This window comes from Balaenoptera ricei, chromosome 5 (assembly GCF_028023285.1).
Source record: "Balaenoptera ricei isolate mBalRic1 chromosome 5, mBalRic1.hap2, whole genome shotgun sequence".
Lineage (NCBI taxonomy): Eukaryota > Metazoa > Chordata > Mammalia > Artiodactyla > Balaenopteridae > Balaenoptera > Balaenoptera ricei.
The window spans coordinates 86,675,128-86,963,485 of NC_082643.1; the positions used below are offsets into that span (position 1 = coordinate 86,675,128).

Consider the following 288,358-nt stretch of genomic DNA (forward strand, 5'->3'; position numbering starts at 1 on the left):
TCCTAGTCTTGGCCCAAGAACTCGCGCCCCCAAAATTTCTTCTGTAACAGTTTAGGAAGAAACCATTAATATTTGTGTGCTCAGCATAGCAATAATAGTTCTATTATTTTCCCTCTCCATTATCTTGCCTTGCCATGGGGAAAAAAAAAAAAAAAGCCTCTACCACCCACTGGATAATCTAGGAAACTTTAGAGGAGAGGATTTAGTCTCTGTATTATGTCACTCTATTACAGGATTCACATTTACGCTGAGAGCTCAATTGCTATAAACAGCTTCAGGAAGAAGTTACTTAAAAGTGTTCCTAAATAGTATTACTTACTGTTGAGTTAGGTTGTAAGGTACAGTTCTGTGTATTTATATGGGCGCCTAACAATATGATAGCTAAAAAAATGTTTAACTACATAACTATGTCAATGTACTATATATAACCACATGTAATGACATAAATATATAACTATATATATATGTATATGAATGATTTTCTCCCCCAAATTCATATGTTGAATTTCTAAACCCCAGTAGTTGTAGTTGGAGATGGGGCCTCTAAAGAAGTAATTAAAGTAAAATGAGATAGTAAGAATGGGGGCCTAATCTGGTAAGATGAGTGTCCTTGTGAAAAGAGACATCAGAGAGCTTGCTTTCTCTCTCTTTTCCCATACGTGAGCAAAGAGGTCATGTGAGCCCACAGCAAGAAGGAGATCACTTAAAAGCCAGAAGAAGGGGCTTCAGAATGAAACCTACCTTGCTAGAGCCTTGATCTTGGACTCCTTGCCTCCAGAACTGTGAAAAATAAATTTCTGTTGTTTAAGCCTCCCAGTCTCTCCGTCTATGGTATTTTATTATGGCAGCCTGAGTGCACTAATAAAATATACTCTCTCTATATACATACATACATACAAACACACACACACACACACACACACACAGAATTTTTGAATACTCAGAATGTTATATATCAAGGAATAGCATCAAAAAGTAAATCTCTCTTCCTCACAGCCCTCACTCTGTTTCCTCACCCAGAGGCAATAACCAAACTTAGGTCTATCATATATTCTTTTAGTTATTTCTGAGGTATACTTTTGTGTGTTTTCTGTTTCCACTATAGATTTAAGCGATGTCAGTTAGTATTTTCAGAGCAATACCAAGTTCCAAGGGAAGAGATTCAATAGAATCTTAGAATGATGAAAACAGTAAATTTATTTTCACAATGAAATAAAGGTTACAAAAGTCACTGTGTTATATTCATAGAGGAACTGTAAACCCATTATACAATTAAGTTCAATATCATATATATTTTGAATCAAGTGGAGAGAAGTGCCAGTGAAGTTATTAATCAGTGCCAGAATTAGTTTGGAATGAATCCCCTGAATGCTTTTTCTCAAGTCCAAAGGAAGAAATTTTCAACACTGGACTATCTCTAGAGGGTGAGTTGAATGTATATTATACAGTAAAAAAACAGTAAAATTATCTATGTTTAGTTTTAGAATGTAATCAGAGGCCAGCCCAGAATGTTCAAGTTTTTATACAGAAAGGATTCTGTTGAGCTTTAGTCTAGATATCTATTTTTCTCAGGAAGCACCTGTTTAGACTAACATAATTAGTGGACAAATAACCTTATGTTTCTCAGAATAAATCCCCACTAGCATAGTTTAATTACATTACCCCCCACTCCAATAACGTAGAAAGTAAGCCATGCTAGTTGAGGTTGGAAAGAGGTAAAATGGAAGGAGCATAAAAGCAGAAAATGGTGATTTAAGAAAATTCTGGTCATCTTAGCTAATAAAGTTTAGTTTATTTAATAGCAAGTATTGTGTCAGTTGCAAACCTAGCTCCTGTCAGTCTGTTAGCAGAGGGTACAGATGTTAAACAAATTACACTGTATTAATTATAATTACAATGAGCTGAGATGGAGAAGGAGGAGAAACAGAGGGTAGTGGTACATTTTGAACCATAATTGACTGAGGTTCTGGGCCAGAATTAGGAAAATGCCCCTCTCCCAGTTCTGAAACACTCTATGCTCACCTGGAAGTTGGTTGGCAGGAGGAGGGAGACAGCAACTCCAAGACCGGTTATATGGTCAGAGCAATGGAATGGGAATTTATGTATAAGGGAGAAAAGCATTTTCCCTATACAACTAAATTGATAAATTGATCTGGTAGCTTAGTAATTAGTTTCCTATGAATACAAGGATGAATATAGCTAGAGTTCTTGATTTTATAGATACTTGACACTAATTTGGAACTCTACTTGTTTATATGTCAACTTGTTTATAGCACTCTACTAACAAGAAATCAAAAATATGAATCTAAAACAACCAAATAAAAGGCAGGTCAATCAAACAAACAAACCCCAGGATTATATCTCATTCACATTGGGTTCCCATCATGTCTGCACTAACTTGAACAGCTGTGGATTCCTAAACAATTTCCTTAATCCTTCTGTGTCTGAATTTCTGCATCTGTGAGAATGACATACTCACACCTGTCCGTATCTAATTTGGTAATCTTAAGTGGCTCCCACAGTCTGATGGAGTCAATTTTCTCACCATAGGATGTGGTGCATGAAGTTGTTTGGTTTGGTATTTTAAGGTTTAACAGTTTGCATATTTTAGCACTTTGATTATGATTTAAAAATACCTTATACTTGTTTTCATTTTACTATAGAGTATTAAAAATTCAGCCAATCACTAAATTTATCAGTTTGAGACCATCTCTTATTCATCTGTACTCAACATCTCACCTTTCAGGGCCAAGATCTGTAAACTCATTATAGATTTTTACAGATCAAGTGGACACTTCAAGCAGCAAAACTATTCACCAAAAGAAATAATTATGTTTTCATAGAATTTAAAAATCAATTAGAGAATGTCTACGTATATATAGTGTTTTTGATAAATGTCTACATATGTATTTATATAAATTTGTATATATATATTACTGATGAATACTTAACATGTATATATGTATGTATATATATAATTTTCAATTACATAAAATTTTATACATGAAGAACTAATACCTCCAGAGTAATTTAAAATATACCTGCATTCATATAATATCTGTTATCTAGCTTCTTACATTTAAAAAAACACCAGAAAAAAATCTTACCTCGATGTACAAGTCTAAGAAATAACCTGTCATATTTAGGAAATAAATAGCTATGTGGTGATTGCTGTCTAGAAAAAACATAGAAATGATGTTTGTGTAACAGAAGTTAATAAATCAGAATTTTCTTGTATCTTGAACATAATTACACTAAAAATTTCCACACTTATGGAAATTTGTAGTTTGCAAGAGTGACTGACCAAAGTTGTGAGATAAAAAAAAAATATATTTTTTGCTCACAATTAAGACAGAAAAATGAATTAAATCAAGATGGGTCATGGTTTACTTTTCGTGATTTTTTGGTGAAAATCTTGGAATCTAAGATATCATTACAAGGTTCAGTGTTGCAAATTTTAAGATGCTTGCACTTAGGGAAGTTTTGCTTTATTAGGTATGTATAATATATCCTCAGTAATTCTTACATGTATGTAAGTGGCAAATTACAATTGTAGACTGAAGTTTCCCTTAACATCTGAATACTTGATGAAAAGTCCTTTGGAAAGGCATGCAAATTGTTATTTGTCTTAAGAAAAACATATTTAAGAATGTAAATATCATAGAAGAGATAGCCAATCATATTTATTAGTCTACCCCCCTAAAATAGAAGAATATTGTTGTTTCTTTAGCAGCGAGAGGAACACATTGGTTTAAATCATTTTTGAGATTATGGTATATATATATTTTTCTCATAGTGAATGTTGTTAAACATCAGAATGAAATACTAGGGAAATTTTAGATAAATTCTTCAAAGTCTTTTTCATTTATTCAGTGTCTACGCTAGGACCTGGGAATAATATTTTTATCAAAAAATACAAAGTACCTACTAAAACTCCCCCTAGAATTTTAGCATTGTCTGCCAAATAAGATATGAAGACCAAATGGTAAAGATAAAAAGTGGACAAATGTATTAGACTGTCCAAAATCTAAAACACTGGCAACACTGGCAAGCAACACTAACTCTCATTGCTGCTGGGTATGCAAAATGGTACAGTCAGTTTGAAAATCAGTTGAGTTGTTTCTTACAAAACCGAAAATACTCTCACTTTATGACCCAGTAATTGCATTTGTTGGTATTTGCCGAAATGAACTGAAAATTACTGTCCACATAAAAACTTGTGCACGAATCTTTATAGGAGCTTTATTCATAATTGCCAGAGGTTGGAAGCAACCAATATGTCCTTCAATAGGTAAATGGATAACCAAAAACTGTGGTACATCCATATAATGAAATATCTTTCAGCCATAAAAAATGAATTATCAAGCCACAAATAGACATAGAGAGAGATGAATAGGTCGAGAATAAGGGATTTTTAAGGTAGTGAAACTATTCTGTTTGATACTGTAATGGTGTATACATGTCATTGTACATTTGTCAAAACCCATAGAATGTACAACACAAAGAGTAAACCCTAATGCTAACTGTGAGCACTAGTTGATAATATATCAATATTGGCTCATTAATTGTAACAAATGTACCACCATAATGCATGATATTATTAATAAGAGAAACTGGGTTCTGGGGGAAAGGTAGTATATGGGAACTCTTTATTTTCTATTCAATTTTTTTCATAAGCCTAAAACTGCTCAAAAAGAAAGTCTATTAGTTAAATACTATAGTAAATCTTATAGTATTCTCTCCACTTTCATGTGTTTAAAAATTTTCATAATAAAGTTTTAAACATGATATTAAAAATGAAACAAAACAGTGATACTACTGCACAATGTGAGATTGGTTTTTCTCCCCTCATCTGCTTGTGATAGACAATAAAATGGTACTACTTCTGTACCTGAAGAAGAGAGGACTTACTCTAATGTATTAGCTGTGTGTTTTTCATGATGTCCTTTATCAGGTTGATAAAATTATATTCTATTCCTACTTAGTTAAGTGTTTTTATCATGAAAATGTATTGGATTTTGTAAAATGTCTTTTTCGTGTGGGATTATCATCTGAATTTTTACCTTTATTTCATTCAAGTTAAACCAATCTCACTCTCTTGGGATAAATCCCATTACATCATTGTGTATAATACTGTTACTGAGTACAAGCTCGCACTCCTTGTCTTGTGACAGGCAAATATATCGAGGGTCAAGGTGTTGGGGCAAGGAATAGTGACTTTTATTCAGAAAGCCAGCTGACCAAGAAGATGGTGACTAGTGTCACAAAGAACCATCTTCTCTGAGTTTGAAGAGTTAGAATTCAGCCTTCTTCTGTACTAAAAGGAGAGGAGGGGTGGCTGGTTGTACCAAACTTCTTGGTATTTGCCAAATCCTGGAGGGGATGTGATAAACCTTTGATCTTGCAGCTGTCCACGTAGGTCTGGTCATGATGTTCCTGTAAACCTTCAACAAGACAAATGTTATTTTCTGTTATGCAACTTTTTATCGCTATATAAATAAAAAGTGTTATGGCTTTACATGTCAAGCCTGGGAGACAGAGCCTTGAGAAAGGGCTCTTATGTATATTTCAGGGTATTGGCAACATTCTTTTACTGAATGAGGGGACAAAGGTGCAGCGCCATCATGACTAAGCACAGGCAACAGAGCACAAATATTAGAGCTAAAGAAATAGGTCCAATATGGACAGTTTGTTTTCTGTGACAATACTTTTTATATGGTGCTGGATGCAGTGCTGTAGCATTTTATTCAGGATTTAAAAAACTATATTCCTAAGGGATGTTGGCCTGAATTTTTCTTCAATTATGCTATCTTTGCCTGGTTTTGTCTTCAGTGTAAAACTGACCTCATAGAACTAGACACAGTGTGTTCCTTCCTCTCCTATATTTTGGAAAAGTTTATGAAGGATTGGTATTAATTATTTTATGATTAGTAGAATTCACTGGTAGACCAGTGAAGCTGTCTGGGCCTGGGCTATTGATTTATTTATTTGGGAAGTTTTTTATTACTAATCCAATTACTTTACTTGTTATAAATCAGTTTAGATTTTCTACTTCTTCTTGAGTCAGTTTTAGTAATTTGTGTCTTATAGAAATGAGTCCATTTCATCTAAGTTATATACTTTGTTGGCATACATATATTCATGATATTCCCTTATAATCTTTTTAATTATTTGATAATTCTTGTATGGTTGTTAACAATGTTCTCTCTTTCCTTCTTTGAAATGCCTGTCTTTTTCTTAGTCAGTGTAGCTAAAAAAATTTTTTTTTAATTTGTTGATCTTTTCAAAGAACTATCTTTTATATATATTGATTTTCCCTATTGTTTTTCTATGCTTAATGTCATTAATTTCTGTTCTATTTTTTTTATTATTTCCTTCCTTCTGCTTGCTATAGATTTAGTTTGCCTTTCTTTTTATAGTGTCTTTTTTTTTGATTATAAGCAATATCACTTTTATTTTATTTTATTTTATTTTTTTAACATCTTTATTGGAGTATAATTGCTTTACAATGGTGTGTAATTTTCTGCTTTATAACAAAGTGAATCAGTTATACATATACACATGTCCCCATATCTCTTCCCTCTTGCATCTCCCTCCCTCCTACCATCCCTATCCCACCCCTCTACGTGGTCATAAAGCACCGAGCTGATCTCCCTGTGCTATGCGGCTGCTTCTCACTAGCTATCTATTTTACGTTTGGTAGTGTATATATATCCATGCCACTGTCTCACTTTGTCCCAGCTTATCCTTCCCCCTCCCCATATCCTCAAGTCCATTCTCTAGTAGGTCTGCATCTTTATTCCTGTCTTGCCCTTAGGTTCTTCTGATCATTTTTTTTCTTTCTTTTTTTTTTTTAGATTCCATATATATGTGTTAGCATGTGGTATTTGTTTTTCTCTTTCTGACTTACTTCACTCTGTATGACAGTCTCTAGGTCCATCCACCTCACTACAAATAACTCAGTTTCATTCCTTTTTATGGCTGAGTACTATTCCATAGTATATATGTGCCACATCTTCTTTATACATTCATCTGTCGATGGACAGTTAGGTTGCTTCCATGTCCTGGCTATTGTAAATAGAGCTGCAATGAACATTTTGGTACATGACCCTTTTTGAATTATGGTTTTCTCAGGGTATATGCCCAGTAGTGGGATTGCTGGGTGGTATGGTAGTTCTCTTTTTAGTTTTTTAAGGAACCTCCACACTGTTCTCCATAGTGGCTGTATCAATTTACATTCCCACCAACAGTGCAAGAGGGTTCCCTTTTCTCCACATCCTCTCCAGCATTTATTGTTTGTAGATTTTTTGATGATGGCCATTCTGACCGGTGTGAGATGATATCTCATTGTAGTTTTGATTTGCATTTCTCTAATGATTAATGATGTTGAGCATTCTTTCATGTGTTTGTTGGCAATCTGTATGTCTTCTTAGGGAGAAATGTCTATTTAGGTCTTCTGCCCATTTATGGATTGGGTTGTTTGTTTTTTTGATATTGAGCTGCATGAGTTGCTTGTATGTTTTGGAGATTAATCCTTTGTCAGTTGCTTCATTTGCAAATATTTTCTCCCATTCTGAGGGTTGTCTTTCCGTCTTGTTTATGGTTTCCTTGGCTGTGCAAAAGTCTCATAGAGTTGAGGTTGGAAAGGATACTTGATACGATTTCAATTTTCTTAAATTTACCAAGGTTTGATTTGTGACCCAAGATATGACCTATCTTTGAGAATGTTCCATGAGCACTTGAGAAGAAAGTGGATTCTGTTGTTTGGGTGGAATGTCCTATAAATATCAATTAAGTCCATCTTGTTTAATGTATCATTTAAAACCTGTGTTTCCTTATTTATTTTCATTTTGGATGATCTGTCCATTGGTGAAAGTGGGGTGTTAAAGTCCCCTACTATGATTGTGTTCCTGTTGATTTCTCCTTTTATGGCTGTTAGTATTTGCCTTACGTATTGAGGTGCTCCTATTTTGGGTGCATAAATATTTACAATTGTTATATCTTCTTCTTGGATTGATCCCTTCACCATTATGTAGTGTTCTTCTTTGTCTCTTGTAATAGTCTTTGTTTTAAAGTCTATTTTGTCTGATATGAGAATTGCTACTCCAGCTTTGTTTTGATTTCCATTTGCATGGAATATCTTTTTCCATCCCCTCACTTTCACTCTGTATGTGTCCCTAGGTCTGAAGTGGGTCTCTTGTAGACAGCATATATACGGGTCTTGTTTTTGTATCGTTTAACCCAGTCTATGCCTTTTGGTTGGAGCATTTAATCTATTTACATTTAAGGTAATTATCGATATGTACGTTCCTATTACCATTTTCTTAATTGTTTTGGGTTTCGTATTGTAGGTCTTTTCCTTCTCTTGTGTTTCTTGCCTAGAGAAGTTCCTTTAGCATTTGTTGTAAATCTTGTTTGGTGGTGCTGAATTCTCTCAGCTTTTGCTTGTCTGTAAATCTTTTAATTTCTCCATCGAATCTGAATGAGATCCTTGCTGGGTAGAGTAATCTTGGTTGTAGATTTTTCTCTTTCATCACTTTAAATATGTCCTGCCACTCCCTTCTGGCTTGCAGAGATTCTTCTGAAAGATCGGCTGTTAACCTTATGGGGATTCCCTTATGTGTTACTTATTGTTTTTCCCTTGCTGCTTTTAATATTTGTTCTTTGTATTTAATTTTTGGTAGTTTAATTAATATGTGTCTTGGCATGTTTCTCCTTGGATTTATCCTGTATGGCACTCTCTGAGCTTCCTGGACTTGACTAACTGTTTCCTTTCCCATATTAGGGAAGTTCTCAATTATAATCTCTTCAAATATTTTCTCAGTCCCTTTTTTTTCTCTTCTTCTTCTGGGACACCTATAATTTGAATGTTGCTGCATTTAATGTTGTCCCCGAGGTCTCTGAGACTGTCCTAAATTCTTTTCCTTCTTTTTTCTTTATTCTGCTCTGCAGTAGTTATTTCCACTATTTTATCTTTCAGGTCACTTATCTGTTCTTCTGCCTCAGTTATTCTGCTATTGATCCCTTCTAGAGAATTTTTTATTTCATTTATTGTGTTGTTCATCTCTGTTTGTTTGCTCTTTAGTTCTTCTAGGTCCTTGTTAAACGTTTCTTATATTTTCTCCATTCTATTTCCAAGATTTTGGATCATCTCTTTTTTTAAAAAAAAATTAATTAAATAATTTATTTTTGGCTGCGTTGGGTCTTTGTTTCTGTGCGAGGGCTTTCTCTAGTTGCGGCAAGCGGGGGCCACTCTTCATCGTGGTGTGCGGGCCTCTCACTATCGTGGCCTCTCTTGTTGCGGAGCACAGGCTCCAGATGCACAGGCTCAGTAGTTGTGGCTCACAGGCCTAGTTGCTCCATGGCATGTGGGATCTTCCCAGACCAGGGCTCGAACCTGTGTCTCCTGCATTAGCAGGGAGATTCTCAACCACTGTGCCACCAGGGAAGCCCCTGGATCATCTTTACTATCATTATTCTGATTTCTTTTTCAGGTAGACTGCCTATTTCGTCTTCATTTGTTAGGTCTGGTGGGTTTTTGCCTTGCTCCTTCATCTGCTGTGTGTTTCTCTGTCTTCTCACTTTGCTTAACTTACTGTGTTTAGGGTCTCCTTTTTGCAGGCTGAAGGTTCGTAGTTTCTGTTGTTTTTGGTGTCTGTCCCCAGTGGCTAAGGTTGGTTCAGTGGGTTGTGTAGGCTTCCTGGTGGAGGGGACTAGTGCCTATGTTCTAGTGGATGAGGCTGGATCTTGTCTTTCTGGTGGGCACATCCACGTCTGGTGATGTGTTTTGGGGTGTCTGTGGCCTTATTATGATTTTAGGCAGCCTCTCTGCTAATGGATGGGGTTGTGCTCCTGTCTTGCTAGTTGTTTGGCATAGGGTGTCCTGCACTGTAGCTTGCTGGTCATTGAGTGGAGCTGGGTCTTGACGTTGAGATGGAAATCTCTGAGAGATTTTCACCGTTTGATATTATGTTGAGCTGGGAGGTCTCTTGTGGACCAGTGTCCTGAACTTGGCTCTCCCACCTCAGAGGCACAGCCCTGATGCCTGGCTGGAGCACTAAGAACCTGTCCCCCACATGGCTCAGAATAAAAGGGAGAAAAAAAAGAAAGAAAGACTGAAGAAGATAAAATAAAATAAAGTTATTAAAATTAATTATTAAGAAAAAAAATTTTTTTTAAGTAAAAAAAAAAAAAAAAAAGGACAGACAGAACCCTAGGACAAATGGTAAAAACAAAGCTAAAGACAAAATCACACACAAAAGCATACACATACACACTCACAAAAAGTGAAAAAGGGAAAAAAATATATGTATCTTTTATCCCAAAGCCCACCTTCTCAATTTCGGATGATTCGTTGTCTATTCAGATATTCCACAGATGCAGGTGCATCAAGTTGATTGTGGAGCTTTAATCCGCTGCTTCTGAGGCTCCTGGGAGAAATTTCCCTTTCTCTTCTTTGTTCACACAGCTCCCTGGGTTCAGCTTTGGATTTGGACCTGCCTATGCGTGTAGGTCGCCTGAGGGCGTCTGTTCTTCTCTCAGACAGAACGGGGTTAAAGGAGCAGCTGCTTCGGGGACTCTGGCTCACTCAGGCCGCGGGGAGGGAGGGGTACGGAGGAGGCGGGGCGAGCCTGCGGCGGCAGAGGCCGGCGTGACGTTGCACCAGCCTGAGGCGCGCTGTGCGTTCTCCCGGGGAAGTTGTCCCTGGATCACAGGACCCTGGCAGTGGCGGGCTGCACAGGCTCCCGGGAGGGGAGGTGTGGAGAGTGACCTGTGCTCGCGCACAGGCTTCTTGGTGGCGGCAGCAGCAGCCTTAGCGTCTCATGCCCGTCTCTGGAGTCCGCTCTGATAGCCATGGCTCGCGCCCGTCTCTGGAGCTCGTTTAGGCGGCGCTCTGAATCCCCTCTCCTCGCGCACCAGGAAACAAAGAGGCAAGAAAAAGTCTCTTGCCTCTTCGGCAGCTCCAACCTTTTCCCGGACTCCCCCCCGGCTAGCTGTGATGCACTAGCGGCCTTCAGGCTGTGTTCACGCCGCCAACCCCAGTCCTCTCCCTGGGATCTGACCGAAGCCCGAGCCTCAGCTCCCAGCCCCGCCCGCCCCAGCAGGTGAGTAGACAAGCCTCTCAGTCTGGTAAGTGCTGGTCGTCAGCACAGACCCTCTGTGCGGGAATCTCTCCCCTTTGCCCTCCGCACCCCTGTGGCTGTGCTCTCCTCCGTGGCTCCGAAGCTTCCCCCCTCCGTCACCCGCAGTCTCCGCCCGTGAAGGGGCTTCCTAGTGTGTGGAAACCTTTCCTCCTTCACAGCTCCCTCCCACTGGTGCAGGTCACGTCCCTATTCTTTTGTCTCTGTTTTTTCTTTTTTCTTTTGCCCTACCCAGGTACGTGGGGAGTTTCTTGCCTTTTGGGAGGTCTGAGGTCTTCTGCCAGCGTTCAGTGGGTGTTCTGTAGGAGTTGTTCCACATGTAGATGTATTTCTGATGTATCTGTGGGGAGGAAGGTGATCCCCGCATCTCACTCTTCCGCCATCTTGAAGCTCCTCCTATCGTGTCTTAAGGTGGAAGTTTAAGTTATTGATTTGAGATCTTTCTTTCTTTCTTTCTTTTATTAATGGAGGCTTTTATAGCTATAAATTTCCCTCTAAGAACTGCTTAAAATGCGTAATATAAGTTTTGCTATGCTGTGTGTTCATTTTCATTCATGTCAATGTATTTTATAATTTCCCTTGTGATTTTTTTTTGACTTAGTTGTTATTTAGGAGTGTAATGTTTAATTTTCCCATATTTGTGAATTTTCAAAATGTTATTTTACATATTTCTAAGTAAATTCAATTATGGTTAGAGAACATACTTTATTTGATTTAAATACCTTTAAATATATTGAGGTTTGTTTTACAACCTAGCCTATGGTCTATTTTTGAATATGTTTCAGGCATGCATGAGAAAAATGTATGTTCAGCTGTTTGGGGTGGAATGTTATATAGATGTCAGAAAAATCTGGTTGGTTTATAATGTTGTTCAAGTCTCCTATATCCTTGTTGATCATCTGCCCATTTGTTCTATCTATTATTGAAATCAGGGTATTGACTATTATTTTTAAACTGTCTATATCTCCCTTTAATTCTGTCAGTTTTGTTCCATGTATTTTTGGTCCTGGTTGTTAGGTTTATATATACATTTATAGTTTTTAGTCCTGCTTGATAGTTTGAACTTTTTATCATTATCATTGTAAATGATCATTATAAATGTTTCTCTTTATCTATAATAACACATTTTACGTTAAATTCTATTTTGATATAATAGTTATTCCAACTTTATAGTTACTGTTTGCATTATACGTGGTGCACCATTCTTTTACATAAAAGTATTTGAATCTTTGATATAAAGTGTCTCCTGCTTTCAGCATAAAATTGTATCATGTTTACTCATCCAGTCGAACAATCTCTGCCTTTTGATTACATTGTTTAATTCATTCACATCTGATGTTATTAATATGGTTGGATTTTTCTCTGCCATTTGTCTTTTTTTTTCTTTTTTAACTGCTGTCTTTTGAATCAAGAAAATTTTCTTTAATGTAACATTTTAATTCCTTCAGTATTTTTTGCTACTCTTTTTGAGTGATTTTCTTATTGGTTGCTCTTGGGTTTACAGTGTTCATGTTAATATATCAGAAATTACTTCAATTATATACTAATTTAATTTCAGTGAGATTTAGAAATGGAACTCCTGTGTAACGCTATGCCCTCCTCTTGTGTTTGTGCTATTATTATTATAATACCTTTTACATGTATCTATTTTACAAACCTCCAGATGTACTTTTATATTTAATATATATATTTTATATCCTTTAAAGAAGCTGAGAGAAGCAAGTAGACCAAATACACACACACATACATATATATGTATGTAATATATATAAACATTTATATATATATATTATATACATATTGGGTTGTTTTTGGCAGTGCCACACTTTTTAAAAAATTAATTAATTAATTAATTAATTTTTGGCTGCATTGGGTCTTTGTTGCTGCACGTGGGCTTTCTCTAGTTGCATTGAGTGGGGGCTATTCTTCATTGCGGTGCACGGGCTTCTCATTGTGGTGGCTTCTCTTGTTGTGGAGCACAGGCTGTAGGGTACGCAGGCTTCAGTAGTCTTGGCTCATGGGCTCTAGAGCACAGGCTCAGTAGTTGCAGTGCATGTGCTTAGTTGCTCCGCGGCATGTGGGATCTTCCTGGACCAGGACTTGAACCCCTGTCCCCTGCATTGTCAGACAGATTCTTAACCACTATGCCAGCAGGGAAGCCTCTATATATTGTTTTATGATACTTATTTTTAAATCAATTAGGAGAAGAAGAAGAAATATACAATGGTACAGTCTTTTACCATCACTTTCATAATTGCCTTTGCTAATTATCTTTTGTGTGTGTATAAATCAAATTACTGTATGATGTATTTGCTTTCAGCCTAAAAAGCTTCCTTCAAGAAAAAAGCTATTCTTATAGAATTGGTCTGCTAGCAATGAATTCTTTCACTTATTGTTTATGTGGGGATCTTAATCTCACCTTCAGTTTTAAAAGATAAAATTACTGGATGTAATATTCTTTGTTAACAGTCGTTTTCACCATTGTGAATATATTATCTCACTACCTTTGATCTTAGCTGTTTCTGATGAAAAGTCAGCTGTTAATTTTGCTTGAGTTCCTCTGTAGCTGACAAGTTACTTTTTTCTTGCTGCCTTAAAGATTTTCTCTTTGTCTTTCAACATTTTGACTATGATGCAGCTGGGTATGGATCTCTTTGTATTTGGCCTACTTGGATTTCATTATGCTGCTTTGATGTGTAGCCCAATGCCTTCCATCAGATTTGGGAAATTTTGGCAATTATTTCTTAAAATATTTTTTTCTGCTCTTTTCCCTTTCTCTTATTTTGCCCTTCTCATTTCATATATGTTTTTCTAATTAACGGTGTCCTACATTTCTCCGAGTCTTGATTGTTTTTCTCCCTTGTTTTGTTCTTTCTGTTCTCCAGATTGCATAGTTTCTATCAATCTACTTTCAAACTTGCTGATTTTTCCATCTGCCAGCACTAATATACTGTTGAGCCCCTCTAGTGAATTTTTCTGTCTGCTTACTGTACTTTTCCTTTCCAGAATTTCTATTTGCTTTTTACAATAATTTATTTCTCTTTCTTGATAGTCTGTAGTTGATGAGTAATCATTATTGTAACTTTAATTTTTAAAGCATTGTTTCCTTTAGTTAACTGAACACATTTATAATGGCTGCTTTGAAGTCTTTGTCTGCTAAGCATATTACCTGGGCCCTCTCAAAAGCTGTTTCTTTTCAACCCTTTTTTTCTTGTGTATGTATCACACTGTCTTATTTCTTTACATGACTTGTAATTTTTGTTTAAAATTGGACGTTTGAGATAATATGTCAACTGTGGATAGCAATTCTTCCTCTGAAGCTTGAATTTGCTATCCATTTTCTTCCTTGTGTTGGCTTGTGTTGGCGTAAATTGTTCAGTGAAATTTGTTTCCTCTGCAGTGTGCAGCCTCTGATATCACTTCTCAAAGGACACTGTTTGGGGTGTGCACACAATAACCCTAATCACCTCTTCCTCCCACCCCCCACCCCAATGGAATGAGAGACTTCAGCTGGGCTGTCTTTATCTCTTTACCTATTAAGCCTCTGGCTGCCCAGTCTTTATTGATACCACACCAAGCTGTTAGCGTACACTAAGTGGTAGTTGATTGCTTTGTTTTTTCCAATAATGACCTGTAGTATAAATTGCTCAATGGTCTAATCCAATTAAAGTCTGAACTCTTTGCAGAGGTAATTTTTGTAGCCAGTCATTGAAACTTTTCAGACCACAGAAGGGTTCTTCTTGGCTATCTCTTTTCCTGCTTTTCTCTATCAAACATATTTTTGGTTGACTGTTTCACTTCTTGCTAGCATGGAGCTACCAGTCTCCTCTTAATTGTTCAGCACCAAAATCTTCATTGTTTTTGAAAGAACTATGGAGGTTGAAACTTCCTACACTCTATTCCAAATAAAATCAGTCTTCAGTGGGGAGAACTACAGACCTCTCTGTTCTTGCAACTTTCTTCTTTCCCTGGACAGAATCTCTGTGGCAGTGTTTCTGAGTTATAGGCCTAGACCAAGCCCTGCTTTTCTTGGAGTGACAGCTCTCCTCCAAACACAGGGCAGTGAGTGGAGATGCTAGCCTCAGCTCTTCTTTGCTTGTATCTCCCAGTTTGGAATATCTATGCTATGAACAATTGGGGAAAGGCAGATTAGGGCTCAGGGTGCTTGTCCTGACATGGCTGGACAGGAGCTTCCACTCTAAAAGTGGGTACTGAGTAGCAGAAAGGAGCCTCAGATTTCTCGACTGTTCTTGCCTAGAATAGAGCTTCTACAACATAAAGCTGGACACAATGGAAATGCTGCTGCTTGCCCTTTCTAGGGAGAAACTATCACCCTAAGATGGCAGTGGGAGAGAAAAATCCCCATCTTCTTGGTCTCGCTACCCACAGTAAAACTTTCATCACGCTGATTTGAAGGGCCTGGTAAAGGGAGTGGGTCATGGCTTAAATGCCACCAAGTCCCTGTTCTTATAGAGATTTAGTAGATTTCTTGCATAAACATTTCTCTGCTGTATGTCCTTAGGGCAGTTACCAGAGATTTTTATGGTTGATTTTTATAATTTTCACAAGTTATGGTTGATCTGCTGGGGAGCAAATTCACAGAGCTCCTCACACCACCATTCCTGAAGTACTTCACTTATTTAGGTACATATTATAAGCTTCATTAAAGAGAATATCATATGGATGTTATAATGTCTATAATTTACTTTGAATGACTTCACCGTATGGAGTAAAACATTATGTGTGTTACTTAGGCTAAGTTATAACTAGGTCCTAATCAAGAAGGAATAGTGAAGAGGTTGCCAGTAGATGTCATATCATGAAGGGTCCCGTCATGAATCCATCTGTTATATAGATCTCCAACAACCACTTTACTATTTTGCATACTAACTGTCAAAAAATGAAGTTTTAAAAACTAATGACTTATTAAGTAAAAAAAAAAAAAAAAGTTAAACATAGGTTGTTATTGCCTAAATTTAATTCAGCAATCCTCCTTCATCTTTCAACAGGAGGATGAAAAAAGGCTAGAAGCCTTCAGTCTTAGGGTTGTCTTCCAGAGTTTATTACCTAACACTATCCATGTCCAGCTATTGATTTAGAAGAATTTAAATTTCCTGATACAGACTAGAAGATATAGAATCCTTCTTCTGGAACATTATACTGTTTGCTTTGTGTGAACTTTTCTGTCAAGGTGTGGTTGGACCTTAAAAGTTCAGAGAACTAAAACTTTATAGAACAAATTGTATGTTCTTTTCTGTGCCTAATTTGCTAATGGTTTGTTTAAAAAATATTGATTGTGTTTTCATTGTATTATGGTATTGAAAATATGAAGAGTAGGTAACTCTTACCATCTAAATCTTTGATGATTGGTTATCTACGAAAACTAATCTAAGAGCTGTCGTGTCTAAATAGAACTAGATCAGTTTGCAACAAAAGAAAAATGAGAACAATAATGAATTAATTCATATAGTCAATAAATATGCCTTCTGGCCTCTCAGATTTATCATGGTATGAGACAATCTCCTTTGATTACAAGATAAAATGAATAAATTTCCAAATGGATAATGACTTCTTTGTATTATGTCTTATGTAGGTGAAAAAGAAAAACACTTCAGCACAATCAATTCATCCATTCTGATCAGGCTGCCCTGTAGTGTAAAGAGTTTTATAGTCCCATGTATAACTATATCTATTGTATTCAGTTTACATGAAGTGCTTAATTATCTTTGAATGGCCCAACTTTCTATTCTTTGATGCTATGAGAGATTGCTGATAAAAAGATCACCTGTACGAGAATAGAATCTCATTCAATAATCAGTTAACCAGTAAGTATATTAGATGCCAAACACAGTGACGACAAAAAGCTTATAATCTAGTTTGAAATATAAAACTGATATATGTCATCTCTATAATCATCAAATAGTTATTGAATGTATGCAGCATCCTGTACAAGGAGCCTTGTATTCAAGGGGCTTCATTTTTTGTAGAGATGAGTTTTATAAACTGTTAGTAACAATTCAAAATAGGAAAAATATAGTACATGTGGTAAATTCTATATGACTATATGTTTCTATTTTTTATAATATAAACCTCCACTGAACATATGCCAAAAATATTATTGGGTTTAATTGCCATAGCTCCAGTTTCTGGAACAGCACCATGGTGCATTGTGTGTGTTCAATTAATAATTCTTCAGTAAATAAATGAGTGAAAATTAATTACATGTATGTTGGTGCTCTATTATGTGCCCCTTCTTTGGCCTGGTGCAGTTGTATTCAGAAACTGTCTTTGCAGTAGCGAGCACTCACAGCAAACCTAGGGGAGTGTTCACGTGCGCTTGATCAGAAAGTGCTACTGATCCCTATTGATTTTTCAGGGTCACAAACAGACATGGATTGTGACCACATTTTTATAATTGTAATCGGTATTCTTTGGGAAATTTTGACATTAAGTGCCCCACTATGTACTATTTTAGTATTTGGGGAAATTTATTTTTACTCTCTTTAAAAGATAACATAGAGGCACTATATCTCATTGTGGGAGGATGAACTTATCATGGAGCAATATTACCTTATAGTAGGATTTCCAACCTTTGCTGAAATCCATCCCCCATTCATATTAATATCAGTAGACTTTTAAAGGCACAGTGGTAGCTTAATTTGGTCTTTTTTTAAAATGAAGAACTGTTTTATATCTTTAAAGTCCTGTTGGTATGATGAGCTAAGAGATGAAGCTTCTGAAGCCTAAAGTGAAATATTCTTCAATTTCACACCCCTTGCAAGATCCTAGAAGGAGGTCTTGCAATATGTTCACAGGGTCATATGTTTATGTGCAATTTGGAAGAGTAAGCTATTTTGACTACAACTTGTTAAACACTATGATGTATTTTCATACCAGCTTTTCTTCTTCAACCCCATCATTTTTGAGACCATGTGAATGAAAAGTTAGGTATACATTTAGTTTGGGCTTAACGGGTTATATATTTATGTGGTTCCACAGTCACATCATGTATGTTGTTAAATTATTGTTACCCATTTGAGTGAAAGGATTGCACCCAGGAATATCCTGCAGCTCATTATGTCAGCTCAGTTGGTATCTAGACATAGAGATGCATTATCTGAATTCATAGTGCCATTTGAACTGGAAGTATATGGGTGAGAGAAGAGAAACAAGTTTAGCAATGCATAGAGCCAAAAGCTCATCTTTGGAAAACTCTTTCAAATGTTATAGCCCATATATGAAAGTTGAAAGACTTTCCTCTCAAATTTCTCACGTTAATAATCAGTTGTAAAGACAAAACTTTCTAAACTAACATTGACAATAACAGAAATATTTCCATCAACCATGTGGAAGGGAAATGGAATTATCTTTCAATTATCTCTATAGAAAGTGAAATACAAAAGCTTTCTCATGTAAAGAGTTGACAATATGAAGCCAGGATGGTATGACAAAAAAAAGTTGTGCCAGATAATTAATAAAAGTAGTATGTTCTCTGTTTGGATTTCTGTGTTGTTTGTGATAATTTTCAGCTTTAAATATTTATAATGTGTTATTATTAATTTTTTTCATCTTACATTAATATTTTCTTAGGTAATGGTAGTTTTATATATTTTTTCTTAAAGAGGCAATCAAACTTGAGAAAACTTCAGAGCCCACAAAATAAGGAGCTGTCCCTGGTAATTATAATTTTGAAATAGTTTGGAAATCTTTTTAAACAAGAAAAAAAATTATAACAGATTAAAATACATTGTTTCTGGACACATGTATTCCAGAAAAATTGTTCATCACATCATAGAAGCCCATTTTGTTTTAGAGGATGAGGATTAGCCTGACCTCTGTGTAAGACCAAAGCTTGCTTGATTTTAGTATCATTATGGACATTATAAAAATAATGCTAATTATACATTTATTTTTGTTGATATATCATCAGAGGATAAAATAATCTTAAAGCTCTTGGAAAAATATAATAGTGAATTGGCATCTCAATTTTAGTGATTAGGCATCTCATGCATATTTTACTATGCAGTCGAATTTATTCTATACTTAAAAATATACAATTTATTATGTGTATGATATTGTGGCCATTTTGAAATTTAAAATAATACCTTCTTTAAAAGAGAAGTTTGAGCAAATTAGAAAGAAACCAGTGGCTCATTTTACATTTTTTTATTAGAAATTCCAACTTTTTTGTTAGAAACTCTGTTAGTATATTTTGTTTATTTTTTTAACATAGATTAGGCATTTTTGTTAATTCTAAGGTTGCCTTACCAATGGCTTTATTATTAGGTAAAAGGGAAAACCATTATTTATTATGGTTAAATTTTACTTCTTGAAACTCTAAGGAAAGGTATAGCACTTGACATGTTAAAAGTTCATGAGATTCAACCAGTTCAATATGGATGAATTCGTTTTTCATGTAAGATCTCAAAATTTATGGCTATTTAAATAAGTACTAGGTAAATTTCCATATGCTTTGTATATATTAATTAATTTACTTGCCACAATAATCTTATGAGGTACATACTATTATGACCCCCATGATACTGATAAAAAGAATACAGAGGTAGTTTACTTATGTAAGGTTTTGCAGTCTGTGCATGGCAAAGTCAGAATTTGAACACAGACAGATTGGCTTGTGGGACCAGAACTCAACAATTATACTCTGCATGTTAGGTATTCTGACTCATGCTTCTAAACATCTCTGTAATCCAATTTCTTCTTGCCATTGCTATTGCTCTGGTTCAAGTTTACCACATATTCTGCCTGAAACACAGTCTTTCTGAAACCCCCTTTCTTAGTCTGTTGCGGCTGCTATAACAAAATACCATAGACAAGGTGGCTTAACGATAGACATTCATTTCTCACAGTTCTGGACTGGGAAGTCCAAGGTGTTAGCAGATTCAATTTCTGGTGGCAGCGTTCTTCCTGGCTTGCAGACAGCTACCTTCTTGCTGTGTCCTCATGTGGCACAGAGAGAGAGAGAGAGAGACAGGGCCCAAACAAGTTCTGGTCTCTCTTTCTTTACTTCTAAGGACATTAACTCAGTCATGGGGTGCCACTCTCATGGCCTCATCCAAACTGAATTACCTCCCAAAGGCTCCACCTCCAAATACCATATCATTGAAGGTTAGGGCTTCAACCTAGGAATTTGGTGGGGTGGGGAGGGGCGCACAAGCATTCAGCACATAACACCTCATAACTAGGTTTTCTTCATCCATTATTTCTTCCCTTCAATCCATCCACTACACAGTGGACAAGTAATATTTAAAACAGATAGAGCTATCATATCACTCCTTTGCTTAAAATTTAGGATAAAGATAAAAGTTCTTAACATGTTTGAAATATGCTGCATGACCTGGCCTTTGAGAGACTCCAGCCTTATCTCCCGCTTTCTCCCCACCTCTCTCTTCACCACTCACACTGGGTATATCACAGTTAAAGTAGACGACCCGTTCACTACTTGTCAGGTGCTGCTCTCAATGCTTTACCTGTGTAAATGTCAACCATACAGCCACAAAGGAGTTATGTAATTACTTAGAGATGAAGAACTAAAAATCAAGGAATTAAGTAATTTGACTAAATTTTCACAGACTTCATTTCGTTCCTTGAAACAGATTATTCGTTCTCCCTAGAAAGCTTTTCCCCATGAACCGTCCACAATTACTGAATTATTTCTCCTGAATCAGTCTCAGGGAGAAACTAAATTAGCTCTTTTTACTATATCCCATAATATTTTGCACTTACCTAGTGCAACCCATATTATTTATTGATATTTCTTTCTCCCTCTAGCCAGACTTCTCCTAGGAAGAGCCTGAATCTGTATTGCTCATCACAGTTTCTCTGATATTTGGCATAATATAGGATAGATGCTCAACAAGTATTGGTCAAATGATGAACTGACTGGGATAATAAGAATTGCATTGTACCCCATGATGAACATACATAATTCTCATTCACTCTTTGGAAAAAAACACCAATTTTCATTTTAGTGGCAAGGAAAGTGGAGCATGGAGAAAAAACTGTTGAGGTTAATGGTCAGACCTATACATCACCTGAAGTAATATATTGTACCATGGTTAATAAGAAGTTACATGGCTGTGTTTTATTCAACTAATAAGAAAAATAATTAAAAATGCATAAAACTATGTATCCAATTAAGACATGTATGCGAGCTCACTCTTCAATAGAGAAGGCAGAGAAATAAAGAGATAAGATTCATATAAGATGATAAATAATAGTATAAAAAGCAAATTCAAAGATGTAAGTATCACAGAATAAAGGGAGTATATCATTATTTAGTTTGGGTAGAAATTATCTAATTCAACAAACTTGACTACATTAGTTTTAGAAGAGAAACACAGGACAATAGTGGTGAGTTGAATATTGTAACTCATGAATTTCATTCATATGGTGAAAACCTGATTTAGGTTTATTATTCTTATAAAAATATGCTATCTTATGAGGTATAAACAATCCTTGGTGATTCTGAGAAGAAAAAATGTCAAGGACTCAAACAACGACTTACTGGTAGTAATTAAATGTTTCACTCTTAATTTATTCTTGTCTCCATTATGTCTGTCACTTTTTATTACTCTCTTAAGAGGCATTGAATGGTATAATGTTATTTTGTGGAAAGAATCCTGAAATACCAAATGAGTTGTCTCTTGAAAGGTAAAGTGAGGAGTTTATTTATTATTATGAAGTTATTCATAATAATGACTGTTCATTTTGGCAAAGAGGAACAAATTTGGCACAAAAATTAGAGCAAAGTATTTAAAATAGAATATTAAAAGTTACAGTTTATAATATTGTATTTGTGCACTGAAAATACCATCTTGCATCACATCCTTTTTCACAAATGTGATATCATGGTTCTCACTGAAACATGTGCAGATTCTTCTCCTCCACACTAGTAGATGAGGCAAGTTTACGTACATTAGAAATACTTCTTAAGTTGAAAAAATTTATACCGTAAAAGTGGCAAAAGCTACTCTAAGTCACAGTGCTTTTGAGAGTTGTGTCTTCAAAATGTTTGAAGCAAGATCTTTAATGGTGCTTGTAGACCCTTTCTTACTTACAAAAGCTTATTTCATATCCTGTTTATGGTGGAGTGTTTTGCCAGAAATTTATGTTCTGTTCATTATTGATTGCATTTTATTTTTAAAATATTACTTGCACTTACATTTTTTTTTCAGCGATGATTTTTGTTCTAAATAACTTGATTGGGAAGCTTCAGTATGCATAGATTATTTTATGATTTTTATTTTGTATCCTGGATGGGAGGGCCTTTTGTTGTTCTAAGTAGTTCAGTGATATTTAGCTTAAATAAAAGTTTTCCCTGGCTTCATAATATATAATTTGTAGCATTATAATTAAAAAAAATATCCCAAGTGACAATATGTGAAGTACTTCTAAGTTACTTGATACTATTTTCTTGAAGATTTACATGTGGGTTTTTTTTTTTTTTTTATTTACTTCAAATAAACAACAAGATTCAGCATTGGCATACATGCAAGTTTTTGATTTCTAATCATCTACAGGTCATAATTTCTTTTGCCACAGCTCCCACAACTTTGCTTTGGTGAGCAGGTTCCAAAAATGAGGAGATTAACATATCAACGACATTGGATTTACAGAGCTCGCCTACCTGCCTCTGACCTCTGATGGACAATCACATGGGCCCTCGACTGTGTCCTTTGGTTCAGGTCAATGCAGGCCAAGTGCTGCTGACTTATACGAGACATGAACACATTAACCTGGCATCTGTGTTTTGAAATATGACACTCCACTCATTTCTGGCATGAACAGTACATTTAATCCACAATTGGTAACTGATCGAAGTTCCGGTGCAGCATATTTGGGACATCAGGGCTACAGATGTGTACGCATACCCTGTTAGAGTGTGTCAATCAGGAAGACCATCAGGATAAGCTCTGTCCTGGGGCATATGACACTAAACTGTTGATTGTTTCTTTAATACTTACCTTGTGAAACAATGCATCCTCCTGAAGTTAGAAAAACCTGAGCTTTGGTGACTGTAGAGCGTGAAATGATTGTGGTATTATTTACCACAATCAGAGAGAGAGGAAGAGAGGAAGGAAAAGTATGAGGGCCTCGGAGCCATTTGGCTTGGATTTGAATCCTGGCTCCATTACTTCTTCACTGAGTGATTTTACCTAACCTCTCCAGACCTGTTTCTGAATTTCTCAAATAGGTATAAAATCATTCTAACTGAAAAATTTGTCATAAGTATAGATTCACATCTCTAGAATATGAAAAGCTCTCAAAATTAAAAAAAAATACTTCAATTTATTTTGTGATAAAACTGAATTTATTCTAAGTAGGGTGACTACTAATATATTCTTTTCTCCATAAGCATCAAAGTACTCCCTACCTCTACATGAAGCGGGTGTTATGATTTATAATATAAATGTATATACGTACACACACACACATACACAAATAGGTTTCTGAAATCCAAAATGCCTAAAATCCAACCCCCTAGATGTTTGAAATAAATAAGTATATGTATAGCCCCTAGGAATTTGGAATAAATTATTATGCACTTGTAATAATGAAATTAATGATCCTAAATTAATTTTATATAAAGTCTGAAAGATATTAATTCTAACATTCACTGAACATTTACTCTAGGACAGGGTTTTCTCATGGCAATCCAGCTCATGGGATCACGGTTTCCGTACAAATTCTGAATAGATATGAGGGTAAAGACTGGAATACACTCACTTTAGATGACATAGGAAGGGAAGAACACAACATTTCTTTATTTGCACCTAAATTCTAAAGCGTTTGAAACCAGATATGGTTAAGGGAACACAAACTTTTACACGTCTAGAAATCAAAATGTGTAAAGCTTTGTGCTGGTGAAATGGAAATGCTCAGGTTAATGTGATTTATTTTATTGTATTTTATTTTTTACTTGAAACTGTATGTGTACCGATTTACCCTCTTTTTTTCCCCACTGAATATATGATCATCTTGGCTCGATTATAGTGGTGAAAATTGTGTTAAAAAATCTCTTCCCCTCAAAACAATTCTATTAATCATAGTCAGAATCTAGAAACGTTAAAAAGGGGAATGAATTAGAAATTTGGAGTATTTATTAACTTTTTTGGGACGCTCAAGTTTATCACTGTCTCTATTAGCTTTATTTGGCTGTAGCTGTAGGTGTAAATATGAATATACATTTTGGCAACTTCTTGCTATAATAAGCAGACACACAATTACCTCAGTGGTTTCATGATTGTCTTAAACCATCACTGCCTTCAGTACACTTATTATTTCACATTATTGTATTTTAAGACTACATCTTGATATTCAAAATTTTTTTAAATAAAAGGAGTAGAAGTACACTATCATGTTTAGGATCAAATTTGGAGGAATATAGAGGACACAAAGTTATTTATAACCAAGATATGGTATTTGTTAAATATTTCAAACTGGATGCCAGCAGAACTAGTTACAACTAATAGCATATCCCTCTGGTGTAGCACCACTCTTTCCTTCTGAAAAAAAAGTCACCTTTCTGGAATGTGCTAAAGGATTGTTTGTTACATCTAATTGAAAGATACAGATTTCAAGCTGTTTGTAGGTGATACATGAATTTTTCACTCCTGCTGGTGAGCACATTGACTGCTGTGTAATTCTTTAAATTGATTCAATCAAACCCATGCTGTTTATGCTTTTAATTGATTGAATTAAAACAGCATTTTTAAAACTTTTAATCATTCCATTAGACAGGAGTCCTTTGCTTGTTCATGCTCAAGCCAGTCCAGATGTTCTGTGGCTTTTCAACTTGTAAAGTCTCACCATAGAGCCAGGTGGCACTTCAACTTATTTGGCAGCAAGGATAGACTGTAACATCATCACAGATGAAAGGACACTCCTACTGTGGGGTCATAGTACAACTTTCCAGATGGAGGTGAGTGGAGGTGTCCACTTTCCATGCCTCTTCACTACAGTACAGACCATCTGATACAACAGGTCGTTGATGCAGGGAAAGTCATCCTACTGGAGTCACAGATAGAAATTATTGCTGATCAAAAACTTCTACAATCAACATGTAATTAAACTTGGGGACCATAAAAACATACATAGGATGATGCTTTGGCCTGGAACTGGAGCCTCAGATTCTAATCTTAAAGTGCTGCCCTTCCAGAGGCATGGCAGGGGGTATGATCCACAAGTACTCCCAACACGTAGGTGCATTGTCTGTAAGAATTCAAACACTATAATCTAACTCTCTAAATGTTGTCCTGCTTTATTGCATTACCATGCACCAGTGACCCTCAATAGTATCAGTGACAAAGTATGTCTCCTAAAAATATTTTCCTGGGCTGAGTTGTAAACAATTGCTGTGGTTATTGTGAATTTTAATATTCATGTAAACATCAAATTAGTCTATGTTTTATTACTCACTCTTTAATTAACATTGGATGATTCATGGAAGTTAACACAAAGAACCTCCAGTTATACAGTTGGCTCATGACACCCTTGGACTCAGTTACATACATTTATTTAAAGACTCAGTAACAGTTTGGAATCATTCACACTTGCTTTGGATATCATTCTTGTCTCTATTCTCTGTGCTATTTCACATCTCCATGTTTAAACAGCAACTTCAAGATAAATACTGATAGCACAGACAAATACTGATAGTAATGATAAAGAAACAGAACTTCACTTACTTCAGTTCTGTCTTTCTGTGTGACCACCTGAAGGTTTTATTTGTGGTTAAAGTTTAACTAAGGAAACAGAATATAAAATGTGTGGTGTGGTATTTTTGTTTAAGTTAAATTGTAGTTTATGCAAGCAATATTTCACCAAATTTGAATAATATTTTTAAAACAGATTTATTCTTTTAAAATTGTGTATTAAATGAATCAAGGAAATTCTTATTGTTTTTGTTTAGTATATTAATTAATGAAAATAATAAATCAAACTGAAGAAGTGGACTTTTAAAATTTCTCCTCCGGGTGTCAAGTACTCCATGTACACTGTCTCAAGGCTGTAAATGAATTGAAAAAGGTGCTTAGAAAATATCACTTTCTAATGGAAGCTCAGTGACAGGAAAATGAAAAGAATTACATTTTAATCATTATGTAATATCTCACACAAATAGAGAACCTAGAATGAATTAAACACAAAATTGTGAAAAATAAAATGCATAGTTAGTAGAAGAAATGTTCCAGAATATCTCTGTGACCTAGGGGTGGAAAGTATTTAAAAAATTTCCATACAAAAACCACAAAGAAAAAATGGTTAAATTCTATCTCATATGATTAATCATTTTTGCTAAATGAAGAACACTGTAGACAAAGATAATAGGTAGATTACAGTATGGGAGAAGATATTTGCAATATTTGAAACCAAGGAAGAATTAATATCTGGAATCAACAATTTATTTCTGCAAGTAAAAGTTAAGAAGACATCAGTCTCAATGGACAAATAGAAAAAGTTATGAACAGACAATTTTCAAAAAAGAAAATATAAAAACTAACATGTATGTTGAGATGATCCAAATAGTAATCAGAGCAATGGAATTAAAGAAAACAATAATATTTTTAATTCCTATTATGTATTAGCAAAATTAGAAAGGTTCAAAAAGGATAAAGTGATATAACAACCCTCTTCATATGGGAGAACAATTCAGCATTTCTTAATTAATTTTTTATACATACTATTTTAATAAATTAGGATTATTATATAGACATACTTATAATATGTATACCTTAATTATTATATACACATACCTATTTTACAAGAATGGTTAAAAATGAAAAGTATTTACATATTAAACACAGTAAAATCATTGCCTTAAGGGGGTGGAGAATGAGAGTAAAATATTTCGTGGAGTTTATTTAGTTTGTGATTTTTGTATAAGACCTTAGAGATTTTGATTTAGTTTATCAAGATAGAAACTAAATTCATACATCTTTTTATATAATTTTTATGTTAATATTTTTCAGATTATAATACTAAAATTAATGTTGCAATTTAATGTCTATTTAAGTTTTTATTTCCACATAAGCATTAAGTAAAGTATGGCAGGGTACACAGGATAATTAAAAGAGGGTGAGGATTCCATGTTCCTGTACCTTTAACCAAGAGATCTTGAATACAAATTACTGAGGAAGACATGCAGAGGAAAATGTTCTGGAAACTGTCCAGTGTGTATCAGTTTACAGCAACGTCTCAACGTCACAACTGCTATTTTATATCTATTTAATATCTTAATCTTTCTTCCACATAAGTAAGCATAATGTAAGTGGTGATTGAGGTGGAGGCATGAACCCTGAACATAGCGTTCTTTGGGAAAATCCTTTTGGGAAACCTTATTGATTAAATCCATAATATAAATGGAAATTTACATCGCATGTAAGTGTATTAGAATCTTAATTGCCCTTAGGTACTGGAACCTATTAAACCTTGTTTAACGTTGCATTCCTCAAATGTTAGTTCACAGAACAACACCCTCCCTTTTTATTTGATTTTATTTTACTTGAAAATAACATCAATGTCCTAAGAAACAAGTGTTTAAGAAAATATTAGTCGAAGTCTTTGATCTTAGTGGTTTCCTATCTCAATGAATTGAGCTAGATTAACTCAGCTGTAAGGATTTCATTTACCCCTGTAGACAAAAGTCTTCTTGATTCCTCTCACCTCAGGAACTATATGCAGATAATATTTTAAATGATTACCTTTATTCTTTTCTCTTTGCTCATTTCTCTGTCAGTGACCGTTCCCCCAGTCAGATGGAGAACAAGGATATAATACCACCAACACCATCCTCATGATGGTGATATTTCTCTACTGCCAGAAAAACTACTGGAGACAACTTGGCACATCTAAAATTTATATTTTTATGATATAAAAATAAAACTTGTGGAAAGAGGGCAACAATATTTTACAAATCTTAAAATCTTAAGTCAGGAGGAAGAAAGGAAACATTGGGCACTAACACTTGGTTTTAAAATAGTAGTTGCTATGACTACTTAAATCATCTCTTAAGGTGATGTCCTTTTCTTTTATGAATTTTTTAGAAGTTTAGTTGCCCTAACAACGGTACTCACTTACACTGAAGCAGTTTAATAATTTGTTTTTGTTTACAAGGGCCTTCTCTCTCTTACTCTGTACATGTTATTGCAGCCATGAATAGATAACAGGAAGTATATGGATTAAGAGGGATTTGAAACAGAGTCTATATTTTAGAATAAACAGAAGCAAATGTATGATGGATACATTAATCTCCATTTCCCTAGTAGGAAAACAAATGGATTTTTTAAATTGGAGCTGCTGAAAGACATATAGAGTTATTGAATGTTATTTGATAGAAAAAGAAAAATAAAATGATTCTTGGATTAGATTTCATTTGCTTATTTATTTTCAAATTTCAGGTTGATAGTGTAGTACGGGTTTCTGAAAGAAACGCACAATTTTGTTCTTATAACTTCACGTACCTGATACATTTGATTCTATTGTCTAATGTAGCCTTTTTACTACTAGTCAAGAAAGAAAACAATCTTATTAACTATTGTGCTGGAGGGTTTAACAATTCACAAACATGCGTAAGTCGTCAGTGAATACGGGTATGTATGTATGTATATACTTACTAATCAAACACAAGAACAATAAAAAACCTGCAGCTGGAATTATAAATTGGTACAACAGTTTAAGAGAACAATTTAGCAATATGCATAATAATGATTTCAACGCAATTCTAATGCTAGTAATTGCCCCATAGGAAAGTGTTCATCACAGTATTATTTATGCATAGGAAAACTCTGAAAACAAAGTAATTGCCTCTCAATTAAGGATTGGTTAAATAAATTACATACATCCATATAATGGAATACTATAAAACAAAACCTTTATTTATTTACATTATAACTCACATTTCATTATTAATGAAAATATATCAATTATATACTGTTTTTATGAGTTTTATGTGGCTAAATTTATAATTAGGTCTCTGTATTGCTTTTAATGAGAAAATCTTATAATCAAACTAAAAAGTGTAATTATTTATTTTTAGCACATACCCAAGTATTTTAATTTCTAAAATTTTATTTGGCAAATTTATATAAATCAAAATGCTTTTCTCACCAAGTTCATTATTCAAAAACAAAACAATTATACTTTTCATATATTATCAGTTTATCAAAGTTTATGTCATGAACCCATTTATCATAAGTATTAGGGCATATAATGGAAAATAAGTATTTCATTTGGTTAACTAGAATCTATTAAACGGGTAAAATGTTAAAAAATAGACATCAAATTCAATTTAGCAGGATAACAGACATTCTACGAACACAATAGTTATAGTACTACAAAATACCCAATGAGAGAGGGTCAGAAAGAACATTTATGGATTCTATCTGAACTCCTTTGGTAATATTATTTTCTTTTTTTGTTGTTGATGGTGTTTGTTTATCCCCCACTTTATCATTTTATTTAGCATTGAGCGTTTGCAGTTAAAGAACAGATAACATTAACTCCCTTGAGAGATTAGAGATGGGGAGCATGGAGGTTTATATGTTATGAAAGAAACATAGTCTCTTACCCATCTTTTACACTGTATTCTAAGTTCCTCAGCGTCAAGAACGACTTTAGTTACTTTTTTTTTGACTCAGATCCAAGACAGTGCTAGATATATTGTAAATATTCTCTATCTGCTCTGAATAATGTGTAAGTGAGTGAATAAATATATGAGCAAAGATTCTTTGAATATCAAAACTGTGGAGCAAGAAACACTATGGAGGAGATGGGAGATGGAGATGAGGATATTTGTAGTTTAGAAAAGCCTTTACATTTTAATAATTCAGTCAAATTTGCTTCTTGAAATCATCCCCTGATTCTATATCAAGAGCATTCTTTTTCATTGTTCAGTGTCCAGTCTGGGATACAACTAATAATGATAGCTGGAAAAGACTTGGAAAGAAAGGGATGACATGAAATTAATTAAATTCATTTATAATGGGAATTGGAGAAAAAGCAAAAAGAGGAATTATAGAACTTGAAGTAGAGAATGTTGTATGGTAGTTAATTAATGATTTCTATGGGTTTAAACACTCGAATTAGGAAATCAGTTCTTTGTGTTGAATAGAAAATAATGTGAGAAATGTTAATTAAAATGGCATTTTGAAAGATTTGAATATGTTAGTGTTCCATCAATAAAAGATTGTGGTAAACTTGAAGGACTTATAAAACAAAGGTATTCAAAGATGTTATTAATATCTACCTTTTTTTCATTCCTCCCATCTTGTGTTGCACAGATTTCACAAAAAACTGCCAAGTTTTGGTTTCTGTTTTAGGAAAAAAAAAAAAAAAATCAGTCCTTATTTGGCAACGATATATACCCAGATTTGTGCCATCTGATGAAAGAAATCAGAAATGGCTCTTTAATATTATAACTCTGTGATTAATTTATAAGAAGATATTCTTTTAGCTTAATAAAGACAATGATCAGTCGTTGCTGATCATTGAATTCCTAAAGAAAGAGGCAATTTAGTATTCCTGGCTCTATAATGTCAGATCTGGTTCTCCCATTTCTTAGCTGTGTAACTATGGTCTAATTATTTAACCTCTCTGTTCTTGAGTTTCCTCATCTGTAAAATGAGAATCATAATTATACCTACTCCAGAGGTAATACATATAGAGTCCTTAGAACATTTCCTGGGACAAGTCAGTAGTCTATACTTGTTAGTGATTTTTTTTCTATATTTTAGGCTTCCCACTAAATACATTATATATTTAATCTCATGTACTTTAGTCTTCATTTCAGATAAGGGAATTGACACTGGTTAAATGGTATGCCTAAAGTCACAAACCATTAGAGTCTGAATTCAAATTATAGTCTTATTTCAAATGTGAGCATTTTATATTGTGTAAATATGTTTTTTATCATAAATCTTCACTCTTTTCTTTTAAAGTAGGCATTTTTCTAATCAGTAAAATATAGGATTTTTATGTTACATTAACATTAAATAGTGTCTTGTCTGCTATACAGCGCTCTGAATCGCTCATTGCAAATAATGTGACAACAGTGTCCTGGTACATATATCATTTTCAAGGAATAATAGCATTTTTACTGAGGCCCATTTAGACCATGTTTTGATCAGATTTCTACTCCCTTAGCAATTTGAAATCCAAATGAGTTGATTTGTGGCTAACTCCCTTCCCTCCACCAGAGTCTCTGAAGGAGAACTCTGTAGTAGGAGCATGGACAAAATAAATAGGACTACAGGCACATAAAGAAAGTTACACATTGCTAAAGGGTTATTAAGAAGGAAGAAGACTACTTTACATACTTAGAGCTCTTTAATGTTATTACATTCATTCTGTGACAGCAGAATGAGGTGTACATAGAAATGCTCAAATAATATATTTTTGAAGAATATTGCCATAAAATGCATAAAACGTGAACTACAGGAGCTATAGAAATCCCATTAATATCCTGAGAAACAGTCCTAGCCCTTAAGTGGTTCTAGCATGACAATAAAATCCACATAGAATGTGTACTCTAAATCAAACCTTAAAATTCTCTGGGTTTCTGTTTTCATATGAAAATAAAATGAGGTAATAATGCTGGTGCCAGGGACTGTATCTGGCATAGATTGAGCACTCAAAAATATTTGTTTATTAGTGAATATCTAGAGTGCTATCAGATAATATGTTAAAAGAGTCAAGAATCCTAAAACCAGATACTTATAAACTACTGGCTCTTACTATAATAGTATATTTATCAAGAATTAGCTATTTTTAGTAACAGTAGTAGTAGTAATTAGTACCCATCTACTACTTATCTACAATAACAATATGTTTGTGATTCAGAATTCACAGTGTTCATCTTACTGATTAATGGAAATGCAGAATTTAAAAAAAGAATCTTCTAAATTCTTGACACTATACCCAAACAATTCATGTACAAAGTAAAACATATGGTCTTTACCTAAAACTTTTAATCTTGCTTCTCTATTTCTACTGTCCTTCCATCTCTACAATTCTTTGACTTCATGAGAACACTGTAGCTCACTTTCTTTTACTCTCCCAACACTTGCTTTCATTTGCTTCCTTTTGCAGCTTGGATCTCATGGTTCATTATTATTATTCATTTCTGTCCCCAAATCATCCCCTCACTATTTTCTTTCTTCCTGTATCATAAACACTTGGCAAAATTCAACCCTTGTTTAAACTAAGAAATGGCTTCTCCATTCCTGAAGAGAAGCAGCAGAAAACTGATGCAGGAAATCAAATGGATGAGGCTGATTGTCTGTACTGAATATTAGTGAATATTTATTCTAAATGGAACCTAACTTTGTGTAGAAAATATACTGTGTCCCCCACTCACCTCAATCTTAAATCTATCCTCCCTACTAGCCTCATATGTATTGACAAATCAGGAGATAGAGATTGGAATATCTCCATCTTCCCATCCCCAAATCTATGGTCCAGATCTCACCTGTACCCATCCTTTTCCTCTTCATCTCACAATATTCCTTTTCCTGTGAAACATCAAGGCTGTCCTTTAAACTTGAAAATCTTGTTAGTTCTTAAAGTGTGGTCCAAGAACCAACAGCAATGACATTACATGAGTTATAATTCCATTTGGATTGGAAAGCTGGTTCATATCAGTCTTATATCAACATAATTAGTTTATTTTAAGCTGCCAAAAACTGTCATGGGGATTCTGCAGAATAAAAATATAAGACCGCTGTCTTTGAAGGCTTGCAGAATAAGTAACAATTAAAAACAAATTGAAGAAAAGAAAACACACAACTAACGGTTTATGGCCTGATTTCTTTGCATTGTAAATTACAAGATTGTATTAGATCATTTCTAATAGCATGGCCTTTAAACTTTCCTGATCTGAAGCCCTGGAATTCTGAAAGACTAAAAAAGTGGCACATAAAATTATTGATTTAAGATGTAAGCTCCAGGAAGACAGGTACTTTTCTGTTTCATCTGCTGCTGTATTTAAACCACCTAGAACAGTGCCTTATGCATAATTAGCATTATGCAGTTTCAAATGAAACTCTATGAGAGATAGTTTCAATAAAAACAAATTAAAAAACCCAAACCAATTTTATGTTATACCTTTAGGTTAAGAATAAAGAGTGTTGTTGAGAGTGACACGTTCTATTTCTCCACTGATATCTCTCCCTTAGTGAAGAGAGAATGAAAATTTTTCCAACATTTTGACCCATCTATATATTGTGAGGACACCAAGGGAGAAGTAATGACTTTTTCTAATTATTGGAAAACTGACATGTTCTTGGTCTTCTTTCTCTACTCAGTTGGGTTTATGAGTGGAAGGTCAATACTCGTGCACTGACAAGATGTATTGACTTCAGCTCTCTACTAATTCAGCTCTTGTTTTCCACTGGACCTGCATGAGCCCAAGGACTGTGAATTCATACAGTTCCTGTTTTCCTGTAAAAGGCATACTAGATAGGATTTCTTTTTGCAGGCTAACCTTTTTCTGCTTCACATGGGTGGGTAAAATAAGATTGACCCTCAGATTCCTGGACATATTCAGTGTAGTGAAAGGAGGCCTAGCAGTATTACTCCATCCAGAATTTTTCAGGGAGCTCTGCATATTGATTGTTTACCTGATGGCATTAATTGTACTGATAGTTTGATTATTATTTGGCTCTGTATTTGAATCTCCAAACAGTTAGAATCCAGAGGGGAGGAAGAGTGAGTGATGGATTACCTTCCAACAAGTTTTATTATGTCTGAGCCATAGCCATGAGACAAATTCACTATAGTTTTACATATGAGTACATTGAGAATATTCAAGTTGCTATATGGATTTTCTTTCTAACTTAGAAGTGTAGAGATTTCTTCTCTTTTGATTAGAGAAGAGGGCTATCACAAGTACATTGCTCTTAAGGATGTTTTTCCCTCACAAAGATTCCTGTATTATCCCCTTCTCTGAAAACATACAGCAAGCAAATCTCTATGATCATTTATGGCATCAACTTGGAGAGATGAGATTATGTAACCAACTTCTATTCTCAGCTACATCTCAGCACTCATTTCATTGGCTTCACTGATAGTGGTCATTGTTTGTTTTAACATTTAATAGGATTTCAAAATAGAGCAGAGAGAAATTAAGTGCTAGAAATAAAAATGTATGAAAGATATTTTCTCCCATTCTGAGGGTTTTCTTTTCGTCTTGTTTATGGTTTCCTTTGCTGTACAAAAGCTTTTAAGTTTCATTAGGTCCCATTTGTTTATTTTTGTTTTTATTTCCATTTCTCTAGGAGGTGGATCAAAAAGGGTCTTGCTGTGATTTATGTCAAAGAGTGTTCTTCTTATTTTTTCCTCTAAGAGTTTCATAGTGTTCAGTCTTACATTTAGGTCTTTAATCCATTTGGAGTTTATTTTTGTGTATGGTGTTAGGTAGTGTTCTAATTTCATTCTTTTACATGTAGCTGTCCAGTTTTCCCAGTACCACTTATTGAAGAGGCTGTGTTTTCTCCATTGTCTGTTCTTGCCTCCTTTGTCATAAATTAGGTGACCATATGTGCTTGGGTTTATCTCTGGGCTTTCTATCCTTTTCAATTGATCTATATTTCTGTTTTTGTGCCAGTACCATACTGTCTTGATTATTTGCAAGTGAAACAACCGACAAAGGATTAATCTTCAAAATATATGAACAGCTCATGGAGCTCAATATCAGAAAAACAAACAACCCAATTAAAAAATGGGTGGAAGACCTAAGTAGACATTTCTCCAAAGAAGACATACAGATGGCCAAGAGGCACATGAAAAGATGCTCAACATCACTAATTATTAGAGAAATGCAAATCAAAACTACAATGAGGTATCACCTCACACCTGTCAGAATGGCCATCATTGAAAAATCTACAAACAATAAATGCTGGAGAGGGTGTGGTGAAAAGGGACCCCTGCTTCACTGTTGGTGGGAATGTAAATTGATACAGCCACTATGGAGAACAGTATGGAGGGCCCTTAAAAAACTAAAAATAGAACTACCATATGACCCAGCAATCCCACTACTGGGCATACACCCTGAGAAAACCATAATTCAAAAAGAGACATGTACCACAATTTCCACTGCAGCAGTATTTAAAATAGCCAGGACATGGAAGGAACCTAAATGTCCATTGACAGATGAATGATTAAAGAAGATGTGGCACATATATACAATGGAATGGAATATTACTCAGCCATAAAAAGAAATGAAATTATTTGTAGTGAGGTGGATGGACCTAGAGTCTGTCATACAGAGTAAAATAAGTCAGAGAAAAACAAATACCATATGCTAACACGTATATATGGAATCTAAAAGAAATGGTACTGATGAATCTGGTGGCAGGTCGGAATAAAGATGCAGACATAGAGAATGACTTGAGGACATGGGGTGGGAGGTGGAAGCCGGGGCGAAGTGAGAGTAGCATCGACATATATACACTACCAAATGTAAAATAGCTAGTTGGAAACAGCAGCATAGCACAGGGAGATCAGCTCGGTGCTTTGTGATGACGTAGAAGGGTGGGATAAGGAGGGTGGGAGGGAGGCTCAGGGATATACAGGGATATATGTATACACATGGCTGATTCACTTTGTTGTACAACAGAAACTAACACAGCATTGTGAAGAAATTATACTCCAATAAATATGAATAAAAAATGCAAAAAAAATGTATGAAAGAAACAAGATAAAATCCAAGGCTAGGGTCTTTGTATTCTACAGGATGAGTTCTAATGAGCAAGAAATAATATTTAAATGAGTAATATCAAGGAAATATCTATATTTCTATAGGCAGATACATAATAGCTAGTTTTAGGTGGAATTAACAAAAAGATACCATCCTTTTTATGTTACTATTACAACAAAGAAATCCTTCTTTAATGAAAGAATAAGAATCGCCATTATCCTTTGTAATGGGTACATAAGAAAAAACTAATACCTTGAGTTTGTCTGTAATTTTGAAGTGACAGAGTTATAGGCACTGATCCAAGTCTGAATGACAACAAGCAGCCCAGTATTTCCACATACAGTTGTGTCATCAAGTAAGGATGACTTATTAGCCACGCATTTCACACAGCAGAGAGAAAAAAACGTGTAAATCAGAAACTGAAGGTCAATGAAGTAAATCAAAGTAATGTTTTCTTTATATTATCAGTGTGCTTAGGACAATCCCAGAAACTTGCACTTAAAAGCATGTATATATGAAGAGATCCAACAGAATGAATAATGCAAATAGCCAGAAACAGGCTCAATGATTAACAACTCAGTGACTTTAATAAACAAACCATGTAATTTCAAGTTTGTGACAATTGGTGAAGGTCTTGTGGTCCAACAAGCATACGAGCTGTGCAGGATGACAGGATTTAAGGCAGGCAAGGGAATTGCTATAATAAAGCTTTATCATTTGGCATACAGTAAAAGTAAACATGAAGCTACTTCATTAAAAATTCTACACTCCCAATCTGTACACAGCAGAGACCAAAAGCCTGATCTAGAAATAGACAGCTTGTTCCTATTGTGGATCAAAATGGGAAACTTAAACAAGCGATAATGAAAGCAACAGCAATGGCCACGGCAGAGAAAAACATGTGATGAGTGGCATAAAAATAAATGTTAATAAAAAATCCACACATGTTTAGTAAGTTAGCAGTAGAAGAGAAAACTTCTGTGGATGTCAGCAAAATCACATGCTTTGTATTAATGCTGCATATATAGTTGTAAATAAAAATAGATCCCAGATATGCATACAATCTTGTATGTATGTTTGTAATAGTTTTATTTGAGATATTGAAGAGTTTGACAAGAAATAGAGGCTGAAGCAAATAGAAACTGAAATTTTTAAGGAAAAATCACCAAGAAAGATAGACTAAAGCTGACAAACACCGAAACAATCACCCACAAATTTGTGCTCCCAGCTTTCAGGCATTATTTCTTGACTTGACTGTGTAGCATGACAGTGAGACAAGCTTTGTTACATTGGACAGTCTAGATATTATGGTCTAGTTTTTCTCAACGGTAGTAGTAATAAGTACGGGCTTTGAGTTTTGAAAGGGTAGCTGCCATCAAGTGAGGAAAATGGAATTTCAGGGAGAATAAATCACTTCACCAAAGCATTACTCAGCTGACGAAACTCACTCTCCAAGTAGAAGAAGCATGAGTTATTTTGTGCACAACATCCATTCTTGCATCCTCCGATTTTTTTTTTTTTTTTTAACCTTGGCTACAATTCCCAACTTTATAGGGGAAACTATCTATCTTGTGAGATATATCACTGATGTCTATATTCCAAATTTGAGGTGTAGGGGTTAAAACACATAAATGTGTGTCTTATTCTCCCTTCTATGGTATAAATTCTACAAAGAGGGTCAGTATCTTACCAGACTCCCATATTAGGCAATTAAAAATATTGGAAAAGTGAAGCTATAAATAGCTGAATAAAAAAGCTTTAGGAAGTGAGTTCTGAGTTTGCTTTTTATCATTATCATTTAGATCTTGCCAATCTCATAAAAAGTTCATAAGCTATCAGCCTTTAAACTGATCCTAGTTGGTCATCTTCCTCACTAAAATGAGAATTTAGGAGGAAGTACTTAGTAAATAAAAGTTATCTAGTATTTAAAGTAAAATAAATAATTTAAAAAACTGTAGCAGTTTTGCTCCTCTCCCTGTTGATTTATAAAATTTTGCATAAGCCACATCCTCATGATGGGAAAGAAGAATCACTCAGGAATTCTTTCGCTCACATGCAAACTTTGGTCTCTCTTTTATTTGTCATCTTCTCTTTTCCTCATTCTTTACTATATGAGGTAGAATTATTGTAGTTGCATCTCTCTTAGTGAGCCTAGAAGGGAAGTGATAAACACTTTGTAATCAGATTGTCTGCTGATTACACGTCTCCCTTGGCTAAGAAGTCCAGTACAATGTGTATTTTTGTCTTCTGAGTTTTAGCTCTGAAATGAAATACCTACTTATACTACAAAATAGAAACTATTTCAGGTAAAATTTTCTCCTATTGTATATCTTTAAATTAACCTAGGCCACAGAAAACATTTTGAATATGCTATGTGCACTCTGGTTTCTTTTCAATGACTTTTAGCTTCCTTGAGAAAGTCCTGGTTCTCAGGTATGATTTTCCTCACCTTCACATTTACTTTTATCTACACCCATCTGACTTTCTTTCTCCCATTTTCAAAGGAGAGAAAAATGTCCATTTCCTTTTTAAGGATAATGACTTCATCTCTGCATAGACCCTATCTTCTTTAGCATCCTCAGCAATTATGCTCCAAGATTGATCACCATTCTTTCCAATATTCATAACTGCTCTCTTTTTGGAAATTTCTCCTCAGCAAATAGCATATTTAATCACTTATCCCTTAAAAATAAAGGTAAAAATGATATTTTAATTCCACTCACCTCTCTAGATATTGCCTATGCTAGACAATATGGCAGATTTCTTACATTAAGATTATTCTCCTTCCAGGCAGGTGGTAAGATTGTGAATGAACTTTGATTTACCTTACTTTTGAGCAAAAGCCTTATGAGCTAGCTCAAGATTCTCCATTTTTCCATACCCCTTTTATGCAACAGGTGATCATCCAGGAGGCAGATGTTTGTTGTCTAGGTCCCTGAGTGATCACAGTGTTGAGTGGACAGCCTTGCTGACTTGAGATAAAAATAATGTGGTGTGAGTAGGAAATACCTCTTTACTTTTAAGCTCTGAGATTTTGGGTTTGCTCTTTACCAAAGCATAACCTCTCTTATCCTGCTTAATACAGAAATCGATTCCTAGAATTTGGGTGCTAACATAACAAAAACCTAAAATATAAGATAATGTCTCACTACCCATGTGGTAAACGAAGAGAAACCAGTTATTTATGGCTTAAAAAAAATAGTGCCACACATTAGACAGTCGCAAAACTTTTGGTAAAAATAGTTTTGGTTATAATTTAGAAAGCAGACCATGCAGGTAGTGGATCTGAAGGGTTAATGGAAAAGGCTGAAAAACAGAAGGCAATGGCATGTATTCAATATATTTAGGAAGGCATTACAAGAAAAGTAAGATCTCAAAATAAATCAGCCAGTTTTCAGTAATGAATAAAAAGGAATAAAGCATTTCCAGAAATTTGAAGCCTTGTACTATTAAAATGACAACTATTTTTAGACCCAAAAGAGTAGGGGAAAAAGTGAGAAAACTTTCGAGGAATAGATAAAATGTTGATTTAAACTGAGTCTTGCAAGTAAAAATAAATGTGAACAATTTTCAACCAATTAAATTGCCTCAGAGCAAATATCAAATTAAGGAAATGACCATGACAGTCATATTTAAAACCATCTGGTTTAAAAAAAAAAAAAAAAAAAACCACCTGGTTTAAGGTACACCAGAAAAGAATCCAAATTAAGATGATGACATCCAATAAATATTTTTAAATGGGCAACATGCCTCAAGAAACAGAGACTAAGAATGTGTGCTTGCCAAACTTACCCACTTGATAACTTCCAGGTATATGTTAAGTCAAGGTATTGAGAGAGAGAGTAAGAAATGGAGAGAGAGAGAGAAATACAGTTCGTATGAGATGTATGTCTTGAAAGGAAATGTGCTTGTGAATGCTGACATATAAAGATAAAGCTGACTGGAATCAAATTGATAAGAACCAACCAGGCTTTTAAAAAGAATGTACTGTACAAAAAAACACACAAAAAAACAAAAAACAAAAACAAAAGCAAAACGAGCTTGGACCAGAGGAGACCGTTGCCATTTGAGACTTGAAACGACTCTAGGTCCCAATTATCTCTGGACAGAAAGTAATCTGAGAACTATTTGCAGTAGCATCCAAGCAGAGCATATTCCCTGATGTCCATTTCAACTGTGGCAAAGGAAGATAGTGGAAAAAATAGTTGGTTTCTGATTTGTGTTGCGTTTTTCTGTTTTCCAAAAAGGAGCATTCATCGTGATTATCCAGACCTTGTTCTTCCAATATTTATTGAGGTGTGTTTGTGGAGGCAAATAACATGTCTTTCTAAATTCAGAGGTCTCCAAAACAAGAATAACCATAGCCATAGTTTATCTAAAATCTCTTATCCATTGTTCTAGGAAAAAGACATTTTCACAGAGAAAACTGGCACTTTTAGTTTGGTGCCATGATTGGATGGGATTTATGGCTGAGGTGAGTAAACCCTGGATTCAGGAGGTAGAGTGAACAGAATATTTGGTGAAGAGAATAGATTGCAATGGTATTTACAGTTTTCATAAATATTCCTCTCTTTCTCATTCTGGGAAGAGAGTAAATTGCACTTCCACCCCTTGGACGCAGGCATGAACACGTGACTTGCTTTGGTTAAGATATATGGGCAGAAGTCTTCAAGATTCAGTGCACAATTTTCTGTTTCTTTTCCCTCCCTGCCACAATAACTCCAAATTTTAAAGGTTAGCTTGGATTCTGAGTGAGGATAATGTGGATCAGAATCTTCTGCTGACATGAGATGGGCATGAAGCCTAAGCAAGAAATAAACTTCTGGTGTTCTAAGCAGTGAGATATTAAGGTTGTTTATTGCAGCATAACCAAGAAATTCTGACTGTTACATTACTTAACTTGTGTCTTTTTTTCCCCTGTCAGGTTTTGAAATATGTAATTTGTATGTGTTACTTCCAAATTTTTTCACAATGTTTTTGTCCCACAGGAATCTGGCTTCTATTACTTCCACAGCTGTAAAATTGGCCCATTAAGTTCACCAAAAACTGATTATAGCTAATTCATTAGAGACATTTTAGTCCGTATCTTATTAACAAAACTGCTGCATGATTTTATTGAATTTTTTGACCAGAAACCCTTTCCTTCCCTGGATTTTGTGATACTATTATGTTTTCAGTTCATGCTTTCTGTTAGAGCCTTTATAATTTTCTCTTCCATTTCACATTCCTTAAACTTCAGTGTTCACCAAGGTTCTAAAGCTCTTTCATAGTTCTGCTTCCTCTGGGAAAACCACCTAACTTCAATGAGGTCAGCAATGGGAAATGTTCGGGGAACTCCTAAATTAGTATCTCTTGTCCAGATCATTTTGTTGAGTTCTGAAAACTATGTCTGCTGTTACCTGAACATGATTACCACCTGTATGTGAATCTCACTTGTCCAAAGTAAACTTATACTTTCCTTCAAACATGTTTTTCAGTGTAACTTTCCTTTTTGGTGAACATTACCAGTAAATCTCCTCCACCTAGTTGTCAAACCTCTCAACTAGTATATATTCATGACTTTTGTCTGTCTCCACCACACTCATCCGAATGATTACTAAGTGCTGCTTATTCTAACTCTTAAACAACCATCCTATTTCTATTTCAAGTGCTACTATTTTAGCCCAGGGTCTAATTATTTCTCACTTGATTTTCCAAAAGCTGGCTTACCATTTTGTTCCTATTGTCATCCAGTTCATGCCTGGCATTGTGGCCCAAGTGATCTTCCTAATGTAAAAGTTGGCACAAATCACTCTTCTTGAATCTCTTCAAAGGCTCTCTCTCTTTTGCAAATAGGATTAAATCCATCTCCTTTACTGTACTTACAAAGATATCTTATGTCTTCTTTAATTCTTTCTCAAAATTCATCTCTTCACATTTTCCCCTTGTAACATATGCTCAATCCATACTGAACTGTGTATAATTCCCTAAAGCCATGTCTTCTCATCTTGCCACTCTTGTATGTGCTTTTTGTTCTAGTTAGCATTATTTTTTTCTTCACCTGAAAATAAACTCTATTTGATTCAAATAACAAGACAGTTTTTCCTCATTGGTATTCCCCATTATACTCTTTGCACACCCTTATTATTTCACTTATCCTACTGTGTATCATTCGGAATTTTTTGTCACTTTCTGCCAACCTACTGTACAGGGTCTGACTGCAGAGACTGTTATTTATATTTCTTTGTATCCCTAGTGTCTAGGATACCAAATGTTTAATAGTAAGTACTCAACATTCATTTATTAATAAATAAATATGGATGCCTTGATGTGGAGGCTTTCACTGTATTCAAATTCACTCATATATAAATAAAACTATATATTCTTTGAATTGGTTTTAATAACATCATAGTTATTTATCTATTGATGAATTCCTTTTATCAGAAAGACCTGAACTATTCAGTCTTGAAATAATTGGGCTGGTGGAAGTCTGCTAAAAAATAAAACATTTCTTTACATATATTCATTTCTAGTTTTATTTCTTTAATGGATGAGCCATTGAAATTAGCCTCAGGAACATATCCTCTGGCATGTCATTTCTTCTCAGCTTTCTCTAGCACAATCTCAAAGAAAGACTTCTCACTATTCTCTGTAATCCTATTTAGCTTGTTAAAATTATCTCTGTTCAGTCAAAAAACATGACATTCTAGGCCCATAAAAGTGATGAAGCAGCTCTATTTAACAGACCAGAAAAAGTTTCTTAATAATTTTCTCTTCATGATTTTGAAAAGCTTTTTGAGGAGAAATGATGTTGATCTCACTTAATTCTGCCTTCCTTCTTACTTACCTCCCAGAAAGCAAAACAAGGTTTACCTGATAATATTTAAGATCATGAATAAATTTCTTTTAGTACGTTTGGTAGAGGAGTTATTAACAGCTGTAAATAACTTGAGTAATATTGAATTTATTATCTTGTAACCATAGTAAATATAGTTCTTGGTAAACAGAAATGGCCATTCAAATTTCATATGTCTAGTTGTTATATTATTCATGAAAAATGCTTATACAGATTATGCTATTATGGATTGATTAATTACACTAAGGTATAATGTTTATACTTTCCATAGAGTACAATGAAATGAAAGTGATTCATTAATAAAATTCTATGATAAAAAATATCTCTAATTATAAAATACTATCCTCAAATCCCAACACATAATTAAAATATGAGTGGCATCAAATGGACTTTGGAAGTGATAATCAGTTCTTAAGAATGCTTTAAAATTAAAAAAGAGTAAAAACATATATGTATTAAAAATTCTCAGAAAATGCCATCGAGTAAACACAATAAAACACTAAAATACAATTTATTAAGCATGCAGACATATGGATCTTAACACTTCACCTGATTTAAGACTCTACACAGCTTCCTGACTGGCAGGAGGCTGACTTTAGTTAAAAAAATATACGTGATAAGTAATCCCAAATAAACCAATATAAATTTTTGAAGGTCATTTGTCATAAAAAACAAAAGTACACTATGAAAAAGCAGGGTTAATACTTTCTTCTTTTTGGCATAGCTGGAAAAAAATAATTAGAACAGATTCGAAGTACAAGCATTGATAATACAGAACTTGTATAGTACATGGAACAAGTTCTTTCAGAAGCATGTTTTATTATTTTTTTCCTAAGCCACAGATGTTAGCTGTTTTCACATCAAAATAATGATGTTAGTCATGAGTCTCTTGGAGAAGCATTTTTAAAAGCTTTGATCGATGAAATGGGAGATGTGTTCTTCAGAGTAAATGAAAAGAGTCATGTTTTCAGTAGAATATCATGAGCAGAAATTCTTTGGCAGTAGCCTTTAAATAGATATTTTAAGTGTCTGATGAAAAGTTGTCAGAGAGAGGCTCAAAACTATAAACTAACCTATGAGAAGTGGGGTATCAAAAGGCCAAAAAAAAACCCCTGAAAAATGACAAACATTTTAGGAAGCAAGAATCCAAAGAAGAACATTCAAGAGAATAACACGAGCTTGTATTCACATATTTTACACTTTTCTCTGAAAATGTACCCACATATAAAACAAGAATACATTTAAAAATGTAAAGCTCTGTAATTTCACTCAGTGTGATCACAACTGTGCAACCACTATTCACATCAAAAATTAGAAAAATGCCAGCTCCCAGGAGCCCCTCTGATACTCCTCCCTCAAAGTAATTACTATCCTGAATTCTGTTCAGGGGTTGTGCCTGTTTTACAACTCAAACATACACACACACACACACACACACACACACATATCAACGACGGGACTATACTATTTGCATTTGAGTGTGTGTGTGTGCTGGTGTTTTTTCTCTCAACATGTAGCATAATTTAAATATGTTTTTGTGGTTGCAATAGAATCTTTTCTTTGATGTGTAGCATTCTATTTTATGACTATATTAAGATCAATCCATTCCGCCGTTTCTGGACATTTTGGTTGTTCTTCATTTGTAGCTAATGTCGTCCTTTAAAATAAAACAGCCAGTTATTTTACCGGCAAAATGGGTTTATTCGGGAATAGCAAAGGAATTGCAATTCTGGACTTGAAAGCTATGGCAAAACCATAGGCAATTCCGGCAAAGCGGAGGATTGTTGCTTTATGGAGAAAAAGTAGAAAGTTGAGCGTGCTGCTTTGAAGGAAAGTCCATCCAGGAGCAGAGCAAGAGTTCAGGGTGGGGACAGTTTCTCACTGGCTGAGTGGTGGTAGTATCTCAGTGGCTGGGCTGTTGCTGGGCAAGGAGAGAATCTTCTTTCCTCTTTGCTGGAGTGGGAAAGTAGTAACATTCTTGTTGGAGATGCAGGGCACGTCTCTTGTTTAGTGTGTGCAGACAGCAAAGAGTGTAAGAGATCCCCTTCAGGGCTCCTTGACTCCATTTTAAATAAGGTGTCTCTGTATTAATTTTCACACTAATAGAAATCATACTGCTATAAAACTATTGTATGTGTCCTGTGATGCAAATATGAGAATTACTGATTAACAGGGAATGTATGCCTTCGGTTTTAGTAAATACTGCTAAGGATTTTTCCAAAATGGTTAAAACAACTGACACTCCGCAGGAGTGTATGCTTGCATCCACACCATTTGTAGGTGATGCCAGTCATTTTAATTTTAGCCATTTTGGTGACTGTATTTGTATCACATTGGTTTTAATAGCTTTTTTTTTTAAATAGTAATCTTTTATTTATTTATTTATTTATTTATTTATTTATTTATTTATTTATATATTTTATTTTTGGCTGTGTTGGGTCTTCGTTTCTGTGCGAGGGCTTTCTCTAGTTGCGGCGAGCGGGGGCCGCTCTTCATCGCGGTGCGCGGGCCTCTTCACTATCGCGGCCTCTCTTGTTGCGGAGCACAGGCTCCAGACGCGCAGGCTCAGTAATTGTGGCTCACAGGCCTAGTTGCTCCGCGGCATGTGGGATCTTCCCAGACCAGGGCTCGAACCCGTGTCCCCTGCATTAGCAGGCAGATTCTCAAGCACTGCGCCACCAGGGAAGCCCCGACATTGGTTTTAATTTGTGTTTCCCTTATCACAAATAAGGTTGTATACAATTTCACATGCCCGTTGACTGAACAGTCTCTTTTACCTGTTGCGAGAGGTTCCTCCACTTTTTTCCTGAGTTGTCTGTCTTTTCCTAAGGGAATATGGAATTCTTTTTACGTTTGGGCTTCAAGTCTGTCATTGGTAATTGGTGTTAAATATGACTGCTTTTTTACTCTTTTAAGTGTTGTCTTTTAACATACAGAAATCTTGCTTAAGACATTTGCTCATACCAGAGTCAGAAAGATACTCTCCTGTTTCATTGTTTTATCTTCTATTTTATGTCTACAAGCGATAAGGAATTTGTTTTTCTGTATATCATGAGGATGGTTCAAGTATTACTATTATTTTCATTTATATGTCTCTCAATTTTCTTCTTATATTTTTTCACAGATTTGTTATTAAATTTATGCTGCTCTCATAAAATGAATTGTGGATTTCCCCCATTCTTTCTAATAATTGGAAATGTTTAAGATTGTTGCAGATTATTATGTAATGTTTAAAGTAATTCACATGAAAATTTATTTGGACCAGAAACTTTCTGTTTTATTTTTAGTTATAGATTTAATTTATTTAATATACATGGAAGAATTCAGGTTTCCTATTTATTCTTATATAAGTTTCATGTAGTTGTGCTTTTCAAAATTTGTCTACATCATCTAAAATTTCAAATAAATTTTTAAATCTTGGAAAATATTACTTTAATATCTTTATGATATCTATAGTATCTAGAGTTATGTTTTTCATTCATATTAATAATTTGTCATTTTTTTCTTAATCACTCATGTTAGTTTTCTAATTCATCTTTTCATATAACCAACTTTTGGCTTTATTGATTTTTCTATTGTTTTCTGTTTCCTATGTCATTGACTTCTGTTTTTACCTTATCAATCCCTTCTTTCCTTTTCTAGCTCATTAAGATGGTTACTTAAATGCCTGGTTTTCTGTCTTCCAGTGTATTTTTTATGATAATAAATTTCCTTTAAAACACAGCTTTAGCTTCATAGCACATTTTGATATATTTTCATTATCATTTAGTATTGAAAATTTCCTCTTTGTTATTTTGGCTATGACTTGTGGACTATTTAGTAGTGTATTGCTTTATTTTCAAGCATCTGGGATTTTATAACTATCTTCTTTTATTGGTTTCTAGCTTAATTCTTCTGTAGGCAGAAAACAAACAGAATAATTTCAGTTATTTGAAATTTGTTGGTAGTTGTTTTATGGCAATTTAGAAAATGATCCATGTCCACTTATAAAGAATGTGGATAAAGTATTCTATGGATCTCAGTTTGACAAACTTGTTAATCATACTGTTTGAAGTTTATAGTTCTTGATGGTTTTCTCTGTTTGTTCCATCCTTTACTGAGGAAATTTTGCTAAAATGTCCATTTTGACTGTAGCTTGCCTACTTATCCTTTACAGTATGTCAGTATTTAAATATTTTGAATCTATGTTTTTATGTATATACAAATTAAAGATACATGTGGCTCCTATTGAATGAATTCTTGTATCATTATGCAATATTTATTTACAATGATAAAAATAAATCTTGCCTTTAACTCTAGTTTTCTGATATAAATATAACTATGCCTGGTTTCTTTGATTACCATTTGCATGTTATATATATTTGCATACCTTTAAAATTTTCTATGTCCTCATATTTAAGGTGTGTCTATTGAAAGGAGTATATGCTAGACTTTTGCTTTTGTATACAGTCTGACAATTTTTGCTTTTTACTCCATCTATTGTGTTTATTTACATTCAATGTTTAATTATTGTTCCAGTTGACTGTAAATGTCTTCTCTAACTAGTTGCTTTATATCTATTTCTTCTGTTTTTTAATTCCTTTTGTCTTTACTTCCCTATTAGTTTTCTAGTTATGTATTCTTTTATTATTCTTTTAGTGATTACTATAAATATTACAAAATGCTTCCTTGAATAATTACTTCTCTCCTGACACACAGTTTATACAATGCTAATAATCCCTATAATTACTCTTTCACCATTTATATTATTATTGCAATGTATCTAAATTTTAAATATTTTTAAGTCACACAAAACATTGTATTGTTGTTATTATTATAAATTTAAGCATCCAATATTCATTTACATTTTCTCAAATAATTGAGTATTCCATTGCACTTCATTGATTAGTATATCACCTTCATTTTTCTGGAATCACCTTTCTTCTCCCTGAAGAATACTGATCCCTACTTTTGTTTGTTTAGCAATAGATGCTGTATTAGTTTTTGCTTGTCTAGAAATTTATTAATTTAACCTTATTTTTGAAGAGTATTTCTTTTGGATGTTGACTTCTAGATTGACAGTTATTTTTCTTAAGCATTAAAAATGTCACCCCAGTGTCAATTGCCTTCCATGATCTCTGTTGAGAAATCAGTTGCCAGTCTCCTTGTTATTCATGTGAAGGTAATGTGTTTTTAGAAAGTTTATTTTGTACATGGTTTTTGTTGTGATTTTCCCAGTTGTGATTTACTTCGTATTCATTCAGTTGAGGAGAATTTCTGGAGGGTGTAAAGAATACTTTCCACCTACCTATTTATGCTCTCTTCCACAATTCATAAAACTAGTCAACAAAGATAAAAACTTTACCATGTGCCAGATTCTGGGTTAAATGTGTCACTTCAGTTTTCTCATATGATACTCAAACCTATAAAGTTGCTACTATTAAAAAATCCTTTTTATAGAGGAGAAAAATGGAAACACAAAAATTAGGCCAAGGTCAAATATCTAGGTTATAGATTATGGACTGAAATTATTTTGTCTTATACCAAAGCCCATTTTAATAGTAAGAATGCCCAAAATGCATTTGGAAAAAGTTTATAATAGGGTACTTTTAATTCAGTAAAATAACATTAACTAGAGATACTTAAAGCATGTGGCAAATTGGCGAAAACATCTATTATCATGAATGTGGGTTTTAATGTTGGTTCTGACACTAACAGGCTCCAGGGACTTGTTTGTGATGACAACTTTGGGCCCAAATCCTCATTTTTAAATAAGGGTGTTGGATAAGGTGATCCTTATTGATTCTTTCTGGTTAGAAAATTCTATGAAACTAATCTTGTTTTAGGCAACTTCTTTATTTTTTCTTTATCAAAATACTGTGTGCTTACACAGAATCCATGATGAGATACATCTAATCTCGTTCTAGAGATGTAAGGAAAAGATTGCTATGACCATTATCTTATTAAAAATACCCTCTCCAGATTTCTGAACATTATTGTTTGTTTTTTCAGAAATCTATCTGGCTTTTTATATTTTGTTAGAAATGAGGTGCCTAAAATTGAATGCAGTTTTCACAGGGCAATACGACTAAATTGGATAACAAGGGTTTATTGTCTTGCAGCTTCATGATACAATGCCTCTGGATATATAACACAAAATCACAAAAGTCCTTTATAGTGCCTTAGAAAATATGTGTATTATTCTATATTCTACTTTGATTTTAAACATTATTTAAGACTTCACTTTACAGAAAGCACTTCTATTTATCACCCAATGAATTATTCAGCAGCATCTAATTTTCAATAAATTTTTGGGTCTTGGAGATACCTATCTTGTGATTCAAGCTTCTTATGAAAATGTTTGTTTTTTTTTTTAGCATTTTCAACAATTATATTAGTATTATTCATGTTTTTATAACTTTTCATTTTTAAAATAAAAAAATCAAGTTGTCTTGACATGATGCCAAGCAATTCTTATTTCAGCTAACATTGCTTTTAGACTAGAAATACAATAATGTTTCTATTCTAAAATGCAATAGTAGTAAAAATCAACTTAGCCTAGCAGTGCAGTCCTAAGAGCAAATGGCTGATTGTGTTAAATGCTTCTTGGAGTTCAGTAATGTCTTTAATTTTCTTGTGCAAAATGCTAAGTGAAAACAATAAGCAGATTGAAATTATTTATGCATGGTTGTAAATGAAAGGAAAATAATTCATCTTTACTAGGAAAAAATTGCAGAAATAGTAAGTTTCAATTTGATACTGTAGATGGTGAAGTTTAAGAGCTCAAAGACTCTTTTGATTACTTTCCAGCTTTCTATGCAAACCATCCATATTTTGGAAATGAATATATTAAAGTTGGATTTGGAATTTATACCACTAAAACGCCTTGAATATTTTAGTTTATCTCATAATGAATAATTTGAATAATTAGTATTTTATTACATAGGGTTTTTAAAAACTTTGTTTCAGAGAGTATTTTAAATGAGGGAACTAATTGAAAATTCATTATTCTATTATTTTCAAATGGGAATAATAAAAATGTTATATGTCTACTATAAAATGTTAGATGCATAGAAATGTATTATTTGGCAATATTAAAACATGTTCCTAAATTTACTAAAACTGTGAGTTTCCAAGAGGATATAACCATATGACTATTGAGACATCAGTTTATTGCTTGAGCAAATGGGAATCCATCCTATTATTCTTATTATTCTGCAAATGATATGTGCTATCTAGAGCCTCATTTGGTCCTAAACTTTAAGTGCTGTGTGTCACAGAGCCTACGTGCATAATCACAGAGCTTGGGGGATCTGACCATTAAAATCCAATGCCAGAAAAAAATAAGAGTAACTTTAAAAACTGTGGCAGGTCTGGCTCTGGAATGTCACAGTTTCTAATTAGGATCCTGAGTGGAAGAATCTTTTTATAAAACTGTTAACTAAACAACAGTTTGTAAAATGAACACTAAAGCAATGGAGATGTAATTTTTCTATTTCAAATGCATAGCACTGTTTTTCCCCCATAGATTTACAGCGGTAGTAAATTTTAACTATGATCAGCTAGAATTCCTAGTCTGAGTATTCTGTCAGCCAGTTAGATTCTGTCTTATGAGGAAATGATTCTGAATAAAGTTGCATTGCCTAACAACACTGGCTTTGAATATAAACTGCACTCTTTGAGTAATAATTATTTATGAGACAAAAAAGTTAGAAAAATAAGCAGAAAGTTTTTTTTTATGTTTAGTTGAAATAATATGATGATAATATAAAGATGTATGATTTTAATACCATCTGTGCAAGGCTAATATTAATATAATAATAACAAATTGAACAGTATTTTATAAAATATTTTCATATTTTCTTCATTTAATCTTCTCAATGCTGGTGTGACCAAGTCATTATCCAGATTTGAAAAAATAAAGAAAATATTTCATAAAGAATGTGTCAAAAAAAGTTTCCAATCTTTTAAAATGATCCTGACTTATACGGAAAATTAAACTAATTAAAATACATGCCAAAATATGCAAATAAATTTTCCACTACCATATTTTTAGTGCAAGCACACAGAGTTGAAAAGTTGTTTTAACTTCAAGAAGTTAACATCCATTTGCTTAAGAAGTTAAGCTTGAGATAATTATGTGTACAAAATATATACAAGTAAAAAACTTACTCTACTTCCCTATATTGAACAGCTGAGACAAAGCAAAAAAAGTGGGTCAAGGATGAGGAATTGATAAAGAATAGAAAAAAGACAAAAATCAAAAAACAATTACCCTGTTTTATTTCCCAGTACCATTGCCCTCCCACAAATAAAAATCTATGCTGTAATGTAGAGTCCTATGTTGTCCAAGGCATATGAATTAGTCATTAATAGTTATTGAATGTATTAGTTACTAGGAACATAGAGCTGCATAGAACATACATGATTTGTTGTCTCAGGGAATTTAAAGACCATCTATACAGATGCACATTAAATAAATATTTGCAAATAATTTATTAAGTCATAATAAATAAAGAACTATGAAAGGAAGAAGTATTGTGAGCCATTTGAAAATTTATCCTGGTCTAGTATGACAAAGTTTTCTTTTAGGAAGTGATACATTAGCTGATACCTCAGAAATAATAAAGGTCAAATTGTAAATTAAAAAGAAAAAAAGAAACATATTCAAGTTTAACGTTATTTCTTGAGGCAGTGACCTTTGAGGATCTTAAGAGAGACTTTCATGGCTGCATGAGAGAGAGCAAAGGGAAATGTGAAGCAAAGTGAGATAGAATGAGGAAGTGTCACATTAAGCATGGCTATGTTAGCCATGTTCAGACTTTGTTTACATTTTTAAAGTGAAATTAACAGTTATTACAAAGGTTTAAATAGGGAGGGATGGCTTGATTTGTTTGGTGATTTTAAAAAGATACATTGATAGCAGCAATGTTTCATGAGGGACTGAAGAGAGGCCAAGTAAGAGGCTAGTGGAATAATTCAAGTGAGAAATACTGGTGTCACTGGGATAGTGTTGGTGAAAGATAGCAAAGTTGATAAAACCAAATAATCCACTAACAGAGTGGTAAGAGTAGTCAAGGAGGACCCCTAAGGTTTTATTAGCTGAATCTCAGTATGCGATTATGCATTCTCAGAGATAAGCCCCAAAAAGGAAAATTATGGGGACAAAGTTTGTGAGTTCAATTTGAGAAACCATGAACACATCCAAATGTCTGGAGTGGAAGAGGGGTTTGAACTGGAAATATAGCGCTGAGGTTAAATAGCATTTCTATTTAGAGCACAAATTAGATTTAAATGAAGGAGATTATTTAAGAACCAAATACAGACTATCATGAAAAAAAATGGCTCAGAAAAGAGCCATGATGAAGATAAAATGTTCAAAATTTGGAAGAGAAAGAAGGAACTTAAAAGGAAACAAAAGAGAAGACCAACAGTTTTGGCCTCATAGATGTTGAAGGAAGTAAAGATTCAAAAAGAGACCATAATCAACCATGGAGAATGCTGCTTACATATCAATTGAATAGTGGACTCAAGTGTACCCATTGGATTTATGGACATGGAGATTATTGGCCAATTGGCGAGAGAAGATTCCATAGAGTGGTGAGGATGAAAACCCCAGTGGAGAGGTTTGATAAGTGAATGTGAATAGAGAAAATATTAAAGGTAATTAACAACAGCAACAAAAAAAGCAACAAAATGATTTCAAGAACTTTGATTTTGAGAAAAGTAGATTAATAGGGTCATACAAAAGGGTGAGATGAATGATATAAAAGAGTTATATGGATGTGAGAGACTGTGAAGAGGAAAATCACAATCTGTACATAGCTTCTTTCCCCCGATTTAAAAAATAATATTGATTTATCTGTGCCTTCTGAATAGGTGTTAGAGTGTAAATGTCTTAAGGACATACAAAGCCTTGGGTTCTGTGGGAGTCCCCTGGAGTAAGCCAGTTGGGACTTTCACCTTTTTGTGTAAACCCTAATGAAGCCTAATGTTCTAGCTATAAATGGGAATTGTTAATCAATACTGGAAGTGTTTGGCCCTTAGAAATCTCTTTATTTCTTATTGAATTTTAACACTGGCCATTATGGAATGTATTTAATCTCTTAGATTCTTGAGAAGAAGGAAAAAAATAAAGTTGATTGAGTGATCTGATTGAGGTTGGCTCAAGGCTTCCTAAGTTTTATCTTAGGTGTGTAGTGGGGGATCACTGTACCAGCAGACTCTCTCCAGGTGCCACATCAGAGACTGCCTTGCATCTTTCTTGCTTCTACAACACTACACCAAAGAGAAGAGATAATTTCATTTTCTGACATTTCTGGGACTAAAATCAATAATATTCCATAACTAAGACATAAACACAAATGAGATGACAAAGAAAAATAGCATACTATTTAAAAGGGTTCAAGAACTAGAGTTTAGAAATTAGCTAGAACAAAGAGGAAACATGCTTAGTAAAAGAGACTTGGTAGAAAATTTTTTTCTGGTGATTAAGAAACATGATTTCCCTTCTTGAAAAAAACATAGTGGATGAAATAAATTATGATTTTTACTGTTGAGAAAATGTAGGGATCTAAAATATTAAATACAAAATATTTTGGAGTACACAGTAAAAATATAGAGTGAATCTGTTAGTTTTGCTGATATTTATTATTGCCCTTACATCCATCAGTTATCTGGGAGTCATTGACTGCTGTGGGCAGGGCTTATCTGAACTTGAGTCCAAATTACAGATTGCTCCAGGTTTGATCCTGATGTGGTTCATTCTCCTTTGACCTGTGTGCTAGTTGGGACATATTCTTCCCGTGATGATTGAAGAGGAACAAGACGCAAGTCCCATTACACAAGTACAATTAATATTTTGCTTTAATCACATCTGCTGACATCCCATTGGACAAAAGAAGTATATAGCTGAGCCCAAAGTCAAGAGATGGGAAGTTTACTCCACCTTTGGTGGGATAACTGCAGCCTCATGGAAAATGGTGTAGATACATTTTGGAGGCAACAGTTTATTTGACTACATGTGAATATTATGAGGGAAAAGGTAAGGTTTTTAGAGAATAGTTTCAGGAGTTCAGTATGCAAATAGTAAGATTTATACGTAGGCTGACCATATTATTTATTATCAAAGTTGGACAATTTTCAGAGTAAAAGAGGATGGATATTAATAAATTTGCTGAAACCACAGGTATGAACAAGAGCTGTGTGTGGCAAATGGGGATACATAGTTATGCTAGTCATGAGGAGAAAAAAGATACAGATGGAAAACGAGCAACATCTGATCAAAGATACGAGAAAAAGTTCTTCTGATATAAAGAAAGATTTAAGCCTGCAGATTAAATGGTTCATTGAATTTCAGGAATGATTGTTGAGAAAAGAAATACCACAAAGCATATCCTGATAAAATCTTTCCATTCTAAAGATACAGAATATTTCTTACAAGCCTCTGGAACTAAATGCATTACCTATAAATGAAAAAGAATCACACTAGAATTAGTGCAGCACATAAAACCAAAAATGAATGGACTAATATCTATAGACAAGTAAGAAAAAGTAATTAGAATCCTTTCATGATACCATTTCTACAATAGAGCAAAAGAAAGTGTCTCAAAAATTTTATTGTAGTTTTATCTTATGAGTGTGAGTTGAAGGAAGGGTGATGGTAAGAAGAGAGACATAATTTTCTTGTTAGAAAATAATAGTAAAAAGATATGTATAATTAAATGTGGATGGAAAGAGAGATAGCCACTGAAGGAAAGGTAAAGGAGGACTTCAAAATTAATGAGGTGAGGACATAAAACACAGTACTGTCCTTGAGTATGAAGTCCTTCTATTCCTTATAAGAGGATTAGATATCACCTCCTATTGCCATGTGACTTGCAACTCCTTCTGTGGGTACATTTTTACATCCTTGCCCCACTGATGGTTTACTTCACCATTTGACTAACTTTGACCAATGGAATCAGAATATATCCAACATACCCTCTTAGAACAAAAGCTTTAAGTACAGGGTGTGGTTCAGCTCTCTCTTTTGCTTTTTTCCTTATGCCACTAGCATAACATATTCCAAATAAGAGCTATTTCTTCAGCCTGGGTAATGATATAAGCAGACTCATATAGTAGGGCTGCTGAAACTGATCTGTAGCTGCCCACGTAAGTTGTGTGTGAGAAATAAATGTTTTTTCTTTGAGGACACTGATTATCTGTGATTGTGCTGCAGCAAAGCTGAGTAAAATGGAATTGCTCCTAAAAAAAGAAAAACAGGTCTAAAATATGAGACATATGTGGTGGCAGTTGATCTATTGTAAGAGACTGGAAGACAGTCACTCATCTTATACAGTCCTAAATATTTGGTAGACTCTTGCTTATGTAAACATGATAAGAAAATAAAAATGGCCTAGATTGGCAAGGCCATCACCCCTCAGGCACACCCTCTAAATGGATTAACATTGCCTTCGTTAAATGTTTTTCTTTGAACAAAATTGTTTACCGAACAGAAACTAAGAACATGACGTATAGTGAGATTATAGACTATGGTTATTTTTTGGGTGTTGCTAAAAACATGGGAATATTAGGTTGTTTATTACTACTGCCCTCCCCTCAAAATATAGTTGAGTAAAACACAAGGGTTTTCCCTTGGAAAAAAAAGTGTTATCCAACCAGCAAAAATATGGAAAAACTAAATGAGCAACTAACGAAGTAAAAAAAAAAAAAAAAAAGGTTATGTGAGATGTACAAAGTATAATTGTCTATAGATCATCTTTGAATGTGAATACATTGAATTTAAAACAAAGAGATGGTAGGTCAAAACAATGCTGTTGAGTCTTATGCTCTTAAGAAAAGCAACAAGAAGAGAAAAAATTAATATGAAAAAATAAAAGGAGATTGAAATGAAATAAAATGAGTGAGGAGCTATGGGCCAAAGGCACACAGTAATAATGAGTAGGAAATATATATAGACAAGCTAAAATTTAAGCCTAGCTAAAGCATTAAGAAGAACAGACAGGATTATTTTTTGATGATTTGAAAACATGTAGGTGATAAAAGAGTTAAAAATCCTTGTAGAGCAAACAGCAGATAAATATATAAAAGAAAAACTTGGAAATACCCAAAAATATTTTTTTAATAAAATAAGAATTGTAGATTTCAATAATCTCTTTAAAGTCTGAGTGATCCAAAAGACAATAAATATTAACAGAACAAAAATGTAATTAATAAAATCAATTTAATAGGAATACCTAGAATCATGGCTATTTCATACAGGATGCAAATACTTTTTTAAGTCTGTGGAAAATTTACAAAACAGCTCACATACTAGAACTCACAAATAAATTCATAAAATGAATCTTTACAAATTATAAAGCTGAACATTTATAGGCCTTGTTTTTTGGTCATCCCAAAAAATAGAACTAAATAATATGATGACTGAAAAATCCTAACTACTTTTGAATTCAGAAATGTAGTTCTAGAATACTTTTGAATAATCCAATGGGAAATTTAAAAATATATAGAAAGCAGTAAATATGAGAACACTTCATATCAAATGAGGAATGAGGCTTATGTACCAAGAATAAATTTATAGTTTTAAATACCATCATTATAAGAAAGAGGAATGCCCGAATTTAATTGGTTTACTTCTTTTAAACAATTAGTCAATGAACTCCATAATTTAACAAGGTAAACCAAATAAAATAGGTAGATGAATTTAATAAAGATAGAATAAAATTTAAGAAAAAGAAAAAAAAAATAGTCGTCAGCATACATAAATGCAGAAGCTCATATTTTTAAGTCAAGTGAAATTTATTAAAAGGGGGAGAAAGTAAACATACATGAATGGGAGTGAAAATGGAGAAATAAAAAAGATATAGGAGAAATCAAATCATTAAACATCATCCTGCATTAAACCTTATAGAACACATTTAAAAAATTTTGAGGAAATGGATGATTTCTAACAAAAACAAATTATTAAAATTGATTCATGAAGCAGAAAAATTGAAAGGATGCATTTCAATATAAGGAACAGAATATGTGTTTAAAAGCTACACTATAAGGGACCTGGATCAACTAAGTTATAGCCAACCATTAGATAACCTCATTCTCAGTTTATTTAAATTATTTCAAGATATAAAAAGAGGCAAAGAATTCTCCAGTTTATTTTATGAGACCAGCTTGATTTAAATTTCCAATCTTAAAAAAAGGAAAAGAGAGAGAAAAAGTGAGAGAAAAGACAGAAAGAAAGAGAAATTGTTTATGAATATGAAAATACATATCCTAAATAAAATATGAACAAATAGAAGCAAGCAATGTGTGAAAATATAATGTAAAATTACTAAACAGGGTTTATTCCATTAATCAAAGTGTGACTCAATATCAAAAAAATTATATATATTTTTACCTTCACACATTCAAGGAGGAAAAAGTGAAACATTCTATTCATAGGTTCCAATAAGGCATTTGGTAATATCAAAATTCATTCCTAATGAAAAGTATGGGTATAACAGAAATAGAAGGAAAAAAATTATTAAACCATTTACCAGAGTCCTAGAGCAAACATTATCCTATAGGACAAAATTCTAAAATTATTTAAAACAAATAAGTTAATAAGAACCCAACTCTCATCATATTATGTAACATTTTCTTGAGTTTTTAGCAATATAGGAATGCAGAAATCAATCAATACAAACTTTGTAAAAGAGAGAAAATTATGTTTCCTTGTGATAATATGATTTATACCTACAACCCTCATCTTTGTTCTCAAACTACTGAAATGAGTTAGGTTATTTGATAAAGTGACTTGATACAAAATTAATGATTACAAAAATCAGTAGGTTGTCTTGAATTTAGCAGTAAACACTGATGAAAAGAAATGGGAAAATTAATCTATTCAGAACAAACAACAACAACAACTAATCCAACAAAACAAAATCAGGAAACTTTATGAAATGCTTACCCATAAATTTAATAAGAAAGACAGAGAACGTATATGAACAAAGTGAGAGTACATTTATTGAAAGACAAAATGAGATTTGCACAAAAGAAAAGTCATCCCATGTTCTCGGATGGGAAGAAATTATGTTAAAATATATAATTATATCCAAATAAATATATACATTTAGTACAATTAACCTAATCTCTAATGCTTTCTAAATCTACTTATAAAAACTTTAGATGTACTTCACAAGGTACGAAGGTAATTCGAAAGTGTCAGGACAACAACCTAAAATAGAAAGTTTTATTTATATTCTAGCTATTATTGAGTTACTTACAAAGTTACCTGGACATTCTCATATCTTGAACTTCTGCTCATTTCTTGAACTTTTTGGTGACTGTGGTGAGAATTTTACAGCAATACATCATATGTTATTTGGTTCACCATATATTGTTTTGTATTCTTCTTTGGAAAAGTAGTAAAATAAGGAAGAAAAATGACTTGAGTTTCCACATTGCAGAAAATATTCTTGCTTGCCACATAAACTCTTTTATAAATTGATGAAACATAGATGTGATTTTCTAAGCTATTTTATAAAAAAAATATAAAATTTTAATCTAATATTTTAATTCTTATATTCAAAGCAATAATAAAAAAATGAAGCCAAAATAATAAATGTGGTAAAAGCACCTGCAGTAGATTTCTAAGAGCCATATGTTTGTATTTAGAAAAGAGCATTTGTATAATTCGTAAATCATGTGTATGGTTCAATTAATGCCATAGTGATTTTTTTTTCTAATATACATATTAAGGGTCTTTATATTTTTATTTTTTATATTTTTAACCTCTTTATTTCAGTATAATTGCTTTACAATGTTGTGTTAGTTTCTGCTGTACAACAAAGTGAATCTGCTATAATTATACATATATCCCCATATCCCCTCCCTCTTGCATCTCCCTCGCACCCTCCCTATCCCACCCGTCTAGGTGGTCACAGAGCACCAAGCTGATCTCCCTGTGCTATGCAACTGCTTCACACTAGCTATGTATTTTACATTTGGTAGTGTATGTATGTCAATGCTACTCTCCCACTTCGTCCCAGCTTACCCTTCCAGTGTCCTCAAGTCCATTCTCTACGTCTGCGTTTTTATTCCTGTCCTGCCGCTGGTTCATCAGAATCATTTTTTTAAAAATTCCGTATATATGCGTGAGCATACAGTATTTGTTTTTCTCTTTCTGACTTACATCACTCTGTATGACAGACACTAGGTCCATCCACCTCACTACAAATAACTAAATTTCATTTCTTTTTATGGCTGAGTAATATTCCATTGTATATATGTGCCACATCTTTATCCATTCATCTGTTGATGGACACTTAGGTTGCTTCCATGTCCTGGCTATTTTAAATAGAGCTGCAATGAACATTGTGGTACATGACTCTTTTTGAATTGTGGTTTTCTCAGGGTATATGCCCAGCAGTAGGATTGCTGGGTCATATGATAGTTCTATTTTTAGTTTTTTAAGGAAGCTCCATACTGTTCTCCATAGTAGCTGTATCAACTTACGTTCCCACCAACAATGCAAGAGGGTTCCCTTTTCTCCACACCCTTTCCAGTATTTACTGTTTGTAGATTTTTCAATGATGGCCATTTTGACAGGTGTGAGGTGATACCTCATTGTAGTTTTGATTTGCATTTCTCTTAATGATTAGTGATGTTGAGCATCGTTTCATGTGCCTCTTGACCATCTGTATGTCTTCTTTGGAGAAATGTCTATTTAGGTCTTCCACCTATTTTTTAATTGGGTTGTTTGTTTTTCTGATATTGAACTGCATGAGCTGCTTTTATATTTTGGAGATTAATCCTTTGTCAGTTGCTTTGTTTGCAAATATTTCCTCCCATTCTGAGGGTTGTCTTTTAGTCTCATTTATGGTTTCCTTTGCTGTGCAAAAGCTTTTACATTTCAATAGATCCCATTTGTATATTTTTGTTTTTATTTCCATTATTCTAGGAGTTGGGTCAAAAAGGATCTTGCTGTGATTTATGTCAAAGCGTCTTCTTTTTAAGCTTTCCTCTAAGAGTTTTATGGTGTCTGGCCTTAACATTTAGGTCTTTAATGCATTTTGAGTTTATTTTTCTGTATGGTGTTAGGAAGTGTTCTAATTTCATTGTTTTACATGTAGCTGTCCAGTTTTCACAGCACCACTTACTGAAGAGGCTGTCTTTTCTCCCTTGTATATTCTTCCCTCCTTTAGCAAAATAAGGTGACCATATGTGCATGGGTTTACGTTGGGGCTTTCAATCCTGTTCCATTGATCTATATTTCTGTTTTTGTGCCAGTACAATACTGTTGCTTGCTGTAGCTTAGTAGTATAGTCTGAAGTCAGGGAGCCTGATTCCTCCAGCTCCGTTTTTCTTTCTCAAGATTGCTTGGGCTATTCGGGGTCTTCTGTGTTTCCATACAAATTGTGAAATTTGTTGTTCTAGTTCTGTGAAAAATGCCATTAGTAGTGTGATAGGGATTACACTGAATCTGTAGATTGCTTTGGGTTGTATAATCATTTTCACAATGTCAATTCTTCCAATCCAGGAACATGGTATATCTCTCCATCTGTTTGTATCATCTTTAATTTCTTTCATCAGTGTCTTATAGTTTTGTGCACACAGGTCTTTTGTCTCCTTAGGTAGGTTTATTCCTAGGTATTATATTCTTTTTGTTGCAATGATAAATGGGAGTGTTTCCTTAATTTCTCTTTCAGGTTTTTCATCATTAATCTATAGGAATGCAAGAGATTTCTGTACATTAATTTTGTATCCTGTTACTTTACCAAATTCATTGATTAGCTGTAGTAGTTTTCTGGGAGCATCTTTAGGGTTCTCTATGTATAGTATCATTTCATCTGCCAACAGTGACAGTTCTACTTCTTTTCCAATTTGGATTCCCTTTATTTCTTTCTCTTCTCTGAGAAAGTTTTGCTATGGCTAAAACTTCCAAAACTATGTTGAATAATAGTGGTGAGAGTGGGCAACCTTGTCTTGTACCTGATCTTAGAGGAAATTGATTCAGTTTTTTACCATTGAGAATCATGTTGGCTGTGGGTTTGTCATATATGGCCTTTATTATGTTGAGGTAGCTTCCCTCTATGCCTACTTTCTGGAGAGTTTTTATCATAAATGTTGAATTTTGTGAAAAGCGTTTTCTGCATCTATTGAGATTTTCATATTGTTTTTATCCTTCAATTTGTTAATATGGTGTAGCACATTGATTGATTTGCGTATATTAAATAATCTTTGCATTCCTGGGATAAACCCCACTTGATCATGGTATATGATCCTTTTAATGTGCTGTTGGATCCTGTTTGCTAGTATTTTGTTGAGGACTTTTGCATCTATATTCATCAGTGATATTGGCCTGTAGTTTTCTGTTTTTGTGACATCTTTGTTGTGTTTTGGTATCAGGGTGATGTTGGCCTCATAGAATGAGTTTGGCAGTGTTTCTCTCTGTGCTATAATTTGGAAGATTTTGAGAAGGAAAGGTGTTAGCTCGTCTTTAAATGTTTGATAGAATTCACCTGTGAAGCCATCTGGTCCTGGGCTTTTGTTTGTTGGAAGATTTTTAATCACAGTTTCAATTTCAGTGCTTGTGATTTGTCTGTTTATATTTTCTATTTCTTCCTGGTCAGTCTCAGAAGGTTGTGCTTTTCTAAGAATTAGTCCATTTCTTCCAGGTTGTCCATTTTATTGGCATATCGTTGTTTTTAGTAATCTCTCATGATCCTTTGTATTTCTGCAGTGTCAGTTGTTACTTCTTCTTTTTCATTTCTAATTCTATTGAGTTGAGTCTTCTCTCTTTTTTTCTTCATGAGTCTGGCTATTGGTTTATCAATTTTGTTTATCTTCTCAAAGAACCAGCTTTTAGTTTTATTGATCTTTGCTATTGTTTTCTTCATTTCTTTTTCATTTATTTCTGATCTGATCTTTATGATTTCTTTCCTTCTGCTAACTTTGGGGTTTTTTTGTTTTTCTTTCTCTAATTGCTTTAAGTGTATGGTTAGGTTGTTTTTTAGAGATTTTTCTTGTTTCTTGAGGTAGGTTTGTATTGCTATAAACTTCCCTCTTAGAACTGCTTTTGCTGCATCCCATAGGTTTTGGGCCATCGTGTTTTCACTGTCATTTGTTTCTAGGTATTTTTTGATTTCCTCTTTGATTTCTTCAGTGATCTCTTGGTTATTTAGTAGTGTATTATTTAGTCTCTATGTGTTTGTAATTTTTACAGTTTTTTTCCTATAATTGATATCTAGTCTCATAGCATTGTTGTTGGGAAAGTTACTTGCTATGATTTCAATTTTCTTAAATTTACCAAGGCTTGATTTGTGACCCAAGGTATGATCTATCCTGGAGAATGTTCCATGAGCCCTTGAGAGGAACGTGTATTCTGTTTCTTTTGGATGGAATGTTCTGTCAATATCAATATCAATTAAGTTCTTATTTTTTAGTGTGTCATTTAAAGCTTGTGTTTCCTTATTTATTTTCATTTTGGTTGATCTGTCCATTGGTGAAAGTGGGGTGTTAAAGTCCACTACTATGATTGTCTTACTGTCCATTTTGCCTTTTATGGATGTTAGCATTTGCCTTATGTATTGAGTTGTTCCTATGTTGCGTGCGTAAATATTTACAATTGTTATATCTTCTTCTTGGATTGAGCCCTTGATCATTATGTAGTGTCCTTCTTTTTCTCTTTTAATAACCTTTATTTTAAAGTCTATTTTGTCTAATATAAGAATTGTTACTCCAGCTTTCTTTTGATTTCCTTTTGCATGGAATATATTTTTCCATCCTCTCACTTTCAGTGTGTATGTGTCCCTAGGTCTGAAGTGGGTCTGTTGTAGACCGCATATGTATGGGTCGTATTTTTATAACCATTCAGCCAGTCTATGTCTTTTGGTTGGAACATTTAATCCATTTACATTTAAGGTAATTATCGATATGTATGTTCCTATTACCATTTTCTTAATTGTTTTGGGTTTGTTATTGTAGGTCTTTTCCTTCTCTTGTGTTTCATGCCTAGAGAAGTTCCTTTAGTATTTGTTGTAAAGCTGGTTTGTTGGTGCTGAATTCTCTTAACTTTTGCTTGTCTGTAAAGGTTTTAAATTATCTGTCGAATCTGAATGAGATCCTTTCTGGGTAGAGTATTCTTGGTTGTAGGTTTTTCCCTTTCATCATTTTAAATATGTCCTGCCACGCCCTTCTCGCTTGCAGAGTTTCTGCTGAAAGATCAGCTGGTAACCTTATGGGGATTGCCTTGTATGTTATATTTGTTTTTCCCTTGCTGCTTTTAATATTTTTTCTTTGTATTTAATTTTTGATAGTTTGATTAATATGTGTCTTGACGTGCTTCTCCTTGGATTTATCCTGTATGGGACTCTCTGTGCTTCCTGGACTTGATTGACTATTTCCTTTCTCATGTTAAGGAAGTTTTCCAGTATAATCTCTTCAAGTATTTTCTCAGACCCTTTCTTTTTCTCTTCTTCTTCTAGGACAACTATAATTCGAATGTTGGTGAATTTAATATTGCCCCAGAGGTCTCTGAGACTGTCGTCAATTCTTTTTATTCTTTTTTTTTAAATTATTATTCTCTGCAGTAGTTATTTCTAATATTTTATCTTCCAGGTCACTTATCTGTTCTTCTGCCTCAGTTATTCTGATGTTGATTCCTTCTAGAGAATTTTTAATTTCATTTATTGTGTTGTTCATCATTGTTTGTTTGCTCTTTAGTTCTTTTAGGTCCTTGTTAAACATTTCTTATATTTTCTCCATTCTATTTCTAAGATTTTCGATCATCTTTACTATCATTATTCTGAATTCTTTTTCAGGTAGACTGCCTATTTCCTCTTCATTTGTTTGGTCTGGTGGGTTTTTACCTTCCTCCTTCATCTGCTGCATATTTCTCTGTCTTCTCATTTTGTTTAATTTACTGTATTTGTGCTCTCCTTTTTGCAGGTTGCAGGTTCATAATTCCCATTGTTTTTGGTGTCTGCCCCCAGTGGGTGAAGTTGGTCCAGTGGCTTGTGTAGGCTTCCTGGTGGAGGGGACTGGTTCCTCTGTCCTGGTGGGTAGGGCTAGATCTTGTAATTCTGGTGGGCAGGGCCACGTCTGGTGGTGTGTTTTGGGGTGTCTGTGAACCTAGTATGATTTTAGGTAGCCTCTGCTAATGGGTGGGGTTGTGTTCCTGTTTTGCTAATTTTTTGGCATGGGGCTTCCAGCACCAGAGCTTACTGACCATTGTGTGGAGCTGGGTCTTAACTTTGAGATGGTCATCTCTGGGAGAGCTCTCGCCAACTGATATTACTTGGGGCCAGGAAGTCTCTGGTTGTCCAATGTCCTGAACTCAGCTCTCCCACCTCAGAGTCTGTGGCCTGATACCAGGCCAGAGCACCAAGGCCCTGTCAGCCACATGGCTCAGAAGAAAAGGGAGAGAAAAAGAAAGAAAAAACTAATAATAAATTTAAAATAATTAAAAAACATTATTACTATAAAAATGTTTTAAATTATTAAAATAAATATATCATAATAAAGAAGAGAGCTACCAAACCAATAAACAATTCCACCAATGATAACAAGCACTAAAAAGTATACTATGATAAACATAAAAATCAGTAACAAGTCAGTCACAGACAGCAAACCCCAAGTCTACAGTTGTTCCCAGAATCCACCACCTCAATTTTGGGATCATTCTTTGTCTCTTCAGGTATTCCACAGATGCTGGGTACATCATGTTGATTGTTGGGATTTAATCCACTGCCCCTGAGGCTGCATGGAGAAATTTCCCTTTCTCTTCTTTGTTCGCACAGCTCCTGGGGTTCATCTTTGGTTTTGGCCCCAACTCTGCGTGTAGGTTGCCCTCAGGCCTCTGTTCCCACTCAGACAGGATGGGTTAAACAGCAGCTGATTAGGGAGCTCTGGCTCATTCATGCTGGGGGGAGGGAGGGGTACTGTAGTTATAATTGGAATGTGGGGTAGCCTGCGGCGTGCCATGTGTTCTCCCAGGGAAGTTGTCCCTGGATTATGGGACCCTGGCAGTGGCGAGCTGCACAGGATCCTGGGGCGTGGTGTGGATAGTGATCTGTGCCTGCACACAAGATTCTTGGTGGCTGCAACAGCAGTGCTAGACTTTCACGCCCATCTCTAGTGTCCGAGCTGATAGCCTCAGCTTGTGCTTGTCTCTGGAGCTTGTTTAGGTGGTGCTCTGCCTTCTCTGGGCAGACGGGGAAGGAATCCCCTTTCCTCGCACACCCCGAAACAATGGTCTCTTGCCTCTTAGGCAGGTCCAGACTTTTTCCCAGACTCCCTCCCAGCTAGCTGTGGAACACTAGCCCCTTTCAGGCTGTGTTCACGCAGCCAACCCCAGTCCTCACCCTGGGATCTGACCTCTGAAGCACAAGCCTCAGCTGTCAGCCCCCACCTGCCCCGGTGGGTGTGCAGACAAGTGTCTCAGGCTGGTGAATGTTGGTCAGCACTGATCCTCTGTGAGGGAATCTCTCTGCTTTGCCCTCTGCACCCCTGTTGCTGCGCTCTCCTCTGTGGCTCCAAAGCTTCCCCCCTGCCCAACCCCTGTCTCTGCCAGTGTAGGGGCTTCCTAGTGTGTGGAAACTTTTCCTGCTTCACAGCTCCCTCCCAGAGATGCAGGTCCCATCCCTATTCTTTTGTCTCTGTTTTTTCTTTTTTCTTTTGCCCTACCCAGGTACGTGGGGATTTTCTTGCCTTTTGGGAAGGCTGAGGTCTTTTGCCAGCATTCAGTAGGTGTTCTGTAGGATTTGTTCCACATGTAGCTGTATTTTTGATGTATTTGTGGGGAGAAAGGTGATCTCCACGTCTTACCCCTGCCATCTTGAAGGTCCCTAAGGGTCTTTTTTCCATAGTGATTTTTGACAGGAGTAGGGACAGCTTATTTAATGAGTCAATGTTTTAAATTAGATATATTTACTTTTTGACCACCCTCCACCCCAAATATCCCAAAATACTGAAATGACAAGATAATTTGCATATATAGGATATTTAATAACTATACATTTTCCCACAACTTGAATTAAAAATTTGTGAAGCAGGTAACACACCTTACACATTTTAGGTATATAATGTATTCCTAAACAGATGACATAGTATTTGTCAGAATATATTTGTTAGTTGATGCACACACACCTCACACACACCTCACACACATACACCATAAAAAATGCATTTAATTGGCTTTTATTGCTCTTCATCCATAGAAAAAATAAATAGTTATCCAAATAGCTATATCCCTCCCCCCCCCCCCCCATATTTTATAGCCCCTGTGCATTCAGGAGAGGTGATGTGGCTACTTTTGGTCAATGGGTTCTAAGCAGAAGGTCCTCCTCTCTGAAATCGGAATAAAGTATAAGATAGCAAGTGTGCTACTGCCACTTTTCACCTATTATAATGACAAAGAAGGTCACATGGTCCAAATGTAATTAACAGATGGCAGAGGCTCAATCAGCTTGGGTCTGTGAATGAATGTGTGGAGAGACTGTATCCTACCTTGACCCACCTTAGCTATCTGCCGAGAGATAGAAATAAAAATTGTTGTTTGTGTGTTAAATGACTAAAATACTGTGATTGATTTGTGATTGTGGTTTAACATAGGCTTCTTGACTAATACTCCTCAAGTCTCTATATTCAGACAAAATAGAACACATGATCTTGCCATAAAAATAGAATTTGTATAAATACATTTGTTCTTTTCCTTTTGGCTATATTTTATGGTACGTTCTTTTATCTTTTAATTATTTATCAAATAATTACAGCTTGGATTATACTTCCCTTTTGTTAGAACTATGTTGTACTTTTTAAAACAATTTCATATATTCATTAAGGTTTTATTGAGTAATTAGGATGAAGGTTTTACAGGAATGACACAAGCTGAATTATAACAATATTTGCCATGAAGGTGTTATCCATATAGTAGCAAAAAATAATAAAGAATACAAATAGCTATGACACAAGTTGGAATTTTATTAATAGCATAACAGACTCCCTAGATAAAGAGTTCAATCACCAGGGTAGTTTTTAAAAGTAGCATGTAGCTAGAGTTAATAAGGATCCCCATTATGTATAAATTTCAAACACTTTCCATCAAAGTCCCTAGGAATGTCCAGATATTACCTGCCCTGCTTCTGCCCTCCCTCTGACAATTCGATTATTCACCTGTTTAAAAGGCAGTGAGCATGAGAGCTTCAATGATGGAGGAAGATGGCAGAGGTATTTCCTATCACGTAGAGCCAATCCTCACCAAGCGTATGCAGGGGAACACGCAGAGAATAGATGCTCTGACTTGAATTGCTTTCCTAGGGACACAAGCTATGGACCCTGTGTGATATTCAAACATAAGTGCTTAGCTTGTTGAAGACAATGAGGGGCTGCTTTTCTTGCCAAGCCCTCATCAAATTTTAATAGAGCCATCAGAAGTCAATAAATAAATTCTCAACCAAGAGGGACTTTTAATAGGGGATTTACAGCTTGTATGATCTTTTTTCTTTTTGTAGATATGCAGTCTATATTTCAGAGATCGGATACATAACGTTCACTAAAACATTGTAGACAATTGTCATTACTTTATTTACATGGTAAAGTCAAGTCTCACCCAAAATTTAAGACCATTATTTCTGGGGGTCTCCTATAGCATATTACTCTTCAAAAACTAAACAAAACTTTAATTTCCCCCCAACTTAAATACCATAGTTCTGAAAGGGATATGGAATTGACCAGTGGTGAGAGTGATAAACTCTAGGACCACGTCCTGGGAATGACTTCTTTAGGCTCTGCAGGATGGCCTGGAAGACTCAAATAAAAATCCATATTGACAAATACTACAATCCAACCTCAAATAAAAATCCATATTGAAAAATAAAATAAAAATAAAAATCAATATTGACTCAAATAAAATAAAAAAATAAAATAAAACTCCATATTGACAAATAAAAATAAAAATCCATACTGACAAATACTACAATCCACCCTCTACTGAGGGAGATGAACAGATTTAAGGCAGGAAGATGGAGGAAAAGAGGCTGAGAAAACTATCAACACAGAGAGCCTGAGATGTAAAGAACTAACCTGTGATTCACAGATTTTAAACAACAAAAATTCAGAAATGTTTTTTCTTTAACTTTTTATTTTATATTGGAGTATAGTTGATTAACAATGTTGTGTTAGCTTCAGGTGTACAACAAAGTGATTGTTATACATATAAATGTATCTATTCTTTTTCAAATTCTTTTAGAAATGCTTTTTCTTTAAACAAAATAATTATGTTGGTATGACATACCCTAATTGAATTGAGAGCTGCCCCATCTTACTCCACTTTATAATTTCCATAATCTTTGCCAACAAATAGCTGGCTCCACTAAAAGATGAGTGATAAACAGGAAAGACACAAGACATGACCCTACAGTGCAAAAGAGAAAACACAGAAAGCAAAAGCATATGAAGACACTGCATTCCAAGAGCACTTATCTAAAAAATTAAATAACATTTGTAATAAACATAGCTTCAAAAGATCTTAATAATAAAAGAAGCTCAAAGATTAGGTGAATATGATTGAAGAATAGATTATAGAAATGTGAAAAAGATGAAGGAATCTAGAAGAAAATAATAGACCAGAAAAGGATAACAGAAATAAACACCGTATTAGAAGCAAGGGACATAAAAACAAATGCAACTCAAAATCGCAGAGTGACTATGAGTGATTATCTCATAATAGATAATAAAAAATTGAAATGTAAAATGATTAATGGCTCATTTTTGAGAAGATAAGTGATTTGGAATATGCAATACTATAAAGAAGAATAACATAAGCAAAATTGTGGTTTCTGACAAAGAACTAAATAGGGAGTGAGGATTTAGGCATAATGAAAAAAATTTACCTGAAATAAATATTTTTTAAAAGTTACAATTCGGTAATATCTACATAGTTCTCAAAAAACATAAAGCACTAAGTAATTGTACACAAGGCTAAATTATCTTCAAGTACAAAGGCAACATACAAAAATTTTTATATATGCCAGAACCTCAGGAATAAAACATATTTGAGGTCCTTCGCAAAGTACAGCCAAATATTCAGCCAAATTATTGCCGAAACCTGGAATGGAGAAGCAAGGTGTGAGCATTACATCTCTTTAAAAAAAATGAACAAAGAAACCTACTAAACTATTTCACAGTGTTTGTAAAACATGCATATTATAACCTTATCACTGTAAAAATAATAACTCAATTAACAAAACAGTGGGACTTGGCAGGAACTCCCAGTATGGTAGCTTCCTCATTTTTCACAAAGGAGAGTCAGTAGAGTATTAAGGAGCTTAAATTATTAAAATGATATCTCTAAAATTAAAATTATTCTTAACATTTCTTAAGTTCAGCATCATGTTTTATAAACTTAGTTTGTAAAAATATGATCTGATTTTCAGTTATTTCTTCCCTATCACTTCTATTTAATTGTTTTATTAACTCTTTAAAGAAATTAAATTTAATATGTAATAGATTCAAATGACATTGATAGTATAAATCCAGTTTTATCTGACTATCTTTTAATGTCAGTTAAACAAGATTTCATCTGAAAATAACAGAAAACCTGACTTCTGTTATAAACATATAAATAATGTTTATTTCTCTCATATAATAAAAAATTGGGAGATAGGCAGCTACTGGACCAATGACTCAATAATGTCTTTGCCAAAGTTTGTGCAATTATTTTCTCCTCATCCTCATGGTAACAACATGTCTGTGTATTCCAAGAAAGAAGATGGAAGCAGACGACGGGTAGAGAACGTCATCAGACTTGTACTCACATTTCACTGACCACTCCTGGCTTCAGGGGAGCCTGGGCAAGTGACTCATATAGACTTTCTAATGTCATTTAGAGTAGGTAAGGATAAAAGAGGCTGAGTGATCGAAGCTATGTGTCTACCACATGTTCCCTCTTATGTAACCATAGAAGAGTTTCAGAAATAAAGTGTAACAATTTTTTACCACACGAAATATGTAGATTTTTTTTAAATCTGAAATTTTATATTTTAAAAGCAAAAAGAGATATTATCAAATGTATATCTATCTCTATCTACCCACATAGTTGAAACCAATGAAAACATTCATTAAATACGTAATATCATTTTGCATAGATTCAGATCACATGGGTTAACCCGAGTAATGAAAAAAAACATATAACATAAAAATAACAAGACTGATATGCCAAACATATTAAATCATGTGATAATTTTTTAAATGTTTATTTAACAGAATTATTTCCTAAGTTGCAGTACCATGCTCAAAAACATTTTCCTGAAGAATTTGTAGTCATTGAAGTAATAGCATTCTCTGCATCTAACAGGAAATGACACAACATCTCTTGTGAAGTTCCAGCAATGTTATCTGTTATACCTTTGTTTTACAAACTTCTTTCAGCATGTCCATCTACACCTCTTGCTAGTCGTAAATTGTCTTGGTTCAATGACATTTATAGTATTTTTACAACAAGAAATAGTTTTTTTTTTAAAATAAATTTATTTATTTATTTTTGGCTGCGTTGGGTCTTTGTTGCTGCGTGCAGGCTTTCTCTAGTTGCGGTGAGCTGGGACTACTCTTCGTTGCAGTGTATGGGCTTCTCATTGCAGTGGCTTCTCTTGTTGTGGAGCACAGGCTCTAGGTGTGTGGGCTTCAGTAGTTGTGTCGTGCAGGCTCAGTAGTTGTGGCACATGGGCTTAGTTGCTCCACGGTATGTGGGATCTTCCCGGAGCAGGGCTCGAACCCATGTCCCCTGCATTGGCAGGCGGATTCTTAACCACTGTGCCACCAGGGAAGTCCTAAGAAATAGTTTTTGATAGAGTCATTTTTCAATCATTCTCTTACAATCAACACTGCTGTCCATGTTGTGTGGCTCAAACCAACAATGACTGGTCATTTGCAGCCTGGCAAGTAACACACAGTCACAGTCTACACAATAAAGCAAATCCTCCTTCAGTTAGTATACTGACACTGCTTTAGAAATGGTGGATGAAAAGGTTTTTTTCTTAAAGTATTTCTACATTCTGCTTCCTTTCATTGGAGTTTTGGATAAATTATTTTTACTATGATTAAGAGCTTACATAGATTTAATTGAATTTTGCAACTATATATTTTAAACAAGATAAAATGAAATAGACACAATCATAGTCCTTAAATATTAAAAATATGTTTGGTTAAATTATTAAACATAATTTTAATAGTTGAGATGATTGGAGTGTAGACACAGTAATGATCAAGTGAGTGAGCAGAAGACTGAGACAAAGAACTCAGTGCAAGTGGTCAAAGCAAGTGAAAATATGAGAGAATTTAATAAGTCCAGGTGCCCTAAAATAAATTGTTGATTGAATCGACAAAGGGAAAATAGAGAGGAAAATGAAAAATAGAAGAAAATTTCTGAAAGTTACAGAAAGACAAGTATTTCCAGATAGAAAGCCTGGAGGGGGTGAGGGTGGTAGGTATATTAAGAAAGAAAGATAGATATAGATATAGATATATAGATAGATATAGGTATAGATATATATAGTAAGGGTGTATCAGAACTTACAGGATAAAGAGGAATTCATAAGAATTTTACAATGAGAGAATCAAATTATCCTCAGTATGAAGAGATTTACATAGTGCTCAGACGTTTTCTGATCAAAAGACTAGAATGGTGTTTGTAAAGGTCAGAGGAAATTATATACAGTCATCCCTCAGTATCCATGGGGGTTGGGTTTCTGGAGTCCCCGCGAATACGGAAATCTGAGGCTGCTCAAGTCTCTTACATAAAATAGCTTATACAACGAATACAGTCGTCTCTTCCTATCTGCGGGTTTCATCGTGGGTTTCACATCCTCAGATTCAACCTATGGTTTTGACAGAGAATCTGGTGGTTCTCTACCTTCTTAGTCCCAGAGGCATGTGTGAAATTCAGTTCTTCCCTTGAGATGTTTTTAAGTCTGTGTCTTCCCTGCATCCCATATTTTTCAAACCCTGGCAAATGTTTTGAGGGGAAACCGGCCACGTTTTTGAAACAGGCTTCTACACTCCATCAGAACTTCGTCTCACAAGTTATTAGGAGACTGTGTTTTATTTTAATTTTCCATTTAGAAGCTTTTAACTCAGAGCCCTGGCGTCCATCGCAGCTCCAGAATTCTGAATATTACATAAGCAAACGGTCTTTTGGGGCTTCTCTAGTTTTCATCCTGTCACTCAAGAGTTTACCACTTCTCAACTACCAAGACTTGGCTGGTTTCTATTCCCTCTTAGAGTCTTGCTGGGTCAGGCCAGATACCCAGTCTTCCTATAAGCATCTGGATATAAGAAAGTAGTGGCTGACTATTTTTACTCATAATAGGTGGATTTTCTCTTATTTCAAACTATTTAAAGACAGTTTACCATATTCTTGTTGTTTCCATTAGTATTCTATGCCTTTAAAGATATACTTTTCCTAGATGTTGCAGAGGGACAATTAGCCTACTGTACTACATTTTACCAGAAGCAGAAGTCCTCTCTTCAGTATGTGTTAATAAATACTTTTATAGTCCAATTTATTTAATGAAAAACATTTTTATTTTTATCTCTGAGCTTTATATTTACAATATTGTCTTGTCCTTTTGTATTTTTATGATCAAAATATTTACTCTGTAAATGAGGGGATGATGCTTTATCATTTCATAGTTATGGGTAAAATTGACACAATTTACCCTTTTAAATGAAGATACATCATTTTTTTCAAAAACATTTGAATCCAAATATTTTTACTCTCAAATTTAAAAGTCAACAAGCTTGCACCAGTTATAAAAATTCTCTCAAAGTTATAGGAAAACTCTTTGCCTTTGTGCATGCCTATATAAATGTAAAACAAATGCTGTGATACTTTGATAAGAAGATATGTAAAATTAACTAAAATTCAATAGTTCATAGAATATAAATATTTGTTAAACTTTGTGTGACTAACGAGATATAATGACTAGTTGAACTCTATTAAACCGTGTCAACAGGTTCCCATCTTTCAAGATTCCTTATTATCAGTTGACACATCTATAATTCTAAGACTGCTCAAAAGAATATAGGGCTTAACATTTTATGTCTTCCACAGTATCAGGAGGGTGATCAAGTGTTCTGATTTTCCCAGGACTGAGGTTACTTGGACTTGGGAATTTTAGTTTTAAAAGCAGAAAAGTCCTTGGCAAACCTGGACAAGTTGTTTACTCTACCAAGGACTGAGCAATTTAGACCTTCAATAATGAGCAATGCATAGAAAATAAGTTATGTTCAAGATGTTTAGGATTTATATAACATTGTAAAAATAATTATAACTCAATAATTCATCATTAATAAATATATGAATACAAAACACTCAGGAGAACAAAAGTACATAATTTTTATATAATCATATTCACAAGTCAGAATTATGTAGTTAACTAAACATTGAATTTAGAATCAAAAGATCTGCATTTAATTTTTAATTTTACCACTCACGATTTGACCTTTGGCACATCTGTAAACCTCTCTGAACCATAAACATACCTGTTCTGTAAAAGAGGGATAATGATATATATCATATCTACCTTATGAGAGTGTTTTAAAAATCAAGTAAAATAGGGTCTGAAAACAAATTGAAAACACTGAAGTGCTATACTAATGTTATTTATAGACTGATATATTCAAAATTATGACAATTATCCAACATTACTTGGTAGGTAATTTATGTCATCATAGCATATGACAACATGTAGATTACTTATTCACATGTCCACTATTATCTCATCTACAGTGGCTGAAATTTAATAATTTATCCAAGCAAAACATTTTCTTTTCATTACGAATAAACTTCCAACACAGAAATATATGTATGTCCATACATATATGTATATGTATGTCCTTGTGGCCACAAGGATAGAATTGACAAAACTTGCTTTCAAATGTTTAATGATATATGTTGCATTATTACTTAAAATTTGAAAACAAATTTTGTCAATTCTTTCCTGTGGCCACAGATTGAATAATTTCTAAATTCTCAGCTCTATTAATCACTTGTTGGTAAGCATATACAAATGGTCACAGTATGATGTGACACAGAGGAATAGTATTTTAATGGACATTTAAGGGAATATGAGAATACTCGATACAGTAAAAGATACTTGAATTAACATCTAGGTAAAGTAGAAACTTAGCAGGTATGTCAAGAAGACAGAACTTTGCAAGCCAAAGTTAAAGCAACTGCAAATGTAAAACAACAGAAAAAGTGCACAGACAATTCAGGGAATTCGTTGTTCAGCTAAAATGGAGTACAGAGTAAACAAAGAGAAATGTCAGGACAAGAGATAGGACCATTGAAATTGGTTAGATTATATAAAGTACCCTAAGCAGGAGCAATTATAATAATTTCTAACCCCAATGACCAACAATTTTTTCCACATATTAGTCAGGTACTGCTAGAAGCCAACCCAATGTCTGTTTGCTCTTCTCCCTTAAAGTTAAAACTTTAATTATTTGGGGGTTCCCAGTGTGTCTAGCTAAAAGTCTATTTTTCAGCCCTCGCCAAAACTAGATAGAGGTGATTCGTGAAACAGTCCTATTCTGGTATGTAGTCTGCCTGTTTTGTTTCCCTTGTATGAGCATAGCTTTTTCCTCTTCCCCACCCACCCACCCTGGTTACACTGTTATGAAGGCACAAGCCTGGAGAAAAGCAGTCATCTTGTGACCATGAAATGATAAGGGTGGGGACAGAGGACTAAACACTATGAACAGCAGAGCTGAAAGAGGAAAAGAACCTGGAATCATGTCTGACGATGTCATTGAACCATTGCACCAGCCCCACAACAGCCTCATTCTGGATTTCCTTGTCTGTGAAATCAATAAATAATTGGTCCTTAAACCATAACAATTAATACACTACATATCAGTAGATGTCTGTTGACTAATAGGAGGCCATATATTCAATGATAAAAGTCTTGGATTACATTTTGTAACTAATAGGAAGGTGTTGAAGTATTTTAAATTGAGGATTAGTATAACCATATTTAGGTTTTAGAAAGCTCACTCCCACTTCACCAAGTATCCAGAGCACCAATTTATCCTGTAGAAATTACACAAATAATATAGCATTCTATGTTTAAGAAAACACACAGTTTTCAAAGTAAATGTAAGCAAGATTGGAACATTGTCATATATACTAGCTATTGCCCAAATTCTCAGAATTTCAACAGATTCAGTAAATGTATATTCAAGATTTATGTTACTCCTGAGTGGGTTATGCTTGACTGGAATAATAATATTTGTCATTCCAGACCTATGGCAACTTGTTTATATTTCCATCTTCTCCTCTCATATAAGAATATGGGGGAAGGAGTTATACATGGATATAGACATAGGAAATATCTTCCAATTGGTACCTTCCTGAGATGCTAAAATAAAATGATATGTAATCTTTACAAATGTCATCTCATTGAGATAGTTGGAAAAATACTTTAAAACCTCTAGTCCTTACTTGCTAGAGATGCATCACTACTGCTTTGGTATCATACGAAGAAACAAGCAAATGGTACGAAAAAACACCAAACAAGCTATAGAATAAATTTGGATTTTATCACCACTTTTTATTGTACAGTCTGTGAAAGTATGGGTTCTGGACTCACAGAGGCCTGGGTATGAATCCTACCTCTGCCATACACTAAATATATTACCCAGGAAAACTATCTTAATATCCTTAAGGATGGACTTTTCTCCTCTTAAATGGGGGTTTTAATACATACATGTAGGAATATTATGAGAATTAAATGAGATACTATTTGTAAAGTTGGTAACTCAGTACCTGGCACATGGTAATCATTTAATTCAGTGGTTGCCATTAATAGTATGATTATTAATAGTATGATTATTAATAGTTATGATTATTACCCTTCTCATTACTGTCATCATCATTATTATTACCTCCCATTAGGAGAGAAACAACTAATTTAAATGGAAATGACTTCCTATATAGATTTTCTTTACTGTGTGTTTTATTTCCTGTTCATTCTTAATTATCCATGTGAGGATTTTGCTGCAATGATCTATTTTAGTCTGTTTTTAATTCTGGGAAAATTTCTTCTACAAATTTCTGGGCCCTCTGCCTGCCTGCACCAATTATTCTGTATTTAGGAAATGCAAACTGATTTTAATAGTAAATTGAGGTAAAAACAAAGTATCGAGGCATCTACAGTGCAGAAACTTAGATGATGCATTTTAAAGTCATCATCACTTGCACTTTGAGTGACTCACATTTTTAAAAATATTTTCTTAGTATTTTTGATCAAGATAAGGCCATATTGAAAGGATATATATTTTATAGGTTTGCACTGAACACTGATAAATTAAAAGTGACTTGAAGTTTAATTATAGAGCCATTTAATTGACCAGACCACTGCTTCCAAAATATGGTTCAGACATCTACTTTTATGCAATACCTAAAATTCATGAACAAACATTATCTCTGGAATATATATTTCCATTTTAGCATATGACAGAATCAAGTTGAGCAATATATTCTTGTGAAAATACAAAATATATCTGATAATTTCTCTAAATCTTTGTTGAAAATACTTGCAATATTGAACTGAATATGCTGTTTTTGCAAGATATTCACATTTAGGTTTTTACCTGAAACCGAAAACTCTGAACAAAATACACATTAACAAGTGAGGGAAGGTTGAGAGGGTCAATTCCATAAGTGTGTTTGTACCAGTGAAAGTTTCTGGGCAATGGAGATCACGTGCTAATCATCTTTCAGAAAAGTCTGAACATTACTGAACTAAACCTTCACAGATTTTTTGTTGTTGTTGCTTTGTGTTGTTGAGATTTAAAAAACGTTTTTATTTTAAGTGAGAGCAAGAGTTTTCTCCTTTCGAAATATGACAATATAGTTAGGTGTTTTATGTTATGACAGGATAAGCTTTTTTCTTCCTCTCTAGTTGTAGAGAGGACAACTAGAAAGGAGCATACAGCAGCACCAGGAATTCCAAGTTAGAATTCATAGGAAAGTGTACCAGGATAACTTGGAGATGGGAATAGTGACGTCACATGGTTACCAGATTGGCCACCCTGTCTTTTTTTTTTTTCTGGTTACCCTTACTTTTTTTTTTTTTTTTAATAGATCTTTATTGGAGTATAATTGCTTCACAATACTGTGTTAGATTCTGTTGCACAACAAAGCGAATCAGCCATATGCATACATATATCCCCATGTCCCCTCCCTCTTGAGCCTCTCTCCCACCCTCCCTATCCCACCTCTCTAGGTCATCGCAAAGCACCGAGCTGAGTTGATCTCCCTGTGCTATGCTGCTGCTTCCCACTAGCTAACTATTTTACATTCGGTAGTGTATATATGGTGATGCTACTCTCACTTTGCCCAGCTTCCCCCTCCCCGCCCCACATGTCCTAAAGTCCATTCTCTGTGTCTATGTCTTTATTCCTGCCCTGCCACTAGGTTCATCAGTACCAATTTTTTTTTTTTTTTTTTTTTTTTTTTTTAGATTCCATATATATGTTCTAGCGTACGGTATTTGTTTTTCTCTTTCTGACTAACTTCACTCTGTATGATAGACTCTAGGTCCATCCACCTCACTACAAATAACTCAATTTCGTTAGTTTTTATGGCTAATATTCCATTGTATATATGTGCCACATCTTCTTTATCTATTAATCTGTCGATGGACATTTAGGTTGCTTCCATGTCCTGGCTATTGTAAATAGAGCTGCAATGAACATTTTGGTACATGACTCTTTTTGAATTATGGTTTTCTCAGGGTATATGCCCAGTAGTGAGATTGCTGGGTCATATGGTAGTTCTATTTTTAGTTTTTAAAGGAAACTCCATTCTGTTCTCCATAGTGGTTGTATCAACTTACATTCCCACCAACAGTGCAGGAGGGTTCCTTTTTCACCACATCCTTTCCAGCATTTATTGTTTCTAGATTTTTTGATAATGGCCATTCTGACTGGTGTGAGATGATACTTCATTGTAGTTTTGATTTGCATTTCTTTAATAGTTAGTGATGTTGAGCATCTTTTCATGTGCCTCTTGGCCATCTGTATGTCTTCTTTGGTGACCCACCTCCTAGACTAATGGAAATAAAACAAAAATAAACAAATGGGACCTAATTAAACTTAAAAGCTTTTGCACATCAAAGGAAATGGTAAATAAGATGGAAAGACAACCCTCAGAATGGGAGAAAATATTTGCAAATGAAACAACAGACAAAGGATTAATCTCTAAAATGTGCAAACAGCTCATGGAGCTCAATATCAAAAAACCAAACAATTCAATTAACAAATGAGTGGAAGACCTAAATAGGGCACCCTGTCTTGAAACCATGCTTGCTGTGGAACAGTTAAGAGGCTAAATTCAGTTACAAAGTTGAATCAGTATTTGTAGAGATGGTGATGAACATCCATTGATAGCAATCATGAATTGTGTCCATATTTTAAAATTTAGATTTGTTTTATAAGATGATTATGTGTCCATGGAAAGTTGAAACATGTTGATATGCCCACCCATGATAGGAGTATTTTCATGCTTTCAACAACTAACTTGGACTGAAATGCAAAGTGTTCACTGGAATGTATATTGCTATTCCCAAATGCACTACAGAGAAGTGGTTAACAATTTTGATACTTCAATTATTCTATTAATCCTTGATCTATATATTTCACGTGTTTAAAACTCTACAAAGAGAAAGTGTTGAGTCTGAGAAGTTTCAGTATTCTGATTCATTAAAACATAATAAATGAATGAATGAATAAATAAATGTACTTAACTGAGTCAGAGAAGAAAGAGTTAAAAAAAATCAAAAAAGAAAGCAAGTAGCCAAGCACAAAAACATCTTAGATTAGTGTCCAAATTACTTGGGGTGGGGGAGCTTCCATAATTTGAAAAGAAAACATTATTTCCCAACATTTATATTAATCACATCTTTACTGTGTCTAAACAGGGTACTTAAAGGCCTACTTTCCTTAAAAAACTGCTTTTATTATTACTGATTCAACTTACCATGTCGGCAATTCTGTGAGTAAAGGTCAATTAGCATGGCTGAAAAGCACTTTATGAGCAAAATAAAATAGAATAATATTCAGTTTCTATGATTTTCTCAAGATATTGTTCTTCATTTAGCTTTACTGTGATATAATTAACATATAACATGATGTAAGTTTAAGGTGTACAACATAATGATTTGATATGTATATGTATATATTGCAAAATGGTTACCAAAGTAAGGTTAGTTAACACATTCATCAACTCACATAGTTACAATTTTTGTGTGTGTGGTGAGAACTTTTAAAATCTACTTTCTTAGCAACTTCCAAATAACAATATAATATTGTTAACTATAGCCACCATGCTATACATTACATACCAGAACTTACTCATTTTATAACTGTAGTTATAGTAGTCTGTACCCTTTGACCACCTTCACTCATTTCCATACCCCCAATCCCTCACCCCTGACCACCACCAAGCTCTTCTCTGTTCCTCTTTGTTTAGTTTATTTAGAGTCCACATATAAGTGAGATTATACAGTGTTTGTCTGTATCTGTCTGACTTATTTCGCTTAGCATAATCTCCTCATGCTTTACCCATGTTGTTAAAATAGCAGGATTTCCTTCTTTAAACCAAGAGATTTTTCTGAACATTTGTGTGTATGTGTGTGCTACCACAATTAAAATAGAAACAACAATAAAAATTGAAATGTAGTATAAAATAAAATATGGTGAACTACATAAAATAATGAATGAAAATAAGCCAGAAATATTGAGAAAAGGAAGCCAAGTATAAAATAGTGCATACAGTGAAATTACACGTATATACAACGCTTAAACATGTGCAAAAGCACTCTCTAGTATTAGAAGTAAGGATAGTGCTACCCTCTGGGGAGAAGAGGGGAGGCTGAGATGTGGCATGTGCAGACTTCTGGAATGATTAAGTGTCAATTTCATTTTTTTTCTCTTTTTAATCTGAGTGGGGCTCCACATGTCTTCCTTTTATAGCTCATTACACCTTCACACATGCTCTACACACTTTTCTGTCTGTATGCTACACTTCAGTTAACAATTTATATTAAAAGCTAGTTACCATGCTTAAGGATCTCCAATGGATTTGCGTCAGTTTTTATTCCTTCTATAAATCTTTCTCTCCTTCAATCCCAAAGAAGTCCAACCCATACAGATCTTTTTTTTTTTAACCCTCAACAAATGTAGATTGTTCCTACATCAGAATAGTTCCTGTAATTTTCCTTCCCAGATGTTTACAAGTGTGAAATTTTATCATTCTGGCCTCCAATTTTACTATCTGGTAGAGGCCATCCCTGACTAAGCTGTAAAGGTTTTACATGATTTCCAGAAAACAAACGAACAAACATACAAACTAACCCTGTTTCCTCTTTTGTGATCTATAAAGGTCAATGTAATATATCTCTCTTTACTTCTTTATCTTAGCTTAAGCACATGCTATTTAGATCCTATGCTCCTGCTGCCTTCACTGGCCTTCTTGCTGGGGCTTTACCATGACAAGCTTGACCTGGCCTAAAGTCCTTTGCTCTTAGGATTCTTTCTGCATCAAACATTCTTGACCATTTTTTTTCCACATTCCAGGGGTAGCTCCTTTTTTTTGAAGTATTCTTTTCTACCCATTTGTTTCCTTCATATCAATTTTCACTATAAGGAGATATTTTTGTTTGGTTTTGTTTTAATGTGCTTCTGGTCTCACTTCTATTCTTAGAATGTAAATTTCACATGATGGCTGAGCCCTCTACTAGGTTTACATAAATATGCACTAGGACAGAGCCCAGCATAGAATAAATATCTAATATATATTTATGGAAAGCAACATTAAACATGTTAATGGTTATGTGGTTCCATGGACATGATCTAAACTCATAGGAGTGTCAGGACCAAAGAAACTCTGTCCACAATCAAATTTAAATATACTCCAAGTTTATTGCATGCATTTCTCAAAGACTGTGAAGTATACATGTTGACCTAAGCAATACTCTTCTAAAAATGTTTTATTCTCTTCCATGTTCCTTTTGACACAGGTGCTTTCAACTTTTTCCAACTCAAATCCCAGCTTGACCCATCCCATTCCTTTCTCTCTTCATTCCTATTTGTCCAGATTTTACATTCCCTAAAGCAAAACACAAATAAAAACAACAAATGCAAACAAACAATGTCACTAATAAAACTCAAAAACAATTAGTTTGTGCAGGCAGTGTTTCCCTTGTAAATTGGAAAAATGAGAAGAAACTGAGCAGGGCAAACAGTTTTCTCTTTCATGAGAGGGAAGAAGAAGTGCCTGGGATTACTAATATATTAAGTGGTGGTCACACATGATACTATATAGACAAAGAATTTCAACACTAATATTAAAGGAATCCCCAAATGAATTTCAACACTTTGAGACAGTATTAGGGAGAATGAGAAATGGCTTGACAAACCATGTGTTCAGTTATTTCTAAGAATGTCTGAGTTTCAAGATAAAGTTATGTGCATCTTTTGCTTTTGTATACATTATGAATATTTTAATGTTTTTAAAATAAGATGTGAATTTAATCTTCGAAGGCCAGGAATCGTATCTTACACATCTTTGTATGACCCACTGTGCTGAGCAAAATATCCAGTGCTCATTGTTAAGACCATGAAGGATGATGAATTACAAGAGGTCAGGGTTATTTATGAAATAGAAAAAAACCTCATGTGCTGAGAGGATGGTCAGGGATATCACCTTTTTTAGATATTGATTTGTTTAGCTTTAGGTGAGTGAGCTGTAGCTATTCTATTATTATTGATTATGCATATCCAACTACCAAATACATGGGGTTTTCCAAAGAAAGGGGTCTGGGGATAATGATTCCAGGTGCAATATACTAAGATAGTATTGCATAATGCAGATACAAGGCTAAGGAAATGTTATTGAACAAACTGCATGAAAAAAAATTTTGTTATTGAAATTTTGGCACATTTTACTATTTATTGCTCTGGGGCTTTTCCACAAAGAAGTCTAAATATCCATTGATTTTAAAAAAGATATCTTATTTTAATCTGAATAAAAATGTGAAAATACTCTTTATTTATGGCCAAAGAGATACAGTTGGAAACTGAGGTTGTCCACATAAGGAAGGAATTTACTCCAAAACATATGATTCTTTCATTTACCGATTAATTGTTCTATTCAAGAATATTTAAGAAATATTTAATGATTATCTACTAGTTGTTGTAGCAGTTGAAAATTGAGTTTAAAAAAAGCCCCTTTTTCCACAAAACTTAGATTTTGGAGAAAGAGATAGCAGTTGTTTCAATAAACATATAAAATTTATAATGTCAAAGACGTTATATACATTGAGTCCTAGGAAGAAAAATAAAACAGAATGGGTCAAATGTGAAAGAGGAGTATGAATTTTAGTTACTAGGAATCAAGGAACATCTCTCTTAACATATAAAAGTTGACTGTGTGTGTACTTGGATATTTATATCTCAAAAGTGCCCTTTTCACACCAAAGGGAGCTGTTTCAGAATTGGAAAATAGAAAGGAATGTTGCTACAAGAAGTAAAGTATTATAATTTTGTGCACTTTCAGTTTTACCAATTCATCTGACCTAACATCACCGATGAAGACTCCTGATGAGCTGAAGTATATTCAAAGGCATTCCAAATATGAGCTGTGCACATTGGGAATCAGGAGGTGGCACATTCAAGAGTAGAGGAGAGGAGGGCTTCTCCTGATCCTCACAAGAGAGGCCTGTGTAGCTGTTTGACTAGCAGAGAGTTCTGCTGACACAGGGGACCTACAAGTATCACATCTAAACGAGCAAAGTGGTGGGCAGATAGCTGGGCGGGGGTATTCTACTCAATGCTAAGGAGAGTTGTAAATACAAGGGAAATGGATCTGACTCTGTTGCTCTATATTTCTGACAGTAACTTAGATTCTTTCTTTAAATATGCATCTAACAACAAGAATGTTTATTTTTTAAAAAAATTGCAATAGTTTATGCCATAGTCCAAAGCATAGGCATGATGGTGTTCACCAGATCTCTTCCTGACCAACCTTCTAAGAGGCCTAAATAACACTTAAAATAGTGATACAGTCAACACTTGAATTCATCAGGGTTCTCCAGCCAGTAGGATGTATACATACAGGGAAAGAGATTAATTATAAGAAATTCAATTACATAATTATGGAGGCTGGTAAGTCCCAAATTTTCAATGTGAACTGGCAGGATGGAAACCCTGGAGAGCTAATCGTGAAGATGAAGAAGTGTGAGTCAGTCTACTGAAGAACTCTTATCTGCTCTGGAAGGCAGACCTTTTTGTTCCACTCAGGCCTTCAGTTTATTGGATGAGGCCCATCCACACTATGGAGGGCAATCTGCTTTACACAAAATGTACTAATTTAAGTGTTAATCTCATCCCAAAACACCCTCCAAGTTGACTCATAAAATTAATCATCACAATGCTCAAGATATATTCCTGGATTGATGTACTGTAAATATAAAAATGCTGCATATTTGATATGATCATGCTGTAATGCATGGAAATATTGAAAAGTACACACTATTTTATTCTACTGCTTTTAAATTATTTCTACTAGTCACTTTTAAATTCACACATGTGAATTTATTTGCAGTTGAAAATGATATTTAAAAATTGAATAAATAATAATTTAGGAATACAATATTTATTGTTATAAAAACAGATTTTTTTCTTTCATAGGTAACATCAGTGGCACAGCTTTCCAATACTGATTGTTTAAATATAAAACTCAGAAGACTTTATGATTCCTTCATAAAGAAAGATATAATTAGTTTATTTTAGAAACTCTTTAAATGATTATTTTTAAACCAAAATACTTTTTCATTTAAAAACAACTGTTAAGCAAAATATTTAAAAATCATATAAATTCAAAAGATTAGGAGACATTAGTCATCTTTAATAGTTTTCAAACCAGGATTTTTATAACATTACCTATAAAACATTTCCAAATAAATATGTCTTTTTTTTAAAACCTCACAGATTTAATATTTGATTATGTTAAAATTTCAGTTAGGAGAAGCTATTCATGGAAACACTAACATTATTGCAGTATAATAAACATGAAGGGCATTTTGAGAATTTTCCTCTGTTTATATATTCACAGGTAATCTGAAGTAAGGTTTTCATTTTCTCAAAACAGGCATACCAATTTGTTTGAGCTAGAATAAATGTTATACTTATCCACATAATACTGAGTGTGTCCTGTAACATTATATAATCTTCATTTTAAAGTATTATTTTGAATTAATGTTAAAATACACAAGCCATTTGATTTGATTATGTAAATATTTCGCACCATAAAATGTATAGGAATTGTGATGTAATACATTTGATAACACACACACACACACACACACACACACACACACAAACACACTGTAGAATTTGAAATTGAAATTGTAGTATACAGTACAGCACAGAAGAGAGAAAATTTAGATCAGAACCCCAAGGAAACTAAATTGGTGGTGCTCATAAAAGTTTACAAGAATCTAAAGAAAGTGGCTGCTCATGAAGTAAAAAAAGTCACAGCATGAGCTATAAACTTGGAAAGATAGGTTTCTGAGGAAAGTAACAGATGCTGTTTCTTTCAAATCATTTTAAAATGGGATACACAGTTTTTAAAAGAAAAAAGTGTGTTAAAACTTGTAGCACTACTAAAACAAAGAATATAATAAACTTCAAATGTCTGCCACTGCTGTCAATCTATTTCCCAAAGGCACAGAACTTTCTTTCAATTTTTCTTACAATATTTTCTTATGATTTGACCAATTGTTAAGATTTCCAGAAAAGGATACTCCAGTATTTCATATGAGAAATTGATAGCTCTTGCTGTCAAGTATCTAGTAGAGCTGAGGAAAATTATGCCTCACACATCATCTTTTCTCAGATGAGATCAAAGTCCGTTAAAGACATCACAAGCTCTGTTCAAGGTAGAGAAAGCCAAGGGCAGAGTAAACAGCAAAGCCAGAAATAAAATCTGTATATTTTCACTACCAGTACCATATTCTAACCACAAGCATACACAAGTATACCTTTCTATTCCAAACTGAAGTTGGTGCTTCATGTTCTTCCCTCCCTCCCTCCCTCCCTTCCTCCCTCTTTCTATTTTCCTCTTTCAAAATCTCATTTTAGCTTTTTGTCAGTTTAACAATCAAGGCCACCTTCAGCTTCCTTCCCACCATTATCACATTAATTAAAAAATTCCTTTAACTTGAGTTTTTCTTCTTAATCATTATATTCTTTATGAATTAATAATAATAAAACCTCACAAATGTACTTTTATGTGTACTCTCCAAACATAGATTTGTGATTCATGTTATAAATACCATAGCATATTGAGAAGGCATATTCAAATACTGTATAATATGGGTTCTGTCATATGTAAAGTCAGGAATGCTTCATTGTTGACAACCTGATCTCTAACTTAATTGTAACAGTCTTAAATGCCACATTCTATCATCTTGCCATCTTTCAGTCTTTCCCTCTACTTTCTTCACAATCTAGAGTAATGTTGAAATGATTTTTATGGCTGAATTATATTCCATTATATGTATATGCCACACTTTGTCTATCCATTTGCTCATAGTGGATGTTTGGGTTGTTTCTACCTTTTAGATACTATGGATAATGCTGTTATAGAAATCCACAAACAAGTTTCTGTGTAGACATACATTTTCATTTCTTTTAGGTGTATACCTAGGAGTATAATTGCTGAGTATTCTGTTTAACTTTTTATGGGACTACCAAACTTTTTCCACTATTTTACATTCTTACCTGCAATGTATAGGAGTTCCTATTTCTCCAAATCACCAGGAACACTTGTTAATTTTTACTTTCTGGATTAAAGTTATACTAGTTGTGTGAAGAGGTATCTCATTGTGATTTTGATTTCTACTTCCTTAATGACCAAGGATTGTGAACATATTTTCATGTGCTTGTTGCATTTGTATATCTTTGGAGAAATGTCTGTTCAATTCATTTATCCACTTTTAATTGGGTTGTTTGTCTTTTTGTTAAGAAAGAAGAGATCTTAACAGATTCTGGATAATAAACTCTTATAAGATATATGATTTGGAAATAGTTTCTCCATTTTTGAAGGTTTTCTTTCCACATTCTTGATAATGCCCTTTGATGCATGAAAGTCTTTAGATTTTTGAAGTCCAATCTCTTTTTTCTTATGCACTTTTGCTTGTGGTGTTAAGTCTAAGAATCCATTGCCAAATCTAAGATCATGAAAATGTACCCCTATGTTTTGTTCTAATAGTTTTAGTTTTTATATCCAGGTTGTTGACCCATTTTTGTATACGGAGTGAAGTATGGGTCCAAAATCATTCTTTTTGCTTGTGAAAAAACCGATTTTTCAGCACCATTTTTGGAGAAGACTATTTTTCCCCATGCATAATCTAGGCACTCTTGTTGAGAATCAATTGACTAAAGATGTTTGGGTTGATTTCTCGGCTCTCAAATTTATTTCATAGCTCTATATGTCTGTTCATATGCCAATACCACACTGTTCTGATTTCTGCAGTTTTGTAGTAAATTTTGAAATAAAGAAGTGTGAGTCCTCCTACTTTGACTTTTTGTTTCAAGATTGTTTTGGATATTTGGGGCCCTTTACATTTCTATCTGAATCTACTTTTCCGTTTCTCCAAAAAAAAAAAAAAAAAAAAAGGGAATTTTGATAGGGATTGCATTGAAGCTCTAGATTGCTTTGGGGAATATTGACATCTTAATAGCATTACATCTTCCATTCCACGAATGTGGATTATCTTTCAACTTATTTAAGTTTTCTTTAATTTCTTTCAGCAATGTTTGTAGCTTTCAATGTACAAGTCTTTCCCTTCCTTGCTTAAATTCTCTCATAGGTATTTTATTCTTTTGAATGTTATTGTAAACGACATTGCTTTCCTTTTGGATTGTTTATTGCTGTTGTATAGAAGCACAACTGACTTTTTTTATGCATTTATTTTGAACCCAGCAACTTTGCTGAATTTGTTTATTAGCTCTAGTAGCTTTTGTGTATCCTATGGGTTTTCTGTATATAGAATCATGTCATCTACATTCTGCTTAATTAGAAAAAGTTTTTTCTTCTTCATTTCCAATTTAGATGACTTTTACTTACTTTTCTTGCCTAATTGCTCTGGATAGCGTTTTTATTGCAATGTTGAATAACAGTGGGTAAAATGAGTATTATTGCTTTGTTCCTAAGCTTAGGGGGAAAAGTTTCAAATTTTCACTATTGAGTATAAAAAACTGGGTTTCCATAAATGTTCTTTATTACACTACAGAAGTTCCCATCTATTCCTAGTTTGCTGAGTGTTTTATTCAGGAAAGTGTGCTGAATTTTGTCAAATGCTTTTTCTGTAACAACTGGGGTAATCATGTGTTTTATTTTTCCCTTAGTTACAGTAATATATAGTATCTCATTAATTGAATTTCTATTTTGAACCACTATTTTATTCTTTTGATAAATCCCACTTTTGGGCATGGGTGTAATCCTTTAAATGTGCTGTTTAATTCAGTTTGCTCTTATGTTTGCTGACAAAATTCATAAGGGATATTGACATGTTGTTTTCTTTTCAAGTGATGTTTATGTCTGGCTTTGGTATCAGGGTAATTCTGCCTCATAGGATGTGTTAGGACATGTTTCCTCCTCTTAAGTTTTTTTTGTAAGAGTTTGACTAGAATTGGTGTTAACTCTTCTTTAAATGTTTGGGAGAATTCACTATTGAAGCCATTTAGTCCTGGACTTTTCTTTTTTGAGAAGTTTAATTACTTACCCAATATCTTTACTTGTTACAAGTATGTTGAGAAGTTCTATTTCCTCCTGAGTCAGGGTGGGTAACTTGGTAACTTGTATGTTTCTAGGAATGTGTCCATTTCATTTCAGTTATCTAAATATGTTGGCACACAACCTGTTCACAGTAGTCTCTCATAATTCTTCTAGTGTCTGTAAAGTCAGTAATAATGCCTTTGCTTTCTTTTCTGATTTGAGTTCTTTGTATATTTTTCTTGCTTTCTCTTTCTGATAGTTTATTATTAGTGTAGATAAATGCAATAAAATTCTGCATATAAATTTTATATCCTGCAAATTTACTGAATTAATTTATTGTTCTACTAGGTTTTTGGTGGAGTCTTTAAGGTTTTCTATAAATAGTACCAGATCATCTTCAAATAGTGATAGTTTTACTTCTTCCTTTTCAATTTGGATACCTTTTATTTCTTTCTCTTATCTTATTGCTGTAACTAGGACTTCCAATACTGTGTTAAATAGAAGTGTCAAGAGTGGGGGGTCTTTGTCTTCTTCCTGATCTTAGAGGAAAAGGTTTCAGCTCTTCACTAAGTATGATGTTAGCTGTGAATTTGTCATAAATGGGTTTTATTATATTGAGATATGTTCCCTCTATGCTAACTTTATTGAGAGTTTTTCAAGAATAAATGTTGAATTCTGTCAAATGTTTTTCCTTCATGTATTGAGATGATCATGTGATTTTATCCTTCCTTTTGTTAATGATATGTATCACATTGATTGATTTATGGATATTAAACTATCCTTGCATCCCTGGAATAAATCCCATTTGATCATGGTGTATGATCTTTTGTATATATTGTTGAATTCACTTTGCTAATATTTTGTTGAGGTCTTTCATCTATATTCATCAGAGATATTGATCTGTAATTTTCTTTTTTTGTATTATCTTTGTCTGATTTTGGTATGAGGATGATGGTGCCTTCATAGAATGAATCTGGGGGTGTTCCCTCCTCTTCAGTTTTTTGGAATAGTTTGAGAAGGATAGGTATCAACTCTTTCTATGTTTGGTAGAATTCCCCTGTAAAGCCATCTGGTCATGAACTTTTGTTTGTTGGGAGTTTTTTGATTACTGATTCAATTTCATTACCAGTAATTAATCTGTTCAGATTTTCTTTTTCTTCCTAATTCTGTCTTGGAAGATTGTATGTTCCTAGGAATTCATCCATTTCTTCTAGGTTGTCCAATTTGTTAGCAAGTGATTGTTTGTAATATTCCCTTATGACTCTTTATATGGTATTTCTGTGATATTGGTTGTAATTCCTATTTTATTTCTAATTTTATTTATTTGGACACTTTCTTTCTTGAGGAGTCTGACAAGGGTTTATCAAGTTTGTTTATCTTTTAAAACTGGCTCTTAGTTTTATTAATATTTTCTATTTTTTTGGAGGGGGGTCTCTATTTTATATATTTCTGCTCTGATGTTTATTATTTCCTTCCTTCTACTAATTCTGGGCTTTGTTTATTTTTCTTTTTCTATTGTCTTTATATGTAAAGTTAGGTTGTTTATTTAAGATTTTTCTTTTTCCTTTTTTTTTTTTGAAGTAAGCCTGTATTGCTATAAACTTTCCTATTAGAACTTCTTTTGCTGAATCCCATAGAATTTTGAAAGTTTTATTTATATTTGTATTTGTATCATGGTGTTTTTTAAAATTTCCTCTGATATCTTTGTTGATCCACTGGGGTTTTTTTGTTCTTTTTAAAAAAATTTTTAGTAACATGTTGTTTAATCTCCATGTGTTTGTGGTTTTTCCAGTTTTCTTCCTGTAATTGATTTCTACTTTCATATTTTTGTGGTTGGAAAATATGTTTCATATTACTTTAATTTTCCTAAATTTATTGAGACCTGTTTTGTGGCCTAGCATATACTCTATTTTGGATAAATGTTCATGTGCACTTAAGAAGAATCTGTATTCTGATGTTTTAAATACAGTGTTCTATAGATATGTATTAAGCCTGTCTGGTCTAGTATGTCATTTAAGGCCCCTGTTTCTTATAATGTTTTTTTTTTTAAATTAATTAATTTATTTTTTATTTTTGGCTGTGTTGGGTCTTCGTTTCTGTGTGAGGGCTTTCTCTAGTTGCGGCAAGCGGGGGCCACTCTTCATCGCAGTGCACAAGCCTCTCACTATTGCGGCCTCTCTTGTTGCGGAGCACAGGCTCCAGACACGCAGGCTCAGTAGTTGTGGCTCATGGGCCTAGTTGCTCCGCGGCATGTGGGATCTTCCCAGACCAGGGCTCGAACCCGTGTCCCCTGCATTTGCAGGCAGATTCTCAACCACTGCACCACCGGGGAAGCCCAAGGCCCCTGTTTCTTTACTGACTCTCTGTCAGGATGACCTACTCATTAATGCAGTGGGGTATTAAAGTCCCTTACTGCCATTGTGTTATTGTCAATTTCTTCCTTTATGTCTGTTCATATTTGCTTTATATATTTATGTGCTTCTATGTTAGGTACATTTTTTTTTTTTTTGTTAGGTACATTTTTGTTTACAAATGATATCATCTTTTTCAACTGACCCTTTTATCATTACGTAATGTCCTTATTTGTCATGTGTTATAGACTATTTTAAGTCTATTTTATCTAAAATGAGTATTGATATCCCAGCTTTTTTTCTTTCCATTTGCATGCAATATCTTTTTTCATTCTTCACTTTTATTCTCTGTGTGTCTTTATTTCTAAAGTGAATCTCTTGTGGCTACATATAGATGGGTCTTGTTTTTTTCTTCTTTCAGCTACCATATATTTTTTGATTGAAGCATTTAGTCCATTTATATTTAAAGTGATTATTGACAGGTATGTACTTATTTCTTCTTTGTTTTCTGGTTGTTTTTTATAGTTCTTTTCTGTAGTTTTCTCCTCTGTTAGTCTAATCTCTTGCAGTTTGATGATTTTTTCTAGTGTTATGTTTGAGCTCCTTCCTTTTTCTTTTGTTTTGGGTATCTGTTGTAAGTTTTTGGTTTGTGGTCACCATGAGGTAGGTGTGTGTATGTGTGTGTATTTGTATCACTTTACTAGTGATATTTTTCCTTTCATATATTTTTTATATCTTTTAGTTATCTTTTCTTTCTCACTTTAACATTTCTTTTAAGGCTGGTTTTTAACTATTATAGTATTTCCTTGTCTGGGAAAGTCTTCTTCAGTTCTGAATGATAACCTTGCCAGGTAGAGAATGTTTCGCTGTAGGTTTTTTGCCTTTTAGCACTTTATCATGCCACTCTCTTCTGGACTGCAAAGTTTCAGCTGAAAAATCAGCTGATAGCCTTATGGGGGCTTCCTTACATGTGACTCTTTGTTTTGTTTTGTTATTGCTGCCTTTAAAACTTTTGCTTTATCTTGAACTTTTGCCATTTTAATTATGAGGTATGGTTCTCTTTGAGTTCATCTTGTTTAGGTCTCTGTGCTTCCTGGACTTGGGTATCTCTTTCCTTCCACAGGTTAGGGATATTTTCAGCCATTATTTTATCAAATACATTTGCTGCCCTTTTCTCTTTCTCTCTTCTCCTTCTCAGACCCCTATAATGCAAATGTTAGTATGCTTGACATTGTTCCAGAGGTCCCTTAAACTATTCTTATTTATTTATTTTTTCCTTTTTGCTGTTCTGATTGGGTGATTCCCACTATTCTTTCTTCCAGGTCTTCTGTGAATTTTTTGTTTATAACACTTAATCTGCTGTTGATTTACTCTAGTGTATTTTTTTTTCATATCAGTTATTTTATTCTTCAGCTCTGATTGGTTCCTTTTTATATTTTCTAATTCTTACTTGAAATTCTCATTGTGTTACTCTATTCTTTTCATGCATTTGATGAGCATTTTTATGACAGTTGTTTTGAACTGTTTATCAGGTAAATTACTTATCCTGTTTCATTAGATTTTATTTTCTTGTGTGTTTTTTTTTAACATCTTTATTGGAGTATAATTGCTTTACAATGGTATGTTAGTTTCTGTTTTATAACAAAGTGAATCAGTTATACATAAACATATGTCCCCATACCTCTTCCCTCTTGCATCTCCCTCCCTCCCACCCTCCCTATCCCACCCCTCTAGGTGGTCACAAAGCACCGAGCTGATCTCCCAGTGCTATGCAGCTGCTTCCCACTAGCTATCTATTTTACATTTGGTAGTGTATATATGAACATGCCACTCTCTCACTTTGTCCCAGCTTACCCTTCCCCCTCCCAGGATCCTCAAGTCCATTCTCTAGTAGGTCTGTGTCTCTATTCTCGTCTTGCCCCTAGGTTCTTCATGACCATTTTTTTTTTTTTTTTTTGGATTCCATATATATTTGTTAGCATACGGTATTTGTTTTTCTCTTTCTGACTTATTTCACTCTGTATGACAGACTCTAGGTCCATCCACCTCACTACAAATAACTCAATTTCATTTCCTTTTATGGCTGAGTAATATTCCATTGCATATATGTGCCACATCTTCTTTATCCATTCATCTGTTGATGGACACTTAGGTGGCTTCCATGTCCTGGCTATTGTAAATAGAGCTGCAGTGAACATTTCGGTACATGTCTCTTTTTGAACTATGGTTTTCTCAGGGTATATGACCAGTAGTGGGATTGCTGGGTCGTATGGTAGCCCTATTTTGAGTTTTTTAAGGAACCTCCATACTGTTCTCCATAGTGGCTGTATCAATTTACATTCCCAGTAAAAGCGCAGGGGGGTTCTCTTTCTCCACACCCTCTCTAGCATTTATTGTTTGTAGATTTTTTGATGATGGCCATAATGACCGGTGGGAGATGATATCTAATTGGAGTTTTGATTTGCATTTCTCTAATTATCAATGATGCTGAGCATTCTTTCATGTGTTTGTTGTCAATCTGTATCTTCTTTGGAGAAATGTCTATTTAGGTCTTCTGCCCATTTTTGGATTGGGTTGTTTGTTTTTTTGATATTGAGCTGCATGAGCTTCTTATAAATTTTGGAGATTGATCCTTTGTCAGTTGCTTCATTTGCAAATATTTTCTCCCATTCTGAGGGTTGTCTTTTGGTCTTGTTTATGGTTTCCTTTGCTGTGCAAAAGCTTTTACATTTCATTAGGTCCCATTTGTTTATTTGTGTTTTTATTTCCATTTCTCTAAGAGGTGGGTAAAAAAGGATCTTGCTGTGATTTATGTCATAGAGTGTTCTCCCTATGTTTTCCTCCAAGAGTTTGATAGTGTCTGGCCTTACATTTAGGTCTTTAATCCATTTTGTGTTTATTTTTGTGTATGGTGTTACGGAGTGTCCTAATTTCACTCTTTTACATGTAGCTGTCCAGTTTTCCCAGCACCACTTATTGAAGAGGCTGCCTTTTCTCCACTGTATATTCTTGTCTCCTTTATTAAAGATAAGGTGACAATATGTGCCTGAGTTTATCTCTGGGCTTTCTATACTGTTCCATTGATCTGTATTTCTGTTTCTTTGCTAGTACCATACTGTCTTGATTACTGTAGTTTTGTAGTATAGTCTGAAGTCAGGGAGCCTGATTCCTCCAGCTCCCTTTTTCTTTCGCAAGATTGCTTTGGCTATTCGGGGTCTTTTGTGTTTCCATACAAATTGTGCAATTTTTTGTTCTGATTCTGTGAAAAATGCCAATGGTAGTTTGATAGGGATTGCACTGAATCTGTAGATTGCTTTGGGGAATAGAGTCATTTTCATGATGTTGATTCTTCCAATCCAAGAACATGGTATATCTCTCCATCTATTTGTATCATCCTCAGTTTCTTTCCTCCGTGTCTTATAATTTTCTGCATACAGGACTTTTATCTCCTTAGGTAAGTTTATTCCTAGATATTTTATTCTTTTTGTTGCAATGGTAAATGGAAGTGTTTTCTTAATTTCACTTTCAGATTTTTCATCATTAGTGTATAGGAATGCAAGAGATTTCTGTGCATTAATTTTGTATCCTGCTACTTTACCAAATTCATTGACTAGCTCTAGTAGTTTTCTGGTAGCCTCTTTAGGATTCTCTATGTATAGCATCATGTCATCTGCAAACAGTGACAGCTTTACTTCTTCTTTTCCAATTTGGATTCCTTTTATTTCTTTTCCTTCTCTGATTGCTGTGGCTAAAACTTCCAAAACTATGTTGAATAATAGTGATGAGAGTGGAGAACCTTGTCTTGTTCCTGATCTTAGTGGAAATGATTTCGGTTTTTCACCATTGAGAATGATGTTGGCTGTGGGTTTGTCATATATGGCCTTTATTATGTTGAGGTAACTTCCCTCTATGCCTACTTTCTGGACGGTTTTTATCATAAATGGGCGTTGAATCTTGTCAAAAGCTTTTTCTGCATCTATTGTGATTATCATATGGTTTTTCTCCTTCAGTTTGTTAATATGGTGTATCACATTGATTGATTTGCGTATATTGAAGAATCCTTGCATTCCTGGGATAAACCCCACTTGATCATGGTGTATGATACTTTTAATGTGCTGTTGGATTCTGTGCTGTTGCTAGTATTTGTTTGAGGATTTTGGCATCTGTGTTCATCAGTGATATTGGCCTGTAGTATTCTTGCTTTGTGACATCTTTGTCTGGTTTTGGCATCAGAGTGGTGGTGGCCTCGTAGAATGAGTTTGGGAGTGTTCCTCCCTCTTCTATATTTTGGAAGAGTTTGAGAAGGATAGGTGTTAGCTCTTCTGTAAATGTTTGATAGAATTCGCCTGTGAAGCCATCTGGTCCTGGGCTTTTGTTTGTTGGAAGACTTTTAATCACAGTTTCAATTTCAGAGCTTGTGATTGGTCTGTTCATATTTTCTATTTCTTCCTGGTTCAGTCTTGGAAGGTTGTGCATTTCTAAGAATTTGTCTGTTTATTCCAGGTTGTCCATTTTATTGGCATATAGTTGCTTGCAGTAATCTCTCATGATCCTTTGTATATCTGCAGTGTCAGTTGTTACTTCTCCTTTTTCATTTCTAATTCAGTTGATTTGATTCTTGCCCCTTTTTATCTTGATGAGTCTGGCTAATGGTTTATCAATTTTGTTTATCTTCTCAAAGAACCAGCTTTTAGTTTTATTGATCTTTGCTATCGTTTCCTTCATTTCTTTTTCATTTTCTTCTCATCTGATCTTTATGATTTCTTTCCTTCTGCTGGCTTTGGGGTTTTTTTGTTCTTCTTTCTCTAACTGCTTTAGGTGTAAGGTTAGGTTGTTTATTTGAGATGTTTCTTGTTTCTTAAGGTAGGATTGTATTGCTATAAACTTCCCACTTAGAACTGCTTTTGCTGCATCCAATAGGTTTTGGTTCGTCATGTTTTCATTGTCATTTGTTTCTAGGTATTTTTTGATTTCCTCTTTGATTTCTTCAGTGATCTCTTGGTTATTAAGTAGTGTGTTGTTTAGCCTCCATGTGTTTGTATTTTTACAGATTTTTTCCTGAAATTGATATGAAATCTCATAGTGTTGTGGTTGGAAATGATACTTGATATGATTTCAATTTTCTTAAACTTACGAAGGCTTGATTTGTGACCCAAGATATGATCTATCCTGGAGAATGTTATGTGAGCAGTTGAGAAGAATGTGTATTCTGTTGTTTTTGGATGGAATGTCCTATAAATATCAATTAAGTGCATCTTGTTTAATGTATCATTTAAAGCTTGTGTTTCCTTATTTATTTCATTTTGGATGATCTGTCCATTGGTGACAGTGGGGTGTTAAATTCCCCTACTATGATTTTTTTCCTGTTGATTTTCCCTTTTATGGCTGTTAGTATTGGCCTTATGTATTGAGCCACTTGTATGTTGGGTGCATAAATATTTAAAATTGTTATATCTTCTTGGTTTGATCCCTTGATCATTATGTAGTGTCCTTCTTTGTGTCTTTGTCTTAAAGTCTTTGTCTGATATGAGAATTGCTACTCCAGCTTTCTTTTGATTTCCATTTGCATGGAATATCTTTTTCCATCCCCTCGCTTTCAGTCTGTATGTGTCCCTAGGTCCAAAGTGGGTCTCTTGTAGACAGCTTATATACAGGTCTTGTTTTTGTATCCATTCAGCCAATCTATGTCTTTTGGTTGGAGCATTTAATCCATTTACGTATAAGGTAATTATCAATATGTATGTTCTATTTCCATTCTCTTAATTGTTTTGGGTTTGTTATTGTAGGTCTTTTCCTTCTCTTGTGTTTCCTGCCTAGAGAAGTTCCTTTAGCACTTGTTGTAATGCTGGTTTGGTGGTGCTGAACTCTCTTAGTTTTGCTTGTCTGTAAAGGTTTTTATTTCTCCGTCAAATCTGAATGAGATCCTTACTGGGTAGAGTAATCTTGGTTGTAGGTTCTTCTCCTTCATCACTTTAAATATGCCCTGCCACTCCCTTCTGGCTTGCAGAGTTTCTGCAGAAATATCAGCTGTTAACCTTATGGGGATTCATTTGTGTGTTATTTGTTGTTTTTCCCTTGCTGCTTTTAATATTTTTTCTTTGTATTTCATTTTTGATACTTTGTTTAATATGTGTCTTGGTGTGTTTCTCCTTGCTTTATCCTGTATGGGACTGCATGTGCTTCCTGGACTTGATTAATTGTTTCATTTCCCATATTAGGGAAATTTTCAAGTATAATGTCTTCAAATATTTTCTCAGTCCCTTTCTTTTTCTCTTCTTCTTCTGGGACCCCTATAATTCAAATGTTGGTGCATTTAGTATTGTCCCAGAGGTCTCTGAGACTGTCCTCAATTATTTTCATTCTTTTTTTTTTTTTCTGCTCTGCAGTAGTTATTTCCACTATTTTATCTTCCAGGTAACTTATCCGTTCTTCTGCCTCAGTTATTCTGCTATTGATACCTTCCAGAGAATTTTTAATTTCATTTATTGTGTTGCTCATCACTGTTTGTTTGCTCTTTAGTTCTTCTAGGTCCTTGTTAAATGTTTTTTGTATTATCTCCATTCTATTTCCAAGATTTTGGATCATCTTTACTATCATTATTCTGAATTCTTTTTCAGGTAGACTGCCTATTCCCTCTTCATTCGTTTGGTCTGGTGTGTTTTTGCCTTGCTCCTTCATCTGCTGTGTGTTTCTCTGTCTTCTCATTTTGCTTAATTTACTTTGCTGGGGTCTCCTTTTCACAGGCTGCAGGTTCATAATTCCCATTGTTTTTGGTGTCTGCCCCCAGTGGGTGAGGTTGGTTCAGTGGGTTGTGTAGGCTTCCTCGTGGAGGGGACTTGTGCCTGTGTTCTGGTGGATGAGGCTGGATCTTGTCTTTCTGGTGGGCAGATCCACGTCTGGTGGGGATGGGGCTTAAGCCAGAGGGGCCAGAGCCAGAGTCCACTGTGAGCTGGGGCTTCTCCCAGGGCATGCTGGAAGCCACCATGTCTTGCTCTTTTTATCTTTCTTTCTGAGATTTCTGTAATTCACATGATGGTACACTTGGTAGTGTTCCATGGGTACCTTAGAGCCTGTTGATTCGTTTTTCTTTCTGCTACTCAGACTATTAATTTCAATTGTCCTTTATTTAAGTTCTCTGCTTCTGTTTTCTGCCTGCTTAAGTCGGTTTTTTAATTCTATCAGTGAAATTTTTATTTAAACTGTTTTTTCAGCTCTAGAATTTCTATTTGGTTTCTTTCTATAGTGTCTATTTTATACATTCCATAGCTTCCCATTCATTGGTCTCCTGATTTTCTTGACTTCTTTGTCCATGGTTTCCTTCAGATCTTTGAACACATTTAAACTGTTAGTTTAAAGTCTTTGTCTACTAAGTCCAATGTCTGGGCTTCTTCATGGAGAGTTACTACCAATTTCTTTTTGTTTTATGACTTGGCCTTATTTTCATATTTCTTTGTATACTTTGTAATCTCTTTGTTGAGAACTGGACATTTTGAATATTGTACTGAGGCATCCCCTCCTCTCACCTGGGATCACTGCTCTTACCTGATGTAGGCTGCAGTCATCAGTATGTTCAGTGACTTTTCTAAACTGTAATTTCCTTAAATGCCTCATTCTAATAAAAAGGGGGAAAAAATCTATATCTTTAAATTTCATCTCACCAATGGCCCATGTGCCTAAAATCAAGGGCCTACCTCTGTGTTAGCCCCTTAGCAGTCAATAACATCAATCACAAAGGAAAAACACAGTTTTGGAGAAGAAGATTCCTGTTTCCCTCCCTAGACCCAGGAAATCACACCAGGATTGTGGCCTGATGTAACCACAGGGATTGAGATGGGGGATGAGGAATAATAGTTACAAAAGGAAACTCAAAATTCACTTAAACATATGAGTTTTTCTTCATCAAGCACTTCCCTTAATGCTGCAAGTATCTAGCATTCTAAAATAGTTGTGTCAGACAGTTTTTGCTAGCTCAGTAGTTGTCAAGCAACACTTGGAGCTTGCTAATTTGCCGTCTTCTGTGATGTCTAGATGTCATGTAATGTTCATATTGAACTACTCCCTTTTAGAGATAATTTGGGAAATATATATATATATATATTTTTAATGTCACTTTGGTTTTAATTCATTTCTAAATTGAAACTAGGGGTCTTGAATATTGGATTTGAAACTCAGAGTAAATGCTATTCCAGCTATATGAGATAAGATTGACAACAGGATCAGAAGAAAATGGTTTCTTCTCATCTCTCTAGTTATTTCTAGGCAAACAATCTAGTAGAGTACATATGACTTTATTTAAGACAAGATTGTTTCATTGTGAATAGGGAAGCTGGGGCATCAGGCAGCAGAATGAGTCAGTATCGACTTCTTAATTTACTGCACCAGAGAAAGATATTAATCATAAGACACTTGAGATTTCAAAATATCTGGTGGTATTTAAAGTGAGATTTAGCAATTCAGGCAGTCAGGAATTTGTATTCTTTTTCTATTTAATAATATAAAACTTAATAGGAAATCCCTGCTTGATAGGATGAATGTGGTTAATGCAGAACCCCTTTTATATCATGGTTAGACATGCATTCATCTCTCCTGACAAGAAATCTATATTAATGTCTTCACTTCTATAATAGAATTTACATATGTTTCTGTCAACTAAGCTACAAAAGCCTCATACATTTTCTTTTACAATCATTGTTTGATTTGAGATACTATGATTTTTTTATTGCTATTGTGGGAAGAATTAACTCAAATATTTTGTGAATATTTGATATCTGACATATTCTCTAAGAGGAAGTAGATTATTAGGAGGAAAACTTTATTTTGGTTTATGTTGATATTATTTCTCTTCAGTATTACATGTATATTGTGTATGTTTACACACACACACACACACACACACACTCCTATGTATAGTCTGAATTACCTTTTGACTAATATCAACATTTACTATCTCGATTGCAGACAAAAATGGAGACTAAGCAGGGCTGGGTTACCGTGAGGTGAGTAAGGTGGGTAGGAACTTACCTCGGGGGCAATATTTAAGGATGCATCCCCAAAATTCAGTAATCAAGATAAATATTATTTAATGCATATTTTAAAATGAAAGTTAATGCAAATAAGTAATGATGAACAAAATATCAAAATTTTAGATTCAGGCAGGATCAGCAACTATAACTAGATAAACCCTATTTGAGCCTGAGGCAAATAGAACATTCAGTGATATTGCATTAAAATATTTACCTCAATTACTGAATATTTTTGTTTCTTCTTTAAATTTTATGCCCAAGGCAAGTGCCTCACTCTCCTTATATTAGTATTTCTGAATCTAAATTCTTATTCTCCAGGCAAACTTTGGATATCTAAGCCATAAAGTAGCAAAATAAATCTTTTGTTTACTCAGTCAGATTTTATACTTTTGACTTTATCTTTTCTAGCAATTGATGTTGTTGAATGCTATAATTTAGTTTCTGAAGTATATTTTATTAATGTTAGTAGGAATTTTAATATGGACAACAGAACCAGGAACCTAGAAACACAATCAATGCTCTCAGGGTGTGACTCTATATGAAAGGACAAATAAAATGGTATACCATCTGAGAAAACTTTAAATGCTCTTGAGAAGCAGGCAGTAAAGAGAATCTGGAGTCACTAAGCCAGAGGATGCAATAAATGAGAAAAACACCAGAATCTGAATTGTTTCTTCTCCCATAATTTCTTGTGAACTTTTGATCTATGTCATAGTCTCTGACTTTGTCTTTGTCTCTGTTTATCATTCATTCTTTCTCTCTCTCCCTCTCTCCAACACACACACACACTCACAAATACACAGAGAATACTGAGCAGTTACCTGTCCAAAGATGTTCAAAAATATGACAAACCACATCTATTAATCACCAAAATAGGTAAATGATCTGAGAGACCAGACAGAGAAACTTTCCTGGAAAATATTATATATTAATCCATCTATACATCCATCCTTCCATCTATTTCTTCTACAAACAAACATAATTTGGCATTTGTACAAGCCATACTCTGTAGGTATGAAAAATCAAGCAACATGCGACAGGAAGTTAAAACGTAATATCTGAGGCCACCTGAACAAAATATGAATGATATACCATATTGAAAGATGTAGAGAAATACAGAATAACCAACATTACTTCGGAAAATAGTGTTCTGCCTGGATACCAAAAGGTTAAAGACAAAAATAACTATGCACAAATATTGTACTCTAGTTAATAGGTTTGTTTCTCAGATGGCATCAATTCTGAAATTGTGTATACTAGCATAGTGCAAATAAGTAAATACATTGTAAATCATTAGAGCCAGGCTTTTCACTTTCTTAGAATGAACTCTGTGGTATTTGATTAGAATTAAACATAGGCTATAAACTCAGCGTATGTATAGATATAGATATAAATCTATCTATCCATTTATCCAGATACAGAAATAAGTATTTATATTTTACAAGCTCTATCCATTCAGAAGGCCTAAGAGCAAGGACACTTTGTTAGGTATGTTTCTAAATACAAGATATGGATTTATAAATATCGTTGTCCAATAAAAGGAACAAGGCCTTGCTGAAGAAATTATTGATTCCAGAACTGCAGCATAGGAAATACAAATGAGTCTGGAGAAGAATTGTGTGGAGCCAGAGAGTAAGAAAGTGCTCACAAAAGGAGGGGAACATGTCAAAAGGTTGTAGGAAGCAGTCTGAAATAGTTCTTAATGTTCAAAGCTAGAACATTTAGAAGAATATGGTAAGTAATGATAATTTAGAATTAGAAACCATGGAATAAGATAAATATCCATGTGCACCTAATAATATAAACTTATAATTGAATACATAAATAAGTGAAAGAGAAGGGATAGCTCTTCTTTACAGAAAAGCTACAATTCATAAATGTAGGAAAAATGGAGAAAAAAGTCACCACTAGAACAATACAGGAAAAACTGTTGTAGACAGGATCCATAAATAGATATTAAAAGAGGTGGACCAAATTTTGAAGAGGAGCAGGATATTTGCATAGTCTCCAAGTAATGTATCCTAAGATATTTATTAATTAAGAGAAAAAATGAGTAACTTTATAATGGAGAAACCCAGCAGATACCATCTTTACCAAATAATTAAGGTTAATGCCATCAGTAGTAACACATGCTGACATCATGTTTCCCCTCTTACGATACACTGAGAAAAACACAGCATTACTTCTGTGATATCCTTGCCACAAAATATACAACATCAACCTAGTAATGAGAAAATGTCAGACAATCTAAAATTAGATTTGCTTTGGACCATCTTTCCTGAAATTAGTTACAATTTTTGCTCTTCTCATTTCAATCCGGTTTCTATTTATATGTCAGCTTTTCTGAAGGATCTTCCCAATGTTTCTGACCTATAATAGCACCCCCAATGCTCTTTCCCTCTAGCTTCCTTTACTTTTTACTATAACACCCATTACCACTCCACTGTATAGTACCTATTAGTTTATTTAATTCTACTCTCCCTTATTATAATGTAAGTTCCTCAAGGGCAAGGACTTGGTTTTATTTATTTATTTATTTATTTATTTAAAAAACTTATTTACTTATTTATTTATTTATTTATTTATTTATTTATTTATTTATTTATGGCTGCGTTCTGTCTTTGTTGCTGTGCATGGGCTTTCTCTAGTTGTGGTGAGTGGGATCTACCCTTTGTTGCAGTGTGCGGGCTTCTCACTGCGGTGGCGTCTCTTGTTGTGGAACATGGGCTCTAGTAGTGCGGGCTTCAGTAGCTGTGGCATGCAGGCTTAGTTGCTCCGCAGCATGTGGGATCTTCCCTGACCAGAGCTCGAAGCGGCAGGCGGATTCTTAACCACTGCACCACCAGGGAAGTCCAAGGACTTGGTTTTATACATGAGTGTTTGTTCAGAGCAAAGTAGGTGCCTATAGGCTCAATTATTTTTTGGAATGAGTGATTAAACAAAAGTTGTGTTTTCACATTCAAAAAGTGGCTAGGAATAAAACCTTTGAGCTAGCTCACTTTTTCCAGGCTTTTTCCATTGTTTTCTGGTATTAATTTTGCAGAGGCCATTCTGACCTTTACTCATGTGACTACTATCCATCAGCCACTTTGTGCCAGTCACTCTGGCTACTGTCCTAGCCAATATATTGTACGTGTTGACCACTGGACTGGAATATTCTTCCTCTTGTCTTTGCCTAAATAAATCCTACTTTTCCTTCAGGTACCAGTTTAAACATCACTTCCTTAGGAAAGTCAAGTCATCTGTGATCCTGTGTTTAGACCCTATGACACAGGCTATTTTACTGTTCTTTATTGTTATAGTCACCTTTTTCCTTGCTATGTTCCCTGAGATGAGGAACCCCATCTTTTCGGTTGATACTTTATCTTAATCATCTAACTAAATGCTCAGTATGTAGGCAGCAATTAATTAATATTTATCAATTGTTCAATATTTGAAGGTAACATTTTTCTACATACGTGGTGTAAGGTTTTTAAGGTTTATATGTGTGTGTGTATATATATATATATATATATATATATATTTATATATATTGCTGTTACTTATCAATCAGTCAATCAATCAGTCTTCTGGGTTAGAGGATGTGCTTTAAAAACCCAAATGAAACAATAGACTTTTCAATGCAAGAACAGACTTTATGGCTGCTGTGAGGCTGGTATCAGGGGTGGTGGGCAGCATGGTGCTACAGAAAAAATTATTCTCACACTTGTTTAAATGGTAACTTTAGACTTTAGACTATTGCAGTAGGGGAGAGAGATGAGGCCCAATTCTAAATACAGCAAACACAAGTGTTGATTTATAGCCAAGGAGCAGAGTGAGGGGTCACCTGATGGAAAAATTCTAAGAGGAGACATCGAGGGTAGGGAGATTCTTGCTCAACTGACCTAACAGGATCCTTGCTAAAGACAGACAAAGACCTTAGACAGCCTCACATTGGACAGAATCACCAAATCTCCTCATGTGATTTCCAATAGACTGTTGGTTAAATGATCTTTAACTGGGCAATTAAATATGACTCAAGTCTGGAAAACAAAAGTGCCTTAGAGCCCTGGAAGCAATGATGAATCTGCAGGTTGACCTGTGATCCAAGTCAGGAATCAGAGACAATGACAAAAAAGGAGGAGAAAGAAGAGAAGGAGGAGGAAGTGGAGGATGAAGTCGAGGAGGAGAATCACAAACCTGGAAAGAATAAAATATCAATTTGAAATTATTAACATTGTTTGCAGATAAAGAGACCTTGTCTGAAGTAAGAAAGAATGAGGCCAACTTATGGACAGAAGCAGCAAGGGAGAAAGAAGGAGGAGCAGGTAAATATGGTGACAGAGGGTGAGGGACAGAGTGATATTGCATAACCAAGCAGATTATTGTTTTGAATTTCTGGACCGGCAATGCCTGAAATCACCTCCACCTCTGGACTTCCTGATTGTGTAAAACCAATAAATCTTCCATTTACCTACACTTGGGGCATGGAACTTTTTTTTTTAACATCTTTATTGGAGTATAATTGCTTTACAATGGTGTGTTAATTTCTGCTTTACAACAAAGTGAATCAGTTATACATATACATATGTCCCCATAACTCTACCCTCTTGCATCTCCCTCCCTCCCACCCTCCCCATCCCACCCCTCTACGTGGTCACAAAGCACCGAACTGATCTCCCTGTGCTATGCGGCTGCTTCCCACTAGCTATCTATTTTACTTTTGGTAGCGTATATATATCCATGCCACTCTCTTACTTTGTCCCAGCTTACCCTTCCCCCTCCCTGTATCCTCAAGTCCATTCTATAGTAGGTTTGCGTCTTTATTCTCGTCTTGCCCCTAGGTTCTTCATGACCATTTTTTTTTTTTTTTTAGATTCCATATATATGTGTTAGCATACGGTATTTGTTTTTCTCTTTGTGACTTATTTCACTCTATATGACAGACTCTAGGTCCATCCACCTCACTTCAAATAACTCAATTTTGTTTCTTTTTATGGCTGAGTAATATTCCATTGTATATATGTGCCACATCTTTTTTATCCATTCATCTGTCAATGGACAATTAGGTGGCTTCCGTGTCCTGGCTATTGTAAATAGAGCTGCAATGAACATTTTGGTACATGTCTCTTTTTGAATTATGGTTTCTCAGGGTATATGCCCAGTAGTGGGATTGCTGGGTCATATGGTAGTTCTATTTTGAGTTTTTTAAGAAACTTCAATACTGTTCTCCATAGTGGCTGTATCAATTTACATTCCCACCAACAGTGTAAGAGGATTCTCTTTTGTCCACACCCTCTCCAACATTTATTGTTTATAGATTTTTAGATGATGGCCATTCTGACTGGTGTGAGATGATATCTCATTGTAGTTTTGATTTGCATTTCTCTAATGATTAATGATGTTGAGCATCCTTTCATGTGTTTGTTGGCAATCTGTATATCTTCTTTGGAGAAATGTCTATTTAGGTCTTCTGCCTATTTTTGGATTGGGTTGTTGGTTTTTTTTTGATATTGAGCTGCATGAGCTGCTTGTAAATTTTGGAGATTAATCCTTTGTCAGTTGCTTCATTTGCAACTATTTTCTCCCATTTTTAGGGTTGTCTTTTCGTCTTGTTTATGGTTTCCTTTGTTGTGCAAAAGCTTTTAAGTTTCATTAGGTCCCATTTGTTTATTTGTGTTTTTATTTCCATTTCTCTAGGAGGTGGGTCAAAAAGGATCTTGCTGTGATTTATGTCATAGAGTGTTCTGCCTATGTTTTCCTCTAAGAGTTTGATAGTGTCTGGCCTTACATTTAGGTCTTTAATCCATTTTGAGTTTATTTTTGTGTATGGTGTTAGGGACTGTTCTAATTTCATTCTTTTACATGTAGCTGTCCAGTTTTCCCAGCACTACTTATTGAAGAGGCTGTCTTTTCTCCACTGTATATTCTTGTCTCCTTTATCAAAGATAAGGTGACCATATGTGCCTGAGTTTATCTCTGGGCTTTCTATCCTGTTTCATTGATCTATATTTCTGTTTCTTTGCCAGTACCATACTGTCTTGATTACTGTAGTTTTGTAGTATAGTCTGAAGTCAGGGAGCCTGATTCCTCCAGCTCCCTTTTTCTTTGTAAAGTTTGCTTTGGCTATCTGGGGTCTTTTGTGTTTCCATACAAATTGTAATTGTGTTTCCATACAAATTGTAAAAATTTTTTCTACATGTGAAAAATGCCATTGGTAGTTTGATAGGGGTTGCACTGAATCTGTAGATTGCTTTGGGTAGTATAGTCGTTTTCACAATGTTGATTCTTCCAATCCAAGAACATGGTATATCTCTCCATCTATTTGTATCATCTTTAATTTCTTTCATCAGTGTCTTATAATTTTCTGCATACAGGTCTTTTGTCTCCTTCGGTAGGTTTATTCCTAGATATTTTATTATTTTTGTCGCAATGGTAAATGGGAGTGTTTTCTTAATTTCACTTTCAGATTTTTCATCATTAGTGTATAGGAATGCAAGAGATTTCTGTGCATTAATTTTGTATCCTGCTACTTTACCAAATTCATTGATTAGCTCTAGGAGTTTTCTGGTAGCATCTTTAGGATTCTCTATGTATAGTATCATGTCATGTGCAAACAGTGACAGATTTAATTCTTCTTTTACGATTTGGATTCCTTTTATTGCTTTTTCTTCTCTGATTTCTGTGGCTAAAACTTCCAAAACTATGTTGAATAATAGTGGTTAGGGTGAGCAACCTTGTCTTGTTCCTGACCTTAGTGGAAATGATTTCAGTTTTTCACCATTGAGAATGATGTTGGCTGTGGGTTTCTCATATATGGCCTTTATTATGTTGAAGAAAGTTCCCTCTATGCCTACTTTCTGGAGGGTTTTTGTCATACATGGGTGTTGAATTTTGTCAAAAGCTTTCTCTGCATCTGTTGAGATGATTATATGATTTTATCCTTCAGTGTGTTAATATGGTGTATCACATTGATTGATTTGCGTATATTGAAGAATCCTTGCATTCCTGGGATAAACCCCACTTGACCATGGTGTATGATCCTTTTAATGTGCTATTGGATTCTGCTTGCTACTATTTGGTTGAGGATTTTTACATCTATGTTCATCAGTGATATTGGCCTGTAGTTTTCTTTCTTTGTGACATCTTTGTCTGGTTTTGGTGTCAGGATGATGGTGGCCTCGTAGAATGAGTTTGGGGGTATTCCTCCCTCTTCTATATTTTGGAAGAGTTTGAGAAGGATAGGTGTTAGCTCTTCTGTAAATGTTTGATAGAATTCGCCTGTGAAGCCATCTGGTCCTGGGCTTTTGTTTGTTGGAAGAGTTTTAATCACAGTTTCAATTTCAGTGCTTGTGATTGGTCTGTTCATATTTTCTATTTCTTCCTGGTTCAGTCTTGGAATGTTGTGCATTTCTAAGAATTTGTCCATTTCTTTCAGGTTGCCCAGTTTATTGGCATATAGTTGCTTGTAGTAATCTCTCATGATCCTTTGTATATCTGCAGTGTCAGTTTTTACTTTTACTTTTTCATTTCTAATTCTGTTGATTTGAGTCTTGTCCCTTTTTTTCTTGATAAGTCTGGCTAATGGTTTATCAATTTTGTTTATCTTCTCAAAGAACCAGCTTTTAGTTTTATTGATCTTTGCTATCATTTCCTTCATTTCTTTTTCATTTTCTTCTCATCTCATCTTTATGATTTCTTTCCTTCTGCTAACTTTGTGTTTTTTTTGTTCTTCTTTCTCTAATTGCTTTAGGTGTAAGCTTAGGTTGTTTATTTGAGATGTTTCTTGTTTCTAAAGGTAAGATTGTATTGCTATAAACTTCCCTTTTAGAACTGCTTTTGCTGTGTCCCATAGATTTTGGGTCATTGTGTTTTCATTGTCACATGTTTCTAGATGTTTTAAAATTTCCTCTTGATTTCTTCAGTGATCTCTTGGTTATTAAGTAGTGTGTTGTTTAACCTCCATGTGTTTGTATTTTTTTCACATTTTTTCCTGAAATTGATATCTAGTCTCATAGTGTTAGGTCAGAAAAGATACTTGATATGATTTCAATTTTCTTAAATTTACCAAAGCTTGATTTGTGACCCAAGATATGATCTATCCTGGAGAATGTTCCATGAGCACTTGAGATGAGACTGTAAACTGCTGTTTTTAGATGGAATGTCCTATAAATATCAATTAAATCCATCTTGTTTAATGTATCATTTAAAGCTTGTGTTTCCTTATTTATTTTCATTTTGGATGATCTGTCCATTGGTGAGAGTGGGGTGTTAAAGTCCTCTACTATGTTTGTGTTCTTGTTGATTTTCCCTTTTATGGCTGTTAGTGTTGGCCTTATGTATTGCGGCGCTCCTATATTGGGCACATAAATATTTAAAATTGTTATATCTTCTTCTTGGATTGATCCCTCCACCATTATGTAGTGTCCTTCTTTGTGTCCTGTATTAGTCTTTGTCTTAAAGTCTATTTTGTCTGATATGAGAATTGCTACTCCAGCTTTCTTTTTATTTCCGTTTTCATGGAATATCTTTTTCCATCCCCTCACTTTCCATCTGTATGTGTCTCTAGGTCTGAAGTGGGTCTCTTATAGACAGCTTATATATGGGTCTTGTTTTTGTATCCATTCAGGCAATCTGTGTCTTTTGGTTGGAGCATTTAATCCATTTATATTTAAGGTAATTATCGATATGTATGTTCCTATTACCATTTTTTTAAATTGTTTTGGGTTTCTTATTGTAGGTCTTTTCCTTCTCTTGTGTCTCCTGCCTAGAGAAGTTCCTTTAGCACTTGTTGTTAAGCTGTTTTGGTGGTGGTGAATTCTCTTAGCTTTTGCTTGTCTGTAAAGGTTTTAATTTCTCCGTCAAATCTGAATGAGATCTTTGCTAGGTAGAGTAATCTTGGTTGTAGATTTTTCTCCCTCATTACTGTAAATATGTCCTGCCACTCCCTTCTGGCTAGCAGAGTTTCTGCAGAAAGATCCGCTGTTAACCTTATGGGGAATCCCTTGTGTGTTATTTGTTGTTTTTCCCTTGTTGCTTTTAATATTTTTTCTTTGTATTTAATTTTTGATACTTTGATTAATATGTGTCTTGGTGTGTTTCTCCTTGGATTTATCCTGTATGGGACTCTCTGTGCATCCTGGACTTGATTAAGTATTTCCTATCCCATATTAGGGAAGTTTTCAACTATAATCTCTTCAAATATTTTCTCAGTCCCTTTTTTTTTCTCTTCTTTTTCTTGGACCCCTATAATTCGAATGTTGGTGTGTTTAATATTGTCCCAGAGGTCCGTGAGACTGTCCTCAATTCTTTTCATTCCTTTTTCTTTATTCTGCTCTGCAGTAGTTATTTGCACTATTTTATGTTCCAGGTCACTTATCCATTCTTCTGCTATTGGTCCCTTCTAGAGGATTTTTAATTTCTTTTATTGTGTTTTTCATCACCACTGTTTGTTTGCTCTTTTGTTCTTCTAGGTCCTTGTTAAACGTTTTTTGTATTATCTCCATTCTATTTCCAAGATTTTGGATCATCTTTACTATCATTATTCTGAATTCTTTTTCAGGTAGACTGCCTATTTCCTCTTCATTTATTAGGTCTGGCGGGTTTTTGCCTTGCTCTTTCATCTGCTGTTTGTTTCTCTGTCTTCTCACTTTGCTTAACTTACTGTGTTTGGGGTCTCCTTTTTGCAGGCTGCAGGTTCATAGTTCCGGTTGTTTTTGGTTTCTCTCCCCAGTGGCTAAGGTTGGTTCAGTGGGTTGTGTAGGCTTCCTGGTGGAGGGGACTAGTGCCTGTGTTCTGGTGGATGAGGCTGGATCTTGTCTTTCTGGTGGGCAGGTCCCTGTCTGGTGTTTTGTTTAGGGATGTCTATGGCCTTATTATGATTTTTGGCAGCCTCTCTGCTGCTGGATGGGGTTTTGTTCCTGTCTTGCTAGTTGTTTGGCATAGGGTGTCCAGCACTGTAGCTTGCTGGTTGTTGAGTGAAGCTGGGTCTTGGCGTTGAGATGGAGATCTCTGGGAGATTTTTGCCATTTGATATTACATGGAGCTGGGAGGTCTCTTGTGGACCAGTGTCCTGAACTTGGCCCTCCCACCTCAGAGGCACAGTCCTGATGCCTGGCTGGATCACCAAGAGCCTGTCATCCACATGGCTCGGAATAAAAGGGAGAAAAAAAAGAAAGAAAGAAAGAAGAAGATAAAATAAAGTAAAATAAATAAAAAGAAGTTATTAAAATAAAAAGTAATTATTAAGAAACAATTTTTAAAAAGGAAAAAAGGAAAAAAAAATGGACAGACAGAACCGTAGGACAAATGCTAAAAGCAAAGCTATAGAGACAAAATCACACACAGAAGCATACACATACACACTCACAAAGAGAGAAAAAGGGGAAAAAATATATATATATATCGTTGCTCCCAAAGTCCACCTCCTCAATTTGGGATGATTTGTTGTGTATTCAGGTATTCCACAGATGCAGGGTACATCAAGTTGATTGTGGAGATTTAATCTGCTGCTCCTGAGGCTGCTGGGAGAATTTTCCCTTTCTCTTCTTTATTCGCACATCTCCTGCGGTTCAGCTTTGGATTTGGACTTGCCTCTGTATGTAGGTCGCGTGAGGGCGTCTGTTCTTCGCTCAGACAGGACGGGGTTAACGGAGCATCTTCTTCGGGTGCTGTGGCTCACTCAGGCCGGGGGGAGGGAAGGGTACAGATGCGGGGTGAGCCTGCGGCGGCAGAGGCCGGCCTGACGTTTCAACACCCTGAGGCGCACCGTGTGTTCTCCCGTGGAAGTTGTCCCTGGATCACGGAACCCTGGCAGTGGCGGGCTGCACAGGCTCCCGGGAGGGGAGGTGTGGATAGTGACCTGTGCTTGCACACAGGCTTCTTGGTGTCTGCATCAGCAGCCTTAGCGTCCCATGCCCGTCTCTGGGGTTCGTGCTGAAAGCTGTGGTTCACGCCCGTCTCTGGAGCTCCTTTAAGCGGCTTTCCTAATCCCCTCTCCTTGCACACCAGGAAGCAAAGAGTCAAGAAAAAGCCTCTTGTCTCTTCAGCAGCTCCAGACTTTTTCCCGGACTCCCTCCTGGCTAGTTGTGGTGCACTAACCCCCTTCGGGCTGTGTTCACACAGCCAACCCCAGTCCTCTCCATGGGATCTGACTGAAGCTCGAGCCTCAGCTCCCAACCCCAACCCATCCCATTGGGTGAGCAGACAAGCCTCTCGGGCTGGTGAGTGCTGGTCAGCACTGATCCTCTGTGCGGGAATCTCTCTGCTTTGCCCTACGCACCCCTTTTGCTGCGCTCTCTTCTGTGTCTCTGAAGCTTTCCCCCTCCGCCACCTGCAGTCTCTGCCCACGAAGGGGCTTCCTACTGTGTGGAATCCTTTCCTCCTTCACAGCTCCCTCCCACTGGTGCAGGTCCCATCCCTATTCTTTTGTCTCTGTTTTTTCTTTTTTCTTTTGCCCTACCCAGGTATGTGGGAATTTCTTGCCTTTTGGGAGGTCTGAGGTCTTCTGCCAGCTTTCAGTAGGTGTTCTGTAGGAGTTGTTCCTGTAAATACAGTTGTTACTGTATTTCTGATGTAGTTGTGGGGAGGAAGGTGATCTCCACGCCTTACTCTTCTGCCATCTTTAAGCTCCTCCTCATTTTTTTTGTTAATGTTTAAATCTTTGATTCATCTCTCTTGCTTGGTGACATTTTTGTTTGAGGCATATGTCAGCTTCTTGAGGAGGATCCAGAAGGCCTGTCTGGTGATATGATTCTATACATATAAAATTCAGGATACTGCTAGTGTTAGAGGATCTTCTGCAGAAGCTGGGGTGGCCTTGGCTCACCGTGAGGATAGGGACACTGGCAGCAGATGTTCTGGGAAGTCCTCCTTGACGTGAGCCCTCCCAGAGTCCAGCATTAACCCCACCAAAGAGCCCCATGGGACGTAAGTTGACACTTTGGTCATTTGCAACTGAAACATGCAAGATTTAATAATTTGTAATAGAAAAAACAGCAGTGAATTCAGAATTAAAACATCTGGGTATACCTGGCTCTAATATTTATTACTTTTGTGATCATTGGCAAGTCACTTATTTATTCTGAATGTGAGTTTCCTTATCTCATGTGAGAAAGACACCCTACCTTTATAACACACAGGATTTGTTTTGGAGTCAAATGCAATAAAATTGGTTGAAATGTGATGATGAGCTTTGTTAGACCCAAAGCCTGTGTCCTTTCCACTGGGCTGCAGGGTGTATGTGGGTATTTACCTATGTACAAGGCTAATACTAATGAGGCTATCTAGTAGTACATCCACACTCCTTGTGTTACTGAACCAAACTTGTGTTGGCTTGCCCACGTGCAGCAAAGCCAGTCTACTGACCCTGGATGTGGTGAAGGAAAGTGCAGCATTTATTGCAGGGCACCAAAGAAGGAGTCCAGGTGGCTAGTGCTCAAAAGGCCCAAACTCCCTAATGGCTTCCAGGGAAAGATTTTTAAAGACAGGGTGAGGGAGAGGGGTTACTGGGTGCATGATCAGCTGTGGACATGCTTCTGATTGGTTGGTGGTGAGGTAATCAAGAGTCAACATCATCAACCTTCTGGTTCTAACTAATATGGCTACATGCTTGTGGGCAGCTATAGTTAACTTCTTCCACCTGGTGGGGGTTTCAGTATCTGTAAAACAGCACAAAGATATGTTTCAGAATATTATCTATAGCCCTTGAGGAGGGATTAAAGGTCCTTGACTTTGTTTAATGGCTAAACTATTATTATTTTGTCTTGCTTGACTGTTTTCCTTTCTTTCTGCATTTTGTCACTACTCTGATTATATTTACTCTTTGGAACCTGAGGACAGCCTAGGAGGCTAAAGTTTTTCTATAGACAAGAGCCAGGTGGAGAACATGGAAGGGGGAGGGTCTGTTCTGGGAAGGCCCCATAAGGTCCTGCTTATTGACACTTGTATTTAAAACTTTCTTTGCTTGGAAACTCTGTCTTTCTGCTCTCTAGTATTCAAAAGTACCATACTAGGTAGACAGTCTTTGTGCAAAGAAAATTATTAACACAGAATCTTTAACCCACAACCTGTTTTCCTGTTTCTTTCAAGGTTCCCCTAGTTTTCAGTATAGAAATTTGCAGGAAGCTAGATTCATCAATTCTAATTCTCTGTTAGTATTTGTTTGTGTTTATGTATTTGAGTTTCCCAGCAATATGATGCATGTAGCCTATTTAGTTGTTGAAGGTGCTATCTTGCAGAACAGAGGAGGTCAGGGATTTCTCAGAGCATGAACAAAATAGTGGAACTAATGAATTACACAACAGTTAGACTGCACATATTTCACATTAAGTGAATTATATTATTTGGTTAGCTCAGTCATACAGTTAGTCAATTCATTGCATTAATCATTATACTCAATGTCCTAATTGACTAGGGTGCTTAGGCAAAGGTCAAACTGGTTGTGCAGTCTAAACAATGTTTAAAGAACTATTTTTTCTCAAATTCCAGATATTTACAAATATAGCTGAAATTATACTGCTTTTTTAAAAATATGGAATGCTTCACAGATTTGCATGTCATCCTTGTGCAGGGGCCATGCTAATAATCTTCTCTGTATTGTTCCAGTTTTAGTATATGTGCTGCCAAAGTGAGCACTAAAGCTTTTTCTTTTCATGAAGAATTTGCGTCTAACCTAGCCCATGGAAAATGCCCTAATATCCTATTGATAAGGCACCTTTCCATGCACTGTTCCATGCATTTGAGAGAACAAATTGATAGTATTGGATGGATTTTGGTAATTAAATAAATTAATTTGTAACTTTTATAATGAAATATGAACTCTAAGGCTTCTCTCATAGACCTTTGTTTTTCTTTTTCATATATGCAGTAAACTCAAGGAAAATAAAGGCATTTTAGATAGAATGATGATAAATTCCAAAATATTTTTGTCATTGCTGTCTTCTCCTAATATCTCAGCAATCTTAGCCCTAAAGATATTAAGAAAGTGAAGCCACAGGTTTTAATAAAAGTAAATATCCTAGGGATAATCGACTATCACAAACATCATATCTTTTAACAGACAAAATTTCTTCATCTTTGTGCTTCCCTAAAAAATCACCTTGAAAATTATGACTTTCAGATATTTTCCTTTTTTCTCTTTTAAGAGAGAAAAACAACAAACACACAACTTTGTAGATAAGTACATTTTTAAGGTTTAGGAAAATATGTGCCAGCATTTCTCCCAGGGGACAGTAGCAAGACATATGGGAGTGTAGTAAGCATGGTGGAAAGAGAAGCACCTTTCATAATATTTATTGATAGTTTGTGGTATTATATTAATTAAAATCTGCATTAAATTATGGATTCTCCTTTAGGAAATGTCTTATTTCTTCCCATGTTTCTCTGCATATTTAATTAATAAGTTCTAATTTAGCATTTTCCTTCCATAATCTAAGAGGCCATTTTAAACACTCTTTTTATATATTCCTTCCTGGAATAGCATAGCCAGAAGAGAAACCTGGTATCTTAGACCTATAGGAAGTTTTAGAGATCATTTAGGTCACCTTTAATTTTTAATTGAAGTGTAAGCTAAGCCCCAGAGAGGTCTAATGAAGTGATCTTCACTAGTTAATAGCTGCAGCCATAAACACTCAAGCTTTTCCTTCTTCCCTGTCAAGTACCCTTTCCATTAAGTAATTTTAAGAAAAGCTGTTTAAAAGATTTCTTCAGGTATAGCTCAGGTAAATGTTAGGGCAAAGTTTTGTAACTCAATACAGTTTTAGACTCTGAGTAAGGAAGGGAAGCAATCAAATTGAATAAAATACTGAAAGAATAGTATAACTTTTTTCTTTCATAAACTTTTCCTTTTGTTAATAGGTCTGGGAAGATAAGGTTTAATACCTCTGTGTATGTTTGTGGTTATGTATTGACTCAATTTTTGGCTAACTGATAATGAAACCAAGGATGTTCCCTTGTTGACAAAATAGTATATTTTTTTTCTATTTAACTATTAGTCATGATAATTATTTCAGTAAATGTATACCACATTGCGGGGAGGGCAGGGAGTAAGAATGCATCTGTGAATTAAGGAAAAAAGAACTCAAAGTGTGGAATTAGAGACATTTTCCTGTTCGAGGGATAGTTATATTAACCTACTCATGTATACATTTGGAGATATCTATGGGTTACAATTGTATACATTTTCTATTACACCAAATTTTGAGTATGGATAACACACTACTTTCTCAAACAACAGTAGAATTAATTCCATACAGAAAACTGACTATTTCTTCTTGGTTTCTCTAACAGAATGCACTATTATGTACAGGATGGGATTTAATCCAGAGAACTATTGGAAGAGTAGGTTCTGAGGTATTCCTTAGAACATTACATACTGAATTGATCAACCAAGGGTTGACCTCTGATACAATCAGAAAAGTGGAAAATCAAGAGGTCACCTCTGAACCACTGAATTTGACATACTGTCTGGATGAATCAGGAAGTAGTTGTCCCCCCCGAACTTACTTAAACACCAGTGAAGCTGGAAACTGGATTCTAAAACAAAGCCACAAAACAAAGTCACATCCTCACACTTGCTTGCAATAACAACAAACCAACAAAAATCAGCAGAAAGATGGCTTCCTTTCATTTTTTCACTTAAAAACACTTATATGAATGCATCTAATTGAAAGAACCTAATTGCATTCCATATGAGTAAGGAAATCTAGAAAAAAATTATTTAGCTTTCTGCTCTTGCTATACAAAAAAGCACCCTTGAAGGTGGTAGGGATGGAGCAACCATATCCAGCACAGCTTATTGTAAAGTACTCCAGTGCTCTTGTAGCCCTGAAGTCCATTTCTGATCAGTTTGTCTAAATTACTGATATCCTGTTTAGCTGCTTATATTTTCAAAGACCAGATCTACTCCTTATATACAACCAGTCACTGTCCTAATAGGAGTGGACACATGTCAGATCTACACATGATTTTAAGTTTTCCTAAATTCTACTTTTAAACCCTGACAATACATATAGAACTCTATATTTTCCCAACATTTCCCATACCTCAGCCTGCTGCATTTTTAGAGAATGAACTGAAACATCTGGCTTTCCCATCTCAGCCATTTGTTTTGAATTAAAACTTAATACTTTAAGGTTTCATGTAAATATATATTTTGAATGTTTAAGGAAAAGTGCTAAATTATAGATTTCTATATGTAATAGTTTCCTTGTCCCCAAACTTATTTATGAAAGTTACACAACTTGGTCTTAAAACTTTGTGTTACTTTGCTAGTATTTCCATTAACAAAATACCACAGGCTGGGTGGCTTAAATGATGGAAATTTATTTTGTCACAGTTCTGGGGGTTGAAAGTCCAAGATAAGGGTGCCAGCAGGGTCGGTTTCTCCTGAGATCTCTCTCCATGACTTGCAGATGGCCACCTTCTCATTATGTCCTCACATGGTCTTTCCTCTGTCACACACATTCCTGGTACCTCTTCCTCTTCTTGGAAGGACAGCATTCATATTGGATTAAGGCTCCATTCTTATGAACTCATTTAACCTTAATAACCTCTAGATAGGCCTTATCTCCAAATACCATCACATTGAGGTTAGGGCTTCAATATGTAAATTCGGAAAGGGAGACACAACTCAGTTTATAAGAAATTTACATGGGATATTTGTGAATAAAGTAAAAATACAAATAATTATGAATACTGCATTTCTATTTAAAAGACTTTAATGCTGCAATAAAACTTATTAAATGCATGATTTACTAGGATACAAGATTGCCTTGGATAGATGTTGCAGTATAAGCTGCAATTCTAATATTATTTAAACTTCCACAAAACTGTCTGATTATTTCTACTATCACAATCTTTCAAAAAAGTCTTCACCCACTTGAAAAATTTTGATTTGTATTTAAGTAATAGAGCATTTTTAATAACTCAGATAAAAATAAGTGGACATCCCATATTTTTATCTTTATCATTACAGTTTCCAGTCCCATCAGAACGTAATTAAAAATGATTACTGGTCTGTTTAGAAGACACTTAGATGCAATCTACCTTTTGTAATTACTGATATAAATCAAAAATTTCTTATTAAATTACTGATGACATTCTGAATCAAATATTTAATTGGATTCATTTACCCACAATAATTTTTTCATTGCTTTATTCAGATGCTATTTTTTCTCTATTTTATATATATATATATATATATATATATATATATATATATACATATATATGTGTATGTATATATATATAAAAAAATTTTTTTTGGAGCCAAGGATTAAGAATTAATCATGTAGGAAATATGGATATCTTTGTCCACATTTCCTCAGATGAAAATTAGTTATAGAAATATCCATAAAAGAGTTGATTTAAGATGTTTTGCTCTGATATTGTAACTTCATGCTAACAGTCTTGATTACAAAGTGTTCTATTCAAACATAAGTTGCAGAGGCCTTTTTACTGTCTTTGTTTAGGCATTGTGGTTAAGCAAGGAACATACAGTTGGTAATTTAGACTGGTAAAAGAATGTGAAAAAATATCCAGGTTATCTCTTGTTCATAGTAGTAAAAAGTTGAGTTGTCATATGACAACTAAGGATGTATCACTCCTTGTGATTGAATCTATCTGGGTTCTGACCTTGCTTCTCTCATCCCTTCACCAGGCCCACAATGCACCCTTTTAACGTACTCACTTGCCAAACTTTTTTAGCAGTGTTTTGTAAATGTAAACTTCAATTTCTGTTCATGTGTTTCGACATAATCCTCAAAAAGTATTCCTCTGCATTTACATTCAGTAAACTAGACACTTGATAAGGACATTCCAAGGTCATAATTCCACCCAAAACATATATTTAAAAATATTGGGGCTTCCTTGGTGGTGCAGTGGTTGAGAATCTGCCTGCTAATGCAGGGGACACGGGTTCGAGCCCTGGTCTGGGAAGATCCCACATGCCGCGGAGCAACTAGGCCCGTGAGCCACAATTACTGAGCCTGCGCGTCTGGAGCCTGTGCTCCGCAACAAGAGAGGCCGCGATAGTGAGAGGCCCGCGCACCGCGATGAAGAGTGGCCCCCGCTTGCCACAACTGGAGAAAGCCCTAGCACAGAAACGAAGACCCAACATAGCAATCAATCAACTAATCAATAAATAAATCTTTAAAAAAAAAAAAAAAATATTAGCAGTACCATTTTTTAGAGAGAAGCACAATTGCAGACAATTTACATGTTCAATGATTACATTATGAAAAAAGAAGAGCAGTAACCTCTTGAACTATTCATTCTGGAACTCAGTTAATGAATTTGCTAGTGAAGTTATTTGTTCTTGATGTTAGAGTTCATGTGATTCTGTGGACTTCAAAAATTAAATGTAATTAAAAAATGAAATGATAAAAAATAAGAGTAGGTCAAATACCTTCAGATATTGTCATAAATAGTTCAAGACAACAATTGAACAAAGGTAAGATAGGACAATGGAAAAAGTAATTTTGATAGATTAATTTGGAGAATTTGATAATAAATATGTTTGTATACTGAAGAGTTTTGTATGATTCTGTTGTCAGAGGATAAGTTAGAAGAGTTTTAAATGAGGCTTTTCCTATAACAGTTGATATTTGTGCACAACTTTGATGTTTATGCATAATCAAGTCAAATTATGTTTTAAAATGGTCATTCTGGGATGTTTAATAATGTGACTACATTAATCTAGCCTGACATGGTCTGGGGTCCTTTGGTCCTAAGTGAAATGAAGACATTTTCAACTGAAGTCTACTCCTACGTAAGTTTTAAAACATTGTTTCAAGAGCAATAAACCAAGACTGATGAGAATGAACACCTACAATAAAAAGACAGTGAGGATTTCCTGGCAGACAGTTTCACTGAAGAGTCCAGTGGAGGGATGTTTTCTGACACATTTGCTAGTGAATAACTGATCCAGAAGTAAAACTCAGCTTTCCAAGCTTTGGTTCTTGATAATCTTTGTAGCTCTGAATCCTATTCATTGCCGTCTTGAGAGTATTGCTACATGATCATTTGCTTGAAAGTTGGTCAAGGAAAAGTTGGTATAAGAGGCAATCAGCTTCTCAGTAAAAGTAGTATTCAAGCAGAGACCTAAATTAGTAGGGTGTTTTAACTAAAGGTCATGGAGACTTCTAATCTGAGATTCATATATATATATATATATATATATATATATATATATATATATAATTTTCTTTTTTTTCTGGTGAAACATTAAACCTGCTACTTACTTCCATACATGACATCAACTTCTTCCGTATAATCTCTGCACATAATAATTTCAAACCCTCTACACATAATGCATGCTCAAATTGTTATCATTTTATATTAATATATATTGGTAATTATTTTTGAATATTTTTGAAATTCCAACATTATCAGTATTAATATTTCAAAGAATATCAATGGTTCTTAATATCAAATTGAAATAGAAGTTGAAACTTATATTGTGGGTTAACTTAGTGAAAAAACTACATGATTGTAAAATTACAAGGGGAAAAAAAATCAACAAAATTTTATGGCAGAACCTTAAACTCATTTTTACACCACTTTTTCTTTTCCTTTAAAAACTAACCACTTTAAATGCATACACGCATACCCATTAGAAATGCCAGAAGGTTGATGACAAATTGGGTAAAGTAATAGACAGCATAAATGATTATAAATCTAGAAAGACAGATTAACGAGGAAAGACTAAAATTAAATGCGTATATAAAATAGATATGTAAAAAAAAAGGTGGAAATCATAGAAGATTGATTTTTAATAAATAAATATAATTAATTTTGAATAAAAGTAAAATAAAAGCTTTGAGTATTATAAGCTCAGAAAAAGCACCAAGAATTTATAATTGTAAGTATTTCATAAATTTGATAAAATGAAGTAAGGAGTATTTATCTTGAATACTGAAACAGGAGGGAAGGAGGCAGGGCACAACCTTTAAAAGAATGACATAGCCCGAGGACACAACATTAACTGATTAGAACCAAATAGGTCCAAGATGGCGGACAAATCGACTTCTACTAGGCCTTGAGACTCAGTATATGCTCATTGTAATACATCAGTAAGCTAAATGATACACCCACAGGTGCCATGAGTTCCAAGGCCAACCATAAATGTCAAAAAGTGGGTGGTGGCCCAATTCCTAGAAATTCCTGCCCCATCCCCCAAATAGCTGGAATATGCCTCCCGCTCATTAGCCTATAAAATTACCTACCCCTATAAAAACAGACAACCCCATACCCTGGTGCTCCTCTTGCCTTCTGAGATGGCCCACACTCTGCCTGTGGAGTGTGTTTCTCTCTAAATAAATCCATTTCTTACTTATCACTTTGTCTCTCACTGTATTCTTTCTGTGACAAGACATCAAGAACCTGAGCTTCATTAAGTCTTGAGACCAGGTGTGTGATCTCAGTTAAAAGACCGTGGGTTCAAGTCTCAATCTGGGTTTTGGCTGGGTTTGAGTCCTGGCCCATGGGTGCAAGTCCCAATCTGGGTGTTGGCTGGGTTTGAGTCCTGGCCCGTGGGTTCAAGTCCCAATCTGAGTTGCACTCTCCTTAAACACTCCCCTCAGTTTAACTCTGTTTATATAAGAATAAGAATGAATGATTCTTAATCATATAAAAAGAGAATCCAAATTTATAAACACTATTACATAGAACAGCATGCATTAACTTTCCAAAATATAAATAAGATTTTGAAATATGTCTTTGACTAAGTTGGAATGTACTTCAATATTTGTTTTATTAAATTTTAATTGCCCAGACATGAGACTTGTGAGATTTAAATTCTTGAAATACTTTACTTCCCTGTTAATAAATAAGATATATGATAGCTGGTAGGGGAAATAAATATTAAAATCCCATTTTAAAAGTCTAACCTTGCCAGAAAACAATGAATACACAAACAAGGTATAGAGAGAGAAAAGTAAATATGTAAAATAAACATCTAAAGAGAAAGTGATATATATAGAAAATAGACAAAGTAAATAGCAAGTACAAATATTTGTAATCCTCAGAGAAGAAAAAAACATAATAGAAGAGAACATATATTTAGAGATATAATTCAATGTATTTTTTTTTTTTAAAGAAATCAAAGGAGGTTTGAACTTATCTTTGGAAAGAAACCACAGAATGTCTTTGAAACTGTCCTTGAATGGTCAACACACACACATAACTAATCCAGAAAAAGTTTTGAGAGCATTGCTCATCCAGTTTGTAATTTATCTTCCTCTTCCATATGAGAGCACTGTCAGGGTGTGTCTGTTTACCTAAAGATTGCTTTGAAAGATTGATTGACAATTTATACCCGTGTTGTGTAGTAGTTGAAGGGATTTAATTTAAAACTAGATTGCCTGGATTCAAATGCTAACTCTACCATCTACTACTTGTGTGACCTTGGGCAAGCATATCACCTTTCATGCCTTAGTTTCCTCATATTGAAATTGTGGAAAATAATAAAGTCTATGTCATCAGTTGGCATATCTAGTATGTGTTTGTTAAATAAATAAAAAATACAAGGAAAATATGTACTTGTGAATGTCAAAAATGGGATGATATATCTGGGACAGCTTTGAATAGTAGGCTAGGCTAGGCAAAGTTAAACTGGAAATACTCTTCCTATTAAGAATAATAAGTGAAATTATTTGCTTAAAAATAAAAAGAGTCCATCTTTTTTAACTAAATGCTTTTCTGGAAAGAAATGGAAGAGAGAATACTAGTTTTGATTTAGAATGTCAAATTTCTTCACCTCGTGAACGGGATCTTAAAAATGGCAGCTTGGACGTTCTGAGTCTGTATTCTTATCTGTAAAATGTCAAAAATAAAACTGAATTACAACCTTCACTTTAGCATATATTTTAAGAATAGGCAAACATATATCACCTAATTTTAGCACATTATACAGAATTTAAAATTTTGTATTAATTTTCAATATATGTGCTTCAAGGTATCTTAATCACAATCATAGCAGTCTTTCAAGGAAGCTAACCATTACTTTAAATGATTCAGAATTATAGGACTTCCAGAAGTAGAAGAGAGAGAGAGAAAGGGGCAGAAATCTTTTGTGAAAAAATGACTGAAAAACTTCCTTAACTTGGGAAAGAAAACAAACATCTAGACCAGGGAAGCCCAGAGAATTAAAAAAAAAAAAGTGAGCCCAAAGAGACCCACACCAAGACATATTATAATTAAAATAGCAAAAGTTAAAGACAAGCATTTAATATTAGAAGCAGCAAGACTAAAACAAATTGTTATATGGAAGAGAACCCCTATAAGACTCTCAGCAGATTATTCACACAAGCTTTGTAAGCCAGAAGGGAGTGGCATGATATATTCAAAGTGATGAAAGAAATAAACAAAACAAAACAAAACAAAAAACTTCCAACTAAGAATATTCTACCAACAAATTTATTTAGAATTGAAAGAAAGATAATTTTCCAGACAAGAAAAACTAAAGGAGTTCATTACCACTAAACTGGCCTTACAAGAAATGTTAAAGGCACTTATTTAAGTTGAAAAGAAAGGGCACTATTTTGTAAAAGAACACATATGAAAGAATAAATCTCACTGGAAAAGTAAATATATAGTAAACATAGTGGATTAATTACTTATAAATCTAGTATGAAGGTTAAAAGATAAAAGTAGTAAAAATAACTATGCTTACAATAATTATTTAAGGGATACACAGGATAAAAAGATGTAAAATGTGACATCAAAAACATCAAACGTGGGAGGAAATTGAAAATATTGGCTTTAGAATGGAATCAAACTGAAGTTGTTATCAACTTAAAATAGATGGCTATATATATAATATATAAGTATATATATGTATATTATATGTATAGCATCAATGTAACCACTAAATAAAAACCTATATTAAATACATAAAAGATAAAGAGAAAGGAATATAAGCATAACACTAAAGAAAGTCATCAAGCCACAAAGGAAGAGTGCAAGAGAAATAGAAAGGAAAACAGAGAAATTGCAAAAACAGCTAGAAAACAATGAACAAAATGTCAATAAGTACACACTTATCAATAATTACTTTAAATGTAAATTCACTAAATTCTCCAAACAAAAAGGTATAGAGTGTATGAATGGATAAAAAACAACACCCATCTATATGCTACCTGCAAGAGACACACTTTAGGTGTAAGAATACTCAAAGACTGAAAGTGAAGGGATGGTAAGAGTTATTCCATGCAAATGGAAACCAAAAGAAACCTGGAGTATATATACTCATATCAGACAAAATAGATTTTAAAATAAAGACTGTAATAAGGGACAAAGAAGGGTGTTACACAATGATAAGGGGGTCAATCCAATAAGAGAATGTAATATTTGTAACTGTTTATATACCCAACATAGGAATACCTAAGTATGCAAAGCAAATATTAACAGACATACAGGGAGAAATATTCAGCAATGCAATAATAGTAGGGGACTTTAATATCCTACTTACATCAATAGAGAGATTATTCAGACAGTAAATCAATAAGAAGACATTGGCCTTAAATGACATTACACCAGATGGACTTGACATATTTACAGAACATTTTATCCAAAAGCAACAGAATACATACTCTTCTCAAGTTTATAGAGAACATTTTCCAAGTTAGATAAAGTGTTAGGCAACAAAACAAGACAATAAATTTAAGAGGACTGAAATCATATCAAGCATCTATCTGGCCACAATGGTATGAAACTAGAAATTATTTACATGGAAAAAACTGGAAAATTCACAAATATGTGGAGATTAAACAATTTGAACAGCCAATGGGTCAGAGAAGAAATAAAAAGAGAAATCAAAAAAAGCCTTGAGACAAACAGAAATGGAAATGTAACCTACCAAGATTTATGGGATGCAGCAAAAGCAGTTCTACAAGGGAAATTCACAGCGATAAATAAGAAACAAGAAAAGTTTTATATAAGTAACCAAAATTTACACCTCAAAGAACAATAAAAAAGAAGCAACAAAGCCTAAAGTTAGTAGAAGAAAAACATAACAATGATTAGAGCAAAATAAGTGAAAATAATGAAATTGAGACTAAAAAGACAATAGAAAAGATCAATGAAATTATAACTGTTTTTTTGAAAAGATAGAAAGAGTTGATAAACCTTTAGCTAGACTCACCAAGAAGAAAAAGACAAAGGACAAATCAGCATTTATTTATTCTGAATAAATAAATTCAGAAATGAAAAAGAAATATTAAAACTGATATGATCACAGAAATACAAAGGATCGTAAGAGACAGCTATGAACAATTATATGCCAACAAATTGGGCAACCTAGAAAAAATGGAAGAATTTCCAGAAATATACAACCTACCAAGACTGAATGATGATGAAATAGAAAATCTGAACAGACTGATTATTAGCAAGGAGATTGAATCACTAATCAAAAATCTCCCAACATACAGACATCCAGAACCAGATGGCTTTACCAGTGAATTCTATCAAATATTTAAAGATGAATTAATACCAGTCCTTCTCAAACTCTTCCAAAAAATAGAAGAGGAGGCAACTCTTCCTAACACATTGTACCAGGCTAGCATTACCCTGATACCAAAACTGGACAGCAATGCCACAAAAAAACTACAGGCCAATATCTCTGATGAACATGGAAGTGAAAAACCTGAGCAAAATATTAGCAAACCAAATTCAACAATACACTAAAGAATCATGAATCATGATCAAGTGGGATTTATTCCATGGATTCAAAGATGGTTCAATATTTGGATCAATGAAATTGGACCACTACCTTACACCATCCACAAAAATTAACTCAAAATAGATTAAAGTCTGAAACCATGACTCCTAGAATAAAACATAGGCATTAAGCTCTTAACACAGGTCTTGCCACTGAGTTTTTAATTTGATATCAAAAGCAAAAGGAGCAAAAGCAAAAATAGACAAGTGGGACTACATCACACTAAAAAGCTCTGCACAGCAAAGAAAACCATCAACAAAATGAAAAGGAAACCTACTGAATGGGAGAAAATAATTGCAAATCATATATCTGATAAGGGGCTAATATCCCAAATATATAAAGAAGTCATACAGTTTATTAGCAAAAAAAAACCCCCAAATAATTCATTTAAAAAATGGGCAGAAGATCTAATTAGACATTTTTCCAAAGATGAGATACAGATGGCCAACAGATTCATGGAAAGATGCTCAATTAATGGTGATACCATTAATCACCAGAGAAATACAGATCAAAACAACACTGAGATGTTACCTCATTGTTAGAATGACTGCTATCATAAAGACAACAAATAACAGGAGGGAGAGAAAAGGAAACCCTTGTGTACTGTTGGTGTGATGGAGATTGGTGCAACCACTATGAAAAGCAGTTTGGGCTTCTTCAAAAAATTAAAAATAGAACTATCATTTGACCCAGCAATTACACTCTCGGGTATTTTATTCAAAGAAAACAAAGCACTAATTTAAATAGATATGTGCACCCCCATGTTCATTGGAGCATTATTTACAATAGTAAATATATGGAAACAACCTAAGTGTCCATAAATGGATGAATGGATAGAGAATTTGTGGTATATCCAGTGAGCTTTGAACAACATAAGGCTTAGGGATGCCAACCCCTTGTGAAGTAGAAAATCTGCTCTTAATTTTACAGTCAGCCCTCCTTATCTGAGGTTCTATATCTGCGGATTCAATCCATCATGTATCATGTAAAACAGTAGTATGTGTTTATTGAAAAAAAAAAAACACATATAAGTGGACTCTTGCAGTTCTAACCTGTGTTGCTCAAGGGTCAACTGTGTATACAATGAAATATTATTAAGTCATAAAAAAGGAGGAAATCTTTCCCTTGCAACAACATGGATGGACCTTGAGGACATTATGCTAAGTAAAATAAGCCACACAGATAAAGACAAGAAACGTATGATCTCTCTTATGTGTGGAATGTAGAAAACAAAACAAAACAAAGCAAAAAACTCCAAGCTCATAGATATAGGGAACAGATTGGTAGTTGCAAGAGGCAGGGGGTGGAGCCTAGGAGAAATGGGTGAACTGTATTTTTTTTTTTAGTTTAAATTAAAAAAAATAAAATAAAATGATGCAGAAATAAATATAACAAAAAATTAAGAATAATTCCTATTTTATTCTCTATATTAAGTTGGGTTAAGATAATTTGAGGGTATTATTTTGAATATGTGCATTAAGAAAATGATCAATTAAATCCATTAGCATCTTTTAAAAAACCAGGAAGTAGAAAATCACCATAAACATTTTAGAAATTTTTGAATAGATAATTCAGCTAATTTCCACTGTAACTCACTTTCGTCTTAACCTTGTCTATCACACACTAACCTATAAACCTTAAACTGAGCTGCATATATTAAGTTCACTAAACCTATCTTAAAGCATAAGAAATGTGCAATAAATCTTGGATTTGAATTTTGTAAGCCATCACAGTTCATTTGTCAAAAATTAGTTAATGAACAACTACTTTCTATTTTTATCTATTTTTTCAACGAAAATAGATTATTTCTGTAGTCTATATGTTCAATAAAATAATTAAAACCCTATCTTTATGGATCTATGCATTTTCAAAGATTATAAAAAATACATCAAGTCCTAATACATAATACATAATCATTCAATACCTCCATGTGAAAAATCCTCTTAACTGGCACTATAGAAGCTACATATACATAGATCATATAAAGACTTTGGCCTTACAAATTTACCATTATTACCATCATTTGGATGACATGGTTCTGTTGATAATACTATTATTCTTTTTTTTTGTTCTTGTTGCTCTTGTTATTCAGTAGAACTTGGACATATCCTTTTCCACCAATTTCTTCACCATTTTTTACAAACATAGCTGTCTCATTTATCCTTTCATGCAACTGTACTTCCTGGTTTGTGTGAATACTTTGCTAGCTTGATGACATTTGAAGGTTTAGTTATGTTAACATCCTTTGTATTAACAAATTGCTAATAATAACATAATATATGGGGGCTCACATTATCATTCTTGTTATTATCATTCAAGATAATAACAAAAATTTCCCTCCAAGTTGTTCAGCCAATGCAGTTGTATAAGGCTTTATATTTGTACAACGGATTTGATTTAATGCTACTCATAAAACTAAATTTCTGCTTCTGGAAATGACTAAATAACTGGTACCAGCTAGTCTTTCAATTGTAAATACCTAGTAAACTGGAAAAAATATGGAACAACTATTTCCATAATTTGGACAATTGGCTGCAAAAAATATATTCTTCCTGAAAGATGGGAAACAAATTACATGATTGCTCAAATTGTCCCAGCTTTTACCTAAATTAATTTACCAGAGCCTAGCACAGGGAGGGGAATTAATATATAACATGACCTTCTTGATTTATTGAGATTTATTTACATAAATCTCAGTTTTGGGTTTATGTAAAGATAAGTCCAAGATTGAGAGGTTCCAGTGGCTGGAATTTGTGGAGATAAGTGCTCTATTCAGAAAAATAAAAAGTTTTATAAATCTGTGTAAGTGTCCTTTTGTATTCTTGGGTAAATATGAAGATGTGAATGTGTAGGGTGAGAATTCACAAACCTTGGCAAAAGACAGCTACTGGGAAAAAACTACTGGGGAGCTTATACAAGTTTAAGAGACATTTCATTTCTGATCAGCGAGAGTGGAAAGTCTTAAGGATTCAGCTAATGCATACAGTAGCTACATCAATTAAACCACACCTTAAAAGAAAGTTTTAAGTAGTCTGAGTGCCTAGATTAAAATCTACTTTAGATCCACAAAAACATAATTTTAAAAGATTAGTCTGATCAGTTAGGAAATTTGGTTTAAAAACAAAACCCAACACTCTTCAAACAAAAATCTAGACATTTGAAGAAAAATATTTACAATGTATAGCATCCAATCAAATATCATTAAACATGACAAGCAAAAGGTATGGCCTATAACCAAGAGAAAAATCAGTTAATTTAAAATTCTAGAACTGAGAAAGATGAAGTAATAATCAGACAAGGTTTTAAAGAAAAATCAACTAAAGTTTTTTAGGTCATTAAGTAAATATGAACACAATGAAGAGAGAAATGGGAGCTGCATAAAAACAAACATAGCTTCTAAAGAGAAAAATAAAATATCTGCAATAAAAAAAATTTACCTAGTTGGACTGAAGAAGAGATTAGACACTTTACAGAAAAGTTCAGTGAATTTGAAAACATAGCAATAGAAACTGTCCAAACTCAAGAATAGAGGAAAAATGGCTGAAAAAAAATGAACAAAGATTTAAAGACATATGGGAAAATGTCAAGTTGTTTGATATGTGAATAATATGAGTTTCAGAATTACAAGGGAATTGGGAAGAAAAATTTTTGAAGAAATAATGATCAAAAATGTTTTCAAATTTCATGAAAACTACACAAAGCACATAATAATCAAATCACTAAAAAACAAGGAAAGGAATCACAGCCAAGGGGGAGAATGATACATTATATACAAGGAAACAAACAAACAAAAAACATTGTGGATTCCTTGCCTCCAAAAAATGCATTCCAGAAGACAATGGAATGACATATTTAAAGTGCTGAGGAAAAAGAAATGTCAATGATAATTCTGTATATGCTCAAAATATCCTTAAAAAATAATAGAAAATAGAATACAACCAAAGTGATATTTTTTTTCAATACTATACTACAAAGACTATTTAAAAATATTTTTCAGGCTGAGGGCAAATTATTTCAGATGGAAATTTTAATCTGTGAAAATGAATGAAGGACACTAGAACTGGTATATATGTGGATTCATTTAAATTTTTCCTTATTCAAAATTTTTGTTTAAACTACATTTCAAGCACTTTGTTTTACCCTTGAAATGGCATAAAATTCATCACTCATTCAATATTTACTACATTCTCTTTCTTGGAAGATTTTCCTTCCTGAGAAAACTTTCACAAAATTTATGTTTCCAAAATGCTTTTCACAGACATCCCTGGTGACGCAGTGGTTAAGAATCTGCCTGCCAATGCAGGGGACACGGGTTCGAGCCCTGGTCTGGGAAGATCCCACATGCCACGGAGCAACTAAGCCCGTGAGCCACAACTACTGAAGCCTGCGCGCCTAGAGCCTGGGCTCGGCAACAAGAGAAGCTACCTCAGTGAGAAGCCAGCACACCGCAACGAAGAGTAGCGCCCCCTCACTGCAACTAGAGAAAGCCCGTGGGCAGCAACGAAAACCCAAAGCAGCCAAAAATAAATAAACTAATTAATTAATTTTAAGAAATGCTTTTCACTCAATTGTGAGGTCAATGGGAAACCAATAGAGAATTTTTTGCCTGGATAAGGGCATATTTAAATAGCTATGCTTTGTCAAGATTTATTTTGTTGTATTTCATATAATGAGTGTGAACAGTGATCTCCATCAATTTCCATATTGTCCCTGCTCTCACCAAAAGAAAATTAAAAACACAAAAGAAAACAAAAGTCCACTTCTTCGATCCACCAGAGGCCCTTATGACCTTATATTTTATCTACCTGGATTGTAGATATTTGTGTTTTTTCTTCTCATCATTCAGTAATATTTAAGTTCCTTGGGGATTAGACATTCAGACATTCAATTGTACCCTCTTTGGGAAACTAGTAAAGCTGGTCAAAATACATGGAAGCAACCTAGGTGTCCATTGATGGATGAATGGATAAAGGATATGTATATTTTATATATATATATATATATACACACACATAAATATATATGCATATATATGCAATGGAATATTATTCATTCATAAGATAGAAGGAAATCTTGCCATTTGTGGATAGGTGGATAGACCTTGAGGGCGTAATTCAGACATAGAAAGACCAATGACATATGATCTCACTTATATATAAAATCTAAAAACCAAACCAACCAACAAGCAAAGTGAACACATAGATAAAGAAAACAGATTGGTGGTTGCCAGAGGTAGGGGTATAGGGGTGGGCAAAATGGGTGAAGGTGGTCAAAAGATAAAAACCTCCAGTTATATAATAAATGTTATGAGGCTGTAATGTACACCATGGTGGCTATAATTAATGATACTGTATTGTATATTTCAGAGTTGTTAAGAGGCTAAATCTTGAAAGTTCTCATTACAAGAAAACAAAATTGTAACTATATGTGGCGATGGATGTTGACTAGACTTATTTTGGTGATCATTTCACAGTATTTACACGTATTGACTCATTACATTGTACAACTGAAACTAATATAATATTATATGTCGATTATATCTCTAAAAATAGGTCAAAATAGGATTAAGAGATAGTTATGAGTCTTATTTTTGCTTCCCTTTGCAATACATACAAGGTAAAATAATGATGCTTCCATTCTTATTAAAGCAGTCTTGGTAGATCAAGTGAACCAAATAGCATTTGAACAGGAAAGTATTTAGTTCAGAATTGCCTTAATTGGACATTTATATTGATCAAGTTGAATGTCTAATGGCTCTATTTCATAGTTTGAGAAGATAAATTTAATGACTTAATCCCAAGAGAGGATTTTGTTTAATATAGTTAACAAGAAAGAAAACCATGTTCATTTTATTAGAAAGAGCTTTCATCATTCAATTTAATCTGCTTAATGATATCCAAGCATAGTTAGTGTGCTGATATCTTATGTATATTCACAACACAAAGGAATATCAACACAGATTTTTAAAAGCAAGGAATAGAAAGGGAAAGCCTTCACATAATTACTCAAGTATCTGCAGTAAGCATGAATGATTTGTATATTCATGGGATGAGTAGGAGTCTTTCCTTCCTCTTGTAAAATTTTCTAAGTACTTATTTCCTTTGACTAATGACTGCTATTTCCTGTTTACACATCTATGCTTTATAAAGTGCTCTATATTATTAGAAATGTTTATTGGATCCTTTATGTGTACAGGAAATCTACTTTATTTTTTGCATTTTTCTCTCCTAGTGAATTTGTTGACTAAATCACGGTCTTTTCAGGAAATTCAAGACTTATGAAATTGAAAAACACACATGTTAAAAAGGAAAAAGTGGATACAATAAACAAAGCCTCTTGTACAAGCCATTTTGGATCAAGTATTACCCATATCCAGTTATTAATTCATCATATTTACTCTTATTCACATCTTTAAAGAGTGTATATACGCCTTATATGACTGACTTTTTGATCTTTCAGTAGTCATATCCTCTTCTGAAGCCTCCTTATAACTATAGTATTTTCATAGTAATTTATTCTGATATTTGTTATAGAATCTATCACATTACATTATAGTTAATAGTGTAAAAGTGTATTTATTCTTAATTATTACTTTTATTTATTCTTCCACTATATAGGCGTTTACTGTATGAACTATACATTAAGTAGTCTGCTGGAAAGGTCTTGAATAAAGGAAAAAAGCAAACAAGTTTACCTCCCTAATACTCGTAAAGTTGTAATAATGTTTTTGAAAAAAATGCATGCAGACATGGATGAATAAATTAACAAATTTCTACTACCTGGTATCTTTCTGCATGGATACGGAGTTTTTTAAATAGTCACTAAAGAGAAGAAAAGTGTATTTTTGTTTAACAACATACTGTATGCCTAATAATGAAAGATTAATGACAGGAAAAAATCAAACTTAAAACATGAAATCATTAACCCATAACTAATTCTTTATTTCCCACAAAATTTAGTGGTAGAGTTTTGGGAATTTTCTTGCAGTCACGGAATTCAGAATTTTATTCATAATTTTGTTATTTGATTTGTAACAAATAAGCAGTTCATTTGTCTTTATCCTCATTTTCCCCCTAATTCTACACACTTTATAGGCAGTTTATTTCAGTGACAGTAAAACTATCTGATTGCATAATGTCTTTATCACATTTTGCAACTGAGACATCAAACAAAGGGTGCTGGAATCAGAAACCAAAAGCAAGCAAAGTATGAGGTACAATGAAAAGATCATTTACATTAAGAAATGTAATTGGCAAAATTGTTTACATGTAAATATTTTTTTCCAAAATATATTTCTGGCATTCATTAAGGATAAAACATTTCTCAAAATATCAGTTGTATACACTTGTCAAGAGATGAATAAAACAAAAAGATTAAACACAGTTAAAAATACCAAAATAGTTCCTGAAATATTACTTTGAATTAAATATATATATATTTATAGTCATCAAATAAAGTCTGTAGTCTTCATTAACTATGCCCATGGCTCTATGTTGGTGTTAGACCTCTGTGTTCAATCTCTCTAGAATAATACTTCATCCCTGCCCAGTAGCTTCAAATATTATATATTTTTGTAAATGACAAATATTTTCTTTACTAACATATCTGTGCTGGGCAATATTGGCATCTGCCAATCAATATTCCACTGAATCATTTGTACAGGTTCTTCATATCCACTAGTTCTTCACATATTCAGTTATCTCCTGAAATTTACTCTTCCATGATATTTTCTATCTTACTGAATAGTTTCACTCTTCATACAAACACTCAAATCAGAAAGCTGTGATGTACTGAATTCCCTTTCCTCAAGACCTTAATTAATACACAAGGAAACTGACCAAATATCACTGCACCAAAAGAGATGCAATGATATTGCAGACAGGCATCAGATACAGAGTCAGAAACAAAATCCATTACTTTTATATGTAGCCCAAATCTCCTTCCACTAAGCAACTATGCAAATATAAATTCTATTTCTCCTCTTCTCACTCTCAAAAGTTTTGATAAAGCGTTTGGGAACATGCTAGTGGCACATAGCCTGTGGTTCTTAGAAACACAATACATTACCTCAATTCTAAATCTCCTCACCTTCTTCCTTGGTAGAGCACCGTACTTGCTTTTAGGTACTAAGCAGTCTTGTGCTTTACTGGAAGCTGTGTCCCTCCTTAGCCTAATGCAATGAATCAAGGTGAGTAAAGCCAATGAGATTATTCCATTCTCTATCTCAGTAGTTTTGAAATGGGAATGTACTACAATTTTGACCATGTGTTGAATTCTGATAAAAGATTTTGGGGAAAAGATTTTTGCACTTATAAAGAAGAGAATGGTTTGCATTATTGTAGAATACTGTAAGGAAAAAGTAGAAATTATATTTGAACTTGAGGTAAAAATTTTATATATGTATATAATTTATTTATGTAAATAAATATTCATATAAATATATAAATAATTTATTTATGTAAATAAATACAGTATATATACTTAATTAGGTAACTAGAGGAAAGATTTATGGGGAAGGAGCTCCCATAAATAAGTGAAAGCTTACTAACTTATTATAAGTTAACCTGCCTCTTAGATCAAAACACACAATGATGGAATAGTGGGGAAAAAGTAGCTGAGGCAATAATAAATATCATGAATCCAGTCTAGATATTTAAAAAAGATCAACTTCAAAAATGTTTATGGTAAGAGAGAAGATAGTGATATCTTAGTAATATCTCCTCCTTTTCAAGTTGATGACATTAAAACAATGTTTTTAAGTGACATTAACAAGGCCAAAACAAAAATAGTAAGTGGTAGAGTTGAAACTTGGAACTGAATATTACCATGCCATTTTTCTTTAGATTTAGCAAAGAGCACAGTGATGCAGACTGAGCAAATGAGAGATGAAGGAAAGAAAGCAAAGTGGACAGCTCTCTCAGCCACTTGACATAGTTATGCCTGATTTAAGGCCTTGATTATATTAGTGGGAATAGGGATAGAATGTGAAGGATGACTTTTTGAGACAAGCAAGCTAATGATGAAAAGGCAAGAATTAAGAGCATAAATACATGGAGATAGTTTGGTTGGATGAGTCCATGATGTGAAAGAAGGTGATATTTCTAAGAAAAATGGATTAATGAGGGCAAGAATGATGGTATTGAATTCAGTTTTAACACATTTTGTCATAAATGCAATAGAAACTTATTATATAAAAAATAAGAGATGTGTATGAAGATGAAAAAAATTTAAACTTCCATTTTAGTTTCACTTACCCACTGACAATCAGATGTGCCAAGAATATTGCCTGACAAATACTATATCTTCATAATATTAGTTGCATAAAGGAATTTCTTTATTGATAGTATTATAACAGTGATTAAGTGCAGAGCTGGGATTTAAGTTTCTGTATTCCCAGAGGACACTTTCTTAGTAAATATGATCTATGTCAGTGAATCAGAAATCCATAGAATAAAGACTTGTGCTTTTCTAGGGCCTCGTGTATTTTGTGTATAAGGAATTTTTCATGTAGGCAGCTTATATATCACATTTCTAAATTGCCTTGTAAAAATGATTTGTAAAAATGTAAAAAATGGTTTGGTCATTCCAAAAGAATGTGTAACTTTAATTATAATCAAATTTATAAGAAAGATTTGTTGAACAATTTTGATTCCTTAATCAGTTATGGATTACTCCTATGGTTAACTATTAATTATCATATAGGGTGACCTGAGAGTCTCTGGAGTCTGAGAATGAAAAAGTGAGGAGGTGGATGACTAGTGAGAGAAACAGTGGAAAGCTGTCTACTTCTCCTAGAAACTCTTCTTTTCATCATGGGAATCTGGCCTTTCTTATACTGAGATGGTCTGACCCTGCCACTTGCTCTTCTCAGGTGCCTCTTTTTCATTAAATGCTTTCAGAAACTACTTTTATTAGAGTTCAGTATAAAGTAGCTTCAGAAAATGTGAACAGAAATTCACAAGAGAAAGAATGCAAATGCTCTGAACTGAGATGCAATAAGACTTTGAATTCAACATTTCTTAAAGCTCTTTATAAACATTAACATCTGTAATTAATCCTCCCAATTTCCCCATAAGTCATATTTCATTATCCTTGATTTACAAGCATTAAACTAAAATATCAAGGAAATGCAGAGCCTGCATTGTCAGACAAATCTTTTTTTAACACTAATATCAGCATGTATCCCCTTCTCAGGAGCCTTCATATTTTCTCCCACACTATTTCTAAATCCTTCTATTTCTGCCTTCACAATTTAGCTTCTAACTACTTAATCTATAGATCCTAATAGTACCCAACACATGGCTTTCAGTCTAAGAAGTAAGGTCTCTTATTGTTCCCTGGACATATTATTATATATATTTTATTCTGGTATCAACTTCCTCCAGCTTATCTTTTACGCTATCTTTCATGCTATCTTATACAGTGAATTTCCTGTATAAGAAAATCTGTTCCTAACGACATCTGTCCCCTCTATATCTTTCATTTATTAGTTAAATAGTCTTGGTAAGTAGGAAGGTATCGTATTCAAATCAACTCAGTATAATACTGATTATTGATTATATGGTCAGTTGTCTTCTAGGTGTTTCCACAAATACCTTGTTTCATTCTTACAATAATTTCATGAAGTAGGTGTCATTGTTATTGGTTAACAAAAGAGAATACATTTATTTTGTGTCAGATACTGGAATCAGACAGTTTTTTGACATGATTGTTAAGTATTGCATTTTTAATTCATGGAATAGATAGTCTTGTAGCTTTCAAATGAGTAACTAGTCTTTTTTTTACCCTGAGAGAGTCCTTAACCTGTCTATACAACTAACTAAACAATGGTATACTGATGGCCTAATTACTGAAACTTCATAGTTTAGAAGTACACACAGATAATTAGACCAACTGCATTGAAAAGAGCTACCAGTAAGGCTCAAAATAGCAAACTTACTTTATCATAGATGTACTAGTTTCCTAAGGGGCCGTAACAAAGTACCTCAGACTGGGTGGTTTACATAACAGAAATATATTTTCTCACAATTCTGGAGGATAGAAGTCTGAGATCAAAGTGTCTTTCAAGTTGACCTTCTCTGAGGCCTCACTTCTTGGCTTGGAGATTGCCTTCTCCTCTCTATGTCTTCACATGGTCTTCCCTCTATACATGTCTGTGTCCCGATCTCTTCCAATAAGGACACCATTCAGTTTGGATTAGGGCTTTCTCTAATGATCTCATTTTCACTTAATTACATCTTTAAAGACTATCTCTCCAAATATAGGTGCATTCTGATATACTAGGGGTTAGGACTTCAACATATGAGCCTTGGGGGTCCCAATTCAGCCCATACCAACAAACAATGTAGTATTTAAATATAGATTTAACTTTATACCAAGGAATAATGTATACACTGAATTTGGTTAAATGTTCACACTGAGCAAGTTTTTAATATAACCATTCTGTGAAATGGAGATATGCCAGAGGAGATAAATTCAGAGAGAAAATTGACATAGGAAGAGTTAAATTTATGCCAGGATATATTTTTTCAGTTTTGTACAGAAAAACAGTTCCATTTGGCAGAAGACCAAATAAAAAGGAGAAAACTTAGGATGTTAGTTTGCTTTTGTTCATTTATCCATCTGTCTACACGAACCTTATGACATTGTTTTCCAAATGGAGGCCTACTAATGCTAGAAACATGGTACTTGGACTGAAATTATCAATGCTTAGCCAGTTTCAGTTTAAGAGAAGATAATAGTACTGGAAAATTCCATTTCTTAAATATGCTGAAAACTAAAATTTTTAGTAATATTGCTCTGTATATACATTTTAACCTTTGAATCCATATTCTATTGTGCTTCATATAAGCACAGACACAGGCTATTATTTTTGGGAGGGGTGGTTCATCCACATATTCCCAGTGTTAGTGAAGCTATTACATAGCATTATGAAACATTACTTTTCATACCAGTTCAATACAGAAAAAAAATTAACCGTTTGTTAGCTGTCTTATTTTTTCTTATATTTTTTTAAAAAATGAATTCATTTGAAAGGAAGTAACAAATATATCTTTCTTAACAAAAATTAAGCATTTTGCTTGAGATTCTGAGTAATATATCAATTCAAAATGTCATTATTATTGTATTATTATATGGACAGTTGACAATTTTATTTGATTTTCTTTATATCTTTTTCAGTATCTCAAAGCATAATGTTTACCAGGAGTATGGTTGGATGAATTGTTGAAGCAACAGTGCCTGCTAGTAAATTATATCTACTTATCTATTCATATATACACATATTTTTTCTAAAAATAAATATATTATGTCTATTTATCCATATATACACATTTTTTCTAAAAATAAATATATGTATTTCTCATTTTTATTCTTTAAGTATTAAAGAGAATATATATGTACTCATAAAAGCATATATATCATAATGTTATATATATATATATGTTTTATATAGTAGATATAAACTATACATATATCATATATTTTTAAAGTATTTAAATAACCCTATTTTTCTTCCTCATCTACATCAACATAGGTTTTTTTTTTTAAATCTACAATATTTAACAACTTTATAAAGTACAAATTATGCCGCTACCCACATGGTAGACAAAAAATTGTTACTTATTTCTATTTGTATGCATATAATTTTATATAATTGAAGTCTTTCTTTATCAATCCCTTTTCTTTCCTCACTATTATTGTTCCCATGTCCTAATAAATGATTGCATTTATGACTACTAGTATAATGAATGGAACCTAGCTGAGCATCATTTTCCTATCTTTTGACCTCATGTTTATAACATGATATATATGTATATAGATACAGGTAGCAATATCTATATCTATCTATCATCTATCCATCTATCCCTAGAAAACCAATTGAAAAAAATGCTTAGATATAATGAGATTTGTTGTATTAATGAGAAGGCTTTAGTTTTAGTTTTAGGTAACATGAAAACTCAACTCAAACTCTAAAACAGTAGCATCTGAAAGTTAAGAAAAAAGTATGTTTAAAGATTGATTTTAATTCAGAAACACTAGAATGTCATTACAGACCCAGTTTGTTCCCCTTGCTAAACTTTATCATTCTTATCAGCTTCATCTAGAGTCTGGATCTCTTTATGGTGACAAAATGGCTACAGTATACACACACACATATATATAGCATATATGTGTATATATTACATATATGTATATATTAGTACATATATATGCCAATAATATTATTTCCCCTATTTCAAATAGTTTTGTCTCAAATACTTTGAATAAACAATTGTATCCTAAAATAGTTTTTGTAGAGATTAGCTCCTCTCAGTGATTTTCCTAACTTTTTAGGACAAATCTTCAGAGATTTTTCATAAAGTTTATAATTGTTATTAGTCTAGAGCAAATGTTTGCTTCATGATAGTATAGGTTCTTTGCAGTAGTTTTTAAGGGTATATCATTTTATTTTTTTTTTTAAGTAAGACATGGGATTTTGTTGACTTCATTGGGGAATGGTTTTATATGTATGCAATATAAATCGGTTCCAATACACTCATCCATCCTCACAATAATGTAATAAAAACAAAACCAAATATGATTACGGTGGAGAACTTTCTAAAAACTAACTTGCTATTGTTTTACTTAAGGATTTTACATTTGTATTTATAAGTGGGATTGGACAGTAGTTTATATTTCTAGCAATCAATGTCATGTTTAAGTTTGTCATTTTAGTTTGTGTTTAAAATGCATTTATCTGTAATATATTACATAAACCAAAGATTATAAGTAATATATACATATGTTATGAGTACAGTAATAGATGCAGATAAAATAATAGTCCAGTTAAAACCCGCAAGTCTCATTGTGAAAAAATTTCCATGATTAATTTGGTGTAACTTGAATTTAAGAGGAGGTACTATCCCTAACCATCAACTGAAAGATAAAATAGAAAGCAGCAATGAGTCAGAAACATTCTCATATCTTAGACACTGTTTAGATGAATAAGATAGACTATGAGGATTGTATGTTTTTGTTACTCTGCCCAAATACTTTGCAAAAGTTAAAGAATATATCACTTTCTTCAATACCATTTGAAGTTTTACTACTTTCTTATCTTCTGTTGGATTTTGATGGGAGGGCCAGAGATGCCATATCATGCTCTTTTGGATGTTTCCATATTATTGGTCTCCATACTTTTCATAATTCAATCCTAAGGGAAAATAATGATATGTTTAAGGGTTTGGTTATCTTCACTTTACAAATTAGGCTCATATTGTTTAATGAACTGCTTGCTCCAAAAGCACACACACAGTATGAGGCTTAGCTGGAATTAGAATCATGGTAATTGACTCCTGATCATGGGCTGTGTCACAATATTAAATAACTTAAGCACGTATAAAGAGTATAAAGAAGATCTTTTGACAGTGCAAATCAGATGCCCAGGAGTGGAAGGAAACAATAGGTCAGCCTCCACCCAACCCCTTTTGCATACTGAATTGCCTTCCTTGTCCAACCATGCTGTTTGTATAATATGGCTATAAATATATGATGTTGCCATACAAAAACAGGTTGAGTGCTTGGAAGTGATAGATCGATATATTTCTCTGTTTTTGTGTCTATTTCAAATTTTAGTATACCACTAATATTATAAAATGACAAGCTGAATTTGTGGCTTGATTTAGCATTTTTGTTTTTTTTTCTTTTTACGTAAATATATAAAATATTTCCAGCAGTCAAAGGAACAAGCTGCCCTTCATTCAAATTCTTTCTATTCCAGGTTAAGAGTGATCCTTCTTTCAGGGCACTGAAACTGAAATATTTCTTTTAGCATAACAACTATTTCCTTGGGAGGAAAAGTTTCTGGATAATTCTATTTGAAGGTAATAAAATGGAACTTTCCTGTCAGGAAAATATTCCAGAGATATTGCTGTCAGGATAACAATATGAAATGAGGCTTTAAGCTTATTACTATTTTCTTGTCATAATATTTTATTGCTGACTTGCATTTTCCTTTGAGGATAATGCAATCAAGATTTGCTTGACAAATTGATTTTTATTTTATTACAACTATCATATTTCTAAAAGAATAAATGAATAATATATTGATCTAAATTTCTAAAAGATTTAAAAACAAAGCTTACTTGAGTTTAGATCATATCAGAGAAGTCAATAGAAGTGGGCCAATGGAACCACCCTCCCTCCTTCCATCACTTTACCAATACTATGCTCCCATAGTCTAGAAGACATTTTGTGAGGTTTATTGATGTTCATATTCTGGACCTTGATATCCTCGGCATTTATATTTGCATATAAAGTAAATGAACAAAAACTTAAAAGCTAACCTTGAAAGTAAAAAATTTCATTTGGCTTGCGTAAATTTCTGCCTTAGTCTGTTTGAGCTGCTATAACAAAGTACCACAGACTAGGTAGCTTACCACAGAACTGTCCTAAAGCATTTTTCTGTCTTAAAATTTCTATGATCTATGTATTTTTGCTGTTTGTTCATGAAAGAACCAAAATTTAAGAAGAAACATTTTTCATTGGCCTCTGTGTTAGCATCATATTGACAGTTCCAGTGTTTTGCTGATTATCTAGAACACTTCAATTCATTCTGGAAATGAGTTCCAAGTAGGATTTTAAGGTGTTAGTTATTTTAAAATCTTGAGCATTCTTCAGAATTCTGTTAACATTGTAAATTGATTTAAAATATATTCAGATTAATAACATCTTGTCAAGGACTTTATCTCATTCAAACTATTTTATACGTAAAGCTATGTTAAAACAGTGACTTTTATTAAAAGGAGAAAATATCAAGGATAAGTCAGAAGAAGAAAATAAGGAATTTTAAAGCTATCATTTCTGCTAATATTCTTTACACAAATCTCTGGCTGTTGAAGATTCTACTTTATGACTTCTATATCATCTAAATTCTCCCTCTTTTTCTTTCTTCTGTATCTCTTTCTGTATCTTTCTCTATCTGTATTTCTTTTTCTATTTATCTGTTTGTCTCTCTGTCTCATTCACTCTTTCTAGTCTCTGTTTCATGGCACTAGACACACTTCTGCCTAACCTTTTAAACAATTGAGTAGTTCTCATTAAAAATTGAAGCTATGCAAGGTATGTCCTGGTCCTTAAAAGATTTTTGGCATTTGCAGTTGCTTTTTCATTATCTCAGTTATCTGATGTCATCTATATTTCTCATCCCACCTCTCCCATGGGCATGTAGTTAACATCATTCTGTGCTAATAAGGAAGTTAACTTTAAAAAAAAATCGTTATATTACCTGGACAACTACATTATAAAGGTTCTTTACTTCTTTTTTTTTTAACTATGACTTGATTTCTTTAACAAAAATTGTGCGCCCCAGACTTGTCTAAGTACTCCCAATTTATTTCTTTTTAAAATTTAAAATTTTTATTATATAAGTTACAGGCGTGCAATTTAGTGATTCACAATTTTTACAGGTTATATTCCATTTATAGTTATTATAAATATATTGGCTATATTCCCCATGTACAATATGTCCTTGTAGCTTATTTTATACCTAATAGCTTGTACTTTTTCCTCCCCCTACCCCACATTGCCCCTCCCCCTTACCTCTCCCCACTGGTAACTACTAGTTTGTTCTCTATGATTTGTCACTTCTCACTTAATAAATTGTAGTCCTTATATTTGATTCATTTATCACTCCCTCACATACTGGTTCTTTTATTTATATAAGCAAAGGGAAAGTGGTGTAATGGTAAGAGGATTGGTATCTGAGTTAGATATACTTGGCTTAAAATATGAGACAATTTATTCTAGTTATCTCCTCAAATAAATTATTTAAATTCCCTGGCATCAATTTTCTTAACTGTAAAACAGTGGTAATATGTTGTGGCACAGGGTAATTGAAAAGATAATATAAGATGATGTGCTCAAATAGCAGTTTTGTCACTTACTAGTTGACTGAACATCAAAAAGTTAATAAGCCTCTCTGGCATCAGGTTCTCTGTAAAATGGGGCGTACATAGTTCCTTCCTCAAGTAACTGTTATAAGGATTAATTGAGTTAATTTTTGCAATGCACACAGAACAGTGTCTGGCATATATAAGTGTTATATACTATATAAGTAGGGCTATTCGATACCTATGTATAATTTTATATAAGTACTGAGCATGTAGGTTTCATATATTAAGCATTTAATAACTGTGTCCTTTGTTTTGTGCCTCTTGTTACTTGCCTCGTTTCTAACTTGCTCTCTTTCCTTATCTTTCGATACTTTTGCTTGGCCAACTGTTGACAACAATTCTGGTTCAGCCTAGAGGATGAGGTCCTGAATAGCCATTTCTGTGCCTGAATACTACATGGTAGATTTTTCCTTGTCATTGTTTTCTCACCTCATCTTTCCTTCCTTCTTTGCCTCCATAATTAATTACTGTCAGGATACTGCTGTTGTAACATGTCACTTGACAGTTTTTACATATCTGATGATTTCCCTTTGAAATGGTTTTTAATGTCTGAGTGGAAACTCTGTTGCCCATAGATAAATGTAGTCATTGGTACATATCAACTTTGATATTCCACTGGGCAGTTTTTTTTTTTGCCAATTCCACTCACTCTTTGGGTATGGGATGCTCCTTGAATAGGTTCTGGTTCTGCTCCCTAGGAGCGTTTCCCAGTTCATTGTTTGCTCAGATGTGAGTTCCACACTCTAGTACCATTTTTTTTAATTGAAGTATGGTTAATGTTTAATATTATATAAATTATAGGTGTACAATGTAGTGATTCACAATTTTTAAAGGTTATACTCAATTTATAGTTATTATAAAATATTGGCTATAATCCCCATATTATCTAAGTAGACATTTCTCCAAAGAAGACATACAGATGGCCAAAAAGCACATGAAAAGATGCTCAACATCACTAATTATTAGAGAAATGCAAATCAAAAATACAATGAGGTATCAGCTCACACCAGTTAGAATGACCATCATCAAAAAGTCTACAAACAATGAATGCTGGAGAGGGTGTCGAGAAAAGGGAACCCTCTTACACTTTTGGTGGAAATGTAAATTGGTAGAGCCACTGTGGAGAACAGTATGGAAGTTCCTTAAAAAACTAAAAATAGAGCTCATATCATCCAGCAATCCCACTTCTGGGCATATATCCAGAGAAAACCATAATTCGAAAACATACATGCACCCCAAAGTTCATTGTAGCACTATTTACAATAGCCAAGACATGGAAGCAACCAAAATGTCCATCAAGAGAATGGATAAAGAAGATGTGGTACATATATACAATGGAATATTACTCAGCCATAAAGAAGAATGAAATAATGCCACTTGCAGCAACATGGATGGACCTAGAGATTATCAGACTAAGTGAAGTAGGTCAGACAGAGAAAGACAAACATCATATGATAGCACTTATATGTTAAATCTAAAAAAAAACGATAAAAATGAACTTATTTACAAAACAGAAATTGACTCACAGATTTAGGAAACAAACATTTTTACAAAGGGGGAAGGTGGGGAGTCGTAAATTAGGGGTGTGGGGTTAGCATATACACACTACTGTATATAAAATAGATAATCAACAAAGATCTACTGTATAGCACAGGGAAGTCTACTCAACATTCTGTAATAACCTAAATGGGAAAAGAATCTGAAAAAGAATGCATATATATATATGTATAACTGAGTTACTTTGCTATACACCTGAAACTAACACAACATTGTTAATCAACTATACTCCAATATAAAATATATTTTTAAAAAATCCCCATGTTGTACAGTATATCCCTGTCTCTTATTTTATACATAATAGTTTGTACCTCTTACTCCTCTACCCCTATATTTCCCCTTCCCCCTTTCCCTCTCCCCACTGGTAACCACTAGTCTGTTCTCTATATCTGTGAGTCTGCTTCTTTTTTGTTATATTCACTAGTTTGTTGTATTTTTTAGATTCCGCATATAAGTGATATCAAACAGTATTTGTCTTTCTTTTCCTATCATTTACCCTGGCCAGTTCAGAAAAGGGAATAGAGATATATGCTCTTTTGGCAGCTGATCAGATCTCATGGACTATTTTCTGCCTTTGGAAAGGTAGTGACTTAGAAGTCTTTTTATAAAATCTGAATTTCCTACAGTGCAGACTGACAGAACTCTTGCTAATAAAGCTCTCTCAAACATACTGTGGGTTTTCTATGTATTTGATTCCAATTTGTAACTGCTCTCTCTGCAATAAAGCTATACCCACATTTTTAAAAAGATGTCTCTCATGATTTAATTACTGATTCTTTGAACATAACAAGTTACTGATATATTTTCCCCTTATGCTTTCTAGAACCCATTTTCTAGCTTAAATGTTTTACTAGACCACACAAACATATTTTTTTTCCAGAGGTCATAACAAGAGGTGTTAGAGCCATATCACAGATTTGATCTTTAATCTAAATCTGTGTCGTATCTGGATTTTGTCTTTGGACTTAAGCTGTGCCCTAACTTGAGAATCTTTTTCTTGCTAGCAAAGTTAGAGGTGAGAAATAGATTTGTTTCCTAAGGTAGAAAGAAATCCTCTAAATTCTGAATACATATTCCCCAGTTTTTTTTTTAAGATCATCTCTTTTTTGTAGTAATTAAATATATGCAAGTAAGAGAAAACAGCTCACATTTTCAGTATTCTGCATGGAGATATCCTTGTCCAAATCTAAAGGTTTTAGTTGCCATTCTTGAGTTCTGTTTTATTATCTCTCTATCTGAGGAAAAAGACAGAAATTCTGCAGCCAGAGATGTTGTGTAACCAAATATAAATATGAAGAAACAACCTGCTGAGAATTTCCTTATGTTACCAAAAATCTTAACCATTTTCTTTTTCAAATAGTTTCTTAATGAAAAAAAGTGAAATAACAACAATTAAGCATTCATAAATGAGAAAACACATAAATTATTGAAAATAAACCGTGGTATATCTTTTCAATATTTAAAATCCAGTTTTATTTAACTACACAATACTGAAGAGTTTACAAAGTTTCTCAGGTGTATCTTGTAGTAATAGTGCAATTGAATTTATATGAATGGGTAAAACATGAAATATTTGAATTTAGTTTTGAGTTTACAGTAAGGGAAGAAGTTAATATAATTAATATTATATGATCTAAAGATATAGTAGGACCTAACACATTCTGTGATTATTTACAAGTGTGAATTTGCATGAGATAGTGAATTCTCTATGAGGGACTTTATTGCTACTTATTTTTAAGTAGCCTCAGAATTTTAAGTGTCTGTCACAAAATGGACATTATTTTACATGTTTTAAAATGAGATAAATGTAAAAGTCCTCAGGTATACAATCAACAAATGATGGTTCTATTTAGCCCAGGCCACAGGGGTTTCCAGTATTCTCTCCTTTAGTCAAGTTTCTAAAAGAAGGTAGAAATAGGTGATGGAGTTTTTTTTTCTAATTTTCTATAAACAGATACTGATAAAATGACTCTTATCAAAAAGTTACAAATAATACTGAAAGCAGCAAGGCTCTCTGAAAGTAGATCATTCTTAATGACAAAGTTTCCTAGTTCTTTTTTTATTTTCTTTTTAAAGTGAATTTTGAGCAACTGCTTTTTAACACTTCTGAACAAAATTCAGCTTAGATATAATTTTTATGTACTGCCTTTGAATTCTGACCAAAAAACATAATTTGCATCAAGGCTTAGTATGGGTCATATTAGGATATTAGTGTGCTTCATTTCATCAGCTTCTGTGTTAGTCAGTGATCAGCTAGTTTGACTTGATTTACATGTAAAACTGTGCAGAGTTCTTTTTATTCTTTTCATTGTGCACACTAGAAATTGTAAAGGCATCAAAGCTATTCTCAAGTGATTTCAGATTAAAACAAAGTAGTTTGGGCACTCAAGCTTTAATCAAAGGTTCAGTCTTCACATACTTATGTGCAAAATTTTAAAGAGAGATTTATCAAATAAAGAAATCAATGTCCTTACTAACACCTATATAACCTACCATTTTGTATGTTACACATAGCATTTAATTCTTTTTGAGCTGAGAGCTGCATTACAAGCAGAAATCTATTAATATAAACAGAGCCTTCTCAAAAGACTCTAGAAGCATTGGTCCACTCAGCATGCCTATACACACCAAAGCACTGGTGTCCCACCACCGAGAGGAGAGTAATGGGTGGGATACATAGACATATAAGAAAAAAAGTGGTCATGATCCTTGCCATGAAGAAGATTAAAAGCTGCTTGAATTGGGGTGCAGTACTTTTTACCAATAGGATAATTAAGGATGTGGAAATATTTGGTTTATAATGAGCAATAATTTCTATCAGTATATCAATGGAAATTAAGAAATTTTCTAATAGAAATACAAAATGGAAATTTTCTACCAAGTGACTTACGCCAATTTTTTTCAACTGAGATTAAAGGTGATAGAGAGAGATATTTCAAGCAGAAAAGCAGAAACTTTGTGGCAGAAAGCTTTAAAAGCACAATCATCTAACTATCTCAGTTGTCAATACTGGGCTGTGGGGACAGTGTCACCTAGGTGACATGTGAATAAAACCTAAGGGGTCTGACCCTATGGAGGAAATGTATTCCAGGCAAAAATAAAAACAAGTATCGAGACTTTAAGGTGCAGCGTGTCTGGCCTGTTCCAGGAAAAACAAGAGGCCAGCATGGCCCTCGCAGAGGGAAAATGAGATAAGGTTGGAGAGAAGACGATAAGGGGAAGGAATCCTGCAAGGCCTGGTAGGATTTGTAAGATTGATTGTGAAACCTAATCCCTAATCCAATCCTTTGGTCAATTTTTATTTAATATTTAAAATATTTGAATAGAAAAAATTAAGTGAAGCTTGTACTAAAACTACCACTCCAGGCTTAGTTTATTAATGAGATAAATCTTTAGCCACTGGTTAATGTCTTGGAAGAGATTCCAGAGGAGGTAACTCCCACTGCTTAAGAGAGTGCATTAGGGGAGTGGGCAATGTGGTAAGAAACATGTCCCTAAAAGAAGATTCAGAAAATGGACATAACCAGCTGGAGGAGGGGAAAGCCATCAAGAATCTAGCATTGCTTGATGACAGTTTTTTCCCTCAAAATTAATCCTTGCATTTAGCCATAGATTTTCCCACAGTGTCTTTACTAAAATTGATCTCAACAGCTGTATTTGCTGAGCTAGCCATATGCTACCAGCTGATGATCTAGACTCTAGGAATTTTTTGTGTGTATATGACTATTTTCAATGTTGAAAATGCTTTTTCACACATTTACCATGAAGTGAGATTCATAATGTTCAAAATACCTTCTAGGCAGTAAGTCTGCACCTGCTAACATGTCCCAGTATTTCCTTTACTTATCAAAACTCTGTTAACTTTCTTAACAGAATGATATGAAAATGAAAATGGTTCTCTTGTAAACATCCTTCAACTTATAAACTATAAACTTATGACTTAAAATTAAAATGATTTAGAGTAAATAATTATCTAATTATATAGAAGTGCCCAGTTAGTACCCGGCACATTATAGATCATTTTTTAAAAAGCAGATATGATTATTATTGTTAATGTTAAAATTATCTATATGGGCGGAACTTACCCATAGTGAGTTTAGTCTTAAAATTGGAGCTAAGATATGTGCATAAAAAGCTCAAGAACTCTGTATTTGGATTATTTACACTGACCCACACAGTCTTTTTATCTACTTGTCCATCTGTTTTCTATCTGATATCTCTTCGTCATAAGTAGGTTTATGTTGCAAATTGCCTATAACATTGTAAATTATTTTTTCCTCTAATATTCAAGTTGTTGGTTCCTTTTGGGCTTTTTAATTTATTTTGGGGATAGCCGTAAACTATCAACCAGCCAAACGTTAATTTTTTGACCCTGCAGATAGTTATATTTCTATTCATGTTGTAAAATGCTTAATCCCCATGCACTATTTCCATATTTATGATAGTTATATTTCAAAATGGGTACCAGATTTTTTGGTGCCCCAGCCTCTTTGCATTATGTATTATGAGATTTTTTTTTCCTCCTCGAAATTATTAAATGTATATCATTTGGCCAGGAGAAGTGACAGGGTTGGAACAGTGCTTTTGTTCTGCATTGACTTTCTGTATATTACATCAGTTATATTTTGCTGTGAAAAGGGATAGCATTTATGTACTTTTTGTTTATTATATAAAATTTGGTAGCATTTTACTTTGACCTTTTTTTAAAAAAAGTATAAAACCTAAATGTATATTAAAGTGCTTTTGAAAACTAAAAGTGCCAAATATTTTGGCATCATGAGGAATAAAAAGACTCTTAAAAGTTTCAATTATTCATATATGTGTATATAACACGTTTCTAAATAGATTTAGTTTATAAAAATATTATAAATTAACTAAATTTTGTTTACATGTGAAACTCAATTACTCTAGCTTTTAGAAATGAAAAGTTAAATATAAATTAAAGAATTAGAAAATGCATTATGCTGTATTTCAATGAATGTTGTATACCACAGCACGCATTTCTGAGCTCTCAGGGCTGTGGGTTTTTAATGGTTCAGGGCACTGCCAATCATGAGTCTACAGGGAGCTTTGTTATAAATGTCCCAATTCTTTCATTTGCTCTCTTCCTGGTGCATGATGGGATGCCTAACTGTGTGAAATCAAGCCATGGATTATCGATTTACTGCCACTTTATTCCAGGGAAAATGAACTTGAAAATAAATAGGCTGTGCTCTTGTAATAAATTCATAGCAAAATGTGTTTGTATTCTAGTGAAAAAATGACAAGTCAAATTTATTTAGAATTTGAAAATTTTACTTTTTGCTAAAACATTGTAACTCTTTAATTACTGGGATTGTGGAAATACTAAAAATACACATAGTTTTTTTTTTTTTTTTTTTTTTTTACTGCAGTGTGTTCTATAATAGAGAATTTGTATTTATATTTTTCTTTGTGTATACTCATCTTTATAAATAAGGCTCAGTCTTCTTGGAAATCCTTTATATTAAACAGTAATTGTGATATACAGTGAGTTGATTCAATTATAAGAAAGCCTAACTCCACACAAGCTTATCAACATAGGTAATACTGGGAAACTTCCTCCTGTGCAATTTTTAAATCTGACTACATTGTCACTGCTTTGGAAGTTTAATGCAATGTCTCTTTTCTCATGGTGAATATTGTTGCTATAGTTTGTATATAACTGAACATGACTATATCAGTATGCAGTCTTTTAATTGAATTAGTAAACAGAATATTCAGAAATACTAGTCAATTTATTTTTAAGTACAATATTAAAATGTTACACATGCTGTATTTTTTATAGTTTAGTTATATAGAGCTTGGGAGACTAACTTTGTTTAGAAAGAACAAACTGAAACAGAATAATCAGTCTTCAGAGATTTTTATTAAAAACATAATGTATACCTGATGCTAAATTTACATTTCCTCATTCAAGAAGTGACCATGTCACCCAATATTATGGATTTAAGCAAGAGTATATGATTCAGCTCTCCAAATAAAATCCTCTACAAATGTGACTTGACTTACTGAAAAACTAATTCTAAAGCAAATTTCCATGGTATTTTCTTAGGAAAATATATCTCAAAGTGCTTGGATACAAATGAAATTTTATTACAAGAAGCACAGTCTTTAGATTGCAGAGTAAACTGAAGTGTGAAAGTTCTGTGTCAATTCTTTAAAAAATCTCACAGATCCTGGGAGCCTGCAAAAACCCTTTGTGTCACAAAATCTTTAATTATTTAAAAATTATACTGTGATATCTACCTCTCATAGATAAAACTTTAAGAACGTGAGGAAATAAGTACCTACTTTTTAAGTTTTAAAAAGTTAGTTGAAACAATGCATTAACCCTATCTAAGTTTCCCCATATTAGAGTATTAGAAATATTAATACACTGTGAGATGATAAGGGGTACTTATTTCATCGCAGGTTAATTATTAGTCATTAGTTTCTGTGTGCTGGGGAACGTGGCAGGTGTTGCCTTGCAATTGAGGCCAATGCTCCAAAGCAAAACAACATAGCTTATTAGTACCTGCTGTGTCCTAAAACGAATTGCCATAGGCCTTACAAAGAGAGGGCAGAACAGGTCTACGTTACCATCTTTCCCTGTGCCCCACCTTCATTTCCTCCCTGCCTATTTAAGCGGAGTATAGAAACTCAAGGAGAAACCTCAGAGAATAGAGTTAGATTGGGGTATGCATTTTTTTTTTTTTTTTTTTTTTTGGTACTCCTTACCCATGCTAAGGAATGGTTTACAATAATCCCTTGAAGAAAGTAGTAATGCCTAAACTAAGGAAAACCAGTGTCACCTGACCTGGTAGGACATTTGCTTAGGAAAATACTTGTTGATCAGCCCTTGAACTTCATTTGCGCCAAACATGGAAAGAGAACTTGAGTGAGTTGGCAGGCTGGAGAGAGGGTGAGAAGATCAGCAGAATTTTATATCACACATTCTAATTGTTAAATAATTCAAATCACAATAAAACCCTAATGTTTCATTCCCTTAACTATCATCTTGACATCTTTAAAGATCCTCAATGATTTTCTCCCCTTCTTCTTCTGAGCAATTACTAAACTTCCTTCTTTTCAAAAACACATTTTCAGGTATTTTTATTTTCCTTTTGAAACATTTTTTTGACTTGAAACTGCAAGGCCCTCTCTGCCATATGCATATCGAATCTATTGTTTTAGAAAGAGAAATGAAGTTAGGTGTGGAGTGGTTGTTTACAAGTTAGCCTGCAAAGTCAACATGTAAAAAACTTAGTTTTGACGGATTTTTGGTTCTAGTTAGTGGTCAGTCTCCTCAGTCTGCATGAAGATCTTTATTAAAAGATTGAGCCTTTTTCAAAACGTTGAATCTGTGTTAATGTGTAGGACTAAGTGTTAGATATTAGTACTCAGAGTCTGCAATTTAATTTTAAGGCTAATTTAACAGACACCTAAATCTCATACTCAAAACCTAAAATCAATCTATGGTCTTCCAATTGATCTGAGGCCAAGTAGTACATAACAGAATCCAAAACTTATCACACGTTCTGTATATTGAATGACTGACCAATAACTCTGAAATCTCCCTCAGGTAAAGTTTAAATTAATAAAATCAATGAAGACTCTTACATGTAATCTTTCTCAGATAAAATTTTAAAAACAGTATTCTTAACATATACTTTTACATATATACCAGTAAACTAATTATCACCTTTTTATACAGTTGTATACAAGTGCAAACTTCTGGAAAGTAGTTCAGTGAATGCTGATAACAAAAACTATATTCAATATTTTGTCTTCTTATACTACCAGATATTAGTCTAATCTCAATCAGTACTAATGGTGTCTTGAAAGCAGAATAATTTTTAGACCCTTTTGTGTTTAGAGGTAGAGTTTGTGTGATAAGTTACTTGTATAGGCCATGAAAAGAATGAAGTTTCGTGGTTATAGAGTTTGTTGATCAGAAACATTGACCATATATGATGACTGAATAGTAGCAGATATTGTGCCAAGAATTTTTCTATTACTATCAGCCATACTAATCTCCCAATTCTAAGCAAGATTTGAGGTAATATTATATATTTATATAACACACTGAGCATTTCATCACCAAACACATACTAGATATCTTTTCATTTTTTTCTCCTTTTTATAACAAGAAAGCAAAATGTTTACAAAAGAAATTGCAATATAAATTTTTCTAAAAACGTTTTTTTGAATGAACTCATCCTAACTTCCTCAGATATTGTATTCACATATTCTACAAAAAGAATTAGAAATAAAACCCTTTAGGATCATTTGGAATGTATCACTTATTTTTATGAAAAAGCTTCCCAAGGTGTAGTCTGTATTCCGTAGTACTATAGCTATCAGGGAACACACACACACACACACACACACACCCCTGTTTTTGTGGATAAATAAATTAGTGAAAAGATAAATATACTATTTTTGGAGCTTTATAACCAATTTTATTAAGCTAAAACTCTAACAAATGCCTCACTAAAGAAATCAGTTTAACTTTGATTAACTTGAAATTAAATAAAAAATTGGGAGCCGTTTACTTTTGCATTAGCCATATTTAAAAGAGTAGAATTGTGGAACATCTTTGCTTAGATTTTTGGTACCACTGAATGATCCACAATAACAGGTTTGCTCATGGGTATTGCTTCTGGAAATATTCATTCTTGTAAGGTTTTTGAAGAGATATAAAATTCAGCTGTATGTCTTTTAGTTGGATTATTTGAGAATATTATTTTATTTACTGAAAGTTTTACATTTTAAATGCTTAAATTTTATTTACTGAAAATAACATGCATTTGTAATTTAGTTTTATGGTACTTTCTGAAGTGCCTGCTATAGTATGACAACACCACCTGGGCTACACTTATGAAGTCTGTCATATTTCAGGATTTTTAATTTTTGTATAGGTTTGTAACTAAAAAGCAAAAATGTCATGATGGCAAAACCTTGACTTACAATGATCCTGCCTGGGGACAAATCATTTTCATACATTTTTGTGTGAAAGAGATTTATACTTTGAAATTTTAAAAAAGAGTTACCACTTTAAAGCAAGTATAGGTCATTCTTTCCCCTGTTCATCCCTACAAGACTTCATATGAGAAACAGAACCCAAATAAATATGTTGAAGAAAATAGTTAATATGAGTTTGAGTAAGAAAAAATGCATTGAATTCCTTAAAATAATATTGGAGATTATTTTCTTATTGCTTTTAAGCTACGTTTTGTTTCTTTCTAAAAAAGAGTTACAAATGAACAGGCTTTTTTCATATAAATGAGCATGAAATACCTCTGAAAATACTTTAAATATTTTCCACTTATTTTAAAAACATTCATTTCAATTCAAAGAACTAATATTGGAAAAAACTGGTAATAAAACTGTAGTTAGATGGAGACTATCTGTTTTCAAATGTGCATACATTTATTATTTTTCTGAATGAAATTTAGCATGGCACTGTAGGCCATGGAAAAAAAAGTACAAGGTGCATATTCTCATAGAGTTTAAAATGTTTGCTCTCATGAATTGAAACAAGCATGCATTTTTATCCAAGCAAGTTAATTTTAAGAAATGGTCTATTACTTTTTAGTGTATATTACTTCATACTCCTTTTCTATTATTTTTATAGCTATTCAATTTATCATTTTTGTACCATATTCCTCTTTGAATTCCTAATAGAATTGTGAAATAATCTATTAAATCTTCTCGTCTATCAACTATGAATACTGTTACAGATAAATATATTTTCTCTAAGTTAAAAGCACACAAGTGGAATTTTCTAAGATGAAATCTATTTCTACAAGTCCTATTTATGAACACTGAGTAAAACTTCATTTGATTTCATATCTTGCATTTTTCTATTACATGACTTCAGATTCTCTCATATTTGATTATCAATTATATAGAGGAGTGGTAGGGAAGAAGCTATAAAGAAACTAAAATTTTCTATCCATAAAAAAGAACTTGCCCACATTTTATATACAGTTGTTCCTCCTTTTTCAAGGTAGTTATGTTTTATAAAGTTGCAGTGAATACTGACTTGGTGAATCCAGAGCCATTGTTCCTAGGGGAAATACAGAGTTAGGTTTCTGAGAGCCATTCATTGAAACATTTTCATCAGTCAAACATAAGCTTGTTTTTTATGTGCTTTGGTTAATGACACATAACGTAATATATATTTGTAAGAAATAATTATATGCAGTATTTCTTTATAAGGAAACGTTAGCTGAAAAGAGTTTAATCGTTTCCTGACCCTGGATAACATGGCCACAGATATCTTTGGCTTTGAAACTCACACTGTGCTGTCTGCAATGCTTATTTTATCAGTTATCATCTCATAAATCCACAAATTTAGCCACTTATCCATCTTTTCCGTAGCTTCATCATAAACTATACATGTTATTTTAATACTTTTTGAAGCATTCTCCTATAAAGATCAGTAAATTTCCTCTTCCTCTCTCTGAAAATACCGTATTGTTGATTCATTAATATTGAACTCAAATAGCACAATTCATGTCTGAATACATCTTATCACTTGTATCTTCTCCAGAAGGCACATCACAGCCTTCTTGGGCTTAGAAACAATAGACAGCACTTTAGTGTTATTCTTGGGGGCCATTTTAAACAGCAAATTCACTGAAAAAGAGCACTAAACTGCAAAAAATGTGGCATTAGATAGATGGTGAAAAAACACTCATTTACAGGATGAGACCTGAAACAAGAAAGCAGAGCATAGCCTTGTTTGACCTTAGCTCTGGACGTGCTCCTTAGGTGACTCTAATTTTTCATTCCTTTGTGTCTATCTGCAAAAGTCCATGAGCACTGATTTTGTGGTTACAAATAAATTTTAGAAAGAAGGAAAATCCACAATTATGTAATCTGCAGATAATGAGAATCAACTATCTTTCAGTATTTTTTGAAATAGATAGAACCAACAGAAATCAGGGACCAACATTAATTCATAGAAAACATTGAAGGTACCTCTGGTTAACAGATTCTGCGAGTCAGCTTTCCTTAGAATGGCCTGGAGTTTGCCTACATAATAGAGGAAGGAAACATAAAAGCACAAATGTTCAAGGATCACATGAAATACTACTTATTTTTGGTGTATGTAAAGAGTAGGAAATCAAGACAAATACAAGAGTAGGAAATCAAGACAAATACAAAAAAGAGAGCAAGACAGCTGTTATTTTTAAGTCTAGATGTTCTTAACAGAGATGAATGCATATAAAAATAAGAACAAAAGATGATTTCAGCTCACACTGTTAAGCAGTAAGCAGACTTATGTGGTTAAGGACTTATTGTGCATTGTGGACACCACAGGCTAAGATTCTTATTTTATCATGTCTGTGTCTAACTCTAAAGCCTTCAGTTTATAGCAGCAAGCGTTTTAATAGCTGGGAATGGATGTGGGGCAGGCTAAGTGTCATAAAGTCCAACCTCTAATGAGACTATTGTTTTTGTTGTAAATTTAAAAGGAGAGTGTGCCAGTACTTAAAAAAGATGAATTGTCACAATGTGTCTTTAGTAGTTATAAAGCCATTGAGTGTAAATTATCTTTAAAAATCCTAATCCCCTCTTTTGTTTTAGTTACAACCAGAAGATAATTGGTCACTTTATATATAGAGATTTAAACATTATCATAAAGAGGGTTTTAAAGACTGAAACTTTAAAATGATTTTTAAAAACCAAGAAAAAAATGTCTTATAAAAGCAACCTATTTTACAGGGAATGAATGTGTTTCACTTTTTTCCCTACAATGATAATTTAATTCAATAATTAGGAAGATTATTATGAATTTTATATCACATAAACTCCATGGGAAAATTATTCCTAAAAATAATGGAGAAGAATCCTTTAGTGTACACATGAAAAATTGTTAGTATGAAGCTTATACTCCCATCATTTCTGGCAACTTCAGCTGTTTCCTCTATTCGGAATGCTGTAACTCCGACTTGTTACCCGGCTAATTCTTTAGGTGCATTCAGGTGTAATTTTAGAGATAATATCCTGGAATTTTAATCTAACAACAAAAACTAAACTGAAATCCATGTTGCCATCTATAGTTTTTCCTTAAAATAATGAGTTATTTTTCTAATCACTACCTCTGAAAGTTTACATGCTGTGGATTCTATGAATCTCTGAACACATTCTACTCATTAAGTTTTATTTCACTTTTACTGTGAAGACAGCCTAACACCATAGCCATATTTACTTGACCTCTATTGGGTAATTCCCATGCCAGAACTTACCTTTGATTCTGGAATATGCCATTTTTTTTCTTGTTTTTTTTTTTTTTTTTTTTTACTATGCTTCACTTTATTGTACTTTCCAGATATTTCACTTTTTACAAATTGAAGGTTTGTGGCAATCCTGTGTCAAGCAGTTATATTGGTGCAATTTCTCCAAGAGCATTTGCTCACTTTTTGTCTTTGTGTCATGTTTTGGTAGTCTTGCAATACTTCAAACTTTTTCATTATTATTATATTTGTTTTGTTTTTTTTTAACATCTTTATTGGAGCATAATTGCTTTACAATAGTGTGTTAGTTTTTGCTTTAGCCATTTTGTTTTGAATGTATTTGATTACATGTTTTCTTTCCTCTCTGAAACATGTGCTGTGGAGCATGAATTTTATCTTATTCTCTTTTTTCTTTTCCTATTTGAAATGTCTAGAATGATACTCAATAAATAGTATTAAAAATTATGATGATAGGAAATCCATAAAACTTGAGATTTTGCCTTTAATTTTTAATAAAGTCTAAATTAAGGTCTAGGGGATGATAAGATGATTTTTAAATAGAGTATTCTTTTCTTTGCTGCTTTTTCTCTTCATTTTTCTAGTAACAATGTTTATTTTGTCCTTTGCTTCCTGGTTCTTCTACCTCTAAATACAGGCCATAATGCAAATAGCTGGGTTGTTTCTACTTGATTGTTCAATAACTATAAGGACTCAGTCAAGTGGAGAGTAGGATAATTATGCAATCAATCTGGGTAAGAAAAGGGAGTGTAGAGAGTCACCACACAATGGTTCTTTCTTTAAGTCATGCAAAATAGCTTAGAAACAAATCTGGAATTTGCTAATTATAGTTAAATCTTGTTTTTAATTTGAGCTGTATGACTTAGCAGCCAGAGTTCATTTTCAACCCTAGAGCTAAAAAAGTTTCACTGTTATATATTTTAAAGAGAATTTTACAGGCTTAAAGTTAAAATTATGATTGATGCAGTGTTGGCAAGTTTTCATGTCTAGTTCTTGCAGGAGTTAACTCCATTATAATAATTCTCATTAGAATAGTTATGAAAACTGAAATATATTCTTCACAGTTCACAAGGTGGTGCATTTGTAATCCCTGTCAAAATATTATTTTTAAATATTGTTGTGGATAATTAATTTAACTTTAACAAGTAGGGTTCATAAAATATGCATTTATAAATAGCAGACCTGTTTCTATTACTTCCAATACAGCAATTCATAATGTAATTGAGTGCAGGTAAAATGATAATACGTAATCTCATTTTCTTGCCAATATCCCAAATCCCTTTGTCTATTCTGTTTTACACTCAGAACATGACGTAAAATAAGAAGAAAGAGAAAAGGCAACAGAGGAAGAGAAGTAGTTTTAAAGAATTATGTTCACAGAACTGAGTGTTTACACAATGAGGAACATTTCAGTACAGTAGTTCACACAACCCTTCAAGTGAGTATTCTTCAGGCATATAGGAGATTGACTATAACTAGACCTTTAAATACTACTCATCCTCCATAGCACCTCAATTATTCTGTTTCCTGATAGATGTTTTCCCACACTTCTCATTTGTGGTAGACACACGTCTTTCCAGGACCCAGTGCCCCTTCTGAAACCTAATCTACACAAGTGAGCTGCTGTGTAAGTCCTATGTTCTGTTTGCTACTGCACCTTGCCTATTGAACTGGATTAGGCCTGCTCTTCAAATTGCCTACAGCTAATCTGGGGAACTCGCAAATAAATAAATTCTTTATTTAAAAACTAGTGAGTAATATACAAGAAAGAAGAAAAATCTCAAATAAATATCTAAACTTACACCTAAAGGAACTAGAAAAAGAATAATAAGCAAAACCTAAAGTTAGTAGAAGGAAAGAAATCATAAAGTTCAGAGCAGAAATAAATGAAATACAAATGAAGGAAACAATAACAAAGATCAAAAAAACTAAAAGCTGGTTCTTTGAGAAGATAAACAAAATTGAAAAACCATTAGACTCATAAAGAAAAAGAGGGAGAAGACTCATCAATAAAATTAGAAATGAAAAAGGAGAAGTTACAACAGACACCACAGAAATACAAAACACCCTAAGAGACTACTACAAGCAACTCTATGCCAATAAAATGGACAACCTGGAAGAAATGGACAAATTCTTAGAAACGTATAACTTTCCAAGACTGAACCAGGAAGAAATAGAAAATATGAACAGACAAATCACGGGTAATGAAATTGAAACTATGATTAAAAATCTTCCAACAAACAAAGGTCCAGGAACAGATGGCTTCACAGGTGAATTCTATCAAACACTTAGAGAAGAGCTAACATCCATCCCTCTCAAACTCTTCCAAAAAAATTGCAGAGGAAGGAACACTCCCAAACTCATTCTATCAGGCCACCATCACTCCGATACCAAAACCAGACAAAGATACTGCAAAAAAAGAAAATTACAGACCAATATCACTGATGAATATAGATGCAAAAATCGTCAACAAAATACTAGCAAACAGAATCCAACAACACATTAAAAGGATCATACACCATGATCAAGTGGGATTTATCACAGGGATGCAAGGATTCTTCAATATATGCAAATCAGTCAATGTGATACACCATATTAACAAATTGAAGAAGGAAAACCATAGGATCATCTCAATAGATGTAGAAAAAGCTTTTGACAAAATTCAGCACCCATTTATGTTAAAAACTCTCCAGAAAGTGGGAATAGAGGGAACCTACCTCAACATAATAAACGCCATATACAACAAACCCACAACAAACATCATTTTCAATGGTGAAAAACTGAAACCATTTCCTCTAAGATCAGGAACAAGACAAGGATGTCCACCCTCACCACTATTATTCAACATAGTTTTGGAAGTCCTAGCCATGACAATCAGAGAATAAAAAGAATACAAATTGGAAAAGAAGAAGTAAAACTGTCACTGTTTGCAGATGACATGATACTATACATAGAGAATCCTAAAGATGCCACCAGGAAACTACTAGAGCCAATCAATGAATTTGGTAAAGTTGCAGGATACAAAATTAATACACAGAAATCTCTTGCATTCCTATACACTAATGATGAAAAATCAGAGAGAGAAATTAAGGAAACACTCCCATTTACCATTACAACAAAAAGAATAAAATACCTAGGAATAAACCTACCTAGGGAGACAAAAGACCTGTATGCAGAAAACTATAAGACATTGATGAAAGGAATTAAAGCTGATACAAACAGATGGAGAGATATACTATGTTCTTAGATTGGAAGAATCAGTATTGTGAAAATGACTATATTACCCAAAGCAATCTACAGATTCAATGCAATCCTTATCAAATTACCAATGGCATTTTTTACAGAACTAGAATAAAAAATTTTAAAATTTGTATGGAGGCACAAAAGACTGCGAATAGCCAAAGCGGTCTTGAGGGAAAAAAAAATGGAGGTGGAGGAATCAGACTCCCTGACTTCAGACTATACTACAGAGATACAGTAATCAAGACAATATGGCACGGCACAAAAACAGAAATATAAATCAATGGAACAGGAAAGGAAGCCCAGAGATAAACTCACGCACATGTGGTCACCTTATCTTTGATAAAGGAGACAAGAATATACAGTGGAGAAAAGACAGCCTCTTCAATAAGTGGTACTGGGAAAACTGGACAGCTACATGTAAAAGAATGAAATTAGAATACTTCCTAACACCATACACAAAAATAAACTCAAAATGGATTAGAGACCTAAATGTAAGACCAGACACTATAAAAGTCTTAGAGGAAAACATAGGAAGAACATTCTTTGACATAAATCACAGCAAGATCTTTTTTGATCCACCTCCTAGAATAAAGGAAATAAAACCAAAAATAAACAAATGGGACCTAATGAAACTTAAAAGCTTTTGCAAAGCAAAGGAAACTACAAACAAGATGGAAAGACAGCCCTCAGAATGGGAGAAAATATTTGCAAATGAATCAACTGACAAAGGATTTTAATCCCCAAAATACATAAACAGCTCATGCAGCTCAATATTACAATAAACAACCCAGTCAAAAAATGAGCAGAAGACCTAAATAGATATTTCTCCAAAGAATACATACAGGTGGTCAAGAAGCACATGAAAAGCTGCTCAACATCACTAATTATTAGACAAATGCAAATCAAAACTCTAATGAGGTATCCCCTGACACCAGTTAGAATGGGCATCATCAGAAAATCTACAAACAACAAATGCTGGAGAGGGTGTGGAGAAAAGGGAACCCTCTTGCACTGTTGGTGGGAATGTTATTTAATACAGCCACTATGGAGAACAGTATGGAGGTTCCTTAAAAAACTAAAAATAGAATTACCATATGACCCAGCAATCCCACTACTGAGCATATACCCAGAGAAAACCATAATTCAAAAAGACACATGCACCCCAATATTCACTGCAGCTCTATTTACAATAGCCAGGTCATGGAAGCAACCTAAATGCCTATCGACAAATGAATGGATAAAGAAGATGTGGTACATATATATAATGGAATATTACTCAGTCATAAAAAGGAACAAAATTGGGTCATTTGTAGAGATGTGAATGGATATAGAGGCTGTCATACAGAGTGAAGTAAGTCAGAAAGAGAAAAACAAATATCATATATTAACGCATGTATGTGGAACCTAGAAAAATGGTACAGATGAACCGGTTTGCAGGGCAGAAATAGAGACACAGATGTAGAGAACAAATGTATGGACAACAAGGGGGGAAAGTGACAGGGGTGTGTGGTGTGATGAATTGGGATATTGGGATTGACATATATACACTAATATGTATAAAATGGATAACTAATAAGAACCTGCTGTATAAAAAAATAAATAAAATAAAATTCAAAAATAACAACTAGTGAGTAATATAAAAAAATAGTACAAAAGAACAGTGAAGGGGTATATTACAACTGGCTGCCTCATTAATGTTGGCAAAGAATTATTCAAGAAAAGATACTTGAAAAATGAATATGAATTTGCCAAAGAATGAGGGCAGAATGATGACCACTTTTTTAAAAGAGTGAAGTGAAAGGTACCAACACTATCAAGAGACTATGTAGCCAGTTATTGATTTGGGACCTGTACTCTTCCACGTCTCCATAGTTATTGATCTGAGAAAGAGCATTTGACTAAAACTAAGTATAGTAAGGGTAATCCTCACACTGTCTGCTAGAAAGACTGGGTCAGAATAGATATTATATTATTTTAAGTTAGATATATAGATATATATAGGTATATATAGATAGTATATTATATATTACATCAATATACATACTTAAGTATATATCCATATAATGAGCTTACATAAGGCAAATTTAAAAATATACTGTAGCACTAAGAAAAAGCAAAGCAATTCTAAGCACCTAGAGAAGTTTATAACAAAAAATATGTATTACAGAAAATAAGAAAAAAGCATAGAACTTAGTGTCTTAAATACACGTGAAGGGAAATGGTGTCTGTAAAGCAGGAGGAGACCGTTAAAGTAGACCACAAAAAAAGAAAAGGATGAGAAGAAAAAATAGAGAGGGTAATATTAAAATGGATTAGGTTGATTTACACATAGATTTAAAAATAACTAAAAGGAAATAGAAATAATCCTGCAGAAATTTAGTCAGGATTTGGCATATAAACATAAAAAGATTATCCAGCATTAAGAAAAGGGCAAGCAAATAGAAATAATGGAGAAGCATGCTAGATTATTCACAAAAATAATTAAGATGAAATAATTTACCATGCAAAATGCATGGTTAACTAAATTTGAAATAAAAATTAAAAGGAACAACATAAAAATACTAATCTATGGAATATTAATAAAATAGTGTTATTGAAATAAAAATTAAACATTAAACAGTCTTAATTGTTAAGAAGTTAAAATAGGCAAACTTCAGACAAATCTTACCACTGAAATAAGTAAGTAAATAAATAAACTAATAAATAAATAACTGAAATGGGAAAAAAACTGAAAAAACAAATCAATAAAATTATATAAAAGGAATGCAGTGTCAAAAGAGATTTTTAAAAAGAGAATGTAATGATTAATAAGAAACCATTCTGAACACCTCGTTTTTTCTGAGAAAATATAAATGATTGAATATAATTAAACAATAACCATAGAAAATGCAACTGTATCAGCATTTCCTCTATAAGTCCTTAGGGTTAGATAATTTTAATAATCATTTTGTCTAAATCTTTAAAGAAAAAATATTTCCTAAACTATATACTATTCCACATTAATGAAAAAAGAGGTAATACTATGGAATTTATTTTATAAAGCAAGTAAAACTTTGATACTGAGACTAGATACTGGAAGAAGATGCCATCTAGGACTTTTATAACTAGAGAGGAGAAGTCAATGCCTAGCTTCAAAGCTTCAAAGGATAGCCTAACTCTCGTACTAAGGGATAATGCAGCTGGTGACTTTAAGTTGAAGCCAATGTTCATTTACCATTCTGCAAATCTTAGGGCCCTTCAGAATTATGCTAAATATGCTGCCTGGGCTCTATAAATGGAACAACAAAGCCCTGATGACAGCACATCAGTTTACAACATGGTTTACTAAATATTTTAGTCCAACTGTTGAGAGCTACTGCTCAGAAAAAAGGATTTCTGTCAAATATTACTTCTGATTGACAGTGCACCTGGTCACCCAAGAGCTCTGATAGAGATGTACTGTGATATTAATCCTGTTTTCATGCCTGCTAACACAACATCCATTTCTCAGCCCATGGATCAAGGAGTCATTTCACATTTCAAGTCATATTATTTAAGAAATACATTTTGTAAGGCTATAACTGCCTTAGATAGTGATTCCTCTGATGGATCTGGGCAAAGTCAATTGAAACCTTCTGGAAAGGATTCACTATTCTATATGCCATTAAGAACATTTTTGGCTTACAGGAAGAGGTCAAAATATCAGCATTAATGGGAGTTTAGAAGAAGCTGATTCCAACCCTCATAAATGACTTTGAGTGATTCAAGACATCAGTGGAGGAACTAACTGCAGATGTGCTGGAAATAGCAAGAGAACTAGAATTAGAAGTGGAAGCTGAAGATATGACTGATTTCTGTAATCTCATTATAGAACTTGAATGAAGAGTTGCTTCTTATAGATGAGTTAACAAAGTAGTTTCTTGAGATGAAAACTACTCCTGGTGAAGATGCTCTGAAGATTGTCGAAATGACAACAAGGGATGTAGAATGTTATACAAAGTTAGTTGATAAAGCAGTGGCAGGGTTTGAGAGGATTGACTCCAGTTTTGAAAAAAACGTTCTACCCTGTGGAGTCAATCAATGCAGCACACTTCACTGTTGTCTTATTTTAAGAAACTGCCACAGGCACTTCAGCCTTCAGCAGCCACCACCCTGATCAGTGAGTAGCCATTAACATCTAGGCAAGACCTTCCACCAGCAAAAAGGTTACAACTCGCTGAGGGCTCAGACGACGGTGTTAGGTAGTTAGACATTAGCAGCAAGAAGGTGACAGCAGTGAAAAGACAAGAGGGAGTAGTTGAGTCATACACCGACCATCTGGGGACCCTCCCCTAATTTTAGCAGCAAGAAGGCAACTGTGGCGAAAGACAAGAGGGGAGCAGCTACGTTACACGCCAACCGTCTGGGTACCCTCCCCTTACCCCACCCAGAACGGGTGAAACTATGGCCATATGGTGGGCAAACTTATCCTGATAAAGAGGAGGCACAGCAACACAAGGGAACGTCCCTGGGCTGTGCATGCCCAGACCAGACAGGCGTATAACCTATAGTAAACCCAAACTCATTATACCATCATTATAATAAAATCTACATGTGATCCCCCACCCCCACCCCATGGGCATTTCTTAGTGAGTCAAGGGTGAGAGCATGTGCAGTAGTGAATTTGTCACATAGCTCGGGACTGTCAATCAAATAATGACCCCTGTCATTCCCTCCACCTCCCCGCAAAATGCTCCTTAAAAATGCCCTTAAGCCTGTACAAGAATGCTGGTTTCACTTCGCAGAAACAGCCTGTTCTCCCTCTCTGAGTGTACCTATGCTTAAATAAACTTTGCTTTGTATTTACGCCTGAAGTGGTAGTCTGCAATTCTTTGCTTGCTACTGTGAGGACCAAGACCAGGATTTGGTCCAGGTCCAGATACTCTGTTGACCTCCTCGGTTGGAGCTATTGTGACACAATGCATGCCACCCGGTAACATTGGTTAGCATTTTTTAGCAATAACGTATTTTTTAATTAAGGTACGTGCTTGTTTTAGACATAATGCTACTGCAAACTTAATAGACTACAGAACAGTGTATATGCACTAGGAAACCAAAATGTTTGTGTGACTCGCTTTATTGAGATGTTCACTTTATCGGGGTGGTCTGGAACTGAGCTTGCAATATGTCCAAGATATGCCTGTAGGACTGTACCTTCATTATATTCCATATCACAAATTGTCTGCGGTGTTTGAAGAATAATGCTCGCATTCCAAGATAGATGCTTTTTTTAAACCAATGCATGAGTCAAGAGGATTAAATTAGATAACACAAAATCACATTATACATTATAGAAAATGTTACATTATTAGTAATAGTTTATTATCTCATGTTGATGAGATCAGACAAATGCAGATATATTTTGAATAGATCCGTGTTTGAAAATTTTTACTGAGTTTTATTTTTTGGAAAATAATTGAGTTGAGCAAATTCATAGCTAACTAGATAATATACTTAATGTTTTGTTTAAGTATATTGTTGTCAATTGGAAAGAAATTTCTATTGCTTTTTCTAAATTCTTGAGGTAATTTAATACAGTGGTGAAGAACTTAGGGTGTGTGACATTGAGCAAGTTAATTTCCAAAACTCATTATTGTTATTAATAAAATAAGGGTAAAAATAGCACCTACTTCATACAATTGTGGGGATTAAAAAGATAACAAGATGACTAAATAAGAAAAATCTAATAAATGTTTATTTTCTGCTATGATTAGTGTGGTTGTTGTTCATAATGTTGCCAGTATCAATGACGATTTTAACATGCTTATCAATCAGCCAAGATAAAGTCATGCATGTATGTGGTCAAATGATTTTCAACAAAGGAGCCAAAGCAATCCAAAGGAGCCAAAGCAATCCAAAAAAGTCTCTTTAACAAATGGTGCTGGAAAAACTGCATATTCATTTTGAAAGGAATTGAACCTCAATTCATAGTTCACATCAGACACAAAAATAAAACAGACTGACAACACCAAATGTTAGTAAGGATGTGGAGCAACTGATCCCTCAAATTGTTTTTGAGAAAGTAAAATGTTGCAACCACTTTAGAATGTTCTAGCAGTTTCTAAAAAAAAACTAAACATACACTTATCTTTGACTTAAGAATTCTAGATGTATTCTCAGGAGAAATGAAAACATGTTCATGCAAAAGCTAGTACATGGAAATCTTAGTAACATTACTCATAATAGCCAATAACTGGAAATACTGGGTTTCCATCAGTAGAAAAATCACTAAAAATTTATTTTATTCATATAACAAAATATTATCCATAAAAAGGAACAAACCACTGACAAACACAATATAGAGGAATCCTGAAATGAAAATGAATAAAGCCAGTCACAAAATAGTTACACAACTGTAAGGTTCCATTTGTATGAATTTCTAGAACTAGATAAACTAATTGAACTGGGAAAAATACGTAAGAGTGGTTACATTAGCTAGGATGCCAAAGGAGTTTGATTGAAAATAAGCATGAGAATATTTTCTGGAGCATTATTAACGTGGCAAGTGTTCAGAATACATAGATAGAGGTACATGTCAAAACTCAAAAAATGTACACACACGTTTAATTTTAAGTAAATTTTATATCAAAAGAAAAACTGTAAATGAAGAGTTAACTCTGTTTAGTGATGTGTGTGCTGAAGTTTTGAAGGAGAACTGAATTTATGTCTGCAATTTACTTTGAAATGTATTAACAATTTAAATGGACAGATGCATGGATAGAAACATACCTAAATGGATAGATATGTGATAAAACAAGTGTTATAAAATATTAATGTTAGAATCTAGGTGGTGGATATTGATGTTCACTGCACACTTTTTTCAAATTTGCTCTATACTTGAATATTTTCATAATATTACACTGGAAAATTAAATGTACATTTACACTGACACAGTGATTCTATTCCTAGTTATTTACCTAAGAGAAATGAAACCATATGTTCACAAAGCATGCTGCACAAGAATATTTATAGCAGCTTTTTTTATAATAGCCAAGAACTAAAAAAAGCCCAGGTATCCATCAACAGGTGAATGCATAAACAAATTGTGTCATATTTATACAATGAAACATCACTGAGCAATGGAAATGACCAAACTACTCATATATACAGCAACATCGATGAATATCAAGAACATTATGTTGGGTAAAAAAAATTAGCACAAATTAGTATATACTGAATGATTTTATTTATATGAAGTTTATAACAGTCAAATCTAGCTTTTAGTGACAAATAAGTTCAATGGTCACCTGAGAAGTGGGGGATCTTTACCTGGTGATGGAATCATTCTATATATTGAATATGGAAGCTTGAGTTTCATGGGTGTATGGATTTATCAAAATTGATTTTACTGTATACTTAAGATCTGTGCTTTTAACCATACAAAAATTACACCTAAACAAAATTTTTTTAAAAAAGGAATGTGTGTGTGTGTGTGTGTGTGTGTGTGTGTGTGTTCATAACTGGAATTTAGAAAGTTCACAAGACTATGACATACATATGAAGATTAATTTAGGACCATGGTTCTCAAGCAATAATGTGCATATAAACCACCTAGAGATCTTGATAAGTGGGTTCTAATTAGTATTACTGAGACCAAATTTTTTGCATTTTTGTCAGGCTCCCTAGTCATGCTAATAATATGTCTGATTCACAGAGTATACTTTGAAGATGGGAGTATTTAACCCAAGTAAAAGACCTAATAAAACAAAACTGTTGTCTTAAAATATTTCAAGGTATCTCATGTGTTAGAGGGGTCTATTTCTTCTCCCTTACATATATAGAATAGGATCAACAGTAAACTATTTACAGGGAGGCAAATATTTAAACAATGTAAATATATAATTTCAAACAATTAGATATTCTTAACAATGCATCTCATTGTCTAAAAGTAGGAGGCTATTCATGACTAGAATTGATCAAGCAGTTCTTGTGTATATACGTTTAAATTTGTGTTGAGATTGTATTAAATTGTCTCTGAATCCCTCTCATATCTTTGATTCTGCAATGGTGGTAAAAAAGATGTAACTATTACAAAACAAGTGCTATATAGCAAACCTATAATTTTCATAAGTTTTGAATCTTAGATAAGAGTATGAAGAAGATGAGTTTGGCTCTTTTAGTCAAGTAGAAGAGCCTTTGAAAGTTCCATGTTATATTTAAATTTAACGTTTAGTTTAACCAAAAAATGCTTAACTGAAACATGTTTCCTCTGTTCATTAAATAGAATTAAATAAAATTATCTTTAATAAAAAACTAATCTTGTCATTAGGATTTTGACTCTAATTGGCCATTATTTCTATTCTTTGAATGTATAGAGAATGTTAAATTGTACTAATATCATGAAACCTTCACATACTGTGCTTATGATGCTAGCAGGAGAATTTACTCTGCCCTTTTTTGGCAAAAGACAGATTGTGCTAAAACCAAAATAGCCTCATTTTGTTTCCCTTGTCATGCTGAAACTAGGAAGACATCATTCAAAATAGTTAAATATTCAGAAGATGTGCAAAATCACAAAATTGGACCATTAGGATACATCGTTAAACTACCCAAGCTACTTGCCTGCAATTAATTGGTTTTATCCACAGATTTCCAAAATTTAACATTATTCAAGTGCCCACATTAACTACACATTTTCAAACCTTACCAAACACAAAAGAAACAATATTATATTTTGCAGAGATTACTTTTTAAATTTTCAAATATATGATCACAAAATACTTTCAAGTATATAATCCTCAGCTGTCATGATTTTGGGTGTAAAGAAATCTGTGATATCTGTTAAAAACATTTAACTTAAATATATACCTTCCTATAATAAATATGATAGAATACAAGATTACATGAAAAAGCTAAAGAATGTTCAAATTAATAGCTAAGCTTAAAAGTAAATTATTCTTTTCAATTTAGTTCCTTAATATTGACAAAACACTATAATAATTAGTATTGATTACAATTTCAATGTAAGAGAAAAGGATGATTCTTTTTCTGTTCACAAAATCTTTGAGATTTTTTTCTTATGTTTCAATAATATTTTGTCATCATTTATCTATGGTTTTACAATTTACACTTTTTATCTGTTTGCCTGCTTTCCTGAGGACATTTAGGAATGTCCTACTCTATACCACAGACAATACGTCACTTGGTTTTAGATATTTGGGGCAAAACAGAAGCTAGACTCTGGGTGTAACACTAAATAATACTTTTGATTTAACTTGATTCTAATCCTGACTGTTTCTGTCTTAACAAAGAAACTTATAAAGTTACATCTCAACATCAGTTTATAAAACAAATAAAATCAATGTGAGCAATAGACATAAAGCAATAGTAATTTTATGCCATAACAAAATAAAAAAATTGTTACAATCCCTTTGAATTTCTTCATAGTAAAATTTTGTAAAATTATATTCAAAATTATTAAATGTCTTATCATGCTTCCTTCTATATCAATTATAGAAACCAAACCAAACAACAAAATCAGTACTACAGAATCATTAGCCATTGTGGTTTATATTTTATATCATGTTTCAGAAAGATGTTATTGGAGAAAATCAGAGTAATATTATCAGTATTTTCTTATGTTAAAAAAAATGTTCAAAATGTACTACATTCAGTTTTGTTCACTTAGAACATTTTGGAATCACTATGGTATTGATTCAAATATATTGCTAGACAAAAAGGAAGATGCAATAAAATTTGTCCATTATGTAAAAATAATAGTTCATACGTATGTATTGACATTCTATGAAACCTTGAAAAAGTCAAAAGTGAAAAGAAAAATTATCTTAATTTGATGATGAACTTGGTTATTTGGTAATGCTAATGTTGAAAACCTTTCCATTTAAGAGGAAAATGAGTATAACTAAAAATAATTTGATATGACTTTTCCGGTCTAAGATTTTTTAATAGATTAATAGTGGATAAAATATATTTTAATTTATTTTTATTTATTTATTTATTTATGGCTGTGTTGGGTCTTCGTTTCTGTGCGAGGGCTTTCTCTAGTTGCGGCAAGTGGGGGCCACTCTTGATAAAATATATTTTAAATTACCTAGGGGAAAACCACTGTAGTTAAGAGGGTATTACAATTAATTTCTTTATTAAAATTATGTATAACATCAAGTAAAATTCCTAAATGTGTCAAAACACTTTTCTTTGACAATAGCTTTTAACTTACTCTTGTATTTGTGCACCAATAATTTTCAAGTGTTTTTTTATTGGCATTTGAAGAATGTATATTCTTTCATAAGACATTATTTATCATGAATGGAAGAGTAAAAAGGTGAAGAAAATTCATTAGCTGTCATGCAATATATGTTTTGAATTAGGCATCATCATTACTGACCAAATTTGGCAAAAAAAAAAAAAAAAAAAAAAGACAAAAATCTAATTCAAGCTAGTTAAGGAAATATAAAAGAAGTTAGTTGAAAAGGTTCTGGGACAATTCAAAGAGTTGAAGGGCAAATCAAACAACTAAATAGGTAAAATTCTGAAACCAAGATAGTCCTCAGAATTTCAGGGACTAGAATTGAATAGTCATCATTAGCCTCTCTTTCTACTTGTTATGATTCCTTCTTCAGTGTTGTTTGTTCCCCCCAAATGCCTCTCTCATAACACTAAAATCATGGTGGCCATTTGTCTATGTTTAGCAAATTTAGTTTAAAAATATTAAAAGCCTTGCTTGGCATGGATGGAGCTACATGCTGAAAACTTGTCAATAAAGTGAAATGAAAGATTGAGACAAATGTCCACTTTCAATATCCTGATGACCAGAGAAGAAGGGCATGCAAGTTAGGTATAGCTCCCATTTGGACTACATATAATCATAGGTTACAGGTAAGCAGGAAAATGGGCAAGAAGAAATAAGGATGGTATTCTCAGAAAACAAGAGTAGATTCTGGAAGTCAAAATAGTAATGTTAACAATCAATATTGAGGAAAATGAAATGAGTCCTAAAACTGATTTCTGTACTCAGGAAGACAACTGCAAACACAGTTGAAGCTATAGCTAACGAATAGCAAGAGAAAAAATAAGAAACTGCAGATAAGTAGCACATTTTGATAGAAATTATAAATACCTCAAGAATTAAAGGGTAGTGAATATAGCTTGTCCACAAGTAACGGATCACACAGCACTGAGAGGGTAGTATTGAAATGAATCTTAAAAATGAATAAAACAGTTTATGTTCGAAAGTGAGCTCTGCTGAATGGAATTCATATCAAACCTGCATCTTGAGCATAATAGTTATGTATTGGGCTATTTAATTCTAATCTCTTCACCTCCTAATCTCCACAATCACCACCACCCTGAGAAATTATGTGACATCTGCTTCATTTTTTTTTTTTTTAATCAAGGGATTTTGTGCTTGTATGTGTGAAACCTAGGTAATAAGAGGTAAAAATAAATGGGAAAAGCAAATGGACATGAGGACAACAATATAGTGAATTTTTAACAAAAAATAGTTAACTATCATATATAAAGAAAGCAAAACAGAATGCATGCATTGATTCCATCTTAATTGATGCTGGTACCTTTTAATTGTATACATTTTAGTCAAATTTTAATTGATATTCATTAATCATATTTTTAAAGTTTTTCATCTTTCAACCAGATTTTAAGAAAGAAGTTTTACACACATAGTAAAAAAAATAAATTAATACATCTTAAAAAAGTCAAAGCTAATATTTAAATCTCAGGAATATATGGGTACTCTTTGTACTTTCTGCTCCATTTTGCTGTGAACCTACAACTGCTAACAAAATTTAAATCTCACTTCCTCTGTCCCCAAAACTCTTCCTAATTCAGAGATAATTATAAGGATAATCTCATTGCCAACATTATGAAAGTCTTTATGTAGATAGATATATATAGCTTCTACATACATTACACAACATACATACACATTATAATTTTAAATAAAATTATAATACATGTTTTACACTTTGCATTTTTTCACTTAAATCCAGTCTTCTGCAATTGGCACCTAGATCAGCTTCTTTGTTTTTAATAATTGTATAGTATTCTATTTATCAAATGTACCATGTTATTTTATAATTTATTTTATTTATATTTTATAAATATACCATTTTATTTATAAATATATTTTATTTATATTTTATAAATCTCATATATGTAAACTACTTCAAATTTTCTATTACATACTTTTCCAGGCCTGATAAACATCTAGCATTAGAAGTACTGATTATGTTTATTTTAAATTTAGTTAGATTATCATGCTGTACATCAAAGTAGTTGCAATAATTCATATTTTCACCATGGGTGAATATTCCCCTATCTAAGTTGGAAAGACTCTTTAGTATAGCAAAAAAAAAAAAAAAAAAAAAAAAAAAAAACCTGCAAAAACTTAGATAACTTTGGAGGAAGTTTGATTGATTGAAATTACTGAAAAACCAAAAGGACATTTTGAAAACTGTACTAGATGTTCTTCACAGCTTATCCTGAATTACAGTTCTATGATTCATCTTTATGTAAATTTAGTACATATTTCAATTGAAAAAGGAATAACCAAGGCCATAAACCAAGAATTTTCCAAAGGTAACCAAATGGAAAAGTATTGAAAGAACTATAAAAAGGAAATGTTTGGGCCTGGATTCCAGTCACAGCTTTATTACTGGTTGACTTTGTGACTTTAAATGAATCTCTTAAAATCTCTGAACCTCAATTTCCCAATATGTACAATAAAGATCAGACTATATATTGTTGAATGTCCCTTCCACATCTGATTTGATATTGAAATTTTATGGAGCTAGTAACCCAGCTACTTTGTTCATAAAAATTACTTCATTAGATGGGGAAAAATCGTTAGTCTTGTCATCACACAATGATACACTAAAATTCTCTCACTGAGATTTCTGATTCTCCCAATATAGAAATAAAGTAGAGACGGTAAAGAGATTTGATTAGCTGAAGTACATTTTCGCTAGCATAGCAAACATTCTGCAAGAAAAAAGCTTTGGGTAAGAGCAATTGATTGTGAGATGACACAAAGTTCTATGAATATTTGGATTAAAAGTCAGGAGAGCCATTCAATATACAAAGTTTATGAATAAAAAAAAAGTATTTTAAAGTCAGTAATACTGACTTTTACTAATGGTGTTTGGTAATGTTCTTTAGCACCTGGGCTTAGAAGACATTATTTATTATTTAAATATCTATTACTTATATTTCTAAAAATGATTATGTATTAATCTCTAAATCAGGTAAACAATGTCTGAGGCATCAACCCAGTGTTCCAGCCACAATGTAGTCAATCCTACTGAATTTTTAAAACCTCTTGAAATTTAAATTAACAAACTTGGATCTAGTTTTAATACGACAGTAGCAGAAGAGTTCCCTTAGAGGGTAAGAAAAAAATATTGTAATTAATATTAGAATATTTAGAAATACTGTGGTTATTTGGATAACACGTTCTTTCTTTGTAGTTATACTCAACATCAACTTCTTTAAAAAACACAACAGGAAAAGGATTTGTAAAATATTGTCTATGTGGAAAGCACAATGAAAATCTTTCTTTATCCCAGTAGAAAATATGTCACAGTTTCTATATTATTGCAATTATAATCTTTGAGGTTTTACTTAATTTACTTGACCCCAGGATTCACATTTGGAAATGTAATTTCTGCGTATGTATTTTCTTCCCTTCTGTGTAACAATTATAGGATATAAAATATATCTTAAAACTTTATCCAGATAGAAAATCCTACTATATAAACTTTTGTTTGTTTGATACTAATTGGATACAAATAGTACATTTTATGCCAGGTAATCTCTAACCTCATTGTCACTCTTTTTTTCTATTGCCACAGTTATATTACTGAAACAACACACTGCATTTTCTCAAATTTAAAATTTCTTTTCAGGAAATGATACAAATAAGATGGGCAAATTTGACCTTAGTAATATAAAAGTGAGCATAATAGAAATTTTTCATAAGTTTAAAATGTCTGATATGCTATCAAATTAAACAGTGAGCTTCATTGTGTTAATAGCATTGACTAGCTAATAATTATTTGAGTTTTACTATTCTGAATAGATTAATAGCTGTGCATCTTAAGTTAACTAAAGTTATGCGCTTTATTTAACTTTTACTGCCTGAAACTATATTAAGCACTAGAAATTATACTAAAACACTAGATTAACTTGGTTTTGTAACTAAACTACTCCTGAATTCCTGACCCAAAGACCCTGTGAGATAACAAATGTTATTTTAAGGGGCTATGCTTTAGGAAAATTTGTTACACAGCAATTGTAACTCATGTATAACCCAAATGTCTACCAATGGGAGAATGGATATATAAAATTTGTTCTAGTTATACAATGAAATATTACCCAGCAATAAAAAAGAATGAAGCACTGTTACAGAAAATACTATGGGTGCATCTCACAGGTCCAATAATGAAGAAAAGAAGCCAGACCCAAAAGAACATATATCATAGGCTTCTTTTTATATCATGTTTAAAAATATCAGGCAAAACCAGTATATGTGGACGGAAGTCAAAGTAATGGTTACCTTGAGGAGTACTGACTGGGAAATGCAGGGAGGATCCTTTAGGATATTTTAGGAGTTAGGATCCTAAATCCACAATCAGGCATCTGGAAATGTGTTATATATTAATCTTTGAGGCGTTTATAGCAGGTACATAGCAAAAATTAAGCAAGCTTTATACATAAGATTTGTATACTTTATTGTAGGTATATTCTATCTCAATAAAAATAAATTTTTATTAGGTAACTTATGTTTTGAAAATATATTCTCAAGTTGTGCCTATGTTGCCTATGTTGATCTGAAGTACAACCAGTGTCATCTGTAGTGGAATACATGGATGTAAAAATTTGAAGGCTTTGAAATGATAACTGAGATAGTATTAGGCTTTGTGATAGTTAATTTTATGTGTCAACTTGACAGGGCTAAGGAATAACAGCTGATAAGACATATTTCTGGGTCTGTGTGTATTTGAGGGTGTTTCTGGGAAAGATTAGCATTTGAATTGGTAGACTGAGTAAAGAGCTCCCTTACCAATGTGAGGAATCATCCAATCCATTGAAGGCTTGACTGGAACAAAATGGTGGTGGAAGGGCTACTTTGTTTATGCTCTTGATCTGGGTCATCCACCTTGTCTTGCCTCGGTACATCAGCACTCCTTGCTCTCAGGCCTTCAGACTTGAACTAGGACTTAAATCACTGGCTCCCCTGGTTCTCAAGTTTTCTGGTTTAGACTAGAACTGCACTGCAGGCTTTCCTTGTCTCCAGCTTACAGAAGGCAGATTTTGGGATTTCTCTGCTTTCATATTTGTGTGAGCCAATCCCTCGTAATATATACCTTTCTACGTATCTATACAACTTCTATTAGTCTGTTTCTCTGTAGGATCCTGATTGACACAAGCTTTTTGAGTCATAAATATATAGATGTACTTAGAACCATCACAATAAATTTGATTGCTCATGCAGAGCACATAAAGTGATGATGGAACAGAGCACGGGTCACAGACTCCTGAGGGAAACCTACATAAAAAGGCCAGGAAAAGGAAAACAAGTTTCAATGGAAACCAAAAGTGCCAAATGAGAATCAGGGAGTGCCAGTTCATAGAAAGCAAAGTCTCATGGTTGTTTTTCAGTTAGAAGGGAAAGGTCAACAGCATCATATACTGCAGGATGGTCAGGTAAATAAGGACTGAATATAATTCATTTAAGTCATTGGAAAAAAGATCATTTCTGATCATGAAGAAAGTAGTCTCCTGAAGAGAGGATGAACAATGGTTATCTCTATAAGATCTTGTGCAGCAGTGATTTTCAATTCATGATATAAAATAGAATTAAATATAAGTAAGTTTCTGGTGGCCACAAAATTTTTTCTCTAATTATACATTGCAGTCCATCCCAACACACAAAAACCTGTCATACTTAGATCAGTAAAATAAGGTTGAATTCAGGCAAACAACCTATTATTGTCAAAATGATGCCAAATACCTCTTTAGATTGAATGTAGTACTTTTCAACTAGTTACATTCATGTAATATGGTTATAGTTACAAAGTTTCTATCTCAGCAGTTTAGGGGCTTCACAAACTAAATAATCCTGCAGATGTGTATTGTCAACTCCTCCTCACCCATAAGAACTAATCTTCCATATTTCCAGGTGGAGTATGGAAAATCCATTTAAATTGTATTTGTTATTACTCATGCATTTCCCATCTCTATTACAAAATGATATGCTGCTCTCATTCAAAAGAAAGGGGAGAGACTATTTTGGGAAAACATTTCTTATTTCATCACTTTAGATTATTGCTTCTATAGGTATGAAGTTAGGTTTATCATTTCTTAAGAAACCTTCATCCTTTTACAGGTTCAAATAACTCAGGAAGCTATTTCCACCCCAAATACCGCTCAGACAATCTTAGCCACCTACACAACAAATAGGAGACAAATAGGAAATGAAGTAACAGAGGAAATATGCATTTTGTGTCACAGCCAGGTGGAGAAGGATCTCTAATAAAAAGTGGTTTATCTCAGAGAAGCTCTAGCTTAGCATCCAATGACAAAACTGGGTGTATAAACTTGAGAGTCACCTGCATATAAGTAGAAACTGAGGACTTTAATGTAGAAGAGGTAAACCATGGAAGGAATACAGAGTGTGATGAAAAAGGATATAAACCTGTGTTTGGGAAACTGAAAATATTTAGTAGCTGAGTAGAGGAGGACAAGCATGCAAATAAGCAACCAGAGAGGAAGGTTGTCCTTCAGAAAAGGGTGGTGTCAATGAAGTCAAAGAGAGAGTGTTTCAAGGAACTGACTGACTTGAGTAGCATCAACTATTCAATTCATGGCTGAATGGTAAAGTAAGAGAAGGACCGAAAAATAACCACTGGGTATAACAACATGGAGGTTCTAGGTGACCTCCTCGAACATTGCTTTTGTGGAATGATTGGGACAGACTGAAGTTAGAGTAATGTGGAGGCCATGAAAATGCATTTCACAGATCTGTTTTGGAGGAGCATATTTGACTGGCAGCTCCAGGTGCTGTGGGACTTCTCCACCAGGCACTTTTCGTCCAAGGACTGCTCATTGGACTTGTCTCGCTTTTCTTGGAACTATGCTGCCGTCTAACACTCTTCTTATCTAATTCTCCTTCCTTACTTCTCTCTTTCCACAGGTGAGAGACCTGAATCACAGTCTGAAGTCTCATGCAGTTGGCACTGGGAATGGTCTGAGAACACAGGTGGTTAGGTGGAACTGGCTCATTACCCCCAGCAGTTGAATTGGGCACAATCCTGCATGGTAAGTGGGACACAGATAGACCCTGGCAGAAGATGGTACTCAGTCGGTAAAGATTTCATGGGGGGTGATGTAGGAAAACATCGCTGTGGAAGGCAAAGCCCTTGCTGGTGTGATGATTCATGCATTGAAAGATAAGTGGGGGAGAATATCTGCAAAGACAGCAGAGTTGTCTTTTTACTGCTGAGTTATATTCCTTACCTGCTGGTCTTGAGAAAATATCTTGGTACTATTTAAGTGCGTTTTTTGTGCATGTGGGGAATAAGGAGAGTTATAATGAAATGCCCTCTGAGAGGCTGAGTATTCAGAATAACTGAAAGGTGGGCTGTACTAACGCTTCCTCCTCGCTCTTCTCTATACCACTGAAAAAGTGTATGTTTTTCTTCTAGAGCTAGAAATTTGTCTTCAGAAGAAAATAGGACCCAAGAGCATGGTTAAAAGCATCATTAGGCCACTAGTTGATTATCAAATTATTGATCTAATTTTAGAATGTTGTATTTGGTAGAAAATATTCTGCCATATCATAGATAATAGCATTTATTTTTTATTGGGTTGTGTCTGAAAAGATCTCTATCATGAGGAGGATGGCATGAAGTGACTAGAGGTAGTGTTTTGTGTCTACTAGGCTTGAAATTTAAAAATAAGTCAAAAGTATCTTTAACCAAGGTGGTACTACCTTATCAGAAATGAATAAAATCAACACTGTTTCCAAGGCAGAGGAAATACAGATCTGGGATAAATATTATCTAGAAGATGCGATTTAATTTTAAAACAGTAACTCTGAATTCAGATGGAATTATATGTGTTTAGCTTTTACAAAAACCAAATTAAATCAATCAGAACAGAACATTCAGAGAACTTAGGAACATTTGTATGGCTCAGAGAATTAGAGTTAGCAAAATATTTTTTTAAAGCTAATAGTACAAATATAGTATAGGATATGTCCAAATTTACAAGAATACATTTACATTTATATGAAAATACAAACTTTGCTTATGGTTTATTTGAATATACAAATATGTATTGACAATGTCTCTTATACATTCTTAACCTTTGATACTCTCCCTATGAAGTGGTAAATATACAATTGCAAAAGACAGATATATTATTCTAATAAGGATGGTTCAAGAAATTGAATAAAAATGGGCAAGTTTACATACAGTCATGAAAGAAAATTGTCATGAGAAAAACTCAATTAAGACATTGTTGACTAAAAAATATGTAATATATATTAATATGTGTAAAGTATTCAAACTGTGCAAAATTTTAATCATAACACATAATAAATGTGAGTAGGTTCTAATAATACAATCAATAAGCTATCTCAGTTCACTATATGACCAACATAGGCAAAGTGCTTAAATAATGATTATTACACTATCCAAATTTTTCATTTGTGTGCACTCTACAGATACAACATAAAACTATAATGAAAGATTGAGGCTGGGTCATATTCATAAAACAAATGCACATTCAATGAGATTTAGTCTTTCCATATTTTTCTGAAAAGGTAGAACATAGCAATTTATTTTCTTCCAAATATTGGTCACATTATGTCTCCAGTTTAACAAGTACAAGAAACTTGTGCTTTACTATTTTAGAGAAGTGTTATATTCCAAACCAGAGTGTAACCACAATTACAATTTGTGTTCTCTGTTCTTGTGTTCTCTGTTCAAATAAATTGATTTTTTTCCATATATGAAGCTCAGTCTAAGATTTATGATTTCCCTAAATTTATCTCTTATATACATATATTTTCACTCATATTTTTTACTGAACATCCTTATGGATTCTGTCCCATAGACCTGACACTGTCTAACATGTTAGCAACTATCCACATGTAATTATTTAAAATTAAATTTAAATTAATTCAAATTAAATTAAAAATTCAGTTTTTTAGTCACACTAGCCACATGTTAAGTGTTCAGTAGCCATGTGTGTCTTTCATATTGGATAATTCAGACATACAGCATTTCCGAAATCACAAAAAGGTATATTGGACAGGACTGAGAATAGACAGTAACATTCAATCATTGTTTATCCATTTATTCAGCCATTGACTACTATCTTAATGAATATCTGTAATGTATCAGGAACTGTCTTTAGTTCCAAGGATATGGAAATGAATACAATGAATATAGTGCCTGCTTTCATCAGACTTACATTCTTGAAATTAAGAGAGAAATAAAATATTAACCAACAAAAACTATATGATGTTAAAATCAAAAACAAATGAAAACTAGCCTTGAAAATTCCCTGAGCAGACAAAATCAGTTTAGTCATAAAAGCAAAGCTTAATTTAGCTTATTATGCAAGGCTAATTTTACCTGAGTCATATCTTACTTATGCCTCTGGATCTTGTAAACAAAACTTAAACCCTTTCCCAAGGATGGTATGAGGTATCCACTGACCAGTTCCCTACCATTAAAGAAAAATCTAATATTATAACCAATCACTGAGAAGAATAAACAGTCATTGCTTTCTCACTATAGTTGTTTTATAAAAAAAATACACCCCTGAACCTCATCCCATGTTTTGGTTTGAGCGCTCCCAGTTCACAAACTGTCTTTTTGGTGTCTGCACAGTAAACTTTTACTAATTGCTACTTCTGTGATTCACTGGTTTTACTTCTGTTATTTCTGAGCTTTTGACAGTGATACCCATGATATGATCATCTATGAAGTGGTAGAGTGTAAACTAGAGGAATTAATTTAGTCTAGTGGGAGAGTAGTGATAAGGAAATGCTTCCCTGAAGACATAATGTTTCCTGAAAAATAAGTGTGAGTTATCCAGGTAGAAAAAGTTAGGGATTACCACTGTGGAAGGTATTAGGATGGAAGAGGAGTTGACTTTGGGCATAGAATATTGCATGTGTAAAAGCTATAATTCAGGAAAACTTTTATATTCTTGAAGAATAGTCATAAAACTTTATTGCTAGACTATTTAAGGGGGGACGGCAACAGGTCAGAAGGAAAAAATGGACCATACCACACAGGCTGAGGTGGGTCATGGCCAGGTCTGACACATGGATATTTTGAGAGAGACCCATTAAAGCTACAAGAAATTGAACCTGATTATTTAACTGTGCAGAGTAAGAAATTTATTATATTGTAATAACGTAGACCTTTGTGTGCTCCGTGTACCACCCCCCAAACTCCCACCCCAGTGCGTTAGATACATGGTAAAGAATGAGCCTGTCTTTATTCTCTTCTGCTCCATGGAATCCATATGCCAACTACACTGCTAGGGCCCCTGCACTTGGGGTGTGCCTCTGTGAGAAGTAAGAGGGGCCAGGAGGAGACAGACACATGTATTCTATCATGTGTCCCTCATCGTGTGTGTATCTTTATCCTCTCTCAGAGCTGATTGGTTCAGTTAGACTCAGGCAGGAAAACAGAAATCACACGAGTTATTTTAACAGAAAGAATGTAGTATAGAGAATTGATTGAACAAATGTTGCACAGAGGTGTCCAGCATAGCTGCTGCTAAAATCAAATATGATATCTGAGGTGGGACCACAAAGGTATCTGGTACATGCAGCTTGTGAGGCCAGGACTTTTGTGGGTGGTACTGCTTTATTTTGTCTCCACGAGCACAGGTAATACTTATTTAAAACAAACTGGGTGATCATGTTTAAAGGAAGTCTCATCTGTTTGACCATCATCATTGCTAAGTGGTGCCAGACTAGAAGATTTAGAACTTATTTTCTTGGCATAGAAGCTTTATAAATTGGAGCTTGTGAGTTTAGCAAATTTGGTATATTTCTACTTTGATTGCTTTTCAGTCAAAAAGCAATTTTGGACCTTACTGACACCAACAGGAACAAGTACAACTGAGGAGTTTATGATGGGTAGAGGAGGGGGAGGTTAAAAGTGCCATTGTCTGAGATGCAGAAAATAGATATATATTTTCTAGGAGTATAATAAGCTTAGAGTGCAACAAGTTGAGTTAAAAACTAACAAGTATTCTATATAATGTATATGTGGAGATACCTAGAAGGTAATTTAGGTTTACTGATAAGAATAGAGCTCAAGGGAAAAGGCTGTCTTGAATATATAAATACAGCTGTTAAAGTGACTGAGATACCATAAGAAAAAAATGAAGAGTTTTCCCCCATATAGGCCACTGATTCTGTGGAACAGAAAATTTAGAAGCTGTGATCAGGAAATAGCTCACATAAGAATAAAGGAGCAACTAGAAAGATAAGAAAATACCTGGAGAGAGTTGTGTCATGGAAATCAAAAAAGAAGTTTCAAGAATGCAAAATAGGAAGAAAATTGCCCTCAATATCAAATGCTGCAGTGGTAAGAAGTGTTCTGAGAAGAATCCACTAGATTTAATGAACAGACTATTGATATATTGAGCAGTAGAGGGTGAAACAACATTTCACTGGTTTGAGTGTGAATGTCAAACGAAGAAGTAAAGCCAATGAGATGAGATCACTCTTTCTTACAACAGCTATTCAAATGTTGCAATAGTTTGAATGTTAATAGAAGAGAGAAAGAGCTTGGCAATGGGAGGACAAGGTATAGAGGGAGAGCATTAGCAATTTGTACAACTTCATAGGCTAGGAATATTAATCCTTAACCTACAGTATTTTTTGAAAAGTGTACTCGTTCTACCAGAAACTATCCTGGGAATAATAGTAAATTTGGCCATTAACTTAGGGGAATTCTTGATGAAATTTTGGAGAATTGTTTTCTCTCACCATACTCTATATTAATTAATTGGTTTGTTTTAGAAGCTGAAGAATTAGAACTCCAAAATATAAACATTTTTAAAAGATTTCTCAAAAATGTCCCTTTCATGTTCTAGTCAAAACATTATTAAGTCAAATTTAGGTATGATATACACTTGTGCTGTGAAGTTTCTTTTACACTTGCTTCCAAGGTCTGAAGAGTGAAGAGCCCTGCCTGCCTTACTGCCCCACTTCCCCCAAACACACTCACACACACACACAATCTATCCTAGGGCAGATCATAAGAGATTATTCATGGTTAGTTTCTGTGGACACAATCTGATCCTTATATGCTCTGAGGTATTTCTCCCTCTTTTACTAAAACAATTTAGAGTAATGACCTTGACTTCCTATTTCAGGTTCCACATGTAAGGAACTTGGAAGTTTTGACTCAGTTCAAACAGCAAGTAAAAAGCAGAACAGGGAATTCCTTTGCGGACCAGAGGTTAGGACTCCACACTCTCACTGCCAGGGCCCCAGGGTTCAGTCCCTGCTCAGGGAACTAAAATCCCACAAGCAGCACAGTGTCACCAAAAAAATAAATAGAAAAATAACAATAATTTAAAAATCTTTAAAAAAAAAACCCAGAAAAAATGCAGAACATACTGAAAAAGTAACTCTAGTAGGATCTGCAAGAGAGGGGAGGACACAGGCCAAATTCCTTCCCTCAAATTGGAGAGACCAACAGATGAATACAGGTCATCAGCTTACTAAAGCAGGGACTCACAAGCAGAAACCTCCTAGGGAACAGGGCGTGGGGTAGGAAAACCAGAACTGTAATTGGCCCATTTCCCTAATAAGAGAGGGAACGAGATACCAGACACAGATGTAGTGAATGGACTCTGAAAAGTATACACTGAAATGTGATGGACAAAGAAAAGATCTTTGCCTGCAAGAAATCCTGAAAAAGTTATATAAGGATGTAGGAATTAATGGGGTGACAAATGTGACAACCTCTGTGGTAAGTAACAAGATATATTACATTAAAATACCCAAATTATGGAAATTGCTTTGACTTTATATCTTTCAGAAACCATAGATCAAAGCTTAACTGAATATAAATGAAAACATTAAATGATATCATATTGCCAAAATAATATTTTCAAAGTGTAAGACTCTAACAGTTGCTTTTGTTTTCCAATTTCAGAAAATTTAAAAAAGAGTCAATGTAATATATATGCTTCATTCAATCTAAATCAGAATTCTTCAAGTCTGTGTGATAAATGTGTTGCTCCACATGAAAGCATGATGATAAAAATAAATTAAGCTATTATACATAAGAATTCTAGGTAATTTTTTTTAATTGCTGTGAAACATCAATTATATCTGGGGGCACAGAAGGCTTTTAACCTAATTCTAAAATCTCTCTATGGCCTATATTTTTTTGATCTATGGACTCTAAGAAAATAAAATTATAAAAATGATTTTTCTCCTGATTACTTACAGTCTTTCCCATGAACTTTCACTTGTGGTAGAGCAAAATTGATTTTATATAGTATACATTTTTTTAAACTAAAATATAATTTTAAAAAGATCTTGTATTTGCATGTTTTGTGAAATAACATTTATTACACTATTTCAATTTGCTTCAAAAAATGTTTTAACATTCGAATTATCTTCAATAATTTTCAATAAAAAACTTATTTTCTAGTAAATGTATAATTATTTTAAATAAGAACACAGGGAAATACTCATGTTACTTACCTCATTGTTGTTACCTGAATTCAAAAACCGTTTTTTCCCCCTTCTAAAAGCCACACGCTGTGTTTATCGTTGCATTCAGTGGCTTGCTATACACCATATGAAGATCATTCTGCTGGCTCTTTTAAAGAAAGGCAAGCAGATATAAGATATGGTCCCACCATGACATCCTCACTTTTTATAAATTGACTAATTGCTAAACAAAACAAGAATTATTGTATTCATAAAAAGTAACCAAAATATCAGCCAATTTGGTGATGTCAATTCCTTTATATGCCAAATTTACCCTGTCCTTTAATATTTAAATATTAAATATCAAATCTCCATATTACATATGATGGAAACCCAGTATCTCCTAATAACTTCACAGATGACCAAGAGGCTTAAATTTCTCTTTATTTCCAATGTCTTGAGTCCATTGAATCTTTATATTCCCACCCAAGAGGTATACACAATATGTCACTGCCTCCTTCACCCTCCAAAATAACACAGTTTACAGAAACTTTGAGATGATGAAAGCAGAGTTTTCTCACAGCATACAGTTTACCATGGGAACCACCTTAATAATAGATTATGCTAATTGTGAGTGTGGATTATTCTACACAGGAAGTCAGGTTGTATGGAATTCTAGCTTCACTAGATCCAACATCTGTGAACATGGGTGATTTTCTTAATCTATCTGTGCTTCAGTTGACTTACATGGGGATTGTATGGATTCCATGAGTTAATATTTGCAAGTTTTCTTGTTGGCTTATTTTCAGTTTTGTTTGCTGGCATATTGCTCCAGCCCCCCACACCTGCTGCTTTATGGTTGTTTCAGAATCTTAAAAGCTCAAGTCACTTTATCACATGAAAAAATTTTCTTCTATGTTTTTCTCTGTAGCTCATTTTGGCCATGACTTCTGAGCTGTTCTTACCAATTAGTGTGGGTATTAAGACATTGCACTGAATTAGGGGTTTGTAAAAGTTTGGGGAAAGAGCCAAATAGTAAATATTTTAGGCTTTGTGAAGTGTCTGTTGCAACTACTTAATTCTGCTCTTGTAGCTCAAAAGCAGCCATAGAAAATACATAAAATGGGAAGGCTATGCACTAATAAAATTCTGTAAAAACAGGTGGATTTTATGAGCCATAGTATGACTCTTCCTGCTCTAAATGAAACATGAGTGTGGCTATACCCATGGACCATAGTTAACTGACCCCAGCAATAAACAAGGGCAGATTGGTCTTTTAAAACCATTTTATTATTATGAAATATCTCATAAATATAATTTTATATGTTACATAAATGTCATATGCCATAAATAGTAAAACAATAATAAAATGAGCAATTGAGGCCCCAACAACTGAATTATCCAGCAGAGCATTACCAGTACGGCTAAAAGCCCCTCTGTGACCCTTTCAGTTGTATGACTTTTCTTTCCCAGGCTCCCATATCACCTCTCAGTCCTCTCTGGAAAGAATTACTATTCATATATATTATTTCCTTGTTTTTCCTTATCGGTTGATTCTCCTTATTCATGGTGTATATGCTGCATAAAGTTGAGGTGAACACTGAATTAGCAAATACTGAACCATTGCTCCTAGGGGAAATACGGACACACACACACACACGTGCACTCACACATCTCACATAGATTACAATCTTAAATTGTAAAAACAGCGCATCCTGGTAGATTGGATTTTTCCTACTTTATAAAAGAGGAAACAAGGTTCAGAATGGTTAAGTGACTTTCTTGAAGCCTCCCCACTAGCAGGTGCCAGCGGTGGGATTCCCTCCCTGTCCAGCTGCCCCCAGGGCCGGAGCTGCTTGCTCCACAGTGCACTGCCCTCTCCATCCTGTGGGTGTCTCTCTGAGAGCTGAAACAACAGGGCAGAGCACCTTACCCTGTTAGCCATCAACTGGGAATAGAGGCCTCAGACTCAAATTTTCACTGTTCTGAGCATGTCTGATTATAGATTTGGGGATTACAAATACATTTTAGCAAGTAAGCAAATCACACATACAGAATTTTAAACAATGATGGTTGACAGTAGTTTTGTTACATACATATGCATATATCCTTAGTTTTGTATAACTGTGTTTTTATGTAATTGATGCCATAACAGATGTGGTTTTTTTCAATGCTATCGCTAAGCCACATATATTTCTGAGATTGATATATTTTGATACGATTGACCGTGGCTCATTTGTTAAAACTGTAATTAACTCTAATGTATTAATATCAACATATAATTGCTTTGCCCATTCTTTTATTTTGGGGACTTTTTGGCTATTATGAGTTTCTTGCTACTACAAACAATCCTGGTATAAATATTTTTGTTCATTACTATTGGTAAAAAAAAAATTCCATGGGATATATTACCTTGTCTATTTTTATTCACTTGATCATATTTTCATTCTCTTTAATCACTTTATAGAAGAAAAATATTAATAGCTTTAGTAATGTTAATCCAAACTTGTAAATAGGAGATAAAACTAATTTAGCTTAGATTTTAAAATATAACCTGATTACATTTTCCAATGCATTGTTTAAATTCTTTGTATCCATAATCATGAGTGTAGGTTAGCATATAATTTTTTATTAAGTATATTTTTTTGGTCTGGTGTTAGTAAAATGCCTTTTAAAATTAGGTAGTGTTTTCAATTTTTCTGTGCTTCGTAAAATTTGTGAATCTGTTACCTGAAAATTTGGTTAAATATTTCTTTAAAATTATATTCTGATATTTTATTTCTTCCTTCTTCTATTGTTATTTTAAATGATAAATTTATTCCCTAAATATTTTCCTACAAAATTTGAAATATATACTCTCTATTTCTAAGTTTTTGGTGTTTCTTTTTGAAATTTTACCATAATTTATTTAGTTTTGGCAACTATATTATATCTATATACATACATATGTATATACACACATATATATAATTCTTATTAGGAGCATCTGTTGATGGTGAATTTTCTCAGTATTTATTTATCTTGTTCTTGAAAAAGAGTTTGCTAGTTACATAATTGAAAATTGTTGATTCAGTTCTCTCAGCATTTTAAATATATTCTTCGATTGATTTTGCCTCTCGTTGCTGCTGGAAAGTTTACTACAAGTTGAATTATTTGGTTTTTGTTTTGTTTGTAGATGAGTTTTTTAATAACCATTGTGTATGTGTAAGCATGCATTTCTTTTTATTAATCCTGTCTGGAATATATATATATTATATATATATATAATATATATATTATATATATAATACATATATATACATATAGTTTTTTTCTGGGTATGATAACTACAATTTTTGTTTTAAATTTTTTTTGGTGATCCAATTTACTATACAGTTCAGCTACTCAAGTTACCTCTATCATTCATCATCACCATTCTCATCATCATCATGTTTATTTGACGATCCAATTTAGCAATTTATTTTGCTATGATGATGATGTTGAAAATGCAGCTATTTATTTACTTTTTAAATTTTATTTATTTATTTTTTAAACATCTTTATTGGAGTATTATTGCTTTACAATAGTGTGTTAGTTTCTGCTTTATTACAAAGTGAATCAGTTACACATATACATATATCCTCATATCTCCTCCATCTTGCATCTCCCTCCCACCCTCCCTATCCCACCCCTCTAGGTGGTCACAAAGCACCGAGCTGATCGCCCTGTGCTATGCGGCTGCTTCCCACTAGCTAGCTATTTTATATTTGGTAGTATATATTAGTCCATTCCACTCTCTCACTTCGTCGCAGCTTACCCTTCCTCCCACCTGGTGTCCTCAAGTCCATTCTCTACATCAGTGTCTTTATTCCTGTCCTGCCCCTAAGTTCTTCATAACCATTTTTTCTTTCTTCTTTTTTCTTTTTTTAGATTCCATATATATGTGTTAGCATATGGTATTCATTTTTCTCTTTCTAAGTTACTTCACTCCGTATGAGACAGCCTAGGTCCATCCACCTCACTACAAATAACTCAATTTTGTTTCTTTATGGCTGAGTAATATTCCATTGTATATATGTGCCACATCTTCTTTATCCATTCGTCTGTCGATGGACACTTACGTTGCTTCTATGTCTTGACTATTCTAAATAGAGTTGCAATGAACATTGTGGTACATGTATCTTTTTGAATTACGGTTTTTTCAGGGTATATGCCCAGCAGTGGAATTGCTGGGTTGTATGGTAGTTCTATTTTTAGTTTTTTAAGGAACCTCCGTACTGATCTCCATAGTGGCTGTATCAATTTACATTGCCACCAGCAGTACAAGAGGGTTCCCTTTTATCCACACCCTCTCCAGTATTTATTGTTTGTCGATTTTTTGATGATGGCCATTCTGACCAGTGTGAAGTGATATCTCATTGTAGTTTTGATTTGCATTTCTCTAATGATTAGTAATGTTGAGCATTCTTTCATGTGTTTGTTGGCTATCTGTGTATCTTCTTTGGGAAATGTCTATTAAGGTCTTCTGCCCATTTTTGGATTGGGTTGTTTTTTTGATATTGAGCTGCATGAGCTGCTTGTAAATTTTGGAGATTAATCCTTTGTCAGTTGCTTCATTTGCAAATATTTTCTCCCATTCTGAGAGTTGTCTTTTTGTCTTGTTTATAGTTTCCTTTGCTGTGCAAAAGCTTTTAAGTTTCAATAGGTCCAATTTGTTTATTTTTTGTTTTTATTTCCTTTTCTCTAGGAGGTGGGTCAAAAAGGATCTTGCTGTGATTCATGTCAGAGTGTTCTGCCTAGGTTTTCCTCTAAGAGTTTTATAGTGTCTGGACTTATTTTAGGTCTTTAATCCATTTTGAGTTTATTTTTGTGTATGGTGTTAGGGAGTGTTCTAATTTCAGTCTTTTACATGTAGCTGTCTAGTTTTCCCAGCACCACTTATTGAAGAGGCTGTCATTTCTCCATTGAATATTCTTTCCTCCTTTATCAAAAATAAGGTGACCATATGTGCATGGGTTTATCTCTGGCATTTCTATCCTGTGCCATTGATCTATATTTCTGTTTTTGTGTCAGTACAATACTGTCTTGATTACTGTAGCTTTGTACTATAGTCTGAAGTCAGGGAGCCTGATTCCTCCAGCTCTGGTTTTCTTTCTCAACATTGCTTTGGCTATTCGCAGTCTTTTGTGAAAATTTTTGTTCTAGTCCTGTGAAGAATGCCATTGGTAGTTTGATAGGGATTGCATTGAATGTGTAGACTGCTTTGGGTAGTATAGTCATTTTCACAATGTTGATTCTTCCAATCTAAGAACATGGTATATCTCTCCTTCTGTATGCACGGTCTTTGATTTCTTTCATCAGTGTCTCATAGTTTTCTGCATACAGGTTTTTGGTCTCCTTAGGTAGATTTATTTCTAGGTATTTCATTCTTTTTGTTGCAGTGGTAAACGGGAGTGTTACCTTAGCTTTTCTTTCAGATTTTTCATCATTACTCTATAGGAATGCAAGAGATTTCTGTGCATTAATTTTGTATCCTGCTACTTTAGCAAATTCATTGATTAGCTCTAGTAGATTTCTGGTAGCATCTTTAGGATTCTCTATGCATAGTATCATGTCATCTGCAAAAAGTGGCAGCTTTACTTCTTCTTTTCGGATTTGGATTCCTATTATTTCTTTTTCTTCTCTGATTGCTGTGGCTAAAACTTCCAAAACTATGTTGAATAATAATGGTGAGAGTGGGCAACCTTGTTTTGTTCCTGATCTTAGTGGAAATGGTTTCAGTTTTTCACCATTGAGAACAATGTTGCCTGTGGCTTTGGCCTTTATTATGTTGAGATAAGTTCCCTCTTTGCCTACTTTCTGGAGGGTTTTTATCATAAATGGGTGTTGAATTTCGTCAAAAGCTTTTTTTGCATCTATTGAGATGATCATATGGTTTTTATCCTTCAATTTGTTAATATGGTGTATCACATTGATTGATTTGTGTATATTGAAGAATCCTTGCATCCCTGGGATAAATCCCACTTGATCATGGTGTATGATGCTTTTAATGTGCTGTTGGATTCTGTTTGCTAGTATTTTGTTGAGGATTTTTGCATCTATATTCATCAGTGATATTGGTCTATAATTTTCTTTTTTTGCAGTATCTTTGTCTGGTTTTGGTATCAGGGTGATGGTGGTCTGATAGAATGAGTTTGGGAGTGTTCCTTCCTCTGCAATTTTTTGGGAGAGTTTGAGAAGGATGGGTGTTAGCTCTTCTCTAAATGTTTGATAGAATTCACCTGTGAAGCCATCTGGTCCTGGACTTTTGTTTGTTGGAAGATTTTTTATCACAGTTTTATTTCTGTTACTTGTGATTGGTCTGTTCATATTTTCTATTTCTTTCTGGTTCAGTCTTGGAAGGTTATGCGTTTCTAAGGTTTTGTCCATTTCTTCCAGGTTGTCCATTTTATTGGCATAGAGTTGCTTGTAGTAGTCTCTCAGGATGTTTTGTATTTCTGCAATGTCTGTTGCAACTTCTCCTTTTTCATTCCTAATTCTATTGAGTTGAGTCTTCTCCCCTTTTTACTTGATGAGTCTGTCTAATTGTTTATCAATTTTGTTTATCTTCTCAAAGAACCAGCTTTTAGTTTTATTGATCTTTGCTCTTGTTTCCTTCATTTCTGTTTCATTTATTTCTGATCTGATCTTTATGATTTCTTTCCTTCTGCTAACTTTGGGGTTTTTTTGTTCTTCTTTCTCTAATTGCTTTAGGTGTAAGGTTAGCTTGTTCATTTGAGATGTTCCTTGTTTCTTAAGGTAGGCTTGTATTGCTATAAACTTCCCTCTTAAAACAGCTTTTGTTGCATCCCAAGGTTTTGGGTCATCATGTTTTCATTGTTATTTGTTTCTAGGTATTTTTTTATTTCCTCACTTATTTCTTCAGTGATCTCTTGGTTATTAAGTAGTGTGTTGTTTAGCCTCCATGTGTTTGTATTCTTTACAGATTTTTTTCCTGTAAGTGATATCTAGTCTCACAGCATTGTGGTTGGAAAGGATACTTGATATGATTTCAATTTTCTTAAATTTACCAAGGCTTGATTTAGGCCCAAGATATGATCTATCTTGGAGAATGTTCCATGAGCACTTGAGAAGAAAGTGTACTCTGTTGTTTTTGGAAGGAATGTCCTATAATTATCAACTAAGTCCATCTTGTTTAATGTATCATTTAAAGCTTGTGTTTCCTTATTTATTTTCATTTTGGATGATCTGTCCGTTGTTGAAAGTGGGGTGTTAAAGTCCCCTACTATTATTGTGTTACATTTGATTTCCCCTTTTATGGCTGTTAGCATTTGCCTTATGTATTGAGGTGCTCCTATGTTGGGTGCATAAATATTTAGAATTGTCATACCTTCTTCTTGGATTGATCACTTGATCACTATGTAGTGTTGGTCTCTGCTACTGTTAAGGTGATCAATCCACTCAGCAGTAGCCACTGCCAGGTTGTTCTTGGTGAGTAGAAGTCCATGTTGCTGAGTCCATGCATTATCTCTATTCTTGCCACCATGGCCAGTGTGTTAATAAAGACATTGGGCAATTACAGTGGTGGCTGGGGAAAGAGGCTAACTTGTATGTACAAAACAGATCATCCTATCTACTTGATTATTAAATTTTTCCTCTTCTTGGGTTACCCTTTGGTAAACATTCACATGGGACATGAATATCTTCATGCTTTTGGCCCATTCAGAAAGGTCTATCCACATACTTTTCCCCTAAACTTTGTGTCACAGATTTTGCAATCATGTTTCATCCAAGTCCATGACCATCCAAACTTTTGTCCACGACACAAGAATATGTACATAGTCACGCGTGTGGCCATTTCTCTTTCCAAGCAAAGTGAACAACCAGGTGCATTGCTTGAATTTCTGACCACTAATAAGATTTCCCTTCACTGCTGTTCTTTATGGATGTCCCAGAAAAGGGCCATAGCACTGCAGGTGTCTACTTTCTGGTGGTACTTATATATTGTGCAAAATCATCTGTAAACCAAGCCTGTCTTTTCTTCCTCTATCAGCTGATCCTAGGTAACTCCCCATGATGCTGTACATGCCAACTGAGTGGAGAAGGCAGTGTAACAGGAGTGGGGACCATGGGCATTTGTGTCACTTCCTCACATAACTTACTTATGCTTTTAGGTCCTATTAGGGCTTAATCAAGTACATACCATTCACCTTTGATGATAGAGTATTGCTGTGCAATCCAACTTTATGGCTTAACAAGTCAGATAACACCCAGTTCATGGTGGGAAGCTCAGGTCACATGGTAACTCAGTGGCCCATGGCTAGGTGTTCAGTCTTTACTAAGGCCCAGTATGTCAAGAGCTGATTCTCAAAAGAAGAGTATTTATTTGTGGAGGATAGCAGGGCTTTGCTTCAAGTCCCTAAGTGCCTGCATAGTGATTAACATATAGGAGCCTGCCACAGGCTCCAAACAGCTTCCTTATCTGCTACTAAAATTTCAAGCACCATTGGATCAGTTGGAGTACATGCCCCAAGTGGCAGATCAGCTTGTAGAGCAGCCTGGACCTGTTCCAAAGCCTTCTTTTCTTCTGGGTTCCACTCAAAACTAGAAGCTTTCCAAACCCCTCAATAAATAGGCCAGAGTAATAGACCCAAGTGAGGAACATTCTCTCTAAAGTCCAGAGAGGCCCACTATGCATTGAGCTTGTTTTTTAGTTGTAAGAGGAGCCAGATTCAACAATTTATCCTTTATATTAGAAGGGATATCTCAATATGCCCCAGGTTACTAGACCCCTAAAAATTTTGCCAAGATAGAAGACCCCTGAAACTTGTCAGATTTATTTTCCATCCTCTGGCATGAACATTCTTACCAACTAGTCTAGCATAGTTTCTACTTCTTGGTCACTAGGTCCAATCAGCATAATATCATCAGTGTAGCAGAACTTTGTGTTATCTTGTGGAAGTGAAAGTTGATCAACTTCCCTTCAAACTACATTATGACATAGGGCTGGATTGTTGATATACTCTTGAAGTAAGACAGTGAACTTCTGTCCTTGTCAACTGAAAGTATCATATAAAAGATCATCTAGCTTCTTGCTTCTTATAAATTGTTGGTGTATCCAGTGGTGACATTTTATGTCTCTCCATTGCTAGATCAAGCCATAGGCTATCAGTGCTTTCTCTACTACTGGAAATAGAGTCATTAACACTTTTAAATCTAATCAGATTAGAGAGCCAATTCCAGAAATCCCAGAACCAATTCAGAATACTCACTCTTAAAATTCTGTTCCTTTAGAACCATTCTCAGTGCCAAAATATGTATTAGTCAAAGAAATAGAAACCAGAATATATACAGGAATTGGTTCATGTGATTATGGAGGTGGAGAAGTCCCAAGACCTGCAGTTGGCAAGCTGAAAACCCAGGAGATCAAATGGGATGAGTCCAAAGTCCTTTGAAGCAGGAGAACAAATGGTGTAAATTATGAAATCTTGTAGGCTGGAGAACATAGGAGAGCTGATTTTTCAGTTTTAGTCCCAAAGCTTGAAAAATACCAATATCTCCACTCAAACAGTCAGGCAGGAGGATTTCCTCTTGAGTCCCATTTAGGTCTTCAATTGATTGGATGGACCATGCTCTCCCACATTACAGAGGGCATTCTGCTTTACTTAGTCTACCAATTTAAATGTTAATCTCCCCTAGAAGCATCCTCACAGACACACTTAGAATAGTGTTTGACCAAAAGTCTGAGGACCTCATGGTCTAGGCAAGGTGATATAGACAATTAACAATCAGAGACCTTTTTCAGGATTTTGAGCCAAGGTGTATCTTGTTTTACCTGTGTTAAAAAAAATGCTCTAGTGATGTGTTGAGAATGACTGAAATGAATGGGTAGAAGAAGGAAGGTCTTTTAGGAAGGTGGTAAAAAATCCGGGGAAAAATCCAGGGATGGCAGCTGTAGAGCTGGTAAGAAGTAATAAGATACTTAAGAGATTTTGAATGCAGAGCCAACAGAATTTAGATATGAGTTGAAAATGTACTAAAGAAGTCAAGGACAGTGCCAAGGTTTTTATTTTAAAAATGGAAGAATGAAGTTGACATGATCTGCTTTGCTGTAGTAACTAGGTAAGCAGATTTGGGACAGAAGAGAACTGGATTTGCATTTAACACCTTAATATGAGATGTCTATTAGACATTCAAGCTATTATTCATTTATTGAGGCATTTGTTAATAATGATTAAATTTTGGCTCTTCCAAGAAGTTTGACAATTTTCATAGACACTCAAAAAAGATGCAAAAGTGAAAAACTATAACTACACTTCTGTAGTTGAAACTTATGATATATATTCAGTGGGGCTTTACCTGGGCAGTTACAAATCATGCTACATATATGAGAACCCAGTTTGACTTTACATAGCTTGGACTTACAGGCATTCTTTCCTGAGCACATAGCTATGTGCAGTGAAGCAAGAAGAAGAGAACACAGAAGAGATAGCTTTCAGTGATATGTCAATCTCCCTATGACTTTGTCCCAAACTGCTTTTCCAGCCTCATTATTCATTGCCCTGGAGCATTTTCTTCAATATTTCAGTTATTTCTGCTTGCTAAAGTCTTTTTTCTACTGCATATCTTTGCCCATGCTTATCTTTAAGTCTGAGAAGATCTGCTTTCCTGTTTTCCCGTTCTTAAAAATCATTCACCTGAAAAACTTAAAACAATTACTGTCTCCTCCAGGAAATTTTCCTAATGTCAAAATAAGTTATTTTTCCCTTATGCTTCCATCACAGATTTTCCAAATCAATAAATATTTTAAAATTCTGTTATGTATTATAGTTTGCTATTATCTGCCTGCTTTTCTTCCATAAGACTTCAGTGTTGCTATGAACATATGAACGTTACTATAAACGTTACTTATTGTTTTATCCTCCAACACCTTGCACATGATAGGTGCTCAACATCATATGATTATTTCATTCAATCGAACAAATAGAGTATTTGAGTGGCAGCAAATGAAACAATGAACAATGCAGGTTTTAAAAAAAATCATTCTATTATTTTAGGCAACTCTGTATTATACTTTAAAAATCAAACTTACTTGTCCCCAATCCATTCTTGGTACCGTGGAAGAAATCGTGAAATCCGTATCTGCAATCATCCTTATACTCATTTTTAACATAATGCATTTATTTTTATTTCTTGCTTTCAGAGATTGACACATTATGATTATATAGTAAGAAAAGAAATCACAGATATAACACCAACCAAACATTTAAGGAGTGCAGTAATTAAAACATGCATTTATTGGTGTGTGTAAACATTATTTAAAACTGATAAATAAGTTTATATTATGAAAGAGGAGCAATTCATATGATCAGGCTGTGAGGGGACAGGGAATTTGTTTTTAATAATTTCTAATTTGCTCCATCTTTTCTATGTAAATGACCATATTTAGAATTGCTTATGCCTTCCACAAACTTATTGTCCACAAAACAATGCAGAGAATAATTGGATGCTTGCTTCATTCTTTCTAATTGCGTGGTTACTATTTATACAACTATAGGAAGTCATCATTAAGGACTAAATGAATTATTCAAAGAACCATTATAATTAAGTGTGTGTAAACATAAGAAAAACTTTAATAATTGAATTATTTTCAAAATGTTGAAATAGCATCATTTTTATGATTTCTTAGAGATAACAAAGAAAATACAATATTACATCACATAAATGAGATCATTAATTTGACAATCTAAATTATGCAATCTTCAGCCAAGTAAAAGAAAGGTGAAAAAAATTGAGTCTAATTAGACCAAAGTAATGTCATAAAGTTCATTGTAGTAAAGCTGATACACATTAAACACATTATTTTTAAAACTCTTTTGTCCTCAGATGGAACCAACCTACTGTTATTTAAATCTTTTTCTGTCATGGTTAAATTATAGATCCATTACAGAATTGGAAGAATAAGTTGAAAGTGGAGGGAGGCTATGAAATTCTGACAATCACAAGCGGAGAGTCAAAACCATAACAGAACACAGAGCCTTCTAACAAACTTTCAGTGTCTTTTCTTTAAAAATAGACTCTAAAGATGTGTCTTGATTGAGCATGTGTGTACTGTATCCTCTTTTATATTGACAATAATTACATTGTATGTGAGAAGACTGAAGTTTACAAAAGCTAAAATAATAGTATACATTGCTTTGGATTATTTACTGTGTGAAAAAGCTGGACTAAGGATATTCTCTGTAAAGCACAGTATCGTCACCTTGAAAACCCCGAGAATAAGTTTGAAATCCCGAAATGTTGGGAAGGATTCCCAATGATTTCAGTCTGGACAACCATACTTCTAGATAGAGAAGAGACTCTGAAACAGGCTTCCTAATTCCATTATGAAAAAAGATAACAACAATGCCTGGTTTGTAATAATACAGATTTTCAGTGCTCTAAACAGACACTATAATTATGAAGGAAATGGGATTGGATTTCCAGTGAATAAGCTGAGAAGGTAGGAATATGTTCTCCCACAAGTAAACAAAGTATATACATAATTAATTGGAAGGAAACTACATAGATTACAAATTGGATCTTTAAGTGAAAGTGAGTCAAATAGCCACTGCTGTTACTGTTTGTTTTTAAAGAAATTGCAAGTTGTGAAAAGGAAGACATTAGAAAACATGAAAGAATAGCTATAATTCTAAAGTCATCCCAAAGTGGGGTAAAAAATGCTGTAGTGTTATGCCACTTAATATTCTTTATTAAAGTTTTAATAAAGAAAGAAACGATAACAAACACAAATGTCATGAAATGAACAGATATTTATCATTTATAAATCAACATAACAGTTACTGTCACCAAACATGCACCAAAGCTAATAAAGTCCTCCTTGAAACTTATATTTATAGTTGCTGATTATCACCCAAGATAGTTTTGGGTTTGCTTGCTTCCCTCTACTCTCTCTCTCTCTCCCTCCTCTCTAATCTATCCATCCATTCATCCATCCTTCCATCTGAGTCTTTGGTATGATATAATGTAATTGTTGTTGTTGTTTTTTGCATCTTTATTAGAGTATAATTGATTTACACTGTTGTGTTAGTTTCTGCTGTATAACAAAGTGAATCACTTATAGGTATACATATATCCTCATATACCCTCCCTCTTGCATCTCCCTCTCACCCTGCCTATCCCACCCCTCTAGGTGGTCACAAAGCACTGAGCTGATCTCCCTGTGCTGTGTGGCTTCTTCCCATTAGCTATCTATTTTACATTTGGTAGTGTACATATGTCAATGCTACTCTCTCACTTCGTCTCAGCTTACACTTCCTCCTCTCCATGTCCTCAAGTCCATTTGCTACGTCTGCCTCGTTATTCCTGTCCTGCTCCTAGGTTCATCAGAACCATTTTTTTTTTCCATATATGTGTGTTAGCATACAGTATTTGCTTTTCTCTTTCTGACTTACTTCACTCTGTATGACATATCCTAGGTCCATCCACCTCACTACAAATAACTCAATTTCATTTCTTTTTATGGCTGAGTAATATTCCATTGTATATATGTGCCACATCTTCTTTATCCATTCATCTGTCGATGGACACTTAGGTTGCTTCCATGTCCTGGCTATTGTAAATAATGCTACAATGAACATTTGGTACATGTCTCTTTTTGAGTTATGGTTTTCTCAGGGTATATGCTCAGCAGTGGGATTGCTGGGTCATAAGGTAGTTCTATTTTTAGTTTTGTAAGGAACCTCCACACTGGTCTCCATAGTGGCTGTATCAGTTTACATTCCCACCAACAGTGCAAGAGGGTTCTCTTTTCTTCACACCCTATCCAGCATTTACTGTTTGTAGATTTTTTAATGATGGCCATTCTGACCCATCTGAGGTGATACTTCATAGTGGTTTTGATTTACATTTCTCTAATGATTAGTACGTTGAGCATCCTTTCATATATTTATTGGCAATCTGTATATCTTCTCTCGAGAACTGTCTATTTAGATCTTCTGCCCATTTTTGGATTGGGTTGTTTGTGTTTTTGAAATTGAGCTGCATGAGCTGCTTGTATATTTTGGAGATTAATCCTCTGTCAGTTGCTTGGTTTGAAATATTTTTTTCCCATTCTGAGAGTTCTCTTTTCATCTTGTTTATGGTTTCCTTTGCTGTGCAAAAGCTTTTAAGTTTTATTAGGTCCATTTGTTTATTTTTGTTTTTATTTCCATTTCTCTAGGAGGTGGGTCCAAAAGGATTTTGCTGTGATTTATGTCATAGAGTGTTCTGCCTATGTTTTCCTCTAAGAGTTTTATAGTGTCTGGCCTTACATTTAGGTCTTTAATCCATTTTGAGTTTATTTTTGTGTGTGGTGTTAGGAAGTGTTCTAATTTCATTCTTTTACATGTAGCTGTCCAGTTTTCCCAGCACCACTTATTGAAGAGGCTGTCTTTTCTCCATTGTATATTCTTGCCTCCTTTGTCAAAGATAAAGTGACCATATGTGCATGGGTTTATCTCTGGGCTTTCTATCCTGTTCCATTGCTCTATATTTCTGATTTTGTGCCAGTACCATACTATCTTGATTACTGTAGCTTTGTAGTATAGTCTGAAGTCAGGGAGTCTGATTCCTCTAGTTCCCTTTCTCTTTTTAAAGATTGCTTTGGCTATTCAGGGTCTTTTGTGTTTCCACACAAATTGTAAACTTTTTTGTTCTAGTCCTGTGAAAAATGCCATTGGTAGTTTGATAGGGATTGCACTGAATCTGTAGATTGCTTTGGGTAGTATAGGCATTTTCACAATGCTGATTCTTCCATTTCAAGGACATGGTATATCTCTCCATCTGTGTGCATGGTCTTTGATTTCTTTCATCAGTGTCTTATAGTTTTCTGCATACAGGTCTTTTGTCTCCTTAGGTAGGTTTATTCCTAGGTATTTTATTCTTTTTGTTGCAATGGTAAATGGGAATGTTTCCTTAATTTCTCTTCAGATTTTTCATCCTTAGTGTATAGGAATGCAAGAGATTTCTGTGCATTAATTTTGTATCCTGCTACTCTACCAAATTCATTGATTAGCTCAAATAGTTCTCTGGTAGCATCTTTACGATTATCTACGTATAGTATCATGTCATCTGCAAACAGTGACACTTTTACTTCTTTTCCAATCTGGATTCCTTTTATTTCTTTTTCTTCTCTGATTGCCGTGACTAAAACTTCCAAAACTAGGTTGAATAACAGTGATGAGAGCAACTTTGTCTTGTTCGTGATCTTAGAGGAAATGGTTTCAGGTGTTCACCACTGAGAATGATGTTGTCTGTGGGTTTGTCATATATGGCCTTTATTGTAATGAGGTAGGTTCCCTCTATGCTGACTTTCTGGAGAGTTTTTATCATAAATGGGTGTTGAATTTTGTTGAAAGCTTTTTCTGCATCCATTGAGATGATCATATGGTTTTTCTCCCTCAGTTTGTTAAAATGGTGTATCACATTGATTTTTTTTGTGTGTATATTGAAGAGTACTTGCATTCCTGGCATACACCCCACTTGATCATGGTGTATGATCCTAATGTTCTGTTGGATTCTGTTTGCTAGTATTTTGTTGAGGATATTTACATCTATATTCATTAGTGATATTGGCCTGTAGTTTTCTTTTTTTGTGATATCTTTGTCTGGTTTTGCTATCAGGGTTATGGTGCCCTCGTTGAATGAGTTTGGGAGTATTCCTCCCATTGCTACATTTTGGAAGAGTTTGAGAAGGACGGGTGTTAGCTCTTCTCTAAATGTTTGATAGAATTCACCTGTGAAGCCATCTGCTCCTGGGCTTTTGTTTGTTGGAAGATTTTAATCACAGTTTCAATATCAGAGCTTGTGATTGGTCTGCTCATATTTTCTATTTCTTTCTCATTCAGTCTTGGAAGATTGTACTTTTCTAAGAATTTGTCAATTTCTTCCAGGTTGTACATTTTATTGGCATTTAGTTGTTTGTAGCAATCTCTCACGATGCTTTGTATTTCTTTGGTGTCATTTGTTGCTTCTTTTTCATTTCTAATTCTGTTGATTTGAGTATTCTTTTTTTTTCTTTTTGATGAGTCTGGCTAATGGTTTATCAATTTTGTTTATCTTCTCAAAGAACCATCTTTTAGTTTTATTGATTTTTAATACTGTTTCCTTCATTTCTTTTTCATTTATCTCTGATCTGATCTTTATGATTTCTTACCTTCTGCTAACTTTGGGTTTGTTTTTTGTTTTTGTTTTTTTTTCTGTTCTTCTTTCTCTAATTGCTTTAGGTGTAAGGTTAGGTTGTTTATTTGAGATATTTCTTGTTTCTTGAGGTAGGATTGTATTGCTGTAAACTTCCCTCTTAGAACTGCTTTTGCTGCATCCCGTAGGTTTTGGGTTGTTGTGTTTTCATTGTCATTTGTTTCTAGGTATATTTTGATTTCCTCTTTGTTTTCCTCAGTGATCTCTTGGTTATTTAGTAATGTATTGTTTACCCTCCATGTGTTTGTATTTTACAGTTTTTTTTTTCCTGTATTTGATTTCTAGTCTCATAGCATTGTGGTCGGAATAGTTAGTTGATACAATTTCAATTTTCTTAAATTTACGAAGGCTTGATTTGTGACCCAAGATATGATCTATCCTGGAGAATGTCTCATGAGTACTTGAGAAGAAAGTGTATTCTTTTGTTTTTAGATGGAATGCCCTATAAATATCAGTTAAGTCCATCTTGTTTAATATATCATTTAAAGCTTGTGTTTCCTTATTAATTTTCATTCTGGATGATCTGTCCATTGGTGAAAATGGGGTGTTAAAATCCCCTACTATTATTGTGTTACATTTGTCTCTGTAGCTTGCTTAGGCAGTGTTCTGCCGTCTGTGGGCACACAGAGCAGGAAGCCCCTCTCCTTGCACACCCTGAAACAATGGTCTCTTGCCTCTCCAGCAAGTCCAGACTTTTCCCCAGACTCCCTCCTAGCCAGCTGTGGTGCACTAGCCCCCTTCAGGCTGTGTTCACGCAGCCAACCCCAGTCCTCTCCCTGGGGTCTGACATCCAAAGCCTGAGGCTCAGCATCTCAGGCTAGTGAGTGCTGGTCAACATCAATCCTCTGTGTGGGAATCTCTCTGCTTTGCCCTCTGCACCCCTGTTGATGTGCTCTCCTCTGTGGCTCCAAAGCTTCCCCCGCTCCATGCCTGCCAGTGAAGGGGCTTTCCAGTGTCTGGAAACTTTTCCACCTTCACGGCTCCTTCCCAGAGGTGCAGGTCCCATCTCTATTCTTTTGTCTCTATTTTTCCTTTTTTCTTTTGTCCTACCCAGGTACGTGGGGATTTTCTTGCCTTTTGGGAAGTCTGAGGTCTTCTGCCAGCATTCAGTAGGTGTTCTGTAGGAGGTGTTCCACATGTAGATGTATTTTTATTGTATTTGTGGGGAGGAAGCTGATCTCCACATCTTACTCCTCTGCAGTCTTGAAGGTCTCTCTGTAATTGTTGTTTTCATCTATCCCCATGAACAGTCTCCCTAACATTTACTGTGCTTTTCCAGCATTTGATTGCGCATGAATCCCTGCATCTACCCTTGCTCTTTTCTTTGCTATGTATTATGGGGTGGCTGGTGCTGTATTTACTAAGAATTCTAGTCAGCTGTCTTCCAGCTAGGTATGGCCTTGGAAGGTATTTTTGGGAGATTGTTAGTCAAGTGTAGGGAAGGAATATATGGACTCTATCTTCCTGTCTCTCTATCTTGGATTACATGGGAGTGGTTCTGTCCCCTCTGTGGATGCAGTTTCTTCCAGATAAACCCACTGTGTATTCTTCCTCCTCCAGTCTATCCTGGGTCTAGGTCCCACCCCTCCTCTCCCCAAAAATCTTCTCCCCTTAGTCCTCAGTCTAGAGGGTATAGTAGCTACATATTGCTGAGTTCTGGACATTCCACTCTCCTAATTTTGGATTTTTATCTTTTCTCTCACTTGAATACCAGTTCTCTACATTACTATATTTACATATTCTGGTGGTTTCTATCATATGATTAGACCCTGATTAACAAGGCAACCTAAACATTTACCTCTTCACTCTAAAATGTTGGGGTTTTTTTTTTTGGATGCAGTGTGAATAAAATGAGTATTGTTTGAGTCTACTTTCTGTTTTCTGTGTGGAATAAAGGGGCTTCTGGCTCAGCCAGTTGGGTTTCCTCCACTCTCCAGCCCTCTAGGGGATTTATTTATTGCCAGATAATTTCCTATCATGATAAAAATAGGACTAGAGTTATTCAACTCAATGAGTAAGGATGTTCTGAAATCGTTTTTGAAGAAAGAAGTGTGTGTGTAGCTGTTGCATGTGTGGAAAATAGGTGATAGAGAAAAAAAGATGAGTTTTAAGCAATATTACTATGTGCTACATTTATGGGGTAAAATAAGTGGACAAGAGTTATTTTTAAAATATTTTTTGGTGGTGCTTTGTCTATTGGAATATATGTATCACATGCGGATATTCTAGAGGAAACAAGAGCTGTTGCTCATAATGGAAGTAATGATGGTTCATTGCAAAACCTTTTTCATTCTCTTCCATCTATTTTGCCTTCCTTCTGTTGGTCTCATTTATTTTCTCTTCCTCAATTTTGTTTTTCCCAAACAGATATTCTAAAACTGAAATAATCATTGATTCTTAAAATGTTTTTAACGATAATATTAATATGTGACGTATTTTCTGCTGATTATATGATAAGCATTTGTACACATGCCTCATAAATATTACCTCATTGAATCCTGAAAAGGATCCTGTGAGTTCAGTAACATTATTATCCTCATTTCATAGCAGAAAAAAGCAGGGTCTGAAGTTACATTGAAACTGTGCATTTTCACTTCAGATATAAGTTTTTACCCCTTATGCTAAACAGAAAATACAGGACTTACTGAATCTTAAGAAAATATAGTGCAATTTAGGAATGATGATTTTGCAAGTGCATGGTTAATAACAAGGAGAAGTAAGTAACTCCTTAGCTCCCATGTTAAATTGTGAAAGTAAATTTCATAGGTGAAAATATTTAAAGTTTTCAGAGGCAAACATTTAAAGAAAAAAAGAGGTATGGGTAGAATTCACAAAATTAAAATGAGCTCAACAATTATAGTTGATTGTTTTCTGAGAGGTTTCTCTTCAGAAAAAAAAAAATACACTGACTTGTTTGTTTAAGGAGTACAAATAAAATCACAAAAAGTTCTATTGTATATCACTTCCTTTGTATTCGAAACATTGATCAAGGTTTACACATAAAATCTTAAGTAGTCACTTATTTCTCTTTTTCTGAGTTTGTTTACTCCTATGATTTTTCCACATACCTTTTATTGATAAAAATAAAACTCATTAGAAAATCATTATTGACTTGAAGAAGATGACAAATATACCTAAATCCTTTATATCTTTCTGGGATTATATTTCATGCTGAGCTAATGGCCTAAGAATTCAGAGTGATATTTTCATAATGGTGCAATTAGATACCTGACTATCTAAGATACAATTTGTGCTCTGTGAAAAACCTGTGAATTCATTGTTGAAGTTAAAAAGTAGGATTTTCTGCAGAGTTTTTCTCTAAGCTTCCCTTTTCATGTCTGCCCTTGGTCCTTTTATTCTGCTTAGAGTTCATTTTTCTTGCTTAATATACATACTGCTTTCCTGTTTTCCACCTGTGTCCATTATCTTTTTCTGCCTAATTACAGCCTCAGCCCTTATGAAAAATCTGAAGCTCTTTATTAAAACTGAGTTTAATGTGTAATCATCCTTCTCTCTGACTGTCATAGTCATAGTCACATGTCATTCCCACTTATCTATTAAACCAACAATCAAAAACTAGAACAGCATCAAAACACAAAATAAAAATGAGCTACCAAATTCTTCATTCAGACATTTACCACATCAGGAATCTAGGAGCCATGAGGAGTACCATGCTATCCAAACACCATCCAAAGGTTTATTTTGGAATTCCTCTTCCAAAACCCTTGTCCAAGAATTGGTCATTTAGAATCTAGTCCACCTGAAGAATATTTCTTCTCAGTTTTCCCTGGAACTTGTCCATAACTCTTTTTATGGGTTGAATTGTGTCCTCCAATAAGATATGTTGAAATCCTAACATCCATATTTGTGCATGTGACCTTATTTGAAACTAAGCTCTTTGAAGATGTAATCAAGTTAAGATGTGGCCATTAAGGTGGGTCCTAACCCAATACAGCAAGTGTCCTTATTAGAAGAGGCATATTGGGCACAAATATATACAGAGAGGAGAATGCCATGTGAAAACACACACAGAGGGAAGATGGTCGTGTGAAGATGGAGGCGGAGATTGGAGTTATACTGGCACAAGATATGGAACAACTTGGGCTACCAGAAGTTGGAATAGGCAAGGAAGGATTCTCCCCTATATGTTTCAGAGGAAACATGGCACCTTGATACTGGACTTCTGCAGAACTGTGATACAATAAATTTCTGTCGTTTTAAGTTATCCAGTTTATGGTACTTTGTTATGGCAACCCTAAGAAACTAAACAACCCTTGACTTCAATCATGCAATGTGCACAATTTTATTAATATACCCTCTGTCTTGAGTTTGACAACTATCTTAGTCAGTTTGGGCAGCTGTAACAAAATTACCAGAGGCTGGGTGGCTTAAACAACAAACACTTATTTCTCATAGTTCTGGGGGCTGGGAAGTCCAAGATAAAGGAGCTGGCCATCTTATATCTCATGAGGGCACTCTTCCTGATTTTCAGATGACTATTTTCTTGTTGTGTCGTCACATGGCAGAGAGCAGAGAGAAAGAGGGCAAGATTTTATGTTCCTTCTTATGAGGGCACTAATCCCATTCATGAGGGCTCCATTCTCATGATCTAAATACATCCCAAAGGCTCCACCTCCTAATACCATCACACTGAAAGTTAGGATTTCAACATATGCATTTCATCGGACATAAACATGCAGTCAATAACATGATATCTTTAGCTTATTCAATAGGTTTGTCTCTGCCATTACAGGCACACTAATAATAGAGCAAGAGTGCATATAAGTCTAAAAACTGGCATAGTCTTCATATCATGAATATGGATATAAAAAGTTCATTCACTGAAGCTCATGAATTTCATTCTTAGATTGACCTTCATGTCCTCATTATCACTTTACTCTATTTTCATATCCAACTCTAAGAAAATTAGTTCTTCTGACTCCCCTGTTCCATAGACGATTAGAAGCAGCAAATTGAGTAGGAAGGAAGGGATTCAAGAAATACAGTCAGAATGGGAATTATTACAGAGCCATGAAGTGGTAAGTTTAAAACCTGTCTTAGAATGTAAATTCCTTCATTAATAACCTTCTGGAGACTGGGAATTTGCCTTAATGTTTCAAGACTTACTTTCCACATTCGTTTAATGGAAAACTATAACACCATTATTACAATTAATGATGTAGCATTTAACAAGTACTCAGTTCAGACATATAGTAGGAACTACTGTCAAAGTTTTTCCTTTTTTTTATTTCATAGGGTATCTAGCCTCACCAACTGTAAGGGAAAAAAACTAGTTCTTACGTTTTTATTTAGTGCTATAATTACTAAGCATATATTTGACTTTGATCGTCAATAAAATGATTAAATAATGATCAATAATTAGCAAGAATTTACACAGCCTATTTTGGAACTTGTATTGGATTTCTATGGTGACTGTAATAAAGTACCACAAACTTAGTAGCTTAGAAGAACACAAATGTATTACTTTACCATTTGGTAGATCAGAGATCTGACACAGATCTTTCCAGGCTTAGATCAAAATGTCAGCCATTCTGTGTTCCTTTCTGGAGGCTCTAGGGGACAATTTGTTTTCTTGTCTTTTCCAGCTTCTAGTGGCAGCCTGAATTCTTTGGCTCATGGCACCCATCTTACATCTGCAAAACCTGCAACATTGTAAGCCCCTGACCTTTGTTCTATAGTCACATCTTTTTCTTTGACTATATCCAGAAATGAGTCCTCTCTTAAGGACTCGTGATTAGATTGGTTCCTCCTGGATAATCCAAGATAATCTCCTTGTCTCACTGTCCTTAACTTTAATAACATCTTGAAAGTTCCTTCTGCCATGTAAGGTAACAGATTCACAGGATCATGGATTAGGATGCCGACTTTGGTGGAACATTATTCTGCCTACCACAAAACTATTTCCTTTATCCCTTAAATGAGTTTCTTCATTTATCTTGAATATTCATTATATGGAATGACTAATTTTCAGAAATTCTGAATAAGATTGAATACTATTTATGGAATTTATTCTATTCACAATAATTAGTGGAATCTCTGATATTCATTTATATTAATGGGAGTACACTGAACCCATCATATACCTAACTATTCCTGTTAGTGAAGTTTTCTTAAATACTATACTTATGAAGTAAATGTTAATTGCCTCTATTATTTGAACTATTTTCTGTTTGGGGTATCTATTCCCTATAATGTTTTCCAGAGTTGGTAACTTTATTTGATCCTTGCACTAATTCTAAATCCCTATTCACTAAATGGAAATTTGTGAAATGTTTTACTACAGTGTCAAAGCTTCAAAATGGAAAATAAAAATAAGAAAATCTTTCTGAATCAACATAATTTTTTCAATTTTACTGTATCTAATTTAAAAAATGGGAAGAGCATTATCTATTCTCCTATATCCTAGAGTTCTGAATAGATTAACCAAAAAGTAAATCCACTGTGAATTTACTACAGTGCCTATAAATGTCATGTATTTGAACTATAAGTGACTTACAAACATATACAGGAGCACTAGTATCTAGATACAGCTATAAAATCTTTGTGAATCAAAGATTATGACTCAAGTGTTAGACATAAAGAAAGTGAGTTCTAGAATTATTAGATTACTTCAAAGTAGTCATAAAGCTAGATGCTAAACTAAATTTAATTCCACTTTGGACTCACTAAAAAATTAGGAGAAGAAATCATATATTGCGACTGGCCTGATTGCAAAGTGTAGGTGTGAATTCATTTATAATTTACACAACAACTATTTATTTGGTGACAGACATTGTACTAATTGCTACAAATAGAGTAGGGAATAAGAAAGATCGTCTGATGTCCTTTAGAGTCTGCAATTGAGCTAAAGCCAATTTGTCATAGAAATGTACTTTCTTTCCCCCTTGAAACACTCTACCATTCTGAGTTTCACTGATGTCTGCACAAGTCCTTTTCCCTTGTCAACTTTGCTGTTCTTAAATGACAGTGATTCACCTATTTGAGAGTTATATCTAGCTTTTATTATCACATACATTCTTGGTATAATTCTACTGAAATAGGAAAATCTAGAAAAATAAACTTGAAGGATTCAAAAATGTATGATTTCCAGCAAGTTGGGAAATAGTTGGGGTAAAATGGCCTTAAGTATATCAAAAAGACCCATTCTAATTATATTCAATACTAATTAAATTTAGAACTTAGCACTGTGTTTATTAAAGTATGCAATAAATTTACTGTTATAAAATGAGAATTATGAGTAAAGAAAATAAATCTGTAATATTTAACCTAATCTAAATTTTCTAAATCTTCTGAGTTTCTTTGAGAAACAATGTCTCATTAAAATGAAGGAAGAGAAGGCCATGTGTTCTTTTATGAGTGTTGACGTTGCCAAATTGAGACAACCCTCTCACTGTCACCACCACTACCACCAAAGAAATAACTATGAATAACTCATTGTGTAAAAGTAAAGAGGGTTGAGAGTCAGATATTTTATTTCTATTGACAACTATTCCCTACTGACTCATTTTGTGAATTAAAAACAAATCACTCACTGATAATTTGTATTTACATGCCACATTTCTTCTGTAAGCTAAAAGATTAAATTTCTTTCTACTGCAGTTTTTTTTTCCCCAAAGGTTAAAGAATAAAGAATTGTAATTCTAACTGTTGCCCTACAGTGTTCTAAATAAAAGCCTTTAAACCACTTTGATCATTTATGATAAATATTGCCAAGTATAAAATGCTATTATTAAGTATAGATTGATTGCAAGATGTCCATCATTAAAGAATAACTTTAAAACTTTGAAACTGTCACTGCTATTTTGAATAGAAACAATATTTGATAAGAAAGAAGGCATGCATTTTGAAAGTTCAAAACTGAAATGTCAGAAAGTCACAGTGCACTTAGAAGGACATAAATGAAAGAGAAAATGTACATGCCACTTAACACTACTCAATACTTCCTCCTCACTGCCTATTCTATTTTTTAATGCATTAAAATTTCTCTTTGGGTAAAGTGCCCATTTAAATGATTGCTATCTTTTAAACAATTTTAAAAATGTGATGGGATGGCCATTCCTCATGCTGACCAGGTATTCTAGGCTAATGCTGATGGCTTAAGTGACCTCAATGGCAGGGAAAAAGACCACTACTAATCATAGGAGACCACAAAGCCTAGAATCAATGCTTATTTTGTTTTTCCTTTTCTTCAATTAAAGCAGTTTTTGCTATATTCAGAATGCAAAGATATGGAGAACTTTCTTTCATTCAAAAAAATATACTGAGACACCCCCATGAAATTGTCTTTTTTTTTTTTTTTTAATTTTTTTAAAATTTATTTGTTTATTTATTTATGGCTTGTGTTGGGTCTTCGTTTCTGTGCGAGGGCTTTCTCTAGTTGCGGCGAGCGGGGGCCACTCTTCATCGCGGTGCGCGGACCTCTCACTGTCGCGGCCTCTCTTGTTGCGGAGCACAGGCTCCAGACGCGCAGGCTCAGTAATTGTGGCTCACGGGCCCAGCCGCTCCGCGGCACGTGGGATCCTCCCAGACCAGGGCTCGAACCCGTGTCCCCTGCATTGGCAGGCAGACTCTCAACCACTGCGCCACCAGGGAAGCCCTGAAATTGTCTTTTTACGTCTACATACAAATCATCAATTGGTTATAACACGTCTTAAAATGCAACGTGGCTCATAGAAGAATCAACTTGCCTTTGGCATTTGAATTTTTTCTTTGACTTTTTTTGAATTTGTTAGATCCTCTGAGGCATACTAACGAAGAAATAACTCCTTTTATCCATCAACATTAAAATGGCTACTCTATTTTTAAGGAGATAATTTAGGCTAAAGCTCTAACCAATGTTTCAGACTATGATTTAGATCTCATTTTGAAAGACAAAAAATCAAAATATCTGCCGAAGATGCAAGTAGCTGTTTTGTTACTGAGGGAGATGGTATATAAACAATATGTTGATCTCATCGTAGCTGTAATATTGAACTCATTAATTTATAAATATTTAGAGTCTATTTCTTCTTATAGCCATCATTATTACAACTATACTTGGTAGAATAACACTTGTTGACTTGATAATGACATCTGAATTAAACTCATAGATTTTGAGTCACACAAATCTCAGTATGATAATTAAGACCCACTCCCCTTCTTTTAGTTTTTTTTTTTGTTAGTTAATTTCAATCTCAATCTCTAAAGCTTTATTTCCTTGTGTCCTCTAACTAAAGAGTAAAGTGGAGGTCCTGGCTGTTTGGAATGGAGGAAAGAAGGGATCCTTGGGCTATAAAACAAACTTTAGTCCCTCTTCTAATAACTAGCTATTCCATTTATTGTTACAGGGAGAAGGAAGGGTAGAAAAGGCAAACATTTCTTTGCTAAACAAGTTCAAGCGGCAGACTTGTCTCCTGGTTGATCATCCTGTTTCTCTTGCTAACACTGCCTGATATACAGTTTCTTCTCTGACAGAACTGTCCAAATGCCAGCTCTTTGGTCGTATTTGCATGGGTGGTTCAGAGAAATTCAATAGGCACCTTCCCATTTTAAGTTTCCTTGATTTTTGAAATTCAGGATCGCTAAACTAAATTCCTACCCTTGCTCACAATTTCCCAGCCAGTGTTGGTGGCCAATCGTCTTCCCCATGGTCTTTTACTTCTAAGTCTCCTTCCTGAGAAGATGTTCTTTTATGTGAGATATGGGCCAAATGGCTCAAGCTCAAAGAGTACACTCATTCAGTGTACACTCATTCAGCCTACTCATGTCAATAACAGGAGCAAAGGCAGCTCCACTCTGCCACTCTATCAGCCCCAGGTTGTCTCCCCACTTACCTCAGGTTCTGCAGATTGTACAGAGACTTATTGGTAGGACAGTTGACTAAACAGGTAAACAACATAGGAGCCAAATATCAGTCTTCAATTCTTGGAGGTACAACTAATCTTTTTTTAAATTAATTTTTATTGGAGTATAGTTGCTTTACAATGTTGTGTTAGTTTCTACTGTACAGCAAAATGAATCAGTTATACATACACATATATCCCCTTTTTTTGGATTACCTTCCCATTTAGGTCACCACAGTGCATTAAGTAGAGTTCCTGTGCTATACAGTATGTTCTCATTAGTTATCTATGACCCAGCAATCCCACTACTGGGCATATACCCAGAGAAAACCATAATTCAAAAAGATACATGCACCCCAATGTTCACAGCAGCACTATTTACAATAGCCAGGACATGGAAACAACTTAAATGTCCATCAACAGAGGAATGGATAAAGAAGATGTGGTACATATGTGGTACATAATGGAATATTACTCAGCCAGAAAAAGGAATGAAATTGGGTCATTTGTAGAGAGGTAGATAGACCTAGAGAGTGTCATACGACTAATCTTTACAAATAATTCTCTGAAAGATTCTATTCTGTTGGCTTTAAGAGAATAAAGGAATCCCTAGATTACCTCTTTCTTTCCAGGGATACTGCACCCTCTAAGCAGCTTCCACATGACTCTTCCCACTCTCTTTTTGAATAAAAGGAAGCTTCTGTGATTCGTGGTGTTTATTCTATTGAATGGTTAATATGAGTATGCTGTCCTGTGATAGCAAACCTCAAGAACACACTATTCTTAGAACTCAAAATTGATTCTGCAAATACTTATTAAGCACCAATAATGTGGAAGGAATTGTTCGAGGTGCTAGTAAAATAACATAAAAGATTTTTCTCTATGGAGTAAACATTCCTCTGGAAAAAAAAAAACTAAAGCAGACAGAGATAAATGTTTTAGGAATGTTGGGTTTGGAAAACGGTGGTGGTGCTATTTAAAATAATTAGTGAAAGCAATGCTAGAAAGGGATTTTTTCAATAGAGGCACATGAAGCAAGTGAAAGATCAAGCCTTGGAATATTGGGGTGGAGAAGTGAGGAGGGAGGGTTCCAGACAGATGAAAAAATAAGTACAAAGGCCCTGAGGCATGAACATGGCAACTTGTTCAAGAAACAGCATAATATGGAGGTATTTCCTGCATTTGTTTTCAGCTATTTCCCCTAGTCAAAATGCAGGTGCGTGGTACTTTACTCTGTTTCACTATTTTAAGGCCATGACAGTCAAACTGTTGTGACCATGACGAAACTACCTGAGCAGAACCCTACTGTCATTAACATGAAACCACATTCTCTAACACATCGTGAATTCCTTTTATACAGAAACTTACACTTAATGCTTACCATGCAATAGATATCAATACATGCCTGCTAAGTGAGTGAAACAAAACTCTTTATCAGAGCTAGAGAATGTGTTTTATGAAGATGATCAATGTGACCATTTTTTAAATTAAGCCTTCCCTACTGAATTTACTCTGAGTTTCCCAGTCATTGTTACCTATCTATGAGCCTCTTAAAGGATGGGACCATGCTGTATGCCCAGTAATTTGTCCCAGCAAATACTCGGTAATTGATGCCTTTTGTAAAGAGCTTACTAATCTCCAGGCACTATGAAAAACACTGTACAGATAATTTTATCCTAATTTTAGTTTGGTTTTAATATCTTCTAAAGACAGGAAAATGAGGTTTTGAGAAATTATCTTGCCGTAGGTCATAATAATATTGGGAAGGAGCAGAGTATTTAAGAAGAGTATTGCATTATATTGTAGACAAACTAATCACTTGCTCAAAGAGTTCAAAAAGAGAGTAAAGGAAAATAATTTGATGTTCCAAAGAATGGGAGCTTGAATCATAATATTTTTTTGTTCTTTGTTCTTCCAGTTGTTTTGATCTTTCCTTGGTTAAGTCTTAGGAAAGGGAAATTAACAGAGCTCATCTTTAACCTGGATTTTCCATTAACTACTTCTGTGACATTAGGCAACCTTTCTGAGGCTCCTTCAGATTCATCATCTTTAAAACAGCAATAAAAACACCTATAGTATAGGTGAGTGTATGGGTAAATCAGAAAATGCAAAGACCTTAGTAAGAACACATTAAGAACTGGGCAAAAAAAACCCCAGAAAACAAAAAACCAAAACCAGATAACACTATTCTTGGTTAGCAGAAAGAAATCTAGAATTCAAGATCAGATGTTTCTAATTCTAAAGCCTAGACTTTAAACCACTGCACACAATGCCACCTACATTATTTTCCAGGAAGTTAACAGTGATTTCCTGGTGTCATACATATATGTCTATTTTTGTACTGCTCCTACCCTTTATTTTCCTGTGTCTTTTATAGAAAAGCAAGGGATAACAGCTGCAAATAAGTGTTCCATTAGGAGATCAAGACTGTTTGCTGCAGTGTCTTGAAAGCACTCCCTCTTTTTGTTTTTAATATCTTGTGAAGAAAACATTCAATAATCCATCCCCTCGGGCAGTTTCAAGTTATTCAATTCTTAAGGGACTTTTTAAGATGAAACTTCGGTAGGGTATATTTCCCTTGAAAGAAAGTGGCAAGGAGCAAAGCGTCCAGATTTCACCATCCGTACTTGCTAAGACACCTGTGGAAAAATAATTTTCACCATCCTTGGCTATAGGCTATAGTTTTTATGACTATAACAACTAACAATGGTTTATTTTGGCATCTATTTACAATTGAGAGTTAAGTTCTGAAGACACAGTCAGTATTTACAGGTTGTAGCAAATGAGGGTTGAAATGGGGCAAATGACAACCTAAGTCACTTACCTATCTTGTATATATAGGACTTGTCATACCCCAAAACCCACGACAATGGATTGGATAAAAATGAGATATCTGTATTCCTTAACATGTTTTTTAACAATGGTGCAAAATTTCAGAAAAATGGCCTGATAATTATTTTAATAAGATAGATATATGAGAGCCAATATCTTAGAAAAAAACTTTTCTCCCTTCAAATGCCTTTCACAGTTTATAAACTATGGCACAGAAATAACAGAAACTTAGAACAGTTGCAGTCTAAAGATGTGAATTTCAAATATTTTTAAAAGTAGAACTATTTTTCATATTAAATTTAAATAGTCCTTTAATATTAAAAAGTAGGTTAAATGAGTGCTTTATCAGCATAAGTTTATTTTATAAGTACAGATTTAAACCATATGAATATGAAAAGTCAGTCCATGAAAATAACGAGCCCATTTTGGTAAATACATGTTAACATTGGTTGTTATAGGAGACAATTGTAGTTTTATATTAGTTTCAGTATCCAATTTATTTCTTTTTTTTTCCCCAATTACATAATATTGAAAAATAGGAATCCACACAGACAGATCAAAGCACATGGAAATAGTTATCATAGGACTTTTGGCATCCTCAAGACACTGTAGATTTAAAAAATGGAGATGTTTGAAATGGAAATGAGAGATTTTTTTATTCAATTTCAAGATTCAGTAACTCTTCTCACTCCTGGTCAATAACAACAGAGACTACTCAAGCTAACAAATAAGCACGACGATTATATTCTGATATTATCAATAGAAAAAGAGTGAAGAAAATTCTTGTTAATTTCAACTAACAATTAGGTGGCAAAGAGCACAGATCGTTGAGAACTGACTGGCCTACAATTTAGCAGGCTCTCCTGTGCTTCACACGGAGCTTATCAGTGCAAGTTTAGACGACTGGGCTTGCACACACCTGTCTTCATAAAGAAACTCAAATATAGAATGTCACCCTTTCTTCTCCATTACATATTTATAAGAAATTGTATCATATGCACAGAGATATCAGGAGAAGAAGCCTAATTTCTGAAGTCAGCATAAAAATAGTGGCATACATGAGAGTTTACTAAATACTAATATTTGGTATATATCCGAGTTGACTAGAGGTTTTTCTAAACTTTTCACTTTTACACTTATAATATTACTTAAAGAGTATTAAATTTTAAAAATCTATTTATTTATTTATTTATTTAATACAATTTTAAAGGTTACACTCTATTTGCAGTAATTACAAAATACTGGCTATATTCTCCGTGTTGTATAATATATCCTTGTAGCCTATCTTACACCCAGTAGTTTGTACCTCCCACTTTCCCCACCCCCTCTTATATTCCTCCCCCCCAACTGGTAACCACTAGTTTGTTCTCTATATCTTTGAGTCTGCTTGTTTTTTGTTATATTCACTAGTTTTTTGTATGTTTTAGATTCCACATTTAAGTGATATCATACAGTGTTTGTCCTTTTCTGCCTGACTTATTTCACTTAGCATAATGTCCTCTAAGTCCAACCATGCTGCTGCAAATGGCAAAATTTCGTTCTTCTTTGTGGCTGAGTAGTATTCCAGTGTGTGTGTGTGTGTGTGTGTGTGTGTGTGTGTATCTCACATCTTCTTTATCTATCCGTTGATGGACACATAGGTTTCGTCCATATCTTGGCAATTGTAAATAATGCTGTTATGAACATTGAGGTGCATGTATCTTTTTGAATTAGTGCTTTTTCCTTTGCTCTAGTCCAGTGTTATGATCTTCCAGGTGAAACAACAAAGAGAGAGAGAGGTCATATTCAAAGATATTTTAACAAGAATTGAGTTTCCCTTACATTTATTTCAGCTTAAAAATATTATCCCATTTTACTTTAGTCCAGTGGTTCTCATCTGACATTTTTGACCCCCATAGGACATTTGACAATATCTGGGGACAATTTTTATTGTCATAACTATAAGGGGACTGTACTACTGGTCCTAGTAAATAAATTCCTGGGTACCACTAAATAGTGCAATGCACAGGACAGCCCGCACAAGAAAGAATTATGCAGCACAAAATGTCAACAGCCCCAAGGTTAACAAACACAGCATTAGGCCACTAATATTAATTAAAAACATATATATCATTATGGTTCTCTACTGGGAACTCTATGGAAATACCTTATTTCCATGCATTCTCACATTGTGTAAATAGGAGTTCCAAATAATCCTAAACACTACCTAATATTTGATACTTAAATATCTTAAAAATGACAGAAATTACACATAACCCAGATGGTTCAGTTTCTAGGAGTTCTTGAAATAATTTCCACCTAACATCTAATGATAATGCTGTGGCTCGACAGACGGAACAGTAACACATAATCACCCTCTTTACACAATATTTGCCATTTTGCATGACTACTGTCACACAGTTTCCAGCCACTCTACCCTAAAGCAAGGTTGTGAACCTCCATACATTCTGGTATCTTGTTTATACAAAGGTTTTGACATAAATGTATTGTATCAGTAACATAATTTACTCTGATTGTTCCCAACCTCAAAAATTATCTAGATTATTTGAAAATGGCCTTCTTTGACATGAGATCATTTCTTGCAGGATGCATTTCTGTCCTGAATTATATTTCTAAAAATAACATCCATTTAATTGTTAACAGGGCTTCTGATTTTTTTTAAAGGAAAAAACACCACCACAACCTACTCCATAAGTATAGTTTTATATGATGAAGGTTTGTATTATCCATAATTGCAAAGCTTCATAAATGCATATGCCATGTTACCCTTAATAGTAATTCAGACTAGAGGCTTTTCAAGCATCATTGATCTATGGAACACGGGAAGTGGAAATTCGAAACTTAATGGTTTGCCCTTTTCTGACAGTACACCAGATTTTCACACTATAACTAACACTTTGCCTTTTTCAACAACTAGACTGTTGACAAGGTCACCTAAGCTAGTCAGAACAGTAAAAAATAACAAGTACATCAAAAGCAGGTGAATACAAAAGGGAAAATAATTAAATTAAAGGAAACAGTGAAGTAAAGAACTCTGGGGTTTCCATAATGCTGCGTCAAATATCACAGTTGCATTTTCCTATATCCTTTATATTCTATACTAAATACAATGTAAGTTTTCTTATTAAAGTGTATACTTTGCTAGTTAAGTGGAAAAGTTGATACTTCAGACCAAATGCTATTTTAAAGGAAAGTTCTAAAATGTTATACTCATTATTTTAGTATCTTTGTATTTACTGATTGATGTCATTAGAAATATTATCAATGAAGATATTGATTTTTATGACGACAAGGAAATATTCTTCATAAACATTAAGGACACTTCCACCAATTTTTCCAGAGCCATTCTCAGAAATAGGGCAGAATTCTAGGTGGATTACTAAGTGTGCATTGGCTAATAAGTTCTATTTTAAAACCTAGCAGTCATTTCACTCATCTCAATTCAGAATCTATGTTCCAAGCCAAAGCCCATTTGCAATCTGGATTCACTTGCCCTCAACCTGTCTAGCACATTAAAAAATAAATCCATGTCACATGGATATATGCTTTGGTTTATGAGTTTGGGTCTTCTGTCTTAGCTATGCATAATCACCATACCAAAATCATCATTGTTAAGAATCTTAGATATAGAAGGAGATTTGAAAAGTCAAATGTTTTAGCACGGATATCAATAGAATATTTTAAAGTAGTGCTATGATTCAAGAAGAATAAAGGATCTTTGAAATTCATTATACAAAAAAGCTAGGGAATATCCATATGTGGTCATAATTTATAAAGAACTTAATATATTTAATTCTCTTTTTGTAAATCATTCTGTAAAAAAAAAGTTGGAAAATGTAAACCAAATATATGGCTTTGAATGCTTCAAAGTCCTGTGAATTATACTTTATTTGTAATTATAGAAATGTACTTAAAAACCACCGTAAGGTTGACCATATATATGGAACAGGAAGATTTTATGAGCATAAATTCCTTTTGATGCATATCTAGAGCTTCTTGTCATTGAGGCCCTCTTATTCTACCTACATGGCCCTGATTTTTCTCGTCCAGAGCACGTGTTCTGTATACCTTAGAAATGACTACATTTGTAATTGAATTTTATTTTACACAATTAACATTTTTCATTAATTTTTCTTTAATTTTGAGACAACATAGTACAATGACTAAAAGGATGAGCATATCTGGATTTTAGTCTTGTTTCCACTACATCACTGCACTGAGAGTTTCCTCATCAGTAATATAACACTATTACTAGGATCTGACACATGAATTTGTTTGCAAACAAGATAATGCTGAAAGCAGTTAGCACTTTGCTTCCACATAAAAGGTTAAACAAGCCATAGTTATTACTGTATTGGTTTGAAATTGTTAGTAAATGTTTAATTAGTAAATTAATGGTATTAAATAAGAATTAGTAAATTAAATACATTAGAAATTAAATGAATAATTAGTAAGCTAGTGATAATAAATAAGAATGATAATGAATCTGAAAAAATGGCAAATCCATTATTTTATGGGTCTCTCAGTATGAAGAAGTCTTCCCCCCTATATACACATACCAAATAATCCAGAATAATACCACCAAAAACAAATTAAACTTTAGAGCAGCACCCAGAGAAGGAAACTGATTTTCCCCTGAAAGAATACAAATACATTGTACACTATTTAGAAAGAACTGAAGTATTATACAACCATTCTAAGGGCTCAGTGGAAAGATATAGAATTATGTATAATTGTTAACAAGGGCTACAAATTAAGAAGAAATGTTTCCCTATTATACCAATCAATATACCATGAGTAAAATAGAAATGTTAGAAGCTCTGGAGCCAATAATTATGAGGACTAAGCCCTTAACTACACTTATTAAGCATTATTACTATTTTTTTTTTTTAATGAGAAGGAACCAGAGACTGATACCAGATGGTGGCATAGTCCTTATTTTTCATCATAGAAAATATACATTCTATGCTGTACATCACTCTCTATATTTTGGATATAGTTGGTCTCAAGGATTCTTTCAGTTATCTTTCAATCAATACATAATCATTGATGTTTTACTCTCTACCATCTACTATACTAGAAGACACTCAATATATTGATAAACAAGATAGATAAGCACTGCAATATAAATGAGAAAACAAGTGATGTCCTAGTGATTATAATACTTCTTTAGTATTAAGAAGTTAACAAATAAAGGTTCTTGAGAGCAAAAAGATAGGGGGAGCAAGGAGACTGAAGAGCTTGCTATGCATAAAACATTGCATGTGGGAAATCCTGTAGTCAAGAGTGAATGTGACCCCATGAAAGACCTGAAATAATTGAGGTATGCATGGATATAGAAGTTGTAGTGAGGTAAGAAAAGTCCAGTACCAGACCATGGAAACAGGTTAATTGTGAACCAAAAACCATGTTAAAATTGTCTTAATTTGTTTGGGATGCTATAACAAAATATTACAGAGAGTGCCTTATAAACAGTAGAAATGTGTTTCTCACAGTTGTGGAAGCTGGAAACCCAAGGTCAGGGTCTGGTGGGGGCCCTCTTCCAAGTTGGAAATTTCTCCTTGTATCCTCACATGCAGAAGTTGCTAGGGAGCTCTGTAGGGTCTCATTTATAATGACACTAATCCCATTCATAAGGGCTTCACCCTCATGCCCTATGCACCTATCAAAGACCCAACCTCCCAAAACCATCACCTTGGGCATTATAATTTCAACATATGGATTTTGGGGGGACATAGACTTTCAGATTGCAAGGATTTTTAAATTTTAAGACATTCAGTCAAAGAAACCAAAACATTTTGCGTGAAACCAGCTTACCTGTTTTCAGTCACTTATTAAACAAATAGTCATTGAACACAATATTTCCTGATTACTGAGTTATGTGCTGTGGGTACAAAAAGTTAACAAAAGACATGGGCTAAACATAGGTCTGAGTATCTGGCCTAACACAATTTACCACCAGTGATCAGAAGAACAATTAAACTAGTAATTGAAATAACATTTAATATAAATGGGAACACATATTGCAATGTATCAAGTATTACAGTCTTCTAAGAGGATGTGATATTTAACCTGAGACATGAACAATGTATAAAAGCCCAGGGATAGCAGAAGATCTTTAATGATAGTGAATAGTATGACTGTTCAAGAGAATGAGCTTGACATCATTCAAATACTGAAAATAGTTGAGTATCTCACTTAAAGGGGGATTTGAAGAGAAATGAGACTGGAGTGGTAGTTAAGACTCTAAAGGATTTGTGTTCCAATTTATGTAGTTGAAATCAAATCCTAAAGGGGGATGTTTGCAATGACCACACTTGGGAAATTCTAGAGAGAGAGTCTGAAATCAGTTCTGCCATTAGCGATGAACAATAGTGTGATCTTGGGCAAATGACTCGATTTCTCCAGGTCTCGGTTTTCTCCATGTAGAAAATGTGAGTGCTGGATTAGGTTCAAATCCAACCCCCACTCCCTTGGCTAATGATGTGGAACAGGAATGCAGGTGTCCTAGAACTCATCTTGATTATAAAAATGGATTTCAATAGAAATGGTATTGATTATAAGTGAAGAGTGACTGATAAGATCTCTATCTGATGGAGTCATGAAGAGAGTAACACTTTATTCTCAGTGATCAATAATTATGAGCAACATATTTTGAAAAATTAGGTATTTCTAATTTCACAGGTCATAGAACTAGGATTAATCTAACCTTTGCTTCCTGCTTCAAAGACCCTATCTTCCCCCAACCTCCCCAAAGAAAATCTGAAAATGGAATTCAGTAGGTATCTAAAATCTCCAAAAATAGTGACATTTACTGGAGACAAACATTATACACCTTTTGTAAAAAAAAGCTACATAAGAAGTTTGAAATATAATAAAAATTCTATGAGTTACCAAAATAATTCTTTTTTTAAAAAGTGTGTGAGAAAGAATACAGTGTGTAATAAAGCTGCCTTCAATAAACTCTTCATCCTCTAACTTTTGGAAACCAACAGCAAATTAGCCAGTCTCTTTATACTCTGTGATATCTGTGTGTGAGGATATTTTTCATTTTCTGTATGATGCAGTGGTTAAAAGTGGAGGTGTACTGATAGGACTGTGTCTGTTCATATTCTGCCCACCCACCCAAAACCTTCTCTACTTAAAGGATAACTGAATCTGAGGAAGTAATGAATCATGCTGTTCCTGGATTTATGTCGACAAAATCAGAGCAAGAATACTATTCTTCTCAAAAGTTTGTTGTAGGAATAAAGGACAACACGTGTTCCTAGAATACAGTGCTAAATAATAGATTTTCTTAAATATTTTACTTTTTAAATAATATGACATTTTTTGTTTTAGCTAATTGGGCTAGGCACATTTTATTGATATTTTTAAACAACAAATTTAATATTCTGGTACAGTACAAATTTTGAGATGGTATCAAGTCACTCTGCTGCCTGTTTTTTTTCCCGCTTTTCTTTTCTTTATTTGAAACATGCAGGTAATAAAATATTCAGATGGTGCCCTAACTGTTTCACTCCTTTAATTCTGAGATTTCTTCATTTTTACTAATGGCCCAGCACATCTGAATCACCCCACACCTCTTTGGAAGATATAAAAAAAACAAAGGATTAAACTGCACTTGAATCAAAGGGTAACTTCAAATGGGGTAGTGGTTTGTTACTTTTAACTACCCTTTCTGGGGAAGATCATGCTTCCTTTCTTTATTTGAGGTTGGTTCAGAGGGCTGGTTGCCTCTGTTACTTGTAGTTATGTTAAACAGCAAGGTCTTTTGAACAAATATTTCTCATAAGAACTTTAGAAATATTATATATCCTTTTTGTTAGCAAGAGTATGAAATTTATCTTTCTGAGAAATTATTACTCATTGACCTTGAGTTGTACTCAAAACTGCAATGCAATAACTAACCATCACAATTAATTTTTCCATATTTTCCTCGAGTAACTGAAAAAATTATAATTTTTTTACAGCAAGTTAGGTCAGAAAAACGGATTTGAGACCAAGTAGTTTTCTGTACAACATGTTTGTTATTTACCTTACTTGGATAAATTAATACATTGATTGTTTTTTTTAAACATAGTAAAGGGACATTTGTAATTTTATTAATTTACTAAATTGACACTGAGAGTAAGTTAAATTAAATTATATCTTCTTAAATAAAAGTAGCAAATGATTTTTAATAACGTTCTGTGGACTTCTAATACTAATTAATTTTTTCCTATTTCTATTTTTTATCTCTGAACTTAGTTAAATTTTCTTCTAAGTAAAAACTGAATAGTAAATGTAATCAGCTACAAATATAAAACCAATGTGAAGAGTGTGGAATTTAAAAAAGGTGGAATTTTCAATGATTATGTTAATATTTTTCTATTCTGACCATTTTATATTTGCTTCCTGCTAAGCAAGTTGATATTTTTACATTATAGATATTCTTGAAATGAATAGCTGCTTGGTTTGGCAAGAACAAATAATGAATCAATATGCTCTCCTTACATTTATAATTCATTATATAAAAGGTCCATATTTGTTAGATTTATTGAGTTATAAACTACTGATAAAGTTATACAACAGAATTTCTTAAATATCATAAAATAGAAAAAATTAAACCTCTTTTCCATATAAGGTTTGGCCAATTGCCAAACTCAAAAATCACACATACATTTGTAGAAGTTTACTTAAAGGATTTAGGATTTATTCTGGCTATGATAAAATAGCCCTAAATTGATTTCTAGTGAAAAACGTGTTTCACACAGTTGCTATGTCTCCTTTGCACACATACACACACAGCAGTTATCAGTTCCAGATATATATGTATATATAAAATAACTAATATAACCTATTGTGCTCTTAGATGTATCCCTTTGTGAAGTTTATGATTAAATGTCCTTTTCACATGAACGTTCACTATGCCAATTCTAGAGTATTAAAGTAAACTGTAAGTACACATATCTGAAAGCAGATAAGCTTACAGCATAGCATAGTAGCTAAAAGCACATATACTAGAGACAGACTGTTTGGATTCAAATCCTAGTTGAACCATTTTACTATAGCATAACCTTAGCAAGTAATTTAATTTCTCTATTCCCTAATTTTTTCATATGTAAAATGGTGAAAACCATAGTATGTAATCATCTTAATTGCTGTGAGGATTTAATTCTTTAACCAGATACTAAATAATGTCTTTGTTATCACTCAATAAATGTTAGTTATCATCAACATCAGGTTCAACAGCAAAATAAAAAAAAATAAAAGTAAGCATTTAAAACAAGACCACTACCTTAAATTTTTTGCTTAAGTAAAAGTAATAAATTATGATGTCATTTTGTATTTTTAACAATGACTTCAGTATTATTAAAATACATATCTACATATTTGTTTTAACTTAGAAAGAAAGAAATCCATGGGCTCCTTTATGTCAAGGAGAGTATAAACCACAAATTAATATCTCAAACCTAAGATAGCTTGTGGTCATTTAGTTTAAGGGATTTAGTCCAAGTGCAGCATGAAATGGTGAGAATGGATGATTTGAGCAGTGAGTGGCCAAACCTTCAAGCATCTTTCTGAATTAGCTTTGTTATTTAGTTAACATTGCAGACACAGGGCTTTCAAATCACATTGATCAAAATAACGTCAAAGTTTAAATATGGAAGTGATTTTTTGATGATGTCTGAAAAGTGACCCCTAAACAGATATGTCCACATCTTAATCTGTGGAACCTGTGAATATTACCCTATCTGTTAAAGAGTGAACTTTACACATCAGTTTTGGCAAAAGACGTGATTTAAGTTTAGGATCTTGAGAAGAGCAGTTTATTCTGAATTATCTAGTTGAGATCTAAATATAATCACGTGTCTTTATAGTAAAGAGGCAGAGTGAATTTTGAAGACGGGGAGGCAATGTGGCCATGGAAGCAGAGATTTGAATGATGAGGCCACAAGATAAGAAATGTCTGCAGCCACCAGAAGCTGGAAGATTCAAGGGTTACCTCTTAGAGCCTATGGAGGGAGCATGGCCCTGAAGTCACGTTGATTCCAGACTTCTGGCCTCCAGAACTATAGAAGAATTCACTTATGTTGATTTAAGGTACCCAGTTTGTAGATATTTGTTACAGCAGCCTCAGGAAACTGATACACTTCTCTTCATCAATAGTGATTGCTGATAACTCTATAGCTGTTAAATTAGTGTGATTCCAATCGGAATCCAAGTTTACATATCCATAGATTTATCCTTTGATAGAAAATATGCATGCAACCATTGCTACTATTGCTGCATTATTTATATGTAAAATCTACCTTTGCAATAAAATATCATATTCTAAACTGATAGATAGCATTTAATAATACACTTGCTATGATGTGCATTCTTCTGTTGGACTGTTTTGATTGCAAGAAACATAGAGTACTAAAATAACCAAAATGAACAGGGCATTAGTAGAAAAACACACATGTGTATAATGAAAAGCGGAATCTCTGACATGAGATCAGGCATCAAGAGAAAAACTGAACCACCAAATCCTTCTGGAGATTACAGCACTGCTTCCAATAGTGCAACTGGAAGAGTGTTCACCAGCAAGGCCAGTTCTAATGACCTACTCTGGTGCTAGATTATTGATTTGCATTGGATTCTTTGTCTCTTCCTAGTTTGTTCTGTTTCAAGCTCACATTCAAATTCTCTTAAAAACGTAATTTTGCTTATAGTCAAATTGTACATGATAGTCAAATAATAATTATTTTTTTACATATATAAACACCCTCAATTGACCAGCCATTACAAATTTTGATTAGCAGTTAATCATTCAGAAAAACATTAATAATATTTTTGTCTTATCAGCAAATTAATATATTGTGAAATTATTGAGACTAACTTATCATTATATTTCTAAAATGAACTGTTGAAAAATATAACAATTGTATTCTAAGTATCCCCTAAACAAAATTTTGGTGGTAAATCAAAAGCAATGTATAGGGTGTCACTTTCTACAATCCATTATAATCATTTGAATAAAAAGGGAAAAACTTAAGAGAAAGTATGAGTTTTTGTTTTTTTTTTTTTTTTTTTAGTATGAGATATTTTATAGTAAGGGTATAATTTTTAAAATCTTGAATTCCTCATTAGTTAATATAGTGCTTGGCAGTTTCCAGAAGGCTGAAATCTATTTGTTGTGTGGTTGAGCTAAAAGACAAAAGCTGAAAGTGGATAATGATCAAGGTATATGAAGTGAAAAATAAAAAGAGTGTGTACACATCTTTTATAAATGGCTCTATATTGAAACCAAAGAGTGAAAAGTTTAGAAAAGAGGGGAATATTAATCCATACAAAATTTAGCAACACAATAAAACTTATTATCTATTTATTTTTCAGTCATAGAATAGCTATATTTTTTATCTGAGTGGAGATCAAGGAAAGAATGATTATTTAACAGCCTCTACTTTGGTGGCCAAATCAGATAGAAGTCTGTCTAGACCAGACTGTAGACCTGATTTAGCATGAATAAATCTAAATGAGTATGACCAAATATATTCATTCAGTTATTCAAATGCAGTTTATTCATAGAGCACAATATGTATTACGTGTGATGTTACTAACTGCCCTATGGAACTTACTATTTAGTGAGAGTGATTGACAGGTATATAAATAGTTGACTCTAAATCAAAATGAGAATATGTGAAAGTGAGGAAAGACTTTAAATTAGCCTGGAGGGCAATGGAGCAGAAATATTATTCACTGTTCCTAAAGTACTAAGGTTATCAATTTGTGTTGTTCCATCTGAGTCTGGAGGAAGTACAGTGCCTAGTGTAGTACATGGGCTTCGAGGTCAGATTTCTAGTTTTGAACGCTGGCTTCACTAGCTTTATAGCTTGTCCTAGGACAAGCTGTTTAAACAGCTGGGGATTATTTTACCCGTAAAATAACAGTAATCATACTACCTGTCTCACCTATCACACCACCTATCTATGACTGAATAGATTAAATGAGACAATGGCTATGAAGCACAACACTGTATCTGCACATGGGAGGTGCTTGTTGCAAGGTGGACACACAAGAAAGCCAGCTCTGAGATAGGAATTAACATGCAGGACATGTATTAGGAAGTACTACTAGGATGAACACCTGGGGGGAAGTGAAAGAAGGGTTTTTAGTCAGAAGAGGGTCTCAGCCTACCACACTAGTAGGGGTTGGTATTTTATACCCCAACATCAGCCAGTCGTCGGGGACTAGCTGCTCTTAGGACATGGATCCAACATTGGGCAAGATGTGTCTTCAGCACCAGCAATTTTCAGAACAGGTTGATAGCCTTGAGGTGTTACTGGCAACATTTCCAGCAGCTGGAGAATAAGTCCTGAAATCCTAGAGGGAAGATCTTGGAGGCTTCACACACAACCAACTACAGAATTCAATGAATGTTAATTGTTTAGTCCTAGGTATTGCTATTTTACTCCTAGTTTAAGGGGATTTCAAGTAGATAAGAGTGAGTTAAAACGCTGATCAAACTTTACCAACAATACCAGCAATTACAAATGTTAAAAAGAAGCCCCGAAAACACTGATCCATTTTGACTTAACAATTACATACCTAGAAGGTTAGCCTAAGGAAATAGTAGGGAAGCACAAAAATCTTTAAACTTGATTGCTTCTCAAAGCATTAGAGTAGAAATAAAAATTGAAACAAGTTAAATGTCCAGAAGAATTAATAAATGGTGCATTCATTATTGATTATATGATGGTAAATTCATAAAGTAGAATATTTTTCCATCATTAAGATAAGGCTGTTAACAAATGTTTATTGACATAAGAACAGGTTCATGGAATGCAAAGTGAAAAAAAAATAAAAGTAGATTAGAAAGTCTACATACTGCATATTTTTTGATACATACACACAAAGATATATTCCAAAGTGTCAATGATGGTTATCCCTGCAACTGGGGTTATGGGAAATTATATATTCTTTGTTTTACTTGTTTGTATTTTTTCTTCTCTTTTATTATTAAACATAATATTCATATTAAAAAGGATTTATAATGTGTACTTATGGTCTACAGAACAATCATAAGAGGAAAACATAGGTACTCACCTCCAAGTCAAAATAATAATAATAATACAAAGTCACATATTCTTTATATTATATTATGCTAGCATAATAAAGATTATAATATAAAATAAAATTAATATAATCTTAATATGCTTAAACTGCCAATATTTTCTCATCAGAATAAGAAATATTAGTATGGTAGAATACAAACAGAAATTTTAAGGAAAGCCCCTAGATTGGTCCAGAGGAAATTTGGTAAAGGTTATATCCACAAAGTTTACAGATTTCGGTTGTTCACACTGAGAAGGCCATATGGTCTGGTAAGTTAAAAGTGCAGGCTCTGGAGTGACCTTTCTAGTTTCCGATCTGATTCCTTCCAAACTGCGTGGGATATTCCATGTGCCCTGACTAGGGCAGGGTATATGAGCAGAGGAGCATTCTTTAATATGGTTGCTATAATGCTATTATGCGGTGTAAGTTTGTAGCCCAGAAATTCAGTATCCTATAGTTTTACAGGAGATTGTTTTGTTTTGTTGTGTGTTTGGCCATTAAGCTATCTTATTTTTGTAATTTATTTTTTCAATCTAAGTATTCCATTTTGCATTCACATTTATTGTTAGGTTACTAGTTTCAGCAGCTAACTATTAAGATAATTGCTTTTTTGTAATATTATCCAGTATGCCCTGGATTAATTAATTAATTAATTCTTTGAGTTCTGCCCTATCAGAATGTTTTACAAATTAGATATTGGAAAAAGGCCAGGACAGAATCTTGGAGGCCAAATGGAGGGTGTGGAAAGATTATATCTCCTATCAGCTCCTCAGGACCTGGGCACTCACAACCCCTACCCTCTCAGCTTCCAGGAGTTTCACCTTCAGACTAAATCCCTCTCTAGGACTTGCCTTTTCCCAAAAGAGCTGCCTGTCCTAAGGTTACAACCTTTCCTCCCGAGCAGCCCACGTCCATGACTGGTTGACGTAGAATTATAAAGGTCTGGCCCCGTTATCTCAATTCCGTTCAATCCCGAATGGCCATCCTAGCTTGAGAGCCCCCTGTGGAAACAGGATGTGGCCTCGACTGCAACTGTACCGCAGTTCTACTAACCCCAGCTGGCCTCACTCCTTAGAGCTGCTGTTCTGCCTAAACATTCCCTATGAAATCACCTGCACTGAAACCTCTGTCTCAGGGTGCTTCCCAGATAACCCAGCCTAAAATAACTCTATATCTATCAGTCTACTCATAGGCTGACATTGTTCATTCATAGAGATAATATTATAAGAGATTTGTTAACACTTCAATAAAATTAAGTTATGCAATTCTTACGGCATCTCAGAACTTTTTCTTTAGTAACTCCATTACGTGGTTCATTTAGATGGTTTCTTCTTGCTCAATCCTTGCTATTGCCTAGGAATCACAGCCTTCTTTTTCAAAAGCCCACAACCCCTCTGTGTCATCAACACACTTTTCTGTGTGTAGTTAATGGGATTCACAGTTTTTTTTTTGTTTTTTTGGTTTTTTTCTGAATATTAAGAGAATATTTACATAAATGACTTACATCTTTACTATTTTTATGACTCTCAAAACCACTCATTCTGGGCTTCCCTGGTGGTGCAGTGGTTGAGAGTCTGCCTGCCAGTGCAGGGGACACGGGTTCGGGCCCTGGTCTGGGAAGATCCCACATGCCGCGGAGCAACTGGGCCCATGAGCCACAATTACTGAGTCTGCGCATCTGGAGCCTGTGCTCTGCAACAAGAGAGGCCGCGATAGTGAGGGGCCCGCGCACCTTGATGAAGAGTGGCCCCCACTTGCCGCAACTGGAGAAAGCCCTCGCACAGAAGCGAAGACCTAACACAGCAATAAATAGATAAATAAAGTTAAAAAAAATAAAAAATAAAAATGAATACCATTTAAAAAAAACAAAAACAAAAACCACTCATTCTAATTCTGTAAACGTATGCTACTAGAACTACTACTCTATTACTGATACTTTAAAATTCTAAAATAATACTAAACCTCAAGTATTTTTAGAACATGTCTTTGCCAAACACAGTGTTGAGAGCACGTATGCATATTTCACTTAATGCTCCAACCACCTGTAAGGCACAGCCATCACCGCCATTTGGGGACTGAGAAAACTAAAGCACCAAAAGGTTAAATCATATACTCAAGGTCATACGTATACCAGTTGGCATAGGTGGAATTTCAAAGTCTGCAGTCTTGGTCACCACTACAAATCTGCCACTTGAAATGTTTTCATGTACGTTGGTATTCATCTGGACCTAAAACTTGGCACCTTGCAAAACAAATAGGTGTTCTCTTTTTTAGAGAATTAAGTATATTAAATGGCCCATTCTTTCAAAATCCCAAAATCAGTAGCTGGTGCTGAGTATAATCATTAACCAGCTGTCATCTTCTATTTCCCCTTCTTCATGTTAGTTCAGCGACATGATTGTTCTGGTTAATCCCTGAACACACCAGGCATGCTTCCGCCTGAGAGTTTGACATTTTTCTGTCTCTCTTTGCTTAGAATACCCTTTGCTAAGATATTACTATGGATTGGCCTGTTTTATTTAGGTATTTATTCAGTGTTCAACCTCTTCATGAAACTTTGTTTTGCCTTTCAAAAATCCTTCCATGGAATCTCTTGTCCCCAGAACTCCCTTTCTCCGATGAATGTTCCTTCCTAGATGTATTATCATAAATTTTTGTTTTGTTTTTGTCTAAACTCTTTCAATAGATTTTAAACTCTATGAGATGTTTCTCAATTTAACTATGTGTTGTACCTCCAGGCATCATAATAGTGCATTTCATGGAGTAAATATTCAATAAATTTTCTTAAAACCGCAAGAATGGGAGGTGGGGAAGAGCCTAAAATGGTTAAGCAATGGGATCACTTTTTTTTTTTTAACATCTTTATTGGAGTATAATTGCTTTACAATGTTGTGTTAGTATCTGCTGTACAACAAAGTGAATCAGCTATACATATACATATATCCCCATTTCTCCTCCCTATTGCATCTCCCTCCCATCTTCCCTATCCCACCCCTCTAGGTGGACACAAAACACCTAGCTGATGTCCCTGAGCTATTAAGCTGCTTTCCACTAGCTATCTATTTTACAGTTGGTAGTGTATATATGTCCATGCCACTCTCTCACTTCATTCCAGCTTACCCTTCCCCTCCACTGTGTCCTCAAGTCCATTCTGTATGTCTGCATCTTTATTCCTGTCCTGCCCCAAGGTTCTTCAGAACTATATATATATATATATATATATATATATATATATATATATATATATATATATATATATTTTTTTTTTTTTTTAGATTCCATATATATGTGTTAGCATACAGTATTTGTTTTTCTCTTTCTGACTTACTTCACTCTGTATGACAGTGTCTAGGTCCATCCACTTCACTACAAATAACTCAAATTCTTTTCTTTTTATGGCTGAGTAATATTCCATTGTATATATGTGTCACATCTTCTATATCCATTCATCTGTCAATGGACCCTTAGGTTGCTTTCATGTCCTGGCTATTGTAAATAGTGCTGCAATGAACATTGTGGTACATGACCCTTTTTGAATTATGGTTTTCTCAGGGTATATGCCCAGTAGTGAGATAGCTGGTTCGTATGGTAGTTCTATTTTTAGTTTTTTAAAGAACCTCCATATTATTCTCCATAGTGGCTGTGTCAATTTACGTTCCCACCAACAGTGCAAGAGGTTTCCCTTTTCTCCACACCCTCTCCAGCATTTATTGTTTGTCGATTTTTTGATGATTGCCATTCTGACCAGTGTGAGGTGATACCTCATTTTAGTTTTGATTTGCATTTCTCTAATGATTAGTGATGTGGAGCATCCTTTCATTTATTTGTTGGCTATCTGTGTATCTTCTTTGGAGAAATGTCTGTTTAGGTCTTCTGCCCATTTTTGGATTGGGTTGTTTGGTTTTTTGATATTGAGCTGCATGAGCTGCTTGTATATTTTGGAGATTAATCCTTTGTCAGTTGCTTCATTTGCAAATGTTTTCTCCCATTCTGAGGGTTGTCTTTTCATCTTGTTTATGGTTTACTTTGCTGTGCAAAGCTTTTAAGTTTCAATAGGTCCCATTTGTTTAGTTTTATTTCCATTTCTCTAGGAGATCTCAAGATCTCAAAAAAGATCTTGCTGTGATTTATGTCATGGAGTGTTCTGCCTATGTTTTCCTCTAAGAGTTTTAGAGTGTCTGGCCTTACATTTAGGTCTTTAATCCATTTTGAGTTTATTTTTGTGTATGGTGTTAGGAAATATTCTAATTTCATTCTTTTACATGTAGCAGTCCTGTTGTCCCAGCACCACTTTTTTTTTTTTAACATCTTTATTGGAGTATAATTGCTTTATGTTGCTGTGTTAGTTTCTGCTTTATAACAAAGTGAATCAGTTATACATATACATATGTCCCCACATCTCTTCACTCTTGCGTCTCCCTCCCTCCACCCTCTCTATCCCACCCCTCCAGGTGGTCACAAAGCACCAAGCTGATCTCCCTGTGCTATGCGGCTGCTTCCCACTAGCTATCTATTTCACATTTGGTAGTGTATATATGTCCATGCCACTCTCTCACTTTGTCCCAGCTTACCCTTCCCCCTCCCCTTATCCTCAAGTCCATTCTCTAGTAGGTCTGCGGCTTTATTCCCGCCTTGCCCCTAGGTTCTTCATGACCATCTTTTTGGTTTGTTTTTTAGATTCCAAAAATAACTGTCAGCAGAGTGAAGTAAGTCAGAAAGAGGAAAACAAATACCAGCACCCCTTATTGAAGAGGCTGTCTTTTCTCCATTGTATATTCTTGACTCCGTTATCAAAAATAAAGTGACCATATGTTCATGGGTTTATCTCTGGGCTTTCTATCCTGTTCCATTGATCTATATTTCTTTTTTTGTGCCAGTACCATACTGTCTTGATTACTGTATCTTAGTAGTATAGTCTGAAGTCAGGGAGCTTGATTCCTCCAGATCCATTTTTCTTTCTCAAGATTGCTTTGGCTATTCGGGGTCTTTTGTATTTCCATACAGATTGTGAAAATTTTTGTTCTAGTTCTGTGAAAAATGCCATTGGTAGTTTGATAGGGATTGCATTGAATCTGTAGATTGCTTTGGGTAGTATAGTCATTTTCACAATGTTGATTCTTCCAATCCAAGAAGATGATATATCTCTCCATCTGTTTGTATCGTCTTTAATTTCTTTCATCAGTGTCTTAGAGTTTTCTGCATACAGACTTTTTGTCTCCTTAGGTAAGTTTATTCCTAGGTATTTTATTCTTTTTTTTGCAATGGTAAATGGGAGTGTTTCCTCAATTCTCTTTCAGATTTGTCATCATTAGCGTATAGGAATGCAAGAGATTTCTGGGCATTAATTTTGTATCCTGCTACTTTACCAAATTCATTGATTAGCTCTAGTAGATTTCTGGTAGTATCCTTAGGATTCCCTATGTATAGTATCATGTCATCTGCAAACAGTGACACTTTTACTTCTTCTTTTCTGATTTGGATTCCTTTTATTTCTTTTTCTTCTCTGATTGTTGTGGCTAAAACTTCCAAAACTATGTTGAATAATAGTAGTGAGAGTGGGAAACCTTGTCTTGTTCCTGATTTGTGGAAATGGTTTCAGATTTTCACCATTGACAACAATGTTGTCTGTGGGTTTGTCATATATGGCTTCTATTATGTTGAGGTAAGTTCCCTCTGTGCCTACTTTCTGGAGGGTTTTTATCATAAATGGGTGTTGAATTTTGTTGAAAGCTTTTTCTGCATCTGTTGAGATGATCTCATGGCTTGTCTCCTTCAATTTGTTAATATGGTGTATCTCATTGATCGATTTGCATATATTGAAGAATCCTTGCGTTCCTGGGATAAACCCCACTTGATCATGGTGTATGATCCTTTTAATGTGTTCTTGGATTCTGTTTGCTAGTATTGTGTTGAGGATTTTTGCATCTATGTTCATCAGTGATATTGGCCTGTAGTTTTCTTTCTTCGTGACATCTTTGGTTTTGGTATCAGGGTGATGGTGGCCTTGTAGAATGAGTTTGGGAGTGTGCCTCCTTTTGCTATATTTTAGAAGAGCTTGAGAAGGATAGGTGTTAACTCTTCTCTAAATGTTTGATACAATTCACCTGTGAAGCCATCTGGTCCTGGGCTTTGTTTGTTAGAAGATTTTTAATCACAGTTTCAATTTCAGTGCTTGTGATTGGTCTGTTCATATTTTCTATTTCTTCCTGGTTCAGTCTTGGAAGGTTGTGCTTTTTTAAGAATTTTTCCATTTCTTCTGTTTTGTCCATTTTATTGGCATATAGTTGCTTGCAGTAATCTCTCATGATCCTTTGTATCTCTGCAGTGTCAGTTGTTACTTCTCCTTTTTCATTTCTAATTCTATTGAGATGAGTCTTCTCCCTTTTTTTCTTGATGAGTCTGGCTAATGGTTTATCAATTTTGTTAACCTTCTCAAAGGACCAGCTTTTTGTTTTATTGATGTTTGCTATCATGTCCTTCATTTCTTTTTCATTTATTTCTGATCTGATTTCTATGATTTCTTTCCTTCTGCTAACTTTGGGGTTTTTTTGTTCTTCTTTCTCTAATTGCTTTAGGTGTAAGGTTAGGTTGTTTATTTGAGATGTTTCTTGTTTCTTGAGGTAAGATTGTATTGCTATAAACTTCCCTCTTAGAACTACTTTTGCTGCATCCCATGAGTTTGGGGTCATTGTGTTTTCATTGTCATTTGTTTCTAGGTAGTTTTTGATTTCCTCTTTGATTTCTTCAGTGATCTTTTGCTTATTTAGTATTGCATTGTTTAGCCTCCATGTGTTTGTATTTTTTACAGATTTTTCCTTTAATTGATATCTAGTCTCATAATATTGTGGTAGGAAAAGATACTTGATATGATTTCAATTTTCTTAAATTTACTGAGGCTTGATTTGTGACCCAAGATATGACCTATCTTGGAGAATGTTCTATGTGCACTTGAGAAGAAAGTATTCTCTTGTTTTTGGATGGAATGTCCTATAAATATCAGTTCAGTCCATCTCATTTAATGTATCATTTAAATGTTGTGTTTCCTTATTTATTTTCATTTTAGATGATCTGTCCATTGGTGAAAGTGGGGTGTTAAAGTCCCCTACTATTATTGTGTTACTGTCAATTTCCCTTTTTATGGCTGTTAGCATTTGTCTTATGTAACGAGGTGTTCCTATATTGGGTGCATAAATATTTACAATTTGTATATCTTCTTCTTGGTTTGATCCCGTGATCATTATGTAGTGACCTTCTTTGTCTCTTGTAATAGTCTTTATTTTAAAGTCTGTTTTGTCTGATATGAGAATTGCTACTACAGCTTTCTTTTGATTTCCATTTGCCTGGAATATCTTTTTCCATACCCCCACTTTCAGTCTGTACGTGTTGCTAGGTCTGAAGTGGGTCTCTTGAAGACAGCATATATGTTGGTCTTGTTTTTGTATCCAGTTAGCCAGTCTATGCCTTTTGCTTGGGAAATTTAATCCATTTACATTTAAGGTGATTATTGATATGTATGTTCCTATTACCATTTGCTTAATTGTTTTAGCTTTGTTATTGTAAGTCTTTTCCTTCTCTTGTGTTTCCTGCCTAGAGAAATTCCTTTAGCATTTGTTGTAAAGCTGGTTTGGTGGTGCGGAATTCTCTTAGCTTTTGCATATCTGTAAAATTTTAATTTCTCTGTTGAATCTGAATGAGATCCTTGCTGGGTAGAGTAATCTTGGTTGTAGGTTTTTCCCTTTCATCACTTTAAATATGTCCTGCCACTCCCTTCTGGCTTGCAGAGTTTCTGCTGATAGATCAGCTGTTAAACTTATGGGGATTCCTTTGTATATTAATTGTTGCTTTCCCCTTCCTGCTTTAAATTTTTTTTTTTGTATTTAATTTTTGATACTTTGATTAATATGTGTCTTAGTGTGTTTCTCCTTGGATTTATCCTGTATGGGACTCTCTGCACTTCCTGGACTTGATTGACTATTTCCTTACCCGTATTAGGGAAGTTTTCAACTTTAGTCTCCTCGAATATTTTCTTATACCTTTTTTTTTTCTTTTCTTCTTCTGGGACCCCTATAATTCAAATGTTGGTGCTTTTAATATTGTCCCAGAGGTCTCTGAGTTTGTCCTCAATCCTTTTATTCTTTTTTTTCTTTATTCTGCTCTGTGGTAGATATTTCCACTATTTTATCTTTCGGGTCACTTATCCGTTCTTCTGCCTCAGTTATTCTGCTATTGATTCCTTCTAGAGAATTTTTAATTTCATTTATTGTGTTGTTCATCATTGTTTGTTTGCTCTTTAGTTCTTCTAGGTCCTTGTCTAACGTTTCTTTTATGTTCTCCATTCTATTTCCAAGATTTTGGATCATCTTTGCTATCATTATTCTGAATTATTTTTCAGGGAGATGGCTTATTTCCTCTTCATTTGTTTGGTCTGGTGGGTTTTAACCTTGTTCCTTCATCTGCTGTCTGTTTCCCTGTCTTCTCATTTTGCTTAACTTACTGTGTTTGGCTTCTCCTTTTTGCAGGCTGCACATGTTTGTAGCTCCCGTTGCTTTTGGTGTCTGCCTCCAGTGGGTAAGCTTGGTTCAGAGGATTGTGTAGGCTTCCTGGTGGAGGGGACTGGTGCCTGTGTTCTAGTGGATGAGGCTGGATCTTGTCTTTCTGGTGGGCAGGACCACATCTGGTGGTGTGTTTTGGGATGTCTGTGACCTTATTATGATTTTACGCAGACTCTCTGCTAATGTGTGGCATTGTGTTTCTGTCTTGCTAGTTGTTTGGCATAGTTTGTCCAGCACTGTAGCTTGCTGGTCGTTGAGTGGAGCTGGGTCTTAGTGTTGAGATGAAGATCTCTGGGAGAGCTTTCACCATTTGATATTACATAGGGCCCGGAGCTCTCTGGTGGACCAATGTCGTGAATTCGGCTGTCCCACTTCAGAGGCTAAGATCTGACACCCAGCCAGAGCAACAAGACACTGTCAGCCACATGGGTCAGAAGAAAAGGGAGAAAAAAAGAGAAAGAAAAAAATAAAGAAAATAAAATAAAGTTTTTAAAATAAAAAGTTATTAAAAATTAAAAAATAGAAAAATAATTTAAAAAAAGAAAGAGAGAAATAAAGAATAGAGCAACCAACCAAAAAACAAATCCACCAATGATAACAAGCACTAAAAACTATAGTAAAATAAAAAAAACAAAAACGGACCATCAGAACCCTAGGACAAGGGGCAGAAATCAAGCTGTACCAACAAAATCATGCAAAGAAGCATATACCATACACACTCACCCAAAGAGAAAAAGGAAAAAAAGAAAAAATATATATATATAAAAGGAAGAGGGAAACTAAATCAATAAACAAATCTACCAATGATAATAAAAACTCTAAATACTAAAGTAAGATAAACCTAAAACCAGAAACAAATTAGATGCAGAAAGCAAACCCCAAGTCTACAGTTGCTCCCAAAGTCCACCGCTTCTGTTTTGGAATGATTCATTTTCTATTCAGGTGTCACACAGATTCAGGGTACATCCAATTGATTGTGGAGATTTAATCCACTGTTCCTGAGGCTGCTGGGAGAAATTCCCCTTTCTCTTCTTTGTTTGCACAGCTCCAGGTGTTCAGCTTTGGATTTGGCTCCGCCTCTGCATGTAGGTTGCCTGTGGACATCTCTTCCCTGCCCAAACAGGACGGGGTTAAAGGAGCAGTTGATTAGCTGCAGAGGCCAGCATGACGTTGCAGCAGCCTGAGGTGCACCATGTGTTCTCCCAGGGAAGTTGTCCCTGGATCACGGGACCCTGGCAGTGGTGGCCTGCACAGGTTCCCGAGAGTAAAGGTGTGGATAGTGATCTGTGCTTGCACACAAGCTTCTTGGTGGCTGCAGCAGCAGCCTTAGTGTTTTATGCCCGTCTCTGGTGTCTATGCTGATAGCCGCGGCTCACGCCCATCTCTGGAACTCGTTTAGGCAGTGCTCTGAATCCCCTCTCCTTCCGTACCCCGAAACAATGGTCTCTTGCCTCTTAGGCAGTTCCAGACTTTTCCCTGGACTCCTTCCCAGCTAACTGTGGTACACTAGCCCCCTTCAGGCTGTGTTCACTCAGCAACCCCAGTCCTCTCCCTGGGATATGACCTCCCAAACCCCGAAGCCTCAGCTCCCAGCTCCCACCTGACCCGGCGGGTGAGCAGACAAGCCTCTCGGGCTAGTGAGTGCTGGTGAGATTCCACACACCAATCCTCTGTGTAGGACTCTCTCTGCTTTGCCCTCTGCACCCCTGTTGCTGTGCTCTCCTCCTTGGCTCCGAAACTCCACCCCCCGCCACCCCCTGTGTCCACCAGTGAAGAGACTTCCTATTGTGTGGAAACTTTTCCTCCTTCACAGCTCCCTCCCAGAGGTGCAGGTCCTATCCCTATTCTTTTGTCTCTGTTTTTCCTTTTTTCTTTTGCTCTACCCAGGTACATGAGGAGTTTCTTGCCTTTTGGGAAGTCTGAGGTCTTCTGCCAGCTTTCAGTAGGTGTCCTGTAGAAGTTGTTCCACATATAGATGTAGTTTTGATGTATTCATGAGGAGGAAGATGATCTCCACATCTTATTCCTCCACCATCTTGAAGGTGCCTCCAACTTGGGGAGTCCTGAGGTGGAGCAGATCTCAAAACGGGTAATTCTGTTAATTTGCAGTTCAAGTCTGGATGCAGGCACTTTCCATCCCTCTGCTCTGTGGTCCTCAAGGTTTTCTCCCAGATCACTTTTAAAAGAAGGTGCATCCAGTAGTATTAATCAAATATACATTTGAATGCAGCTTTTCAAATAAATTAGAATTCACTAACATTTATTCGGCACTTAGTGTATTTCAAGCAGTATTTTAGATGTTAGGGATGCAACAGTGAACAAACTAGGTAAAATCTCTGCCCTGATAGTGATAACATTTTAGCTTTCTTGGCAGCACTATGGTTATATCATTGTGCTGTCTGAACAGGTTTCACAACTAATTTTCTTTGAAAATATTTATTCTTGAAAATAGATTTAGACCAGGGAATCATGCTATTAATTATTTTCAGGATTTAAATCACGTTGTTTACTGACCATGCAAACTGCACAAATACAAAAGAAAATTTTATTATGGACATTTTATTTTTACTTGAAAATGCCTCCAAATCTGAGAGCCTTTCCCTTATGTCTCATATACTAAAGTGCAACATTAAACATTTACTACATGTATATCACTACATTATCTCTAAATAACAATGTTAAATGCAGGATTTTTAGAGGACTAGGTATGCTAATGAAATGAACATTTCAAAGACAACATTTTAAAAATTATTATTTTAGCTAGCAATATTCATTTTTGCATAAATTTAGCATAATAGCTTAATTTTAAAATGTCTTGCATTTTTCACCCCATTTAACAATTTCTCATATTTTAAAGGACAGTGTGGTGAATTAATGTGGGAATATTTGCATTATCTTATAAATAACATAAGCATTGTTAAACAGAGGAAGGAAGCCAAGTTCTTTAAAAATTTTGTACATATCTATTAATCATTCGATTGTGTATTTTCTGCTCTTGCTGCATTGCTTCTTTATACTTGTAGAAAATGACTAATACAGAGATACATAGTGAATTATTGCTGCCAAAAATAAAATATGAATTTCCTTAACATAGGATGTTTTTATTGGTATATTTTAGTAACACTTTTAAATTTTTTTAAATATGCATTTTTAAGGATGCACTCTAATTTAATTTTAATATATTTAATAAAATAGTTGCACAACATTATATATATGCATATATATTTATATGCACATACACTTTAGGGTCACTGAGTTGAAAACTGCTATTAAAAATATGTAACCCAATATATATGAAATTGAAAAAAAATTGTAGTAGACATAGTAGTGAATATTAGAAAAATTTGTATTAAAATAGCACATGAAAAAGGTTTATATGCATATTTTCAGAAACATACAAAAGATGAAATTAATTAACATTGTAGAACAATATTATAGAAAAATTATGTTAAATTGTTGTATATTATAAATAATATGGAGAAAATTGTCACTGTCCTAAGGAAGCTTGCAAAAGATGTAGACAAAGATAAGACTGATGAAATAATTCCAGAAATTGAGGGGACAGTAAGTCATCTGCTGGATCACATGCATAGACATTGAATGTTTCAAGAAATAATAAAACCTGTGATTCCATTGAAGATCTGAAGCTCATTACCAAAAATAATGTACAGTGAACAGTGGTGAAATGCTTCCATTACAGTGACACACAGCTCTGAGTTTAAAGTTTGAATGTAAGCCTTAACTTTGAACAAGTCCCCTAACACCTGCAAACATTGTGAAAGGAGGGTAGAAATAATATTACCAACCTCACAGGCTTTCTGTGATATTAAATTAAGTAATGCATGTGAATGTACCTAGCCCAGAGCCTAACAAAAACGTTAAATACTTACTAAATTTATCATTACTTTTATTACATCCTTTGAATGGATAAGGATCTCATCTCCTGCCCCTTATATGGAAACACATAGAGGGAAATAGCCTACACTAATACCCAAAGACCTCCATATGGATTAATAAACTCCAGTTGCACCCAGTAGTAATTAGCTTGATCATGTACACTGTATTGGCTGCCTTTTGTTTGGTTTCATCTCAGTCTCTACTCTTGTTCAATTGATCACTTCCTAAATATTGCATTTGGATCTTTGTTTCAAGGTCCCCTGCTGGGAATACTAAATAAGAGAGGTTGGGAATATAGCTTTAATCAATGTCATATAACTGAGAATTTGGACTTTATTCAATGTAGTATAAAAATGTTTGGAACATGATATAATATGAGTGGCTTTGGGAGAGGGTGAATTTAGAGGGAGACTGTGAGATGGAGTGAAAATTTGAAATATTAGAGAAAAGAACTCCTAGGAATTTATTACAGTTGGATAAACTATGATAATAAGGATTTGAATCAGACATAAAGAAACAAGACTAAAAACAAGAAAATATTTAAAAAAGAAAAACAGCTGAAAGGAAATAATCAGCAAGACAGCGGTAAGTTGATAAGGATAAGGGTCAGGCAATAGTGACCATTAACACAGTGAATAAATTAATATATATATATATTTTTTTAATGACATGAAAGAGCACAGGAGTCATCTTTTGAGATGACTTACATGTATAAACTATTTCTAAGAAAACAGTAAAGGAGTTTTCTACTGAAGTAAAAAAGCATACAATTTTTCAAAATTACAGAAAAGAGCAGGAAATTAATGGGTGTGACGTTTGCCAGTCACATGTAGTCACTTACAAGGAATTATTTTGCCTTTATTCTGAGACATCATTTGCGTTTATAAAGTCTTCCTTTACTCGTTAACTCTTCTGTTCAAACATTTTGTTGCTATTGTTGTTTCTAACTTAGTATGTTATGTATGAGGTGTGCTAAAAGGCACAGATAAATTGGTAGATATATCAAGATGAATAAGAGAAAAAAAACGCTGTTACAGATAAAAACTGGCCCACATATCTGATTTGGGCAGAAACAATACTCATATTTAGGAAACAAAGAGGCACACATTTACTACCCAGCATGATTTCAGGGATACAATGTATGCTCTCAAAATATCTCCCAAAATTAGAGATAATGATTAAAAATTTAAAAGTCAACTATTAACAGTGAATTTCTTTGAGTTATTGTTTTTCACCTTATTGTTTCAAAACTGAATAGCTATTATAAATGCACATGTCATCAATTGCTTGACCTTGAAGGGGGCAGGGGAAATAGGTGCAGAAATGTGCTATAAATTCCATTCTAGATAAAGTAGCAAGATAATCTGAATCCCAGCTGCAGGGTTCTGTAAAGTTAAACAGCTTTGTAGAAATAATGAGTCAAATACAGCAAAAAGTGCCAGGGGAAGAGCCCACATTCATGACAAAGACCTAAAATTTGCCAGAGCTTTTTGGGACAGAAAATAGACAGCAGATGAAAAGAAAGTAATACAGGTTTCCCCCACTGTCTGAAAGTAGAGTGTTTCTATGAAACCTTTCTAAGCTGAAATCATGTAAGGTGAACAGAAAGTAACCTTAGGACACATCTTGCTAATGGATGCACAAAATAAATCCAGATAAAGCAGAGATGCTCATAGACACAGTTTAGAGCTATGTCGACTTGATGCTGAGATGCTGTGTGTAGTTCCCAGCGAAGAAGCTTGGCAGTGCCACCCTCTGCTGGGGTGCACACTGCCTCTCTGACAGCTCTCTGCAAAGCAAATGCTGAACTATTTTCCATTTTTGCCTCTTTTTTTTGTGAAAGCAAAAATCCTCTTCAGGTTTCTTTAGGTTAATGAAACAGGTACTAATGTAGAGAGTGGCATCTGGTCACCCCAAGTATAATGGAATCAGTGCTAAATAATAAATTGAAATGTATATACATCCTAATCTTAAACTTATCACTACTCATCTGGGAAACTTTTGGAAAATTAGCTAAATGATTTGGGTCTCAGTTTTATCTTGTCAAAATTGGTCTAGATATATTGAAGAATGGGAGTGACAAGGACTAAAAAGCAAACATCTAGCTATTTTTCTAAGATTGTATGAAAACAAAGAGGATAAAAGCTCTCATTTCCTCTCCTTCCTTTCCCCACCCATCCCCCAACTCCTGCCACACAAATAAACAAACCAAACCTCATCCAAATAAGCCAGGTGCCCTCCATGATTCCATTGCCAAGCCACGTGAAGATGTTAACTCCTTGCTAACCTAATGGGCTCTTTAATTGGCTGATTCAGTTCCAAAACTTCCATACCTTACTTAAGTGGGATGCTTTCAAAATTTACATCTCCAATCTCAACCTCTCTAATGAACTCAACACAATATATTTCATGATCTACTCAACTCAAGTCTTTGAAATCCAGAGTGCACTTAAAAGACATCTCAATTCAGATGCTAAAATTTTGTCCATTACTTGATCTGTATTTGGATTTCATAAAATTTACAATTCAAAAAGTAGAGCCACAAACAAAATTGATCCAAACACAAGGAAAGTTTTTCAATAACTGAATTGAATAGCACTTTTAACTTTAAATTTAAATTCAGTAAATTAAATAAAATGTAAACTTTGGTTTCTACTAGTCACATTTCAAGTCCTAGAGGCCAACACATTAGACAATTTAGGCATAACAGATGTCTCAAAATTACAGATTCACAAACTGAATGTTTACCCTACCTTCTAATCTTCTTCTCTCCTAGGCTTCCTGATTGCAGTACCTGGCACTGTTACTTACCTGTGGGCTAAGGTCAAAAAACTTGAAGTCAGCCTTGACGCCATGTTATCTCCACTCCTCACATCCAGGGTCCAGGAAACTGTGATACATATATTAAAAAAAAAAAAAAAATCTGACCACCATTCATCACCTCTGCTGTTAAAGGCCTAGGCATACTCTCCCAAATCTTTATTGATTCTTCTTTCACTTTTAGCACCTTTATGCTATTTTCCAGACTATCAGTCCAACTAATCCTTTTACTCTGAATGTGCCACCTCTTTGCTCAAAGTTCCTCAATTTTTTTTTTTTTTTTTTTTTGTCATCCATAAAAAATATACTGCAATCCAAAGTCTGATGTGATCTGGTCACTGCACGATCTGTGAACTCATTCACCATCTGCCTCTCACTGAAGATCATCCAAGGTGTTTTCTTGGTTGTTCCCTGAACACTGGAAGCACATCCTGATGCAAGGCTTTATCTTTGCAGTCCCCTCAAAGTTCTTTCTCATCTAGTTGCCTAACACCCTCATCTTCTCATTGAGGCTTTTCTTGACTCCCTTAAATAAAAAAACCCTCCCCTCTCACACATTCATTCTATTGTCTCTTAACCAGCCCTACTCTCATTTTTTTTCAGAACTCCTATCACATGGAGAACTATCATAGCATAGTGGTTAAGAGCACAGATTTTGGAGCCATATTTCCTGGGTTTCACTTTTTACTAGCTGTGTGACCTTGAGCAATTTCACCTTGCCACTCTGTGTCTTGGTTTCCACAACCCTAAAAATGAGGATAATAATAGTATCTTGATAGTAATGATGTTACTTTATCTAAAGGGCTTAGAACAGTGCCTGGCACATAGGAAATGCCTAATGTTAGGTTATATAGTTATTTGTTATTATTTATTTCTCCCATTAGGGTGAAAGATACATGAGAAAGGGACAATCTGTCAGTTTATTTACTGCAATCTTCCTGGATCCTAGAAAAAGGCCTGGCCTATATTCTTGCTAAATGAATATATGAATAGAAAGACCAAGGTTAAAAAGCATACACACAGACACAAGAAGAAATCGACAAATAATTATAATTAAATAAGATAACACTAGGAGGAAATATGTAAACAGGAGAATTGGGAGAAGAGAGGATTAAAAAAGAATCTATTTGTACTGTTTTGAATTAAATTAAATTGATATTTAGTTCCACTCTTTTTTTTTTTTACCATATTTTTGCATCCATTTCTTCATTTAATATTTTACATGGTTAAGGCTAATTTGCCTTGACTTATCAATGAGGCAAATCAAGTAACATCCAAGATGCTCTGTTTGAGAGCATGCCATATAATGCAATTTAGAGAAGACCATGTCAGTAATTAGGAAACTATTCATTTCTTGACTCTACTACTGCCAGGTATTGACACTGCTTTACCTCTCTCATCTTTAGTTTTCTCATGAATGGAGTGAAGGAATTGGATTAAGTAGCTACTGTAACCTTCTAGCTTTCTAATTTGTTGCATTTTTTTTTTTTTTTAATATGCTCTTGCTTTCCTCTGAATGTTTTCCATCTACCTCTACCTCCTCTCTGTCCTCAACTGGCACAGGTAGAAGGAACCTAAGTAATGTTAATATTATGGTAAATATAGCATAATTGCAAAGATAAACATAAAGTACAAAATTATATGCTATACATGTGTACTCAGTGATAGTTAAATTTTATGTTATTTCGGTTAGCATTGGTAATAATTTCTTATCTTGAACAGCCAAATATGGTAAAATGAATTGCTGTTAATTGATAGAAAAAATGAAGGATATGAAAATGAGGCAGTAAAAGTAAATGAAATAGAGGAAAGAAGGGTACCAAATAATATTACAAATGGACAAAACAGGGGCAAACAAAGACTCAATAGTCATGATTTGTATATTTCCTGTGGCTTCAAACTCTTTCTGATTTTACAAATTAATCAAAACTACTTCTGGGTGGAATAAGGGAATAGAGAGAAGCAACAAACATTTACAGTCCTGAATCTGATTTCCAAACTGGGCATCTCATTCAGTGAGGATATGTTACCTTCAAGTTGTAGAATATCTGAATAATTTTGACTTCAAGTGCAGGCACTTGTATATTTTCCTTTAACGGAAATTCTAGAAGCAAGGAATATCACAAAGCGTGTTTCAGTGATAGAATGAGGCTGTTTCTAGCATTGTGCTGAGTATGCTGGCTATTCCCCCTGTTCATCAGATGGCATCGGAGTTTCAACATCACGTCCTCAGTCAATGACATCTGAAAGCAGCAAGGGAGAAGTGTGTGGAGGAGATCATTTTTTTTTTTTTTTTGCTCTCTGTTTCCATCAGGAAGGAATGTTGTTCCCTGAAGCACCCAGTATTTTCTCCTTATGGTCTGTTCTAAGCCAATCACTGGCGAACCAAGCAAATTGGACTGAATATAGTTCATTCTCTGAGTTTAGGATGTCATCTAAACACATTGACACACCATATTACAATTTATCTGGAGTTTTTTTTAGCAGAGTAATAGGGGTAAACGACAGGCGGTTGGAGGATAATCAGAAGGTTTTTGTTTATTTGTTATTGTTCTTGCTTTCCATACATGCTTTAAGAAATAGTTCTAAATCAGGCCTATGTTTCCTGTGGCCTTGTTCAAGACTATGCTCTATTTCTTTACCTTTTATTTTAATCTGACTTTCTCCTTGCCCACAGGGGCAGGGAGTGAAAAGATGGAACCTTTCTTTAGAATGGTTTTGCTGCAGGTTTTTGTATGAATAAAGCTGATAAGCACACATGGAAACTCATTTCTGGACCTACTATGTGGTGGTGTACTTAATGCTTTTTATGGTTTTTAATTACCTTAACTGCTGACATTTGTTGATCTGCACAAAGTGTAAAATAGGAACAAGTGTGTAAAAATAACTTAAAAAGCATTTTAGAAAAATAAGTCCTGCTCATTAGCCACAGTTTTGTATCAATCATTTTCCTTGTGAAAGTGTTTTGTGAAAACGGGGTTACCAATAGAGCAAAGTCCCTATTGGGAGTCTTTCAGCCACCAAAACAACGTAACAAGTATTGCTTTTATATTAAATAGTGGTTAAGGCTTTGGAGTCAAACTGGTTTAATATATAAACTTGATTGCATCATACTAATTGTGTGACCTTGGGATAAAATACCCAAATTTCCAGGGCCTAAATTTTGTTATTTGCCCAAAAGCAATACTTGCCTCTCTCTCCAAAAAATATTAGCATCTAATGAGATGATATATATAAAGCAACAAATATAGCTCTGAATTGGTCTGTAGTGAGTTCTACAATATTGTATATGATATATTATTATTGTGATGTTTTATCCACATAAGCTAAACTTGTTCACATCTTAACATCTCTGAAATTGGGATGCCTCTTTTACTTGATGATCTCTTACAATAGTTCTTGCTAATTAGTTGTTGTTGATGTCATTGTCATGGTCTGTGCATGGGTAAATCAAGATATTATTTCTAGTGTTAGAAGTCTGGACATCTACAACTGCTCGAAGTTTCAGTCAACAAACCACTCAAAGACCATCTGAGAAAGAAATACAGGTCTTAGTTGTTATTAGCTGAAAATTCTATGTTGGTGCTTCCTGGTAAAATATAGAAAATATCATCATCAACGCTAGCAGAATAAATGTCATGACAGTGCAAGAAAACATGGAGACAATAGAGGAGCACCTTCTTGGTGGAACCGAGGACCATACTGTGAGAAGAAAACAATAATAATTCTGAGTCACAAAAAGTGATTTAGCATAGTAATCATAACTCTGATGGCAAAGAAAATTTATGAATACCTTAACTAATCTACTTTTCTTCTATTTTCCTTTGTAAGTACACATGAATAATATAGGGCACTACTAAATACATGTAAAGAATCCTTTCAGTAAAAATTTAATATGTGATGAAAGTTCTAAGTTACTATCTTTTAAAATGATTTTTCTTTATTTAAAACAATATATAGAAAATAACTATTGAAATATTGAATACCAGCAATGGTCAGAAGCCCAGGAGATACCATGCAGAACAAGGTAAAGAATAGAAAGAGTCATGCCCTCATGGAGCTTGCATTCTACTAGGGCACACAGACAACAGACAAATAAATATGTGATATTGTAATTGGAAATTATAAATGTAATGAAGACAACTAAGCAGAGCATGTAGATAGAGACTGATGAAAATAAATCTTCAAAAAGCTTGTCTGGGAAGGCCTTTTTGAGGAGGTGACATTTATACCAAGAACTTATATAAAGTTGCACACAGAGATGAGTGTCAAAATTCAGATTTAGCAGACTTTCAAAGGCCAAGAATCCCTTCTCAATTTTTTCGTATTTAAATATTAAGTTCATTAATTTAGTCTCATTTACACTATGTTTCTTTAAAATGAACTCATCTTTTATAAATCTTTAATTTTCAGACTTAAAAATCAAGTGAAAATCTTCCTGAGGTTCTTCTCTTATACTAATATCAAACTTTTGAAAGACTAAAACAGTTGAAATTAAAGTAGCACTAGTTAATTTGATGATATAATGCTGATCTGTTTCTTTAATATTTTACATTAATTGGAGTGTGTGCTAAAGTCATCCATAATATAATGTATAGATAATGATGTATTTCGAGATATGACACTTTCTAAGGATCACTTAATGTTGCTAAGTATATGTTTTTGTTTATTTGTTAGTGTGTGAGTGTGTGTGTGTGTGTGTGTGTGTGGACTAAATTATTAAATATCAGGGGCTATTGTCAACTATTAGAATTATTTGTAATGTTAGAAATAAAGAAGTATTCTACAAGAGTAAAACATTTACCATAAAGCTTTCATCTGTGTCTTTTATTATAACATTTTAATAATTCATTAGATAACTGTATACATATATATTTTACTAGCTATATAATTTAGTATAACAACATAAACAATAACTACATAATTTATTATAATAATAATTTATTTGTAATAGTTTGTTATTACATTTATTTAAGGTGCTCAAAAGTTTTATTATTTTGACATATAACAGATAAATATAGAAAAATTATTTAATATATTATAAAAGCAAATAAGCATAAAAATAAATTCTTAAATACTAGGTAGTATACAAATTTCATGTTGTCATGGTAACCCAAAATATCAGAGCTATTGGGGTATCTTACAGAATGGCAGACTGCTTTAACACATTTGCTTTAAAATTTTTGCCTCATGTAGTAATATTTTATGCATTTAACTACAATTTAATTTGTCTTATCATCTAATGAGCAATACAAATCACTGTCAATGAACCAAATATGTTATAGAACAAAAATTTTTAAAAGATATTAAATCAAAGTGAATATTGTAAGAGTACCATGAATGCAGACTTCCTTCTCATCATGCATTAATTAAATAATTATTTTAAAAATTCCGGCAAAGATTTTCAAACAGAACAATTTATGTTCAGCTCTTAAAAACATCTTTATATGGGTATGCTATGTTATTGTGGAAATTCCTGTTAGTGACCATTTCATCCTCTTCTTGCAGTTGTGAATCAGGTGTATATTTAAAATGTACAGGTTAAACAGTCATTGCAAGACCTTGTCAAATAAATAGCCTACTTGAACTAAAATAAACAAAGAAAAGTAATTATCGTGGAATCCTGTTTTTTAAAAAACAATACAAAATATGTGAATTTAATGTTAAAAATATCCAAGTATAATTATGGGGCTTCAAAGTTAAATAATGGTTCAATCTGGAATTGTTCATCTGCCCCTTAAAGCTACTTAATCTATGTGCATCTTAATTAAAACAGTAGTTTTAATGGGTAACAAACATTCCTTTTTCTCATGATCATGAGTTTGTGCTTCCACTATTTGAAAAGCAGAATCCAAATAGTCAAAATGTATGCCAAGTAAATGCAAGGTATTCTTTTTATTACTATCTTTTTCTGTCTCATTAGTGCTATGTTTCCTCTGATAACAAAATTCTTTTTAAAACTACTACATAATTTCAGTATTACTGAAAATTCTCCAATTCATTCTAGATACATGAGATTTTAAACCAACCTATCCAAGACAGGCCTTTGGAGGCAGGAAAATGGGTGTATCTCCCTCTCAAGGTCTTGAGGGTTATAATTGCCAAGACGACAAAAACCCAAGCTCATTGTCCTAGATGAACAGATCAGTGATTTGCTGTATGACAATCTGTTTTCAATGACTTGTTTTGGCTATTGAGATTGAATGGTATTGCATTTCTACATGACTGGAATTGTATTAACTTTTATTTTCCATCCCCCACATTCACAATCAAATAACAGAGGAAAATGTTGAATCAGTGGTTATAGACTATCTCATTATATTTCATTAATGGATTTCATAAAAACACATGATCGTGATACTCATCACAGTTAAGTCTTAATAAATGCTCTATCCTTGGCCACATTTTGGAAAAAAAATTACCAAATTATTGCGAGGGAAGTCCTTGGTGTTTACCAATACCAGATTTACAATTTGTAGCCTACACACCAGTGTTTGCGTTTTAATGTTAGTATATTAACTATACTTCTTAGGTAATGTCCTAGGATTTAAATTTTCTAATGTCCAAAATGACTAATTTTTTAGATTCAACCACCAAAGATGTGCTAATGGATATCTCATCTTTATCTCCAGATTAGAGAATCTTTTCTTCATCTTAATTTAATATCAACAAAATAAATAGCAAAGTGAGTTTTTAGGTTTACCAAAGTCTCTATAACTCACAGGTTATTATTGTGGTGGGTTATTTTGGGGGAAGGGGGAAGGGAGTTTGTTTCATCTGTGTTATGTCTATTCTAGAGAAGGTGTTGTTAACCCTTTAAAATAATAGCAAAATTTTAGTTTTTACTCTTGAGAGCCTGAACTGAATATAGACATAAGAAATAAAGAAATGTGGTAATAATAGAAGTTGTATGTACAAAAGTGAATAAAATTATCACTTTTAATCCTAATTTTAATAATGATTTTGAGGATGATAACATATATAAAAGTATATATTAAAAAGTGTAGTATAAATATCTAGATGCTATTCTAATAATTTTATATATTTTATCTTATTAAGCCTTCCTGATAATTCCACAAGGTAGGCATCATTATTAATTCAATTTTACAATCAAGGAAACAGACATTAAGAATTTAGGTTACTTGCTCAAGGTCATGCTAATTATAAATGTCAAACACAGTATCAGAACCAAGGGAGCCCTGGCTTTTTACACTATGTAGTTACCTCCTTCTTGTAAATTTCAGTCTTCTTTGGCAACCAAACATCAGAATTCTCTCCCTGCTCCTTCTTAGTCTATTTATTGCTTTTACCCTCCTACCATTTGTATATTTCTGTACCAGAGTTTAGTTCTAAGATTTTATTATATTCTCACCTTGCACCTAGTTAACTTGTTAATGCTTAAATAGAGTAATACACTTCAAAGGGGAACAGTCTTTTGTAGATTAAGATATTTCTACTACATATTATTCTATGGCTTCTGGAGACAACTTCTTGCTAATGGGATCAAATCTTAAATGAGGTTGAGTTCTGCAGTCATCACATAAGGAAATGCAGGCCGACTCCAAAGTTTTCATGTTGTTGAGTTGTAAGCCTATTTGGAACCATACAGTAGCTCTGCCCAGTTTGCTATTAAGGAGAATCTGATACAAATCAAGCCCTTCTCCAGCTTCATCCCAGAGAGTTTACAAAGACCTGGTATACAAAATTCTTCCCTTTAATGCATCATGCTTGTAAATATCCTGGGAACATGCTTGATGGCAAGCTGTTTTCCAAGGCAGGGCAAACTTCTTCCATGAGGAAAATTCATTTTCCAAAAAAGCATAAAACAATAAAAATGTCACTTTATAACATATCACCTTTAACAAACAAAATTATAGAGGACTTAAAATTCTTCCTAAATGTTTTTCTTTGATGAATGTGGTTAAGTTGTGTATCACATCTCTCAGAACCAAAAAGATGAGTTTTCATTCTTTGATTTACTAGTACTTGTCATCTACCTCTCCTCTCCAACACACACACTCCACTTTCCCCTTCAGAGGACAGTAGGGAAGAAAGGTCTGGATCTAGATATAGTAGATCATGGAGTAATAGTCCTATTTCAAAAAAAGATCAATAACCTCTTAGGCTCCCACATATGGATATATGTAATATAGTCTTTCTTAGATGCATAATGTATTTTAAGAAGAGAGTACTACTAGGATAGTTTCCACATGAAAAAAGGAAGCTTTGTATATAAATTTATAAATACATATAATGGTCGTTTTGTGTGTTTGCTTGTGGATGTGCAGATGTGAAAGAAAGTAAATGTATTCATATATACACATAGATATGTACTTAGTGATGTTCCAGGAGGTGGATTATTACCTACATTTTTGAGACATATTGTAGGTACAAATACACTAATAAACATTTTTCAAAGACATTAATCCATGCATAAGGTCTCTAAATATTAAACGAAAAGTTTAATTATTTCCTTACATTCACCTTTTATATTATAGAGGGCTGCTGCATAGTATTAGATATGAATGCAATACGGTCCATTACGTCAGGCCATAGACACATGGGTCTTATTTCCATTACTAAATATCCCCAGCAAGCTGGTCACCTTTTCAGAAAATTACATTATCATCATAATTGTCAACCTCTGCTTGGGATGAGATTTTACCAAACTTCTGCTTGGTTTGCTCCTTCCTGTAATCCTGTAAAGGTCACATTGTTAATGCTGACTCTACCAAGAGGACTTATCTGACCACTCATGTCACTCTCTGTCACATGTCCTTGTTCAGTTTCTTTATAACTCTTTTCAATAACAGTATTTTTTGTTTTTTCCTGTCATGTTCATGAATGTATCCAGGTGCCCTTAACAATTCCTGATGCATAATACAAGATCAATAAATACTTGCTGGATAATGAATTAAGGTATCAGATGCTAATTAGACATTCTAATCATTGGATGAGAAATGGATTTATCTCTCTTACTAAAAAAAAACCAAACATATCCATTAAAGGAATCCTACACTCACATAAATGAAAAAACAAAATGGGGACAGGATATCTTCACCAGCAAATTTATCACCATCCCCAAGACTTTTTTGAATCCTTTCAATTTTAACTTTTATAACTAAATATCATACATAATTATATGATTTGTTTTGCACATTTGCCATTTTGCAGATTCAGTAACTCACCCATAGCCTTTAGAGTTTTCAGTGTGCTCTGACCAACTTCTAACCACCATGTTTGCATCTATGTGCCTGAGATGGAATAGGGATGACATTTGTCTTATCTGGCTGTCTCCAACTCCAACTGTAGGCGGTATCAAAAAAGACTTTTTGACTTGAGTTTTGACCAAAAAGAATCTCGGCTGACCTGGCTCTGATCTGGGAATATGGTTTAATTGTTAGTTTGGTTGAAGTTACATTAGGAAAGGAGGGGGAAGAACACTAAGACTTGAAAGTATCCTTTGACTCAAGCCAGTTGGATTAAGGTATGAAAAGACAAGTAAAATAGAGATTATTTGCACATCAATTCTCCTAATCCATTGATTTCAATAAATACAAGCCTTGCCTCTCCCACAGCACACTACCAGCAATCTTCTTTGTTCTAAACCATGACAAGGAGCTATGGCATCACCATCAATTGATCAATTGGTTGATTGGACTTGTCTAGAAATCTTGTTTTGTTTTGTGTTTGTTTGTTAATTTAACATCTGGCATCCAAAGAGCTTTATATTCCACTCATTTGGGAACATTTTTCCCTATTAAATACCCAAAGCCAAGTTTTTTAATGTGCAATTTTAGATAGGTTGGAATAAAGGGTTATCACCTTGACAGCTTTGGGTGCTGTGTTGGTGGCATACCTGAACAGAACGGCTCTACCTAGCTTTTCGTTTGGCTTCTTCTTAGCCCTATTTGTATTTCTTGTTTGGATAGGTAATAAAGGGAATGGGATAAGTAAATCAGCCATAACTAAAGAAGTAATTTTACAAATATTTAGGTGTTACATTTTACAAAAGGTTTTCACTCTTACATTCGAACCTCAAAACTGTCTTGTTAGTTAGGGAGGATATGGTCTATTTTTTCAATTTTGCAGATGAGAAAAATGAGCCTGGCATCTTGAATCAGACATATTTGATTTCAAATTCTGGCTTCATAAATTACCAGCAATATGAATTTCCATGAGTTCCTCAGATTTTTATTTATAAAATGTTTTGAACAGTTAAATTAAATATGGGAGTTAAAGCTGTTAGCCCAGTCTAGCAATTAAGAAATGGTAGCTATTTTATTTTAAATTTAAAGCCAACACTTCCTCACTCTATCAATTTGAACACTAAATCTCAATCATTCAAATATTTTAGAAATTTTGTATTTTGGACAGTGTATTCATAAATATTCATGCAATTTAACTTTTAAGCCCTGAGCCATATGTTTTGGCACAGACCCTATTCCCTATGTAATGACAAGGATATGTCAGCTCCATTCATCAAATGTAGTTAGGTAAGGCAGAAAGGGGCAATGGCACTGATAAATAATTCCATGTAATTTCTGTGAATCACAGATGTTTAAGTTGAGCTGCATTAATAATTTCATAATTCATAGCAGATTAATTTATTGTGGGTTACCACCTCTAGCTGTCTTATAAATCAGTGTTAAAAATGTATTTAATAATTCATTTTCATTCTGAGAATATGTAAAAAAAAATAGCTATCTTATTAACCTATAATGCAAATCCACAAAGGAAGCTTTTATGAAATCTAACTCCCTAAATATAGTAAGAAATTTCATATATTGAAATACGGACAGCCTTTCAAATCTTTTGTACAGCATAATTAGAAAATGTACTTAAGATAAATGTCATCTTTTTCACTTTATCAATCTGATCAGGTTTGTCCAGATATTGGTCAAAAGAAGAATCTGGGTCCATATTATTCCAACCTCCTGCTCCTACCAAAGTTTTTATTTTCTTTAGAGACCTCTGTTGGAGGTACATATTTCTTGTTAACCACCTTCTTTCTTTTTTCTCTATATTCTCTTCTCTCACATTTTATGATTACAGTTTTCATATTACCTTTAAAAAATATGAGCAGATTATTCAGAATGAATTTGTAATCAAGTAAGGTAATTATTCATATTTGACCCTGATATAAGCAAATCTAAAAACTAGAAATGATGTTAAATAATTGATATCCTGTCTTATTTTAAGTGCCTTTTTCAAAATGTGATTGTTAATTTTTATGAACCTTTTAACAATCTCCTCTAAGATAGTATGCAGTTATTTTAGTAGTTTCTTGTCTCTCCCTCATAAATTTTTTAAATTATTTTTTAAACATATGGTTCACTAACTTTATCTGTCTATCTTATCCCTCATCTCTTCCCTTCTCCTCATCTGTTATGAACTGAATTCTTTCTAAAATTCATGATATCGTATGATATCATAACCCCCAATGTAATTGTATTCCTAGACAGGACCTTTATGAGGTAATCAGTTAAATTAAGTCATTAGGGTAGGACCATAATCCCACAGGACTTGTGTCCTTACAAAAAGAAGAAAAGACACCTGGTCTTTCTTTCCATGCATGCACAAAAGGAGGCCATGTGATGACACAGAGAGTAGGTGGCCATCTCCAAGGAAAGTGAGGTCTACCAGAAACCAACCTGTTGGCACCTTGATATTGGAATTCCAATCCAGAACTGTAAGAAAATAAGTGTCTGTTGTTTAAGTCACACAGTGTGTGGTATCTTGTTATAGCAGCCTGAGCAGGCTAATAAACCATTCTAAACAATTTCTACCACTCTTCCAGATTTCTGTGTAAATGTCACCTTGTTCAGAAGCCCTTTCTGTCCCATCCATTTTCATCAACACTACATTTCTAAACTAGGTGCATTTTTATGTGTTCTCGTATCTCATACTGTTTTGGATTTCTGTTGCTTCTGACTGGATTAGGTGCTTCTTGCATTTAGAGACTGTTTTCCATCAATTCAACATCCTTAAAACCTATTACAGAGAGTGGTGAATGGTAGGATACAAGAAATATTTGTTGAAGTATGTTTTTGGAGACAGATCGTAGTATATGGAAAGCTAGCTACCATAAAGTTGTCAAAGAATTTTATGTTTAATTTAATTTGAATTGAAATTGCAAAGTGCTTCTTTATATGATAAAATCGTGTTTTTATTTTCTTCAATGAAGAAATATCTGTCAATGAGTAAATTATATAATGATATATCGACTCAATGGACATTTAAGCAGCTTAAAAATAATGATTATGAACTCTATGTAGCATTATAGAAAAATTATAATGAAACGTATTTGAATTGTATATAACATAATGGAAAAATTATAATAAAATGGAAAATGGAAAAGGTAGGAGATCGATTTGCTCATGTACTATAATTACAAGTGTTTATAGATTGAAACATGAGAATATTTAGAGATTAATAGTTATAAGATGGTGTTAATGAGTATTTTCTCCATTTTCCAAATTCCCTGTGTTATTTATTATTTTAACAATTAAAATATAAAACTTATTTAAAAACACAAGGAACCATATGAATGGCATAGATATATGTATTGGAGGAGTACACGCTAAAAGGGCAAAATAGCATGGCAGCTAGACACATGGGCTTGTGCAAACTGTACGGGTTTATTTCTCATTTTTAACACAACTAGCTTGGTGATCTTGAAAAAGTGCTTTACATGCTCTGAGGCTTAGTATCTTTGTCTTTCAAATTAGAAATAATATTAACATAGTGTCCACCGAAGCACTAAGAAGAATGCTGGAATATCATGACTGCTCTTAAAAGCTAGCTAATGATTTCCAATAGAAAGTAAGCTCTGTGAGGCTAGGGACCTCTTTAATTCAGCGATATAGATTAGTGCCTGGCATTTGGTAATTTCATAATAAACGTTTATTTATGGATAAATGAATAAAAGGGAGAATATAATGAAGTCCATAGAAAAAACTTCATAAAAAACCTACGTACGAAGTTTGAAGAAAAGAAAAGCAGGACTATATATACATATATATTGTATATATACATACATATATATATACATATATATAAAATTTCATTATTTGGATCCTGTCTGAAAGGTAGCTAAAATGCCACTTTCTATTGCCGGAAGAAAATTAATCCAATTCTCCTACTGTATAAGTTGTTTCCTGAATAAAATAGATACATTTTTCAGAAACTACTTTGACCCATACCTTGTAGTAATTTACTGTGTCTGTGTTCAAAATGATTTCCTTGTAGTGGGTTAGCTCAAGCTCTAGTAGAATCAGCCATGGGAAAATAGTAAAATAAAATTACTGTAAGAAAGACAAATAACATTTGATAAGATCCTTTAAAATTTTTGGAAGAGAGAAAAGCAGAAACCGGCTAAAGATTAGAATGCCCTTACTGAAAAAAGCTGCATTCCCCGCTTTCAGAATTCCTCTTCTTACTTCTCAGTGATGTTACTGAAATTCACTGACACCTCCCCACACACGTTTTTTTCAGCCTCCGATCATATTACACTTGCAGTTTGCTGTCTTAAAAACACACCTGGAATGCATCCCAGTGTATTGATTATCTCTCAGATTTAAATTGAAAAATATAACTGACTTGGAAGGCAATAAACCAAGTGGTGAACAGTTTCCTCTATCACTCTTTCTTTGAGTAGCATAGCAGCTACCTAACATTTTCAGGATAAAAGGATATTTGAGTGAGCAATTCAGTGAAGTGATAATAAATTCCCTTCCCATGCACACAGGGGAATTTAACACTGATTTAGGTGCGTTTCAGGAGATAAACCACTCACCCATTCTTTGTTTAAGAAATAAATGTGAAAGAAGTGAGTCAGAGAGTCTCCCTATGCCCCACCCCATATGAATATATTTGCCATCTATTGATTCAAAAGGTTAGTCATTCAATGTATATATTATGTATTCATCAAGCATTTTCTCTATTCCAAAGGGCTGTGGAATTTGCCTTCTAAGAACTTATATACATTCTAAATGGCAGAGAGACACTCTAAAAAAAAAGAAAATAGGTAAGGTAATTTCAGAACACACAAAAAAGTAAAGAAGAAATAATTGAACAGTGGCATAGAGTTAGAAAGTTTTCATGGCTACCTTAGAATAAGTGTTCCAAATGGCTTCTCTTAGGGTGTTACATTTTAAGCTGTGGTGTGACTGATGAACAGTTAGCCATGACAGGATACAGGAAGAAGAGTGCTTCAAGCTTAATTTCAAAGAGGATGGTGTCTTGAGGTTTTCAAAGGATTGAAGGTAAAGAGAAGGAAGGAAGGAAGGAAGGGGGAGAGGAAGAGAAAGGGAGGAAGAAAGAGAGAAATAGAAGAGAAAAAATGTTTGTGTGATTGAAGAAAACCATGAAGGGCTTTACGGGGCAGGGGAGAAGTGATAATATGGGTTCAAGTTGGCCATGAAAAAATGTTTTAGGTTTTCTTCTAATCGCAATTGATGGCCAGTAGAGCATTTCTAAAACATTTTACACACACACACTCACACACACACAAACACACACACACACTACTACAATATCTGTGTTTTATGAAAAAGTTTAACCTGTCTGAACAGAGATGGAACACCAAGTACTTAATGGGTTCAGAGAAGGACATCCAGAGGAATCAATGTGAGAACTGAATTGTGAAAGCTTTGAGAGAAAGGAGTGGAAAGGAAGTAGTTCCAATCCAAATGAGAAAGAAGGAAAAAGCACCAAAGCATGGGATTCTTGTCACAGCAGCATAGATTGCAATGATTTGTAATCATCTGACAGTTATCTGATTACTGTAGTAGAGTAGGTATTTTCTAAAGTCAGTGACCTACCTTTTATATCTTTACTACAATACTTGGCTTACCTTAATTATTGTCTCTATATTTGAGAGGGTACAGAACCATTTGTTACTTACTTTCTAGGAGTATTTAACATGTTTGGTAGAATAGAATGTAGACTGAGCTGGAAAATTAATGTAGATTGAGCTGAAAAATTAAAGTGAGTTGTTTCTTCTTAAAACATTTTAATAAAAATGTACCAAATTGATAATATAATTCATTGTTTGCTGAATTAGATGCTATTAAAATTAGAGATGTATGTCAACCCATGTGAAGTATTCTTAATAGTTCTATACATTACAATTCTTGGCTTCATGTCCTTCACCATGTTGTAAGAGAAATTATTTAAAAAATACTATTTTAGTCATAAAATTAAAGTTTGCATTGCTATCAGTAATAATGTCGAGACTTTTAATTAAATTCTTTGATGAATCAACTTTACACTAACATTTTTAAACTCTGGATATTGTCAAAAAATTAAAGTTTGCATTGCTATCAGTAATAATGTCGAGACTTTTAATTAATTTCTTTGATGAATCAACTTTACACTAACATTTTTAAACTCTGGATTTTGTCAAAAAACATAAATATCAGCAAAATACAACCGAAATTTATTGGTATCCCTGAAATGTTAAGCAATCTAGCCACACTTTGCTCAAAGAAAACACCTGAGAATTTGACTTTTCAAGTATCTACATATATTTTATTTACCACAAATATAAAAATTCCATGTATACCAGAGACAGAATAGAAGGTGGTTCTTCAATTTACAGAAATATACTAGTGTATATTTGTAAAATATCTACCATTTATTGGACTATTTTACTGTTCAGTACATATTTTACTGAACAATAAATGTACACATTTTTACATCAACACTAATAGGAAACTATTATCACGTTTAATTTCCTGTTGAGGAAAATGAGCATTAGGAAGGCTCATCCAACTCATCTCAGATGGTAAACGTGGGGTACGACCAGATCTGAGCTCAAGGCAACCGAATTATGTTGTTGTCCTCCCCAGTTTAAACCATGGCTACTTTCAACACGTTCTTGAGGATTCAGGAATTGGGTAGGAATTTCTTTTATTCTGCAGCTTACTCTGGAAAGAGTAAAAGCAAATTAAATTATGAAAAAAAAGAAAGAAAATATATACATTGCTTTTTTGTTCTTTTTTTTTACTACCCTATATCATTTCCTTCCTTACCCTCTTTTCTACTGTTCTTTTTTATTTCATGGCTTAAGTCTTTCATTTTTAAAAAATTTTTATTGAAGTATAGTTGATTTACAACGTTGTGTTAGTTTCAGGTGTACAGCGAAGTGAATCAGTTATACATATACATATATCCACTCTTTTTTAGATTCTTTTCCTATATATGCCATTACAAAGTATTGAGTTCCCTGTACTATACAGTAGGTCCTTATTAGTTATCTATTTTATATATAGTAGTGTGTATATGCCCATCCAAATCTCCCAGTTTATCCCTCCCCCCCTTACCCCTTGGTAACCATAGTTTGTTTTCTAAATCTGTAACTCTATTTCTGTTTCGTAGATAAATTCGTTTGTACCCTTTTATTAGATTCCACACATGCGATATCATATGATATTTGGCTTTCTCTGTCTGACATACTTCACTCAGTATGACGTCTCTAGGTCTATCCATGTTGCCACAAATGGCAATATTTCATTCTTTTTTATGGCTGAGTAATATTCCATTGTATATATGTACTACATTTTCTTTATCCATTCATCTGTTGATGGACACTTAGGTTGTTTCCATGTCCTGGCTATTATAAACAGTGCTGCAATGAACACTGGGATGCATGTATCCTTTTGAATTATGGTTTTTTCTGGATATATGCCCAGGAGTGGGAATGCTGGATCATACGGTAGCTCTATTTTTAGTTTTTTTACAGAACCTCCATACTGTTTTCCACAGTGGCTGTATCAGTTTACATTCCCACCAAAAGTGTAGGAGGGTTCCCTTTCTCCACACCCTCTCCAGCATTTACTGTTTGTAGATTTTTTGAAGATGACCGTTCTGACCGGTGTGAAGTGATACCTCATTGTAATTTTGATTTTCATTTCTCTAATAATTAGTGATGTTGAGCATCTTTTCATGTGCTTTTTAATCATCTGTATGTCTTCTTTGGAGAAATGTCTATTTAGATCTTCCACCCAGTTTTTGACTGGGTTGTTTGTTTTTTTGATATTGAGCTGCATGAGCTGTTTGTATATTTTGGAGATTAATCCCTTGTCAGTTGCTTCATTTGCAAATATTTTCTCCCATTCCGAGGGTTGTCTTTTCATTTTGTTTATGGTTTCCTTTGCTGTGCAAAAGCTTTTGAGTTTAATTAGGTCCCATTTGTGTATTTTTGTTTTTATTTTTATTACTCTAGGAGGTGGATCAAAAAAGATCTTACTGCAATTTATGTCAGAGAGTGTTCTGCCTGTATTTTCCTCTGAGAGTTTTATAATATTTGGCCTTACATTTAGGTCTTTAATCCACTTAGAGCTTATTTTTGTGTATGGTGTTAGGGAGTGTTCTAATTTCATTCTTTTACATGTAGCTGTCCAGTTTTTCCAGCACCACTTATTGAAGAGGCTGTCTTTTCTCCATTGTATATTCTTGCCTCCTTTATCAAAACTAAGATGACCATATGTACGTGGGTTTATCTCTGGGCTTTCTGTCCTGTTCCATTGATCTATATTTCTGTTTTTGTGCCAGTACCATATTGTCTTGATTACTGTAGCTTTGTAGTATAATCTGAAGCCAGGGAGCCTGATTCCTCCAGCTACGTTTTTTTCCCTCAAGACTGCTTTGGCTATTCAGGGCCTTTTGTGTCTCTGTACAAATTTTAAGATTTTTTGGTCTAGTTCTGTAAAAAATGCCATTGGTAATTTGATAGGGATTGCATTGAATCTGTGGATTGCTTTGGGTAATATAGTCATTTTCACAATATTGATTCTTCCAATCCAAGAACTGGTATATCTCTCCATCTGTTTGTATCAGCTTTAATTCCTTTCATCAGTGTCTTATAGTTTTCTGCATACAGGTCTTTTGTTTCCCTAGGTAGGGTTATTCCTAGGTATTTTATTCTTTTTGTTGCAATGGTAAATGGGAGTATTTCCTTAATATCTCTCTCAGATTTTTCATCATTAGTGTATAGGAATGCAAGAGATTTCTGTGCATTAATTTTGTATCCTACTACTTTACCAAATGCATTGATTAGCTCTAGAAGTTTTCTGGTGGCATCTTTAGGATTCTCTATGTATAGTATCATGTCATCTGTGAACAGTGACAATTTTACTTCTTGTTTTCCAATTTGTATTCGTTTTATTTCTTTTTCTTCCCTGATTGCCGTGGCTAAGACTTCCAAAACAATGCTGAATAATAGTGGCGAGAGTGGGCATCCTTGTCTTGTTCCTGATCTTAGAGGAAATGCTTTCAGTTTTTCACCATTGAGAATGATGTTTGCTGTGGGTTTGTCATATATGGCCTTTATTATGTTGAGGTAGGTTCCCTCTGTGCCCACTTTCTGGAGAGTCTTTATCATAAATGGGTGTTGAATTTTGTCAAAAGCTTTTTCTGCATCTATTTAGATGATCGTATGGTTTTTATTCTTCAGTTTGTTGTTGTGGTGTATCACACTGATTGATTTGTGGATATTGAAAAATCCTTGCATCACTGGAATATATCCCACTTGATCATGGTGTATGATACTGTAAATGTGTTGTTGGATTCGGTTTGCTAGTATTTGGTTGAGGATTTTTGCTTCTATTTTCATCAGTGATATTGGCCTGTAATTTTCGTTTTTTTGTGATATCTTTGTTTGGTTTTGGTATCACAGTGATGGTGGCCTCTTAGAATGAGGTTGGGAGTGTTCCCTCCTTTGCAATTTTTTGGAAGCGTTTTGGAAAGGTAGGTGTTAACTCTTCTCTAAATGTTTGATAGAATTCACCTGTGAAGCCATCTGGTCCTGGACTTTTGTTTGTTAAAATATTTTTAATCACAGTTTCAATTTCAGTACTTGTGATTGGTCTGTTTATATTTTCTATTTCTTCTTGTTTCAGTCTTGGAAGGTTGTAACTTTCTAAAAATTTGTACAGTTCTTCTAGGTTGTCCACTTTATTGGTGTATAGTCGTTTGTAGTAGTCTCTTTTGATCCTTTGTATTTCTGTGGTGTCCATTGTAACTTCTCCTTTTCCATTTCTAATTTTATTTATTTGAGTCCTCTCCCTTTTTTTTTGATGAGTCCAATGAAAGGTTTATCAATATTGTTTATTTTCTCAAAGAACAAACTTTTAGTTTCATTGATCTTTTCTGTTTTTTTCTTCATCTCTACTTCATTTATTTTTGCTCTGATCTTTATGATTTCTTTCCTTCTACTAAATTTAGGTTTTGTTTGTTCTTCTTTCTCTAGTTGTTTTAAGTGTAGGGTTAGATTGTTTATTTGAGATTTTTCTTGTTTCTTGAGGTAGGATTGTAAAGGTATAAACTTCCCTCTTAGAACTTCTTTTGCTGCATCCCATACATTTTGGATTGTCATGTTTTTGTTATCATTTGTCTCTAGGTATTTTTTTATTTCCTCTTTGATTTCTTCAGTGATCCATTGGTTATTTAGTAATATACTATTTAGCATCCATGTGTTTATGTTTTTACAGTATATTTTCCTGTAATTGATTTCTAATCTCATAGCATTGTAGTCATAAGAGATGCTTTATACAATTTCAATGTTCTTAAGTTTGCCAAGGCTTGATTTGTGACCCAAGATGTGATTTATCCTGGAGAATGTTCTGTGTGCACTTGAGAAGAAAGTGTATCCTGCTGCTTTTGGATGTCCTATAAATATCAATTAAGTCTATCTGGTCCAATGTGTCATTTAAGGCTTGTGTTTCCTTATTAATTTTCTGTCTGATGATCTGTCCATTGGCGTAAGTGGGGTGTTAGAGCCCCCCACTATTATTGTGCTACTGTCAATTTCCTCTTTTATGGCTGTTAAAATTTGAATGGCTTAAGTCTTTCTTATGTCCCTTCTTCATGTCCTTTGTTTCTTACTGTGCTCTGTTTCTTTGTGGCATAAGTCTTTCTTCTTTGATCTATAGTCTTATAGTTATAATACCTTTGTAAACATATCTTCACTCTTCAAGAGAAGAATATGTAATATATGATCATAGAATAGTAAACTTAATATGAATCCTCAGTCTATAATTTTATACAAATATTTTGGTCATTTTTAAGCTTATAAGCAAAATCTCCATGTGACTAGTATGTTTGCAACTATGCAGATACCAAACATTAAATTATATAATTTGTATTTTTTTTAAATTTTAAAAGCTATGGAAATAAGTCAGAAGCAAAGTCCTGATAATTGTTGGCATGTCAGAGAGAATGTTACATAGTTTACATAGCCTCAGAGCATCAGTTATCTGAATATAAAACAAAATCATTTTTAAAAAGATACTGGGCATATTAATTGAATTATGATTCCCTCTAAAAGGAAATTAATCTATAGTTAAGTATTATAGGAAACTGTGTAAGAGTACATAATAAAATATTTATTTGATTTCATAAAAAGAAAAATACCATAAGAAGTTCTTCAAGTATCAATAATTTGGGTGGGAAGAATAATGGAAGAAAATAAAATAAGTAGAAAAAGGGCTTGCAATTTCCCTCAAGCAGTACCCTTTTTCAGGGTTTGCCACTTTATAAAATATGATCTTATATTCCTGCTCTTCAAAGAGAAATATTTATAAACAATGTGCAATCCTGTATCATATACTCCATAGCTCCTGCTAAAATTAAGGATATTTTTATATCTGAAAAGCACCTAATTTAATTGTTTTAACTGGAAAAATGAATGAAGTTCGAACACCCATGAAAAATTACCCAAAAAAATGACTAAAATATTTTATAGCACTTCCTATCAAGGGATAGAATCTGTACCTCAATTCCTTGAATCTGGGCTTGTCAGTGGCTTGCTTTGACCAAGAGACTCTGACATAAGTAACATGGATATCTTCAGCTTTGAATCAAAGACATCTTGCAGCTTCTGTTCTTGCATGGACACAAAGGTAAGCTAGGTTGCTGGATAATGAGAAACTTGTGGTCCAGTTGCTCCTGTCACCCCCAACTTCTAACCAGCCATCCCCTAGAAGAGGAGCTGGCTGACCTGCAAACACCCAGAAATGCATGAGGAAGTCCAGTTAACATCAGTAGAACAACCATCCAGCTGAGTGCCGTCCGAATAGTCAACCCATAGAGCACTGAGTTAAATAAATGGTTCTCTTTTTAAGTTGTTAAGTTTCCAAGTGGTTCTTTCATTCAACACAAAATAACTGATACATACCAACAAACAAGAATTGTACAAAATTATTTCAATATATTTTCCCTAACAAATTAAATATCAAATGATTTCTAGATACTAATTTCACTACTCATGCCCTCTGCCAGAACGTGGCTTTCTTCACTTGTCTAGAAATTCAAGAGACCCAGAGCTGTGCTTGCTTCTTTAGTAGTGGGGATGCATGAGAGTGTGTTAGCCTGCTCGTCGACCTTGCCCTCTGTCAGCCACATCTGAAGGCGGCTGACTCATCTGAAGCTGGAATTCTGCACTGTTCCTATTTATTATTTTCTCCAGGGCAGAATCTTTGGACCTATGGTGACATGTGATCACAATTTTCAGACATCATTTGGCCCACTGAAGGACACATCACCATGGTCTGTTAAATAGCTATAAAATGTAAACAAACACTGCTTGTTAACACACAAGGGTCTTAAATAGAGAATTAAGTAAAGATTAATCTTTTAACTTCAAAGTGGAAACAAAAAGCTGTTGGAGGTCATTAAGAGGATGTGACTTTAGTTGACCCATGAGCTGGACCCACCAACCAGAGGCTCCTCACACCCTCCCCTGCCCTTGGAATATAAGTTCTGACCATCTTTCTTCAGCTGGAGCCATTTTCAGGGATGCAGCCTTGAGAGAGCAATGTGTTGCTGAGACCATCTGGACAGTGCATGTGACTGAATCCAGTTAAGGCCTCTGTATAAACTTTTAAGATTCTGGTGGGCAGGTGCAGAGAGCTATTTGTCTTGCAGCTGCCGAAGACAAGCCTTAGATGTAAGTTCCTTTGATTGTTAAAGCTGCTACCTGTCAATCTGGTGTGGTTTGCCTCTTTCTTCTGTCTCTCTTTGCCCTCCATGTATGGGAGGCAGTTTGTGAACCAAAGAACAGATTCATTTCTCTAATACGCCTATTAACAGAAAACACAGATTGAATAAAACCCAGGTGGTTGCTACCTCCATCTACCTTAGAATATGGGGAAAGAAGGTAAAGGGTAAAGTTTTCCTGACTTGGGTCCATGACATTTGTAGACAAGAGATTGGTCACTGCTTGGTAGTGAATTCATGAGTGTAGTAGCTCAGCTTTGCTACTTTAGACAAAGCCAGCAATTTCACTAGGGGCTTCTGGGATAGGTGACAGCTATGGCACTGGTATGAAAGCATCACCTGTTTCCACAAGGTTTCCAAGAGAGAGGGCCTGAAGGCTTATGCTTTTAAGTGGGTAGGTGGGTTATGAGGGATTTTTTTTTTTAAAGCAGTGGGTCTCAAACTGGGGTATTTCTCCCCCGGGACATTTGCTAAGATCTGGAAAGATTTTTGTCATACCAGGGTGGCAATGCTATTGGAATCTACTCCAAGATGCTGTTAAATATCCTAAAATGTACAGGTCAGCATCCCCTGCCTCCTCCTCCCACCCCACCGCAGACGCACACATAATCCAGTCCAAAATGGCAATAATGCCAAGGTGCAGAAACCCTGTTCTAGTGGAGCCAGGCCCTCACAGATCAGGAACATGCAGGTACTTTTTACTCTCAGTCTTTCAAATTGTTCATTAAAGCCCAATGACACTTTTATAATTGAAACAGGATGGCTATGCTTAAATTTAAACTATTCTACTATAACAAAATCATGCTATCCTATTAAAATTTACAGACTACAGGTTTCAAATGATTTAGGGAAGAATCTGTTATTCAAAGGGACACAATAGGCTCAGGCCCCCAGTGTGGAATTCCATGAAACAATTTACATAATAAATTTACCGCTTACTATAGTAAACCCTCACTTATTATACAATATTAGTTTTACAAAGAGACTTTCATGCACTTTGTTATGAACAATAGCCCCAAATCATTGCTTACAAATCTCATTTCTTACCCAAGTCAAAAATGAATCATTTCATGGTGATATCTGGGATCCTGGGGCCTAAAAAGGGAATTTTCTTAAGTGTCTATCATAACATACCACAAAACAAAGATCATTAAACATATGAAGAGAAACATAATGCCCTTGCTTTTTCAGAAGTTTTAGAAGAAATTACTTATTTTATGAAATCCTCACTGAACATTACACTAATATATGTGTAGCTTAATTAGGATTAAATTTAAGCTTTTCTTAAAAAAGTTGTTACTTAACTCATGCTTTTTATGTGAATTTCTTTCAAATCTATTTATATTTATTTTTGAAACTTATAGAACTGGAGGGACATTTAATTATATAAAATTTATTCCTCTCATTCTTTCTAAAATAGAATCAGATTGAGAGTTTTTTACTATTTGAAACTTAAAGCCCAAACTATAGATGATTATTTTGCTCCTCATGATTTTCACTTTTTTGTTTTCTCTATTGCAAATTATCCAAAATGCAGCAGTTATTTTAGAAGTCTTCTCCGTCATCTCATGGAGAGAGTGGAAAGAAACATAAGTGGGGTAGGAGAAGTTAGCCTAAAGCATAGACTTTGAGAAAAAATAATTGCCAAAACTCTTGCACTAAAGTTTTATAGTTGGATCACTATTACATGAAATGACAGAAAATCAGTCTGTATAAAAGTTTTATACCGCCACATGCATACTTTAATTTTTTTTTTTTGAAATTTTTGTTTTTGCTTCTGTTGCTTACAGATCAAAGTTTTAAATATGAGTGTTTTTCTTTTGTTTTTTTTTTTTTTTTTTCTTCTCTGTAAAAGCCATTCTGATGGTTAGTCCATTTATTACTGTGTTCCTTGATTTTTAAGTTATTTCAGGCTTCTTCATTATCTTGATTACATTATCTTATACAGTGACCCAAAAAACGTTGTTACCCCTTTTGTTCACTGATTGATAATACAGTGCATATACTGAGCAAAAATTTTGTAAAAAATAAAGTGTCTCTACTCATGTATATGGAAGAGAAAAATAGTTCAATTTTATTTATCTTGGAAGTATTGTAGATCCCAACAATGATGAGGTCATTCAAAATTACTTTAAGCATTGTTTTCTAAATTCTTCCATTTACTCAACAAATATTGAACACATACGACATGTCAAAATGCCCTTAGACAAAAGAATATAATGATAAAAAACTAAACTTGCTTTCCTCCGTAGAGCTGGAATTATAGCATCCTCTATACTTCTGATTATGGTATTTCTCTTGATGATTTTTTCAATCGATGTATTCATCTTTTTAACAAATATTTATGGTGCGCCTATGTACTTGGCTTTGTGCTAGATGTTTGGTACATAATGGTGAGATGATTTCTGTATTCATGGTTCTTAAATTATAATGAGGAAATAAATATTATATAGTACAAGCAGACACGAATACACACTAATGAGATTTTAAGTGCTAAGAAGGAGACAAATGCTCTGTAAGAAAACAATCTGGGTGAGAGTGGATTCCAATATAGAATGGACAGCCCAGTACTGTCCTTAGAGAAGCAAAATTAACCTGAGAGCTGAATGAAGCGAAGGAACTAGCCACACCCAAGAATTCAAATTTGTATTTTTCTGATAGAACAGAAGTAACAAGATGGGTAATAGTCACAGACCTGAATACTCAAAAGAGTCCAGTGCAACTGAAATTCAATGAATGAAAAGAGAGAAGGATATTAGAAGATGCTAGGTGGTGGCCATGTTGATGAAGATCAAGGAGATAGGTTTTGAAAGTATCATTATCAGGAATTGGTGATATATTTTATGTGAGGAATAAGGAATAGAGAAGACTCAGGGATGACTCCCAATAACCAAGCTTAAGCAGCAAGAGAGATAGGGGATATGGTTTATGGAAAAAGTGAAATGAGTTTACAAAATGTGCAGATTCCCTTCTGGCACTCAAGCAGAGATGTCAGGTACATAGTTGAGTATAGGTCAAACTTCAGAGGAGGTGATCAAATTGGAGTCCGTGGTGTAAAGGAAGGTGTCTTGGGCTGCAATGGAAAGAAATAGAACCAGACTCCCCCAAAGACAGAGTGTAGAGAAGATACTTTCTGTCTAGATACAATGGGAGGGTTTGGATAGAGGAGTTAAATCCAGGACCATGTACAAGGTAATGGGGATCCCAAATAAATAGAACAAAGCTTTGCCTTGTATGGAATTACGGTCAGGTTGGAGAGAGAAAATGCATCTGAGCAGTTATGTAATAAAGGTATGTACTAGGTGCTAATGGAGCACAATGGAGGAAACATTTAATTCTGCTTCTGGGTAGTTCAGAGGAAACTTCCAGAAGGGCGACATGGAGTTATTCTGAAATATCTTCAAAATAGGTAACAAGCTAATAGGGCATAGGGAAGAACATTCTAGGCAAAGGATTTGAGATAAGAAAAAATTCAAAGCATTTGAGCAATTGTAACTCTTCAGTTTCATTACATGGTTATAGCTTGTTTCACAGTTCAAGGTTTATGTTAACATAATGTACTTTTTCACCTTTATTTTACATTCTTGTAGTAATTAATAAATCATACTGCTTTTGTCCTCTACTAGTTTGCATTAATAGTTTCTCTCCTGACTTGCCCTTAATCTACATGAGAAAAAGAGGAGCTACAATTCCTTTTTTATAAGCTGAGGATCATGCAATTCTATGCACAGAACAGATGGTTAACAAATGTATCATTTCCTAAACAGCTGGATTCTGTCCCTCTGTCCTTGGTGGAGATGGAGAAAAACCTTTTCACTAGTGTGAAAACTGAAATAATTGTATCCAAAATATTATAACATATCGTTCCATCCTGTCTGTAATGCCTTGATAGAAATAAAACAATTCAGTGACCTGAAATTAGCTTCTAATTAAAGTGTTGAGAATCACTCTGTACAATTTAAGTTTCATTAAATTCCAACACACTCAAAATTGAATCAATTTATTAAACTTACTTATTTCCAGATCCCCAACAGACACAAGAATACCAACATGTAACAATTTTGGACGTATAAACAGTTTCACTACTCCACTTACAGAAGTGAGAATCCTACTTCCTAGCTAGAATAAAATACACTCTAAATGCAAATTAAAAACAAATCAAGACACTCCAAATCAGAGAACTGTTTGCCGTTGGTTAGAATGTCTTGAAGTATTTTTATTGATCTCTGTGCAAAAGTAGAGGGACATACACTTTTCAAAAAAGAATATAGAATTCAGTCTAACCAATCTATCTTGTGCTAACCTTCCCCTCATTCAGTAAACATTTAAAATGAATAAAGCATTATCATCAGGAAGTCAACAATAAAATGTTAACTCAAAAACAAAAATAACACAAATATCTTGTTGGCAAAAAGCCTATGTGTTCTTGAAACAGAAAACACCCTGAAAGTGATGCCTCCTCCCACCCCCACCCGCAAATTCTGATTAACAGATTCTCTGACCTATACTTGGAGCAACTCTCCTAGAATCACGAATTGTGAAAATGAATTGTGCATAAAGGTGCTAGCATCCAAGGGCCTTGTGTTTTCAAAATGATATTTTTCAAGACAACGTTTAGCTAAATGCAACCATTGTATAAATAGAAGGTAGCTGTCAATATGGACATTTCAATAGAGTAGAACTAGCCATGTTGGATTTTTTGCATTCAATCATTCATTCTATGTTATGTGATAACATATAATCTATCAATTATTTGTTAACTACAACAATTAATATTTGTTAGATTTTCTGGTAAAACCGCTGCCATAAACAGCAATGACTTAATATGCTTTTATAAGGATCAAGCGACCAGTGCAGTTTAATCCATGATGCATTAGAGGACCTCTTTTCAAAAGCCTACAGAGTTCTTTGACAGGTGGAAAAAGATATGTATATTGTGCACATTACATAACAGGCATCTTACAAAATTTATTCTAATAAATGTCCACAAAACTATTGCATTCCGTTGCTAAATTTCAATTTCAATATTCAATTGAAAAAATTCCATTGGTTACATATCTCACTTAAGTGTTGGAAAGAATTCCCAATGACTTTTAAGAAATGATGGACAATATGAATTAAATAGCTAGTTAACTTAAAGTCAAAACTGTAATAAATTACAGAGTGCTTCCCTGGTGGTGCAGTGGTTGAGAATCTGCCTGCTGATGCAGGGGACATGGGTTCGATCCCTGGTGTGGGAAGATCCCACATGCCGCAGAGCGACTAAGCCCTGTGTGCTACCACTACTGAGCCTGTGCTCTAGAGCCTGCGAGCCACAACTACTGAGCCTGCGTGCTGCAACTACTGAAGCCCGCATGCCTAGAGCCAGTGCTCCGCAACAAGAGAAGCCACCGCAATGAGAAGCCGGTGCGCCGCAAAGAAGACCCAACACAGCCAAAAATAAACAAATTAATTAAATATATTTTAAAAATACTATGATAAATTACAAATTTTATAAAAAGTGATCTTCTATATGTGTGCCTATCACATTAATATAATGTAGAAGGACATGGCCATAACTGTTGGTGACTAGGGCCTAATGAGGTGGTAAAATGGTCCTGCTAGCTAATAAATTAAATAATTAAAATCAGGAAGGAATAAAAAAGAAGCAAGGAAGAGAGGATGGGTAGAAGGGAGGGAGGGAGGGGGGGAAGGAGGGAAGGAAGGACAGAAAAAAAGAAGGGAGGAAGAAGGATTTGCAGACAAACTGTTATGTGTCAGACACTAAATTCTTTCCTTTTTTCCTTAATTCTCCAACACTAGTTCTGTTATCCCCAGAATTTAGTTTAGCTTTTTTTCCAGGGTGAAGATATCAAAGTTTAGAAAGATTAAATAAATTTTCCATGAGCACATGAATAAGAAACAACCAGGACTTTAAGCCACTGACATTTGATTACCTCTTGACAACACTCTTTACTTAAATATAGACTGACTAAACAAATATTTACTCCCATTTATTTTTATCATTTACCTACTTTCCTGATAAATATTATAATCACCAGCAAAAATTCAGGAGGTATTGTCTCCTTACTCTTCCTTTGTAATAGGAGAAAAAAGTGTCTATACAAAACATTTATTTTAGGATATTTTCTACCCAGCATGCTGAATAGAAATTCAATTAATGGTAGTTAAAATTCAGAAGCAAGAACCTGAATGGGACAAAAGATCTAATTATTCCTTAAAATGTTTATTTCACAGTCTGTTCTAGACGTCATTTTTTTTTCACTACATCTTGTTGGAACATCTCAATAATAAAAAAAGTTACTTTTTTTAGATATATTTTTGAAAGGTTGTGATAATATAATACAAATGGGATTATGCTGTTTTACTAAACTGCATACATGCAAATTCTAAAACATAAGCATGAGGTCAACTTTGTTTCTCAATACAAAATTAAACTATACTAAATTAAACTATGCTAAAGGGAAGTGCTTGGCTAAGGGAGTTTGGCCATCTCAATAAATGACTATCATTTATGCAGTTTGCTCATTTCCCTGCAATGATTTGCATGTTCAGTAAAAACTGATATGAGTGAAAGAATATGAAATCTCTACAAACGAAGTAGAAAGAAAATATAACACACTAATTTAAAATATACTTCAGCTACCTGTCATGAGAAAATTAAAAAAGCCTTTAATGGAAAGAAGTGCAGCACTTGCCAACATCATTACTTACTTCTATAGATGGTTCAACTTGTTCAAGCCTTAAAAAGGATTCAGATATTTTTGTATATTCATATCTGAATGCTATGTGGTTTTCCTGTGGAATGAGCTGAATTGTTTCAGTTTAGTAACCTTATAAGCAAAGGATAGGATATTCCTGTATTAAATTGTATCTTTTGATATTTAAAATAGCAACTTTTGCCATAGCCTGACCTCATAATTTTTTGTTTGTTTATTTTGTTTTAATCTTGAGTCATCATTTGCAAGTTTTTGTGCGTGGCTCTTTCTTGTGAATAACTGAAGGGATCAAACACAGGCATTGCATTTGACTTATTTAGAGCTGAAAACTGGGAGAAAAAAGAAATTTTACACTTTTACCAGGGATTGCTCTGCAAGGCTGACTGCAGGAGACTTTCAGTTGCTTACTCATGCAAGATTTTATCAGTAAACTGACAACTTCAACCTCCTCTATTTACAGTTTCCCGTTGTTCAACATCAATAAACTCATTGATTGAATCCATACAATTTTAAAGACTGCCACACAGCCAAGGCCCTGACTACAACTGCAGGGAATGTCTTCGAGAAACTGAGATCAAAGATTGAAAACTTGCACTTTTAAGTGTAGATTCATTCACATTCTTTATGTGTCTTTAGGCAAGCACAGCAGTCAACAGTTACGTAAGTGCTATGCACTTACAGTTGGTGTTATTTGTTAAGAAAGTTTACGCCACTTAGGAGGCTGGCAAAAATAATAAACACAAAGAGAAAAATTGGGTTGGATCATTTTGAAGTACCCCTTAATTTCATCATTTGTAACTCAGCCAATCCTCCACTCAACAAAATATCAGTTGATTACTTCCCCTGGCAATCTCTAATCTACTTTTGTCTCTATTGACTTAGTTATTCTGGACATTTAATTTAAAAGGAATAATACAATATGTGGCTTTTTGTGTATGGCTTCTTCCACTTAGCGTAATAGTTCAAAGGTTTATCAACATTGTAGTGTGAATCAGTACTTCATTCCTCTTTATGGCCAAATAATATTTTATTCTATGGATATGCCATATTTCATTTATCCATTAATTAGTTGATGGTCTTTGGCTTGTTTCCATTTGGGGGCTATTATGAATAATGTTGCTATGAATATTTGTACACAAATCTTTTGACATATTTGAAAAATTTTCCTGGGCCTATTCCTAAGAGTGGAATTGCTGGATCATATGGTAACTCTTTAACTTTTTGAGGAACTAACTGACTTACAAAGTGGCTTCATCATTTTACATCCTCCCCCCAGAAACATATGAGGGTTCTAGCTTCTCCACATCCTTTCCAACACTTGTTATTGCCCGTCTTTTTAATGACAGCTGTCCTAACAGGTGTGAAGTTGGTACCTCAACATGAATTAATTTTCTTAGCATTTACAAACTAAGTGATATATGGATAAATATGAAAATAGATTCATGGAGACATAATTAGGTAATGATAGAAGAAGGTATACAGGTATACTTCAGAGATATTTCAGGTTCAATTCCAGACCACCACAATAAAGCAAATATCGCAATAAAGTGAGTCACGTGATTTTCTTTGGTTTCCAAGTGCATATAAAAAGTTACATTTATACTACACTTTAGTCTATTAAGCTTACAATAGCACTATACCTAAAAAAACCAACACATATACCTTAATTAAAAAATACTTTAATTCTAAAAAATGCTAACCATCATCTGAGCCTTCAGCAAGTCATAGTGTTTTTGCTGATGGAGGGTCTTGCCTTGTTGATGGTTGCTGAAGGTTGGGGTGTCCGTGGCAATTTCTTAAAATAAGACAACAATGAAGTGTACCACTTTAATTTACTCTTCCTTTCACTTAAACACTTAAAGGCCATTGTAGGGTTATCAATTGGTCAAATTTTAATATAGTTGTGTCCCAGGGAATAGGGAGGCTCAAAGGGAGAGCCTTTGAAAAAAGGGAGAAAGGATGGAGTAACAGCCAGATAGTGGAGCATTCAGAACACACACAGCATTTGTCAATCAAGTTTGCATTTTATGTGGCAGGGTTCATGGCACCCCAAAACAACTACAACAGTAGCATCAAAGATCACCATAATATATGTAATAATAATGAAAAAGTTTGAAGTAATACGGGAATTACCAAAGTGTGCCAGAGAGACTCGGAGTGAGCCAATGCTGTTGGAAAAATGGTGCTGATAGATTTACTTCATGCATGGTTTGCCACAAACCTTCAATTTGTAAAACATGAAATATCTGCAAAGTGCAGTAAAGTACAATAAAGCGAGGTAAGCCTGTATATAAAAAGTTTCCAAACAAATTACTGTATTTCCTTCTGAGAAAGAGCATACTCACAAGATCAGGTATTCTTTTAGAGGAGGAATGATTCTTTCAAAATCACTGGCATGGACTGGCTTTCGAAGGATGAACACTATTCACACAGAGTGAGAAGAGAGAGAAAACACTTCAAATAGAATATTTAAAGTAATATTTCTGGAAGTCAAATTGTACACGTTTTTGTGAAGCATTGAGTAGATCAATTTTGCTTGACAGACAGTTTAGAAAGAGAAGAAGATTGAGAAAACATGTAACCATCACAACTGAAATAGAGAAACAGAAATAATTACAGTGATTACGCACATTCAATATTTTGAAACAATGCAAGATGATAATAGGTTTAAGTGCCATAATGAGTGGAACATAATAATTAATGTGACAGTGCACTTAAACATTCATAAAAATTTCAGAAAGAGATGAGATTTGGGTGGACGAGGACACATGCCATGTTGGTCCAATATCAGGAGGAATTATTTGGAATTAGGTTAAGAGTTGGGCAAAACTCTGCCTCCTCTTTGGTTCTCACCACAGGCCTCGTGCTGTACTGTGGTATCCCACTGTATCGAGGCTTTCTGGGGACCCTAGAGCTAAGGTTGCCTCTGGTCTTCTTGTTTTTCTATTCTTGTGAACCCAGCTAGGCTACCAGCTACATTACGTTTATATAAAAAAGTGTTTTATACAGTTATTAATTATGTCATTATCAGAAGCAAATGTTATTTATTGACTGAAACAGAAAGGTGTGGTGACAGTGTAATTCCCATGCTCCTTAAGGTGACAATTGCTTGTTCTCACTGTGGGAGACAGCCCTCGACCCCAAATGACTGTTGAAATTGAGGTTTCAGGGAAGTATCTTCCAGGATAATGTTCCTTGTATACGGGAGATGGAACTGGAAGTTAAGAGAACAATTAGGATATTACAAAATTAGACAAAATGATGTCAAAGGGATGGATATGCATTCAGAGCAGAATATGAGAAATGAAAGAGAAGAGTAGTAACCAATCTGATAGTGATCACTTAAAATAGCCGATGTCAGGAGACAGAAGTTGGGAGGTGAATATTTCACTTTCCAACAGTAGATCACTAAGAAGGAACTCATAAAGCTGATTTGGAATGTGTGTGTCATTATCCCAAGCAGTCTTAAGTGATGTGATGAGGTAAGTCGAGTTCTCTGGAGAGTGGGGATGATTAAATTGTAATGACAGCTCCACAGAGCACAGGGTCAGGAACCAAAACTTTCTATCCTGTTGCTTTGCTGTTGAGAGGGGCAGAGGGGTGGGGGGTTGGGCTTCCATTCTCAAGTTCTTCCAACATGCTGATTCCTCCAGCCAGTGCAAGTGCATCCTGGGCAAGTGCAAAAGAGAAGAGAGGAGAAGGGTATGGAACCCTTTTAAAATTGTTCTCAAAGAACAAGATAACAATTTTGTATTTTACTGACCTCAAATTAGTCACCAAATCTAGCTGCAAAGCATGCTGGGGAATACTCCCAGACAAATACAAGGATTATGTCTACCCAGAAAAAGAACGATGGACATAGAATGATAGCTAACTGGCAGAGTCTCTTTCACATCTCCTTTGATAAAGAATCAGTGTAAATCCTCTTATAAACCTGTAGTTTTATGACTCTCAACTCTTGTCTCACGGAAAAGAAAAACGAATTTCAGAACCAGGAATACGCATTTGTGTCCTGCCTTCCACTGCTTCACATCACTTGCTCTCAGTAAGTCAGCTGCTCATACAGAGGAGAAAATATTTCTCCAATGCCAAAAGCAAAGTTAATCTATAGTGAAAGAGTTGAAGTGTGTTCTAAAGAAACTTCCTGCTCAGTCCTAGACACTGAAGGCGCTCAAGATGTCCTGTGATTGTCATAATTAATTTTGGGCCCTTTGGGGTCACTGTGCTTAGACATGGGACATGTAAACTATATTTTAATTTTAAATATATTTGAATGACACTATTCATTGAATAAATGTTTATTGAACTTAATGCATGTCAAGAATTGTGTTAGTCCTGATCATTACTTTAAGAGATAACAAAATCTAGGTAAAATGATGACATGTTTCAGATGCCCATAGTACAATGAGTAGATGACAAATATTTCAACAACCAGCAAATATTTCAGCATGAACAGTTTCGCCACACATACATACATACACACACATGCACCAAGTATATTATGTTATGTTATATGTTATGCTATATTATATTTATATGCTGTGTTATATATTATATTATATTATATTATATTATATTATATTATATTATCATATTGTATACTTTAGAATTGAGATGAGTAATACAGTCTTCCCATTTTCCAGAAGATAAATCCTTAGTACCTTGCATTTAAAGGAAAAGTAGAGGCAGAACAAACTCCACCAGTTTTGGGAAAGAGACAAGATGTAGAAATAGTCAATCAATAAAATAAAGGAGTTGAGGGTACTTCTTCTTTTAAATATTCCTCAGTAAGTGTACATACTTGCAGAAGTATACCTGACCATTTTGATCACTAACGTGTACACATAAAGAAGATGCTGGATGGAGTTGAGTGTTTTCATTGGAAACTCTAGAGCATACTCAACTGGAGACTTTTGCCACTGGCTAGAATGACAAGTTTAGGGTGAATGTCTAATCACAGCATTAACCAGATTTAGTTTTCCCTTTTGTATGTGAAACACTGAGGCGATGCTCTTTATACGCAACGTGCTTGCCAGGGCAATCAGAGTGGGCGATCAGGGTAATCACACTACCTGTGGATTGCTGAAGGGGATGTTGGACACAATGCTCTGGAATATGATATGATAGATTATCACTCTTCTTCTTACAACATGTACCCCAAAATGAAAACATAAGTTACTTTTTATGTAACATAATATATATCCTTAGATATTGGGTTTAATGAAATAAAACATTTGGATTAAATTATGCAGTGCTATAGTCTATCAGACAACCTGGTGCTATAGGTAACCAGAATATAAATTTGACATATTTCAGTACACTGTACTGGGACAGATAGAGCATATTAAGAGGAGAAACTGCACAAGGTCAAACATTTAATATTAATCTTTAAATGGCATATCTGCTTTCCGTTTGGGGAACTAAATACCTAGGGCTTTTGTGATTGAGACACAGTTGTGGCTTCCCATTTATTGTATGTCATCATTTTCATTACTCACTCACATCAAATGTAATCAATCATTCTTATTACAGTTTTCTGATTTAAAAAAATATATAATATAGAATTACATTTTAGTGAATTACAAATGTGAGTATAATAGTTATTAATATTTCCTGAGATCCGGTGTCCATGTGCCAGAATGAGATTGTACTATTTTATTTTATTTATTTATTTTTTTAAAATTAATTTATTATTTTTAGCTCTGTTGGGTCTTCGTTTCTGTGCTAGGGCTTTCTCTAGTTGCTGCGAGCAGGGGCCACTCTTCATTGCGGTGCGCGGGCCTCTCACTATCGCGGACTCTCTTGTTGCGGAGCACAGGCTCCAGACGCGCAGGCTCAGCAATTGTGGCTCACGGGCCCAGTTGCTCCGCGGCATGTGGGATCTTCCCAGACCAGGGCTCGAACCCGTGTCCCCTGCATTAGCAGGCAGATGCTCAACCACTGCGCCACCAGGGAAGCCCCTGTACTATTTTATTAAATTCAGAAATGTTTCTGTTTTTACCACCCACCTTGTTTTGCACATTCTGTGTCTTCAGTGTTGCTCAAAAAGATTTCTTAAGATTTGTTTCTGCCATGCCATTATACAGAAAATTTTTATAGTAATACATTCCTTTAGTATTTCAAGATAAAAAGGTATAGTATTTTGGATAAATGATTAGGTTTGTAACAATCCTTGCTATGCTCTAGCAATCAGAGGAAATCCAATTCTGCATTTTCTAAACATTCATAAATACTTTATAGCTACCGCAAGTAATTTTGATATTTGGAATAAAATGAAGCTGACATATATAAAAATATATATACAACATATAATATATTGATAAAAAGCACTTTTAGCAAACAATCATATTTAATTTTTATAATATTCTGGTGCAGGAATACTATTATCTATGATTTAGAGGTAAGAGAAGTGAAGCTCAGAAAAGTCAATAAACATGTTCAAATTTACACAGTTTACAGACTTCAGATCCAGAACCACACAGTGGATATTGTGACTGCAAATCTCTTGCTCATTCTGCTGTACCATGTTACACACAGAAACAGATCCAGGTAGGCTAGGTCTACCTCCACAAGACTCTTTCTCAAAAGAAACTTCATGGCAGGTCAAGTTAAATAAAAAATCAAAACACCTATCTTTTTCCCATGTTTTACTTAGAGACCAAAGTCCTTCTTCTAAGTGCTGCCTTATATTTGACCTTCACTTCAAATGCAAGTGTCTTTTTAAACAAGAGTGTAAATTCATTCTCTCTAGTTTATCATTTAAAATAGATAAATGATTTCAAGTGTCTGCCTCTATCACCAATTGAAATGGGTTAGTAAAAATTACTTTCTTAGTGGTCATATTTAATAGACACTTTTAATCTATACTGTAGTTTAGATCTATGATTTTTTTTTTTTTTTTACTAGACAGCTGCCTTGTTTCAAATCCTGTTATGGAATCGGTTGTGTCCCTATAAAATTCATATGCGGAAGTCTTAAACTCAGCTACCTCAGAATGTGACCTTACATGGAAGACGGTTGTTGCAGATGTGATTAGTTAAGATGAAGTCATGTTAAACTAGTGTGGTCCCTAATCTAATATGACTTGAGTCTTTATAAAAAGGGAAAATTTGAGCACAGACAACCGTGGACCCAGGGAGAATGCCATGTGAAGATGAATGCAGAGATCGGGGTGATGCTTCTTCACATGAAGGAATGCTAAAGACTGCCAGAAAACCACCAGAAACTGGGGGAGACGCATGGAACAGATCCTTCCTCATAGCCCTCAGAAGGAATCAGCTCTACTAACACCGAGATCTCAGACTTTTAGCCTCCTGGACATTAAATTGTTGCTGTTTAAGTCACTCGGTGGTACTTTGCAGCTCTTGTCCACTAATACACTCCATTTTCTTTTTCTCTGGCAAATTCACTATTCTTTCCAGGCTCTTCCATCTTTTTTATGATTCTTTAAGAGTCCCAAATAATTTGGGTTTACCATCCTTTATCAATGTCTAAAATGCTGGTCTCCCATCATGGTCTGTTCTTACGTATCATTCTTCACATACATTTTTGGAATAGTATCAAAATCTCATGGTTTAAGCTAGTACCTATTCACATACCCAAACCACACATATCTTCTAAAAACAGGCACAAATTACCCAACATACCTAAAGCTGAATTTACTATGTTTGGTACATTTCCCTATCTTCTTATCTCTTCTCTATTCTCTCTTTTAGTGTAAGTCACTCCTTTGACTCAGTTACACCAGAAAGAAAACCGAACGAAGGTCAATCTGTATGTCTCACTTAACTCCATGCCCAACTTTTAAATAGTAAATAAGCTCACTCAGTTCTATCTTCTTAATAGTTCTTGAATAAATCCATCTTTTTTAACCCTTTACATTCTCTCCTGGTCAACTACAGTAGTTTCATAACTAGTCTTTTCTGCCTCCTGACTTGTATATTCCCCCAATTCAAATTCATTGCTTGAAGATCCATTCTGTTCTGTAAGATATCACAGTGTGTTGTGACTTTTTAAATTTTTATTTTTAACTTTGCTGAGGAATAATTGACAAATATAACTGAACTTGTGCTTCTTAATACACATTAATAAGGATAACAGTTTTTCAATGCAATTCATTTATGTAACATATTTTTATATATTTAGCATCTCAGTTTCTTTAACCTTAAAAAGTGATGCATTTCCATTCCTGTTCTTTTGTAATGATGAAACATTGTAGATTTAAATAAATTTATGTCAGCATTTTTATCATCTGTTAAGCTTAAAACACCCAAAACAAAGACTCTTTGTTCCCTGTCTACTCCACCTTCTAACTTCCTGCCCCTCCCAAAACACACGCACACGCACACGCACACACACACAGTGTCATCTCTCTCTCTCTTTTTCTGTTTTTTTCTCAGTTCTTTCAACAACATGCCATGGATGTAGCAAATATATTTCTTGATCGGTCTTTTTGTGAGTCTGGATGAGATTCTTATTTATTTGTAGGTGATTAACTAAAAAGAAAAGTTTCAATTTTATAGAAAAAATGGTAGAATGCTTTTGAAAGTTTTTGTAAATAGCATTTGTAATCTTGAAGTGGAATTTTGACATTTTGGCATTTAGCATTTTATGTTTTATCCACTTATCAAGCAAGTTAATGTGCTTTTGTTGTCTGGCCTTTTGTCTTATTCATATATGTCCAGATGGTACAAATTTCTTCCTCAGAGTAAGTACGTAGTGGCAGGAATATTAGTTATAATGTGGATTTTGAGTTCTGTAGTGGTTTTTTTGACCCCTATAATTCTAATAGCATCTATTTTTTTTGCTGTTTTGGGGGAAATGGGAGAACAAAAAAATCATTTGTATCATTATAAGTCAGATAGTACTGTAGGTAAACTAATCTATTGTATTTTCCACCATTAAAATCCCTAAATTTTAACAGAGTAAGCAAAATTTCCTTGGGTGACTGTTTCTTAGAAATTGGAAAATACATTTGCTCAGGCAACCAGGGCTTTACTATATCAACATATTTCTGCTATGGTCATACAATCATTAAGCTGGCACTTTTGGGGAAGATTTTAGTTAATCACAAAATATCAATTAATGAATGAATTAAAATGAGAAGAGGTAATATGGAACAGGTTCAGCAGTAGAAGAAAGACAGTTGGAAACCTTCAGTCCATGCTTGATAAGAAGTTGTAGTTTCCCTAACTTGAGAACAAAGGACACTGGACTTAGATGTCTGGTGCCAGTTTTGCCACTAAGGAGATCTGGGCCTGCGTAGGTCACTTAACCTGATGGGCATCTGATTTCTCATAAATACAATTAATGGACCAGATTAGGTAATCTGTAAAATCCTTTCTAGCTCTAAAATTCTATGTTTTTGTCAAAATCTATCAGGCTTAGTGATACATGTTGTCAAGGGCTAGAGATAGAGAGAATGATGATCATGATGACGACCATGATAATGACTAATATTATTGAGTGCTATATGCCTACATTGGACTCCCTAATTGTTCTATTAATTGAATATTGTTGCCTTCCCTTTTATTAATGAGAAAATTGAGGAACAGATAATTTAATTAATATGCCCAATACCATAAAGCCCTATGTCAAATTCAATACTTTCAAATACAAGGCTATATGGAAAGAATATTTCCAGTGTTCACCAGTATCTCATTTTACTTCCTCTCTGTGTACAAGTAAGACTACATTATTCATCCACTTGAAGATTACGTAGGCCACGTGATTAACTTTGTTCAATGGCCGTGAGCAGAATTTGCATGTATAAGTTCTGGAACGAAACATGGAACAACTAGCAGTGGCTCATGTGATGTGGCTCCAAGATGGTGGCACTTTCCTCGTTCTGAATCACTGAGCTACTAGTTTTGGAACAGTTCATCTTGCTTTTCAACTGGATACAGATTTTCTTGAATAAATTATAAATCTTTGTTGTTTAATCCACTGAAATTTGGTGATTTTATATATAAAACAGGATATATAACCTATCATGTCCAGACAAAATGAGGGTATTTTTTTCTTCAATGAATGTCAGGGACAAGAAGCTTTGAAAGTTTTCCATGTTATCAGTATTTTCTGACATAAACAGCCATCTGGTAGACAACATTGGCTACCAAGAAAACATTCTTAAGCATGAATCATTCTCTCCTTCTAAATTATCTTTTTTTTTTTCTCTTCTATCTCTCTTGACATCTCCTATTCCTTGCCTCCAACTCCTTTTTACTAAACACCTATCTTAGCATCCCCTCTTTTTTTGAAATACTCTTTCTTTCAAGATTGAGTGATAGTAAGAATCTTATATTTAATTTTCAATACTGACATTTAATAGTAGTGTGATCTCATCAAGTTATATCTCAGTCAGATTCAATCTGAAAACTAAAACAAGTATGAGTATTATGTAAGAAGTGGTTAAATATGTGATAACAACTCCGAATTGTGTATATTGCTGGGGTCATAAATTTCTAAAAGGGAGAATTGGAGGACCAGAGAAAAGTCCATAACCCGCCCTTTGGAACAAGGCAGTTTTGGCTGTCTAAATGGGTCTGCAAAGGAGACCTGGTGAAAAAGATTATGGAAAGCTGCTGTTGCTACGTATCTGATGGGCCTGAGTTGCTCTTGGTCAGCAAGATTTTCATTTGGGAAGATGAGGAGGATGTGGAGCCAAAGAGAGCAAGAACTAGCTAGACTCTACGTATATCTCTTCTTTTGCTGTTAATTGGCTCTAAAAAAACAGATTTCAGAAATGTTGCTTTACTTTCACCTTCCATAACTTGTAAAAAATTTTTTGTTTGGGCCAATTACCCAATACTAGGGGATTCTAGTAAACAATTCTGGCTTAGCCAAAATGACAGTGCAAAAAAGTACTGCAAGTCAATTAATTTTCCTGTACTTTAATTTCTTTATTCTTAAAGTGTTTGATTTTGCATCAGCAATTTAATGCAATTTGATTTTGCATCAGCAATTTAATGCAATTTGATTTTGCATCAGCAATTTAATGTGGGAATTATATGTGAATATACACTGAAAATCAGAATGATACAAATTATTGTTGTTTCCAAAATTATTGTGACAACATATTTTAAAATGGTTCCTCTAAACAAGTCAATCTGTGAAAATAAGTATTTAATACCTTTTAAAAATAGAGGCCTCTTAAAACAGTGTATGCTTAACTTGTCATGTCTGTATCTGCTTGTTCTATAGTCTACGATTATAGATTTCAAATTTATACAGTGCAGTACACACATTTGAAATAAAAAGAAGTTCAACAATGATCTGTTAACTAAATCTTTACTGGTGACTTCTAAGATAACATGTTAATTATTTAATATCGGTAACATATACACACAAAGAGGTGGATAGCTTACAAATTCTATTATATGGGATGCAGAAGTGTATGTACCACCAAGAAAATTATAAGTATAGCTTTGAATCTTATGTAACTGCTGTTCTGATAAAATTCGTTGGAAGAAAATTCAGGTTTTAATAGTTATTATTTAATAGTTTTTAATAGTTATTATTTTTAATATTTATTTACTTCAATTTTAGCTAATGAATGCTGAAAACCAACATACATTTAAGCCAATAATTTCGACTTCTGATCAAAAACACATAGGAAGTGACTATAAAAAATGTAAATACTATTCTGTATAGATATTTTTATTTGTATAATGTTTTAAGTTTGCAGAATTCTTTTAAGCACATAGTTGCTACTCATGTTCACAGTAACCTTATCAGAAATAAACTAAATGCTCAACATCATTAATCATTAGAGAAATGCAAATCAAAACTACAATGAGATATCATCTCACACCGGTCAGAATGGCCATCATCAAAAAATCTAGAAACAATAAATGCTGGAGAGGGTGTGGAGGAAAGGGAACACTCTTGCACTGTTGGTGGGAATGTAAATTGATACAGCCACTATGGAGAACAGTATGGAGGTTCCTTAAAAAACTACAAATAGAACTACCATACGACCCAGCAATTCCACTACTGGGCATATACCCTGAGAAAACCATAGGTCAAAAAGTGTCATGTACCACAATGTTCATTGCAGCTCTATTTACAATAGCCAGGACATGGAAGCAACCTAAATGTCCATCGACAGACGAATGGATAAAGAAGATGTGGCACATATATACAATGGAATATTACTCAGCCATAAAAAGAAATGAAATGGAGGTATTTGTAATGAGGTGGATGGAGTTAGAGTCTGTCATACAGAGTGAAGTAAGTCAGAAAGAGAAAAACAAATACAGTATGCTAACACATATATACGGAATCTAAGGAAAAAAAAAAAAAAAGGCCATGAAGAACCTAGTGGCAAGACGGGAATAAAGACACAGACCTACTAGAGAATGGACTTGAGGATATGGGGAGGGGGTGGGGTGAGATGTGACAGGGTAAGAGAGTGTCATGGACATATATACACTACCAAATGTAAAATAGATAGCTAGTGGGAAGCAGCCGCATAGCCCAGGGAGATCAGCTCGGTGCTTTGTGACCACCTAGAGGGGTGGGATGGGGAGGGTGGGAGGGAGGGAGATGCAAGAGGGAAGAGAAATGGGAACATATTGTATATGTATAACTGATTCACTTTGTTATAAAGCAGAAGCTAACACACTATTGTAAGGCAATTATACTTCAATAAAGATGTTTAAAAAAAAAAAAAAAAAAAAAGAAATAAACTAAATAGTTTAACTTTCCTCTTGATCTGCTTGAGAGTTTCATGTCTCAGTGTTTTTGTGAAGAACAGTAGGAAATTTAAATAATAATAATAACAACACCTTCCAATGGCATTTTTACCTTGATATCTAAAGTATTTTTTAAAGTTTTCTTTATTTTATGTGAAAGATCATTTTGTTGCACAGATAAACAAACAGAATTAAGAAATCAAGCCATTTACTTAGAGCACAAAATACACTATTTCTACATGGAATTTGTCCAGCAGAATATACAGCTTAGGAACAACTTCCAAAGCATATTTATTATTTCAGTTCTTAAAGTGAGCTAAAGACATGATCATCTGAAGGCACCTTATAATCTCTGTGTTTTATTTTCTAGTGCTCTTGGAGACATTAAAATAGCTGAAGTGAATGTCAAGGGTTTATTCGTGAAGCTCATTAACTCTTCCTTTGACAAAGAACTGGAAATTGGAAATCATATTCTCCAACAAAATGTGGATGGACAAAGAGCCTCTCTGTACCAGTTCCTTCCCAATATCATTATGCAGGCCAATTTCACAGTAACAGTGAGTATAAGATATAAATACTATGACCCAGATTTGTTCAGGAAAAACTCATTTACCCAGTCAGACCGTGGCTTAGCACCAGTGGTTTCTTCATCCCTTGATCTCTCTGTTAAATGTGATTTTTCGATTGTTGTTGGTTAATTGTGCCACTTTGTCCATCTCTGGATATAAATTAATACCCATAATTAAATTTCCATAGCTTTCTTCAATGTGGCATACAATACTTTGTGTTTTTATGATTTAACTATCAAAATGAAATACCTAAGTTCCTAAAACTAAGCAAACATAATCTTTAAAGGAAAAGCAAAGAGAGGGTTTGCTTACGTGACACTGGAGAGTCCCCCCCTCTTTCTTGGGCTTTACTTTAAACCACATAAAGTAGCTGTTCAGTTACACAGCTTGACATTATATATTACACAGTCATTATATTTTAAAAACCTCACCTGTTTAAAAAGATGTGTTGCAATAACCCTCTGACATTTATAAAACTATGTTGAACTCCAATGGCAATTGTTATTAACACACTATTTTCTTACACGTCTGGGCAGCGGCATCTGAAACAAAGCATCAGCCACCATCAGATTTTCTTTGGATGGAACAAAACAGGTTTAGGACAAGCCCAAACCGTACAACGATCCTGTGCAAACCTAATGGTGAAGTCAGTGTCCAGTTCTTTTTTTTTTTTTTTTTTTGGCTGCTTTGGGTCTTCGTTGCTGTGCGCGGGCTTTCTCTAGTTGCCGCGAGTGAGGGTTACTCTTTGTTGAGGTGCTCAGGCTTCTCATTGCGGTGGCTTCTCTTGCTGCGGAGCACGGGCTCTAGGCACGCGGGCTTCAGTAGTTGTGGCTCACGGGCTTAGTTGCTCCGCGACATGTGTCTGTATAGATTTTTAAACTTCTACTATATTTTTCTAGGAAGTGGAGAGAAATTTTTAAAATTATCTTTCTTAATCTCATCATTTGATAGATTAAAAAAAAGTTACCCAGATAAAATATATTATATGGATTATAAAGTATCTGTATAATTTATTAAACTTTTCATGTGCCTGTTTTATTTTGTTATTGTTTTTTGTAGTACAGCTCAATACTTACCCCAACTACCATAGTACATATTTTATCAATTGTGCACATATTTCTATGATTCAGAGTTATACAAATGTTGATTATGGTGTGTTCAAAATCCATTTGGGAAAAAAAAAATGTTTGCAAACCTAATCATAACTAAAGCAACTGAGAAATTAGAAATTCATTTCAAATAAAAATCAAAGGAGATTTTGCAAGAGATTTTCCAATCAAATCTATGGCTCTATTTCAGAAAACATGTTTTAAACAAATCTGAGCTAGGCCTTGGAATGGAATGGTACATAGACCGAGATTCAGACCACAGTGTCTGATGTTGTGGGTATGTGGTCTTCTTAAGATAGTGAAAGACACACAATCAGTAATTATGGAGAAGCATAAGTATCTGATAATCACTGTTCCAAAGGAGAGGCAGTGAAGAAATCATTTCTGTGGTTTCATCAGAGACATAGAGGTCAGAACAATGACTTTGGTCCTAAACTTAGGAGATTTTATACTACATAAATAGTATTAAAGAGGGACATGTGGATGTAGTGTGTTATGTGTGTGTGTGTGTGTGCACTCAATCACACATGTGCATGTTGTGGGAAAAGATAAGTGTTATTGGCAGAGTTAGCCCATTTAGCTGATACTAAAAAAAACGGAACATAGATGCAAAGTCATTTTGAGCTTTGTTACTACTAATAATTACGAATAAAAACACTGAAAGAATAAGTAAAAATCACGAAATTTTTCAAGTTCTTAAATCCAAATCTTTTTATCTTTTCAAGCTACTTTTACTCCCAATGAAGGGGAATACAGATCCTGCCTTTTACAATGAAGGAGTAAAGAGGATTCATGATATGACCTTTCATTAAAACATGAAATTTGCCTTCTTAAGGTCCTCAAAAATGAATTATTATACCCTGATCAAAAATGGTCCTCTGGGCATTAACTCATATGGGATAATTTAATAGGATTTCACATTCTGTAATTCATACTATATATTCAGCTAATGATACCAGATTTATTTAAAAAAAAAACAACCCTCAATGCTCAAGTCTCAATCCCCTACAGGGTTATTCATACCTCTCAGTTGATTAGTGATTCTAAAATGACAACTCAAATCAAAGTGAATTTTCATATTATGTTTACACCATTAGTGAAAATCTAATTAAATATTTAATAATTAATGCAACTCCTTCAAGGAGAGTTAATACATTAGTGGATGTCCATGCAAGATGATTCAGTGGGAATCATTGTCATTGCTGTTTTTCAATGAGTCTGAATTGTACGTATATTTCTTTTTGAACTGTGCGAAAAACAACCCATTTCTTGGTTGTTTGTTATAATAATGCCCAACTAAAAGAAAGTAATTTTCTTTTAGTTGGGCATTATTATATTGATGACATATCTATGTGTCGTACACCACGTCACCCATCCGAACAACCAGTAAATATTTATAGAATGCCTAATATGTGTCAGGCACTGCGCTAAAAGTCAGTGATATAGAGAGTATTAATACACAGACCTTTTTGTCAAAAGATTAATTTTTCTAATACTAGCCATTATAATTCATTTAAATCTCTAAGGTTTAGTGGGAACTTTTGAGGGGAATTCAGGAAGGTGGTTACTATGTGTTATGGTGTATATTAGAATACACTTTGGCATTCTATTTCCATGTGAGGAGTGTATTTACCTTCTCCTCATCTTTGGGCTTGAACTTATAACTTGCTTTGGCCCATGGGCTATCAGCAGATGTGATGTGATGCAAGCCCAGGCTTGAAATGTGCTTATGCACTGGACTTTCTCTCTTGCACTCTGCATCTACCATGAGGACAAGCTGAGTAGCATGATTAGTCTCAAAAAAATGAAAGGCACTTAGAGTAGACCTCAACTGAACACATGACCTGGAACTAAAGCTAACTGGGGCCAGCAGAGGTCAGCAGAGCTGGACCAGTGGATTAGCAGTTTAAGGTAGAACCCCAGATGAACAATTAGCACGTAAGAATAAATACTTATCCTTATAAGCCTCTTAGTTTTGGTGTGGTTTGTTGCAGACGCGTAGCTGACAGACACAAATGAATCTGCTTTGTAGTGATTGTAATACCAGATCTGTTTTTTTTTTTTTAGATCTTGTATTTTAAAATATGCATTTACAAGATTGTAAATATGTGTTCTCTGTTTTAAGGAAACACATAAAGAGTAGTATGGCTGTGGGTTTCATCACCATTTAACTGTGATTTAAGAACCAGGTGATAAAAGCAGAAACACAGTGAAGATATCAATGGAATAAATATAATAAGATGAATAATTCTATTCAGCCAAATTTATCCATGACAATTTCCTAAATGATCATCAAAGTGATTGGCAAGTTTTTCTCAGAAGGCTCTGTAAACTCCCCTGTAGTTAGTCAGTTTATATAAACATGGAAGACAGTGATGGAATGGTTTCTTGATTTAAAAAAAAGTCTGTGTCTGCATGTATGGGTAATTATTTAGAGTTGCAATTGTGTTTCATTTGAGTTGGCTCCAAAAATGACAAATAGGCAACATTCATATAGAAATTCAAGGTCACTCAGAGGGAGAAACATACACTAGATTTAAAATTGTTAACATGCACTTGTTAACAACTTAAAGGACACGTACTTATTTTATATTATATACCTCTAGTACTTAGAGTACTGTCTTACATGATGTTGGTACCTCATGCATGTACAATAGTATTATGTGATTGAAACAAGGATCACACATAAATATGCTGCTAATAAAAATTTAAATGTTCAGGGACATTCTCATCTGCCCTCAAGGACAGTGATAGCACCAATAGCTAATACATTAGAATTTGCTAAAATAATGGCTTACTCAGTGACAAATGTGTCCTTCATTTCTTATGTTGAAGTTATAGACTCAATTTTGGGGTTAAGATGATCTGGACAAACATGCAGAAAGTAAGTCAGTTAGAGTAAAGGGAAATAGCTTGATCATATCTCAATGAATATATTGAAGACAATTGTGAGCTAATGTTGTGCTGGGTAAGCTGTTACAAGACTATCATTTATCCCTTCGTCCCAGAAAAAATAGAATATCATGGGAAACAATGTGGATAAAAAATTAAATTCCAAGGGAGAAAGCAGGAAGTGCTGGAGATTGGGGGTTCCTGGAAGAAAAGACCACATTTTGTAATGCCTTATTTGGAGTATTAGCCAAGAGACAGGGCAAAATACAGTAGCTCAGATTCATTGTAACTACATTTTTATTGACAGTACAAAGCTGAATGAAATTGTGTTTTGTCCTAGGAGAAAAATTAAAAACCTGTAACATGTAGATTGATGCCCCTAGTTTTCTTTAATGATGCTCCAACTTTTACCCCTGAAGTGAAAGCCAGATGGCTTTGTATTCAGTTTACTTAGTGAAACCTTGACAAAAAAATCCTATTAATGCATTGACTGTGGTAAAGGGTTTATAAATAATTTAAAGTTCCATAGATTTCACAATATCCACGCTGAACAGAAAGCCCATAAAATTAATTAATGTATAATATACTTAAGTCAGAATTCCCATCTTTGTATCAATGATTTTCTAATAGGAGATTGAACTGGTAGAAAAGTTTCCTCAATATTTAACATCTTTCCCCTAGAACCCAAGTCCACAGAAATAGTATAAAAGGAAATCACAGGAAAGGTGATGGAACTTGATACAACGTTTTTTCTTGGGTAGAGGTTTTTGATGATCCCCCCCTTGAAGAGCAAGATGTTGAGCTATGGAGCTTCTAATACAGTGTGTTCCCAGCTCTCTTTCTGAGAGATCATTATGGGGGAGTGGCACACAAGAGAAAAATCCTGAAATACATTGCTTCCCCAAAATTTTATGCCATTGTATCTGCAGATCTCTCTTCTATCCAATGTTCTATATTTAGCCCTTCTGGGTCTTTTTTTTTTTTTTTTTTTTCTTCTCTCATCCACCTTTCATCAAAGATATACCTTCTGCTTTACATATCATCATCATACCCTCTGCTTTATTACATCCTTTGAATCAATATCACTTTGCTGTAAAGCAGAAACTAACACTCCATTGTAAAGCAAGTATACTCCAATAAAGATGTTAAAAAAATTAATCAATATTTATATGTGTACACTTCTAACTAAAAATGAGAGATAAAAAATAGAAAGAGATATTGCTTTCAGCTTCTGTCTCTATTTCTGTTTCTCTCTTTTCTCTCTCTCTTTGTGTCTCTCTTTCTCTCTCATATATACAAGATGCAAAGGAATCTCTAAATAGATAGATAATCTCTCTATATGTCTATATACAGTCATCCTCCAGTATCTATGGGGTATTGGTATTAGGAACCCTGTGGACACCCAAATGCGTGGATGCTCAAGTCCCTTAAATAAAATGGCATAGTATTTGCATATAAGTTACACACATCCTCTCATACACCTTAAGTCATCTCTAAATTACTTATGATACCTAACAAAATGTAAATGCTATGCAAACAGTTGTTAATACAATGTGAATACCATGTGAATAGTTGCCCAAGCATGGTGCATTCACGTTTCACTTTTTGGAACTTTCTGGAATATTTATTTCAACTATTTTCAATCTGCTGATATAAGACTTGCTGATACAGTGGGCTGATAGAAAGACAGTTGGATAGATGATAGATAGATAGATCTTAGAGATGGAGCAGAGAGAAGAGAGGAGAGGGAGGGCGAGGGAGAGAGAGAGGGAGAGAGAGAGAGAAAAGAAGAAAACAGGAGAGATAGATATACTTGTCAGTGATATATGGTGGTGAGAATAGAAGGTGCAGACAAGTAGATACAAGCTAGATTTGCATATGTACAAAATGGAGATTTAGAATTTAGGGCTGATATTAAGGACTGAAGTCTTGAAAAAGAAAATGATAAGAGAGTCTTCAGAAACAAAGTATTGTGATTAATGCTTGAAGTTAAAAAACAAAACAGAACAGTCCACCCAACAAAAAAACTTTGTCATTGTGGGAAGAATGTCCCTCCTTTCACATAAAGTTACTTGCTCTGTTATTAATTTTAGCCCTTACAGTGATCAGGATGCTTCATGGGATGAACCCAAATGAGAAAAATGGCAAAAATATATAAAAATATCGTGGAATATTTTGAAATAATATTTGATGAAATTGATTTAAAAACGTAAAGGAAATACCTTGTGATGCACATGTTATATGTAGTAGACATAGATGGGCCCTATATAAAAGGGAGAAAATGGATCAGTACAAATGTACATTGTCAAAGTAAATAGTAGGTTCAATTCAATAATAATAAAATTCAAGAACCAGAATAGACTGTACTGTTCTTATACTCAAAGCCCTTCATTTATAATTTTATCCTTTTATTAAGTCACTTAACATGTATTACTGAAGTTCACTGTGTGAAACACACAATGCAATATGTTGGGTATGCAGATATGAATAAAACTTAGCCCTGAACTGATGTTACTTACATGATGGTAAGGAAAACAGACAAGAAGGGGGTGGCTACAGGACTGTTTCATGAGTGCAAGAATAGGGTGCACACAAGGTATTGTGGGGACGTAAAAGAAGGGAGCATAATTCAGCATGAAAGGTCAAGGAATGCATCTTAGTCAAGATGAGGGTTAAGGTGAATTTTAAAGACTGAGTAAGAGTTCACCAATAAGACGGGGTCAAGAGATAGTAATAGCATGAATTTAACCTAGAATGATTAAGCAACTCACTAATCTCAAAAACAAAGACATATTTGAACTTCTGGTCCAGTGTTATGTCCTTCATACCACAATTACAAAGTAAATTTAAACAGTTTGGGTAATTAACGCAGCTATTGAATTAAATAAATTAGGAATAAAACCAGCAGGTCAGTATAAATTTTTATATCCGTTCTGTGTAGGGGACACGTGACAAAATGTATTATCTTTTGTACAATTCTTTTTCCTCTCTCCCCTTGACCACCCACCCTGATACAACGATCCAGTTGTTCTTTCACTATTTTTGTGCCTCAAGAGACAACCTTGAGAGAAGGCAGTCTCTGAGAAGACAAATAAATAGAGCAAAGAGTAAGTGTTCTTCCCTATCGGGCAAGCAGCAGATGACATTGTGCTATAGGTGTGCACTGTTATCTTGACCTTAGAGGCTGCAAAATGTCAAGGATCCTTTCATGTCCTTGTGTGTATCCATCAAACCTGCCAGCACAATAGAGAGCTCTTTGCACTAGTATATTTCTAAAACAAGAAGCCATTAGCTGCCATATTTTGATCTGGAAATGTTCTAGGAAATTTAAAGATCCAGGCCCCAGCTCTGTCTCTGTCATTCACTAACCCACTCAACAGTTATGGCATGACTTTTCACAAATGTGGACATCATTTTCTCTTCTGAAAAATGAAGTTGGATTGGGTGATCTCTACTTTTCCTTCTACATGCTGATATTTTATGTTTCTATGATCTTATAATAGTAACATTAAATTTCTATAAGTTTTATAATACATATATTATTATTTTGCAATATATATTTTGTAATATTTTTAACATAAAATACAAACTTATTTTCAATATATTTAAACATTTCTTAATAATTTCAAGGATTATTAAGTAGAGGTCCATGAATCATACTTCAGTGAGACATTTTAATTATATTGAAACCTGCTGTGAGTGTGTCAGTCTGTGTGTGTGTGTGTGTGTATGTATATACATATGTATTCATGTATCAACAGCTATGGACCCCTGTCACAGCTAATGGAGGGGTCTATAGCTGTCCTCAGGCTCCAGTATGGATCTGTGATCTCCTCTACTTATTCATTCCACTCCTCCT

General features: G+C 34.2%; 1 non-coding gene across 1 annotated transcript; it reads right to left on the reverse strand.

Annotated features, from left to right (window-relative positions):
- Positions 1-112,375: 112,375 nt before the first annotated feature.
- Positions 112,376-112,485, reverse strand: LOC132366822 (U6 spliceosomal RNA). Its single transcript, XR_009503545.1, has one exon. It is a non-coding gene; the product is annotated as a U6 spliceosomal RNA (small nuclear RNA).
- Between the last annotated feature and the right edge of the window lie 175,873 nt (positions 112,486-288,358).